Source organism: Cydia splendana, chromosome 4 (genome assembly GCF_910591565.1).
Source record: "Cydia splendana chromosome 4, ilCydSple1.2, whole genome shotgun sequence".
NCBI classification, from domain to species: domain Eukaryota; kingdom Metazoa; phylum Arthropoda; class Insecta; order Lepidoptera; family Tortricidae; genus Cydia; species Cydia splendana.
Genome location: NC_085963.1, coordinates 15,577,440 through 15,810,463, shown reverse-complemented (window position 1 = coordinate 15,810,463; position 233,024 = coordinate 15,577,440). Strand labels below are relative to the sequence as shown.

The 233,024-nt window shown below is 37.3% G+C and overlaps 3 protein-coding genes and 2 long non-coding RNA genes across 6 annotated transcripts; 2 read left to right on the top strand and 3 right to left on the bottom strand.

The window, feature by feature from the left end:
- Positions 1-10,454: 10,454 nt before the first annotated feature.
- On the bottom strand, positions 10,455-14,580 carry LOC134789521 (uncharacterized). Its single transcript, XR_010144085.1, has 3 exons — positions 14,160-14,580; positions 13,910-14,075; positions 10,455-11,798 (listed from the first exon to the last, which is right to left on the bottom strand). It is a non-coding gene; the product is annotated as an uncharacterized LOC134789521 (long non-coding RNA).
- Positions 14,581-21,223: 6,643 nt separating this feature from the next.
- Positions 21,224-24,478, bottom strand: LOC134789520 (uncharacterized). 2 transcript variants are annotated; one of them, XR_010144084.1, is made up of 4 exons: positions 24,040-24,478; positions 23,788-23,955; positions 22,507-22,608; positions 21,224-21,352 (listed from the first exon to the last, which is right to left on the bottom strand). It is a non-coding gene; the product is annotated as an uncharacterized LOC134789520 (long non-coding RNA). The 2 variants fall into 2 exon arrangements; XR_010144083.1 differs by having other exon boundaries at positions 23,788-24,478.
- Positions 24,479-48,159: 23,681 nt separating this feature from the next.
- Positions 48,160-50,467, top strand: LOC134789519 (uncharacterized). The gene is made up of 3 exons (XM_063760098.1): positions 48,160-48,274; positions 49,542-49,739; positions 50,371-50,467. Exons 1-3 carry the CDS (start codon positions 48,203-48,205, stop codon positions 50,440-50,442), a joined length of 342 nt encoding a protein of 113 aa, XP_063616168.1. The 5' UTR covers positions 48,160-48,202; the 3' UTR covers positions 50,443-50,467.
- A 26,917-nt stretch (positions 50,468-77,384) lies between these two features.
- On the top strand, positions 77,385-80,148 carry LOC134789518 (uncharacterized). The gene is made up of 4 exons (XM_063760097.1): positions 77,385-77,476; positions 77,760-78,240; positions 78,633-78,760; positions 80,014-80,148. The coding sequence occupies exons 1-4, from the start codon at positions 77,449-77,451 to the stop codon at positions 80,130-80,132; spliced, it is 756 nt and encodes a 251-aa protein (XP_063616167.1). The 5' UTR covers positions 77,385-77,448; the 3' UTR covers positions 80,133-80,148.
- Positions 80,149-83,063: 2,915 nt separating this feature from the next.
- LOC134790056 (uncharacterized) lies at positions 83,064-215,000 on the bottom strand. The gene is made up of 5 exons (XM_063760814.1): positions 214,663-215,000; positions 91,236-91,402; positions 87,692-87,825; positions 85,762-85,944; positions 83,064-84,971 (listed from the first exon to the last, which is right to left on the bottom strand). Exons 1-5 carry the CDS (start codon positions 214,780-214,782, stop codon positions 84,850-84,852), a joined length of 726 nt encoding a protein of 241 aa, XP_063616884.1. The 5' UTR covers positions 214,783-215,000; the 3' UTR covers positions 83,064-84,849.
- Between the last annotated feature and the right edge of the window lie 18,024 nt (positions 215,001-233,024).

Sequence of the window (233,024 nt, the reverse complement as noted above, 5' to 3'; positions counted from 1 at the left end):
CAACTTTAGGGCAGGGACATTGATAGCGAGAGTCAATCCAATTACAGAAGTTAAGACTTTGGTCGTTCAGTCTGAATACAATGAAAGGGAAATGAAGCCGATTGAGCAATCTGAAATTAGAGTAGGCAAAGGGGTCGATGAGGAAACTCGCGAGAGACTTCATCAACTCCTCCAAAAATATAGATCTTGTTTTGCCCAAAACCTTAACGAGCTAGGACGTGCTAAAGATGCTAATATGAATATAGATTTACATGACAAGACTCCGGTAGTGTATAGGCCCTATCGAATGTCGCATCCTGAGCGTCAAAAGGTGAGGGATATTGTGGATGAACTGGTTAAAAATGATATTGCACAGGAGTCGAACTCAAATTACGCTAGTCCAATATTACTGGTTCAGAAAAAGAATGGAGAGTCTAGGCTCTGTGTCGACTACAGAGCTCTCAATAATAAAACCATCAAAGACAAATATCCCCTACCTTTAATTGACGATCAGTTGTCGAATTTGAGTGGAAATAAATATTTCATTACGTTGGATCTAGCTTCCGGCTATTATCAGATCCCAGTAGGAGAAGATAGTCGACATTTGACGGCCTTTGTCACCCCGGACGGGCATTATGAATTTAAACGGATGCCCTTCGGGTTGGCAAACGCGCCAGCCGTTTTTCAAAAAATGATGAATGGGTTATTGGGTTCGCGGAGGTTTAAGAGCGCTTTAGCATATATGGACGACCTTCTAATTCCGATCTTATCTTCTGGGACTCAACTTCACAGTGTACACGGACTGTAATGCGCTTCGAACGACCCTTACGAAGCGTGATTTGATTCCGAGGATTGCGCGCTGGTGGCTTACCATAAGTGAATATAACTTTAATATTGAATACCGACCCGGATGTCGAATGAGTCATGTGGACGCTTTGAGCCGCAATCCTCCACAAAACAAAGGGATGATACCATCGGCCAATGTTTTACACATAAGTACTGATAATTGGATTTTGTCATTACAAATGGCTGATTCTAGGCTAGAGAGAATCTTTAAAATTTTAAAACCAAGCTTAGATAAAGAGGTTTCTGATGTCAAGAACAACTTTGTTGTTAAGAACCATGCGTTACACAGAAAAAGGAACAGGGTTTACGTTTGGTAGTTCCTAAAGATGCTAGGTGGCAAATCTGCAGGGCGAACCACGATGATGTGGGTCACTTCGGATGTGCTAAAACGTTGGAACGCATTCAGAACCGTTATTGGTTCCCTAAATTAAGACGTTTTGTGAAGAAATACGTTGCGTCTTGTATCGACTGCGCGTATAATAAAGATAATGCAGCTCGAACCAATACTGGCTTGTTGCATCCGATAGAGAAGGTGGCACAGCCGTTCCACACTCTGCATCTGGACCATTTAGGGCCATTCGTTAAGAGTAAAGCTGGCAATTGCTACATTTTAACTATCGTAGACGGTTTTACTAAATATGTCTTCGCTAGACCAGTCAAAGACACAAAGACAAAGAACGTAGTCAAGGTATTGGATAGTTTATTTAATGACTTCATGATACCTCGTAGGATTATTTCGGATCGTGGGACTGCGTTTACTTCAGGCCAATTTAAAGAGTTTTGTGCCAGCAAAGGGATCAAACATGTACTTAACGCAGTCGCTTGTCCTAGGGCAAACGGACAAGCCGAGCGATTTAATCAAACGATTCTTACTGCTCTATCTACACAGAATTTTGAAAGTGATGAACGTGATTGGGACAAGCGACTGGGTCAAGTACAATGGGGTATTAATAATACCATTAATGCTTCAACAAAAAAGAGTCCCTCTGAACTCCTCTTTGGTGTTAAGTCGAACTGTCCCATCGATAACAAATTGTCAACTGACAATGATGTCGTGGAAATTATTGATGAGTTAGCGTCAGCTACAAATGTCAGAGGTACTGGGTATGACGTAATAGTTCGTGACCCTTTGGTAGATGACGTCTTAGATGAAGGTCAAGGGATCACTTCGTCTTCTTGTGTTAGTGCTTCCGGTAATATCGATGAATCTGCCTCCTCGCTGACAGAAACTAACAGACGCGTCGATGAGATTAGGCAAGAGGCTTCAAAGAATATTAAACACAGTCAAGAACGCCAAAAAGAATTGTATGATTCAAAGAGAAAGCCAGCGGTTTCGTACTCTGTCGGTGATTTGGTGAAACTTACTAAAACCAGCTTCTGTAACAATGGAAAAAGTAAGAAGCTCTTGCCTAAGTTTATCGGCCCGTACAAAGTCACTAGTTGTTTAGGTAATGATCGCTACAGAGTTTCTAACGTACCAGGGTTTAACACAACGAAATATGATAGTGTGATAGCATCTGACCGAATGCGTCCTTGGATTAGTGTGCAGGCACTGCAGGTTAATAGGTCATCTGGTTCTGAGTCATCGGACTCTGACGAGTCAATCTCAGAACAATAAAAAAAAAAAAACTATGTATGGAATAATTAGTATTAAGTTAAACAAATATTGTATTCAGATATTGTGTGTAATTCTGATTAAGTCAAGTATCAGTTGAGAACAGGGACAGGAACCGGTTACCTTAACCGGGGTTTTTCATAGGGTTATTTTAGAGGTGTTTATAAAAACCCCTACCATAACGGTAACCGCTTAATAAGGTAACACTTTGATTCGGTAACCGTATCAGATCGAGTTAACCTCTGTTACCGGTAACCGAAATAAAAACCCAGTCTATTCAGTTACCTCATTATGAGGTTTTTGACCAGTTCAAACGATTGTAATCTTTACGCACACTTAAATTCAACTTATTATTGAATAACCGAGGTTGGCATGGGCGGTCTATGAAGCCTCCAGCACAAACAAGTTTTTTTGCCTTTCCTTTGTTTATCTTTATACCTACTTGTGTGGTGTGTTCTTATTATAAATATTATTATATTATAACTAAAATAATTAAAATAAATAAATTAAATAAGTTTAATAAATAAAATAAATAAAATAAATAAAATAAATAAAATAAATAAAATAAATAAAATAAATAAAATAAATAAAATAAATAAAATAAATAAAATAAATAAAATAAATAAAATAAATAAAATAAATAAAATAAATAAAATAAATAAAATAAATAAAATAAATAAAATAAATAAAATAAATAAAATAAATAAAATAAATAAAATAAATAAAATAAATAAAATAAATAAAATAAATAAAATAAATAAAATAAATAAAATAAATAAAATAAATAAAATAAATAAAATAAATAAAATAAATAAAATAAATAAAATAAATAAAATAAATAAAATAAATAAAATAAATAAAATAAATAAAATAAATAAAATAAATAAAATAAATAAAATAAATAAAATAAATAAAATAAATAAAATAAATAAAATAAATAAAATAAATAAAATAAATAAAATAAATAAAATAAATAAAATAAATAAAATAAATAAAATAAATAAAATAAATAAAATAAATAAAATAAATAAAATAAATAAAATAAATAAAATAAATAAAATAAATAAAATAAATAAAATAAATAAAATAAATAAAATAAATAAAATAAATAAAATAAATAAAATAAATAAAATAAATAAAATAAATAAAATAAATAAAATTAATTAAATAAATTCAAAAAAATAAATAAATTCAACAAATTCAATAAATTAAATCAATTTAATAAGTAAAATCAATAAAATCAACAAAATATAAATAAAGTAAATAAAATAAACAAATTTTTTAGTATTTTTTTTAGTTCTGACGGCACATCACTAAAACTACTTTAATGTAGCAAACCAGTAAGCAACCGATAATAAAGGTTACCATAACTGAATGAAAACCTGTTAAAAACCCTTAACAAAAACCCTATCGCGATGGGGTTTTGAGATTAACTTGGTTAAAGGTTAGGGTTACCGTTTCAATAAGGTTACCATTACAATCAGGTAACAGTATGATAGGGTTACCGAATGATACGGTAACCGAATCGATTGGGTTACCGAATTGATAGGATTAAGCGTAAAGAGGGGTTTTCCGGTCCTTGGTTGAGAAGTGTTGTGATTTAGCGTGCTCCGGAGATAGCACGCAGTCGGATGACCGAGTGTTGTGATTTCTTAGAATTAATCATTATAATAAGAGTAGGTAGTTATATATTAAGGTTAATTTTGAACGGTACCTTGCCGTCATCACAACTTTATTCTTAAGTATAAAAAGGGTAGTTGGAAAAATTAAGGTGTGATGGTGGGGAGTTACCGTTGGCGGTTGAGCCGTAGGCCGTTGGCGGCAGTTGGTGATCATCAGTGCTAGCGTAAGCGTTAAAAAAGAAAGATTAGTAATTAACTAGTGCTAATAGTTTGTAACCTTAATCTGTTGTGATCTGAAATATAAAAATCATCCAGACGAGTGAGGAGTTTTATTACATTATGTTAGTTAAACTTACTTGATGCTCTAGTGACTAGTCGGTACTTCGGTAAGTTAATTTAAGCCTTTATTTGGTCGTAATACTTAATTTACCATAGGTAGGTACGATAGCAGGGCTTTTTTTGAACCCTAAAAAAGAGTGCCTGCGCCATAAATAGTAAATTAACTACTGACTGCTATACGTAATCTCTTTGTGTAGGTCCCCAAACCGATTCAGGGTTTCTTTAGGATGCAACCAGGCATTAACCGAGATGTAGAGGTTATTAGCGTTTCAGCGGTACATATCTGGGTACTTCCTGAAGTCCTAGGAAGCTGAAATTTGGTATGTAAGATAGTCTTAGTACACAAACAACAAAAAAATTCAAAAAATTGAAATTTTTTGCCCCTAAGGGTGTGAAAGGGGGGGTGGAATTTTATTTATTTATTTATTTATTTATTACTATTCGGAGATCCAACAGCTGTTAACATGTTAATAGGTTTTATAAATGTGATACAAGAAGCCAATTACAGGTTCTCACCAGTAAATACAGATTAACAAAAACAATTGGTGGTTAGCACTATTGCACTACACATACATTTCAACGCCAAAGGCAGAGTAGCAAATTTTGAATTCGTATTACTAAAGAAGATTCAAAAGAAATACAGAAAAAACACAGCACAATGAAATTTCACATTCCACTAAGCCATGCTCATTTAAAGAACTCCTCTGTCAGGATACGCCGCACAGTTTGGATGTTGCTGTTGAAAATATCGATGTCATGCTCCTTCGTGAGTTTATTTAGACATTTAATTTTGTATGGGAAATCAATAACCGCTGAACCGATTTAGTTGAAATTTGGTATGTAGATAGTTTTTGTTATGGAGAATGGTATAGAATAGTTTTTAACCCCAAAATCACCCCGTAAGGGTGAAAAGGGGGTGGAAAAGGGCGTTAGGGCAAAAAGGGGGTTGAAGTTTGTACGGGGAGCAGATTGTATAAAAGATGTTTATTAACAAACATGCTACACAATGTAGATATTATGTCGCCCCTGTGCCTGTGTCATACCTACCGCACTTGAATGTTTTAGTACACTCTGAAAATTGAATTCGAACTGGATTGTATTCCTATACATAAAACAAGATACCTACAGAGAAAAGTTTGTGAGAATTTATAAGTCCGTTAAAAATCGTTATACAGTATGGTTTTGCGTCACGGCTTAAGCGAGGTCTAGGTATAGCGACCACGAATAATGTTTGAACTATTGCTAGCTCGTGGACCTTACCTTCGTAGCATGTGCGTTGGAATTTTTCATGTTAATTGCCCAGAGTAAATAAATAGTTATAAAAAACAATATTACCTATAGGCGATATGCCAAAATGATAATTTGTGATGTAATGATTAATGAATATCTCTATCTCTAATGAAATCGGCCTAATAGCTACCTATTTACACCACGTTGAATCAAAATATACGAAAATAAAAATATTAGCACTTACCGAAAGTTCTTGGTGACATTGACTGAGCCATCGAGGCGTAGCCAGCGGTCATCATATTATTTTTCGTTCTTAATCGTTAATGTTTTATTACCAAGCGATCATAAATGTTACCGCCAGCTAAGCAGGCGTCGTATTACAGTTCTATCATTAATGGCAGCACGAACTGCCAGCTTGTTTAATAGTTTTCTTTTATTTCTATCCTTATGTTCATGACTCTCATAAGTAATGTATACGTCGGTATACGAAAACGGATAAGATACTAACATTCTGAAATGACGTCCAAAGTTATTATTGTGGTGCTTTAGGTACGTTGTAGCCAGAGAGGCTACTTTATGTAACGAACTATTTATATATTTAATCCTGGTCACGGCACCAAAAATGTAGCCAAAGTGGCTACTTTATGTAACGAACTATTTATATATTTAATCCTGGTCACGGCACCGAAAATAATAAAAATCATTTATCCTTATATGTTTAAATATATGTTTTCTTGTATTTTTTATACATTTTCATCTTTAGTTTCAATACTGCGTCAACAGATGGCAGCATGACCTTCGTGACTACAAAATTCACCATGACAGTCATTCTCTATACACATTCCATTCTCTTTGGTTTCAGCAATCACTTTTTCTGATTAATGGCCCACTATGAAACTTGACTTAGTTAAGTTTTTGTTTGTTGTTTGGGATTTCTCGTGAGAATGTTTTGCTTTTATTTAAAATTAATTTACTCAATGCATACATTATAGTTACTTACATGTATTTATTTTAATTAACATTTGTACATTATAATTAAGGTTTTAAAGTTTATGAAAATATTAGATCGATCAGCTGTGTAAATCATTATTTATGTTAACTAGATCAGCGGGCTTTGCAAGGTTGTACGACAAGGTAGTTATCACGCAATAGGTGTGGATAAAACGGCCGTTATCGTCGGTTTTATCGTCCATACTATGGTTGCAGACGATATATGGAGTTATCCACATTTGACAGCGGTAGATGATAGAAGACAATTTGCATAACATGGTCGTTGGATAAGATGTGGATAATTTGACAGATTGTCCCATTTTGACAGTTCAACTTAGTTAATTTTAACTACGTGCTTCTTAGATGACGATAAGCCTTGTCGTGAAAGCAAAAGTAGTGAATAATCATATTTTAAGGTATAAATTACAGGTAAATATCAGTTTTTCTATGATTATATTGAGAGTTATTAGTTACAATGTTCCGCTGTATATAATATTGTCAATATTTTCTTCGCAGGGAAGTCAAATTTTATTATTCCTACTCGCGGCTGCTGTTGAAGAAAAATATCGTAAACAGCTTTAAGAAACACTTGTAGCCCATTTGATATGACGGACGAAGAGTTTCGGCATATTTACAGAGTGCGTAAGGAGTGTGCAGTGCATTTACTTATGTGCCGAATTTAACGCCGAGCTTCAAAACGGTGATGGGTTACCTACCAAAACATCTCAAAGGTAAAGCTATAAAATTGCAGTGTTTCTTATAAAGTTAATATGTATTCTATGCATAGACCCTATTATATTTGAAATCATTGATTCTATGTAAAACAGACGTCTTAATGACAATGCTACTAAACTCTTCAATACTAGGTACCGGCCTCATTATTATATGTAAAAGTTAGTATGTTAAGATATCTGTTGTACAATCTCTTACTTATGCTACTAACCTACTAACAGAGGTTACTTAAGCTACTATTTACTTCAACATTCATATCCTAACCTCCAAGGGGAAAATCTACTTGACAACATTAGATTTACAGTACCGGTCAATAACATATCACCTTTGTGTGTTTTTGTATGAACTTGTAGTAGGTTAGTTTGTAGATTTCATATTTTACTAGTCATTTTATATAAATATGCATGTTTTTCCAGAGATGAGACCTAGCTAGATTGATTTTTCGCCCCCGAAAACCCCCATATATAGCAAATTTCATCGAAATCGTTGGAGCCGTTTCCGATATCCCCTAAATATATATACGTATAAATAAATAAATATACAAGAATTGCTCGTTTAAAGGTATAAGATATTATAAATACTGAAATACTGTGAACTACAATAAGAGACTCAGCATATTACTAAAAAAGCTCTTTAAAAATAATGAAGTTGACCATACATTAAAACAAAAAACCTCTATGAAAAAATCATTACATAGACCAATTTTTCTCATCACTGGACAAGGAATACTACTAAACTACCTAAAGCTGTGGAAGTCACTCACAAATATAAAAAAAGTTATACCGTAAAAGCATGGAGGTGATATATTATTGGCCGGTACTGTAATTAGGTACTTATTTGTTTTAGGTTCTAACAGTATACACCACACCAGCAGCACACCTACACCAGCAGCAGCAGCAGCAGCTGCTGGTCCCAGCAGCAGCAGCTGCTGGTGTGTAACAGTTACACCTGCTAGCTGATGGCAATTAACTACCAACGTGGGACTAGTCAAGATCATGGCTTGTCCATTGGAGCACTACTGACTGGATTGGCCACACTACTGTAAGCCTGAACCTCGAGCAGTTTGTAGATGCTGTAAACAGAAGGTAAGTTCTTTTGAGCACTGAATTAAGTATTAGACATAAAAAACTGTGACTTTCCACAAGGACTGTCTTAGTAACTTTTCCTTTTTTGAATAAGTATGAGTGCGGCTGTATTATGCATTGAGATATGTACCTACCCATTGTTTGATAGTTATGTATGATAAGTAGTTATCTCTGGGATATATAATCTGGGAATGCAATACTTATTAGGTTTAACTAAAGCACCTAGTTCTAATGTGCTGCCTTGTTTAATGGATATTATTCCTGGCGATTGTTTAGTATATATCTTGAGTGCACTAGACTGCACTCATGTGAAAATACTTACTCCATCGCTGCCACATGAACCTACTTTTACTTATTTCCTTTCTTTTTCTTCCAGAAAACTTCTCGTGGATCAAGGGAAAAATTAGAGAAGACGCTCCTAAAAAACTTCCTAAGCATGCAAGCATGCACAAAACCGGCTCTTAATAAGCTTAATAAATACATATTTCGCCTATTACTATGTTTTACTATCACACAAATACCTACCTAATTTACCTATATTTCTATACAAGTAGAGACTAGTAAACATTCAAGACGGATAATCTTCACACAGAACACCATTCCCGGGCATGCTTCAATGTAGGTGTCACTTATTCTTATTTTTCATTTTAGCCTTATGCGTACAAAATTTGTGATATTATAGCTTCTAAATGTAAAATCCGACTCATATGCAGTATAGTACAATGAAAGCATAGGTAATAAAAACATTTTAGGCACGTTCTTACTTAAGAGGAAAGGGAGATGGCCGATTCCGCTTCTCCATACAAACGTAGTCCTCATTTTCCTCTCTGGATATTGACATTATGGAAAATATTTTTACATAATTTAATGTATATTAACCATATAGCTATGCCCCTACGTTCGAATTTTTGATTATTGTAAAAATTAGGAGCGGAAGACAGATTACATACAAATTTTTAAATGCTTCTAACTCTTATAATAAATAAAAATTAAAAAAAAAGAACAACTGTAGGGGCATGGCTGTAGTTGATGTTGATATGATATACAACAAATTGTATCAAAATATTTAATGTTATTATCCAGAGAGAAAAATGTTGGCCGAAAGTTAATGCGAATTGAAAATGTTGGCCATTAACCATTATAAATTGAACCTTAAACCGTAACGGACGATTACAGTTTACGGTTCAATTTATAATGGTTATTGGCCAGCATTTTCAATTTGGATTAACTTTCGGCCAACACTGCTATTATGCTAATAAGTCTACTTTAGTGACTATAACTGCGGTCAGACTCAATACGCCAATAACTAATGTTGAATATTAAAAACTATGTTAAATTCCATTTAGGTAGATACAAGAATGACAATTCTCGTCACTTGTGGTGTTGTCAAGTCTTTTTTGTTTACTAAACTCTATAGATAAGTTAACAATTTCGGCTCTGTGCTAGAGAGAATATTATAAATGGGTAAATAAAACAACTATTGCCAAAAAATTAAACAAAGTTTATTTACACATTAAATGTAGGTGTACAAACAAATCATTGGCTGCCGTACCCGGTGTGAAAGTCCCCATCATGCCAGCAGCTTTATCGCTGGATTACTATGAAGTATGAACAGCTTTTGTACCAGGAACGTCATATGGCGCCCGGGGCAGGCACCAAATTTGCGCCTCCCCCCCCCTCTCCGAAACGAAATGGGACCAACCCCTAAGTCGCGAAAAAAAATTTGGCTGTTTCATACATTTTGGCTGGTCCAATTTCTATGGGAGGGTAAACTATTTTTTTCGCGATTTCGAGGTTGGTCCCGTAGCAAAATTTACTCAGTATAATCCCAAAACCTCCCTGGCAACGGGAATGTAGTTATTTTTTAGCCATCCTGTATAGTGTATAGGAAGCCTCAGTAGTCCACATATCGATGAATGTCGTCGATAGACAACATGTCACAGATATGCAGCAGCAGCTATTGAAGCAGGTTCCCCCCCCCCCCCCCCCCAGTTTCGCCACTGAGCGGGGGCCCTTACCATTCTGTCTGATTCGACGGCCTAACTTACGTTGTAAAACGCTTAATGATAATACTAATGAACTGAAAAGGTTGTTTGTTGTTTTATTTGTGGATAGGTATGACACATATATATATTTTTGGAATGGTCTTCTCACTAGCTTTTATTTGATATCCATATTATTGTAGTATTGCTATTTCATAACTGCTCATCTATAAGTTTCGTTTCCAATATAAATAGAATGCTTAACGGCGCAGAAAAGATCAACATTCCTCTCAGACCTCCAACAAAAAGGGGCCAAACTGAAAACCAGCGCTGGACGCCAGTCTAGCACATGCTGAGCTTGGTACCCACGGCCAACATGTCTTGCTAAGTGTAATTACCTATGTATAGAGTAGACAATAAGTTAGTACTTAACCTAGAATAACTTAGTACATACTTATCATAGAATTTATATGTAGGTATATGGTTTGTATTCCTAATATTTTTTCTACCATCAACTTATCATGTTTTGGCAATGGAGCATCATTCCATGCAATTGTCTACCGTTTGTCCCGTAGAAATGCAGATTTTCTGGAGATTTGCAGGTATAAGAGTTTCCTTTTCTATGACAAATGGTCAAACATGCACGGAAAATTAATCGCTTGCTTTAAATGGCGAAAAAAAAAGTCGCAACACAGGAAATAAAATGCGTTTGTACGGGACAGCTCGTGGAATGCTCCAATAAAGTGATTTCATTTCATATCATAAACTGATGAGGGCATTCAGAGTGTAGCCTTGAGGTTGCCAAGCCAAGCAACCAAGTCAGGTGTCACGGTCTTCAGGTCCTCAACAGGCCCAGGAGTGGAGGAGGAGTGGAGTGGGCAGCGTTGGAAGATATGCTAAGTGGTCTGCATTCTGCATTCGCAAAGTGGGAAAGCCGTCTATCTCCATTTGTGTGGCTGAATTGCAGCGGCCATGTCCGGTTCTCAGGCGCCACCAGATTTTCCGAGGAAGGTCAAACCCTTTTGGTTTTTTAGTTGGGTCAGATATACAGCAACTCCGAGCTGCCGAAGCTGACCATTCCGCTATCCACCTATCCGAAATATTAAAGCTGCTCAGGCTCCCAGCTGTAGCACAGGGTCGGCGGGCAGTCGGGCGGCAGAATTCCTCGTGGACAGGCATTGTGGCGTTATTCGTGATATTCTCAGCCTCCCTCTTCAACGCCTTGAGTCGTCGGATGTGAGGAGGGGCAATGTGACTCAATGCCGGCAGCCAGTGGCGGTTGTAGATCGGATAGTGCCTGAGATGCATCGCATGGTCTCGTTGAGCTTAACGTCCAATCTATGGGTATGTGCACTTTCAAGCCTCCAATATGTTATGACTGAAACAGAAACAAATTATATTAGATGAGGTCAGGCGCAGGCTAGTACTTACAGCGGTTCATTTGCAAATTATGTGAAATTAATGTCACTTTTAGAAAGCTCTCGTTTTTAAGCCAGGGGGATTTTTTTGTTACAGTTGTCCAAATTATCGATTGAAAATAAATTGAATTTTGTTCTAGTAATTATTTATCCGTTATTAAAGTTGTATTATGTATCAAGTGTAGTTCTGTACCACTTGCGTCATAAAAACAAACCAACCAACACCTTATTTATCAAAATGTATTTATCTCAGATATTCTATGCTAGGGTAATATACGACACAAACATACCCACACACATACATAGGCTGCTAAAATCATTCCCATAGTCAGGTATAGGTACAATAGACCACTTTACCAAACACAAAAAAAAATATTCCAGCTGCCAGCAGTAAAGAAACCAGCTTCTACTCCCAAGCCCTAACAATATAAATAAGTTTTTGGCAAAAATATAATTTTTGGTACAAGCTTTTATCGCTGACTGTACTTTTCTTTCAACAGGCAACTAATACTCCATGAGTCCATTCTAACAACACCAAGCACAATTAGTTTGCGTTGTTTTATCACAGTGTTCCCATGGCCACCTCATGTCTCCATCATCAGATCAGCTCCATGTCATCATAATATTGCAATTGTCATCCGATTTACATATTGTTATGTATGCAAAATTTCAGCTCAATCGGAAATCGGGAAGTGGGTCAAACTTAGCTGTCAAATGTATATGGCCAGCTTTAGTGCTAACATAACTGTTCCTAGTATTCCTATATTACCTACATGTTATAAGTAAGAATATTGTACGAGTAGGTATTATATTATTTTATAATCTTAGTAGAATAGGTACTAATACAATTTATTTGTATTGAATAAGGCCGGCGCCCCACTGCTGCGCACGCTACATCCACGGCCCACGTTTTAATACAAACCGTGGGCAAGCCCACGAAATTTTGTATAGGAACGTGGGTCGTGTACATAGCGTGCGCAGCAGTGGGGCGCCGGCCTAACTCTTGCAGGGAATTTGTAAGTTACTTGTGGGTATGGCTACTTTATTTATTTAATTTATAAACTTTATTGCACAAAAATATAGAATTACGTAAAAATGGCGAACTTAATGCCAAAAGGCATTATCTATCACCTACTAGTCAACCATAGAAACAAATATGTGACGTTCCACGGCAAAAGGTACCTTATGGCGGCTGGCGCTTACGTCGCATAGCGCCGCAATAATATTGGAGCGGCGTTAATAGTTAATAGCGTAAGCGCCAACCGCCATAAGGTACCTTTACCCGTGGGACGTCACATATAAACACTAAAGGTTGGTGCAAAAACCAATCAAAAAGCAAATGCAGTAGGTATATCTTAGATATACATACTAACATAAACATACATATATGTTATAAAAATAAATGTACTAATATGTATATGGGATGATAGACACTAGACGAGACATTTAGCAGATAACTACCGAGCATGACTACTCAAAAAACAAATTTTCTTGGGGCTTGTCTTACAGGTAGAGGGAGTGCATTCCATAGATAGGTTGCCTGAACGGCAAAACAATCATACATAAAACGGTTATGAAGAGGAAGGACTTAAAGTTTAAGTGAGCGGGACATCCGGAACGGGCATAAAAACTAAATACTTATTAATAATATTTTATCTTTATGTCTTAGATTTATGGCATAAAGTGTGTCTTTTTCTTTTTCAATAAACTTTTATTCTTGCTACAAAACCAGCTTCTAGAATATACAAACAGAGTAAAAAAATATATAAGTTTTTAAAGTGAGGTCTACGGGTTTCAAAGATTTTAATATTTGTTAGAACCCTTAAGTATGCACTTTTTATGCAGTGTGAATAAATGTATGCATAGGTAGTGTTGTAGTGTAATTTTTACACATCATTGTTGCCAAATCAACTTCCTTCAATTATAGTAGTGATAGAACAGGTTTTTAACAAACTTTTGTCACTTAGTAGAACATAATAGATAGAATGAGAAGAAATAGATATTAAGTGTCAATAATATTAAAAGGCACCAGAAACTTTTCATGATTTTAGTTTAAGAAAGGTGTACTTACATCTTCAATCCTTTCTTCTAGATCTTAGAACTTGTGTGCACTGTGCAGCATTGCATTTTGTATCTCTGGGTTCCGAGAGGCTCATGAATCTCCCTGTAGGTGTAGGCGAACAGGGGATGCTGAGTTATATATTTGGCTAGCATTTTCTTGTGCGCCGAAGCATCGACTGAAATTAAACATATTCATGACAAAACCAGTTAATGATCAAACGAACTATAACTTTTTCTATAAATAAATTAGAGAAACTTACATTTTGGGTGGCATTTCCTTTAGTTTACACAGCAAATCAGTATTTTTCTTCGACTTGGTTTGTATTTTCACTAAATTCACTGAATCATGCGCGTACGCGATGCTTGTCAATGTCAAGTGAATTGTCAGTTGAGAAAACACGATTATCCGTGCATGTTATAATGTAAGTCAATTTGTATAAAGCTGTCACTCATTTAAACATTTTTCAATTTGGAAGTGTAGTAATAAAACTAACTATTCGTTTTCAAACATCTTCCGACACACGTCCGACATTTTAATAAAGCCAGGCATTAAATGGATTTTTCATAAACTCTAGGCATAGACAATCGTGGTCACTTACGAATGATAGTGGATAACTTTATACGATATCGACGTGGTATTCTTATCGTAACCCGTAACCATGTTCAGCAAAACGATAAAAATACGACTATCGTTAAAAGACGACAGTAGATTCCACGCGCAATATGATATAACCTTGCTAAGCCCGCAGCGGGCTTAGCAAGGTTGTACGACAAGGTAGTTATCACGCAATAGGTGTGGATAAAACGGCCGTTATCGTCGGTTTTATCGTCCATACTATGGTTGCAGACGATATATGGAGTTATCCACATTTGACAGCGGTAGATGATAGAAGACAATTTGCATAACATGGTCGTTGGATAAGATGTGGATAATTTGACAGATTGTCCCATTTTGACAGTTCAACTTAGTTAATTTTAACTACGTGCTTCTTAGATGACGATAAGCCTTGTCGTGAAAGCAAAAGTAGTGAATAATCATATTTTAAGGTATAAATTACAGGTAAATATCAGTTTTTCTATGATTATATTGAGAGTTATTAGTTACAATGTTCCGCTGTATATAATATTGTCAATATTTTCTTCGCAGGGAAGTCAAATTTTATTATTCCTACTCGCGGCTGCTGTTGAAGAAAAATATCGTAAACAGCTTTAAGAAACACTTGCAGCCCATTTGATATGACGGACGAAGAGTTTCGGCATATTTACAGAGTGCGTAAGGAGTGTGCAGTGCATTTACTTATGTGCCGAATTTAACGCCGAGCTTCAAAACGGTGATGGGTTACCTACCAAAACATCTCAAAGGTAAAGCTATAAAATTGCAGTGTTTCTTATAAAGTTAATATGTATTCTATGCATAGACCCTATTATATTTGAAATCATTGATTCTATGTAAAACAGACGTCTTAATGACAATGCTACTAAACTCTTCAATACTAGGTACCGGCCTCATTATTATATGTAAAAGTTAGTATGTTAAGATATCTGTTGTACAATCTCTTACTTATGCTACTAACCTACTAACAGAGGTTACTTAAGCTACTATTTACTTCAACATTCATATCCTAACCTCCGAACCTAAGGGGGAAAATCTACTTGACAAAATTAGATTTACAGTACCGGTCAATAACATATCACCTTTGTGTGTTTTTGTATGAACTTGTAGTAGGTTAGTTTGTAGATTTCATATTTTACTAGTCATTTTATATAAATAATATCTGAGAGACCGAGCTTTGCTCGGAAAACATATAAAAACTCAAAAATGCGTGTTTTTCCAGAGATGAGACCTAGCTAAATTGATTTTTCGCCCCCGAAAACCCCCATATAGCAAATTTCATCGAAATCGTTGGAGCCGTTTCCGATATCCCCGAAATATATATACATATAAATAAATAAATATACAAGAATTGCTCGTTTAAAGGTATAAGATATTATGAATACTGAAATACTGTGAACTACAATAAGAGACTCAGCATATTACTAAAAAAGCTCTTTAAAAATAATGAAGTTGACCATACATTAAAACAAAAAACCTCTATGAAAAAATCATTACATAGACCAATTTTTCTCATCGCTGGACAAGGAATACTACTAAACTACCTAAAGCTGTGGAAGTCACTCACAAATATAAAAAAAGTTATACCGTAAAAGCATGGAGGTGATATATTATTGGCCGGTACTTTAATTAGGTACTTATTTGTTTTAGGTTCTAACAGTATACACCACACCAGCAGCACACCTACACCACCAGCAGCAGCAGCAGCTGCTGGTGTGTAACAGTTACACCTGCTAGCTGATGGCAACTACCAACGTGGGACTAGTCAAGATCATGGCTTGTCCATTGGAGCACTACTTACTGGATTGGCCACACTACTGTAAGCCTGAACCTCAAGCAGTTTGTAGATGCTGTAAACAGAAGGTAAGTTCTTTTGACTTACTGAATTAAGTATTAAACTGTGACTTTCCACAAGGAATGTCTTAGTAACTTTTACTTTTTTGAATAAGTATGAGTGCGGCTGTATTGTGCATTGAGATATGTACCTACCTATTGTTTGATAGTTATGTATGATAAGTAGTTATCTCTGGCATATATAATCTGGGAATACAATACTTATTAGGTTTAACTAAGGCACCTAGTTCTAATGTGCTGCCTTGTTTAATGGATATTATTCCTGGCGATTGTTTAGTATATATCTTGAGTGCACTAGACTGCACTCATGTGAAAATACTTACTCCATCGCTGCCACATGAACCTACTTTTACTTATTTCCTTCTTTTTCTTCCAGAAAACGTCTCGTGGATCAAGGGAAAAATTAGAGAAGACGCTCCTAAAAAACTTCCTAAGCATGCAAGCATACACAAAACCGGCTCTTAATAAGCTTAATAAATACATATTTCGCCTATTACTATGTTTTACTATCACACAAATACCTACCTAATTTACCTATATTTCTATACAAGTAGAGACTAGTAAACATTCAAGACGGATAATCTTCACACAGAACACCATTCCCGGGCATGCTTCAATGTAGGTGTCATTTATTCTTATTTTTCATTTTAGCCTTATGCGTACAAAATTTGTGATATATAGCTTCTAAACGTAAAATCCGACTCATATGCAGTATAGTACAATGAAAGCATAGGTAATAAAAACATTTTAGGCACGTTCTTACTTAAGAGGAAAGGGAGATGGCCGCTTCCGCTTCTCCATACAAACGTAGTCCTCATTTTCCTCTCTGGATATTGACATTATGGAAAATATTTTTACATAATTTAATGTATATTAACCATAAAGCTATGCCCCTACGTTCGAATTTTTGATTATTGTAAAAATTAGGAGCGGAAGACAGATTTCATACAAATTTTTAAATGCTCCTAACTCTTATAATAATTAAAATAAAATAAAAAAAAGAACAAATGTAGGGGCATGGCTGTAGTTGATGTTGATATGATATACAACAAATTGTATCAAAATATTTAATGTTATTATCCAGAGAGAAAAATGTGGACTACGTTTGTATGAAAAGGCGCGTCTTAACGACACGTCTAGTGAGTCTGGCGGTCAAAAGGTCAAATAAAAATATTCCTAAATGCTCTATTATGCTAATAAGTCTACTTTAGTGACTATAACTGCGGTCAGACTCAATACGCCAATAACTAATGTTGAATATTAAAAACTATGTTAAATTCCATTTAGGTAGATACAAGAATGACAATTCTCGTCACTTGTGGTGTTGTCAAGTCTTTTTTTGTTTACTAAACTCTATAGATAAGTTAACAATTTCGGCTCTGTGCTAGAGAGAATATTATAAATGCGTAAATAAAACAACTATTGCCAAAAAATTAAACAAAGTTTATTTACACATTAAATGTAGGTGTACAAACAAATCATTCACTGCCGTACCCGGTGTGAAAGTGCCCATCATGCCAGCAGCTTTATCGCTGGATTACTATGAACAGCTTTTGTACCAGGAACGTCTCGGAGCGAGGGCAGTGGCGTAGCTAGAGGATATGGCGCCCGGGGCAGGCACCAAATTTGCGCCCCCCCCCCCCCTCTCCGAAACGAAATGAACTAACGAAATGGGACCAACCCCTAGCCCGTAGCAAAAGTTGCTCAGTATAATCCCAAAACCTCCCTGGCAACGGGAATGTAATTATTTTTTAGCCATCCTGTATAGTGTATAGGAATCCTCAGTAGTCCACATATCGATGAATGTCGTCGATAGACAACATGTCACAGATATGCAGCAGCAGCTATTGAAGCATCAGGTTCCGTCAACTACGGCTCATATGCGCCAGCCGGATAAAGGGCTAGCGATCCACTTGCATAGGTAGTCTATTGGACAGTCCATAAGATGGTAACTTCGACAGGAGACCCCTAACGTAAAAGACGCGCTAACACTGGACACAACTCTGAAGCACTTGGCCCGCTCGCCTTATAAAACGAAAACATAGCAACTCCCGCCGAATATCCCTCTGCTTGATAGAAGTTTCTGGCATAGAGTATTCACACTACGGGATGGTGGGCGGTAGGGCGCTACCGTCGTCTTTCAAGATCGAGTTCGATGCAAAAAGAGTTCCTAAAAGATCGTCTTTCTCCCTTTGCGCTGTGGGCCAGATTACCATCCGCATTTCACACTTCACAGTGGTGGTAAATAGGACTGACAAAAGTTTCCCTGCTGCCTTTGGCAAGGCGGAGAGGTAGTCTTTAGCCCATTTTGGCGCCCCCCCTTGGACGTCGCCCGGGGCACATTTATTGCTATTTCATAACTGCTCATCTATAAGTTTCGTTTCCAATATAAATAGAATGCTTAACGGTGTAGAAAAGATCAACATTCCTCTCAGACCTCCAACAAAAAGGGGCCAAACTGAAAACCAGCGCTGGACGCCAGTCTAGCACATGCTGAGCTTGGTACCCACGGCCAACATGTCTTGCTAAATGTAATTACCTATGTATAGAGTAGACAATAAGTTAGTACTTAACCTAGAATAACTTAGTACATACTTAACATAGAATTTATATGTAGGTATATGGTTTGTATTCCTAATATTTTTTCTGCCATCAACTTATCATGTTTTGGCAATGGAGCATTCCATGAAATTGACTACCGTTTGTCCCGTAGAAATGCAGATTTTCTGGAGATTTGCAGGTATAAGAGTTTCCTTTTCTATGACAAATGGTCAAACATGCACGGAAAATTATTCGCTTGCTTTAAATGGCGAAAAAAAAAAGTCGCAACACAGGAAATAAAATGCGTTTGTACGGGACAGCTCGTGGAATGCTCCAATAAAGTGGCATTCAGAGTGTAGCCTTGAGGTTGCCAAGCTAAGCAACCAAGTCAGGTGTCACGGTCTTCAGGTCCTCAACAGGCCCAGGGTATGAGTGTCCGGTTCTCAGGCGGCACCAGATTTTCCGAGGAAGGTCAAACCCTTTTGGTTTTTTAGTTGGGTCAGATATACAGCAACTCCGAGCTGCCGAAGCTGACCATTCCGCTATCCACCTATCCGAAATATTAAAGCTGCTCAGGCTCCCAGCTGTAGCACAGGGTCAGGGTGGGGTTATTCGTGATATTCTCAGCCTCCCTCTTCAACGCCTTGAGTCGTCGGATGTGAGGAGGGGCAATGTGACTAGTGTCCGACCGAAACATGTTTTTTTGCCGAAACCGAAACCGAAACCGAATGTTCGGCTTTGGCTCTAGTTTCGGCCGAAACCGAAACCGAAACCGAACCTTTTGTAGATTTGTTAAAATCGTTGAAAAAATGTCATAAAACCGCTTTTACACACATATTATGGGGCTGTCAACACCCAATGTCCTTGAAATTGATGTTACTTAAGTTTTTTAAGAAAATTACTAGAGTTAGACCAAGATAATTCTGCAACGATTTTGATAACACACGCAGTGCAAGTGTTATTTTAACGTCAAAACTTCTATTAAATTATGACGTATAAATAACATTTGCACTGGTTGCACTGCTATCAAAATCATTGTAGAATTTTCTTGGTCTAACTCTATTCATTCACCAGTCAAACTAACATGTAGATATAGGGTCAACTAAAAAACCAACCATAAACGCGAGCGCAGCGAGCGCGAAATTTTTTGTTGACAAATATCGCAAGGCCGGGTACCGATCTTCAACTGGGCCTAATAGTCCGAAGTTCCCCAGTCAGGCGAACTTTCATGCGAAGTTAAAGCAGTGCTTCAGGCTTCAGGATAAGTAGTTGAGCACAGACTCCAACCAATGTCCATTGTATTAAAACGCGAGACCGCAGGCCGAGCATGGCGCAGCGAGGCTAAATGCTAAGCTGATGTAGATGACATGTGGAACACAAACCAATGGTAAATTGAGGTAAAAAGTGAGGCTAACTAAGGTAGAGCATTCGTATGATAAACTGTACTAGGGACACTTTTAAGAGTTTTTTCTTCGTTTTAATCAATTGTCAGCTGTTCAGCCTCGCAAAATATAAACTATTGAGAAAATCAACTTTGCAGCACTAGTTGAGCGTAGCCTTTAGCCTCGCTTAAAATTTGCCATTAGAGGTATGTAGGAAAATGACTGAATAAGTGAATAAGAGCGAAAAAGACATCGTTCGACTCGGGCCGACCTGATACTGGGGGCCCCGACATGCTTAATCCGGCCCTGCTTAAAATCACCATTAAACGGTTCTAATGTCGTGAGTACTCGTGAGGAAGCCGGACTAGTCCCGATAAGGCCTAGTTTACTCTCTGGGTTAGAATATCAGTCTGATGGCAGTCGCTTTCGTACAAAATAGTGCCTACGCCAATTCTTGGGATTAGTTGTCAATTGGACCCCAGGCTCCCATTCCCATTGCCACGACTCGGCAAAAATTCCGGTCTCACGCGAGGAAGATGATGAGTTTTCTTATTATTCTCTTGCCCAGGGCCCAGTAACATGCGACAGTGCTATCTCATTCACTCCGATACAATTAGACAGTGTGCGCGTTATAGGTATTGACAGCCTCTTAAGACTGCGTCGACCGTCCAGTGGAACGTCGACCGGAATTGTATTTTATAATAAACCAATTAATTTCTATACCTATACATGAATCAGTATATGTAGGTATTCATATTGTTGTCCTACTTATTCCCCAACATGGTCTTTGTCCGAAGTACCATTTCGTATGTTTCGGCCCGGCCGAAAGGTTCGGCCGGTTTTTGGCCGAAACCGAAACTCCAGCCGAAACATGATTTTTTGGCCGAAACTGGCCGAAACCGAAACCGAAACCGAACCTTCGGTCGGACACTAAATGTGACTCAATGCCGGCAGCCAGTGGCGGTTGTAGATCGGATAGTGCCTGAGATGCATCGCATGGTCTCGTTGAGCTTAACGTCCAATGTATGGGTATGTGCACTTTCAAGCCTCCAATATGTCATGACTGAAACAGAAACAAATTATATTAGATGAGGTCAGGCGCAGGCTAGTACTTACAGCGGTTCATTGCCAAATTATGTGAAATTAATGTCACTTTTAGAAAGCTCTCGTTTTTAAGCCAGGGGGATTTTTATGTTACAGTTGTAAGAATTATCGATTGAAAATAAATTGAATTTTGTTCTAGTAATTATTTATCCGTTATTAAAGTTGTATTATGTATCAAGTGTAGTTCTGTACCACGATATTCTATACGACACAAACATACCCACACACTTACATAGGCTGCTAAAATCATTCCCATAGTCAGGTATAGGTACAATAAACCATTTTACCAAACACAAAAAAAAATATTCCAGCTGCCAGCAGTAAAGAAACCAGCTTCTACTCCCAAGCCCTAACAATATAAATAAGTTTTTAGCAAAAATATCATTTTTGGTATAAGCTTTTATCGCTGACTGTACTTTTCTTTCAACAGGCAACTAATACTCACTAAGACTCAGACTCAGACTCAGAGTCCATTCTAACAACACCAAGCACAATTAGTTTGCGTTGTTTTATCACAGTGTTCCCATGGCCACCTCATATCTCCATCATCAGATAGGCTCCATGTCATCATAATATTGCAATTGTCATCCGATTTACATATTGTTATGTAAGTATGCAAAATTTCATTTCAATTGGAAATCGGGAAGTGGGTCAAACTTAGCTGTCAAATGTATATGGCCAGCTTTAGTGCTAACATAACTGTTCCTAGTATTCCTATATTACATATTATAAGTAAGAATATTGTACTAGTAGGTATTATATTATTTTATAATCTTAGTAGAATAGGTACTAATACAATTTATTTGTATTGAATAAGGCCGGCGCCCCACTGCTGCGCACGCTACATCCACGGCCCACGTTTTAATACAAACCTTTTTGTATAGGAATTTGATGGAAGGAATTTGTGTAAAAATTTTGTATAGGAACGTGGGTCATGTACATAGCGTGCGCAGCAGTGGGGCTCCGGCCTAATACCGTCCGAGAAATGGGCCCCTGCTCTACAATATATATCGCACTCAATCTATCTGAATTTTATCTTCCCTCAAATAAAAGAAAGATAAAGGTCGGTTATCCAAATATTATGACAATTACTTAATTACAATTGCCAGTCACCTGTTCGGCAGCGCTGCCTTCTTGTAAGTCGGAGACGAAGATTCCTCGGCCGGCTTCCGTGTGCCGCCCCTCGATGATCATAATGCCCAGGCCCGACGGACCCTGGAAAAGAAGATCATCATCATTAACTTAAGAGTTACTAAGTAACTTGTCGGTGGAGTAACTTCCAGCTTTCCCTATCTTGCACATAGCGTGCGCAGCAGTGGGGCGCCGGCCTAACTCTTGCAGGGAATTTGTAAGTTACTTGTGGGTATGGCTACTTTATTTATTTTATAAACTTTATTGCACAAACATATATAATTACGTAAAAATAGCGAACTTAATGCCAAAAGGCATTATCTACCACCTACTAGTCAACCATAGAAACAAATATGTGACGTTCCACGGCAAAAGGTACCTTATGGCGGCTGGCGCTTACGTCGCATAGCGCCGCAATAATATTGGAGCGGCGTTAATAGTTAATAGAGTAAGCGCCAACCGCCATAAGGTACATTTACCCGTGGGACGTCACATATAAACACTAAAGGTTGGTGCAAAAACCAATCAAAAAGCAAATGCAATAGGTATATCTTAGATATACATACTAACATAAACATACATATATGTTATAAAAATAAATGTACTAATATGTATATGGGATGATAGACACTAGACGAGACATTTAGCAGATGACTACCGAGCATGACTACTCAAAAAACAAATTTTCTTGGGGCTTGTCTTACAGGTAGAGGGAGTGCATTCCATAGATAGGTTGCCTGAACGGCAAAACAATTAGACATAAAACGGTTATAAAGAGGAAGGACTTAAAGTTTAAGTGAGCGGGAGTTCACATCCGGAACAGGCATAAAAACTAAATACTTATTAATAATATTTTATCTTTATGTGTTAGATTTATGGCATAAAGTGTGTCTTTTTCTTTGTCAATAAACTTTTATTCTTGCTACAAAACTAGCTTCTAGAATATACAGAGTAAAAAAAAATTTTTTTTTAAAGTGAGGTCTACGGGTTTCAAGGATGTTAATATTTGTTAGAATGCGTATGCACTTTTTATGCAGTGTGAATAAATGTATGCATAGGTAGTGTTGTAGTGTAACTTTTACACATCATTTTTGCCAAATCAACTTCCTGAAATTATAGTAGTGATAGAACAGGTTTTTAACAAACTTTTGTCACTTAGTAGAACATAATAGATAGAATGAGAAGAAATAGATAATAAGTGTCAATAATATTAAAAGGCACCAGAAAATTTTCATGATTTTAGTTTAGGAAAGGTGTACTTACATCTTCAATCCTTTCTTCTGGATCTTAGAAGTTATGTGCAATGTGAAGCATTGCATTTTGTATCTCTGGCTTCCGAGAGGCTCATGGATCTCCCTGTAGGTGTAGGCGAACAGGGGATGCTGAGTTATATATATTTGGCTAGCATTTTCTTGTGCGCCGAAGCATCGTCTGAAATTAAACATATTCATGACAAAACCAGTTAATGATCAAACGAACTATAACTTTTTCTATAAATAAATTAGAGAAACTTACATTTTGGGTGGCATTTCCTTTAGTTCACACAGCAAATCAGTATTTTTCTTCGACTTAGTTTGTATGTTCACTAAATTCACTGAATCATGCGCGTACGCGATGCTTGTCAATGTCAAGTGAATTGTCAGTTGAGAAAACACGATTATCCGTGCATGTTATAATGTAAGTCAATTTGTATAAAGCTGTCACTCATTTAAACATTTTTCAATTTGGAAGTGTAGTAATAAAACTAACTATTCGTTTTCAAACATCGTCCGACACACGTCCGACATTTTAATAAAGCCAGGCATTAAATGGATTTTTCATAAACTCTAGGCATAGACAATCGTGGTCACTTACGAATGATAGTGGATAACTTTATACGATATCGACGTGGTATTCTTATCGTAGCCCGTAACCATGTTCAGCAAAACGATAAAAATACGACTATCGTTAAAAGACGACAGTAGATTCCACGCGCAATATGATATAACCTTGCTAAGCCCGCAGCTAGTGCGTCTAGTTACAACGTACCTAAAATTAGTCATGTGGAAATGTTGATATTAATATTTATGTCTCTAGACGTGTGAAGTGAACTCATCCTTTATCAAAAATACATAAACTACTACTATATACTCTGTAAAAAGGAGTAGAAATAGCACGCATATTGATTCCTATTTTCAGAGGGCAGTCGAATATATATGGGGGTTAATCATAAAACTTAGCAAACTTTTGTAAAATTTTGTCCCCCTAGTAAAAAGGCTAGGGATTGAGGAAATCAATAACAGACGTTATTACGAAATACTTCCGTACCGTACGTAATGTGGAAATTATATGTCCACATGGCCTAAAAACATTTTTTTGTAATATTTAATTGACCGAAGCGAAGCGAAGGTCTACGTTTTGACTCGGGCATTTTGCTTTCGTATGTCCGGATGTTCTCCTCTACAGGTCGCAATTCTTAACCGATTCTCGTGAAATTTTGTGACCGAATTTTATGACTAAATAAAATTTTTTTGTCAATCCGGTTTTTGGAAATTTTTAAAAATGGCGGAGTCGTGATACCTGGCGCCTAAACAAATAGTCGTATCGATATCATAAGACTTTTTTCTTTTTGAAACATGTTTACAGAGTTAATAGCAAAAAATGCAGAAAAAAATTATCGCTGGTTTAGGCGGTATTTAGATATTTAATTTTAACTAATTTTAATTTGAGAAGGAGTAGCTAAATTTCGTCAACCCATCTAAGAACTATTTGGCTCAGTTTGTAAACGTTCGCTTTTTCTGTTTGCACAGAGGGTCTGGGTTCGATCCCCAGTAATTGTATGCTGGGATATTATAACTTTTTGTATTTTTTTACACATAAATTTCGTATTGTTTTTCTTTAATTTACTATACACCGTGTTTTTATTGAATTCCGTTAACTTCGGGGTATAGTTAAGTACGTTTATAAGAACTAAATGGCATAGTTAATTTTCAAAATAAACATTTTTTTTTGTTTTCTTTTTTGTTTTTTTTTGTTTAAAAAGTAATTAAATGTAGCATATAGCGTTGTTGTAACACGGGCATTACATTTAACTCAACCAAACAATTGAAATCTGTGACATATCAATGTCATTTCGTACATCAATCGACCGAGATTGTACTTAAGTTTAGTAGCAAATGTATGAACTCATTCTAAACACTAATCAATATGTAAGCCGGCCCTAAGGCAAGTGTACACGCTTGTAGAGGCCTTATAGTAAAAAAATAAATTATGGATTATCTCCGAAATGGACTTAATTAGAACATCGGTGTCTTTGAGAAAGTTACTTGATTTAAGCTCAGGAATGCACCCTTGAAATTAACGGCAATCAAAAAACACACGGTGTATTTAAAGCTCTTAGCACCATGTTATTTCAAGCTCTGCTCGCGAGGTCTACAGCTCACAGAGCCACTAGTATTAATAATACAGAGTCATGGTGATCATTAGCGTCACGCTTGTGGTGATGTGTTCGGAGATGTGTCGAGTCATTACCTATATTCGACATGTGACGTCAGACCAATCTTCCCCGTAAGAAATCTACGTACATAGGTAAGCATCTGCTGTAATGGGGAAGGCAATTATTAAAGGTTGGTATAGATATTCCCCAAGCAAAACTTTTAACACATGTGTGCTTCCATGTCTAACCTATGGCTGCGAAACTTGGTCTCTTACTAAAAAACAACGAGATAAACTTGCAAAGTGCCAGAGAGCTATGGAGAGGAGCATGCTCGGTGTAAAATTACAGGATAGAAACCGCAGCTCTGACATAAGAACCAGAACAAAAGTGACAGACATCCTCACCCACATAGACATGCAAAAATGGAGGTGGGCAGGCCACACTATAAGATGCAAAACAGAGAAGTGGAGCCAAAGAATTCTCATGTGGCACCCTACAGATGGATCAAGATCGCAAGGCCCTCAATTAACACGATGGGAAGACGAAATTATACTCACAGTGGGACCACTCTGGACAAGGGTGGCAAGAGAGAGGAAATACTGGAAGGAGTTGGAGGAGGCCTTTGCCGACAGGCACACTGAACCAAGAGACTTCATATAAACATTCAAAACTAAAAACCAACAATCATGTTCAGAATAAAGGGCTATATAAATAAATAAATAAAATAGATATTCCCCAGCATAAATTTTTCCTGTTTCTAGTTTTGTTCTGTGGGATTTGGCTTAAAGGGCATCAAAGCCATAAAATTACAAAAAAAGAAGGATTTATTTGACACTATTCGTAAGCATGATAGGGGGAACATATGCTGGCGCCATCTATAACACTTCGCCCCGCCAATCCCGTTGATATTTATTTTCCTAGCAGAGTATACAAAATTTATGCAACGACAATATTTGTCATTTGCTAAAGACAGGCATGTAGGTTAGCACGTAACATACATAGTTGTAAACTAAAGTCTACGTATCTCATATGATAGTGTGATGTAAAAGCTTTTATGTCAAGTTTATTTGGCTCGAATTTTACGAGGATCGATCTCCGAGTCGCTCCGAGTTTAAGGTTTCAGTAACATTTCTGATGTGCTAGTTTGAGCTGGATAATCACAGCAGATCGATTGGATTGTATTCAGGCACTTCTTTGATTAGTAGAGTTACATACCTACATTTACAATTAGGTACAATGTTAGCTTTTTTAGTTTCCTGCTAATTTACTTTACTCTCAGATTATGATAACATCAGAAGTAGGTATTTACTTGCCGAGATACTTAGCTTTTGGTCCTCAAAATTGCTCGTATAAAAATTAAAGGCGTTAGCCCCCATTCCCACGGGCGCTTTTACAACGCGCGTTAAAAAAGCGTTTGAATGACACAAATGGATGCATGTGTATTTATTCACACGACAGCGGTGGCGCTTTTTATCAAGCGTTGTTGGATTTTCTACTTTAAGCCTTGGTCGTTAAATCGAATTTAGAGTGCGGACAGATTCAAGCGCTTTTTTAACGCGCGTTGAAAAAGCTCTCGTGTGAATGGGGGCTTATTAAATTTGCTTTACGAGCAAGGTGGAAACTGGGAAAAACATTAAACTTAGTTCAGTCGTTCTTTTAAGTCCCTATGTGTAAGTGCGTAGAATTCCACGTTACATAAACATTACTTACCTAATACTTGCTAACACTACGTCAGTTTAATGCAATCCATTTTTAACCGACTTCAATTTCATAGAAGGAGGAGGTTCTGTATTCGGTTGTGGCTATGTTTTTTTTATGTATGTTCACCGATTACTCCGAGACCCGTGGTCCGATTTAAGTAATTCTTTTTTTGTTCGAAAGAAGGTACTTCCAAGGTGGTCCCACATTAATCTGGTGCTGTTCTGATGATGGGATGGGAATTGAGGGAACTCCTCAATTTTTAAATGCACATGTATGGTGATTTGGGTGTTTTCTTAAGCAACTCGAGCATTTTCTCTCGAAAACCACAAATTCGATGAAGTGGACCTGATGATGATGATTATTTTGATGATAATCATGACGATTTCTTAAAATGTAGGACGTTCAGCGATTACTCCGAGACCCGTGGTCCGATTTGAGCAATTCTTTTTGTTTGAATGCAACTGCCTCCAAGGGTGTCCCACATTAATCTGGTGCTGTTCTGATGATGGGATCAATGAAGAACTGAGGGAACTCCTCAATTTTTGCAAAGGCACAAGTATGGTGATTTGGGTATTGTCTTAAGCAAATCAAGCATTTCCTTCCGAAATCACCAATTCGATGAAGTACAACTGTAGCCATACCACGAGTTTGACACTACATATTCGCTTACGTCTTCGTAACTTACTTTCTATACATCTCGCTCGCACTAATAGGATGCCAGTACGAGCGAGACGCATAGAAAGTAAGTTACGCACGTGTTAGATAAATGAATATTTTTTTTTTAAATATTAAATATTAAAAACTCAAATGTTTATAGTAAATATTACTTCCAAGGTAAAACTTGTCAGGATGTTATTTATTTACCTTGATTCATAATTATGTAAAACTGCTAAATCAATAACTGGATACTATTTAAGTTTTAAGCAAGATAAATAAAATAATAAACAGATGTAATTGAAAATAAAACTGTTTTATTAAATTGAATAATACAATTTATTCACCTTATCATCAACAACTAATATATACAACCACTATTAGTTTATAATTCAGTAAGAGATTATTTAATTAATTATTAATTAATTAATCAAGTAAGTACATAATTATTACAATAATTACCAACATAGTATTTACTTAACTTTCAATATTCCTTTGGCGATGATTAACTCAGTGCTGCAGGGCAAAGCAGAATGCTCAAAGCAGAATGATTGCAGAATGCAGAATGAGGAATAATGGATCGGTCGGTCCCTTTTATACCCATTTCTACCTGGCAACTGGTTGATCATGCCACTTGTTATTCGATAAGTGACGTCACAGAAGTAGTTTCTCATGTACCTCGTCCATTTATCGAATTATGCAGAATAAAACTATTAGAATATATTTTCAATAAACTCCGTTATACATAATTATTAATCAGTAATATTAATTCAAAATATAATTATTTCAAAGTAGTTTACAAATTTAAGTAGTAACTTAACAGACTTACTGTTTCTCTTGTCAACGGTGGTTTCGTATCGTACCTACCCACATAAATAGCAAATTCTGCAAAATTCACGTAATGTTGTGTTAAGTGTTTAAATAGTGTAATATATTATCAACATTGAACGTCAAAGAGAAACAGGTCAGTTTAATACGTAATACAATTTGTACATAGAATAACAATATTCTAACACGGCCATACTGACATGTACTTCGTTCCCGAAGTACAAAATAGGATCAATTTACAAGGATACAAATGTATTTATTTATTGCCACAACTGATATGGTTATCATTTATTGAGACAATGATATTGTTACTTAAAGACCAGACAACTATGTACATAAACGTAAGCAAATAAATGAAACAAAAAAAAAAGTAAATAAGTAAAGAATGCTAACTTACACACATTGTGTAATCAATATATGATCTGCTTGAATAGACATGTTATCATTATTCAAACCAGCGAATATGTGGGTATTGCCAAATACCTAGACATGCCAATTACATTCACCCGCTGCTAGTGAGACAATTGACACCAAGTATATGACCGACCAGCGGATACCAAATAAGTGTTGTGAGGGTATTGCCAAATACCTAGACATGCCAATTACATTCACCCGCTGCTAGTGAGACAATTGACACCAAGTATATGACCAACCAGCGGATACCCAATTAGTCTATCAGAAACAAAGAATCATAAATGCCAAAATAAAATACCAAAAATAAAACATTTACCTACATAACATGTACATAGCTTACTGTTTGATAAACTTTCCAAAAATCGCTCGGCCAATCTGACGAATAATTGCACATTGTTTTAAACATATAACAGTTGCTACATATCTTTCTGCTTGACGATAGCTTCGTGGTACACCAGGAATCTGCTCCACTGTCGCTTGTAGCGGGGTCAAAGGCGGAAAAAGCGATGTTCTTGTCTCTTCCGTGAGCACCGGAGACAGCTTTCAGAAGGATCCACATCCGTGCTGCTGTGGAAAGCCACAGGTTTCATATTCGTCTGAAATTATATAAGTATATATGTAGTGTAGCTGGATACAATCCCACTTCTGATGTTAGATAAATGAATATTTTTTTTTTAAATATTAAATATTAAAAACTCAAATGTTTATAGTAAATATTACTTCCAAGGTAAAACTTGTCAGGATGTTATTTATTTACCTTGATTCATAATTATGTAAAACTGCTAAATCAATAACTGGATACTATTTAAGTTTTAAGCAAGATAAATAAAATAATAAACAGATGTAATTGAAAATAAAACTGTTTTATTAAATTGAATAATACAATTTATTCACCTTATCATCAACAACTAATATATACAACCACTATTAGTTTATAATTCAGTAAGAGATTATTTAATTAATTATTAATTAATTAATCAAGTAAGTACATAATTATTACAATAATTACCAACATAGTATTTACTTAACTTTCAATATTCCTTTGGCGATGATTAACTCAGTGCTGCAGGGCAAAGCAGAATGCTCAAAGCAGAATGATTGCAGAATGCAGAATGAGGAATAATGGATCGGTCGGTCCCTTTTATACCCATTTCTACCTGGCAACTGGTTGATCATGCCACTTGTTATTCGATAAGTGACGTCACAGAAGTAGTTTCTCATGTACCTCGTCCATTTATCGAATTATGCAGAAGGTAATTAAATATTCAAAATTTTTTTATTGTTATTTTTTTTTTAATTAGGTATTTTACATTTAATTAATAAGCGAGAATTACATTAATGTCAATTTCACTTAAGAACTAAGAAATAAACTATCAGTAAACTCTAAAACTATAAATTACAACTAAACCCAAACTAACCTATAAAAACTAATCAAATAACCCACCCCGCATCGCCCCCGGCGCAAAGGTGCCCATCACACTTGCTGCGTTACCGCGTTGAACCGCGATGGACAACCTCTGCGCTAGGAACGATCCGGAGCGGGGGTCGAGACCCCTCTGCTGCAGGCGACGCCCCAGCTCCCCGAGAAAAGTTTTCGCCTCCGCGCACCAACACCCAGAAGTCTCCACAGCCAAGGGGACGAACAAGTAGTTCGTTAGCCCCGAGTACTTGTCCCTTTTTAGGGACGCCGCCTGCTCAGCGGCTGCACCTGCCGACCGCACAGTGCGGCCAAGGTGCGTGGCGGCAAATGTGCTGACGCAGGTGGCGTCCCACAAAAGGCACTTTCCTTTCTCCCACGGCACCAGAGTCAAACCGTCCGGCCTTTTGCCATCTGACCGACTAAGGCCCGGCGGCTCCAGCACACACGGGACGTTGGCTGACACCAGCGCCCTTCGAACAATGTCGTTCAACGCGTGGTGGCGTGGAAACCTCCCCGCGCATCGGCAACAGCTCAAAGCGTGGTGCCCGTTGCTCTCCACCATGGACCCGCAGATGCATAGATGTGGTTGACAAACATCGCAGCCCAGACGAAGAGCAACGGCCACCCGCAACGAGTCATTGTCGAGCAGGGTGCCTAAGTTCGGGGAGGGAAGGGCGTGCAACCAAGCCCCAGATTCTGGCGCCAAAGCCGCGTTCAGTCTGGCTCTATCCGCACCAGAAGCTTTGCCTAAAAGACAGTCAAACAGACGCTTAATCCCGACCTCGTCCCACAAGCGCTGACGGAACGGCTGTTCAGGCACTGACGCACCCGGGTTGAGAGCCTCCCAGGCCGACAACGCATCGGAAGCGAAAGGTATTTCTGCCTTGCCACCATCTAACGATAAAATCTTAGTGACAAGGTCCACGGCCCCCGCCGCCGACGCCAGGAAAGCCGGAAGGCACACATCCCGCACGCGCCGTATGCCAATACCGCCACTCCGTATAGGCAACGAAGCCAAGTCCCACTGGTTTGAATTCAGAGAGACATTCAGCACACCCTCAGCACATTCCTTCACCACCAGGTCGAACGAGTCCATGTGGCCGGGGTGCAGCCAGGCAGGTACAGTACGCAGAAAGTACATCACCTTGGGAACGGCAAAACAGGACCTTAACAAAGTAAGTGCCACATGAGCCGAGAGCTTTTTCAGCCTCTCGCCAGCGGACCTAAGAAGCTGCTCTCTCACCTTGAAGGCTTCAGGTATAGCTGCGGGGAACATCGGGGAACCCAAAAGGTTAAAATTCTGGGTAGATAACTCCTTGAGGCCAGGGAGTAGGGCACAAAACAAAGAGAAGGAAGGTTGTGAGTTGGCACTGCAAGGAAAAAACTCACATTTACTAGAGTTCACTTCGAGCCCCAGCTCCCGAAAAAGTGGAAGGAGCGCAAGCAGGTCCTGTTCGACCTCCTCCGGCCTACCCCCCAGAGTGCCGTCGTCGAGGTACCACACGTTCAAAGGGGATCGAGATCTAGATATGACTTTTTGAATAGCCAGGCTGAAGATAAGGGGTCCAAGCGGGTCCCCCTGCTGAGCACCGACCTGGGATGGAATAAGGGACCCGTTAAAGAAGAGTTTGGAAGGAGACGAATAGGACTGGTACAAGAAAGGGTAAAGAGCTGGGGCTTTCTCCCGAACCTCTGCAAGAAGAGTGTCGCGTTCCAGAGAGTTGAAAGCATTCTTAATGTCAAGCTTAATTATGATGCAATCCGCGTTATTTGGGTCGAGCGCGAAGGCTCGAACGGCGTGAATGGCAGCCTCACAACCCAGTTTGGTACCAAATCCCAGTTGGCACGGTTGCAAATAGGAAGCCATTTCGTCTCTCACAGCATTACAACCAAGCTTGGCAGTCAAACGGCGGAACACGCTGCCGACAGCGATTGGCCTTAAACCGCCATCCTTTTTCGACAGCGCGCATAGGGACGCACCGTATACATATGGACAGACCAAGGGGTTTAATTGACCACTAAGGAGGAAGTTACATAGCCTGGTCAAGCACTCCAGCAACCGAAGCCCATTATCGCCAGCAGAACCAGAAGTAAGCTCCTTTAGATGTGATGGGCGAATACCATCTAAGCCCGCTGCCGAAGCACTGTTAAAGGAGCCTAGAGCCTGTGCAACCTCCTCCGGCCTGACTGTGAGAGGTGGGCAGGAGCTGTCTGGTTCAGGTGGGAACAACAACGGCCGGGATGGGGCAGGGTGCTTTAACTGCAAGTTGGCAAGGGTTTCAGGGCTCGACGGTGCCACAGAATCGTCCGACATCAAAACCCTGACTGCACCCCTAAGATCGCCCTCGAAGACTTTCGACTCGATAGTTCTCAGGACCGAGTGCGGAATAAAACTATTAGAATATATTTTCAATAAACTCCGTTATACATAATTATTAATCAGTAATATTAATTCAAAATATAATTATTTCAAAGTAGTTTACAAATTTAAGTAGTAACTTAACAGACTTACTGTTTCTCTTGTCAACGGTGGTTTCGTATCGTACCTACCCACATAAATAGCAAATTCTGCAAAATTCACGTAATGTTGTGTTAAGTGTTTAAATAGTGTAATATATTATCAACATTGAACGTCAAAGAGAAACAGGTCAGTTTAATACGTAATACAATTTGTACATAGAATAACAATATTCTAACACACGCGCTAGCGAATCTCAGTGTTAGACTTATGGTAAGGCTGCTGAGGAGTCAGGAAATGGCGGTTGAAGGGTTGGTGGTTCAGGATTCAGGGTCGAGGCGTTCCGTGATCAGGGGTTGATGTGCTGTGAGGTTGAGTGATCGGGGGGTTGAGGGATTGGGTCAGTGGCGGGGCGGAGGATGGATTTTGTGTTTGTGTAGTGACAGGAATGATTTCGAATTTAGTGATACGCATTATTACGCTTTTCATTCATGCGTCACGCGACACTCATAAGCTTTTAACAGTGCCTTAAAACTAAAAATGGAAAAATAAAAACTTTTACAAAAAAAAAAAGAAAACAGACTTCAAAAAGGATAAAATAAAATATTATCCGTTTTTAAGTAGGTAAGTATATGCGTTACCAACTGATATGTTTGAAGTCGGTGCCAAGACAAATAGTAACAATACCGGTCAAAAATAATCAGCTTCATGTCTATAAATCACATTACAACTGTACTAATATTATAATGGTGAAAGTAATTCTGTCTGTCTCTTTGTCACCTTTTCGGCTAAACAACTGCCATGTAAACTGGTGAAATTTGCCATGCAGGTAAAAACTTAAAGCCTTGTAGATGGTCCTTGAATTGTTTTATATTATGAAATCAAGTTCTCTGGATAAGAGGCGGGAAATAAGTCAGTCCCAATTCCACCTGACCTGAGTGCTATGGACAGTTCGAAAATTAGTAAAAATTGCTCTTTATAAACATGTCGGCGATCGCATTGGTTTTATGCTAGTACCGACAAACATGGTACGGATTGCGCCAAGGTGGATTGACAGTGTGTTCTTAGGTATCTACAGAAAGTGTGATCATTGCTGTCGTGTAAGAGGCAATACAACGTACATACATTCTTATCGAATCGCCCTAAAATCATGGTATACTTCAAATTTGGCTTGGCACCGACTTTAAACATATCATTTGGTAACGCATATACTTACTTAAAAACGGATAATATTTTATTTTATCCTTTTTGAAGTCGGTTTTCTTTTTTTTGTAAAAGTTTTTATAATCCATTGTGAATCTTTAACAAGGAAGCCGCGTCGCACTAGCGAGGCAATAAATGTATCTTATTTAGGAGATAAGAGAGCCCATGACGTACCTACCCATAGCGGTAGAGAGAAAGAGAAAAAAAAAAACTATTAAGATATGACGTTAGTACTTACGAATATATGAACTGCTATTTCTCCATGTAAGCGTAAGGGAATCCCTGGATTCGTTCCTGTGAAATAATGAGTTTATTGGGAATATTTAGTTTTATATGATTCCGATACCGCCTATCTATTCCATTTTCGCTGGAGGGTAAATGTCGCCAATCATTAAAAATCCTCTTTTACTTTCTAACCCTTAAACAGGTTGTGTATCTATAAGTACCACATAGCAAATGATTTTTTTTTGGCGAGCTGAGTAAATACAACGACCGCAAAATGTCATTGCCGTAAAGTCTATTAAGTGGGTGATATCGGAACATAAAAAAATGACAGGTGTCAAAACAAATTTCTTTGAAAGTTTAGTTGTCAAGTTCAAATCGACAACAACAACAGTTTTTGTACGTTTCTCCCGCTGTATAAGTTCGCTACGCCCAAAAAAAGTACTGTAAGTATTTTGTTTTGTATTTTTATGGTAGATTATTAGATAATGTTATTGTTTTCTGATAAAATATTCGATCTAAAAGTTTGTGGTTCGATGAAACCTCTGCCCGTCTGGGGCACGTTCGAGTGGTTTATAAGTGGCCTCTGCCCTGCAGGGAGTTTACATGACATTTAAGGGTAAGATTCATTATTATGAATGAACCCTCATAGTACAAAAGTAATATATTTTCCTTTGGTTTTTAAATTAAATATTTATTCAACGGTCAATCTTACGAGCCACGACATCCATGCGAGCCAAGAAAGTGCTGGCAGTTAGTGCAATTTGTGACGCAAGTGTAAATGTGATGTGCACATGACTTGCCCTTAAAACTACTCTGTATGGCTAACAAGGCAGTGGCCATATAAGGACCACGTAGCACCATTGGTCACGAGCAGTGGGCATATAAAAACCAACGGGTTTTTTTTATTGAATTAGGGGTAATAAAAGAAAATCAAGAAATTACTTTTCTTTTTAAGCTATTACCTACCCGAATCAGTAATCAAAAGTAAAAAATGCGTCAGGCCTGTTTAAGGGTTAAAAGAAATATGTATACTTATTATTATTCTATAGGTACATAGGTATAAAATAATCTATCAATGAGGACTACGGAATGAGGATCTACGTAACGCTATTTTTTGTATATCTGAAATTTGTTATCCTTTCCAGCTCTATCCTTTTCATCTCTTTTTGATCACACGTAATGGAATAGAACTAGAATGGGTGTACCTTTTTGGTAATAATCATTACATCTATACCTATTAAAAAAACGTCGTCGAGTAAAGATAATATTGAGACCTTTGGAATCGCAATAACTGTGTTCAGTGGAAAGGCAGGTATATTTAGTTACCTTAATATTTTGTTATGAAGGTACCTATAGTTAACTTTTGGATTAACCGTTTGTAAGTTGGGTAAAGTAGAAATCTTCAAAGCTGTCAAATCCAGGAGAAAAGTGAAATGACTTCATCAGGATTTAAATTAACTTTAACAGCTATCTTTCACGAAGCATAAATGTTTAATTAAACAAGTTGGCAACTTTGTTAATGGCATTGGATTGATCACGAAATTATGATTACCAACCCGAGTTCCAAGAATAGGGAAATACTCCAAAATTGTTAGGGAACCGATTGAAAAACATAACGGAATTTGACAAGGATAAGGGTCAAGGAAATATATAATATCAGCGCTTAATTTACAATTATTACTTTGATTGAAGTTTATCATATCCAATGTTGTATTGTTATGGAAAAGAATAGAATATTTGAACAAAATAAATAGGTAGGTACGTACACCGATAACATACTTGTGATACGACTATGGTGTATGGTGTACTGTGTACTCGTACAATCTACAAACAAGACATAAGTATAAAACATCGACAAGTAATTACCTAATCAAAAATACTATTACATATTATATTAAAAATACAATGATATTACAATATATAACTTTTAAGAGTGTGTGTAAGTTCTCGTGAACTACAACTTTAAAAAACCTATCTATCGTATCTATTTATAGGTATGTAAGTAAGTACCTAACTATCGTATAGGTTTTGCGACCTGTCGAAACAATGCTTCCCAAATCATCGCTCCTTCATTCAAACGAATTCATGCCAGGTACCTACTCGAAATAAGGAATGCTGTTTTAATGAAATAGAACAGCACCAAGATAATATAAATATCCCACGATATTCGAACATTATTGAAATATGTATTTAAAAGTGGTCTTTCAAGTTATTTTGGTCCAAATTCCCACGACAGTGTTAGTGTCTCGGTCGCGGGAATTTGTGACAATCGTCCTAATCCTAATTGATCGAAACATCTCTAGCAAAATTTGTCCAAAATTACGTCAGTGACCCGTTGTACATAATATTATTAATTTGATATGCACAAAGGCTTCGCAACACAACTTACAATTCTTTTTCTGACACAGTTTACAACAAAGATACTGACCGTCTGTTTCGGCCCTTAAAAGCTTTTACGTGTAACATTTGACTAACTTCTAGTTTCCATTTAAAGTCATGTCAAAAAGGAGTTTGGATCAAATCACATAAGCAATTACTGTCCTTCCGCTCCATAAGCGTACGCTCTAATGGACAATTAAAGGGCAATTTCCAGTTTTCTGAACTAAGCGCTGATGTCTATCGATAGATATTTATTATATTGTAGCTGTATGGAGGAATATTTACATAATAGAGGGGAAATAAATGTTTTCGAGTGAGGCGTGGGACGTATGTCTATTTTTTATCATTCTTTATTTATATGATTTGATGAACGGAATTCTTCACTGAATATGTGTAGGAGGTACTTACCGTGCGTGGATTGGATACGTTCCATTAACACAATAATGGTAGGTATGTGTCTTGCAATGAGCATGAAAAAAGCTTATTTCACAACAAGAAAAACATAATTGAAACACTAGAATTCGTTGACGAATTTGCTTTGTTTAGGGGGAAAAGATAATATAAGTAGCTTTATCTATAGCTTTTCTCTTTTTTACTTGTTGTACCTATGTAGGTAATTTATAAAATGGTAGCTAGCTCAGTTTTCTAAGCACTATATGCCTTTTCTCTCATATCACAGATAGCTTAATACACATAGTGCAGGATTGCAAAATGGCTACTAGAGTCCACTTTAGGGGAGTGTCATGAGTACTAGCTGATTGATGAGTCAGCCAGCCGCTGCTGAAAGGATCATCCCAAACGCAAGCAGGGATTTCGATCTTAACATCAACAAAGGTTCCTGCGTGGAAGTTACGATAAAAGACTTTTGTATTTTTGTAAGATTATGTCAGATCTTTTTTGTTGTTGTATAAATTACAGCAAGCGCTAGGATCAGCGAGGAAGAAGTAAATGGATTTTCAGTTGTTACTGCTACAATTTTTAAAAGATAAAGCAGGTGATTATTTCTAATGTAAATATAAAAACCGGCCACAGTGTCTCGAGCGAGGTTCTGTGTAAGGTTTCGTGCTTTTACTAAAAGGGAATGACTTTTCACGACAACTTTACTTAACTAATCACGATAAATAACAGTTATATGATAAGTTTTTATGGAGCTCTACGTTCATGATTTTTTCATATTTTATCGAGGAAAGCATGTGGAATCTACTTAGAACAAAAAACAACGCATGAGATTTCAGAATCAAGTACCAAAGATTCCACGCCTTGAGTGTAGCGAGGGATTGAACAAAATAATTTTGCTTGTGACTGTAATATGTTTGTTTTTCACTCCTCATATGAGAAAGTATGAGTATGTATTTAAAATGTTAAGTAAAATTTGTATTTTGTATATTGTATGGTCGCAGCTAACGCATCGCGCACGCCCGCCCCGGTAGAGAGCAGTATTGAGTTTTGCTCCCTAGGGACAGGAAATTATCTAAAAACAAGGAAAATGGAAAGAGAACAAAATTAACTTTTGTATTATTTTTGAAGCAGCTCAGGAGGCCGATTTTCGAATTTCAATCGTTCGATTTCGTCACTCGAAAATCGGTGGAAAACGGCGAAATGCTAATTTTTGAAATACGAGCGATTGAAATTGGGAATCTAGTGGTATTGATCACTCGTTTTCAATTCTATTAGTAGAATTTAAATGCCTAGTAGTGGAGATATTGTTGAACAAAATACACGAAATCGAGCGGTCGAATTTCAAAAATCGGCCCCTAGGGCCATTTTACGATAATGGGTGAAGAAGTTATTTATGTTAAGACTTAAATAATGGAGGTAAAAGAAAAAGCTTGAAAAAGAAACTATGAATCACACTTTTAATCCCGACAACTTTTTCTGGATATTTTTTATTAAAAAAGGTATTTTTTAAATGAATACCTTGCTTCGGTGGGGTCCTTTCCTCATTCCGTTTAAGGACCTCCGAGCGCAGTTTAATCAACGGAACTTTATTCCGTCACGATACCGCCTTCGCTTCCAATGACGCGACCGTTCACCTCATTACGTGTACATCGACCACGTCATTCATTAATCACCCCAACTTAAATAAACTTGTTTAGGAGAAAATTCATTAGGCCACGGCATCGCGGCGAGCTCCCGGACAACGTCAATATTTTACTTCGGGCTCTGATAACCAACTTCCAACGCAAACAGGTTAAACCCACTTGGTAAACTATCCTTAAACTTGAGGAACTGATAGTAATGCAACGTTGTAAGGTCGATACCTTACAGCTCTTTTAGCTCGAGTTAAATACAAGTACCTACAACAATGCCTTATTATAATACTGTTAAATATTGATTCGGACATGTACCTAATGGGAAAAGTTTAGGGTAACTTTTATACATTTGGTTTAATAGAGGGTTGTGTGAGTGGTCCTGACTTTTTGTCCACAGGGTCCATGGCCGCAAATTAAGGTTTAATAGTAATTCCAACTTTAAGGATTATTGTAAAGTGCCATTATTAAACTAAATATAGGTAGGAATACTGAATACAAATCAGTTATTTTAAAATTGCGATCTGCGGTTTTCATATAATTCACATTTCATAGATTGATACGATACCAAATAATTTACGGCAGTCTATATCTACCTTCTTGTCTACATAATACTTCGTACGGTCTACCGATCGAACAGAGATTTGGACATATGCATGGATAAATTAAACTATAATTGTAAACCAATATCAAAAAGAAATTGCCGTACAGAATAATAGAGTATTAATTATCATGCCTATAGATAGATGTATAGATAAATCTAACAATTCGCTAACAAATTGGATTTACTTAGGCACGGATCGAGCATAATAGATAATCGGCCAAAAATTGGATTGTCTGCGGGCCGGCAAAGCTAGAGTTTGTCGCGGCTGCGGCCGGATGAAATAACGGAGGGATAAGTATTTTAATTGCCGGCTTCATCCGGATTATCTGAGCGTTGATATTCCCATTGTGATAGCTTTTATCTCAAGCAAACCAGTGTAACCTCGAGATACCCTGATATATAAATACATAGGTAATTGGAGTTGAGAGGGTAATAAATAATAGTTAAAAGAGCGTTGCTATATTAGGGCTGATTTAGACGGCGCGCGAACTGGCATGCGATTTTAGTTACATTGCGGACTGTTGGTTACGTCAAATTCAACCGACCGATCAAAAACCGCAATGTAATGAAACCAGCATGCGAGTTCTCGCGTCGTCTAAATAGGGCTTTAGCATAGCGATAAAACGTGCGACATTTAAACGGAGGTCTCGTAATAACATTGAGGTTTGAGAAACTTATCTATGATTGAAAGTTGAGGAACTAATAACTTTTTTTGTATAGGAAAATATTGATAGGAAATCGGATTAACCTCCAAGAGGCCTCGTTTCCCTTTAGGGTTGGGAGGGCAGATAGTACCTAGTAGCTTTAGTCAAAAGTAAAATCGAATGTGCCAAATCTTATGACAGTTATGACTATCGAGATTGGCGATCGGTTCCCATGTCTCCTAAGTTAATCGCAGCAAAATATCGACACAACATTAGGAAGATGATGATGACTCTAACCACTGGCATAGCCTTGGAACCTGAGACGAATGCGCAGTAAGTGATTTGAATACGGGGTCTTGGTCTTGGCTGGTATAACGCCGCTTCTTTCTGCCCAAATCCTTCTTTTCTTCTTGAAACAAAGTTAACAAAATTGCCACGAATAGAAACGTAAAAAAAAAAACATTCTTCTAATTAGCTATTTTATTCACGGTGTTGCGTTCAGTACTGAATCTGAAAACCGACTTTACCCCCTTTAAGTATGGGGTTGTGCACAAATCACGCGAGGTATTTTCGGCTACTTTTTGACCCCCCTCCCCCCTGGTGATATTTGGTAAGGTTTTTGGCTACCCCCCTCCCCCCACACAACCTCATGTGTATTTTTTTGAATTTTTTTCATTCGACCTAATTTTAAGTAAAATTGTATTGTATATAGAAAATCTTGTTTATTTTTCTATTTTCGTTAAATAGACTCGCTATTTTGAAGTGCAGAGTGAAGATTTATGTTTAACGAAACCAAGAAAAAGTATCTACTCATGTGGTAGGTGTGGTAGGTGGGGTACTCATGTGGTATGGTATGTGTAGGTGTTTTTTTCGTTAACTGTAGAAAAATACACGTGAGGTTTCTTTATACCCCCCCTGCCCCAACGTGATCTATCGTGATTTTTTCGTGACCCCCCCACCCCCTATCGAACCTCGCGTGATTTGTGCACAAGCCCTATGTTCAGCGAAGATTAAATTAGCCATATTTAAAATTAAAGATTGGTCTGCCCTAGAATTGAACGTGGAGAAACGCCTTGGAGAGTACGATACAAACATCTTTTTGGAAGTTGTTTTAAAATCAGTGCCTGAACATTTATGCGACCGTTAAGGGAGCGAGTCACGCGGCGGCTGTTCGTGACGGCCGTTTGTCAATCGCGAGATGACGAATAGCGACAGCTCCGCTAGGCTTAGGGCGTATTCAGGTATTAACAAGTTACTGCCAAAAATAAAATTGGGTAGACCCAAAATTAAAACCCACGGCACGTCTGTGAAGATAGTACCTACTTGGAACCGTGCCAAAATATTAGGAATTTAATACGATTTTTTAATGGTAGATATTCTGATGTTATGAATGACGGAAATGACCAATTTGTAATACCTGCATACTCGTAAGTCCGAACTTGAGGTAAGTGACCCTGCCTCCGAAGCATAATAAGTGTCTGAGTTGGAATCCCGGTAAGGGCATTTGTTTGTGCGTTTATCACAAATATTTGTTCGAGAGTTATGGATGTTTTCTATGTATTTAAGTAGGTATGTATGTATTTGTGTTTGTCTATTTATGTATGTATATCTGCCTAGTATCCATAGTACAAGTTTTGCTTTGCTTGGGGCTAGCTAGTTTGGGGTACAGACCTAGTCGATCTGTGTAACAATATCCCCAAATATTTAACAAAAACAAAACAATAGAAAAAGAATTGTCTCAGTCTCACAATCATTAAAATCAAAATTACGGAAGTAGAGATAAGAGTACCAAATACAGTACAATCAAACAGGCGGGGAGTGATTTTTATTTACATAGCTTAATATACCTAATATATTTAATTAACAGGACAATTCGAACGTACACTGATATCAGATTAACATCTAACTGATGTCATTGAAATATCGTGCATTAGTACTTGTCTGTAACTATCATATTTCAAAAATCGGAATACGCCCTTGGGCCTCCTTGCGGTTCAAACAAAACGTCGGCGACATGTGTTTCTGACTTTAATTTGTATGTTTTGCAAGGATAAAAATCTTATTTGTTGTGTTATTGTTATTTCACCTGTTATCGTGTGTATACCTACAGATTTAACACGAATAGCTTCCATTTATTTCAAATTTAAAAGTGATGTGCTATTTAGGTGAATAAATTGCAAATTATTGTGTCTGTAAACTCTAAAGGTACAAATGCGCCGTACACGCACTTGTGAGACCTATACTCTGTATCTTTAGGTATTTAAATAAAAGTAAATAAAATCTACCCTGAAATGGCTCCTTAAGCCAGTTGAGGGTAGATGAAAACATTACATGATCAAATAATCGAACGAGCGAGCGAAGCGAACGAAGTTATCGAACGAGCGAGCGAAGCGAAGTTCTTACATTCGACTTTGAACACGCGGCTGGCTAGCGGCACGTCCCGGCATTTCGATGTTTTTAAGCTGAACTGTCAGAAGATATATAGTATAGTTTGATACTCAATAACTTAAGTAAATTTGTCCTAATTTAAATGAAATTGGATAAACGTGTAGTCGAGGGCATTATATTTTAGTCATTAAATTATGAGCAGGCCCGATCAAGGGGTCATTGAGCTAGAAGAGCTTAGAAGGCCAAAAAGCTGTTTGTGAGAGGTCTTGCTATTCTGGTCATTTTTTTGCAAGAATCATGATTGAGTTTAGTATAAAATTAAAGTGCTCGACTTACACTTTTATAATATCGTTTTTATATTTACCATTTTGAAATAATTAGCAAGATAAAAATAAAATAGAATAAACAATATAAGTATTTGACATTTCAAGAAAATAAAACGACTAAAAGTACATAAAATAACCCTTACACAAGAAAAATATTAGAGACTAGCTGTGCCCGCGGTTCCGCCCGCGTGGAATTCTGTCTGTGTCAGTAAGCGGCTAATTTCTAATCTTAATTTCTCTCCCTCTCCCCTGGAGGCGGAACTTGAAGTAAAGTTGACAGATGGATATGCTAGAGGACAGTAGACCAGATAAAATATTTTAGGTACCACTAAATAAAACTACACTCCAAAATCAATAGTTTTTTTCGCCCTTGTTATAATTTTACACGTGATTTTAACGACAGAGTAGGTGTATATCGGACGATACAGTAAGGTATACGCACGCGAGCGAAAGCGAAGCGGCCTGCCTGGCTAGAGCGCCACTCACCGTGGTCTTCTTCAGACTCCTGAGGAAGAGCGCGTGCCGTTTGTAACCTCAATGCGTTGCGAGACTTTCGCGAATGATTCGATTTTTTTCGGGAAGGCATGGAAATGTGTATAAAATGCGAGTCCCAAATCGTTTGACTCCGCAAACGACCAGTGCCGGATTAAGATATTTTGATGCCCTAAGCATTTCTAGACCATGGTGCCCCCTCTCCCTAGGGTCATCAAGATTACATTGAATTTTTTTGGTAAATTGAGTGACGTTCATTGCCGCATTACAGCTGAGAATGGAAATCAGTCATATCATTTTATCACGAAAATTGACAGTGCCGTAGCAGTAACTTTGCAACAGAGTACCTAATGCTGCTGTAGTCGCCATATCTTAGAATGTAATTGAAAACGCGAGCGGAGCGAACGCGAACATTTTTCGATATAAAAACGCATTTTGATTGACAGTTGTACATTTTTTTTTTAGTATGGAAATCAGTCACATAATTTTATCACGAAAATTGACAGTGCTGCAGCAGTAACGTAGCAACAGAGTAATGCTGCTGCAGTCGCCACCCGAAAGTCACCTTTGTCATATCTTAGAAAGTAATTGAAAACGCGAGCGAAGCGAGCGCGAAAATTTTTCGATATAAAAAACGCAATTTGATAGACAGAGTTGTAAATTTTTACTTTTAGTATGGAAATCAGTCACATCATTTTATCACGAAAATTGACAGTGCTGCAGCAGTAACGTAGCAACAGAGTAATGCTGCTGCAGGCGCCACCCGAATGTCACCTTTGTCATATCTTAGAAAGTAATTGAAAACGCGAGCGAAGCGAGCGCGAAAATTTATCGATATAAAAAACGCAATTTGATAGACAGTTTTACATTTTTACTTTTAGTATGGAAATCAGACACATCATTTTATCACGAAAATTGACAGTGCTGCAGCAGTAACATTGCAACAGAATAATGCTGCTGCAGTCGCCACCCGAATGTCACCTTTATCATATCTTAGAAAGTAATTGATGCGATCCGATAATCGACGATGGCGGAGAAATCCAAAATCCAAACCACCGTATACTATAGGTAATAGTTAGTAATCAATGAAATATGCCGCACGCCTGTTCTTATTTTAATTCTATGAATGTTAATATTCTGAACTTTTCGGGGGGGGTTTGAACCCCCAACCCCCCCCCCCCCCTGGCTACGCCCGTGGACCTTGCAATAAATCCACGCGATCTTTGATCCATTGCCGCCTATAGAGCGACATAAAATAGTAGAAATTAAATAAAATGGAACTCAAAAATGTCCATACTAAATTGTTGCCATGTCGTGTAAGCATTTTACGTCAAAAATGTGACAGTTACGTAGAAAGTGGCGCCCTCATTTATTTTCTAAAGCGATTACCTAAGTAGGTGCAACAAAGTCAATCGCTATGTAATTTTTGGTTAACCGCGAGTTCTCAGTTCGGGGTGAACTACTAGTTACATTCGACTTGGGACACGCGGCTGGCTAGGGGCACGTCCCGGCATTTCGATGTTTTTAAGCTGAACTATCAGAGGATAGTTTGATACTCAAGAACTTAAGTAAATTTGTTCTAATTTAAATGAAATGGGGTAAACGTGTAGTTGAGGGCATTATATTTTAGTCATTAAATTATGAGCAGGCTCGATCAAGGGGTTATTGAGCTAGAAGAGCTTAGAAGGCTAAAAAGCTATTTGTGAGGGGTCTTGCTATTCTGGTCATCTTTTTGCAAGAAAGTATGGTCGAGATCAAATGAATTGGTATCAAGTGCTCGGCTTGCACTTTTATAATATCGTTTTTAAATTTACCATTTTGAAATAATTAGCAAGATACTAAAATAAACATAATATAGGTATTTGACATTTGACAGGAAATATTTCGGCTTACCACAGATACAGTATCAGTTAAGAGCTCCACAGACCTTGTAATATATCCACGCGATTTTTGATCCATTGCCGCCTATAGTGGGACATAAAATAGTAGAAATAAAATAAAATGAAACTCTAAAATTTCCATACTATAGTCGATCAAACAAGTTTGTCAGTAGAAAAAGGAGCGATATTCAAATTTTCTATGGGACGATAACCCTTCGCGCCTACATTTTTTAGCCGCTTTTTTCTACTGACGGAAATGGCTTGACAGACTATAAATTGTTGCCATGTGTAAGCATTTTACGTCAAAAATGTGACAGCTACGTAGAAAGTGGCGCCCTCATTTATTAACCGACTTCCAAATCTCAAAAGGAGGAGGGAGATGTGACGAGATTCGATTGTGATTTACTTATGCTTGTTACTCCATATAGTTGAGTGTGCTCAGAGCATAAAAAGGTCAACCACGGCGTTGCATGAACAAGATATTTCCTTTGGCAGGATTGGTCCTTAGGACCCAAGGATGTATTTAAGAAGTGGAGCCACTCAGATTTTTGATGCAGGTGGGGGGTGGGGGGGTTTTAAGCGTCGGCGACGTCTGATTTTAATAATTGTTTAAGTTTTAAGTTGTATGTCAAGTTTAGTATCATTTTCAAGTAAATCAAAGATGTAGACATCGATTTCATCTAAATCGGTTCAGCCGTTATTGATTCCCCATACAATCTTACACCTTCCTTTTCACTTTTAAGAGATTTTTTTTAATAAAAACTATCCTATGTTCTTCCCGGGGACTCAAAATATCTCTATACAAAATTTTATCTAAATCGGTTCAGCGGTTATTGAATCCCCATACAAATTTCTACCTCCCTTTTCACACCCTTAAAGGATGATTTTTGAGATTTAAAGTAGGCTATGTTATTCCCTGGAACTCAAACTATCTCTGTACCAAATTTTAACTAAATTGGTTTAGCGGTTTAAGCGTGAAGAGGAATTTAAAAAATAGTATTTTTTTCATATTTTATGTGTTTTTACTTCGGAATGGTGTCATTATGATATCAGAAATGAATTCGGCATCCCCGATTTATACGAAAACGATACCAAACTTGGCCTATTAGCTTAAATTATATAGATATCAAGATTAAGTTGAGAGCCCCCCCCCCCCCTAAAAATTTACATCAAAGATCTCGGTGGCTCCACTTCTTAAATCCATCCTTGAGTCCTAAGGACCAATCCTGCCAAAGGAAATCTCTTGTTCACGCAACGCCGTATTTTAGGCCCAGCACCATCCGCTAATATCTCCGTCATTATTGGACCGATTTTGAAAATTATTTTTTTGATTGTATGTATATGCATACAGATTGGTCCCGTTTTTGTCAAAACCCAGTTCTGATGATGGGATCCATTAGGAATCGAGGGAACTCCTCAAATCTTAAAGGCATACATAATAGTGATTTATGTGTTTTATCAACAAATCAAGCGGACTCGGACCTTGACCCGGAAAACCACTGATACCTAAGCTAAATAAACCACTATGATTACTTACCATAAAATGTAGGTATAAAGTATAATGATACCAAACTTACTAGCCCCTCCCACTCAAACCCCCGTACACCGCACCGCACGCGCCGTTAAGTGGGTTAGGTTAGGTTTGAACTGCGATCCTCACAGAACCGAAAAAAAGTGGGTTAGGTTAGGTTAGAAATGCGAGCCTTACAGAAACGAAATGCTACTAGAAAAGTGGTTTTGATTAGGTTCGAACTGCGATCCTCACAGAACCGAACTGCTATCAGAGAAGTGGGTTAGGTTAGGCTAGAACTACGACCCTTACAGAAACGAAATGCTACTAGAAAAGTGGATGGTTTTACTTCCTTTTCTGCATAGTGCACCATCTACAATAATCATTCACCGGCCCCCATAGAAGTCGGTTTTTTTTTCTTGAAAATTATTTTCTACTATTTTATGTCGAACTATACGAGTAAGTAGGTGCAACAAAGTCAATCGCTCTATATAATTTTTGACAAACCGCGAGTTCTCAGTTCGGGGCGAACTACTAGTTTAGGTTAAAGCCAGGTCTTTCGGTGGCTGATCCAGGCGGTTTTGTATTTGGTCGGTTAACCAATAAATATTATAACTACCCGAAAATGGACAAATTATTTGTTTACTTTTATTTAAATACCTAAAGATACAGACGTTATAGTAGCCGTATTCTGATTTTAATAATAGGTTAAGAATTGATGATGTGATTAAGTGTTTTTGGTTGGTGATATTAAGTAAATACCTTCAGTTACCTAACTAAAATATCTTTAATTTAAGTTAATTAATTACTAACTTGGTCCCATTGTACCCACCTCTTTAAATTTGATGGGTTCAATTGTTTTGACATGATTTAAATACACACTTATTAGTAAAGTAGTCTCTGCTGAGTCTGCATTCACGTAATAACATAATGAGATGGTAATTAGCACACGCGAACTTATTGATAATATTAATAAAATAAATCTAATAATGAGGGTCATTATGAAGTACTTGTTAAAGTTTTTGAATTCGTTAAGTATAAAATCGTTGTTAGGGTCTATTAATATTTAGTAGTGTATCTATCGTTGGCCAAGAAGTAGATTGAATCATGGTGAATTTACCTCGACCCATAGAACAAGTCGCAAGACCCGTGGGAGAGAGAGGCAGTGACCGATTCCAAGTAAGTTTAAACATTTATATAGGTACCTACTTCAACAGAATATCATGTCATGATTATTGGGTTGTAATGTTTAAGTTTTGTCCAGGATACTTACACTGTAGGTAATTATATCGGGTGGAACAGAACGAAGCACTTTTACGCAAAAAGGGAATTGTTTAGGCTACGTACTTTATTTTTCACTTAGTAATCACGTTAATATTTCTAACCGTTTTTGAGATACAGTTTGTTAAACATTAGTGCAAAAATCTATATGTTATCTATGTGTAATCCTAATCTATGTGTCAATTTAAAATGTTAATAACTTTGTAGGGTTATCAGTTATCACTGGTATAACAACATTTAATTTTAATGATGTTGTTTTACTTTTTAATCCAGCTTTACGATTGTAGATAACTTAGATAACACTATCCTTTCAGCTCAAGGGGCCGATTTTTGAAATTCGATCACTCGATTTCGTGTATTTCATTAAATGATATCTCCACTACTAGGCGTTTAAATTCTACTAATAGAATTGAAATCGAGTGGTCAATACCACTAGATTCCAAATTTCGATAGCTCGTATTTCAAAAATTAGCATTTCGCCGTTTTCCACCGATTTTCGAGTGACGAAATCGAGCGATCGAATTTCAAAAATCGGCCCCCAGTATCTAGAAATGTTCTACCCTGTATAGATATGTTTTCTAATTAATTATGACATCAGTGATTTAATTTATCTTAAAATGTATAAAGTACTACAGTCCAATGACTAAATAAATACCACGTGGAAAGTAGGATCGAATAAATGCTACAATAACGCCCCTACAATATTAGATTTTGCATTATCATCCTAACGGCACACACACACATGCCAAGTTTGGGGTAATCGGATAGTTACCTAACTAGAAATGGGCTTAATAAATGATATGTCAGTGACGTGAACACAAAACAACATAACAGGTGAAGCCAAACATTCGTCAATTAATTATTCCTCATTACTGATATGATAGGAGAAATGACATTTTGGTATAATCATTTATTCTTGCAATTAATGCTGGAAGGTACGTACTAGCAAAATCTTCCAGTTATTTATTGATGTACTTATTACTAGCGCTTAAGATGGATATGTTGCAAAATCTTCTTTTACCGCAGGCCGACAAAATTATTTACAAATTAATTTTAAACTATAATTTATACATTAAACTAGCTAGTGTTTCCAATACAATAGACCACACATTTTCTATGTACGTGCGATATTCCCTAATATAACCAGTAACTGTTTTCTGGTCAGGGCACGCGCAGTCACCACCAGTGGGGCGCGCGCTACGGGCGGCGCCGCGAGCAGATGCGTCAACGGCCCGAGCCAGCCACACTGCTCGAGTTAGAGCAGCTCGCCGTCAAGACCGTCGCCCTTATGGAGAAGTACGCGCCCAAGTCGGAGAACAACTTCCCCATGGCCATGCAGCTGCTGCGGATGCAGCATAATCTCGTAAGTATTTAGGGGTTAGTATCAATTCGTCTAAAAAAGCAGCTGGTCTAAGTAGCAACTGGTCTAAAAAGGAGCTGGTCTAAACAGCAAATTGTCTAAAGCACAGATGGTTTTATTAGCCAGTGGTCTAAAACACAGCTGGTCTAAGTAGCAACTCATCTAAAACGCAGTGGTCTAAATAGCTAGTTAGTCTAAAAAGCAGATTATCTAATTAGCAAGTGGTCTAAAACGCTGCTGATAACTCAAAATCAACTTGGTATCCAGGCCTCTATTCCACCACGATGACAGGTGTGACAATTCTGACGAGTGTCCATTACTGGCGTTGCAGGCCTCCATAGGCTACAGTTACCGCTTACCGTCGGGCGGGATGTGTGCTTATTTGCAACCAAAGTTGCATACTTAATGATATCGTCAATACAAAGATATGTACTACTTTTGCGAAGCACTTGTCAAATTGTCACAGGGTTTAAGGTAATTTTCAGTATTTATTGACATGAGTATAATCCTGTGTCGGATTTCGTTGCAATTGTCGTGTTTTTGTGCTAATTTGACAAGTTCTTGTTTGCCAAGTTGAACGAATTATTGTCTACGTTTTGTTTAATATATTGTAAGTAATATTTGTTTTTCACAGCATTTCGTAATGGTTTGCGAGAATTGTCACGGCACACATAACTACGACGAGCTCGTAGCCCCCGAGCGGTGACCCTGCAGTCCCTCGTTTGGACCCAGTAATCCATGGGCAAGACGCTTAGAAGTACTCTGTATATGGACGTGACGATCAGCGATTCGAGCCAGGATTCCTAGTTTACAGACGAGGCAAGTCGTGAAGAGAGAGTTCGATAGAGAAGCGGACTTTGAATTAAACAGTTACTTGCAATTCCTTAAAATATTGAAATGATCGATAAAATTTATATTTTTTAAAATGTAGTAAAACTTAAATAAATTAGTTATTTATTTATTGATTTACAATGTTTTATTTCGTTATTTCGGCGAACGGCGAGAGTCGCGCACCTGGTTCCGCATTTTTAATGGATTTATTCTTAACCCTAGTTATTTTTTTCCTTCTATCAAACGCAAAAATCTAAGTGGCAAAGTGACTGAAAGGTGCAAACGAATTTCCACTATTTCTTAGACTGAACACCTAAATAGATGGTTCGTCAACATTTGTTTAATTAAATCAACTGCACGTTTTATAATGATTGATTTATTTGGCAATATTTTCAGTTTTATAAATGCGTGTTTGCAGTTGTGGTTCGAGTGAGAACATCGCGGCGAGCAGTGAGCAAACACGGCGTTAATAAATAAAAGCAAAGTCGTGTTTGCAAACCGCAAGTTTTATTAGATTTAAAATTTATTCGGCATTGAATTAAGTGTTATTCTGTATATAGCGTGCCGATAAACCTTGAAAGGATACAAAAGTGAAGTATAGATGTCCTATAGATGTCCACTGGGCTACGTCAGTGTTAGATTGTCGAAGTGGGCCTCAGTAGCTTTTAACTCAAAAATTGATTTTGATATAATGGAGTTCTGAGATTATACCTTTAAAATAAAACATCAAACAAATAACCAGAGTACACTTGTTTTAAATTTTGAAGCCACTGAAAAATAATTGCTAGTGCAAAACTGAGTGAATGATATATATATTATGTTACTGTAAAAGCCCGAATTACGGCAAAACCTAGGTTTTACCGGTAAATCCTAGTTTTTACCGATGCCGATCGGTAAAAGCCCGAAATGTTAAATCTTACTAGTTTACTTCGGGCTTTTACCAACACCAATATGGTAAATCCTAGGTCTTACCACGGCGACCGGTCAAGTTTGAATCATGCACTGATTTTTGAGATTATTAGATGATAATTTTTAAGAAAATAAAACCGACTTCTATGGGGCCCGATGAAAGATTATGGTAGATGGTGCACTATGTAGAAAAGGAGGTAAAACCACCCACTTTTCTAGTAGCATTTCGTTTCTGTAAGGCTCGCAGTTCTAACCTAACCTAACCCACTTTTGTTCGGTTCTGTGAGGATCGCAGTTCAAACCTAACCTAACCCACTTAACGGCGCATGCGGTGCGGTGTACGGGGGTTTGAGCGGGAGGGGTTGAGAATCAGTGCATGATTCAAACTTTACCGGTCGCCGTGGTAAGACCTAGGATTTACCATATCGGTGTTGGTAAAAGCCCGAAGTAAACTAGTAAGATTTAACATTTCGGGCTTTTACCGATCGGCATCGGTAAAACCTAGGTTTTACCGGTAAATCCTAGGTTTTGCCGAACTTCGGGCTTTTACAGTGACATATATACTAGTGATTATTTAATTTGAAATAGTTTTTTTTATATTCAAGCCAGTGAAAAATAACTGAATCTAGTACCAGATACCTACTTAAATGTCAAGTTTATTGTTATTTAAATATGAAGTTATAAAATGAGAGCGTAATTGCGATTGTATGACGATAGCTAAGTAGGTTCGTGTGACTTTTAATAGTAGTTTGTGTTACAAGGGATCAAAATGATATATTTCCGTCAAGGGCGTACATTGAATCCTGAATGAAGCGATGGATTCTACAATAAAATCCCGAACGTAGTGAGGGATTCTAAAGTAGAATTCTGAGCGTAATAAGGGATTCAAGTGTTAACGCCCAAGACGAAATAATTTTGGTACCGTGTGATACATTAGGTACTGCTTTTCACATCAACTATGAGGAAAATACCTAACAAAAATAAATAAATGAGGAAATTATCATGTATCAAAACACTATTTAAGCTAAAAAAATTGTATGTAAAAATGAAAAAAATTGTGTCCTAGAACAGAAAAGTACAACTTTGATCCCTTCTAGCAGGGAAGAAAAGTGCCACTTCGATCCCTCCTAGCGGGGAAGAAAAAGCCCTTTTTCGAATAGGTGATGTGAAACACTTTTATATAGATGTAACAATTAATCAAGCCGCTAACAGACGTATATAAATATAAAGAATAGGTACCTACATATAAATGTGTGTGAGCAATTAGCAAGAAACTGATACAATTTACAAGTTAAACATACAGGAACTGTTAAATAGTCGGTAGATATAACTATTAAATTTCCCCAGGGTAAGAGGACATTAAACACGCTGTACATTTCTTCAAACTCACGTTTCACCAGGCTTGAACTAGGCCTCGTTTCTCTGAAACCACTAAAGTAAAAACTTTATACATTAGTCGAGTTTATATGGTCCCAAATGACATATGAAATTACTTTCTAAATATCAAAGAAGTACCTACTTATGAATAATTGAAGAAACATATTCGAGTACACATACGAGTTCACTTCTTTTATCTGTAGGTAGAAATGCTATTGAAAATATAATATTAATTATATTAATTAATGATTAATTAAGAATGAATTAAATTAATTAATGATTTCTACCGAATATCACAAACCCCCCTGAAACTGAATACGAACGAATACGAATGTATGCAGTCTGCCCGGCTTGACCCAACATATAAGCAGCCAATTAAAAAGTTAGGCACTTCGTAATGAGTATTATTTTTTACCAATGCTTCGCTTTTCGGTAGAATTTCCTTTATTTTTTAACGTTAATTCAAAAGCGCAGTAAGCTTGATTATTTCCTATAGTTGGTAAGTAGTACGAGTAATCACGTTATTTTAAAACGATCTATACATATAATAAAGCTGAAGACGGTCGAAAGTCTGTACATGGAAGATATTTGAAAAAAAGTTGGCTGGGGATACTTAGAATCGATAACAGAACACGTTCCAAAATTTTTAGAATTTTTGTCTGTTTGTCTGTTTATCTGTTCATCTGTTTGTCTGTTTATTTGAACGCGCATCACGTAAAAACGGCTGAACGGATTTTGATGAAAACTTTACTAATCTGTCGAGAAAATCCCCGGCCAGGTTATAGGCTATAAAAATTCAACCCCTAAAAGGGGCGGGGGGGTAGCCACAACACTCGATTGACTTAAGTTTGCCCCTGAATCTTATGGCGCTACTTAGGAAGGAGGGGCAAACTTTTTTCAAATATTTGCTACCACTATTGAGTACCCTGGTAAACTAACAGATGGCGCTGAATTTAATACGTTCTGACATGAATATTATGAATAAGCCACCGAGGAAAGATTTTGCCAAATTAACTCTAAGTTTAGAAGAGGGGGTACGGATATCAACAAAAATAATTGAATAATTATGTTGATTTAATAAATTAATAATACAACAAAATTAAACGACAGTAAATTAATTGCCCCTCATTGCACAGTGCCATCTTTTGGGGAACTGAGTAAACATTAAGTAATCAAGAAAACTAAAAATGAGTTTACATAGTTACGTAGTGGTAAAATAAACACACATATCAACACGCGTATAATTGCATAATTATTTAAAATTATTAATTTTCTCCATCATGCATTATACCTAATCGTAATTATATCACACCCATATTCATACGTATCGCCTCCTTTAAGCACTTAATAATGGCCACGAAGGTGGGTACTTTGAAAAAAAAAAACATTGACCTCTGTCATTTGCAGTGCCGGATTAACCCTTTTAGGCAAAATAAGCACTTGCTTAGGGCACCACGTCTAGGTGGCACCAAAACCGTATCCTATCAAGTAGCGCTTTCGAGTGAAGCCAACGAGCGAGCAGTAGAAGAGTCGTGATTACATGCATAGATTCGATTTCAAGCCACTCTTTTGCAGTTCGGCGTAAGGTCTATGCGAGGTCTTCTGCCTTATGGCAAAGTTGATCTTCTGCCTTAATTACACTTGGGCGTGGATCCAAATCCAAGCTTTCCTCTTTCGCAGCTGGGCCTTCTGCCTTGCTCACACTTCGCCAATTCAATTCACTTGGTCAATTCCAAGCTCTGCTTTCTTGCATCTTTTCTGTATGAAAACAACCTCGCTGAGACCCTTAAATGTCGAGCTCTATGCGAAGAGGCTGATAGAAAACTGTCCCATCTCTTCTCTGTATGAAATCCTGGATTCGCGCCTGGTTGGGACTAAAAGTAAGAATGTACAACTGTCTATCAAATTGCGTTTTTTATATCGAATACTTTTCGCGCTCGCTTCGCTCGCGTTTACAATAACATTATAACATATGATAAAGGTGACATTCGGGTGGCGACTGCAGTAACATTACTCTGTTATAACGTTACTGCTGCAGCACTGTCAATTTTCGTGATAAAATGATGTGACTGATTTCCATACTAAAAGTAGAAATGTACAACTGTCTGTCAAATTGCGTTTTTATATCGAAAAATTTTCGCGCTCGCTTCGCTCGCTTTTTCAATAACTTTCTAAGACATGGCGACTGCAGCAGCATTACTCTGTTGCAACGTTACTGCTGCAGCACTGTCAATTTTCGTGATAAAATGATGTGACTGATTTCCATACTAAAAGTAAAAATGTACAACTGTCTATCAAATTGAGTTTTTATATCGAAAAATTTTCGCGCTCGCTTCGATCGCGTTTTCAATAACTTTCTAAGATATGGCGACTGCAGCAGCATTACTCTGTTGCAACGTTACTGCTGCAGCACTGTCAATTTTCGTGATAAAATGATGTGACTAATTTCCATTCTCAGCTGTAATGCGGCAATGAACGTCACTCAACTTAACAAAAAAATTCAATGTAATCTCGATGACCTTAGGGAGAGGGGGCACCATGGTCTAGAAATGCTTAGGGCATCAAAATATCTTAATCCGGCACTGGTCGTTTGCGGAGTCAAACGATTTGGGACTCGCATTTAATACGCATTACCATGCCTTCCAGAAAAAAAATCCAATCATTCGCGAAAGTCTCGCAACGCATTGAGGTTACAAGAGGCACGTGGTCTTCCTCAGGAGTCTGAAGAAGACCACGGTGAGTGGCGCTCTAGCCAGGCAGGCCGCTTCACTTTCGCTCGCGCGCGTATTCCTTACTGTATCGTCCGATATACATCTACTACTCTGTCGTTTAAATCACGTGTAAAATTTGAATAAGGGCGAAAAAAACTATTGATTTTGAGTGTAGTTTTATTTAGTGGTACCTAATTGTAAAATATTTTATCTGAACTGCAGTCCTCTAGCATATCCATCTGTCAACTTTACTTCAAGTTCCGCCTTCAGGGGAGAGGGAGATAAATTAAGATTAGAAATAAACCGCTTACTGACACAGACCGAATTCCACGCGGGCGGAGCCGCGGGCACAGCTAGTTTTAAATAAAATATTCTAAAAGGTTTTGATTGGTGTCCATTGAAGTTACAAATAAATGTTATTTAGAGTTCTTTTTGATCTGTTATTGTTATACATTATTGCTCGCACGTGATAATCGCTCTCGCTTATTTATTGGCGCGAGTGAGCTTCACTGCGAGTAATAATAATAACATATCAATAACAATTGTTAAAATTCCGATGACACTTCATTGACATAATAATGGTCTAAGAGCTAGCTACGGAAATAGGTTTGTAATTTATAAAGCAACGAAATCCCTCTAGGTAGTGTGCCATACTATCATTATTAATTAATCCGGGCGCCTGGCAGCTGTTCAGCGGTGGGTGTGACAGTGGTTGGGCAACAAAGGGGTTGTAAAAACATTTGAAGGTGTGCAATTTATAGAGGGGACTGAAAACGGGACCTTATAGTAATAAGGTCCCGTTTTCACCCTTTGGGTAACGAAACACGATGACCCAGTAAATGAGATGACTTGGCACTTGTTCGCGCATCTTGGACGTCACCTGGCACTACTTTTCCCCCAATTAAAACGCCTGGCAATGTTATATTCGAATTAAATACCTACATAATTAGCTATTATAACACACCAAACTCAGAGCTCTATAAATTGTACACCTTCAATTTATTTGACACCTCTCACACTCACCGCGGAACAGCTGCCAGGCGCCCGAATTAATTAATAATGATAGTATGGCACACTAACTAGAGGGATTTCGTTGCTCTATAAATTGCAAACCTATTGCTGTAGCTAGCTCTCCGTCTATAACGCTGGAAATCACTACGGCAAGTTCTGGCTACAGAACGGGAAACACATGAAAAGTGCTTTGTAACGCAGTGCCACGAAATTAACTGTCAGTGAAAGATTAATAAGCGACATTTTTTGAACTTAAAGATTTTTTTATAGAATAATAAAATATAATTGTACCTATGTACCATCAGCCATCACGCTCCGCGATTGTTGCGCCATTTAGGGTCCTAGCTAAATTGGTTGTTCAATATTTACGCTGTAGAATTTCCAATTTAGCAAGAACCCTAAATGGCGTAACAATCCCGTGTGGTGACTGTACAAGCAAAAGAGACTTGCACGGGCGAGTAATGCCAAAGTGAGATCAATTTGTCGATATTAATTTGTCAGTTCAAATTGAAACCGATTGGTATGAGGATTTTTCTCACACCGACAGCGCGACTAAAGAATGTGTACCTATGTTATGTTTGGCCCACAGTTAATTAATAATTTTGTACTTTCTGAATGCACTTGCAAAATCCTTCACAAGTAGTCAGTGGTTAAGAACTTGGCGGCAGCAGCTGCTATCTGGCAAGGTGCGAAATCGGTGGAGGGAGAAGTGGCGCTGATTGTCACAAGCCACAAATACACGTAATCAATGCTGCAGCATGAACTAATTTTACTTGATAAGATTTAACGTAGAAAAACCAACAAAATGAGGGCAGCACCTAACTATATTGGGAATCGTTGATTTCCGTCGCATCTCGACAATTTAATCACACGTACGTACGTGTGGATTCCTCTTAATATAAGAGTTAAAATTGGCAATTGGCCGCTAGTAGTATGTAGGTGCAATCAAATATGGGTAAATATTAAAGACTGGCAATGTCGGTAAAAATGTTTCTTATAACACAAGTAAAAAACACAAATGTTTCTTGTAATACAAGTGGCGTCACCCTAGATCCCAGTACTGGCAAATTAAAAATATTTGTGTGATCAACTTGTTAAAAACATTCAGGTCATAACCACATCTAGGTATAACAGACAGTCGTGTTGTCGTGTAGCATCGATATCGCTACAAAAGCACTTGTTTTAAAATATTCCAATAGCGTCGATTTTCAAAGTACGATTGTTAGGACTTAGAACTCTGCTGAGGGCGTCGTATCCCTGCCCCAATTTATTTTAGTATAATTAACTTAAAACCGGTGCCTTGCTATATTATAATCATTCAAATTCTATTTGAAAGGTATGGTCATAGTTATTATGCCAAAAAGTGATGCAAAACTTATATTTCAATAATCCACCCACTACTTATATCACAATAAGCGTACATATCTCAAAGCACCATACAAAATACCGGGGTTTTGTTTAACTGATCCTAAATACAACAATGAAGAATAAAGCAACTTTGTATGCTTTGTCTTTATTATAGCTCGTCTCTGGTACAGCGCTCGGGTGTTAATTAGCAGAACTCGATTAAATAAATCGACTGCACCTGCAATTTATTGGATAATATCCTGTGGAAAATAAATGCATCGTCAACCCTATCTTTCGTAAATAAATTGACGGACACCAATTTGAACGGCAGATGTACTCTGCATTACGATACGCATAACAACAGTAAGTGGCATAAGAAAATTAGGTTGAACTTGGAATTCATTGCGCAAGAAATTTGATTAAACAATTGGTAATGATTTTTTGTTTGACCTTTACCTATTTATGGTGGTTATACGAGGTGGAGCAGTAATGTATTTGGATTATTAGCACAAAAATCCTAACGCACCTAAATTGGTTGCGGTTATTGTAATTTTAGTGCCCTGTAATTTATAGTAATCGAACGAACGAGCGAAGCGAAGCGAAGTTCTTACATTCGACTTGGATCACGCGGCTGGCTAGCGGCCCGTCCCGGCATTTCGATGTTTTTAAGCTGAACTGTCAGAAGATAGTTTGATACTCAAGAACTTAAGTAAATTTGTATGAAATTGGGCAAACGTGTAGTTGAGGGCATTATATTTTAGTCATTAAATTATGAGCAGGCTCGATTAAGGGATTATTGAGGTAGAAGAGCTTAGAAGGCCAAAAAGCTGTTTGTGAGCGGCCTAGCTATTCTGGTCATTTTATTTGCAAAAAACATGGTCGAATTTAGTATCAAATGAAAGTGCTCGGTTTGCACTTTTATAATATCGTTTTTAAATTTACCTTTTTGAAATAATTAGCAAGATAAAAATAAAATAATATAAACATAATATAGGTATTTGACATTTGACAGGAAATATTTCGGCTTAGCACAGATACAGTTTCAGTCATCTCTGATGTCTCTCATGATGACTTAAATCTAGGGGAGGGACAGTCGTATATAAAGCACTTTATTCGAAAAAATAGCGACATCTATATTACTTAACGCTAAACATTTTTTTTTATATGGCTTCACTTTATTTCGTCAGAACGTCTTAAAAGTCTTGTATCTAAGGCATGGATCAAACAAAAAAACATCTGTTAGAACAGATTATTTATGGCCATCGTTGCCATGGAGGCGATTGTTACAAAAAAACAACTTTGTCAAATAAAACTCAAAATATTATAGCACCCCATTTATTGTCTGTACTACGACATAATTCAGATAAATAAAAATACTTTCAGTTTTACAATGTTAAAAGAAACAAAGTTTTCATACGCCATCACAGTTGCTGAGAACTTTATTACCAAAAAATTAGAAAGATTATGGCGGGTAGATTCACAACCTGCTGCGTGTAATTGTGTTTCGTGGTCAATTGTATGTTATTCCAGCCGTGTATGATAGGTAATTTATTTACATCAACAGTCAATTTAAAAGTATCTAATCTGTTTTCGTGTATAAATAAATATCCTGAAGCCTTTCTTCAAACTTTTTACGTTCGCAACATACTTAGACGCTATTTATGCCTCTCCCCCCCTGATATTGACGTTGATATTTCTGGTTAAGAATTACAGATGGCACTTCAAAATGGATGCAAAAAAGTTCCACGAGAGGGCTCTCTTTGTCCTATATATTATACGTACTACTCTTTGCTTAAATCTATCAGTCAAGGGCTCCACAGACCTTGCAATTAATCCAGGCGATTTTTGATCCATTGCCGCCTTATTGCCGCCTATAGTGCGACATGAAATAGTAGAAATTGAATAAAATGGAACTCAAAAATATCCATACTAAATTGTTGCCATGTGTAAGCATTTTACGTCAAAAATGTGACAGTTACGTAGAAAGTGGTGCTCTCATTTATTTTCTACTATTTTATGTCGCACTATACGATACCTAAGTAGGTGCAACAAAGTCAATCGCTCTATAATATATTTTGGTTAACTGCGAGTTCTAAGTTCGGGGCGAACTACTAGTTTATACAATAGTTTTTATAATTCTTAAAAATTCTTAAATTATTAATTCATAACAATGGTTCTTATAAGTTATAATTTTACTTTCGGAAAAAATAAGGCATACCTATCGTTTTATAAACAATCAAACATTACTCTATAGTAGTCTATAGTATTATGATCACTTTGACGATTCGAATAAGCCCCAATCCCTTATTTATGTTTGCATTGCACACATTATTCAAAGTAGATAACATTGTTACCTGTCGTTTACGAGCGTTTCTTTTATTTGTCACTTTTGTGTTATTTCTACTCAGAATCACGAGCTCTTTCGATCCTAATGGGATAAAATATGTCCCAGTTTTTTCCCTATTGTGTTACCATTCCTCTATATACTTTGTATGTATGGCGGTAACAAAAAGGAAAGTTTGAAAAATGTATGGAAATTTTAGAACACTTTTTTTCTCCTATACCTAAGGATGAAAAGGCCTCGCGATCCTGACTAGAAATAACACAAAGTGGCAAAAAAAGTCACAATATATAAAAATGGAAAAAAATAAAAGAAACGCTCTTACATCAGGTGAAATTAAATGTTACCTCTGGTTAACCTTTGGTTTCTATCGGTTAATATAATTCTTGCGTGATTTGTTAGCAAGTAAACTCTGTATTGAATCACACAAGCCTCGAACTTACCATCATAAGGGGAGTATTTTAGTTTTGTACCATGGTGGTAATTATTTTTATTTATCGGCCTTCTCCAAGCATTTGTTCGAGTGCGAGAAAAAGAAAGTGCCAATTGAGTTCTCGCTGTAATACAATGGTTTTACTAGACTCTGTACGTTGTAAGCATAGCATGTACGCCATCAGATATATCGGAGAACACGGAGAGACGCCTCTATTGTCAGGGCGTTAGAGTGCGTGTTCAGATATTGTGAACACCTTGGCCGCTTCGATATATCTGATGGCGACTGTACCTACATATTATGTATTCTGTGCTAAAACGTCCCGAGTAAGGCGCACACCAGCCAAATTTTTCAGTCTGAATCTCGATGGTTGCTTAATAAATTTAGATATTCCGTAAACATAGAGATTTTGCCATACCAAAGAGACAGGTGCGTATTTTTACAATGTATACATACCTATTTACCATTAGGCTATGCCCCTTCGTTTGACCTGTTTCGGTTTTTTGATTATTATCAGAGTTAGCAGCGAAAAAGAAATTCCATTCAAACGTTCGAAAGCTCCTACATACCTACATACCTATACAATCTATACATACATAAAATTGATTAAAAATATTTGCAATAATTTTAATATCCACAAAGAATAAGAATAATTTTAATATGCAAAATGGGGACTAAGAAGCGATCGTTTCCCTTCCTCTTAATGAAATCAGATGTCTGTGTGTATGCTACCTGTCTCCTTGGTACCTATATAAAATTCTTTATGTTCACGGAATAACTGAATTTATTTAGCAACCATAGAGATTCAACAGCTGAAAAATTCAGCTCGTGTGTTATGTGCCTAACACATTTACGAAGTCTGCCATGTGTGTCTACTCTAGCTGCAACTGCAGTGTTTTAGGCCTTAGAACCGGAGTTAATAAAGCGGGCCACTAATTGGCGGATGCACTGTATAGAGCTTCCTGGGAGCCGATTCCGTATTGACAATTTGATGTCGTTTTCATCTTATTTTGATACGGGCTTGCAGTTATTGTAGTGCTTGAGATGGTGGTGAGATGCCCGATGACAGGAGTCAAGGTCATATCAAAATGGGATGAAAACTTTATAATTTAAGAGAGAGAGAAATAAATATTTGTTCCTGAGTTATGTATGTTTTCTATGTATAGGTAGGTACAGGTAATGATATACATATAACTATATAATATCTGGGAGACCGGAGAGCTTTGCTCGGAAAACATATAAAAACTCAAAAATGCGCGTTTTTCCAGAGATAAGACCTAGCTAGATCGATTTAACCCCCATATAGCAAATTTCATCGAAATCGTTAGAGCCTTTTCCGAGATCTCCACAATATATATATATATATAAATAAATATACATATAAATAAATAAACAAGAATTGCTCGTTTAAAGGTATTAGATAGATAGATAGATTATACATATTATATCGTCGCCTACTACCCACAAGACAAGCCTTGAGCTTACTGTGGGACTCGGTCGATTTGTGTAAAATTATCCTATATTTTTATTTTAGAGTCGGCCTCCTGGTCTGAGTCTGTTAGCGCGTATGGCTTCAGCACAACACGGCTTTCACAAACGGGGTTCTATTTCGATGAGCCAGTTCTTGCCAAAGGCGAACCTGTTGAAGTGGTTCTGATATGCGTGATACATGTCGCAGTAGATTGCTCTCATAGTTTTATGTCAAACAAAACACATGGTCTTATGTACCTACAGGCTGGCCAAAAAATAAGTGCATTCCCGTTGCCAGGGAGGTTTTCGGATTATACTGAGCAACTTTTACTATGGGACCAACCCCGAAATCGCGAAAAAAATTTACCCTCCCATAGAAAATGGACCAGCCAAAATGTATGAAACAGTCAAATTTTTTTTTCGCCAGTCAAAACCTTCCTGGCAACCGGTATGCACTTATTTTTTGGCTAACCTGTATATAAAGGCGAGTCGAATGCTTTAGCGGACTAGAATATATCAATATTTGATAAATTCGTAGCGAGCGATACTCCATACTGCCGGAAGCGTAACTTTTTCCATTTATAGAGTTCCGTACTAAACTTTGTTCATGGAACACGTATGGGATCACTTCGGTTTTGTTTCCTCTTAATATTACATTTTGCATAGTCAATGTCGTGGAACATCCCCATTGCAAGCTTTTGGTTCCATCCATCCATCTTTTCTTTGAGTTCTGTAGTAATGGTGCTCAAAATAGGTTTCGGTTTCGGCAGGTTTTTGCATAAAAAACTAGAGCAAAACCGAACCTTCGGTTTCAGCAAAAAAATCCAGTTACGGTCGGACACTAGTTGTAGATCTCGAAGTCGCGTTACACTGACTAGATCGTGAATTCGACTCGCTAGTGCTCGCGCGAGGGAATACACGGCCAAATCCGGGCAATAAAGCTGGCCATTAATTGGCAAATTGGGGGATTTCTTGGTCACAGAACCTCTGTTAGCGCATTTGGCTTCATTTAACATGACTTTTATACCTAAACATGGATGTATTCCCAAGCGACACACTATAAAGATGGTCCTGAGATCAGCGTTGGCAGTGCATAGTTAGCCAAAGGGTTTTATTTCAATCGGAATGTCGAAGCAAATAAAATGTGGTCTTCGATTAAGTGCGGTGGATAAGGATATTGAGATCACTGATCAGTTAGAATGGTTCGGTTGGGAACTCGGCTTGCTCTCGTCCGGGCAACTAAAGGGAACACCACCAAATCTGGGCAATAAAGCGGGCTACTAATTGGCGGATGTGCTGTATGATGGAGCTTTTCGGTCCCAGAGCCCTTGTTAGCGCATGGACGGCTTACACAAACAGGGGTATATTCTCATCGCAGGTATTTTCCAAGGCAAACCAATATAAACGTGATATTGAGGTACGTAATTGCAGATGCGTCATCGAAGGTCGCTTGTGTACTGGTTTGTGTTAGAGTAACCAGTCTAATACCCAAACCACAAAGTCTATGAAGACTACCATGAATGCGAAAATTCCTGATAAGCTTTTCACATATCTAGTAGCACCGCATGTTCAATTGTTCATCTCTGTGACATGCAAATTCTACATTTGTCGCTCAAGCTGCGACCGTCCACACTTCACTGCCAGAAATGCGAAACTTGACGTCCTAGTCGAAAACTTATGAAGAATTAAGCACGTTAAGAAAACAGTTAGACTGGTTCATCCAAGCGTTGGACTCGCCTTCTCTTGAGCGATAAGAACACAGTGCGAGACGTTAGTGTTTTTGACCTTCCTTGTGTGTTTACGATTTATAATTGCTTTCATAATCAGCTCCTGAGTCTATCTGTTAATGTCGGCTAACTATCTCGCGGGATTTGTATAAGGCATTACGTTTTAAGTGGGTATAGTTTCAAGGTAGGTAATTAGATTTATTTAGGAGTTATTTAGACGTGTAGAAAAAAAAATCCATATTTTTGAGAAAAAAAATCGCAGGTTCACGTACCTAATCAGCTAATCATCCGATAAAATTCACATTTAACATCTTGAGGTAGCTACAGGCAATAAATTCTTAAATTATAAATAAGTAAACATATACAGGGTGGCCAAAAAATAAGTGCATTCCCGTTGCCAGGGAGGTTTTGGGATTATACTGAGCAAGTTTTACTATGGGACCAACCTCATAATCGCGAATAAAAATTTACCCTCGCTAAAATGTATGAAACAGCCAAATTTTGGTACCTAGATGACGGCATAATCGGAGGCAAGCCGGAAGAAGTAAGTGAAGACCTACTGACGCTTCTTCCACATCTAAAGGAACTGGGTCTTGAGGTAAACTCGAGTAAATGTGAGTTTTACCCTTGCAGCACAGACTCTCGGGAGAGTTTTCCTTCCTTCAGTGCCATACTTCCCGGACTAAAAGAGCTGTCCACCCAAAACTTCAAGCTCCTAGGTTCCTCCATTTTTCCTGCAGAAGCCGTTCCCGAAGCCTTCCAAATAAGAGAACAATTTCTTCATTTCGCCAAAGAAAGACTTAAAAACCTATCAGCTCATGTGTCCCTTACTCTGTTACGGTCCTGCTTTGCCGTTCCCAGACTTACATATTTTCGCCGCACCGTACCAACCTGGCTATACCCCGAACATATCGACTCCTTCGACCGTACACTAAAGGAATCGGCTGAGTGCCTGCTTAACGTATCCCTTAACTCAGACCAATGGGATTTGGCATCGTTGCCTATTCGGAATGGTGGCCTAGGACTACGCCGCGCTCGTGACGTGAGTCTTCCGGCCTTCTTGGCGTCGGCGGCAGGGGTTGTAGAACTTGTCTCTAAAATTTTATCTTTGGATGGAGACAGGACTACCATACCCTATGCCTTTGACGCTCAGTCGGTTTGGATGGCTCTCAACTCGGGTGCGTCCGTACCAGTGGCGTAGCTAGAGGATATGGCGCCCACGGCAGGCACCAAATTTGCCCCCCCCCCCCCCCCAAATGAAATGAACTAACGAAAGGGTTAATTTTTTTACTTATTAAAGTTTACTTTTAATTTAGACAAATACAGTGTATATGTGTTTTTTAGTACATCGGTGGCTTAACAAGCTTACGACCCACCTGATGGTAAGCGGTCACCGCATCCTATGGACGCCTACACTCCAGGGTTTAAAACTTATACACTTAATTCTTTTTTGGATATCTCCCTACTGTAGCCTCTCGAGAAAAGGGAACTTATTCAACTTATTGTGGAATGAGCTCCCTTTCTCGATGAATTTCCTCCCGCCGGCAGATTGCTGTGGAGGAAATTCGTCTTAGAACCGCACAGTGCGCGACCATTTATGTTCTGGGGTGTGAGGATAAACGGCGAGCGGTGCAGTGATGGCAAGCTGTCACCGTTGGCAACTAGGCAGCATGTCCAACAATTCTTCCGACAACAGCTCATTGTACCTACGAGCGGTAGAGAACACAGACAAGGAGGCAGTCTCCTTAGACTTAAAGGTTCAATATCGCGAGTGAGTTTGGGATCGTAGACTATCCATAGGTACTTACAGCGCGTCTTTGGACTTATTCGAAGTGTCCAAGATGGCATCCAGGTGCTCATGCCCAAGGTGACAGCAGTACTCAATATATGGGACCTGACTTGCGACTTACATAAAATACATATAGCAGTCTACTCCAGAGTAAAGTATCGCCTCCCTTTATTGAGCACACCGAGTTTTTTTGGATACGAGGGCACCCTACCCAGCAAGGTGGCTACGAAATTATTGGACGTCACTGATGGAGATATCAACACCGAGGCTCCCAATACTCCCTGACATGGGAAGGGTTGTGCCTTGAAAAATGGGGTTTTCTTAGCGGTAAACGCGCAAAATTGAGTCGTAGTGGGATTGAATTGGACTAAATTGTCCCGATCCTCCACCGAAACTCTGGATAGAATGCTCTCGATACCTGACACAGGGTTTTCACGACATTCTAGTATCACAGAACGAGAGATGTTGGTACGGCATGTGTTATAGAGGGTGGTCCAACCTTGACGTCCAAAATTTTTTTTTAGATTCCTTACGCTGTGGGCTATCAGAGTATATGTTAATAGCCGACTTATCGTAGTTTTCGAGTTATGATTTTTATTACTTTTAACTTTTGTTAAGAAATTAATTGTGAAGCAATTAATTTATTAAAAAAAACTATTGAACTTTTTTGAATGTTTCTTTTCGTAACATAATCCTAGACAAACGGCGCAGTTGCTAAAAAAAGACAAACTTTTACGTTCAAGCATGTCAAGCTTAGATAAATAAATAATACAAGCGATTTCATGGACTTTTGGTTATTTTAGAAACTGCTAGAACCTAAGTTTTTTTAAAAGGTCAAAAAAGTGATACTTAGTAGTCATCATTTGTCAGAGTCGCCGGTCAAAGGAACTGAGGTGGGAAGCTTCCAAATTAGTAATTCATTATAAAAAATCCTCTTTTGTTATTTCTACTATTATTTTATGTGGTCACTTCCCCATCGCTATTTCATGTTATCAGTGCAAATGCGACGAACAATAAGAAGGCATAAAAGCAAAGCAAAGCTTCACTCCGGAATTTCTTAACAAAAGTTAAGTTAAAAAAATCATAACTCGAAAACTACGAAAAATTGGCTAACATAACATACTCGTACATGGGGTATATTCTGATAACCCACGACGAGAGGATTAAAAAACATTTTTGGACGTCAAGGTTTGGACCACCCTGTATACAGGGTAGCTAAAAAATAACTGCATTCCCGTTGCCAGGGAGGTTTTGGGATTATACTGAGCAACTTTTACTATGGGACCAACCCCTAAGTCGCGTCCTGTCCTGTATAGGAATCCCCAGTACTGTCGTCCGCATATCGATGAATGTCGTCGATAGACAACATGTCGCAGATATGCAGCAGCAGCTATTGGAGCATGTTCCGTCTACTACGGCTCATATGCGCCTGCCGGACAAAGGGCTAGCGATGCAAGTGCATAATAGGTAGTCTCTTGGATAGTCCATAAGATGGTAACTTCGGCAGGAGACCCCTAACGGAAAAGACGCGCTAACACGGGACACAACTCTGAAGCACTCGACCCGCTCGCCTTATAAAACGAAAGCATAGCAACTCCCGCCGAATATCCCTCTGCTTGATAGAAGTTTCTGGCATAGAGTATTCGCACTACGGGATGGTGGGCGGTAGGGCGCTACCGTCGTCTTTTAAGGTCGAGTTCGAGGCAAAAAGAGTACCTAAAAGATCGGCTTTCTCTTTTGCGCTGTGGGCCAGATTACCATCCGCATTTCACACTTCGCAGTGGTGGTAAATACGACTGACAAAAGTTTCCCTGCTGCCTTTGGCAAAGCGGAGAGGTAGTCTTTTGCCCATTTTGGCGCCCCCCCTTGGACGGCGCCCGGGGCACGTGCCCCATCCAACCCCCCCCCCTAGTTACGCCACTGGTCCGTACCCGAAAAGCCGTTCCTGCAACGTTGTTGGGATGTCGAGGGCGTCAAGCGGATCTCCGATTCCCTGATGACAAGCGCTGTTGGTGCAGATAGGGCCAGACTAAATGCAGCTTCGAGGCCTGAAAGTGGTGCTTGGTTACACGCCCTCCCATCTCCTAATCTTGGCACTCTGCTCGACAACGACTCACTGCGGGTGGCCGTTGCTCTTCGTCTGGGCTGCGATGTATGTCAACCTCATTTGTGCATCTGCGGCTCTATGGTGGAGAGTAACGGTCATCACGCACTGAGCTGTTGCCGCTGCGCCGGCAGGTTCCCACGAAGAAAGGGGCCTTGACCCGCGCTCCGGGTTTTTCCTGTTGCAAAGGCTGTCCATCGCAATTCAACGCGGTAACGCAGCGAGTGTGATGGGTACCTTTGCGCCGGGTGTAGCGCGGGGAGGCCTCTTTGAGTAGTTTTTATATTCCTTGTTTTATTTTAGTTTTAATTTAGTATTATTTATAGATATATTTAGTTCATAAGTTATTTATTTGTCTTTCTACTGTCTTTTTAAATTGGAATACATTTCTGTTTTTATGTAAACATATTGAAATTAATTTTGTACCTGCTTAGAATGCGATATCCCTGCTTTTGAGGTACGAGGTGAGTAGAAATAGGACATACGTTACGTACCTATACAAGGACGCGTCAAGTGGTCTTATAAGAGTTTCGTTTTTACCGCTTCTTGTGCTACCACACATGTAAACCTCGACAATAATTATATTTTTAAGCAGTCAGAACCGGGATCTAAGTAAAATGTCAGCGAGCTACGCCATCTGCTTTAAATCTGTAATTATGTAGAAACTAATTAATCTAAAGGATTGCCAGAAGCTCTAAATTCTAACCAAACTTGACACTTCATTTCATAAATTTTAAACGAGACGGAATAAGAAGCTCGTAAGCTGCAAAATACATTGTACGAAAACATTATTACGGTATGTTCACATGTTCGCCAATACGGAAAGCCTGTAGGACGCACGGCGGTAGAATGAGATGCATAGGCTTTCCGTATCTTGACAAGAACTTAAACTTCAACGCCGCTTTCGTGAGCGAGACAGTGCTTTGCGCGTAAATAGCGACGTCCTGCTCGCACACTGGAGAGCCGTACGGTTCCGCATCCAATGTGAAGATAGCCTTATGCTTGATCTTTATCGACACTTTGCTAAGTAAAGGTTGAAAGGTGTAATCCGCTTAGGTTGCCCGCTGTAAGGTACAGTCAGCATCGAATATATTCTGGCAAATCCACTTTGTCAGTAGGAAAGGGCGCAAAATTCAATATTTCTATGGAAGGACAACACTTCACCCCTACATTTTTTAAACTTGAAGTCTTTTTCTACTGACGGAATAGCTTGCCAAACTATAGATATAAACGGCCAAAGTTACCATATATATGTATCGGACGGAACAGAATTTAATTTTAATGACAACAAAGGTAGGTATACTTTAGCCATCACCATCTCTTTGAAGCTGTATGTACAGGAAATGATTGATACCTATTTTGGTCTGTGAAAATTTGATGGTTTATTATACTTTGACACAAACAGACTAAAGTCGATATTGAAAGCACTCCGCCTTATGTACATACCTACTTAGTATGCCGTTTGAAATATAATATATACTTTATACTTAAACAGATAAGGTAGAAAATTAAGTGTGTACAGACTATCTGTCACTCACAAACTAGCGGCAGGGTTAGAATATTTAGAAGTACTGAAGACGTGGACAGATGGAATGGTATCTCGAGGGACCACAATTTGATTTCAGAGGGAAATAATAATAGTTCTAGAGACTTTCGATAAGGGGCACACAACATGATATAGTTCATAGTTTAAAATAGTTTCGGCCTATACCGGGTGTGGCCTGTAATATGAGCAAAAAATTAAACTGTAGGCTGTACTCCTCATACTGACCAACATTTGTTCAGCGACTTTTAAAAATAACTTGTGGTTTGATTTTTAATACACTTTAAAGTTTATTCTAAGACGCAATGTATTGCGAATTTTGTTATGTTTAAGGGGTGACAAGCAACGTCAATCACAATGATATGGTGTGGCGATGGCGTCCATTCAACATAATATTTATTTTGTATGAAAAATAGCGAGTCTAAATACTTTTAATAATTTTTAAAAGTTGTTGAACAAAAGTGTCCCCGTTTGAGGAGTACAATCTATGTTTTAATTATTTGCTCGTGTTACAGCCACAGCCGGTAATTTAACATGTTATTAGGTACGTTTGTCACCAGGTACGTACGTTTGGTACCAGTTTGTCACCAACGGGTGACAAACTGGTATACCTATGACGTGATGGCATTTTACCAGGTTTCAATGTACCTATTACAAAGTCTTCGTGACATTTACTAAACTTGTATTTGTAAGCGTATCATAGGAAATAGGAACAGTGATGTCATTAAGACGCCATTAACGACTCTCCACGTCGCCAACAGGCGTGCGTTGATTATAATCTACCGACAAACGAATTTCTGGTCCATTATTCAAAGAGAATAAAGACAAGCTTGTTGCTGATTAGAATAAACTCATTTCTGCGCCATATTGCTCGAACAAGATTTAATTAATATTTTCAGTGAGGCCGGAACTGCGATCAAGAGTATTTAAATTAAAAAATAGGATATTTACTTGAGATTCGTTTCGCGCATTGTATTTTAAGAGGGAGAAAAAAAATCAGAATCGTATTTATAATATCAGAACGTGCTCCCGGTGGGGTGAAGTCATGCGATATGGAGTTTTGTTAACGCATGATTGATATAGTGCGGCTTTCCCCGGCGTCAGATGTATAAACTCAAAAAAATAACTTTTCACAATGAAAAATAAAAACTTCAGATATGAATTTTGTTTCCTACTATTTATATGATTTAAAGCTACATCAATTCATCTATCATCTTAACATTAATTCCGGTTGTATCTTTAGCTACTTCATCGGAGTTGTCTTCATCAAATTGTCTTGTCCTTATTGGTCAATAAAATATGTCTTACAAAACTCTGGATCGCAAACTTTTCTTTAGACATAGTTGTGATGACTATTAAGATATATAGTAACTCTCAACAACCAATAATAAATCAATGAAGATCAGGGGACATCTTACACAGATCAACTTAGCCCCAAATTAAGCAAAGCTTGTAGGTACTATGGCTGCTAGGCGACGATATACGTATTTATATAGATTAATGCATACTTAATATACATAGAATACACCCATGACTCAGGAAAAAATATTTGTGATCATCACACAAATAAAATGCCCTTACCGGGATTCGAACCCAGGACCATCGGCTTCGCAGGCAGATTCACTACCTGTGGCGCACCGCAATGCTCGCTGCCCACAAACCTTCTACTCGTACGTCAACGAGTCAATGTCATTCACAACTAAATTTTCCTTCGTACGATACGGAAGCTAAAATCTTATTTGCAAATCAATTGTAAATTAATCATTGTAAATATTCTCTCATTATATGTAAATATTCATCATTGCTATCTCCGCGTATTATTTCATAGATATAGTGCTCTAGGCAAGAACAATAAATTGGTGACCCGCGACTTTCATAATTTTCAAAATGACCGACGAATTCGAAGATTCCGTTTGTGAGAAAATAGAGCCCGAGCGATCAGGCGCCGCGGTTGATCGTCTGACCATGAGATTACCACCTTTTTGGGCAGAAGATGCGGAAGTTTGGTTCGCCCAGGTCGAGGCGCAGTTCGCCGTTTGGGGCGTAAAAGCGGATTCCACGAAATACTTCCAAGTGATGAGAGAGCTAGATCCCAAAACGGCTCGAGAAGTACGGGATATAATAACGAAGCCCCCAGAAACTGATAAATACGAAAAGTTGAAAAAACAATTGATCGACCGACTGTCAACGTCACAAGAGAACAAAAGACGTCAGTTGCTGCAATTTGAGGAACTTGGAGATCGGAAACCAAGCCAATTCCTTCGTCACCTTCGAGGATTAGCTGGCGATAGTGTCACTGACGATTTTCTCCGAAGTTTGTGGTCCACTCGCTTACCTACTCAAGTGCAAGCGATCATCGCGTCTCAGAAGACGGCTTCTTTAGACGACATCGCGATCCTTGCAGACCAAATCATCGACGTGACACCTTGTTCTTCTTTTAAGCAGGTTGCAAGCATGACTTCGTTTGAAGACATCTTTAAGAAGATGGAGCAATCTATAACGGCGCGCATCCAGAGCGAAATGACGCAACAAATTGCTCAGCTAAGCACCGGTAACAGCAGCGGTCAGCGACGTTCGCGTTTTAACAGCAGCAGGTCGCGCAGTCGTAGCAGATCGAAGTCACACGGTCGGTATCGAGCTGTCAAATCAGGTATGTTCTGGTATCATAGTCACTTTAGTACCAACGCACGGAATTGCATTCCGCCGTGCAACTTTAAAGCGGAAACCTAGCAAGACAGTCTACCGTGGCGGCTGCTGACTGTCCTCCTACTACAACCTGCCGCCTATTTATCACGGACAGGGTAACTAAAATTCAATACCTCATTGATACCGGATCTGACCTTTGCCTCCTGCCACGCAATTTTATGCCTAATTGCAAGTCGCCTGACAACTACTCGCTTACTGCCGCTAATGGTTCACTCATACATACTTACGGCATAATCAAGCAAAAGTTAGATGTAGGATTACGCAGAGATTTTATTTGGAACTTTGTCGTAGCAAATGTAAACAAACCTATACTTGGCGCTGATTTTCTTGCACATTATGCTATTATTATCGATTGCAGAAATAGAAGACTACTTATTGACAGTTTAACAACTTTGTCGACTACGGGACAGCTTAAGCACTGCAACCAACCCAGCATTAAGGCAATTTCGGGTGACAGTGAGTACCACCGCTTGCTAGCAGAGTATCCCAGCTTAACGAAACCATCTAGGCCAGACCGGTCGTCAATGTTGGCACAGTGCAGTTAACCAAATGAATTACGACAAAATCAAATAAAAGAGCAATAACGCGTAAGACATTCGGAGGCAGCCGCTACACGGGAAATCGACTGGAAGCTGGGTGTTAATTCCAAGGAAGCAATAACGACTCGAGCCTGACGTACGTAACGCTTTTTACGGCTCGATTCGGAAAATGAATTAGATTTCTACTAGACTTTAACAAGTTACGATACGGATAATTTAAAGTTATTTGTAAGATAGATATGTCAAATTTGACGTTTCCGCGATTCTGGAGGTCCTCTTGAACGATTTTGGACAAGTTATGACTTAGATATTCAAGTCACATCTAGTCAATATCTAATGTAGATCTAGTTGATCTCTAAATCGTCTCAAAATCTTGTGATTATCTCGAAATCCGAATAGGCCAGTTAATCATTGCAACCACTCCATGCTTAAGTAAGTAATTAAACTGTTTCCGTAACGTGTATTGGGGTTTTATTCCATAAACGTGGTAACTGATAATTGCTTTGTACTTAGCGCTTTAAGAAGATACAAACATAGTCCCCATTTTTCTCCTTGAATAAAGACATTACCTAGGGAAATATTTTTACGCAATTTATTTTACATTAAACATATCTATTAGGAATCTAAAAATTACCATACATTATATGGTATTTCAGTGCCCTGTTAGATTGAATGGCCCAGTGGAGGATTTAAAAAAAACTGTCAAAAAACGCGAGTATCTGCGGAATTGTAAATTTAAATTTTAAGTGTTTTAAGCGTGTGATTGCCATACGATAAATAAATAAATATGCTGTGATCAAATGTTAAGATTAAGGTAAAAAATTAAAAATTGTGTTTTTTGAGTTGAATCACTAACATTACTCTTAACTCGCCCAAACCCTATCGGATAAACCTCAATAAATACTTTACAAATTATTCAATTAAGATTGAAAACTAGCTTTGAGTCGTCATTTATTGCCGACGGGAATGTACCGGTTTCGCCTTTTATTACGTTTGATGCTTTTAATGTGGTCCCTTTGTGTGGTATCGTTCTATACTTACAAATAGAGGTCTCCCTTCGGGTCATGGGTAGTAATTGAAAATTTGTTTCAGCGAATGTTTACCTCGGTCGGTTTATTTTTGTCAGTGATAAGGAAATTAATAACGGAACGATTACATATTTTATGATTCAAACTTTTTAAAACTTCTAATGCATTTTTTAGATCTAATGGTGAACTTCAGACTTTTTTTTTGAGTGACAAGTTGAGTTTCTGGAAGTTTGTAACACATATACCAGGGATCACCAATTAGTTTCTTCAGGAGTTCGGTTCTAAAAATAAAATGAGCATCGCGGTCCGTTTCCACTTGCGTTTACTAAATAAGCAAAAAATAATAATTGATCGACGATCCGGATCCGGACCGCGGTCCGCCATTTGGTGACCCCTGACGTATACAATACAAATGCACGCGGAAATTTCTTAATAAGATTTGTTAAAAAGTCACCACTAGTTGTTTAACATATTGTTGGCTGGTAGGTAACTATTGCAAGTTTTATCATGTTTAAAGTTACTTTCGTGAGTTCGTAGGGCACGTTTTCCATTTGTCGGATGAAGTTACCTTTGTGCACCGCAAATTCATTGTTTGGTATGCATCTTGTAGCCCGCCGCTGGCATCAGGGCGGTTTGGGTGCATGCCTAGAATCGCTAATAATTGTTGCGCGGTAAACTGAAACACTATCCATCCTGATAAATTTACTTTTATCTGATCATAAAGTTTTTTATGTCGTGCATTATTTATACAATCTGCCGCGGTGAGAAGAGGTACAATGAATATCAGTCGTTCCCTTTCTCACCAAATGCAGCATTTTTGTAATAAGGGTCTTTAAACTAAGTCGCGGACGAACAGACAGGTGGACACGGCGAAACTAAAAGTGTTCTTATTGACTCTCTCTTTGGTCGTCCCCTCATGAGGAACATGTTCGTCATCAGATGGCCACCACTTCGTATGTATGATTCGGCTTCATTCTTACAACGAAGTAATATTTTGAGGAAGATGAGTTTCAGAAAGAGAGTAGGGTAGGTACTTGCCTCGACAATAGCCCCTAGTCTTCCAGGCTTTCATCAACCTTTCGCATTATATGGCAAATTAGCTGTTGGCATATCGTAGTCCGGTTTTGATTGGTAAGTAGTTGCGAAAGTGGTTGATGCGTCTAGTCCAGGGTATCTTCATCATGCGTTCTCAAGTACCGCATTTCTACTGCGTTAATGTTGAATGCATAACTCGATATTTTTTTTGATTAGCTGCTGTCTCATCGTGAACCTTTGGTTTGTCAAAAGTTCCCCATCTTCATCTTCCTGCTTGCATATTCGTAATTTTAAACCTGTTTGCATTAGCAGTGTACAAAATCAAATAACTTCATTATTTTGGTCATGAGGTATCGCAACGATTTAATTACTAACGAAATGCCGTGCCGCTGAACTATAATATATTTATTACTAAGTAGGAAGGTAATTTGTTCAAACGCACACGCAACCACAGCATATTATGAAGCACATTTATAAATAATATATTATATCTAGGTAGGTATTCCATCACCTACGTGTGTAGGTATTCCTTGTAGGAAAGAGACTATAGAGATAGGCCGAATATGGAGTTTGCAGAAAAATAATACCTAAAAAATCACCCTATAAGTGATAGAGAGACATAATGCTTTTCGTTGTCGAAGCGATAGCGATTGTAACCTTGGCCAGGCCGGCTGTTTCGCCCCATCTCCTATCTTCTGTATGATACGCAGGTGATGGCCAGGGAGGTGCGCGAGCAAATCGTTAGTCACGTGGTGGCCAACTGGGAGGAGTTTGTTATTATGTCTCATTAACAGTAACGGTGATAATTACTCCAGCTCCGTTGAATACTGCCTTGAAATGTCGCACCCGTTTACTTACGGTAGTCTCTGCGAGTTGGTAGCGGCAGGACAACTGTTTCCGTGGGTTTTCGAAGTTTACCGCAACAATGCCGCTATATATGAGAGTTGGTACTGTGGGTAATCCGGTGGGCCGACTAAGATTTTCAAGTGATTTGTCTAGCGGTAATTTTGACGTATATATTCGCAGTGAATTACTCGTAAGACCCACAATATCAGAGCCCCCTTCTTAACTCCTCTCTGTGGTTGCCAAGAAGATTACCACGAGAAGGAATGAAGAGATTACCACCCCACCACCCCATTTAGAATCAGACTCATCATTATCTCTTACCGCTACCAAAACAGTTACTAAAAAACGCCGTGCCAGGTTCACGAATACTACACGGAACAAACAACTAAAAGCTGCCGCAAATAAATATATGCAAAACAAATCATCAGATCACCAAGCTGCCGTAAGCAATTACCAAAAAATGAACCCTGATGTACACAGAGAAGCAGTAGCTAGGTATCAGCAAGCCCACCCCGAGGTAAACCGTGACACCTCTGCTAGGTATCAGCAAACCCACCCCGAGGTAAACCGTGACACCTCCGCTAGGTATCAGCAAATCACACACACTGATACACTTCATCCATGTAAAACTCCGCACCATTTTGCAATTCTCTCTCAAGTTGCCGTTTAATGTCGTCCGAAAAACTGTCCTTATATTTTTCCCAGAGACTTAACGGGTCAGTAAGTTGACAAAAAACTAACACTATTATGAAAAGTTCACGCAGCTTGAAGGGAGAATCGCACAACGCAGCTTCCTCTGAAGTTGAGTCCCAAATGTTTATCGTCCTCTAGCAATCCAAGGGAGAACCACTAATGTAGTGTATAAGGAGGTGCTATAGGTACAAAAGGCTACAACTACATAAATAAAAAATATAAATTAAAAGGTGTTAGGTACAAAACGTACATTAGATTATATTAAATAAGTCGAGCTCGATTAATCGATATAATTACAATTCAGTACGGTTACCATCAGTTTGTCACTGACATAAACGCCGTCGAGAACGTAATTTACTTTCTATATATCCCGTTTGCACTAATATGCGAGTGCGAGCGAGATGTATAGAAAGTAAATTACGTTCTCGACGGCGTTTATGTCAGTGACAAACTGATGGTAACCGTACTGGTGTCTTCAAGTCAAGAGTGAATACTGTGAATAAGCTTTTACTGAAATAGTGAGCTACACTTTCGGCCTTCTCATCACTTTCCAGCAGGTGAGACTAAGGTCAGTCACTGTTCAGTCCGTAAAAAAAAAAACAAAATTAAAAAAACTCTCCTGCGCGTGCGAAGCCGCGGGCAAAAGCTAGTAGGGTATAAAACGTCAAGATAATAAACTTTTTAAACTTATTTGTAAATGGAAGCAATGCAGAAATAAATATTTTAATATCCTTTTGTTTTTTACTGTTATTCGTGGCAAAATATAAAGATGAAAACAAGCGAACAACGCATAATATTTATAACATAAAACACTTATTTGTAAACCACGACAAGCTAGTATATTCCACTAGTGAAGATTTAAGTAAAGTCTTTTCCTAGCGTTTTCTTGTTAAAAATGAATACCTACGACGACTGCAATGCAGGTTAAGTATTCCGAAAAATAGAAAACAGAGATACGTTATTTAGTAAATGTCGGCCTACAACCGGCTTCCAGAGAACAATGTCGACGAGATGCAATTCTTTATGAGGCCGTTTTTCTTGTTTGAATTCTCATAATGCCTATTTAGAAATGCTGAAGGTTTGTTAGGATTTTCTTTTCATTTTAATTTTGTCGCATCGTAAATGTTAGTTTTACGGGTTTCTTATATGTGATAAGAGAAAATTAAAAATTAAGGTGGAACTAATTAAAACAATATTCGTGCTCAGGAAAAACTATTACCATTCATCATTCATTAATTTTATCGGTTACCATTGGCTGGGTTCGTTTGTACGATGACACGCTTGGCACTAATTTTGGCTGGTAAGTGAGTTTATATAGGAAAAGTCCGAGTAGGGCAGCTAATTTCCCTAACAAATATCTAAAGTATTGTCCCATCCGGAAGAAAACATGAAACTTGGCATGTATGTAGTTTATGTAGGTGAGAAAAGAGCAAAACTAAACCTATTGTAAAAAAAAAAATATTTACAATAGGTAATTTATCTTTGAAATATATTGCTAGGGCGTGTAATTTTATAATTATAAAGATAAAAAAAATGATTTAGCTACCGATTCATTCTTGGTGTACCCATTTTGATTTTTACAGTATTCACAATAGCGGATATAACGGTCTGCCGAGTTGTAGCTCAGAGTTTTGTCAAAAATGCATGGCAACAGCAGCAGTTAAAAGACGATGATGATAACGATGACGATAGCTTTCGTTCTTTGAATCCCCAAGATCTTGGAGCGTTGCTTGAAGTTGCGCTCAAGGCTGGTGGCAAATATGGAAAGCAAAAAACTGTCGGCCGGAAAGAAACAAACCGAAAGAAAACACAACAGTATCAACCAACATTATTTGATAAATTGACCCGGCTGGATGCAGATGATGTTCTAGTGTATGACCCAGATAGCTACAAGTCATTATATACTGAACAAGAGAAACATAGATTATTGGACATGTTAGGATCATCTACTAACGATAAAACCATCACCGACGAAGAGGATGAAGATGATAATTCACCGGTATATGTAATAGTCAAGGTCGATGATTTCCTAAAGAGAGGGACTGATAAGAGTTCAAATAACGCGTAAGTTACTGATAAGCATTTAAATAACTAGTTCTTGTCGATTCTCAAAAAACAACTAAATAAACTCGCATTTTATTTAGATTGCACTAGACACAAATCGAGATGAGATTTTTAGACCTCGAATGCCGCTGTCCCAGTTAAGACAAATGGGGTTAAAACATTTTCCTTCATAATTTCATTTCAGGACTAGTTTACTTGGGTCACTTATGCGATCCAGGGTTAGCCACTAACTCGGAGTTAACCGGTTTCACCCTGTGTTAACGGTTAACTCAGAGTTGGTTGGTCAACCCTGGATCGCGCAAGTTGCCCTTATGCAACTCATTATTTATACTTACAACTCTTCTGAGTTTTTTTTAATTAGAATGATTTGATAGGAGTATTTTTTTTGCAAGGGTTTCATCACTATTGAAGTCATTTTCATCTAGTCAAAAGGATCGTAGCAATATCGGGCAAGAGGATCGTTATAAAGGATTTCGAGTGAGGGGTCCCTACTACAGGAGAGCGAGAGACTCTAGTGAAAGTAAGTTAATACACTTTTCGTTTACATTTTTAATTTTTGGCTCAAGTTAAATAATTTTGGTTAAAACTTAAAGAATTGCTTATATTTATTTATGTAAGTATTAGGTCATTACCTATGAAATTGGCGTTTTGTTCGGAGAATTTCAACGAAACACGAATTTCCATACAATTAATTTTGCGGATATTTTTTTGATGGCTAATTCAAACCAAACAAAATTTTTCCAGTAATTTTTGACACCTTTAAGGTATGTTTTCAATATCTCCATTTCTTGAAAATTGGTACCATTAGAAAAATATAAGTAATTTTAATACTCGAACCGACAGCACATGAAAAGACCTATTTTCAAGGCTTAATTCTGAACACTTAACAATAAAAAATAACAATTAATTGCTGTCAAGCAGTTTGGCGAAATCATATTGTAGTTTTATTGTAATTGTGTATGTACTTTTGTAAAAAAAAAAAAAACTAGGATCAGACTTATATCTATGAACAAAAACGCCAATTTCATAGGTAAGGACCTAATATATTGTATGTCGATTATCATGCATTTTTAGGTACGAACACAGGAAATGATATGTATCAGAATTTAAATATTTTCTTACTACTACTAATGGCTGAACTGTAATGAAGTTGATATATTTTAGAAACGGCTTAAAAAGCCCTTTCAGTTAATACCACACACAATGGGTTTTAGAACAAAAAGTTTTTACCATACAAAAAAAGATGACATGATACTCTTCTCATTTTATATATTTTTTTAGTGCTACTGGTCAAATTGATTCAAATGGTCTAAAGATCAATCGTACCGATTTTCATGCTTTTAACACATTTTGCAGCGTTTTTTGACGTACTGCTATCACTATAGTCAATATGACAATCGTTGATAGAAAAAAAATTAACACTTACAGCTTGGCAAAAAAGAGTAGAAATTAAAAAGTGGCAACACTTTAGCGTCGTTCCTTTCAAATCAATAAATATAAGAGAACGGGAGCGACACTACAGTGTTGCCACTTTTAAATTTTTACTCTTTTTTGCCAGTCTGTAAATAATGTATGGAAATAATAATTTCGGTATTTTTTTTCTTTTCGTTGGGCGTTCGTCGAAGTGCTATTGTCATCTTAGCGTACCTTTTGGTTAGACCGGCGCTTTAATAAAGTTGTGCTAAAGTGGTATCAAAGTGGTATAAAGTGGTGGTGGGTGGCATCCTTATTTTACGACCCCCAGATTTATATAATTTCGTTTAACACCTTTAGCTTATTCTTCACGTGAAGTCGAGGAGAAACGCCCTACACGACAGCGGGCATACGGTGGCGGCCGGACCCCCATCCCTTACATCAAACATCGTGGAGACATCTACGAAAAAGATAATTAAAGAGAAATTCAGATGTGGCATTGATTAAAATAAATACATCTGTTACCTATTTTTAATAACAGGATTAGTCAACCAAGTCACCCGTTCTCTAAAGTCTAAATTATATTGAACCGAGTTCCATAACTTCCATCTATAGATGAAATGATAATCGTCTAGTTTTTATGCAGCAAGATTATAATAATAATCTTATAAGGTTCTTCAATTCGCGTTATTTTTCTAATATCATATTAAGATATTTCATAACGCTATCGTGAATTTCCCAATATTTTCCTTTTTACCTTTTGTAAAAATCATATTGCGAAGCCAAAAAGCCTCCGGGCTGCCTGTTACTCAATATTTAATTTACGTCAAGCGGGTGGACTAATCTAATTTTCATGTTACAAGGCAGACCCGCGTTTACTTGGCCTCACACTGAAATTAAATTGACGGATAATATTTTTTTGTCCTGCTAAAATTTTAGGTCACTAGCGCCTTAAAAATATATCTACCTACTATACTTTCTACATACATACCTATACTTTCTCGCTCTAAATTACAATAAAATGTGACGTCCCACGGGTAAAGGTACCTTATGGGGGTTGGCGCTTACGCTATTATTAACACCGCTCCAATATTATTGCGGCGCCATGCGACGTAAGCGCCGGCCGCCATAAGGTACCTTTTTCCGTGGAACGTCACAATGGGGTTTTTTTGACTTTTACTTTGATAGGGAATAGGTACAATAAAAACGTTGTCACGTTTGAATCATATTTTAATGCATGTTTTCTTTTATAATTTAATGTTATGAGTATATCACAGTCATCATTTTAGTAAATGCATACAGTAGAATGTGTCTTACAGAAAATGAGATGAGGTACTATACAACTAACACACAGATGAAATGATACAGTACAGACGGGTAGTTAGGTACATGATGAAATTAGACTTTGTTAGAACACAGCTAATTAATACAGGAAATCACGGACCTTGGCAGCTTGGCTTGGACTTAAATGCATGAACCATTCTAACTCCTCTAATGACATACACATAATTTCTAGATATATTTTAATGTCATATTAAATAAACCGCTTTTGAATAACAAAAATAGCGCATCCAGTCCAGTAGTGCAAAGGACGGGACGTCGTCGTCTCTTTATTCCTCGCTTGCATGTTAAAATAACTATTGGACTTTATCAAATATAATCCATGATATGATTAGTGATTTAAAATTTTTTTCTTCGAAAAGTAGTAGTTGCCGTTTGGAGAGTGAATTTTAATTGCATTTAAACCCTGAGGTCTGGGCTCCCTGTCCGGTCGATCGGTAATTTATTTAGCAAAATGCTAAACCGTCATTCAGTTCTATTGACTCTGTAAAACACTGCCGTGCAGTACTTAAACAACAGTAAGTGCTACTTTTGCGATTTTTTTTTCTTGATCTTGGACCACCATGCCAAGACGCACACATGTATATAGTCCACGTGCGATTATGATAATGGGAACATATAAAAATCGAAGCATCCATGTACAGTAAATCAGAAGAATTTAGTAAATTATTGAGGTAAAACTAACTAAACTGCATAATAAAGTTGTCGGCTGTGAATTTTGAGACTTTACTGATTAAAATACAGTAAAGGTCTCACGTTAATCCTATATTAACAAGTAAAGAGAAGTTAATACTTACGCCAAAAACTGTTTAAAATGCAGTACAATAGAAATGTTCTAAAATATTTGTAATGTGTTTGAAATGTTATTGATTTTTCGGCATAATTACTAATTAAAATGCAGTAAACCAAGCTCACTTACTGTGATTTAAACTGTCGTTTCGCTATTTTGTGTATTTACTGCCTGAGACCTGAGAGATTTAACTAGCTTTCAAGTGTTGTTTCATTTAGATAGATTAACCACATTGTAGGACAAAAGTTAAATAATATCGATACCATTGATAAAATGCGGTGCTGTCGATCGTCCTACAAGTTGTCAAACACGGTCCTTAATAATCACCTATCCTCTTAAGGCCCAAGGCCTTACCTATAACACTTATTCAGTTCGATGAAATTTAAATCATATTCAATTGGAACAGAGTCGTTCAATTTTTTTTTTTTGTAATAATGGATATTCTTGTATAAATGTATGTGAAAGCTTTTTATTTGTACTAGTATTTTTATTCAGTAGCCTTACCACGACTTTGACACTGACATATTCGCTAACGTTTGCGTAACTTACTTTCTATAAAACATCGCAGGGTATGAACGAGATGTGTTGTTAGAAAGTTGCACAGGCTAGCGAATATGTCAGTGTCATGTCAGTGTCAACTTCGTGGTAATACTACAGCATGTAGACGAGAAAATAAAGATCTCATTTTTATTGAATTTGTATGTGACATAGTCACAAGTTAGATTATATTAATCTGTAGGAATTGATTATAAATATTAAATAAGTGCCATGGAAAAAGTTTGATTTTTATGATAGGTACTCTACGGGTTACTACTACTAATTCCAACTACATAGTAAGAGATACTTATTTAAGTTTTTTATCATTGATGTGATTTTTTTTAAATACATTCGTGTATTTTTATAAACATACCTTATTTGTACCACGACGTGTTGGTATCTCGAAGAACTCAATCAATATATATATACTAAGTAAAATGCAGTAAATAGTTATGAATACTGTACTTTAGCTTGCAATTCATTCAAGTTATCAGTCTACGAGGGTTGTTTACAGTAATCCGCTTTTTTACTGTACTTTATTCTGCATTTATTGTGTTTTTGAGGGAACTGTAAAATTTTGAAAAATAGCAATAATTTATTCAATAATTGTTAAAATAAAAAAGTGTTCACGTATTCGTATTTCATGTATTCCATGCTATATTTTGACATTCAAGACCACCAAAAAAAAAACGGTTTGAAAGGGTTTTTTGCGTTTTTCTCGAAACTCACTTTTTGCACTTACTGTTGTTTAAGTATTGCACGGCAGAACATTATTTTATGATGGCATTAAATTTAAATGTTTTATCAAATTGACTTTTACAGTGGCATAAGGGTGATATTCCGTCACACGATCTACGTCGGTTTACACTGATATCGTGGCAAGTTGAACGCATGTGTGTGTGATGCGATGGGGATATCGATCGGTGTCGATATTTTTTATATATTCTATCCCCTATATCAAAGTAAAGTCCTTGTATCGGAAAATATGAAACTGCTCTAACGGATAAGCGTAAATAGTGCACAAAATGCTACTTTGATATCTACATTTTATAATATACCTGTGATCTCTATTTACTTTAGATACGTCTCAAGTAGTATACATGCGCAAATAATATTAAAGCTAATATTATGCTCACAATATCTTTGATATCAGTTTATCTCTTAGGTATCTACTTATGGCTATACTTAGTAAAATGTAGAGAAGTCTAAATGACAACGATTTAATAAATAATCAAATATAATCGAATAGCGTATAAGTATTGCTTATTGCAATACAATACGAGTATGTGTATCTAATATAATCTTCAAATTTCTTCCTAACAGAATTATTATCAATAAAAGTCTAATACTTAGGTACATAATTACAGAAATACTTTATAATTATTTAATATACATACTCGTAGGTGTCATTTGTATTATTATTAATAATATATAAATATAATTGTATTATATTATGGTGAAAATAATATCATTACTCAAATATATAATTGACTAGAATGCTTAAGGTGTCATCTAAAATTGTGACTAGGCCATATTTATTTCTTTAGGAAACTCCAGACAGTGGGCCCGTAGCACTTGATAAGTAAGTTTGCCAATTGTATAAAAATGATGAAGAGCTCATTTTTCACAAAGTTTCTGTGAAAGAAAAAGCAATTAATGTAATGAGACTTGTGAATGAGATTGCGAGAAAGTTTTATATTCATCTAACTGAATATTTTTAAAAGTAAAACTAGCTTATTGGAAGACAAGATAATGGAAACAGTAATAATTATGGCGGACATTTTTGTAAACCAACGACGACATGCGGGACATGACACCACATAAGGAAACGACATTGACGTCGTCTCCTGCGGTATGTATTTTTCATATCAGTTCTAGGTACTAATATAGTGATTAGCTTCAAAGATTGATGAAACATGGATGAAACCGATGAAATTAAGTCTTAATATATTATGAGTACCGTACTGAGGCGAATCGTAGTTTTGTATCTCAATTTGAATACAATTATCTATGTATAATCGAAATGAGACATTTAGCAGGTAAAATATAGATTTTGTGCAAAAAGCATTGAATATTATAAATCTATTCTACTTAAACGCAACAGTTGATCCCATTCCAGGCAATTCACGATATTAATTAATTAAATCCGTCTATCTGTTATATATTATAATATTTACTTTACTTAGACTACACGATACAGAAACGTTTATAATTGATCTACCGTGCGCGATGATCTCTACCTATGAATTGTGATTTACATAATTTATGAGAAATTTAATCCACCTCATGTTCCTCTACGCTATCTCGTCTATTAATTAGACAATAATAATGGACCCCTTCATTGTCTAATCTGTACACATCACACGCACTCGTAACGTTTTCCTAAGCATACGGAACTCCGTACACACTCACACTGCTTCTGAACACTTGAGTTATTGTGACTGGTAGGCACCTTGCACTTGTTGTATGTGTTTGAGCGACATTGAAGTCGGTTAGTCGAGCCGCCTCGGGGGCGAGACGCGTCACCCTCAGAGATAGTTCGGTCGCGACACGCAACAGAGCACCCCCATGCTTTTGTACAGTGAGCCTCTCCGTTTGTTCCGCCACAGTCCGCCGCTCATTTCTTCTCCTTTCAACGCGACGTTGGTCTCTGCAACAATCCGCGGAATAATTTACTTTCAGCGAATGGGCGCCTTAACAATAGCGACAAATGAGCATGCAGTCTACTTGATGAAGTGTGATTACTGAGCCGCTCCGAATCTGAATGCCAACTGTGTAGGTAAACATTACTTCATTAGTGGGAATAAAGTAATTGGTGGAAGAGTACAGTAATATTAACAAATTCTTACAAGCGCTTTCAATACAACGAAGACTGTTGTCCCTATAAATATACATGAGACTGTGTTTAGGTTAGAAAAGAATAGGCATTTCACCGCACTCCTTTGCGGAGTGTTCTTAATGTCAATGGACTAGGCGGGCGACTGGTGAGGCGTTGCACGCAAAAAGATTTTTTATGTTAATGGGACATGGTTATCCACTTTTGTTTTAGAACGTTGTCAATTAGCCGTCACGCCGAATATTTTTGCAACGATAAGTGTTGTGAAACGGCTGAATGAGAGAAAAAAAATATTATACAATGTCAAATGGGCTTGTTATAGTTTCATTTCGTAACAAATAATGAAAAAAAAAAATCGTACCACCACTGTTAGTGTGGCGTGTGCCCTGAATCAAATCAAAGAGAATTAAGTAGATATATTTTATTGTATTTGACCAAATGGAACCCTGAGCTAGAGTTTGTGTGAAAGTGATGCTATCCTACTAGCATTGTATACCAAGTTACTCTAGTTATTGATAAAATTGTAAGGAATCTATTTGGTGAATTCAAAATATAGGACCATTGTTAAGTGTAGGTATTAGGTACCAATAGTATCAATACCAACCTAAGTGGTTGAGGTTTTCATGCTGAGGCAGGTACTCCTGTATGTCGGTGACTATCCTGGTGATCTCCTGGGTGTCTTTGGCGATGCTGCAGAGCTCCTCCTGGTTGAAGTCTGGCGTGATTTGCTTGCACAGTAGGATCTGACTGATCACGTTCCCAAAATTGGACGGGCCGGCGCGGTTTTCTGTGTGCGGAAAATAGTTAATCGCTAGTTAATATCCACGTGTAACACGAGCTAATGAAAACCTAAAATAGGCGGTGGGAATGGAGAGTGGAATTAATTTCTCTACTTTTTAATACATGTTGCTTTAAAAAATATTTTTTAGGGTTTTGTATTCGTATTATGTAACAAACACAAGCATTATTTTATCATCCTCCAACTTAAAAATGGAGATAGTATACCTATTTATAGTGACAGATAAAAACAAGTAACAAAGTGACAGTAATTTATAATAATGGATAAATAAACTACCTCCTTAAAATGTAACTCAAAGTCTTAAGTCTTAACACTACTGTAAACTTTGTTTCTGTTTATCATTGAAATTATCATAATCATTTATTCAATGCATCCAATATATGGATGCATTGAATAAATGATTATGATAAACAGAAACAAAGTTTACAGTAGTGTTAAGACTTAAGACTTGTTTGCATACTCAATATTGTTGATTACATTGCTTAAATGCTTAATGCTGTTTACATAATTCATGTGTGTAGGTACTTGTACTACGAGTAATTACTAATCTAGTAATCTGACTTGTCGTCCTACAATTCCTGCGTCTGATGCATTGGTCAAGTAGCTGTACCAATACGAATTATGTTATGTATTAGGTAGAGTCTAGTAAATAAGTAGTTTGAATGAATACCTCAAACTTTTATTCAGCAAATACGCCACAGGGGCACTTTTACATGTCAAATTATACAAGCAATAAAATAAAAATAATCCAAATTACAATAACTAAATTACAAAATAGGTTGATTTGATACTAATTACATAATAAAGGTGGCGTTCGGACATCAACTACAGCTGCGTTAGGTACTGTGGTGTCGTTATTCCCACCGGTATCTGTCAATTTACTTGATTAACCTTCTCCCTTTTGGAAAACTGCCTTAAATCAGTTTAGTGTAATCTTTTTCAGCTCTAAATTCGCTTCAATCACGTTCATACAAATTGCATTAAGGTGAAAACAACAAAATGGTTTCTTTTGTAATAGCAGCTCTTTCCTTCGAATTAAGACTGAACGCTGACCCCACTGAAGCGTAGTAAAAGTGGAAAGCAAAATAGCTTTCCCGTTAATGCCCTGAATCGGGGTATATTGAAAATTAATATTTCATCTTCCCGCAGCTGTACATTTGTGGAAGTGGCCAAGCTTGCGGCTCGGATTGAATTATTTAACATTTTTATTGTAATGATAACCCGCGTGCGTGCTATTGCAACAAAATGTATGTTTTAGTAGTTTTGGGTGAGCCTGCTCATCAATACACCTTATAAAACAATGCCCCCCCGCCGCGTCTGTCTGTTTGTGTGTGTTTGTATGTTCGTATTTTCATGCGATTTTCACCTATCGATAGAGTGATTCTTGAGGAAGGTTTATATGTAGGTATATGGTTTATATAGTGTTGTTTCTTTTAAAAATAAAAGAATGTTTCCTTTAAGTAAAATGAGCTAACTTAAGGTTTTAAGGCACTTTCCCTCCGGGGCCCATAATTTTTTTCCACCCTGTATTTTGTATCAACATATTTAATAAACGTACCGTAGTAGGATGTCATGTCCATGGGTACGAGCTGCACGAGCCGGTGGCACTTGGCGAGCTCCCGTAGCAGCAGCTGCGCCATGAAGTACAGCAGCACCAGCTGCGGCTGCTCCACGCATCCCTCGCTCATAAACCTGCGTTATCATTATATTCTATCAACATATTTAATATACGTACCGTAGTAGGATGTCATGTCCATGGGTACGAGCTGCACGAGCCGGTGGCACTTGGCGAGCTCCCGCAGCAGCAGCTGCGCCATGAAGTACAGCAGCACCAACTGCGGCTGCTCCGCGCATCCCTCGCTCGTAGACCTGCGTTATCATTATATTGTATCAACATATTTAATATACGTACCGTAGTAGGATGTCATGTCCATGGGTACGAGCTGCACGAGCCGGTGGCACTTGGCGAGCTCTAGCAGCAGCAGCTGCGCCATGAAGTACAGCAGCACCAGCTGGGGCTGCTCCGCGCATCCCTCGCTCGTAGACCTGCGTTATCATTATATTGTATCAACATATTTAATATACGTACCGTAGTAGGATGTCATGTCCATGGGTACGAGCTGCACGAGCCGGTGGCACTTGGCGAGCTCCCACAGCAGCAGCTGCGCCATTAAGTACAGCAGCACCAGCTGGGGCTGCTCCGCGCATCCCTCGCTCGTAGACCTGCGTTACCATTATATTGTATCAACATATTTAATATACGTACCGTAGTAGGATGTCATGTCCATGGGTACGAGCTGCACGAGCCGGTGGCACTTGGCAAGCTCCCGTAGCAGCAGCTGCGCCATGAAGTACAGCAGCACCAGCTGGGGCTGCTCCACGCATCCCTCGCTCGTAGACCTGCGTTATCATTACATTGTCAGATTCTACATTCGCCAGTTATTGCTAAACCAAGGCTTAGGGCGAGTTGCACCAACCAAAACTGTACCTACTTCTTTGTATATTTTTATGTTTAAAATATAAATAAGTATAAAGTAGGTATTACATTCATACCATAACACGGTAATCTCGATCGTCCAAAAACACCAGTTTACTCTGACATTCTGATTACCATAGAGGTTGTCAATAACTTGGTGGGTACCGATTGTGTGTTACAATAGTCTATTTTATGACCCAGCTGAGTTGTGTATAAATCCGGTCCTAGTACGATATTAATGTACCATATTATTCTTACAAATATGTATACCACTCGTACTTTGTTTGACCTTTAAGTAAATAAATACCGAAGAAGAAAAAAAAATAGTGTTCGTTTTTTTTATTATATACTTGAATGATCGAATTTAAACTGTTGTGTTAGTATGTCTATACTAACATTGAATAATTTTACGAGCATGAAAACATGTCGCGCGAGTGACTAAAAACAAGTGAGTCTAAACCGTAAAATATATATACTTGAATGTCGTGTATCTACCAAAAAACTTGGTAAGTACACTTCAAATGTAATTCTAATCCTTGCAAAAACTAATTTGTCGTTTTTTGCTCTTAGATTAATGCTTTATTCTTCAATAGATACGATACGAAGTTGAACCAATAGTTACGACATACTTAAGTAAATATAAGTAATTATTTTAATTGTTTATTTATAATTTTTTTTAATCATACATTTGAAAATATTGGTCTTATACTTATGTATTTATGATCAATAAAAGACTAACATTAAAAAAGAAACTAGGAATTGATTCGGTAATATTTGAGCAGTTGCAAAATTTCGCTATGCTGATTAATTAGATTCAGAATAATCCCATGACAAATAGATCCGGGTCTATTTGCTCCCTAGCTCCGCCCCGGGTTGCCGGATTATCTTTCACTGTTTGCCTTTAGGTTGCTGAATAGGCGCGTATACCATAGTAATATGAGCGCCCAAGTTGTTGGGTTATCGGGATTAGCAGCAAATGCTCGTAAGACCTGACGACCTACATTACGAGACAAGATTGTGCTGAATGAATAGATTAAGAAGTTGGGCGCCTGATTTCATTTATCATAAAACATACCTACTTTTATAAGATTTTTTTTGTGTCTGTTTTTAAATGCGACGTTTAAATTTAATTTAATTTATTTAGGAAATGATGCGGTCCCGACAACATAAGACTTCGTTTGGTAATGTTTCATTTCATTCCAATCACTTCACTGCCAATAGTAACATTATTTTTTAAAGGTTATTAGTAAGTACTCGCATCCAGACACGCGCATAACGTACCTTGTAAATAGGTACCTAAGAAATAAAAGAATATTAAATCCTTTATGAGTTTTTACTATTATAGATAGCATATTAGCGGTTTTATTATCAGTGCTCCGCGCTGTTACTCAATTTGCTTGCTTTAAACAATTGGAGTTCAGTCTATTTCTATTATGCCATTTGTCCATGTTCATGAAAGAATAGAACCGTGAAAGAATAGTAGGTAATTTAATAAATACGTTATAAGTTGGAAAGAATCAGGAAGAACGATTTCTTGAGTTCAATCTTAAGAACACGTGTTCAATCTGTCTCGTTTTTGTGTCGCTGGTCACTATAGGACTCTTCAACATTTCTACATCAAGTGCAAATGAAAATCGTGTTCGGTTTGCCACTCGTCCGATCGTCATCCGCCTCACTTACCGGTTTCAGAGAAAAGTACTATCATAATTAGTTCTCTTTCGCTTTTGACTCCCCAGATAACGACTGGTCTGTCTTTTGAAATGCAAATAATTGGGTAGAGTTTGCATAAATCGGGCGACTCAAATTTACCCAATTTGTCTGTATTGGCGTTGGCGTGGGAGAAACATTGAATCGTTTGAAGCGGTTCTTCTAAAACGATGTTTTTTTTATATTCAATTCAAGGTATCTTTGTGTTGCGGCAAGGCTATAGGATCGGGATTGAAACCATGAACAGGTAGATACATGAATCAACCTAAGGTCCGATTCAAGCAACCACGTAGCACATTTTGCTTGGCTACATAAATTATGCACGTTTCGTTTTCTATTAGTTAGCTTAGGGTACCATTTATCTAGTTCTGAAAGAACATTAATTTAACCTCAGACAGATCTGTTGCCCCGAGGGCCAATTTAGTTCGGAACTAGCACCCGTTTGTTGAATCCGATACAATGGGCCCATTGTTCCGATCACCTTTGAAAATTTATGGCTTATGTTACCTTGTGAAATATATAGAATTAGCTCATTTGAACGAGGAAAGTTAAACATTATTTCTTCAAGCGTTCAGCAAACGAGATTTTTATCACTCTAACCTTACATGTTTTTGTAAAATTGACGGTGTCCATTTATATTTACATTTTTCAGGACTCCAGGAGGAAAAGTTCCAAAGAGGGAATTAAAATAACATTTATTATGAACCTGTATCTGAATGAGAATTTTGGAATATTGTTATGATTGTACTCCTTGGAGGGAGTGTCCGATTTGCACTTGGCCGGTTTTTTAAATAGGTACATACAAATATAGCCAATTATTTGTGCCCCATGTATTAAATCGAAATCTCATTCTCGTCTATACATAACAAAATGTAATAGCATAAGCGGTCGTTGCTGGATTGTAGATTGAATACTTACCAAAAAGATATAGGTAGGTAAATTACAACCCGTTAATTATCTAAAGCTTTAGTTCCTGGTGTGATTAGAATCGTACATGAGGGAGCCTCCTGAATATGTACGCTGACTTAAGGAGTACTGCTTTCTGTACTGTAAAAAAGTGTACGGTGTAAGGTTGGTTTACTGCAAGGTAGCTTACTTCTTGCAGTTGGGCAGCACAAGCTGGCTGGTCTGTTTGGTGGCCTCGACGCAGGCGCGGCGCAGGCGGCGCACGCGCTCGCGCAGCTCCGGGCAGTCGGGCGGCTGCCCGAAGTGGATCAGCAGGTCCCGGAACAGCGCCAGCTGCACGTTGATCTCCGTTATTAGCTGTTGAACGTCAAAATGACATAAGTCGTTGTTATGACATGACTTGATTCTTATAAATTAATATAGTACCATAAGAAAAAAACTAGTGAAATTTGTGCGGAAACCTCGGTGGCCGAGTCCGACTCGCACCTGGCTGGTTTTTTTTTATATTATTATGGCTCACATTTGTTGCGTATCTAAATTAATTTGCGCTAATAAGTACAGACTTTTTTTTCGTTTTTGGAACTTTGTTTCTGCATTATTTCAAATTAACTTAAATTGTTTTTTTTTTAATTACATTAACAAAATTACATAAGCAGTCCTAAATTAGGAGATTTCGCCAAAATCTCCAGGCACCAAATCATTTGAAAACAAATGCTCGTTTTCTCCTGTAATACTTACTTAGATATGAGATGAACTTTCCAAGATAAAACCTACTTTTCTTCATAAACTAATAAAAGGATTTCTTCCAATTCAATTCGTTTCAGAAGATGCCTGCACCCCATTCCGATAACGGGCCTTCTTGAACAAAGAAATCTAAGACGAAAAAGCGAGTTAATATTAATTCGCATAGGTATCTATTTGTGCCGAAATACCGTATTATAATATTATAACACCGCAGGTCTACTCTTTAGATCTCTAATGGCATCTACCGTCATGCTACACTAACCATTCGGTTCTTTCATCACGGAGGCCTGAAAGCATGAAACAGATCGAGTTTCTCATTTCGGGGGGACCCATGGCAACCATCCGCGATAGGGTGTCGCTTAGTGCTTGCTTTAGTGCGGTAAGCGTATGCGATTAACATCGATAGGTCGTCAATATTGCATTGGGCTTCAGGGATTTCATTCTATAGGCTTACCAAGTGTAGGGCTTATAAGCCCGAGTTAGACAAATATAAAAATGATCGCTAAATAGGAACAGCTTGTAGGAATCAAGATTAATCTTGTACTGGTAAACGAAGAAGAACAATCGCTAAGCAATGGGTATATACCTACAGTTTACGTGGTTTCCAATCGATCCTGGAAATTTGTACGCAAGTTAGATAATTTGGTAGGTTCGCTACCGGTATGTATAAGTACCTAGTTATTTTTCTCAAACATGCAATGAAATATTGATGTTATGTTCCTTATAATAGGCTGCGAAGTATGACGTTTCAGGTGCGGCTAGGACAAAAGGTCGTTAATGGAATTTCATACACATCTTGCAGGCCTAGGCCGGCAAAGTCCTCTTTTTTAATTTTCATTTCACAGATATTTGTGACACAGCATCGTGGCATTCATCCATTAAAAAAAACTAGAGGCAGTATTTGCTTTATGGTTCGTAATGACACTCTGCCACGCCTATAAAAAAAAAACAAAAAAACAATGTTTGCTATAATTTGCAGTTTTATTTGTATAAAATCAACATGAACTTAATAAATAATACATTCTATAATTTTATAATATTAAATTATAAATTTAACTACACAAATAAAAACATTTAAAATATTTCATCTAAACGTTAGCGGTAAAAAGGTCTACTCAAACACGCGTAGTTATATTTTTTAAATTGTTATGGAGGTAAAGTTGAAAAATATTCATTCTGTTTTATTGGATTTATGGTGCGTTGTTGATTTTTTGACTTTAATATGAGTTCCGACGAAATAATGAAATTAATATTAATTGTAATCATAGGTGTTGGAATTGGCAGCGTAAGCAGAATTGATTTTAATAACTTGCTGCCTCTGCCGCCAAGTTTTTTTAAGAAGAAGAATTAAATCTGTTTATTTCAAAAAAAAAAAATATTAATAGCATTACAATTTCTTAAACCTAGTTACAATCTTTGATATTTAAGATTTTATTTACTAGGTAGTGTGGGGGACTTAATCCCTAGTCTTAAATTCTAATATTTATTATCATTAACATTATGTATTTATATATGTGTATGTGTATATGTATTATATTTATGTGCTTACTTAACTATTAATTATTCTTGTACTATGGTATTCAGTTCTTTTTTTATTATATACTTAATCTTATTAGGCTTATTAGTTATTTCTAGTAATACTCTATTAGGAAAGTTGTTTAGAATAGTAGGTAAGTATGAATTCCAAACTCTATTGCCATATTCATTATTTGTTTTAGGGACTATAAACTGAGGTTCATTGGGTAATTGTCTGAGGTTGGTCGGTCTATGGTATCTATCCAGCTTTCCTAATAAGTCTTTGTATTCAAGAATCACAGCCAGTTTTACTTTATTAAATATGCTAAGTACTCTACAATATTGAAACAGTTTATCATAGTTATGCTTATATTTTTGCTTAATTTTTAATGGAACTATGGTTTTTAGTATTCTTATTTGTATATTATAAATTTTTTGTAGGTACGTATTGTATGTTCGTCCATAGCTAGATATCCCGTAGTTAATTGCGGAATCTGCTAGGGCCATATATAGCAAGCGGAGTGTGTTGTATGGCATTTTATATTTGAGTATACTTAAATTACTAAGTATTGCCCTCAGTTTATTACACACATGGTCAATGTGAGGCCCCCAGTTGAATTTGCTGTCAATTTTTAGACCAAGGTAAGTATGGTTTTCAACTATCTCTAACGACTCACAATTGCAGCTTGATAACCGAGAGTGCATACACGAATGTTCGTGGGCTATTATTCTAGGAGTTGTGGTAACCTTAAGTCAAAGACGAAGTATGTATATGGTTGCTTATGGCAATTTTATTATTTGAGAAACTAAGAAAAATGGCTTACAGTTTATTAGAAACAGTTTTGTGGCATATTTTAAATTAATGTAACTACAAATTCGTCAACACTGTGGAAATTATACTTATTTACTCCATGCATAAAGCAACGATGTATGTGAAACATGATATCAACATGAAAGACTATGTAAACTTATGTGACGAAAACGACAGTCAGACGGATACAAGGCGAAAAAATCAAAGATACATGAAAATATACGGGTAGTAAAAATACACGACTCGTGTAAAACATACGCGTGATAATGATATAGGTACGTGTTGGTTATATTTTGGGTGTAGTTTACTTTTAGTTTTTTCTATAAATAAAACTTGGTTTTCGTGGATTTTTTATTTTATTTATTTCATTGCATGTTTGAGAAAAGCACTATACATACCTCGGCGGGAAATGGGGTCGCCCGCGCTCAGACCTATCCGTCTATATGTCTTCGGTCGGCAACCCCTTTCGTCCCGGCCTCTGTAGTAATGTACTATTGATAAACCTAATCAATCGATGTCTGTATTGCATTGATAAACACAGTATAGTTTTAATGTTACCTACTTATGTACCTATTTATTAACACAATTTGACCTCACAGTAACGCATATAAAAATTGTAGTTATAGTGGGTAGCTATAGCGGCTATTTATAGTATTTATCTATGTTATCTGGTAAATGATGCCTCTTTAAAAGCCTGCAAGCTAACAAATGATTGAGTGGTGCTCTCTTTTTAGAACAACGTTGAAGAACCGCGGGCCGTGACGTGAGTTTGCCACTCCGGATAAAAGAAGTAAAAAGACATTTGTAGGGCCAATTTTATTTTCGAATTTTATACTTTGAGAGGCGCTGTTAAGAAGGTATAAAATATGTTTTAATGTCACGGGTTTCAAAAGAAAAAAATGATACATTTAAAAGATAACTTAAAAGTATACGTAACTTTTTATACCTCCCAAAAAGGTGCGTCCAAAACAAAAATTAACAAAGAATATTTATAACAAAAACTATACCTAATATTTATTAGCTTATTTTATTAATTGTTATCCTTTAGCAATTCTATTTACTTTTTTACTTTAACACTTCCTCTTTCTTTCATACTGGACACAGCACCGGTCTAAAATGCAAACATGTATGGGGTGCTTTCAATTTTACACTTATTCTTAAGCTAAGGCAAGCTAGGGTAATGGAATAACAACTAACACTCTTATTTGGCTATCTGGAAAGTTTTGATTATTGTCTTACTAGCGACCCGCCCTGGCTTCGCACGAGTTAGACAAAACCTTAACAAATCAGGTTACACTAAAACCTACCTCAAGAATCACTCTATTGATAGGTGAAAACCGCATGAAAATCCGTTCTGTAGTTTTTGAGTTTATTGCGAAAATACATACACATAAACAGACAGACAGACGCGTCGGGGGACTTTGTTGTATTAAGGTATAGTGATGAAATGACACAGTACATACATACATAGCAGATAATTCTCCTCATCCTTAACAGATAAGTCTGGCAAACATTTTTTTGTTGTTTAGGTTTCGCACACAATCTAGAAAATAAACGTGTGTCTACATTTGTTCAAATTTTGAATAGTAAATTCATTGCATATACTATTTTTTCTTGTAAAAATAACGCCTAATTTTGTTGTCAATGAAAATTGCGTTAAGGTATTGACGGAGGTGCAATTCAGACATAAATCAATTCCGATGGTTAGTGCCGGCAGGCTTGCGGCGCGCTAGGGTAATTAGCAGCCATAGACTACCTTCCAAAAGTCCCGCATCAAAATACATATTTTGATATACGCGCGCTTACCGCGCTTACCATACGTAGGCGCTCGTACGCCGCAAACAACCCACTCAGATGCAACCCAGCTCACAATGATAGTTGTAATTTACACACAAATAAACCCCAAAGTCGATACAAGTGAAGCAACCGAAATAAGCGGTGGTATTCTGCCGTATTCGAACTTCAAGATATTCACAAGAGACGACACGTACTAGATCCATTCTAGATACGTTATAGTTTAGATATCAACTAGTTCTCTTTTGCAGCGCAATTCGGGCAACCAATGTCACGTTTACGTTAGATAGAGTAAGATATCTATTAGATGTGAATTAGATCTCTAAGTCATATCCTGTGAAAATCGTTCAAGAATATCTCCAGAATCGCGCAAATGTCAAATTTGACAGGTTAGTTTTTTATCGTATCTTGGTGATGTCTAAAAGATGTCTAATAAATGTCTATTTCATAATCCGAATCGGGCCCATTCTCATGCTAAAGTAAAACATCATCTACGAGTAGGTATGTGCGGTGACCGCGCGCGAGTCTGACTACCCGCTTGATCTAGGTTAGTGATCTGTGTCTGCGGGCTTACGCCACTCATTATTAGACGACCGGTGACCTTAACAACTTTACAGAGGATATTCATGGGCATTGCATAAATCGTAGTAACTCATTGGTCATACATAATAATTACATAGGTACAGTCTTATTGGTTTTGTCTGCTCTTGGTAGAAGACCATATTTTCCTCGGAGAAGCTAAACTCCAAAATGGGCTCCGTTGCGATTTAAATTTTTCGTCTATAGAAAATAGAACAGGTTTTTAATGTTTCACACTGAAGCAAGCGAAACTAAAAAAATATCGCGGAGTATTATGCCTTTTTATTATTAAAAGTTGTTCTACTTAAAAGCAAAAACCTGTTTGACTTTTTAGCAAAAGAGAAAATTGCCCAATACGAGTATAATGTACCCAATGGTGTTTTATAACTCGGACGAGGTCCCTCTGTAAAAGTGTGTCCGGCGTCCGGTCGGGTAATGAATGGATCGTTTTATTTCTAACTTCCCCCATAATTTGTTACACACATCGGTACGCTGTGGCTGCCTCATTAGTCGAGTTTGCTTTATATCGAGGAACCGTCTTCTCAAATATGCACATGACGTGTAAAAATGATATCGCAATCGAAATTGGTAGTCTGCGTGTGTTAATCAGCAGAATAGCTAGTCAAATCACTAAAATAGATAATTATATTTGTTAAAAACTGATAATTAAGAGTCAAATCGAGAAACGAAATTATGGGGGTTGTTAACGACTAATGGAACTGAACAAAAAAAACCGGTCAAGTGCGAGTCGGACTCGCGTTCCAAGGGTTCCGTAACATAAGTCCAACTCACGCTTGACTGCACATTTCTAATAGGTTTTCCTGTCATCTATAGGTACAGTACTACTTTGTGTATTTTTTTTAAAATTTTAGGCCCAGTAGTTTCAGAGATAAAGGGGGGGGGGGGAATGGTCGGACAGACAGACGGACGCACGAGTGATCCTATAAGGGTTCCGTTTCTTCCTTATGAGGTACGGAACCCTAAAAAAATGGGCAGACGGATATAAATTCCCCATGTTACGTTACATACAACGGGCGTAGGTATGTAGAAAATTTGATCCCATGGGCACTCATAATAACACACGAATTCGTAACAAACGCCCGACCACTTATCACCAAGTCCGCTGATTTATCATAGGGCCTCTCGATCCAGACAGACAGTGCGAAATACGTATTTTTTGTAACAGACGTAACATTCCAATTACTTATAGAGTTTGGGCGATAACGCTCAAACGAAGTAGTGTATGGAGGCTCTTCCATTATGCATGGTTGCTGCGGATCGGGATCACTTTAAACTGGTCCACCAAAAAACTCAATTCGGCCGTGTTTCACCAACCGATAGGAATACATGGTCAGAAGATCGGTCAATTTCAATCGACAAGTCCACTGGTTTTTTTGCCTGCGAAAATACCGATTGTACAGGACTGATGTATATGAGTATCATTTATACGTGTCAGCACAAGGAAATAAGGTCTGTTATATTGTTACGGTTGCCAATTTAATCTGAGATGATGTTTCAGTTGTCTTCGAACAAGAGCTAAAGTGTTGTTTACTCTAACTTCGAATGCAACGAAAATTTCTATCGAACAATGAACGTGCTGTGACCAGTGACTTGACTGCGATATAAAACTGAAAAAAATAATAGACTAGAAAATGTTACAAATGTTACAATGTACCTTTCCTATACTGACAATGTTAAATGCTACTATTCGTAAATTGTAAATTTGAAGGAACGTAAACATATCCTGTCACCTACATTAAAGTCACGAGGAAGTTTATGAGACACTACGCTACATAGTTCTATCACAGATGACACACTTACTAGGTAAGTAACAGATACTTTCTTTTAAGGAATGATTAAATCAGTTTGTTCTCAGGGTACTAATTTAACATATTAGAACGTTATTTTTACTCTTTCACTTCTTAAAGTGATTGGCATATCATAGGAAAAGACAATTCAACAGTGCCTGACAAAGCAATTCAAAAACAACCCCGAAAATTGCGTGAGGTTGGTTTTCTAAAGTGGGTACCTACTTACTCATTATATTTGCGTGTGTTTCGTTAACCTACTTTGTGAGGTACTCCAACCAAAGAGACTCATAAAATAATTCTAATTACATTATAAAAGTGAGTTTCATGAATACTTGTCATTTTTAAGTAAGGTACTTAAAGTTATACTGTGGTAATCATAGGTACTTCGTTGCAAATGTGCCAGTAATATTTTAATGGCTAGGCACTAGGTAGATATATTATAAATGTAGCGTATCAGATCAAACATTTTTTTTGCATATACTAAAAAGTTAAGTCGGTCATATAATTTATGATGAAAGTACTGGAGGTATGGAGCATAATAATTATTAAATTACAAACAGTTTTTACTGTTACGCCGCGTACGCGCTGATTTCGTCAAAATACGAGAAATATCATCAGAACAACGTTAGGTGTCGAAAACTCGTATAAGTTAAATAAAACATTTTATTTTTACGTCAAATAGGTAATTTGTCAAAACCATTAGGATTACAAGGAAAACGTGATATATTTATTCTGTAATAAGATTAGAACGTTATTAGACCGAGAAAAGTAATGTGGTTTATTTTACGGCAGTTTCCTCTGGCGCCCAAACTAAGGAAAAATGGTAACGCATTACATTCAATGGATTAGAATGTCCCCTTTCCTGTTTATCCTACCTGACCTTACTCCACTATTTCTTCTAAATTTTATGGACGGTCGAATTACTGCTGGGTCAACTACCCCGTTGATTGAGGTAGAGCAACATTTAATTTATATTCGCCCTGCCATGAGCCGGCCCATATAAAAAAAACTTGGTGAGGCTTTCGGCCTGTGAAATGATTTAGCGATTTGTTTTTGTAGCTAGAGATGAATGTCTGGCTTCTGAGACCTAATTACAAGTTTTCCAATTAAATAACAAGTAATTACCTAATATTATTGAAGTAATATTAGTTAGTCCTAGAAAATGCTAAGCTAAAAATATGCTGATATGATTTGTATTAGGTGTGTTAAATACGTAGAAACTCCAAGTGCCTTCTATTAAATGGCCTCCTAGCGTAGTCGGTAGTGACCCTGCCTACGAAGCAGGAGGTGCCGGGTTCGAATCCTGGCAAGGGCATTTATGTGTGTGTTCATCACAAATATTTGTTCCTGAGTTTTGGATGTTTTCTATGTATATAAGTATTTATATATATGTGTATATTATATATATCGTCGTCTAGTACCCACAACACAAGCCTTATTGAGCTGTGGGACTAGGTCGACCTGTGTAAAATTGTTCTATAATATTTATTTATTTAAAAGGTGCTATTGCCCACCTTATTCGAGAAAGATTTAAGATTATTTTTGTAACAGTTCATTACTGTTACAAAAATAATCTTGGATTATATCTCCAGCCATAATTTAATCGAAAGGTCAATACCATAACTTCGCAATATTACCTACGTGAACAAATGATCCCAACTTTCTAGAAAATAAATTATGCTAAGTAAGTTTGTGATAATAAAATCACAATGTAAATTAAAATAATGTAAATTAAGGGTTAAAACTATGAGTAGTTCGTGGTAATTAGTCTAATAACCTAACTTTAGTCTGCGTAGACTTAATAGGTTGTTTTAACCCAATGGCCCTTAGGTTCATGAGTCCGACCCCTAAATTGTCTCATAATTTTCTCGAACACGTCGTTTACGGCATAATGTAATTATTAAGTAATGCAAGGCAAGTAAGTGCAAGGTGAAATTATTTGGTAAAACGAACAACGTCTACTCGTAGTACCTAAACAATTACAAAAGTTGTCGAATTTCACTTGAAAGATCGAGTAAGTAAATTAAGTATCGTATCCATTCTCGAGCCAGGTAAAAAACCTTGGATTAATCTTAGATCGCACACTGTCTTGGGTACCACAGATAAGTGAGATCGGTAGGAAGATGTTTGCGTCTCTGGGGTCACTTCGCAGGCTTCGTAACTTCTTGCCGCTCGCTACCAGAATTGCGCATGCTCAATTTCTTCTTCTCCCTATATTGGATTATGCCGATCTTACAGAGGACCAGCTAAATAAACTTGAGCGCCTTCAAAACGCATGTATAAGGTTCATATTTGGCTTACGCAAATATGACCACGTCTCTGAATTTCGCACCCAGCTCAAGTGGCTCCCTATTCGCCATCGCCGCAACTCTCATATTCTTGTTCTTTTTTATAATATTCTCTTCAACCCCACTACCCCTCTATATCTTAAACAGCGTTTCAGCTATCTTTCTTCTGTCCGGTGTGCGGAGAAAGATCTCCTTGCTCCACCATCTTCTTCATCAAAATTTTATGTCAACTCTTTTACTTTTCGTGCTGTTCGGTTGTGGAATGCTTGCCATTAGACGTGCTACATCCCTTCCCATTTTCAAAAATCTTTTAATATCTCATTACCTTTCGCTGCCTTAAATTTGCCTTTATTTATGCCTGTATAATTTATTATGTATGTATGTATATATGTATTTATTATATTTGTATGTATGCCAAGCGCTGGTGGCCTAGCGGTAAGAGCGTGCGACTTTCAATCCGGAGGTTGCGGGTTCGAACCCGGCTCGTACCAATGAGTTTTTCGGAACTTATGTACGAAATATCATTTGATATTTACCAGTCGCTTTTCGGTAAAGGAAAACATCGTGAGGAAACCGGACTAATCCCCATATGGCCTAGTTTACCCTCTGGGTTGAAAGGTCAGATGGCAGTCGCTTTCGTAAAAACTAGTGCCTACGCCAATTCTCGGGATTAGTTGCCAAGCGGACCCCAGGCTCCCATGAGCCGTGGCAAAATGCCGGGATAACGCGAGGAAGATGATGATGATGATTTGTATGTATGTATTATATTAAAGTATATAATGGTTTTCGTCTTGTTTTTATTTTTTTTGTATTAAATGTATATCGGCACTACCCGTTCAATGTTGTACATAAGTCCTTAGTTTCCTGCTACCGAAAGGTTGTCTGGAAGAGATCGCTTCTTAGCGATAAGACCGCCTGTTGTTACCTAGCTTTTAATGTGCATTTAATTTCCTGTGTATTTTTAAAGAATATTTATTATTATTATTGTATGTCTTTCCCATCACGGAACAATGGTGTTCCGGACCTTTGGGAGGCGTGCGCGGAGAGCTTACGTGAGGTCGCTAATCCCCAACAGCTCGCCACAACCTGCCCTGCGTTATTATTATTATTAAGTAAGCAAAAAGTTATAAGTATTTGTGTAATCGGCCCTAAAATAAGCGGAGGCGAAAAGTTTTCTCGAGGAGCTGGGGCGTCGCCTGCAGCAGAGGGTTCTCGACCCCCGCTCCGGGTCGTTCCTAGCGCAGAGGTTGTCCATCGCGCTTCAACACGGTAACGCAGCAAGCGTGATGGGCACCTTTGCGTTGGGGGCGATGCGGGGTGGGTTATTTGATTAGTTTTTATGGGTTAGTTTAGGTTTAGTTGTGTTTATAGTTTTAGGTTACTGATAATTTATTTCTTAGTTCTTAAGTGAAATTAATGTATAATTAATTAAGATCATTAATAAAGTAAATTAAAATAAATAAAAAATTTGTAAGTAAAAAATAATTTGTTTTGTTGTTTTGAAAGTAACTAATTTTATAAGTACCTACTACTAACTATTGTGGTTAGAGAAACTACATGTTCGGCACAATAAATAAAAACAACCAACATACAGTTATAAATTTGCAGTGCAGTCAGTGCGGATATTATTTGCACAATACAGGATTTAAGCTTTGTACCTACGTAAATTATTAAGTACTTATGGTGAAAAATGTTCATTTTCATGTAAATATTTCTTCCATTAAAGAGCTTATAAATAGCTTTAACGTAACACACGATACTTGTATAAATAATGGGATTATTCATGACATTTTTATTGCGGTAAATGGGGTTCATAGAACACCCCGGGGGTGCCGATATCAGTGAATAACTATACAAGATTTATTAAATGATTCGTCCTAGTGCAAGTCGGAATCGCTCACCGAGTGTTCCAGTAATGGGAGGTCCAAGTAATATCATTGAAATAAGGCAGAAATAAAAAGCACTCATATCTATATGCCATCGGCAGTCAATCAAAAGTTCGGCTAGCGAATCTCCATAGCCCTGAATTTCATGTAAAGGTGGGCCCAAATTTATATTGGTAAGTCAATTTCAATTCTCGCGTACCTTAGGTAAACGTATTATCGCAGAAGTTAAATACCTACGTCGAAGCCCGCGGCGTCTGGGGGTTATAAAGGAGAGAGAGCGTAAATCTTCTGTTGATAATTTGAAAATTTAAGGTTCCCAAGTCAAGCGCCTTGCCCATTGGCAATACCATGTTAATAAGATGAAGGTTCCTATTGCTTACCGCCAAGGTTGACAGTTGAAATGTGCCCTAACGTGATTATTAATAGGTGAGCACTTAGTGAAATTGGATGCTGTTAAGCTTCTTCTTATCGTGTGAAGGGATCATAACTAAATTGTATTTTGCCAATATTTTGCCACCTCTAACCCCCGGGGGGTAGCTCTTATGAGGTCTTCTGTAGTGCACATAGTTGGACACAGGGAACACTGCATCATATGTTGCGTTGTTTGTAGGTCGCCACATTCGCATAGTGCATCACTTTGTCCTGGGTTGATTCCCCATTTCAGGAGGTTGTCTTTGGATCGGCCAACTCCCGATCTTAGTCTATTTAGAGACTTCCAGGTCACCCATTTTTCTTTTGCGCCAGGTGGTAAGCGCTCGTTAGGTGTTATGTTTAGCGAGTCTTCATTGAGCTGCGATTTCCATGCTACGAGACGGGCCTCTTGTGGCGTTTGGTACTCGAGGGCTGGATTGGTGACAAAACTCCTGCGTGACTTCAGCCTGCTGGTTATAGGAGTATGCGAATGTAGTGGGTGTCGGGAATCACGCAGTTGTTTTGCGCGTTCTACAGCGGTTGCCACGTCTCTACGTATGTGAGGAGGAGCGATTCCGCTCATTTGATAGAGATGATCGCGTTTGGTAGGTTTAAGACACCCGGTGATCAGTCGACAGGTTTCGTTGAGAGTAGGGCTTCCAAATACCGGACTTCTTTCAATACCGGTATTAATACCTAAACTGTCTTCATCAATACCGGGATCCCGGGATCCCGGTATTGACTATGAATCGCTTAAAAATATTGAGGTTTATTAAAAAAAGGCTCACTGTAACACCAGATATGTATGTCCTTAGCTTAGGATATTAAACAATAATCGCCATCTGCAATAATTATCATTTCACCCTCCAGGTTGGCAATCATGCGCGACTTTAAAGAGCCATTAGCACTGAAACTGGTTTATAACGTCTTGGTTAGAAGTAAGTTGGAGGGATCGTCGGTCGTGTGGCACCCACACGAGTCAACATATGCCTTGTTACTCGAAAAGGTTCAAAAAGCTTTTTTAAGATTCTTCGTCCGTCCGTCCGTCGGGGCGTCCCAGATACCGCTGGAGTGACGAAGCCCAAAAAGACCTGTCCGCCCTCGGAATACCCAACTGGCGTGAAGTGGCGCAGAATAGGGCAGAGTGGCGCTCTCTTGTGTCAGAGGCCAAGATCCTCTTTGGGTCACTGAGCCAGTGATGTATGTATGTATGTATGTACAAGAAATTGTACGGGTATTACCCGTTTCTGTACCCAACCAAATACTTGTTAGGGACCCTCGGTTATAACTCGTTAGAGGTCAGGCGAAACTTTTCTTTATTGACTACGGCTTTGCGGGTCCTGCGCGGCGAGTCAGACTGCCCAGAGGTGGTCTGCCGTCTGGTGCGACTGTTTGTCCCTGACGTTCCCAGGATAGCTCTCAGGCCCCGCCGACGGGACTTATTGGCAGTGCCGGCGGCTCGCACTGTGTCGCGTAAGAACTCGCCACTTCTTCGTGCTCTCACACTGTTAAATGCGCTCCTGACATCAGCTACTGACTGCAATATGTTTGCGTGGCGATGTACGGCTGTGTGCAGTGAATGTCTGAGGTATTGTGAGAGGATGGATGATAGTCGTTGTTCAACTGTAATAATTTAGTCAACCTTATAAATGTATCAAGTACTGTAATCTAAATGTAACTAACTTTCATGACGTATTATTTATACACTGTAATGCCATGTAAACGTATTTTCAATAAATAAATAAATCATTTTATCCGCCTTGTTGACTTCACCAGTCACAATTTTAGTTCAACCTTATAAACCAGCCAATATATATTCAAATTTGCCACCAAAAATTCGTTTGCCATACTACAATTAATTTCTTTCTACTTTTTGATATAATGTTAAGAATTAATTATATTAATATCATATCCTGGACATCAGAACTCATCACCAAATATTTATCTAACGCATATGCACAGATCTTGTTTCAATTAAATGATCTTCTTTAATTAAATGGACAAGTAATCTTCTTGATACAGCCGAATTTGATCATTTTAATGGATTTTAAACGTTATAATCGGCACATTTTCCTTGTTTTTGAAAATACCGGGATCCCGGTATTGCATTAAAAAATACCGGTATTGAAAAATGCGTTTAAACAGACGGGATCCCGGTATTTCGGGATCCCGGGATCCCGGTATTGGAAGCCCTAGTTGAGAGCAGTATCTACCTGACCTGTGTGTGCAGAGTTCTTCCACACCGGGCATGCGTGCTCTGCAGCCGAAAAACTAAGCTCAAGTGCGGTAGTGCGGAGTGTGTGTGGGGTTGCACCCCATGTGGTTCCAGTGATCCGACGAATGATATTATTTCTTGCCGCCACTTTCTGTTTAGTATTAAGGCAATGTGATTTGTAGGTGAGGGATCTGTCCAGCGTTATGCCCAGGTATTTGGGGGCGAAAGTGCGATCCAGCCGACAACCCTTCCACAAAAGGTTTAATTGTCTAGTTGCCTGTCTATTTTTGAGGTGGAAAGCGCATACCTGTGTTTTAGCTGGGTTTGGTCTGAGTTGGTTCTCCCGGTAGTACGCTGAAAGGGACTCCAGGCCTTCCGCCAAGCAACTCTCTACCTCCTCGAAAGATTTTTCCTGCGATGTCAGGGCTAGGTCGTCAGCAAAGAGGAAGTGATTTAGGTTCTTCACAATAGGCTGGTCGTTAGTATAAACGTTGAATAGTGCTGGTGCAAGTACGCTACCTTGGGGAAGACCATTTTTAAGGCATCTCCATCTGCTCCTATGCCCTTGGAAGGATATAAAGAATCTTCGGTTAGATAGTAGCTCTGAGATCATTTGCGTAAGTTTGTAGTCCTTCGTTGTTTGGTATAGCTTAGTTGCCAGTCTTCTGAGGTTCTGTGAGGTCTACAAAGACCGCGCCTGTCACCATACCCTTTTCAAATCCGTCCTCAATGTGCTGTGTCAAGTTGAGCACTTGCGATGTACAGGATTTGCCTGGTCTGAAACCTGCCTGTTGGGTGATGAATACGTCCTCTAGGGTTGTTGTCAAGCGTTCCAGTACAAGGCGTTCGAATAACTTGAATGTATGGCAGAGTAAAGATATCGGTCTGTAGCTTTTCGCATTTTCAGGATCTTTGCCTGGTTTTAAAGTAGCAATGACGTGAGATTTCCTCCATATCTTTGGGAAGGACATTGTAGGTATCGACGCACGAGTTAAACAGCTGGAGCAGCCACATTCTGGCTTTGGGTCCGAAGCGTTTGATTTGTTCGACCCTTATATCATCGATTCCAGCTGCCTTCCCATTTTTTAGCTTCAACATACCCACGTCTAATTCCGACATTGAAAATGGAAGCTTCAGATGGTCAGTTTCTTGAGCAGGAGGGAGGCGGATAAGTTTAGCAGGCTTCCGGGGGTTTGTTGTTCTGCCATTAAGGAGTAGTTGATGGGCTATCTGATCAGCGGTTATATTTGAGTGATACGTGTGCATTTTAGTATCTCCGTTAAGCTGATTGATGAAAGTCCATGCTTTTTTGCTATTATGAGTCATATCCACATTTCCCACTAGCTCGTTCCATTTTTTTCCCTGGGCCTCGGAGATCTCTTCCATGAGTTTATTGCCCAAGTAAATGGTTTCTTCAGAGAAGGGGTCGGCAGCGTAAGAGGTATAATACAAGTCTGCTTGGTTCTGAAGGTCGTCGGACATTCCCGGGATGTATTGAGTCCTGCAACCGCGTGGTATGTGTCGTCTGGATGCTAACTTCACCAGTTCAACAAACTCGGCGTAATTGTCGGATGTGGGTTCGAGTTCAGCTACGAGATGGTCTAGATCCTCGGCGTAGCTTTTCCAGTCCGCTTTTGTGAAGTTGTATCTCCGCTTGAAAGGGACTGTGCGTGGTCGGACTGCTGCATAAGCTTTACAGACTATTGGCCGGTGCTGAGTTCTGGGTATGACCTCGCATACTGATTTTACGCATTGTTTTGAGATACTCTCGCTTACGAAAATAAGGTCGGGGTTATAGCCTCTCTTCCACCTGCCGCTGTTAAATGATGGTGGTAACTTGGGGTCGTGAATCAGGGACACTCCGCATGACTCAGCCCATTCCTCCACTAGGCTGCCATTCTCATCTCCAGCCCGGTAGCCCCAGCTCTCACTATGGCTGTTGAAGTCTCCTAATACGAGTTGGACAGGCTGATAGTCAAAGTTCAAGGGTTTGTGGAAATGGAAGACTTCATTGGGTGGCTTGTATACAGAGGTGATAGTGCAGTTGCTGAGTTCTGCAGTGATGACTTCGATGTTGTTTATATGTGTTTTATGTGCAGATTTAATATTTATCCCTGGTCTGGCAAATAGTGCACTTCCATACTGGCGGTGTTGTATTTCCGCAATAAGTACCATCCCCTCGATGGTAGGGCGGCAATTGTCAGGTCCTCTATGAGTTTCTTGTTGCTGTTAAGCAATAATGTGTCAACCCACATTAATTTTTCAATAAGATGTCAACTCAAAAAATTGACGCTTAAAGTTGACATTTTATTGCAAAATGGATGTGGGATGACTCATTTTTGCTAAACACCATCCAATTAATTTGATATTAAATCGAGGTTCGTCTCTTGGGTAGAAACCTGTGGCATTAATCATTACTAAATGTACTGCCGGGTCCTTTGATATTCATATTTATATGTTTTAAATGTAATATGCTCAAATCATTTATACAGGTAAGGGTAATAGGTATTATTTTATCTATTGTCATTACAACTTTCAGAAAGTAGCAGTGGAATGTCATCGCTTAAATATCACAACTGTGGAAATACAGAAGGTACCTATCGGCCATTATCATCTTCCTGGCGTTATCCCGGCCTTTTGACACGGCTCATGGGAGGCTGGGGTCCGCCTGGCAACTAATCCCAAGAATCGGCGTAGGCACTAGTTTTTACGAAAGCGACTACCATCTGACCTTCCAACCCAGAGGGTAAACTTTTGGTACGGAAAAACTTGGAAAAACTCATTGGTACGAGCCGGGGTTTGAACCTGGGACTTCTGGATTTAAAGTCGCACGCTCTTACCACTAGGCCAACCAGGGCTTCCGAGCATGCACTGAGTTGACGATGAGAAACCTGCATTGGTTGTGATATTTCTAAATATAGTTTATGCAGTATCCATACGTCAGTTTTACAACGTTGAGATATAAAAAAAAGAAATTTCAGCATCTAAAATGTAAAAATTGCAGCAGTTAAACAAGCATTCCCCACAGACTCGACGCGCGAGAACCTCTATCACAGGGCCCCGAGAGAAATCTTGGCATTTCCAGGTACCTAAATAATTAATTCTTTTTACTACTTTTTCTGCAATTATCTGCAAATATATAGGTACAAGTATACGACTACCTACATATGAAAGGCGCTAGGAAATACGAGAATGTATCAGTGGCGGCGCGTCAAACAACTCCGTAGACAAGCCGGGGCTAATTTGGCTTACATATTTCCTTTACAACTCTGCTCAAACGTCCAAAAACAGGCAAACCGGTGTGAATCGGCTTTTATGGACACGCCGCCACTGCTATGTATGTATTTAGCTCGAGTTTTCTTGGCGAAACTAACTTTTGTAGTTATCATTTGTACAGTCGACGTCAAAGATATGTTTACACTTTTGGACCTTACGCCTTTGTAATAAGACGAAAAATGTAAACATATCTTTGACGTCGACTGTACATATTTGCCATTCAATGTAATAACTAAATAAATAAGCAATTAGCACATCTATACGCGTAGGTAATCATCATAGGCGATTTATTTACATAAACAGTATATATATTTATAGAAAGCGCATCAAACACATAAGTATAGAGTGACTGCTTACGCAAACTGAGCAGAGATGTAATTAAAATTCACTACCTACTTTGCACGGGCAAATGCATGCCAAAAGGGAATTGCATAGCGAGATATATGCGCTCCGCGTCGCGCCGCTCGTCGAGACGGACGCCGGAGTTTAATTTATAATTGCCTTTTCTTTAAGCCCCGCCAACGCCGGATAAAGCCAAGTTAACATTGCACAATGAAAAACATCAGAAATAAGTACAATTTATATTTTCTCTGGGGCTTAAGAACCTTTAGCGGAATCATTTATTAAATACGCCCTTATTGACTGAAAATTTTAGATATCTAGGTTACATTTTATATACATAATATGTAAGCCAAATAACAATACTACTTAGGTGTAGGTCCTTATTATTTTGTTAGTCAGAACAGAACCAGTCATACGTTAGTTTATAAGAACACAGAACTAGTTAATGAGGTTCATTATAAATACATGCTCATAGTATTCCGTCACTTTTTAGACCTTAACTCATTTTGTGAATGTATTTTATTTTAGCTACAGGTAATCTGAGTAAGTCGAATAATATCGTAGTACTTAGTAACTTGAATCTTGGACTTAATCTGGACCTGAAGTGCATTAACAACAATCCAGTCCTTAGCGGAGTTATAGCTTTGTTCGCTCCCTATTTGTTAAATGCGCAGATAGACTTTAGACAGTCTGTTGCCACAATGCAATCCCTATAGCTTACATAAATTGCAGAAAATGGGACCGATTCCTGACGATTACTTACTTTTAATACAAAAATCTTAAAAGCTGCGCAATGGATCCACACATGCTCGGTCCTATTTCGAGTTGCTGTATTGGGGGTGATAAATGAAACAAACTACTCAACGGAAATCAACCTAATAGTGTAGTAAATAAAGGTAGTTAACCCCGCAGTAATTCCTCAGTCAGAAAAAACTTTACAATATGATAAAGTATCAATAAATAAAAAGTATTGTATAAATTTCCAAAGAATAATAATTATAGAATTAAAGTAAATACCTAAAGTCTTAAATCGTTAATATCTTTTTACGGAAAAATGCTCCGTTCAAACTTTCTTCACCGGACATATTCATGTAACATTATATGAAATATCAAAAAAATATCCCAGCAGAAATACCAATATTAATAAAATATAATTTTTTGGTGTGTCTTGGACCGGAAAATTGCTCCGTCTAATTTTTTCACTGGAATGCCATTTTATTGCAGTTTTATACCTACAAAAAGAAAATCTAAAAAATTACCATGTAACTGTACTATTTTCAGAAATTGCCTTTTTACTCGCTGTGGAAAATTTCTCTATCCATTTTATTTATTGAATTAAGTTCACAGTTGTCTTTCTATTCAACTATAAAAACATCCAAAAAATAACGAGCGTATTAAAAACTAAACATATCGGGAGCAGTGTGTAGGGAGTGGGGTGTACAAGGGATGCTATTTCTTTTGGATATTTTGGATTTAAGTGTATACGTGACTACTTAGTACATATTTAAAAACAAATCAGGCTGAGAAATTTTCCACTCTCAGTTTTTAATAGTTCTAAAATACATAAATTTGGGTATGCATTTTTTTTTTGATTTTCTTACCCACTGCGCCACATTATATTCTAAGATCATATAAGAAGAAAAAAATGACAGAGCAATTTTCCGATGAAAATGAGCGACAAAAAAAGGAATTATCATAAAAAATATTCTCATGATTGACAAAAGTTTTAGATTTTTTTCTAGTATTACATACTGATACAAATAACTTATTTGGTAAAATAATTTTGGACGGAGGAATTACTCAGTTCAATATATAAACAGATTTGTATTTTTACGCATAAATACCTAACTTAAGAGTGTTTTTTTTTTGGATATTTATATGTTAGTTTCGGCTCATACTATACAATCTTCTTCTTCTTCCGGCCTTATCCCACTTTTATTTGGGGTCGGCTCTCCTAATCAATTTTCTCCAGTTATATCTGTTCTGGGTCGTCGTTGGATCTATATTCTTATTCTCTAGGTCTTTCCTAACTACAGACATCCATGTAAGTCGGGGTCGTCCACTCTTTTTCGGTCCTTTCATGCACTCTAGCACCTTTCTAGTCATGTGGTCCTCCGGTCTTCTCATGACATGACCGTACCATCGGAGTCGTGTTTCCGTTAGCTTGTCCTGTATGGGTCTTATTTTGAACGAGCCTCTTATGTAACGGTTCGGCACTTTGTCCATGAGTGTCACTCCTGCAGACCACCTAAGCATTCGCATTTCAGCGACGTGAAGTTGGTCGGATTGTTGCTTCTTGAGAGGCCAGCATTCTGCGCCATATAACATTGCTGGTCTGACAGCGGTTTTGTACACTTTTCCCTTTACGCGGATGGGCATCCTCGGGTCACAGAGTACTCCTGTAAGCTCCCTCCACTTTTGCCAGCCCGTACTTTTACGATGCGCTACGTCGTTGTCTATGTAGCCGTCCTTGGTTATTACACTGCCTAGGTACTTAAAGTTTTGCACAGTTTTAAGCGCAGTATTTTGCAGGTGTAGGGTGTGTTGGGCTTGTCCATTGGCAAAATTGCAGTGCATATATTCAGTTTTCTCTCTGCTTATTCTCAATCCCGCTTTTTCTAGGGCTGACCTCCAGCTTTCCAGCGTTCTTTGGAGTATTCTTGGCTCTTCATCTATGAGGACAATATCATCTGCGTATAGAAGGTTCCAAGGTGTTGGTTTCTGGATATTAGACGTGAGGTAGTCCATAACGAGGTTAAATAAAAGCGGGCTGAGAGCTGACCCTTGGTGAACTCCAACATTTACGTGAAACTCATCACCCATTCCCGCTGAACATCTTACTTTTGTGGTGGCGTTCCTGTACATGTCAACTATCATGCGTATGTAACATTCGGGGACCCTCTGGTACCGCAACGCCTGCCAAATCAGAGGTCTCGGGATTCGGTCGAACGCTTTTTCCAGGTCTATAAAGACCATGTGTAAGTCTTTCTTGTTGTCCCTGTAGGCTTCCATTAAAATACGGATGGTGTGGATTGCGTCGGTTGTTGATTTCCCGGTGACAAAGCCGCACTGATTTTCTGTCACTGATGTTAGTTCGCGAAGTCTTTGGTCCAGAACTCGTTCCCAAATCTTAAAACTGTGTGATAGCAGTTTGATGGCACGGTAGTTCCCACACAACCTTATATCGCCTTTATTTTTATAAAATGGCACTAGGAAGCTCTTCCTCCATGCCTCAGGAATGCCATCCAATGGAAATTTGTTAAAAAGACTTGTCAAAAAGTACACTCCGGTGTCACCCAATTTCTTCCACAGTTCGGCTGGTAGGTTGTCCGGGCCAACGGCTTTGTTGTTTGCCATTTTACTAACAGCTGCCTTGACTTCGTCAGATGTAATGATTGGCCACGGTCCTTTGACTGTTGGTAGCTGAGCAATTGGTTCGCATGGGTATGTCTCATTCAGCAAGTTTGAGTAATACTCTTTCCACCTCTTGTTTATCTCCTTATCAGATGTAAGGATGGTTCCTTGGAGATCCTTTATATACTTGACTGCCTTGGTATCGCGAGCGTCTTGATGTCTCTGTTTGGCGATTTTAAAGATCTGTTTATCGTTTTTGGCATTTTCAAGCATATTATAGAGGCCCTCCCTATTCTTTGCCCTGGTTTGGGCAACTGCGCGCTTAGCTTCCTTTTTTGCGTTTCGATACTCGGTTTCGCTGATTTCGCTCTTCGTGTTCTGCCAGGTTTTAAATAAGTCTTTCTTTATTTTAAGCTTTTCTTGGACCTCTGGGTTCCATAGTGTGGGGTCTTTATCCTCTCTGGTTATTCCGGTTGAGACGCCTAGATATGTTGTGGCCTTCTGAATGCAAATCTCGTGGAATTCTTCCCACATCGTATTCGCATCTTTGTCTTTTTGTGTGTTATGTATGTAGGCGTTCAGATCAGCACAGAGTTTTTGACCTTCTTCTTGATCCAGCTTATACCAGCGTATCTTGGGTACTCTACCTGCCTTAACTGTTACTGATATCCGTGTGATAAAATCGGCAACCAGTAACCGGTGTTGGGATGTTAAAGGTTCGCCGGGTATCACTTTACAGTTTTTGAAGGTTTTAAGTAGATGTCGATCTGCGAGAATGTAGTCGATTTGTGTACATTTTCCGCCACTCTTGTATGTTATGAGATGTTCTTGGGGTTTTGAAAAGAAGGTGTTGATAATTGCCAAGTTAAACGTGGCGGCGAAGTTTAAGATGTCTTCCCCTTGTGGGTTTCTTCTTCCGTAGCCGTTGTTACCGTGGATATCTCTGAATGAGTTGGTGGTTTCCCCGACATGACCATTGAAATCCGCTCCAATGTATTTCGACTCGGTGCTTGGTATAGATTGTACCAACTCATAAAGATCTTCCCAGAAGGCGCTCTTTTCCTTTTGCGATAGCCCTATCTGTGGCGCGTATGCTGATATAACATTCATACATTCCTGATTGTCAAGTGCAAATTTCACAGCTATGATCCTGTCACTGACCCTTTTCACGTCGACTACTCGAGCTTGGAAGTTCTTATCCACGACTATGCCGACGCCGTTCTTTTTATTTTCTGTGCCGTTGTATATGAGTTTGTAGTCATTACCGATATTGCGTGCTTTGGACCCCTTCCACTTCGTCTCCTGAATGCAACAAATGCTGATGCGTCTTCGAAACAGCACTTCGCTTAATTCCGAGCTGCGTCCTGTCATGGAGCCCACGTTCCAAGTGGCAATGCGAATTTTTGGGACGTGGGCACCAGGCTTCTTCGCGTCGCTTCGGGGGTACGCCCTAACATCTGTAGCATTTCCTTGCTTTTCGCCTGGTACGTCGCTTCCGGGGTACGCCCTAGTAGTAGACCGTTTCTTTGTATTGCTGTGATTCATGTTGATTAGGAGACGGTTGTTTGGCTATGGTTTTACGGCCGGTTGCCACCTGACGCCAAGGCAGTGACCCCTCCTGCTAACTGGGGCTTAGGATGCCACCGTTGGCTCGCGCTCCTCCGCTGCCATCCTCAGCACGGAATCCTGCCTGATGCCGCTGTCCCCCGCCGGCCCGGTATCAGAGTATGTCCGAGCGGCCCGACGGGGGTGCCTGTTGGTCCGCGGGAGGTATTTTATTTCCCTCCTACTATACAATAACCAAGCAAAATTTCATCGACTGAGAAATTAATGCATGGATCTCCATACAACAACTTGCTTCATTTACTACACTATAAGAAGGTACACGGTGTCAGCTATCGGGGTCCGACACCTTACGGTTTATATCCGATAGTAGGTACATTCATATTTTCAACGACACCGGTCATAATATGATTTTTGTCCTCCAATAAAGTTATCAATATTGGATAGTTGTTTCATATATTGCGTATCTGTTTGTCCGTCTGTTTTCAAATATAGGTAATATTTGCCTGATGTCGGTTCTATGATAGGTATTAGCCGACTATCTTTAAAGATAATGTGAAAGATTTCTTACAAGGATTAAAATGAAAATATCCTCATTTTATTATTTGAACTTTGATTAGACCCTGATTGCCTCCTTGAGGCAGGAGTTAATTGCGTTGCCCTAAGGAACGCACTAGGCATTCATTTATTTATCGCTATGGATATTGAGGGTGTGATGGGATTCTTTAACTTCTTAATTAATTTCCATTACTATCTATTACTACTAGAGTCGTGAAAGGCTTGTGTCGGACATTGAGAGCATTCTATCCAGAGTTTCGGTGTGGGGTCGGGACAATTTAGTGCGATTCAACCCCACCAAGACACAAGTTTGCGCGTTCACCGCTAAGAAAACCCCATTTACTGTGGTCCCACAGTTCCAAGGCACAGCCCTTACCATGTCAGGGAGTATTGGGATCCTTGGTGTCGACATCTCCAGTGATGTCCAATTCCGTAGCCACCTGGAAGGTAAGGCTGCGCTGGGATCTAAAAAACTCGGTGTGCTCAATAAAGCGAGGCGATACTTTACTCCGGGGCAAAGACTGCTGCTTTATAAATCGCAAGTCAGACCCCATATGGAGTACTGCTGTCACCTTTGGGCAGGAGCACCTGGGCTGTGCTCTGAGGAATTATTTGACATGATGCCAACGGCCGCTTTCTATCACCGCACCGCTCGCCGTCGGCAGGGTGTTCATCCTCACACCCTAGAATGGTGAGAGGACCGTAAGAGGAATTTCCTCCCGCGGACGCTCCGACTGTGGAATGAGCTCCCATCCGAGGTTTTCCCGAGGGTCTACACCTACAGTACGGGGTTCTTCAAAAAAGGAGTGTACAGGTTTTTAAAAGGTCGGCAACGCGCATGTAACACCGCTGGAGTTGCAGGCGTCCATAGGCTACGGTGACTGCTTACCATAAGGCGGGCCGTATGCTTGTTTGCCACCGATGTGGTATAAAAAAAATCTGTATCTTTTAAAATCACCATTTTTTTGGATAAGGACTGCCATCATTCACAGTTTAACTTAGACATGAAAACTATAGGGAGCTGCGGGCGCAGCACGGTTCCATTTTTATCGCCTACCACTATGCGCGTCCCTTTAGCACTTACATACTTGTTAGAACGTGACAGGCATGGTAACAAGCGATAAAAACGCGACCGTGCTACGCCGCCTGAAGTATATAAACAACACAACAATTAGATAGGTACCTACGAGTAGTGTAGGTATTTGTAGGTCAAGCATCATATCTTAGTTCTGAGAAGAAAGAAACCATTCAAAACCTTACGCTTTGATTATAGGTACGTTCTGACTGAACCTTTTCCTTTTTAGGGTTCCGTACCTCAAAAGGAAAAAAACGGAACCCTTATAGGATCACTCGTGCGTCTGTCTGTCTGTCTGTCCGTCTGTCACAGCCTATTTTCTCGGAAACTACTGGACCAATTAAGTTGAAATTTGGTACAAATATGTAAATTAGTGACCCAAAGATGGACATGTAACGCAAACAAATGAATTCCAAACATGGGGGCCACTTTTGGGGGGTAAATGAGAAAGTTAAAAAATTAAATTTTTCAAAGTACATATATTGTGTTATATATCAAATGAAAGAACTCATTTTGAGAATGTCGAATATATTTTTTTTATAATTTTAAAATACATACGTTAGAAGTTATTTAAGAAAATAGCCTTAAAATTACCTTCCCCTCCCCCCTTTAACTCCGAAACTACTGGACTTAAAATTTTGAAAAAAAAATAGACAAAATAGTCCCTATAGATGACAGGAAAACCTATTAGAAATGTGCAGTCAAGCGTGAGTCGGACTTAATGTACGGAACCCTTGGAACGCGAGTCCGACTCGCACTTGGCCGATTTTATAGAAGTGGAATAAAAAAATACCGAAACATTTTACAAACTCACCGAGGGGTCTGTTCCTACTCGTGGTAGGTGGACAACGTCCGCATGACACGTGCTAGACGTACATATCACTTCAAGTAGACAGTTCAGTTCTTTATGAACTCACCGAGAGCACGGAAGGCTCCGACTCGTGGTAGGTGGACAACGCCCGCATGCCCCGTGCTAGACACATCACTACAAGTATAATGTTCATGCAGTTCTTTATGAACTCACCGAGGGCACGGAAGGCTCCGACTCGTGGTAGGTGGAGTACGTCCGGATCGTCCCCGCCATGCCGCCGTCGTTTGCCTACATGCCGCACGCCATGCATATCACCATACGAGTACACTGTTTAGTTCTATAAACTTCACATTTAACACTTCCAGTTCCATTTTTTTTTTCAATTGTTCTATATTTGAAAAAATCAACAAAGTATTAAGAGGTTTTTTAAGAACCACATAGTACAATATAGTAAGTCAAAGTATTCAATATCGATGTCGTAGGCCGATCGTACGATCAGGCAGATCGTAATGTTCCTGTGTAATGTTTTGACGATAGTCACATCAAACCAATATATAGGTAGGATAGGTTCGTTAGGTTGCTTCAGATGCCCGAAGGGCAAACTGCCCAGAAATAGGAGCCCCGCGTAGCTGGGCTCCGTCTACTCAGGGAACGAGTCAAAGATTTTCACGTTTCACGATATGCCTGATCTTACGTTCGGCCGCCGACATCGACACGATTAAAGTGCCATAAATATTTACACACTAGCCTATAGTATGGTCAATAAGGTCGTGTATACATAGTTTTGGTACTTTGTCCGTGTCAGAATTTAATACCATGACTGTATTTATTGAATAATGATGCACGTAATTTTATTGATAGGTTTACTTTTTACTCTAAATATTTACTTTTGGAATCTATCGACTATGAGGTCAATATTTTAACCTATGCATTATCTTCGTCAAAATAGTTTTTGTTCGCGGTCCATTACGCCTTTGGCTGTAAAAATCTCCCTTTAAATATATATTTTTAAAGAAATACAAATTTAAATTTTACAATTGAAGTACAATAACAGACGGAAAATTCCTATTTAACTACTACTCATTCTTATATTTATTAATTTAAACTTGAAATTGTATTAAGTAGGTACATATTAAAGTGTCCTTCTAAAGGGTTACGAAATATTTTGAATAAAAGTTTCCCTGACGATATTGCGGCTAATTGGGTGACATCGTGGTAAGAGCCGTATAGCCGAGCTCTAAAAGGTTGTATTTGTGTGTTATAATGCTGCTGGCATTGCTCCCTTCTACAATGGATGTGGTTTAGGCATCTCAGCCAACAAAACCACTCGAACTTATCACGCTTGCTGCCTGAAATCGCCTGTACGTATTTATGGACCTTAATTGAGGTTATATGTCAGAATAAATTGACGCAGAAAGTGTAGGTATTTTTCACTATTTTTGCAATTTAGGTACAGTCACCTGCAATAATATGTTACTCTTCGAAGGCTGCAATAATATGTGACTCGCTCTTATGGCTCTACAAATAAGATCGTGTCAGATATTTTTGCGGCCTTCGTTGTGTAATATATTATTGCAGGTGACTGTACCTACATCATATAAGTCCGTGCTAACTGCTGGAGGATCAATAGATATCAAGTTCAGCGATAATAAATAGGTTCTTAAAGTAGTTGTAGTTACTCGTATCTCGAGAATCAATGGCGTTATTCTGTAAATAACATACTTAAAAAAGTCTTATCCTTTTAGCGTCCTCCTGTCCTAATACTAGAACTAATTACCTACAATGGAACTGAAATGATTATTAAATCGAACAGAGTTGCTTTTGTTTTATTTTGATCGATTTTAAGGCAACAAAACTCAATTCTTAATTTTAATACCAATTTTTCTAGTATGGGCCACTGGTTTTAACAATAATGAAAATATTATTTACAGTACATATGGTCCTATTTTCCCGCACTAGTGCGTAAAGTAGCACTTTTCGTGCGTATGTCAAAAGTTTAAAGGGCCATATGTACTGTAAAACGTTGTACGATACACGTGCGAATAGGTAAGTCGCAACTCCTGTCGATTTAAAACACTCCCTTCGGCCGTGTTTTAATTTATCGCCACTCGTTTCGAATTTCCTCTTTTCCGCACTTGTATCGTAAATAACTATTTTACTTTATGTAGGTACATACCAACTGACCTTCCATTTAAATAGTATAAATCGCTTATTGATTTGTTTTTTAAGTATACGCAGCGCGTTTCGCTTGCGAATAATCGAAATAATAATAAACACCAATTTATAAGTCTGAAATACCCCTTTACATAATTAATGTTCCGAAAAAATACAATCACTGAGCCAAGTAGGTAGATAAATATATGCCTTTGGTGCGAGAACCTGAACCTACGGGGCCTTAACAACATGGAGTGTTTATTGTTTACTCTCCACCACGCGTAACACCCGTAAAATCCATTGGAAAATCGGTTTGAATATGGAATTTATTTCGCGAGAATACGGCAAACAGTTGAATGGGCTGTCCAACGTCTGTTAATGCGTGGCAGGGCACTAGGTGTAATAAGAGTGCGCCTTCTATGTAGCTTACTAATTTAGATCTGTAGGTGGCGTGAGAACGTGTGGCTAGCTGCTATTAGAGGCGCGCAGAAAATTAAATTAATTCTCTGAATTCAAAGGCGCGTAACCTCTGCAAATCGTGACTAAACTGATCATATTATTGTAATTAGAAGTTGCCGGGCTAGCACGGTAAATACATTGGTAGTGTACTTTATCCGTTAGTGTATAAAAATTAAAGTTATAAGAGCTATAAAGACTGCTGCGCTCGCCCTACTACTATCTTATAAGTAAATACATTCATCACTGTATATGGACGTCAAAAATTAAGTAATATTATTCTCTGATATATTGTAAGTTGTAAAAATTCCACTAATATCTTTATAGCTTGTGAAGCAATGACTCTTGTTGGTTAATTTTGTGAAAACTGGCAATGCCATTAACGATCCGCTAAAGCTTATTTGGACATACATAGTTTCTTAGTTACATACATTATGGCAAGTAGGTATGATATTTAAAAAATATGGGTTCATCCCCCAATAAGTTGTACTTTTATCATACAGGTTGAAAATAGATCTTCAAAGAAAAATAACTATACAGTTGGGGTGGGTTTGTATAGAACATACTGAGCAATTTTTACAATGGGACCAACCCCGAAGTTGCGATAAAAAAAATTGACTCTCCCATACACACACGTACACGCACAAGAACTCGCGTGGCCCGTTGAACCAGCTGTAACTATGAGTTAGCAGTATTCTGTGTGCTGGCAAAGTTCTACCGGCGTGGCGTGCCATAAAGTTGAGCTGCTGCGTCATTGTTCGACTATTGTTCCTACCTTACTTTCAAGAAAATTTAACTTACACCTTAAGCAAACTTTATTTTACAACGATGCATGCAGAATCGCAAACTTAGAACTTGTTCTATGTAAATTATATATGTATCATTTTCATCGATGACTTTTTTTATCAAGTTAAAAAATAATAAAAAACCCGGCCAAGTAGTTACCCTTCCGTCACAATAGGCTAAACTGAAGCTATTATTAATATTAGTATAGAAGATTGTTAACAACGGGATGAAATGATGCTTGGTGCCTTTCACCCGAGTTAAACAATCTACTTTTCATATCGAATACGAGGAAACCAAAAGGACCAGGCAAATTTGCATAATGAGTAGGTAATTAAAATTAAAGTAATAGACGTATGGCCATGATTTTTTCCTTAGGGCCGGCACACATACCCACGATACGACGTCGTATCGTGGGTCGACGCGACGTCGTGTAACGTTGCGACGTCGTGTCGTAGAAATCTACGACGTCGTACCGTGGGCACTATACGACGTCGTGTCACGTTGAGCGGTGGTGGCCGAGTGGATATGACGTCCGACTTTCAATCCGGAGGTCGCGGGTTCAAATCCTGGCTCGTACCAATGAGTTTTTCGGAACTTATGTACGAAATATCATTTGATATTTACCACTAGCTTTTCGGTGAAGGAAAACATCGTGAGGAAACCTGCATACATCTGCGAAGAAATTCAAAGGTGTATGTGAAGTCCCCAATCCGCATTGGGCTAGCGTGGGGACTATAGCCCAAGCCCTCTCGCGCATGAGAGGAGGCCTGTGCCCAGCAGTGGGACGTATATAGGCTGAAATGATGATGAAAAATGATTTGTTCCTGAGTCATGGATGTTTTCTATGTATTTATTTATATATTATATTTATCGTTGTCTGGGTACCCGCAACACAAGCCTTCTTGAGCTTACCGTGGGACTTAGTCAATTTGTTTATTTATTTATTATAATTTATTTATTTCCAAGTATTTTTTTCATAATATTTGGATCAGTGGTTCAATTCTATGACGTATTATCAAGTAAGGTTCCCAAGCGTGGTGTTGACATGCCCCGGATTTAGGTTCCCTAACAGCCTTTAGCACAGGCTAATTAAACGTTGCCAACAACGTCCTTCCCCATCGCACCCTCCAAAAGGAAGCCCGAAGAAGTTGCGGGGTAGTTGAAAAAGATTAGGTACTTAGGCTTTTACGAACAACCCGGACACGCGTACAAGAGTTATATTATTATAACGTCGGCATGTGAATAAGATTTATAGTTTTGCGGGAAAAGTTTCTGACATTCTAAGTCCCTTTTAGATACTCGAGCTTAGGTTGCTATGCTTTGCTGATCGATGGATCCTTGACGGATTAAAAATCCGTATCTTCCCTTTTTTTTGACGAATTTTTTCCTCCTTTATAAGAATGCCGTTTCTCCTGGAATTTTCTTTTGAAATACACGGTATATTTATTGCTCCCAGGAATTACTCTTAGATGACAACATCCCAAAGGGTTTCCAGCGGAGGGGCGGCTTTATTATAATTATTCAGGAAAAGAGAATGGAAGAACCGGTACGCAAAAATCGTTACGCAATAAATTAATGATTAAGTAAGTTGAAGGCGTCGAAAAATTGGAATTAAACTGGAAAGTTGCTTTATTCTGAAATGAAAATAAGATTAGGTGAAAATGAATTTGCAGAACTGTTTATTGGTTTAGGGCCAATTCAATTCAATTATTCAATTATTCAATTACTTTTTCAATTCAATTACTTTATTATTCAATTTAGGCATTAACATAATGCACCTATGAAGGTCAAAAAAGTACAATTGTACAGAATTAAATCTAAATTAAACAATCACAACAAACATCAAATACATAATTACAAACACATTGCATAATTGGTATACATAGCATCAAATAAAATAAAATCAGTTTCAATTATTTAACCGTTTTTTGGTTTATGTCAAATTTTTTTCCATATATCCCGATCAGTGATATAGTCATTAACTCTATAATACGCTCTAGCAATAAGTGCTCGTTTAACCACGGTTTTAAATTTTGCATCCGTTAGCTTACAAATTTCTAAAGGAATTTTGTTGTAGAACTTTGTACAATTCCCCAAGAAGGACTTTTTTGTTTTTACTAGCCTGTAGGATGAGACTTTAAGCTTACCCGAATTTCTGGTAACCTTTGGTTTATCAGTATTTGTTGGAAAATTGTACAAATTCCTCCTGACATACATTATTATCTCGAAAATATATAGTGACGGTAGCGTTAAAATGTCAATTTTCTTGAATATTTCTCTCAATGAGTCCCGCGTTCTTAAGTTATATATTGCCCTTATTGCTCGTTTTTGCAGTATAAATATAGTTTCTATATCGGCAGCAGAACCCCACAGTACAAGACCGTATGACATCAAACTATTAAAGTAGGCGAAGTAAACCAATCGTGCCGTCTCTACATTAGTTAACTGTCTCATTTTTCTGACTGCAAAAGCAGCTGAGCTCAACCTACTAGCTAGTGTAGTTACATGGGATCCCCATTGCAGTTTTGAATCTAGGGTTATTCCTAAAAACACCGTTGTTTCTACAAAGTCAACAGACTGACCATTAAGTTTGATATTAGAGACTAAATTTCGATTAGAACCATTAACTAAAGAGAATTTCATACATTTGGCTTTTTTTGGATTCAACATTAAATTATTTGCAGCAAACCAATCACATACTTTAGAAAGAGTGTCATTTATCTCAGCAAGCTCAGTGTTTTTTCTGTTCACCTTGAAAAGCAAAGAAGTGTCATCGGCGAACATGACAATGCCGGATTCTCGGCTTACCATATAAGGCAGGTCATTCACATAAACCAGAAACAGAAAAGGACCTAAAATCGATCCCTGTGGCACACCCAACTCTACTACTTCATCTGACGACAAGGCACCATTTACAGCAACCTTTTGGCTTCTCTCTGTTAGATAAGAGTGTATTAGATTTAATGCTTGTCCTTGAATGCCATAGAAACAAAGCTTGGCAATTAACGTCTTATGGTCTACACAATCGAAGGCTTTGGAAAGGTCGCAGAAGACGCCAATCGCATCCTGCGACTCTTCCCAAGCTTGCAAAATAAATTTAATTAAACTTATACCCGCATCAGCAGTGGATCTATATTTGGTAAAACCAAATTGTTGTGTATGAAGAATTTTATTAGAATTGAAGTGAGAAATTAATTGCACAAGGATTATTTTTTCAAATATTTTGCTAAATGCTGGCAATATAGATACTGGACGATAATCAGTCGGATTATGGATATCACCTGATTTGAAAATTGGTACCACTTTACTAAATTTCATTAGACTTGGGAAAACGCCTCTTTCTATGCAACTATTAAAAATTAATGCTAGAGCTGGTGCTACTACCTCCAAAATCGATTCCAGTACCTGTACCGATACCCCCCATAGATCTTCAGTTTGTTTTAATTTTATCATTTTGAACGTTTTTAGAATGTCTAAGGCGGAAACATTATTAAAGTGGAAGTGGCTTAAATTTTCAAGTTCTACATTTTCACGTAGCAAAGATTCAGCAGCAGCTGTTGATGATGCCAGGAATTTAGTGGTTTCCTTGGGAATTTTAGAAAAAAAAGTATTTAATTCATTTGCTACTTTGAGAGGGTCTGTTTCTAATTTGCCATCAACTGTTAAGGTGATTGTGGAATTGCCTTTACTGCTTTGACCCGTTTCTGTGTTTATTATTTTCCAAACAGATTTAACTTTGTTTTTAGAACATTTAATTTTTTCTTTAAGATAAGCTGCTTTTGCTTTTTTGCATACAATTTTAAATAATTTCGAATAATTTCTGACGTACTGATGAAAACTTTCGTTGGTGGTATACGATCTCCTTTCATATAGCTGATATAATTTGTCTCTACTTATGCGAATGCCTGCCGTGGCCCATTCCTGAAATGACATCTTACTTTTTATTCTTATTTGCTTTTTTGCACAGGTCTTATTGAATTCCTTGCACACCGTGCTCTGAAGTATGTTGAATAGCTCATTCGGATCATTTGAGTCTACTTGGGTATTTGAAATTGTAACTGCCAAATTAGATTTAAGTTGTTCCATTCTGTTTTTACCTAGTGGTCTTATTTCAATGACGCGGCCGGTTTGCTTCCTTTCACTAGGTAGCCTAACAATAAGAGCTTTATGATCCGAACGAACACCGTTTACTACTTTTGATTCCTGGTGAGAGCAGTTCAACCAAATGTTGTCAATGCATGTAGCGGTGGTAGGAGTAATCCGAGTGGGCACATTAAACACATAATTCAAATTAAATGACCTAAACAATGCGACATACTGGTCTTTCTCAACCGATTGAGTCAAAATATCTATATTGAAATCGCCACACACGACTATTGGTTTTTTAGTATTGCTCGCCTTGTTAAGGACATCCTCAACAGTATTAATAAAAGAACTTATTTCACAAGATGGAGGCTTGTAGATGCAGATTATAAGATACTGGTTCAGTTCTGCGGAGGCAATCTCACAAATTCGATCCACAGAACGTCCTGAGAGATCTTTACGCTCTTTGAATGCTAGGCCATTCTTTACCAAAATCATAGAGCCACCACCTGCCGCAGATGTTCTATTAAAAGCGCTAGCCACTACATAGTTACTAACATTAAATTTCATTGTATCGTTTTTGAGCCAAGTTTCTGTTAAGCAAATTACATCGACATCTTCTATTTCTGTAAACAATTCTAAATCTAAAATTTTGCCAGAGAAGCGATTTATGTTTTGGTGTAGTAGTGAAATATTGTTTTGCTTATCTGTTGTCTTTACTTTAAGTTTAAATTGTGCAAAGAAATTTTGTTCGTCATTTTAGTGTTGTTGGTGTCAACACTTTTCAGTTTCAGACTAGCGTTTTTTTCTGCGCGTGTACGGTCGTTTCGGGGTTACAACTTCGGCTTTACAAGCGCGCTATATTTCGCTACATTTGGTCTATACGCGCTTACACGCGCTTCCAAATACTAGCTTATAGGCGCGTATAAAACGCTAGACTGAAACCGCCCTAAGTCTGTCTACGAAATTATAACTTTAAATACATTTGACCGCGTAGGGTGGAGTGGCCGAGTAGGATTCTCGTATCAGAAGCCGCTTTAACTAACTTGCAAAGTTCTTGCAGCTATGATCACTTGATCAGTCGTGAGCAACCCCATACTAGAATGAATTGTACATATGTAAGGATGACTCACGTTAGACCGGGCCCTGGCCGGGCCGGAGCTTCCGGAGCTTCGTTTTCTATGGAAAGAACCACGTGATCACCGATCAGCCGTCATAGAAAATGACATGTCGGACGCCTCGTCCCGGGCACGGCCCTGTCTAGCGTGAGTCAACCTTTATGCTGTGAACGCGTCTGATTTTTAAACCAAAAACGTTCTTTAGCGCAGTTCTGCTTACACTGTAAAAATGTTTGTAGACATATTTTTAACATGGAAATATTTCGTAACATTGGTGTTGTTTTATAAAGCAGCATAGCAATCAAATCTCCTTGAATATTTTTTAATGTTTCATGGCGTTATTCATAAACGTATGTTTCTGTCCATTAAGTTTGTAAGAGTTTGCATTATCAAAAAGGGACATAGTTATTAACCCGACATGAAATATTATTACTTACCTCCTTAGCTTGCTTTGAATACTGCCCGATTCAATTCGCATAACAAAGCTAAAATTGTATTAATTAGCCGTAATTTTATAGAGATTATTTGCTCCTGGTACCCCGTAGCTAAAATAATAAACCGGGCAAGTGCGAGTCGGACTCGCGCACGAAGGGTTCCGTACCATAATGCAAAAGAAAAAAAAAACGAAAAAAAAGCAAAAAAAAAAACGGTCACCCATACTTGGGTACTGACCACTCCCGACGTTGCTTAACTTTGGTCAAAAATCACGTTTGTTGTATGGGAGCCCCATTTAAATCTTTATTTTATTCTGTTTTTAGTATTTGTTGTTATAGCGGCAACAGAAATACATCATCTGTGAAAATTTCAACTGTCTAGCTATCACGGTTCGTGAGATACAGCCTGGTGACAGACGGACGGACGGACGGACGGACGGACGGACGGACGGACGGACGGACAGCGAAGTCTTAGTAATAGGGTCCCGTTTTACCCTTTGGGTACGGAACCCTAAAAATGTTTGGCAACAGAAACCCTTGGTATGCAGGTTGAATAAAAACGTCGATGCTGGTGGCTCCGTCAGTAATCCTGTAATTCCATGTGATCGAGCCACAAACAGCCTAATTAATGACTCCGTTCAGATTTAAACTTGGTTACAAAATGGGCTCAATTCGAAATTTATGTGGTGTGATGGCTTAATATGTTTTTTAATAGCGATTAATCACCAGTGCCAGCGCGAAGTATTTTAATTGAGGCATTATGTAATACCTAAACTAGGTAATAAGTATGATTTGACCTATTAATTCAAAGGGCTACTATGAACCGCTAAAGAGAAGTAAAACCGTTTTTAGAGATTTCCTATGATGAACTTTGAATGTTTGATGAACTTATTGTCAATAACTGTTAAAAATATAGGTTTTTCAACGGTTCGCGTAGTTCCAAATCGCTTAATCCAATATCCAAAAAGTGCCTCGCATCAGTACCTACTGACTTAAGGTTTTTTTATACAATTTTATTTAGCTTCACCGCGTACAATGGAACTTAGATTTAAACCACGCACGGCTACCACGAGTTGGCATTATGGCATTTAAGTTAGCGTCTGCGTGAACTCAGTCGCATTCCTTCTCTATCGCACTCGCACTAATACATAAGTCCGAGCTAGATGGTCTGCGATCGAGTTTACGCAGTCGCTAAACGTAAACCTCAAGTGTTAACTGTCGGATTGAGCTGAAATTTGGCATACTTCAGTATTTTCCAAGACAGTGATATAATGCTAACATACAGGTGATCTGATGATGCGGATAGCCAAAGGAACTCTTCCTTGGAAGAACATCTATCAACCTACACATTTAGTTTAGGCTCATTAGAAAGATCTCACGAGGTACTTGATAGGCATGCAAAGGACACTAACAGGAAGTACAGTCGGCAATAAAGGAGTGTATCAAAAAATATTTTTATCGGTAACTTTTATTTGGGAACAATCGTGAATTTTAGCATTTATTTTGCCTTCATACAGAACATAGCTTCGAGTACCTCTATTTAACACAAGATAAAAGATAAACACAAGACATTACACAAGACAATTACCTAATAATAATAATATAAAAGAAATTATCAGAACCAGAAGGCAGGTATAAAATATATATATATTATTACCTCTTTCAAATACTACATGACAAAGGCCTACTCACTTAGCGGAAATAAGAAGTTATATGAGGCAATATTAGGTAACGAAATGAAATAATAAATACAGACACAACAAAACATTGTTATAAAAACTCGCGACTTAAATTTGTACTAAGGTACACGTTCCTTATAAAATGTTTAGTGTATTCCACGGAATTGTCTAGCTTTTATTCCGCAAATAATCTTGAGATTGTAGATATAGTCCAGGAGTTAGTTCATAACAGCTCGTAGAACGCTCCATATTATAGTTTGCAAATAAAAAATAGATATAGTGATATTATATCATTCTGTATAGCTACGACTCTGTCAGGTTTATTGTCCTCAAAAGTTTTTAATAATCTGATTTTGAATGTTTATGTATTTAATTTAAAAAGTACTTTACTCACTTGAACAAAATTAGGTTAAAGTAATTTAATTAAGCGTAGCTTTTCATAATAAAACCACACGAGCGTACGAGTGCTTGAATAAAATAGGTCGATGGTGTTAAGTAAGTCTTTCAAATATTTCCCGGAGCGTTTTCGTTTAATAATGTGCAATGTGTTTGTGTTGGCGTTTTAAGACTCTTGAGTACTTAGGAATAAAGCAGTACTTTTTACACTTGCATGTAAGTAACTATATGTTTCTCTAGCTTCTACCCGCGACATCGTTTGCGAGGAATGATGATGATTGATAAAAATAACCCTATGTCCTTCCGAGGCCTCTATCTCCATACAATTTTTTTCGGTTCAGCTGTTTAAACGTGGACAGACAGACAAACAGTTACTTTCACATTTATAATATTAGTAGGGATATTGAGTCCGGCCCCATAACGAGCGTATTCGGTTTCCCAGATATTCAAATAATGAAGATGATAAGTACCAAAATTTAATAATTTAGGATCATTAAGGCTTGACCCTCGTATTATACTGTTTAACGAACCATGATTGCCTCAAACGGATACTTTTACCCATTTTCGATATAATAAAACCAACCAATAATCTTCCTGTTTTTTGAAACATTTTTCTTATTTTAAAAACCGGGCAACTGCGAGTCGGACTCGCACACGAAGGGTTCCGTATCATTATCTATAAAAACGGTCACACATCCAAGTACTGACCCCGCCCGACGTTGCTTAACTTCGGTAAAAATCACGTTTGTTGTATGGGAGCTCCACTTAAATATTTATTTTATTCTGTTTTTAGTATTTGTTGTTATAGCGGCAACAGAAATACATCATCTGTGAAAATTTCAGCTGTCTAGCTATCACAGATCACGAGATACAGCCTGGTGACAGACGGACGGACGGACGGACGGACGGACAGCGGAGTCTTAGTAATAGGGTCCCGTTTTACCCTTTGGGTACGGAACCCTAAAAACTACGTAGTGAACCTCGTAGACTTTTTGTTTGAACAACGGGGAACGATCGGCGCGATTCGGGAAATGAATTAGACATTCACTAGATATGAAATAGTAAAGATATGTGACGTTCCACGGCAAAAGGTACCTTATGGCGGCTGGCGCTTACGCTATTATTAACGCCGCTCCAATATTCAGCCGGGGCAATGGTACCTTTTGCCGTGGAACGTCACATATCTTTACTATTTCATATCTAGTGCATCTCTAATTCATTTCCCGAATCGCGCCGGATATCTGCCCCAGTTTTAATATTTTTTTTATAACTCATACAGCAATAAAACAATATAATAGTGTATTTTTTGGTTTTAGTTCAATTGAATTTGTATTAGTATTACAACAGGTCCCCAATTAGTTATTTTACTGTAAAATTATATAATTTTAATGACTTAATGTGTTATTACTTAGCTTCGTTGTATTTACTATACAATTTTAGGGTTCGTTTTTTCGTATCAAGTAGTTTGGAAAAAAATTACAAATTACACTAATTTGATATCAAAATTCTTATACCTGAATTGAGCCCGAATTTATACGTGATTTTCTTAAAGCTTTGTTCTTTATCCACAGGAAACCCTGGGGCCGTGAGTACCTAGCGTGCTTCGCTTCTAAAAGGTGCTGTTAAAGCGCCTCATAGAGGCTTCTTGTGACCAGAGGGCTGGCCAATATTTTGCCCAGCGGATCAGCATTGCCATCCAGCGAGGCAATGCGGCAAGTTTTCTGTAGGATACCGAGCGACTACGACCTAGGACAATTTTATTAATTATAAGTTTTTATATTAAGTGTTTTTATTATGTTTTAAAAATGTTATTGTAGGTAATTGATTAGTCATTAGTCATTACATCATAGTTATTAAACATATGATTGGTCTTACAACTTTGATTGGATGTCAACACTAGTTTACTAATTTAGTAAACTCCCCTACTATAGGGGCATGAACATGTAACATTATTAGGGCCGTTCGTCCTATTAATTAGGCGGACTAAAAATAATTATGTCGATGTAGTATGAAATATATTAATCATATTGATATATGGCCTCTCAACTTTGTAAGTGGTCGCTTTTGGTTGGACTTATTCTTGACCCTTTTAGAGGATCTGTACAAAACAGCTGACGCACGGTTTGGGACCCTGAATATGGACTAATAGTTATCTTTCTAGCTACACATTTCATATTTTTGGAGCTAAATGATAAAGTACATAAAATAACATAACGTAATTTATCTAAATAATCAAAATCGGATATTATTGTTCGACAAGGCTATTTGTACTTACAACTGAATTTTTCGCATAAATAAATTGGCTATATTTTTTCATCGCCTACAATGCTATGGTTTACAAGCATACAACACTTTAAAGCTCAAACAAATGCTAGCAATATTTCACAGATTACTGAACAGTTTGTAACGTGTGATATTTTCGCGCGCGTCGTGTTCGTAGCGCGTCTACGGGCCGCGCGGCGGTGCGTAGCGAGCGTAGCCGACTGCCGCAGCGGGCTGCCGGCTGCCAGTCAGTTGCCCGCGGACGAATCCGCCCCCCCTAATGATTGACAAAATACTTCACCTGTTTCTTACAATAACACAAACGCATAAACATCTCTTTATAGAATGTTCCTTTAATAGTATTTTCCTTATTTACACACACATACTTACATAGAGTCGCATTGCGGTTGTTACTGTTTATTTCTTAGATCAAGGCCAGGCTAGAGCTTCATTAGGCTATATATAGTAAATTGATAAAAAACCAGGATTTTTTTGATAACAAGAAGTAATTAGACAAAAGTATTCATAGTAGGTGTATTTTTTTTGTGTCAATATAAGGTCAATATGGCTAATTCCGTCATAGGCTAGTCCACGAGCGTATATTTCTTTGATTTTCAATCGTAGGAAAAAAAACCTTTTATTTTTGATTGCTGAAACTAAAAGCAATCGCTGTTTTGTCGACGAAATTATCAACTCGATGTTCGAGAAAAACGCTAGTGGACGGAATAGTCCCTATGGCGGAATTAGCCACATCGACATTAAATGCGGAATTCTTTAGTAAAATACTCACATTTTTGATTTATTATTAGAAGTAGATGACAAGAGTAGGTGCAATATGTGTCGTATGTATATTTTTTCCTTATAAGTTGCAAACGTGAGTATTGAGGAGTTTAATACAAAATAGGTAGAATATCAGGAAAACCACGAGGAAAAAATGTTTATGGAATGTGAATTACTATATTTAAGGAAAATATGCTTAATTATTATAAAATGTATGAAATTTGGAGAGGATTGAAAGATAAGTAATTATGAATAAATAAAAGTAAGAACAAATATTCATTTAGAAGTTTTAGAACCAATTTATTTTACTCAGTTTGGTGAAGTAATGATGTTTGATTAAATGCAGCTAAATTGGCTTCATTAATAATACATTTGTAACCATTATAAATCCATATTTTTGTTGAGAGCCAATAGGTAATAGAAGACACTTTTTGTTAACACTTAATCGATTCCTATTATAAATATACTTTTTTGTTGGCATTTTATTTACATACAAAATAAGTATACGTTAAATATAAGCGTTGTCTTCAACTTAGAAGAAGTTTGCTCAATTTATGTTTTATAATTATAAGTAGTTATTTACTACTAATTTCTGATTTTAGATTATTATCGTTCTCTTAAACGTACCCATTATGATTATTATTGGTTCACAAGGCTCCGTTTTGTGATGAAGGAAGTCGATAATTGAAATGCCGCTACCGTGAATTCAATTACGGAACTATAGCAACAACAATTTCCGTACACCATATATACATAATATACACTGAACAAGAGAACATCCAAGGGCCCAGGTACTAGGCTTAGAGCATTTAATAACTGGAGTCGCCTTTAAGAGCTTACTCCTCTGCCGAAAACCTTGCACAATAGGGTATTTTCCTACTAGTCAAATCAGTTACTTTTTTTGAACTGTCAAAACGATTTGCTACTATGGTATTTATATGAAACATTACATCGTGACGTCAGAGTCAACTCACCTACTTTTTATATTTCTATCCGATTTATTAAATAGAACTTGTGTTTAAAAATAACTCCTATCTGTCTTTTTCTAATAATTATCTGGTGCTTTATTTCATACATGGTGTAAAATAATTTATTTTAAAAACTGTATAATACCCTATTGTGCAAACTTTTGTATGGACTGAGGTTTACCTGACATGGCTATTTGTACGTTCCGTACATGATAGCCATACATTTGAAGTGCCCTCCCCCGCAAAAATCACAGACTGTTTTGTACAGAAAATGACGGACAAGGCGTCTCCAGTTACTAAATGCTCCATGGTACTAGGCTTAACCTAAACATTCGTTTGAATTAATAAAGCAACTCTTTGTTTAAACGCCGGGGGCTGTAAATCAGTCAAGCCCGTTCCGATTACAGATCCTGACATGGTTTTAACACGTCGCGTAATATTTGACTGAAAAAACAACTTTATCCTGTAAAGAATAAAGTTGAGAATTGAAAGTATTATTAGAGTCAGATGTGAGTTTGAAAATGCAAGGTTTCTTCTTGGAGGGTAATAAAAATAAACGGGCCGGGACCGGAGCCCCATCCATCTCACGGGCATCTCTGCGATGACAGCTGAATCACCTGCGCACCGCTTAGCAACTCATGCAAGGCCGAACCTGGCGGTAATAATTATATCAAACAGTTATAATTATATCAAACATAGTTATATTTAAACTATTATATTAAACTAAAAAAAAAATGGTTTGTGACCCTATCCTACAATGATAGTGAAGATATAATACGTTCTTATTTTTAGGTCTGTCGTCAACTTGTCCTGACTCGCTTGCTTCGCTCTCCTACACCTTACACACACACACACACCCACATTTCACGTAATTTTTAAATTATTTAGATTTAATTTATCCAAATGTTACATATACTCTTTTTGTTAAGCCCCAAGACACAGGCTCAGCCTAGTTTGGGGCTTACCAGAGACCTCCTGTCCATGTACTGTGTTCCCAGTTATTATTAATAAATTATTCTTATTCTTATTTATAATTATTTGATTATGTGGATTCTTTATGTGCTTCGACCACTTATACCTAATAAGTAAGTTACCATCCATATCCATAACGCATTGTGCACGTATCATCACGTCATATATTTAATTGTATGAGTTAGGACAAAAGGTATACCTACCTATTCATCTTTAAGGTGCCGTAGGTTCAAAAAACGGAGATTTAAAAAAGTCGTAGTGCTTTTTTGTATGACAATACGGCTGCCATAAATTTAATTAGCAATCTTAAGGCCTTTCTCGAGGGACTTAATCGATTTTTGACTTTCGAACAATAGAAAAAAATCACGAGTATAGGTCTAAAATGCACTTTATTAATTTTACACAAAAGCTAAAAATATGAAAATTGCTTAAAAAAATCGGCATTAGGTATCATGTTTGAGGGAACTTATCGATTACTTTTATTTTGAGAGCACTTACATTAAACTCGCTCACACTTACGCTCAGTGGGAGTAGAACCTTAACGAGCCTTAACGAGATGAAGCGAATAATACTTATTAACCTTCCTAAATTCGCCAACAAGTTAGGAACTTTCTTTGTTAGTGATTAGGGTGAGCAGGCGATTCTGAAGAAATTATTGTTGCGATGGAGGCAGATGATTTTAACGCTGCTTTTTTAGAATTCCGTACCCAAAGGGTTAAAATGGGACCCTTATTAAGACTCCGCTGTCCGTCTGTCTGTTATCCGGCTGTATTTCATGAACCGTGATAACTAGGCGGTTGTAATTTTCACAGATGATGTATTTCTGTTGCCGCTATAACAACAAATACTAAAAATAGAATAAAATAAATATTGAAGTGGGTGGGTAAATCCCTTACAACAAACGTGATTTTTTGACGTTTTTTGAACGGTACCCTTCGTGCGTTAGTCCGACTCGCACTTGGCCGGTTTTCTTCTATCCAGCTACACTACAGTTTTGTTGTTGTTTAGATAATAATAATAAACAGTTTGTAATCAACCAAGGCAAAGGAGGTTTACTTTATCTTGAAGCCAATTCGAAGTTTTAAAATAATAATTTGTTATTGATATGATACTCACTTAACATAACACAGTGCATCTTGCTCGGGCTTATTGGAGCGCTTTCTCTCTCACTAGACTTGTGTTACGAGTAACTATGTCAATATAAAAACATTACTTTACTTCGAATAGGCGGTTACCGAACTTTGAATTAAAGTAAACTTTAAGTTTGTTGAAGTTTTCATAAAAATCGTTTTCATGTGCACCGACATGAGAAAAACAAGTCAAGACCAATAATGCCAACTAGAAATGTATGTAAATCCAAACCAGTTAACATTGTGTACTGTACTCGTAATTGATTGAAATATTAAATATTTTTATTTAGCATTAAACGTGAGAGGCATATTGCAGTGAACCCCGCACTAGGCATGGCCTGTGTCGCGTGTGACAGGATAATTAATCACGAGTTACCAATATTATAGTTATATTAAACATTCGAGTAAGCATAGAAAAGAAAGAGGAGTGTGAACTGTGAACTTGTACTTGTGTAAGCTTTTTGTGAGGGAGTGAAATGTGTGTGAGTGAAATCTAAAAGTGTAATGTAATGTAAAAGTTTGTTTGGATTTAATTGTGTTCGAGCGTTATGAAAATGTGAATAGAAAAACTCGAAAAGGAATGAAGAAGTAATCCTATGAATACGCAGTGTTAGGAATCTCTTGGGAAGGTTTCAGAATTTATTCTGAATCCTCATAGTTCCAAGATTACATTAGTTTGTTTATTTGTCAACACTTGGTGCCGCAGCGTTGTGGGCGTGTTTTGAGCGTTAATTAACTTCCATATTTACTATTTAGATGCTGATTTTGTTACTCCTATAACTTGCAGAGTTCATCAGACAAACCGGTGACCTATGTTGTGTTACGGGTAAATGTTACCGATTTCGAGGTCATTCTTATTTTGGTTTGTCTTAAGGAGCCCACTGATTAACAGTCCGCCGGATGGTATCGGCCTGTCAGTTGTTCGGAACTGTCAAAATTTTGTTCTAACTGACAGGCCGATACCGTCCGGCGGACTGTTAATCAGTGGGCCCCTTTAAGGCGGGATTGCATCACTGTGTGGCACTAAGTGGCACAAGCAGTTTTGTACAGGATATTATGCTTGTGCTGCACAGTGCCGCACACTGGTGGAATTCCGCCTTAAGGCAATGCCACCCGGTAAGCTTTAAGAATAACAATACCTACGAGTATACAGATGTAGATGTGAGATCGACCTCTCGGAAACGCTTTACTAACACACACCTACATTGTGCCGGGACGCGGGGATGCTTACATAAATCTTCACTAGTTTTATGGTCTGATTTGTGTGTAATAAAAAATACATACATCATATTATTATTTATGCTAGCCAAAAGCCGGTGTTTAGGGTTCCGTAGCTAATATGGCAAAAGCGGAATTCTTATAGTTTCGTCATGTTCGCATATCTTTCGGTCTGTCTATATGTTACAGATATCTTACTCGAAAACTATTTGCTATATTTTAATGTGACTAGAACAAAGGTGTATTTTGTTAGCCACTACTTAGTTTAGAAGAATCATACATGTATGAAGTGTCCCCCCTCTAAAAGTTATATAAAAAGTTATTTGATTGAGTGAACATTTTTGAAATTAATGGCTTCGAAAGTCCAAAAAAATGTGTCCCCCTCTAACTTTTCAACTAAGCGTACAAAAACAAGAGAAAATACTTTTAATGAAAATTGTTTTTTGAACATAATCGGTTGAGGCATTAATGACTTTTTATTTTTAAAAAGTTTTTACCAAAAACCTTATTTTTTTATTAAAAGGACGCACGTGCCGCGAAGGTACGCTCTTTAACTTGTATGGTTTTTACCATATCGAATGAAGGTACGAGGGTGTCATTATGCGTGACCCGATACGTACTTGGCCGGTTTTTTATGGTAGAAAGGTGGAATTTCGTGATCAAATAATTTTCATAGTGATTTATGAATACCTACTATCGATCACGATTCAGGTGCGGCAGGTGGGCCTTATAAATAAAGATGCATCAAACATATTTTTGGGAGGTAATCTTACAAGAAGATCTCGCTAGCGTGGAGTTTCGGATTTCGGAGCAAATAAGCTGTGACAGACGGAGAAACAGACAGACAGACGCATGAGTGATCCTATAAGAGTTCGGTTTTTACTTTTTGAGGTACGAAAACCTAAAAAGATTTACTATATATGTAGAGTATATGACATTGCATATTACATTTCATTGTGTTGATCAACAAAGACGACCTACTTAAAACATAACTCATCGAGTAAAACAAAGAAACTCTTATAGTACCTATATCCCCATATTCATTTTACTGCGCAGGAAATATTTGAAAAAGGTAAAAAAATATACGGAGGCTTAAACGTCGAATTGATATTTAATCATCGGATGAGCACAAAGGGAGGTATTTGTAACTGGGTTACGTTATGAACGTAATTTCAGATTTTTTTTATTTGATTGCCATTTCGAGGGTATTTATCGAATATCGAAGTTAACATTGCGTGTGTTGAGGCACTTGAGATCATAGTTAGGATTTTGAAAATATTATGTTCACGATTTTGCACACGAGTTATTATGTGGGCGTACGAACTAGCACTTAATAAGGTAGTTTAGTAGCACACGGAAGGTAAACGCAATATTTTGGGCTTAATCTTGCTTGAGAAATCTAATTGGACTAAACACAAAATTTACTTGTGAAGTGTAATAAAGTATGACATATTTATCTAAATTTGATTGACCTACATTTTTAATTCATCAAAGTTAACTAAATACAGGCACCTACCATTCAAATGCGAATCTAATTCATAAAATATTAAGCGTCCGCAATATATATCGTCGGGTGACAAGCAAAAGTCACTAAGTACTATCAAAAAATTAAAGTAACAATGCACTTTATTACACTTGTAACACGGTTTATTGTCCAATAATTTCAATGGTGTTAGTTAGTGACTTGTGCTTGTCACCCGACGATATATACACCGTGTTTTTATTGAATTCCGTTAACTTCGGGGTATGGTTAAGTACGTATAAGAGAACTAAATGGCATAGATAATTTTTAATTTTTTTTTGCATTGTTTAAAAAAAAGTTTAAAAGGTAATTAAATGTAGCATATAGCGTTGTTGTAATACGGGCATTATATTTAACTCAACCAAACAATTGAAATCTGTGACATATCAATGTCATTTCGAACATCGATCGACCGAGATTGTACTTAAGTTTAGTAGCAAATGTATGAACTCATTCTAAACACTAATCAATATGTAAACTGGCCCTTAGGCAAGTTTACACGTTTATAGAGGCCTTATAGAAAAAAAAAATATTATCTCCGAAATGGAGTTAATTACAATATCGGTGTCTTTGAGAAAGTTACTTGATTTAAGCTCAGGAATGCACCCTTGAAATTAACGGAAATAAAGAGAACACGGTGTATACAGCGCATTGTATTGTGGATTGTAATTCGTATTTTTATTTTTAATAGTGGATTGTGAATGCAAAAAGATTATCATTACAAATAAAAAAAGAAGGAACCCCTGAATTAGTATAGCAACCAATATGGTTCAGGACTTATTTTTTAACTAGCCACTCACATGCTTTATGCAAATGTAGTTGCAAGCTGTCACCCTTATTTTCACATAATAATAGAGGTCACTGAAAATATCAACCATGTGAGTGGCTAGACCGTTTCAATCAATCAATCAATATTTTTTATTGCGAGAACATAGTTGAATTATGTATTTATAGTTAAGGTGATAACATACGTATCGTTAATCCGAAAAAAAAATTGCGACTACACCTCTTTTAAATTTAAATAGCATTTGATGGTACTTTCGCAGAGCTAGCGAAATGCTTTACGGTTCGTTTTGCACAACTAATTCGTAACTTTCCGAAGTATTGACATTTATTAGTTCTGTTCTGCCCCATTTGAAAACACGCTGACATTTGGATTGCATTTCTGAGTGACCTCGTTCGGTTGGCATTGGCCAGTAAAAGTAAGTTTTATTTGGTCATTCCGTATGTTAAACCCCCGGGCAATGAATGTAATAATACTTTGGAAAACTTAGGGAATTATATTTTATGGAAAAGCACAACCCGCATCGAAATAAGCGTCAAGCTCGAGGGAGTTGGATTGTATTTAAATCTGGAGCGAGCTTTCGTCATGATTGTGAAACGTGAGAGATTGAAAACACTCCAATCTAAGAAAGCTCAGTAGGTATCGTTCTTTGGGAGAAACTAAAAGCTAACCTGTATCTTGTACCTTTAAACGAGCAATTCTTGTTTATTTATTTATTTATATACATATATATATATACATGTATATAAAACATTTATTTACATACAATATATATACAGTGGTACTACTAAACGAAATTAATAACTAGCTTAAATCTAAAATAGGCCCTTGAGGCATTGTACCAAGGATGCTGGCGGCATTTCCTCGCTGTATCGCAATGCTGATACGTTGTGCGAGGTAGCCGCCAGCTCTTCGGTCACCAGTTACGTCAACCAGACGCTTCGCGATTTCTGCGAACAACTTATGCGCGCTGGGACCCCATGGACCTAGAGTTTCAACACCAAATGGTACAAAATGGTACTCTCTACCGAGGCTCTTATATTTGTTACGTTTTAGAATTTCGGCGCTTTCCGCCGCTCCGCCCGCTTTTACAGTAGTCCGTTGGAGGTGGGACGGTGCCAGTGTGTCTACGCAGGTAGCATCCCACACCAACATCCGTCCCAAGCTCCAAGGAACTAAGGACACTCCATCGGGCCTCTTGCCATCATCTCTGATAATGCCAGTCGGCTCAAGAAGAGCAGGCACATTGATGGTGGCAAGAGACCGACGGACTATGTCATTAAGCGACGCATGTCTCGAAAAACGGCCTGCACTTTTTTGACAAGATAATCCGTGGTGTCCCAGTCGGTCCACGTCCGTGCCACAAGAGCATATGTGTGGCGTACACACCACATGTATATAAATAAATACATATATATATATATATATATATATATATATATATATAAAGTTTTAATTTGGCAAAGGATGTTTGGTACATCGTTTGCCAAATTAAAACGGCAGATAGGTTGGTTGAGTCATTTGCTATCTACTCATGCGTAGAAAAAAGAATTGGCCGTGGCTTTTTTACTACTGCGCAAGTAAAAATTTGAAATTTACGAAAAACTGGCATAGAGCTGAAAAAAAAACGTGCGCAAAATTAAATTTTCTAGGCCTGGGAAGATAGCAAATGACTCAACCTATCTGCCGTTTTAATTTGGCAAACGAGGTACCAAACACCCTGTATACATATATATTTGAGTCTGTATATATTTTTCGAGCTAAGCTCGGTCTCCCAGATATTTGAAGATTATAAGGGAATGGATTAGGTATATGGGCCCTTTTAATACTTAACTTATTTATGTATTACTATAAAATAAATAAATAAATCCAGCAATACATTTTTCATGAGTTGGCCCCTTTAGTTTATCTGTAGAACAAATTTTGAAATTTATTTCAATATAATGTTTGTAATTCCTACTTTTTTTTTTTTCAATAATTTGAATTTCAGTGCATTATTTACTTATAGGAATTTATATCTTACACTTATCCCATAAATGCAAAATAAATCCTTTAAAATATAATTTGTTTAAAACGTACACTAGCATGTTAGAAAATATAAGAGTACAGGTTCGCTTTTTCTAGAAGGGATAGATTTTTAAATGTCACCGGCTCGAATGCGGTGTCCTCGTAACATTTTCATCGCGCCGATCGCAGATAACGCGATGCCCCGCGGCACAGATAAAATACAAGTTACTTCGTAACGGATACTGCACTTCTAGGAAAACGGCTAAAGAAGCCGCCCGCAGCACCATATGTATCGTTTGGCAAGCCATTTCCGTCAGTAGGAAAACACAGCAAATAGGGAATATTAGGCAAAGTCCTGCGTAGGTGGCACCACTAGCACATACAGTAAACAAACCTCATTGACATTATCAAACTGCACAACGGGATTTAATCGCGTATTTAAGTCGCGTCGCGTCGCGTGTTTTAAATACGCGATTAAGTCCCGTTGTGCAGTTTGATAATGTTTAATAATCGTGAAAGTTTAAATCAGTGTTAAAACTCATTGACATCATCAATGACACATCATGTGTCACTAGGTCAATCACATGGCCTACCGTGAAACACGACAATCGAAAGTTCGGTTTCTGCCTCTCTATCACTCTTGCTTATTAGATCGACAGAGAGGCAGATAAAGAAATTTCGATTTTCGCGTTTCGCGGTTGGCCACATGTAAACAAACCGCCTTGGTGCATCAATGTCATAGTGAAAACTTTTCAAAAAACTGTTTAAAGCCTAGTATGTATAAGTTACTTTGTGGTTTACTAAAAAAAATAGTGCTGCACTCTGGCGGCAGAACATTGCAGTAATACTCCCTATTCAAAAAAAAATTGACGGCTTTTTCTACTGACAAAGTGGGTTTGTCAGAGTATATGTATGCCTGTATTATATATGATACCGTAAGATGTCACCGTGAAATTGTAAACACTCATCAGTTCACGGTGTCATATATACCTTTCTGGTTTTACTAACAATTTGTAACAAAACAACCTTTAATTTCAGCTACATCAGCAAGTCTGTACTGTTAGTGAAGCTACAACATTGACACATTCCTGGTCCTCAAAGTTGGAGTATTCATTATTGCAATATCTTAAATAACAAGGACTCGGTTGGAGTTAACGAAGTTTAACTAGTTCAGTTTGCTTTAAAACTGTGCCAAAGCTTAACGGAGCAGAAAATAAAACGTCAGTGTTGTACCAATAGTCTTTCGGGGACGAAACTTCTCAAGAATTAAGCTTAAATGTTCAGTAAAAATACAATGTTTTAACTGTTATTATTTCAATCTAACTGGAACGAATCTTATGATAACACCTGCATGCCTAGACAAGATGCCCATCGTTTACGCTCCGCAGTGTAGCGTAGTTATCTCTCTCTATCACTCTTCCATATTAGTGCGACAGTGACAGTTGCGTTTCGTTCGCTACGGAGCGTTAACGATTGGCAAGTTGGCTACGCACCCTGGAAGCCCAGCCAAGATGACAATCGTCGATATAAAACGCCAAGCGAAACTTAAATCATAAATGGAAATACAGTCCTATTCGGATTTCGAGATAATCACAAGATCTTGAGACGATTTAGAGATCAGCTAGATCTACATTAGATATCAACTAAATGTGACTTGGATATCTAAGTCATAACTTGTCGAAATCGTTCAAGAGGACCTCCAGAATCGCGGAAACGTCAAATTTGACATATCTATCTTACAAATATCTTTAAATTATCCGTATCGTAACTTGTTGAAGTCTAGTAGAAATCTAATTCATTTTCCGAATCGAGCCGATAGTCACATGACTTTTCGTAGCATCTGTCCAGATCCAGATACATTTAGTTAGAGTCTGTGCGGAAAGAGAAGAGGCGTGAAATGTATGTGGCCCAATACATTCCACGACTCTTCTCTTTCCGAACAGACTATCTAGACATTTTTGTCGATGAACTATTGTCTTTTTGGCTAGTCGACCTGATGCCGATGCCATTTAGTCTAACATCTGCCATGAGTACCATAGTAGATGTCAACCAGTGACTGAATGTAAATATTTCTGATATAATATTTTACCGAACAAAGTGAGAGAATCTGGCCATAGTGGTTCTAAAATCCAATTTAGTACCAAAGTGTAGGTACTTACCTCAAGTCATGTTGGTACTGCTCGGCCTACTGTGCGAAGAGCCCATTGATCGTGATACCAACGTAACCAACGTAGTGCATAAACAAAGTAAAGACAGCGGGCTACCTGTTGAAGCAGCGGCGCGCTGTTTCCGGCCCCGCGCGTCGCGTAAACACAGCGCGGATACACAGCGGACTATTCCAACCGGGCCCGCATTAAACTATCATCCTAATTTTTTTCATCAGTGATTACTCAACGACTCCAGGTGCCAAAAAATCTAGGGTTGAACTATGAGTGCGATTTCTGATGTAACAAAATTCCAACCATGAGGCCTCAATAGGTAATACAAAGTGCAGAAATAAATCGAAAACAAAAATATCTGCGAATTTATCAGCAGAGCAGACTTTATTGGCAGATCGAGAAAATGAAAAAGTCAAGGCCATTTACCTATGTCTCGACTATGATGTCAAAACAACCTATGGACCCAAGAATGGATAATGCTGTTCCCAAATAAATTACACATTTGTCAAGAAGTTACAATAAATTAAAAAATATATTGGTACATGATGCTTTCTATGACGCACCTAAATAAAATATTTGTCATGTATTAAAATATTAAATTTCGTATTTAGTTAATTTACAATTCGATTAAGCTTGTAACTTGTTTGTTCCATTGATATATTTAATAATAATTAAAAATATAAATAAAAATGTTTTTTTTTTAATTATTTTTAATCCTATTGCTCAACATTGATTTATAATTTTGAAATTGACGTGTAATGCATGTGTGCACTAACAATAAAAACATGCAGTCTATTGTTAAGTTTATAAATAATGTAACTTTATAAACACTCTTGGAGGATAAAAGGGTTGACCCATTTTCATTTCAGTGGACGTTATATACATGAAAGTTAAACATGTTACAGTTCGACTCGCCAGTATGCAATAGTTAGGAATAAATGAGGCAGTCACGTGTTTGCTTAACCTTTTAGTGACCCCCTTCAAGTCTCCTGTGGGCTACCCTATAATTCAACATAGCAAGGAATTTGTTTGACCAACGTGATGCCCTTGGTGGTTATATAAATAAATACGTAACAAGTTGTCACAGGTTAGTAAGTAAGTTTCCTACATTAACGGTTTTTTTTTACAAGCAAGCATGCAAATCTACTTATGACATGTGTTTGAGTGAGTAGTTTGCGGTACATCTGTTTCTGAATAATGGTTAATTAGATATATAAAAAAATATCCCAAAAGAAAGACCATTAGACTCGATGTTCAGACTATGATATCTGCCGAACGGCAAGTATGTAGTGGATTAAATTAGCACAGGACTGAGGAGACTGACTTAATAAGGAAAAGCCTGGTCCTAGCCGTGGATACATGCTGGATAGGTACGAGTAGACAAGAATTGTAGGATAATTATAAGAAGGTCCGCCCAAAAATACAAACACTGTGTTTCCACCCTTTGATGGCCTGTTAAACAAACGTGAAACGCCCACCAATAGCAATCCCATCAGCAATACACAATTTGTTAATTCACCGCCTCACAATAAAACGTAAATCCATAATCTTGTTTATCTTTGTATCGATCTCTGAATATTTCATCGGTTTATTTCAAATGAACTTTGCTGGAGTGCTGTAAGGTGTAATAAATGAGAATATTTATCATAGTATGCATACTAATATACATCACACCTACATTCCAAACATTGCATAGACAGAGGCTATAGGTATCGCGTCAGTTTATGACGTAAAAATACGAGTCAGAAGAAAATATTATATGTATAAGTATATAACTATGTATATAATATATGCACTTGTATTCGTTACAAAAGCTTCACAAGTAGGTAAATGTTATTAAGTTACCTAGTTTACAAAAACAAGTATTATTACTTTACCGTCCTAGGGCGGGATTAAGAACAATACGTGCCTATGTAAAAAATTTAAAGGGCCATATGTTCTGTATAAAAGGTACCGTAATTCGCAACTCGTGTCGATTTAAAACAGTCCCTTTGGTCGTGTTTCAATTTATCGCCACTCGTTGCGAATTTCCTACTTTTCGCACTTGTATCGTAAAGTACTATTTTATACGACCCCAAACTGTTTACGACTAATCTTATTAGAAACTAGACGGGCCCGCAGCTCCGCTCGCGTAAATGAAATAAAGAGTTTGTCTTATGTTTAGTTAAATACCGATATTATTATCTATTGAACCCTGCCAGGTTTATAACTGTGATAGGGACTTCTTATTTGTTACCGATATTTGGATAACTTAATTCGCAAATTTCTCCAAAAATTATGTGATTTGATAAAAGGCAAGATTGTATTTTTTCATCTACGTAGGTATTTATTTAAAACTTGTTTCAACATAAAATTATTATTTATTTTTATAAGCCCAATTGCAAAAACGTTCATTAGATTAATTTCCGCCTTAAGACGAATATGTACGACCACCGCCCATAAATCGCATTTTCATACAAACGTAAGTAGTCCCCATTTCCCTTTCTGGATATTGACATTACTTACGACGGCTACGGTGACGCAACGACCCAAAATGAGTCCTGTCCTCCGACACCAGATCACGCCATGTTTCCCGGTCTTGCGATAGCTCTCGCCAGTCGCCATGGCCGAGGTTGAGCAGATCTTGAGCAACTACGTCGTTCCAGCGATACCTAGGACGTCCAAGTACGCTCTCTTCACGGCTCGTATCCGAGCCTCTGAAGCTGAGCCGCTTTGGTCTCTCCAATGCCCAAATATATCACCACTATAACGGAACACATCCTTATTTCTATGGCAACAAAGTTATATTACGATACTAGCTGTGCCCGCGGCTCCGCCCACGTGGAATTCGGTCTGTTCTGTTTCTCTCCCTCTCCCCTGGAGGCGGAACTTGAAGTAAAGTTGACAGATGGATATGCTAGAGGACTGTAGTCCAGATAAAATATTTTACAATTAGGTACCACTAAATAAAACTACACTCCAAAATCAATAGTTTTTTTCGCCCTTATTCAAATTTTACACGTGATTTAAACGACAGAGTAGTAGGTGTATATCGGACGATACAGTAAGGTATATGTCGCGAACATGCGAACCGGCTAATAGTTGCCAGCGTCATGGAGTAGATGGCGCTCGCAGCCATGTTTAAGTTAAATAACCGCTTCTAGGTTATTGTGATTTTTTAGGAAAAGACAAGAGGGTAGACGCCGAACGATAGTAAGAAAGGGAGGTTAATGTGCGAACAGATCGACGGAGGGAGAATTTTGCTTTGGGGATCAATTCAACGGCTTTCTTATGGTGTTATTAGATTAATGATGTGCCTCAAGTAAATTGTGACTAACGTATATCAGTATTCAGAGTGAACAGTGATCCGAGGGAATTGTTGATGGCTAATATGAACTTATGGTAAACTTAGTGTGAGGAATGGGGTCGCTATAAGGGGAGGTTTGGAGGCGACTATGAGGTTCAAGAAACCAGGTGGATAATCAGGTGAAACTTATTTTATATGCAGGTAATAAAGTAGGACACCAGCACTGAGTGAATCGTCATCTCACTAACGTCCAGGCCTCATATAGGTATGTAGTATGATTACATATTGCTAACCAGTATCAGTAAAGGCATCATCTCATTCGATAGGTTAACAAGTATGGTGAGCTTGACGACATGGTGGAGGTGCTGGGATTTTATGCACATGCACTGTAATCATCATCAAAAGTAACATATGAAAAGTCAATTTATATATGCACGTACAACTAAAGAGTTACATTTTTTGGTTTGTTCAGTTCAATTTAATGTTTTATTTCAGGTATGAAATGAAGCCCATATTTATGTAATCCTATTCTTGCAAAAGGGCGTTAAGCAGGCGAATATGTTAGTGGTTCACCGGAGCACATATGCAATTAAGTGCCTACATTTTATTGAACATTCTTGCTCTTTGATATACAAGAGATTGCAAATGTCAGTAAATATATATATAGTTTATAAAAAATAGCTACCTATCTAAATACAAAAATTTCCTTGGGAAATTATATAAATACAAAATTGTTTCAAAAAATTCTATTTGGAATACAAAATACTAAAAAGCTCGCTTTAATCTTTGAAAGCAGTGTGTTAATCAATCAGTCCTATAGAGTGCAAATTTGGAGTTGATTCCTCATGTTAAGCAGTAGAATGGAATTTCAAGTGATGGTTTTGAATGATAAAAATATTTGAAAGCATATGTTATATATTTAACGTTTTACAGCCAGTATTTGTCACTGGTTGATGTGATAAAAATGTTTGTGTCACCAGGGCAGCAAAGTTTGTTTTTAACCCACGTGCCTTGAAACCCTCGCAACGCTCAGGATTCCAACATTTCTATGTTATAAGAATGAGAGAGTGGCTAAGATTGTCACATCAGAAAAGATAGCACAATATTGGTATGTTTACTATAAATTCTATCAGAGAGGAGTTTATAATCAGTTTTTAAACACTAACTTGGTAAGACTACCTTCAACAAGAGCCATGGAACTGCTTAAGTCTCAGATTTCATTACGTTGAAACCAATCATTACGTACATTTTTCATTAAACATGTCTAAAAACGTGGGTGACGAAACGGACATTCAACTCAAGTTTTAACGCCCTAAGCAGTAGAAATTTACACTTATCAGCAATAATCCTGAACTGAAATATATATATGTCATGTATCAAAGAAAAGGTGAAGAAGCTCCAATGGCAATATTTGATAAAAGTAACTAGATTTTTTCTCAAAGTTGTGAATAATCTTATTGTTCTCTTAAATATCATATGATTGGTACCGTTACCGTACCTGCTCATGCCTAACAAGTTTAAGTTGAACAGGAGGTTTATATATAATCTATATTTGGGTGTATGTTATGATTATGTTCACAAGAACATGGTTTCATTTTGATGTTTATTATGTTTCATGATGTAGTTGACACGTTGCTTTACTTGTTTAGTTTTAGTTACCTGACCAATCTTTGATAAAATCATGCACTAATAAAAATTTACGACATTTTGACAAATAACAGTCTTGAACGATTCACGGTTAAGGGAAGGGTAATCACGGTCTATATAAATATATTTTGAATTAAAATTTGCTGGTCGATTTGTGAACCAGAATGGATCCTTTCAAACAGCGACTTTATCACCTGAGCTAGAAGATTCAAATTATGCAGTTGATCAACAATTTAACATTACTAATTACATCTGTTTTTAAATTGGGTTCTTAAGTGACGATTATGACCTTTTTCGTAATTTAATTCAATGTAAGACATAAATGAAATCGCATAAAACATTAGATCTGTTAAAATAATTATATGCGAATTTTTTTGGCATCCGCCTTTGCAATTTTGTTTGTAACGTTGCATGAGTTAAGATCTTAATATTAAAATAATAAGAATCATAATCTCACATTCATTGTTCTGTGTGGCCGAATAGTTTTAGTACCAAATTGAAAGTTTATTTTTAATGCGGGTAGTTGATATTACTTATGGCTTACCAACCGTTGTTGCTTACAAACCAGTTTAGGTCTGACCTCCGATTTTGTATATATTCTATTACATCGGTATTTAGTTAAATTGGTGGTAAACAATATTTTGTGATTATGAAGTTCCACGCCAAGTTAATTCTTACTGGATTGCATGCTTTTCTGGAAGATGCATTGCTTGCAGAATACCCGCTTCATCACAAATTATCAGCTCAGCCATGATTAAACTAGTCGTGAGCGCAAGTGTGGTGAAATGACAACAGTTTATACTGCGTATCTTTTCATGAAACGAATGTATCATGTTTAACGTATTAGCCTTATATTTATATGATCAATATTTTTACAACAACACAATATTCTTTGTTGCTCACCAATATGTAAAGGAACTTAACACATATCACTTATACTATGGTGCACAACGGGCGGTCTTATCGCTAAAAAATTGATATCTTCCAGACAAACAAACCAGGCTATTATAATGGTATGTTTTGTGGATCCATATTTTCACTGGGCTTTAATCAGAACCATTGAGTTTAATTAAAAACTCGAATTTAACACTCACCTCGTTTGAAGGACTAGAACCACTCATATCATAAGAGATGTTAATATGGAATTTCTTGCCTCATCGTTGTTTGTTGTTACAATCGTAAGAAATTGTAACGGATTGGTTTCTTGGAAGTCGGTACAATTTAGTTGGAATGTGCCTGAATGAAAATACAGGAGGCACTTGAAATCAGATTACAATTTGACGTCATATGTACAATGTAGGTACATACTACTCAAACTCAAAGGACCAGGAACATCATTGGAACTCAATCAGAATCACTCAGCCATTCCAATGGTACCAGCAAACGGCCAAAAATGGGGCTCGCTAGATTTAACAATAGTAACACAATACTCAATTGGTATGCATGATATTTCTGTTCTGAAAGAATAAACGGGTAAAAATGATTGTATACGAATAAAAAACTACCGAATTAATTTAAACAATATTCACTTACTTTATGGATTGCGTTTAATCAGCGTTACATTAAGGTTCCAAAGACTTGTCTGTTGATGTAATAAAGCGTAGTATCTCAATTTATTCCCAATTAACATTTCAATATAGATTGTTATCAGAGAATCAGTAAATATCAACTTGGATATGTAAATGACAAAGGCAAAACTGTTTAGTATAAGCCACCACTAATATGTTTGCACTTAAGCAATACCCTAAGGTATAATGACTTCCTATTATTACTGAACCATTGATTCTTAGAGTGGAAAGTCCATAGATTAGTGATTAGAGAAAGATTAACTAAACTTCTGAATTGTGTATGTATGTACATACGATGACCCAAACCTAAAGTGTTAAAAATGCTAAAAGAAGTTATTATTGAAAAGACTCCCAGTGAAAGTCATACTGATTGAATGGGCTAGTGGTTTCTATATTATCTGCTAACTGATTTAGATACTTCTAAGTACATAGTACATACTTTACTTTTACTCGAACAGAAATGGATAAGGGAGTGGTAGATAATTTAAAGAATAGCCATTAGCCATGCATAACTAATTTGATTTTGTTAAATGAATTGGAATCAAGCAACACATATTAATTGATATCGCCTACCCAATCGAGATACTAAATACTAAAGTATACGAACCTACATATTCATAATAATTATAGAGACGGTAGTAAGACCATGGTGGATAGGTTTCTGAATAAGAGAAATTCTCAAGTATTCGGTTATTTAAATAAATGTGATAACGTATTTTTAACTATGATAGTAGTCATTATACCACTCTGTGCAAGTAGTTCTGAAATTAAATAATGGCATAATGACAAAGACACAAGAGCATTTGTTACAGAGTATATTACCTTTGTCTAGGTAACGAAAAGGAATAGTAGGTATTCGCTGCGTGCAAGGCAAGTGGTGGGGGGAGCCAAAACAAACTCAGCGCTTGATGTGGCTAAATATGACAAGTTAGTAAGCAGTGTTTCTGTCAATTCACATACTTTTCAGTTATTTTGTTCACGTTTCTTTTTACCTTAAAAATCATATTTACAATAAAAATGGGCCACGATAGATGTTGTGTGATAAACTGTAATAATACTAGATGGTCTAGACGAAACATTAATAATAATTAACATTTTTTTAAATTTTCAACACTATTCCAGGCTCAACAGCGTATCGGCTAAATATTTTATCTCGTCTGTCAACACAGATTTTGCTTAGATGTTAATGAAATAGTATGGATAATACAGTGTGTACCAACATTAGTAGTTCATTCATTAGTAGTTTGTAATATTATGTAGTTATAATGCCTGTTATTGAAAACTCGGTAAAAGCATACCTTTGGCACGTAGAGTTGTCTGTCGTCTATCACAACAGACATTGTGATGCGAGTGAACATTATTTTTAACATAAAATGTGTTGATTTAAACCTGTGAAGAAGGAAGGAAAGGGTGATAGGTAACTTCAATTAAGTATTAAACTTTTTATGTTATAGTAAAAGGAAGAGATCAATCATGAGCCAAATAATTATTGGTATATGATCGTGGCCTCAACTGTTAGCTTGATTATCAGATTTAATCAGAATATTGAGATATAAAATGCAGGCTGGAGGCTGGAGCTACACAAGAATCAGAATCACAATTAGAATCAGATGTCATATAATGAAGTTCCATATGTATCTTTCTTCATTAATTTTAATATTGCTGTGAAATATCGTAGTGTTAAGGACATGGTATTTGTTTTATGTACGACTACTACAGGAGCAATAGTCACAAGACAGAGTTATCAGTTTTATTCGTGGCCCTATCCTCTTGGGTCACAGTGGACAGTTGGACACCTGTCCTGTGTGGTTCTTCACCAGTGCTCACCATCTGCAGTACCTAGATATGCTAGCCTGTAATGTGGCTTTGTCTTTGATATTTTTTCTGTTCGCCCACCGTGTGGCCATACGTCCATCCCTATCCCTACGCTTCCTTGCCATGTGGCCAGTGATTATGAGCTTCTCCAGACTTTAGGATCCTCTTCTGCCTCGATAGCAGAAGAAAGTACGTGCGCGATGAGTACAAATAGTGGATAACCTCGGTTTGATGTTGAGTTCGTCGAGACTTGATGCAATTTCACCTACTGCGTTCAAGCATTCTTCGCCAGCACCACCTCTCAAATGCATCTGTCCTATGATGGGTTTCAGTTTTAATGGTCTAGGTTTGGACATGTACAGAAAGATCGAGAAAACAAGGCGTCCGCATTAGTGTGATACTGGTTGTATGTTCTCCCATATGCATACCCTGGCGAGTCGTTTCACCGCAGCTTTGGCTATCTGATCTCTTCTGACCACCCTGTGGTCGAAAACGCCATCGTCGCTTATTTAAGATCCCAAGTAAACCAACAACTTGCCTCTAGATCGTGCAATGCATTGGTACTCTTCATTTTACCAGGTAGATCGACATGCATCAACTTCGTCTTATTTCTTTTGATCCTGGGGTATGAATCTGGTCTGAATCCTGTGTATGGAGTTATGGACTCATATCTGACATGCTCAATTTTAGAAACAGAACCGCAAGGTATTTTCCACAGACACTTAATCTAATTATAGTCATGTCATTTGCAAAACTGAGGTTATTGATAAGTTGGCTATCAACCAGTGGCGGCGCGTCAAACATATCCATAGGCAAGCCGGGGCTAATTTGGCTTACATATTTCCTTTACAACTCTGCTCAAACGTCCAAAAACAGGCAAGCCGGTGGGAATCGGCTTTTATGGACTCAGTCTCATACCAACTCAGACACCACCCTAACAGCCTTCCAATACTCATTTTGTATTCACCGATGTTAGTGAACAGTTGCACTCCTTGATCAACTTTAAAAAGATAACTCGGCGTGTTATCCCCATTTCGCTCATAACCCTGACATTTTACTCCAGTTAAGGAAATCAAAAGTCTTTGCGAAAGCCTTTAAAGAGTATACTGACGCCGTGCCCACTGTATTCTCTATTAATTGCCACACATTGAGTATTTGCTACTGAGAGTACTGAGTGAGTACCCTTCAATGTCTCTCATGGTTATCAAAGCTGTGAAGTGAAAATTCGTGAATAAAGGAAACTTAGTGGGTCAATTTGATAGACACAGCAGTGAAAATACCGTAGTACGGGAAGCGGGCGATTATTACACTTGAAGATCTGATCGGTTACATTAATTAAAGAATAGTCATGTAAAGTCGTAATGAATCGGTACCTCGGTAGGTACAGTTTGCTATGCTGTTTCTACGATCCTTAGCATGACTGATATATATTTAGGTACTACACGGTAACGTAAATGTAACGCAGTAAAAAAGTGCTTAGTTTATATTATTTGTGTGTAGCTCAGGTTAAATGCATTGATGGCTTTCAGACCTAATAGAGAGGCTGACACGACTGTCCCAACCTTTTTAAACTAGATTATTTCACACCAGCATCAGAAAATGATTAGAAAAATAAAAACTGCAGTAATTTTTGGCACAATATCTATTACTATGAAGTATTTGAACAAATTAAATTATTTTTCACTAGCTCGGTATCATCATGAGAATGATCCAGATAGAAGGTTCGAACCATACTGTTCTACCTTAGAGATGGCTAGGGGGCGCCACAAGCCTTCAGTAGGAAGTGCATATACTTGGAAAATTTGACTAATGTCGCTGTGGCCCGGTGGCCGAGTGGTTCAGGCACCTGCCGCGATAGCAGAGGACGCTGGTTCGATTCCAGCCTGGGGCACTGGAGGCCTTGGTCACTTTTTCTTAGTATATGACATTTATTTCAGTTTATAATTTATATAGTAGTGTTTCTACTTGATAAAAAACAAATTAAAATATTTTCTGAAAAATAATTTAATTTGTTCAAATACTTCATAGTATTGATTGGCAGCGCCATCTCTCTCGCTAGCTCGGTATCATCATGAGAATGATCCAGATAGAAGGTTCGAACCATACTGTTCTACCTTAGAGATGGCTAGGGGGCGCCACAAGCCTTCAGTAGGAAGTGCATATACTTGGAAAATTTGACTAATGTCGCTGTGGCCCGGTGGCCGAGTGGTTCAGGCACCTGCCGCGATAGCAGAGGACGCTGGTTCGATTCCAGCCTGGGGCACTGGAGGCCTTGGTCACTTTTTCTTAGTATATGACATTTATTTCAGTTTACAATATCTATTTTTAATAAATCAGAATGAACTACAAGAAAAGGTGACTTGACTCGAAATAAGTGCCTGATTTGACAAGTCTGTTAAATATCCTTAGCTTAGCTTAAGAAAGTAAAAAATAATGTGGTTCTCTTGAGTTGTAGATAGGTTCTTTCTTTTACATGTTGATTTGTGATTAAATGAGAATAGCGTAATTCTTCCTTGGCTGGGGAGGGCTGCCGGACATGAAGTATACACGAAGAGATGGATATGTCAGCAGTAGGTTTAATGAATAAGCAAGTAGATTAAAATACTTCACATAGTAGATTACTGCCAGTAGTAATAAGTAAAGAGAAGTGGGAACTTAGGTTACATATACACGTCACGTTCGGATAAGACGGTCGCTTTTGTCTGTGTAATAACTATCATTCGATCGCGCGGTCGCCGCGGTGTTTAATAAAGTTACAGTTGTTTAATTACGCAAATTATGCTGGTCATTATGTATACGTCGGCTGTAGTAGAAGTTCTGACCCTTGAAGTAGTGAAACAAGTTATTAACGATATCATAAGAGCAAAGCAGCATATAACATCAGAGCATCACAGATGGTAGTCATAGATAAAATATAGCGCGAATTGTGTTCAACCTGTCTAACAACACCGATGTTTGATATCAAATCGGTGTTGCCACGTTGTAATTAAGGACTGCTCGGAGCAATTTGGAACTGAACGCGCGAGATTGTGGGAAATACCACACATAGACATAGACATAGGTAGACAGAGAGATAAGTAACGGACCAGAGATGACAAATCGCAGCCGTGATCCTACTCAGCTCAGCTCAGACACCGATAAACGCTCAGTCGCTCACACCAATCTCAGGATACTGCTTTCAGTCTCAAATCAGAGATCAGTTAGTTTAGCACAGATATCAATGAATGCTCAGATCAGTCCCAAGATCATATTATTAATCAGCTCAGCACAAACCTTGATGAATGCTCAGACCAATCTCAGGATCAAATTATTAATCAGCTCAGCACAAACATTGATGAATGCTCAGACCAGTCTCAGGATCCTGTTCTTTATCAGCTCAGCACAAATACAGATGAACAATCAGATCAGTCTCAGAAACGGTGTGCCTCAGCACATTTCTACAACATCATCAGAAATGGTACGAAATCTCAGGTCATGCCGATTCACAGCGCCAAAGCCGAGAGAGGCATTCAGAGGATGAACAGCTCAAATACATTATTATTCACATTAGTGTTCTTATCATCTAATTGTTGATTTATTTACATGTTTGCCTATGGACATCTAATTTCAATTAAAGGAGTAGCTTTTTCCTGCGGGGCGGGAGTGTCGCGAACATGCGAACCGGCTAATAGTTGCCAGCGTCATGGAGTAGATGGCGCTCGCAGCCATGTTTAAGTTAAATAACCGCTTCTAGGTTATTGTGATTTTTTAGGAAAAGACAAGAGGGTAGACGCCGAACGATAGTAAGAAAGGGAGGTTAATGTGCGAACAGATCGACGGAGGGAGAATTTTGCTTTGGGGATCAATTCAACGGCTTTCTTATGGTGTTATTAGATTAATGATGTGCCTCAAGTAAATTGTGACTAACGTATATCAGTATTCAGAGTGAACAGTGATCCGAGGGAATTGTTGATGGCTAATATGAACTTATGGTAAACTTAGTGTGAGGAATGGGGTCGCTATAAGGGGAGGTTTGGAGGCGACTATGAGGTTCAAGAAACCAGGTGGATAATCAGGTGAAACTTATTTTATATGCAGGTAATAAAGTAGGACACCAGCACTGAGTGAATCGTCATCTCACTAACGTCCAGGCCTCATATAGTATGTAGTATGATTACATATTGCTAACCAGTATCAGTAAAGGCTCTCATTCGATAGGTTAACAAGTATGGTGAGCTTGACGACAGTATAGGCGCGCGAGTGAAAGCGAAGCGGCCTGTCTGGTTAGAGCGCCACTCACCGTGGTCTTCTTCCTAGACTCCTGAGGAAGACCACGTGCCCCTTGTAACCTCAATGCGTTGCGAGACTTTCGCGAATCATTCGATTTTTTTCGGGAAGGCATGGTAATACGTATAAAATGCGAGTCCCAAATCGTTTGACTCCGCAAACGACCAGTGCCGGATTAAGATATTTTGATGCCCTAAGCATTTCTAGACCATGGTGCCCCCTCTCCCTAGGGTCATCAAGATTATATTGATTTTTTTTTGGTAAATTGAGTGACGTTCATTGCCGCATTACAGCTGAGTATGGAAATCAGTCACCTCATTTTATCACGAAAATTGACAGTCCTGCAGCAGTCACGTTGTCACGTTGCAACAGAGTAATGCTGCTGCAGTCGCCATCCGAATATCACCTTTATCATAACTTAGAATGTTATTGAAAACGCGAGCGAAGCGAGCGCGAAAATTTTTCGATATAAAAACGCAATTTGATAGACAGTTGTACATTTTTACTTTTAGTATGGAAATCAGTCACGTTATGTTATCACGAAAATTGACAGTGCTGCAGCAGTAACGTTCCAACAGAGTACTCGTAATGCTGCTGCAGTTGCCACCCGAATATCACCTTTATCATAATTTAGAATGTTATTGAAAACGCGAGCGAAGCGAGCGCGAAAATTTTTCGATATAAAAACGCAATTTGATAGACAGTTGTACATTTTTACTTTTAGTATGGAAAACAGTCACGTCATGTTATCACGAAAATTGACAGTGCTGCAGCAGTAACGTTCCAACAGAGTACTCGTAATGCTGCTGCAGTTGCCACCCGAATATCACCTTTATCATAATTTAGCATGTTATTGAAAACGCGAGCGAAGCGAGCGCGAAAAATTTTCGATATAAAAACGCAATTTGATAGACAGTTGTACATTTTTACTTTTAGTATGGAAAACAGTCACGTCATGTTATCACGAAAATTGACAGTGCTGCAGCAGTAACGTTTCAACAGAGTACTCGTAATGCTGCTGCGGTTGCCACCCGAATATCACCTTTATCATATCTTAGAATGTAATTCAAAACGCGAGCGAAGCGAGCGCGAAAATTTTTCGATATAAAAAACGCAATTTGATAGACAGTTGTACATTTTTACTTTTAGTCCCAACCAGGCGCGAATCCAGGATTTCAAACAGAGAAGGGATGGGACAGTTTTCTATCAGCCTAGCTTCGCATAGGGCTCGATATTTAAGGGTCTCAGCGAGGTTGTTTTCATACAGAAAAGATGCAAGAAAGCAGAGCTTGGAATTGACCAAGTGAATTGAATTGGCGAAATGTGAGCAAGGCAGAAGGCCCAGCTGCGAAAGAGGAAAGCTTGGATTTGGATCCACGCCCAAGTATAATTAAGGCAGAAGATCAACTTTGCCGCAAGGCAGAAGGCCTCGCATAAGACCTCACGCCGAACTGCAAAAGAGTGGCTTGAAATTGAATCTATGCATGTAATCACGACTCTTCTACTGCTCGCTCTTTGTCTTCACTCGAAAGCGCTACTTGATAGGATGCTTTCAGTTTTCGGCTTTCACGGGGCTTCTGAGACCTAACAGACAGTTACACACACAGACACAGTGAGACAGTTAGGTCTCAGGATCGCGGCTAAGGAGCAACTCGCCTTGGTCGACAAATCTGCCGTGCAAGAGAGCAAAATTCGCTATAAAATCGGTAACATATGTCGATAAAATCGCCTGGCCGCAAGCCCGAAAGCAAGTCTCTTACTTTTAGTATGGAAATCAGTCACGTCATGTTATCACAAAAATTGACAGTGCTGCAGCAGTAACGTTGCAACAGAGTAATGCTGCTGCAGTTGCCACCCGAATATCACCTTTATCATGTCTTAGAAAGTTATTGAAAACGCGAGCGAAGCGAGCGCGAAAATTTTTCGATATAAAAACGCAATTTGATAGACAGTTGTACTTTTTTACTTTTAGTATGGAAATCAGTCACATCATTTTATCACGAAAATTGACAGTGCTGCAGCAGTAACGTTGCAACAGAGTACTCGTAATGCTGCTGCAGTTGCCACCCGAATATCACCTTTATCATATCTCAGAATGTAATTGAAAACACGAACGAAGCGAGCGCGAAAATTTTTCGATATAAAAAACGCAATTTGACACAGTTGTACATTTTTACTTTTAGTCCCAACCAGGCGCGAAAAAGTTTGCCCCTATTTCCTAAGTAGCGCCATAAGATTCAGGGGTAAACTTAAGTCAATCGAGTGTTGTGGCTACCCCCCCTTTTAGGGGTTGAATTTTTATAGCCTATAACCTGGCCGGGGATTTTTTCGACAGATTAGTAAAGTTTTCATCAAAATCCGTTCAGCCGTTTTCACGTGATGCGCGTTCAAATAAACAGACAAACAGATAAACAGATAAACAGACAAACAGACAAAAATTCTAAAAACTGTTGGAACGTGTTCTGTTATCGATTCTAAGTATCCCCAGCCAAATTTTTTTCGATTATCTTCCATGTACAGACTTTAGAGGGTCTTCAGCTTTATTATATGTATAGATAGATAGATTATATGTATAGATATTCGGCTACTTTAGCCGTCATTATATATGTATTTGATGCTGACTGTACATTTGGGGGTTGCATTTTAATTACGCATTATAGGGAGGGGGGAGGGGGGGATGTGTGAACCCCCCCGACCGGGAGAGTCAGGGAGGGAAAGTTAGGAAATCAATAGTTACCCCGAAAAATTTATTTTTATTTTTTGTGGTTATGTGTTATGTTCAATAAAACAAAGTGTGCGAAAGCACCAGCACCAGTAACCAATTTGAACTTAGAAAATTTCGTATACATATTTTTGAGCACTTTGTCGGTATACATGTTTTTGAGCACTTTGTCCGTATACATGTTTCTGACCACTGTATTTCTTTTTTGACAGCGAGTCGGGTGTATTGTGAACGCAAGATACCTAACACTCCTCCTCGCTTCGTTCGTCGTCGTACCTAATGGTGACTCTGGCACTGTATTTCGTTCCGTCACACGTATAAAAAAAACTACGCGTCTCCTAGACACAAATCGGGTGTCATTTGAAAGGGGTGACCAACCCCTAAAAATACCCCCCTCCCCCTCCCATCCATATAATGCGTGATTCAAATGCCAACCCTACATTTGCTTCATGAATGTGTAGTCGCCATTAGATATATATCGGAGCCACCAAGGCCGCTCAAAAATATCTGAACATGCACTTTAACTACATTATAATTTACATTGTTCAGATATTTTTGAATACCTCGGCCGCTCCGATATATCTGATGGTGACTGTTCAGCAAGAAGAATAAATCCCACCTGGTTGAGTCGTATCGTATTACGCGAGAAATCAGTTCCCGAATTGGTTATATCTCTAAAGTCATTAAAGTATAATTATCACACACACATTATTACGGGCACCATCCCACGAATGGCAATGTTTGCCGACGCCGTGAAAGCCAATCTGAATAATATAACTCAAAAAGAAATTTAAAACAATAAAATACAAATTATTAACACGATAATCATACGATAATACTAATTTCATTGATGTCATGTATGGCATAAGTCACTCGTATGGGCATAGACTAAGATTGAGGTTGGCGGCACTTTTTATTTTACTTCGTGTAATAAAACGCCGCAATAACTGTATACCAACATGACAAACATATACATTTGGTATGTCTGTAGCACCACATCAAATAATTTTGTCTGTACCACCACCGAAACGAAACTAACCGAGAGTTGCCGGAAATAGCCGATCATCATAAAATGAAGATTGTTATGAAAATTTCTTTTGCTTATTGTAAATTAAATACGCATCGAAAGCGATAGTTTTTATGCTCTAGTTCTATTCTCATATTTAGATAATAGATTTAAACAGTTTTTTCTTATCATACGTGCGTCGTATTCGAGATACGTGTTAAAAACTTTTTTAGAAGTTTGTAAGGCGCCATCTCGCTTCTTCGCTCGTTTTTTTCCCGTTCTGGTTTTTCAATTTTATATATATGATGATATTTATGTATATATTAGACAATGTGTGCTCTTTGATTATGTTTCTTTGGTTCATCCGAAGCACGACAATGTACAGATCACAGGATATAAGTAGAGCGCGACAAGAGGTATCGATGACACGTTGAGAACCGAGATCATATTGAGCACAATCGAGATAAGCTTAAATAATCTGACCTCGGTACGTAGAGTAAGTAGGTACATGGTACACACATTCTTCGATAGTAGGTAAGTATACAACGCCACTGGTACCTAATTACTTTATATCTACTTGAGTTGCCACAAAACACCCACTTGCCTAATAAATGAAATGCTTTTCACCATGAAAAGGAATCCATAATAAATAGAACTGTTAGTGTTAACACTGCTCTCAGAAATGTATTTACATAAGTATACTGTTAACAGCATATTATGTTTTATTAACACTAGCTGGTTGTAGCTTGAAATGCTTATGTTGGTTTAAAGTTCATACTTTGAAGTTATTCAAGCAAGACATTGCTCAGCAGCACTAAACTGTACCGAAGTCTTATGTATGATTGAGTATTGAGGCCAGGAGCTAAAGCTTGTACTCGTAGTAATAATTTAAAATTTAATTTTAAGATGGTCACTAGTGGAATCGATGGTAACTATACGTATACGATGCCTGAGTGGAGACTACGAGAAAACTCAACATAGGAATGCCCCCAACATGGCGATGGCGGCCCAAAAATCTGGTTATTTTCACAGGAGCCCTTGTATACTAGGTAATCATATACTAGGTTAATGATTTTTCCTCTTAAACGATGATACGTGATACTTCATTACGTTTCTGTATATACTAAGCAAATCGTCTTTTATCGGCTAAGGCTTGTATAAAGACCTTGCAAAGGTAATTATAACATTCAAACGAAGCCTGTTCTGAGCTCTTGCACTACATTTTCGCGAAATGAAGGAGCGCATACAGTGTTGGCCGAACTAACATTGGAATACAAATACAAATGAGCGAGCGAAGCAGCGAGGCGGCGATGTGGAACGGCTTCAGAGGCAAGTAAAAACAATGACTGTCAATCTCAACAAAAAAGTTGCAATACTTCATTAGACTCTACTACGCGTTAGTTAGCGAGGCCTCACCAGTCCTCAGACCCAAATATGTCTTATTATTTTGTATTAATAGCGTCCAGTAGTGGTGCACCGTGAAACAAACAAAAATTGGCGTAAGCCATTGGGAATTGAGTTCTATCCTCGTATCCGCCCACATATAAAATTATAGTTTGGGAACTTGTATTTGAGTTGGGTTGATTTCCATTTGTGAGACAATTTTATGAGACAAAATAAACTACTTTGTTTTTATGAGAGTTGAAATTCCATTGAAACAGAGTTTTAACATCATAATGTACAGTCAGCTGAAGAGAGAGCTCAAAAAAAATATACGATATTTGCAACTTTGTAATTAGGTACGAGCAGTCTTAACATGTTAAAGTACGCCACACATGTACGCCAGCGGTATTTACTAAGGCACAGTCCTGGACGTAATACTGAATCTTAAAATTCAAATCCTATACCGGGTGTGGCCTGTAACACGAGCAAAGAATTAAAACATAGATTGTACTCCTCAAACCGTGACACTTTTGTTCAACAACTTTTAAAAATTATGAAGTATCTAGACTCCCTATTTTTCATATAAAATAAATATTATCTTCAATGGACGCCATCGCCACGCCATATCATTGTGATTGACGTTGCTTGCCACGCCTTAAACATAACAAAATTCGCAATACATTGCGTCTTAGAATAAACTTTAAAGTGTATTAAAAATCAAACCACAAGTTATTTTTAAAAGTCTCTGAACAAATGTTGGTCAGTATGAGGAGTACAGCCTACAGTTTAATTTTTTGCTCATGTTACAGGCCACACCCGGTATATAATTGTCTAATAAGTAACATTATAGCCATTACCGCCGTGGATCGTGAGTCTTAATATTTACCTGTCTCTGGCGACGCCAAGCAGGTCGAGTAAATCAAACAACAAGGGCCAATCATTGTGCATGCACCGCCGCGCACACTGCTGATCCGAAACAGCCGCTGATTGAAGCCCACTTTCCCGTACATACGTGCCAACGATTGGTTCGTCAATCTCATTTGCGCTTGTATTTTTGAAAATTAATTAAACGTGACTGTAGTAGTTTCGGTCTTGAGAAGTAGATGAGCAGACAATATCTAAATCACATGTGTAAGTCGATTTGATTTTATTTCGATATATGTAGTCCCGTTTTTGTTTAAACATGGGATAGAGATTCCTAAAAAAATTAAAAACTTAATTAGTAATAAAACTCCTTTTAGAGAAAAAAAATGCAAAAACTCTTTTAATAGTAATAATTATCAATATATATATAGTAATATTGAAAGAGTTGTTGTATTTTTTGAGTTTTTGTTTTTGTAGTAGGTAATACCTACAACAATACATTTTTGTGGCATGGTTGTAGAATTTCAAAGTAAATAAAATAATAATATGATTCCGTTAAGAAATGAAAAGAGCTCGGGGAAGAAAATATTAAATCCGTTTTGGCGTTCGTTCCATTAAAATTGTATTGTCTTCTGGTATCAGAGGTCAGCGTCGCAGTTCGTAAATGTTTCTAGACAATATTACATCGTATTTTATTTTTCACGATTAAAGATAAGTAGGTACCTACATCCCCACATTTACTTAGTGTACAAATAATAGAAGTACTTACGTATATATTTGTACAATGTACAATTTTATTGTACATTCTTCTCAAGAAAATAAAGTATAGGGTACTTCCATTGATGCTTATTTTGATGATAATGTATTTTTTTATGTAAAAAATAGAGGTATGTTTGGATTTTTCCTATTGAGTAGGTACTAATGGGTACTTGAGGAACTTATAAAAATATAGGTGTCATATTTTATTGCATTTTTAATACGTAGTGTCTCATAATGAAACCGTTTACAAAATCATATATTCTAGAAGATCCCCGCCTTAACTCTCTTCTGTGCAGTCGCTCACCTCATCCCTCGGGATCTATTTAATTTTATTTTATTAAATGTGCTCATTCTTCTACGAGATATTAGGTTAAAGCATGATCAAAGAAATACCCTTAAGTAAAAGGAATTCAGTGAATAAAGAAAATGACCAGTTTCCATGGCGCTTTCAATATTGCGAAACCTTACAGATCCGAATGTAAGATAATTAGGATGGGAGTTATATACTTAAGTGAATTTGATGCAATAAGAAAGTCAATAATATAGGCCTTAATATGTTACTGCTGATTATATTTTACCTGTATTGACATAATATGTAACTAAATTTGAAGCAGTATAATATTCTTGAGGACACGAGTAAAAAAAGTAGCATTGCAGTTTTTAAGAAGACTTTAAAAAGTACTTACTCTCTATTTAAACCTTCCGCTACTTCGTTACCTACCTAAATAGCACATGGTATACGTATCAATAAATCACACGATCCATCCCTGTATACGCGTAAGGAGTGTGGGATCTAAATAAGTCCTTGTAAAGTTAAATGGTTGTGTGGTTGAAACTTTTGCAGACAAAATCAAACTTTCAGGGTAGGTAACTTGCTACGAGACACTCGTAATTAGAACACCCTGATTCTTGCTTGGATTGCTGAAGTTTACATTCGTTTGAAATAATTAGTCGAGGCACCATATACTTATACACGAGCTTAAATCTATATTGGAATGTTTCTATATGGATGACGTTCAATAGGTAGTCAAAAATGAACTCTTTTAAATAACGGGTTTTAGGGGGTCGTTTTATATGTATAAAATTTACTTTGAAACAAAATAATAGTACATTACTACAGAGGCCGGGACAAAAGGGGTTGCCGGCCGAAGACATATAGACGGCCGAGCGAAGCGAGGCCGGATAGGTCTGAGCGCGGGCAACCCCATTTCCCGCCGAGGTATGTATAGTGCTTTTCTCAAACATGCAATGAAATAAATAAAAAATCCACGAAACCCAAGTTTTATTTATAGAAAAAACTAAAAGTAAAGTACACCCAAAATATAACCAACACGTACCTACCTATATCATTATCACGCGTATGTTTTACACGAGTCGTGTATTTTTACTACCCGTATATTTTCATGTATCTTTGATTTTTTCGCCTTGTATCCGTCTGACTGTCGTTTTCGTCACATAAGTTTACATAGTCTTTCATGTTGATATCATGTTTCACATACATCGTTGCTTTATGCATGGAGTAAATAAGTATAATTTCCACAGTGTTGACGAATTTGTAGTTACATTCATTTAAAATATGCCACAAAACTGTTTCTAATAAACTGTAAGCCATTTTTCTTAGTTTCTCAAATAATAAAATTGCCATAAGCAACCATATACATACTACGTCTTTGACTTGGCGGCAGAGGCAGCAAGTTATTAAAATCAATTCTGCTTACGCTGCCAATTCCAAAACCTACGATTACAATTTATATTAATTTCATTATTTCGTCGGAACTCATATTAAAGTCAAAAAATCAACAACGCACCATAAATCCAATAAAACAGAATGAATATTGTTCAACTTTACCTCCATAACAATTTAAAAAATATAACTAAGCGTGTTTGAGTAGACCTTTTTACCGCTAACGTTTAGATGAAATATTTTAAATGTTTTTATTTGTGTAGTTAAATTTATAATTTAAAATTATAAAATTATAGAATGTATTATTTATTAAGTTCATGTTGATTTTATACAAATAAAACTGCAAATTATAGCAAACATTGTTTTTTGTTTTTTTTTTATAGGCGTAGTGGCAGAGTGTCATTACGAACCATAAAGCAAATACTGCCTCTAGTTTTTTTTAATGGATGAATGCCACGATGCTGTGTCACAAATATCTGTGAAATGAAAATTAAAAAAGAGGACTTTGCCGGCCTAGGCCTGCAAGATGTGTATGAAATTCCATTAACGACCTTTTGTCCTAGCCGCACCTGAAACGTCATACTTCGCAGCCTATTATAAGGAACATAACATCAATATTTCATTGCATGTTTGAGAAAAAATTATTTTCCATGCGAAGCTGAACACTGAGAAAAAAATCTAACAAAAACACACTTAGAATTACAAAAATAAAACTTAATCCGGGGACAAGGAGAGACAACTAATAGGAACAAATTGACTTTTGCAATTTCCATTTAGTAGGAAATACAACTTCTATATTTGTAATTTGAAGTATGCTAGAGTAATTTCAGAAATTTGGTTTTGTTATTCCGAGAGGTGCTTTAGCAATATCGGAGGTGATGACGTCATGGGTGAAAACTAACCGTTTTGTAATTCTAAGCGTGCTTTAGCAATATCGGAGACGATGACGTCATAGGTTTTACTAAACTGTACTGCGATTCCAAGCTAGCTGTTGTTATTCTAGAGATAATGACGTCACAGGCAAAAACTAAACTGTTTGCAATTCCTCCGCCCCTAGCAAACGGGCGCCGCGAGAGCATGTCGCGCGCGTGGTAGCTACCCGTCTCTATTTCTGTCTGTATTAATAAAAAAGCGTTTGGTAGTATATCTCTGTACTAAAGAGGCACTATAAAAGCCTGTCGAGATATTCTACCCATTCCTTTCTTATTCATACAGTCAGAAAGAGACTAGTATTTATTACGCGCGCAACATGCTCTCGCGGCGCACCTGTGCTAGGGAGGTTGGAATTGCAAACAGTTTAGATTTACCTATTATGATGTCATTATCACTAGAATAACAACAGCTAGCTCGAAGTTGCAGAACAATATATTCCTGTAGACACCAACTACACAGTAGGTCGCGGGTTAATATGTCCATGGCCCACAATATATCCTAAATTTATTATTTAACTTAAGTATGTTTTAAACAAAGAAGACACGAGACACGCCCGCCCGACATCCGACACAATACTAACTCTAACCAAATGAACGTAGCAAGTAGTAAATTTTACTAAAATCACTAACATTCGTTTCGCTGTGTTGGTAAGTTGGTATTACAAAACTCGTTTAGTGATTGGTACAACAATGAACATAAACACAACAAGTCTATCTACTAAATACCAGTAAACTTTGTAATGTCGCTATAGTAACAACTGAATTGTTATTTTAAATGGGGTAATGTTATTCCCGCGAACTCGTTTTTTAGATATTACAAAACTATGTAAGTGAGACATTTACTAAAATCATAACTTGAAATCACAGATGCTTTTTTCCAAAAATCACAAACTTTACTAGTAAAAATCGGAGAATTTTAGTAGTAATAAAAATGGATTGTAACAAATACTGAACTTTGTTTAATGCTCCATTTACTAAAGTCTGTTTGCTGAAATTAGATTTAGTATTACTGAGCTGTTTGTAGAAATAAATAAATTTTACAGAAATAGTGAAACTTCCATGATTACTACTAAAACTTCATTTTTTCCCCCAGTACAGAACTGTTTATTAATTCCTGGTGATGATTTTTCTCTCAGTGAACTTGAGCAAAAATGGTATTGTATGTCCACGTGTTCTCCTCTACAGGTTGCATTTCTTAACCGAGTTCCGTGTTAATTTTGTGAGCAGATTCGATAGTTAAATAGATTTTTTAAATATGTAGTTGAATAATTAGCATACTCCGGAATTTTAGGTGCGGAAATGATTTTGTCAAAATAGTTACCCAAAATTGAAAAAATAGGTAGTTACTGTAGTTAGCTCCAAATGTACTTAGAAGTGTTAAAATAGTTTCTGTTTTTACAGTTTAAAGGAACCTATTTTTTGGCTAGTGTAAAACATTCCCGCACCTTAAATCCGGGGTACCTATTTATCATATATATATAAAATTGAAAAACCAGAACGGGATAAAAAACGAGCGAAGAAGAGAGATGGCGCCTTACAAATTTCTAAAAAAGTTTTTGACACGTATCTCGAATACAACGCACGTATGATAAGAAAAAACTGTTTTAATCTATTATCTACATATGAGAATAAAACTAGAACATAAAAACTATCGCTTTCGATGCGTATTTAATTTACAATAAGGAAAAGAAATTTTCATAACAATCTTCATTTTACGACTTCGACCATTTCTCGGGAACTCTCGGTTGCTTTCGTTTGGCGGTGCTACAGATTAGACCAAATAATCCGTAAGTTAAAGTAAACTAAATTATGTTTGTCATGTTGGTATACAGGTATTTCTGAGTTTTTTTACACGAAGTAAAATAAAAAGTGCTGCCAACCTCAACCTTAGTCCATAGCCCATACGAGTGAATTATGCCATTTATGACATATCAATCAAATTAATATTATCGTATGATTATCGTGTTAATAATTTGTATTTTATTGTTTTAAATTTCTTTATGAGTTATTATTATTCAGATTGATTGTCATGGCTCGGCAAACATTGTCATTCGTCCAGGGAAAGGGCTGCCGAGATGAGCCAAAAATACAAAGTTATAGAATGGGACACGAGCGTACCTGGGACAACAAAATGGGAGACGCCCGATGGCGAGAGCTGTCGCAAGATCGCAAGAAACATGACGTGATCTGGTATCGGAGGCCAGGTGAGTCCTTTGGATCGTTGCGTCACCTTAGCCGTAGTAATGTTAAGATCCAGAAAGGGAAATGGGGACTACCTACGTTTGTATGAAAAGGCGATTTATGGGTGGTGGTCGTCCATATTCGTGGCTTAAAGCGGAAAATAAGTAATCTAATGAACGTTTTTGCAACTAGGCTTACAACAATAAGTAATAATTTTATGTTAAAACAAGTTTTAAATAAATACCTACGTACGTTATAAGAAATTTTCGAATTAAGTTATCCAAATAACGGCTACCTACTTGACAAATAAGAAATCCTTATCACAGTTATAAACCCTGGCAGGGATACATAATAATGTCGGTATTTAACTAAACATAAGACAAACTCTTTATTTCATTTACGCGAGCGGAGCTGCGGGCCCGTCTAGTTAGTAATAGAACCTACTATATCTTGATTTACTTATTGCATTTATAAAAGGCAAGGGATGAAAAAATAGCGCATATTGTGGAATGTATATTGATTGCCATATGATTGAAAAAAAAATTACGTAAACTATTTAGATTGAATTGTGATTGGATTTTCTGTGAAAGTACATATATCTCCTGAATGCTTTCAAACCTACAAATAAACTCCAACCAAATTAGGTCCGGACTCGTTTTAATCCAGTTCGCCACGTCTACCATAAGTCTCTTGATGTGACGTCGGGTATCCATGGGATTACATTCACCCGGCGTCCGCCGAACACCTACTTACTTATTTGTCGCGAGAAATTATTAACAATGCTTTTATACGGGATTTTACAAAATCAAGTTAACTGCGACCTTGCTTGTCACCGATTTGGAGATATACGAATAGAAGCATAAAGTTTAATCTGGTTTGGCTCTACTACTGGAAACTTTCACTTCACCACGTAATTCACCACAATAAACATTATTTAGCTTTAGCTTTGTTTGCGATTGCAGAAAAAAAAATGCGGACTTCGAAGAAACGCATATACCTACATATGTTAGCGTATCATCTGGTTGCAATTTTCAATTTTCCTTGAAACTCTCACCAAGTATAGGCCACGGTGTCTTCGGTACTGTACACGGTGTGTTTATTTTACCACCACCATGAAACAGTCTTGACCAACGGACTCACAGATGGATATAGAAATGATGCAAAATGCTTACAGTATATATGACTTGACAAAAGTGGGTACTAGTTATTTCCTATGCTTGAATTATTTAATCGTCTGTATTCAAGAATATCAGAATTAGAATTCTATTAAATATAAAGTTTAGAATCTTGCATTTAAACAAGAATATCGTTTAAAAAATGAAACGAACAAAAGCGTTCACAGTCAAAGTTGGAATCATCACGTCACGTGTGTCAACTTTCAACATGAACACAACACGATACGGCACAAGAATACGGCAAAAATATTTGACGTATATACGTATTGGAGGAAGTGACGGAGTCCCCCAAGGCATGAACTGAACGCATGTTCTGCGATATTCGTGTCAAACGCAGCATGTGCGCTGAAAATTCGCGCCACTAGCTCACCCCGAGGCGAAAACGTTCAAACAATCGCGATAGGCAAAACTGTACCTATTAAATATATTAAAACGGGTCGCCATCGTCACGCAGAGTGGAAACGTCGGTCCGCCAATTGAATCGTCATAAAGCGAAATCCTCGACTCACGGAAGTTATGTTATTAAAAAAGATACTTTAAGTATCTTTAGGTAGGTACCTAGTTACATCCATTCTATATTACATTTTAAACGATAGGTAATCGAAAACCTAGTGCGTAGCCAAGATGACAATCGTTCGCTCCGTGGCGAACGATACGGTAGTCTCTCTCTATCACTCTTCCATATTAGTGCAACAGAGACATTGGCGTTTCGTTCGCAACGGAGCGTAAGCGATTGGCATCTTGGTTAAGCGCCCTGGGAGTTCTCTAATCGATAACGTAATGTAATTAATACGGTTCGGGCTCGCAAAATTACTTGTAAACTGTAATTAATGATAGATACGAAACTTGCATAGTTTTCGGATCCAAACTTATTTGACTAACAAATGAGGGAAGTAGGTAAGTACCCGAGTCAATTTATTGGTTTTAGGTGTTCAGAAATATGTTGAATCGTACCAATAAAGGATTTAATTTTTAGTTTGGTATTACTAAGTAATAACATATTGGAGAACCGGGTACTTATTTGGAGTTGTTCGCTACGTACATGTGACACTCCTGAAGCGGTTATACCTATAAGTTACCTTTTCTACCAGGCGGTTGGTGCCTTCATTTATTTAATGGATCCTAAGTATTACCGGGTTTATTATGTCAATCACATTATGTTCATTGATGGTTTAACATAGGTTAATCGAAAACAATAATAAATCTGTCCTTGTAATAAGTACATAATATAAATATTATAGACAATATTACACAAATCGACCTAATCGCACAGTGAGCTCCATAGGCCTTGTGTGATGGCTACTTGGCTACTATGATACATATAATATATAGATAATGTACATTTATAAAATACATCAGACCACATACATAACTCAGGAACAATTATTTGAGGTGCGGTGTTTAAAAGCTTTTACCAGGATTTGAACCCGGGACATCCTGCTTCGAAGGCAGGGTCACTAGAGGAGGACGTCGAATCAAATAATTGAAAAATGTTTATCAATTTAAATAATGGGTAATGAGGGCCCATATACAATTGATAATTAATAATTACTTGTTCTTAAATATATGTATATGTCGCAGTCGGATCGTATAATCCGCCGTATTACATTACGGCTAGCCGTTTTCAAAAACAGGGGCGTTTTGAAATGCGGCGGTTTAACGATTAGCCGGATTGAATGCGGCTGAATGAGAATCCGCCGGAATGTATTCGGCGCCATACGTTCTTCAACAGGGCTAGCCGTAATGTAATAAAGCGAGTCATTAGCCGCCGCTTTGACAGTTTTTAGTTCCCATTTTTAACACCCGTGGCGCTGCCTGACAAACTCTGGGGTGTCCATCAAATCTGGAGTTCGTCGGACTGTTTCTTTTCAATAAACATTTCCTTCGCAACTTAACTAGACAGGAGCCCCGCGGGGCTACTATTTCTGAGCGGTTTGCCCTTCGGGCATCTGAAGCTACCTAACGAACCTAACCTACCCAAGTAACACACAAGCAGGATAATAGAGTAAAATTATCATCTTATTCAAATTATGATTGCATAAATTTTGTGTATAAGCGGTGGAAATTACTAAATTCGGAATAAAGAAATATGTGGGCCTAGCCCAGGGCCTATATACCAATTAATGCTGAATACATTTTGCATAGTATCGGTTTTGCATATTAAAACTGAATATTACTTATTTCTTACACAGTTAGTCGGACATTATTCAGCTTAAAGCATTTGTGGTTACTAAAAGCTGAATAATAGCGGCATTAGCAGCAATTAGCTGTATATATTCTGTGTTGTGGAGGGTGGGTGGTGGTCTTCTTCCCCCACGATGACCAGTCGGCTTGGGGGAGGTTTTCTATTTGTTGCTTTAGATAAATTTGTGGTAGTTGCTGCAGTTTGGTACGTGCACCAAAGGATAGATGGACTAAAAAGGTTACTACATGGTCTGGCCCAGTTAACTATAGAAATAAAGGGCGCCCCCGGGAACGGTGGGTTGGAGACATAGAAAAAACAGCAGGAAAAGACTGGCAAAACAAAGCAGGAGACCGTAAAATCTGGAGATCACTGGAGGAGGCCTATACCCGGACAGGGGCCTTAACTTACTGAGAAAACTTCAACTACATATTTAACCAAACGCAATTGAAAATATTTGTAATTTAAGGAAAGAAAAGGCTTAATAATAATAATGAGGCTTAATTAAGCCCGCAGGGCAGCTTGTGGCGAGCTGTTGGGGAGTAACGACCCCACGGACCCGAGTGCTCCCGAGAGTCGGTCAGGGTCTCCGTCTCCGGCGTGTCTTCGTCGGTCGGAGTGGACCCCAAGGGGACCCGCAGGGCTCTCAGCTCTGGCTTGCCTTCATTGGCCGTCCAGAGAGGAGTCGCTAGAGCTATATGCTCCAGGGGTGGAAGTGAAAGATGCATAAGACGCGAGTTGGCACAGTGGCTGGTAACAGCCACTGGGTAGAAAGCGGCGCACACCTCTCGACACCCCTCAGCCGCTCACACCGATGTTGCTCCTGGTCGTCTTTACGACGGCAGTTTCAGGGGCCCATCTAGTCAGCGGCGAGTCACCGCCTGCCTCGATGACGGTGTTAACATTGTTATGGCAGGTGTCCGGACCTCTTTTACAATAGCCCAATCTCATTGTCCACCCAAACATCAATCCATAGACCGGTCTACTGTTCACTTTTTCTACAATAGTCCCAATGCCTGCTGAGACCGGTTCATGGGTGTCTATTGTTGCGCCTGTGAACGGGTTCCAGCAGGCGTTCTACATGACATTAAAGCTCTCCAAAGGGCCTCTACGTGTTGGATCTATATCCCCACGCAAGCCTATGAAAAGACCGGGATTTATAGGCCCGTGATATCTAAGGAGATACAAATAATAATAATAATAATTCTGTGTTGTGAGATATTATATTATAGTATTATGTATTATATTATAGTGTTATGTATTGTAGTATTATGTTATTGTATTATAGTGTGTGATATTATATTATATTATAGTGTTCTGTTTTGTGTTGTAATATATTTTTATATAATATGTATGCTAGTTTTAAGGTATTTATGTATGGGCCATTAGTTGCCTGAAATAAAGATTTTCATTTTCATTTTCATTTCATTAAGCAGACAATATTAAGAAAAATGTGATAGTGGCTACTAAATGCTGAAAAGAAGCGTCGGTGGAGACTTTCAACAGTATAAAAGCGGTTGCAGTTTCTGTTTTAATGCTAGTTTTTGAATAAAGGTGGACGCTATTACTGGAAGCTGTAATGAAATCCAAATCTTATTTGTTATTCAGTAGCTGCATATATATGTTAATTATGGCTTTTATAGACATAACGTCTGAATAATAAATACTAAAACAACACTTATACTTAAGTTATAGCGATTTTAGTACACATGTACTATATTTTCTTGCTAAAAGCTGCAAAATGAACGCAATGACAAGCGCTATTCAAACTACTGCTTAGTATCAACAAGTGCGCGGTGGAGAGGGTTCCGTACCCAAGTAACACACAAGCAGGATAATAGAGTAAAATTATCATCTTATTCAAATTATGATTGCATAAATTTTGTGTATAAGCGGTGGAAATTACTAAATTCGGAATAAGAAAATATGTGGGCCTAGTGGGGCCTATATACCAATAAATGCTGAATAAATTTTGCATAGTATCGGTTTTGCATATTAAAGCTGAATAATACTTATTTCTTACACAGTTAGTTAGACATTATTCAGCTTAAAGCATTTGTGGTTACTAAAAGCTGCATAATAGCAGCATTAGCAGCAATTAGCTGTATATATTTTGTGTTGTGAGATATTAAGCAGACAATATTAAGAAAAATGTGATAGTGGCTAATGCTGAAAAGAAGCGTCGGTGAAGACTTTCGACTGTATAAAAGCGGTTGCAGTTTCTGTTTTAATGCTAGTTTTTGAATAAAGGTGGACGCTATTCCTGGAAACTGTAATGAAATCCACATATTATTTGTTATTCAGTAGCTGCATATATGGGTTAGTTATGGCTTTTATAGACATAACGTCTGAATAATAAATACTAAAACAACACTTATACTTAAGTTATAGCGATTTTAGTACACATATACTATCTTTTCTTGCTAAAAGCTGCAAAATGAACGCAATGAGAAGCGCTATTCAAACTACTGCTTAGTATCAACAAATGCGCGGTGGAGAGGGTTCCGTAGCTTTATACACGGTCAACAGTGCTACTTGAGCCTGATTGCTTTGAGCTTGAGCGTGTTTTTATTTTATTTTGAACGCATCTTGCGTATTTATTCTTTAATCCAACCATTATTAAAAAAATCGAGGTTTAGTTTTCTTAACAATTCTCTTCGATTGGTTATTTTACACAAGATGCATTGTCGTTTAATGACGTAAAACAATTGCTAGCTACCATCGTAAACACTGTTAACTGACCATTTACATACCTTACTGCAACGAGATAAAGTTTACCAATGGCCATTTAAGGTTGTTGCTAGTTGGCAAACAAGGTGTCAAATGCTAGTTATTGAAATTGTTGCATTAAAAACTTGTAGACTGGACTGGGTATGAGAAAAATTAAATAATCACCCCCATTAAAATATAGCGAAATCGATTCTCCACAATCGATCAATCGATTTTGAACAGACTGTTTATGTTTCAAGTGGGTCTACTCATACCCATCCCACACTATACTCGTACTCATAACTTTAAACAATACTGCCCATACCAAACTATACTTGTACTCATACCCGTGATACCCGCTACTAATATACCCGCACCTTCGCACCTATACCATATTGATATTCATACCATACTCGTAACCACACCATACTCATACAATACACATCTTCGTATTCACTTCGTACATCTTTGCGTATACCTTTACCTACTACATATTTGTCGGAACTGATAACTGAAAAAATAACTGTGTAATCTGCCGTGCCCCCAGATTTATCATATAACTTAAATATTATATTGCGTTTATAATATTAGTAGGAAGTAGGATTGAATATTGCCCGTGTTACATACCTATAATGTTCCTCATCAAACTAGTGAGGATCTATGTGGTTTTTACTATTTGTGTACAGAACCCTAATAGGCTTTAAGATTGAGAAAATAATTACTATTATACTGATGTTATTCAAAACTTGTTGTTCTAAAACCATTATTATCTAACATGTAGCTTAGTAACGCGAATAATGTGAATGCTTATTCAGAAATTTAGCATAAAATAGCTGTGGCAGCAGCTTATATTCAGCACAGGCGGACGCCATTACGGTTGCTCATATTCTAACCTCTACAATTATATAGGAATTGAAAATGAACTGAAAATCCCATTTTTATTCATTTATAAAACTAATTTTATATTAGCATAACTTGTTTAAGTACATTTTCTATCACTAAAACATCTAAACACCGCAAAAAAATTACAAATTTAAAAGTAGAGTAGTAAATTTTCTATACTTAGTTTTTAAACAGTGCATTATTTACGCGGCGCTTTAAAGTTTTAAATAAAATGTATATATATATATTAACAGTAAAGTCGCATGCGCAATGAAATTGAAGTTATGTAAACATCAAATAAATATATGGGTGATGTCCTCCTTATTTTGTAAGTATTCACTTCAGAAACTACACTTTGACACGAGTTCATAAATTAAAATGGAAGACAAATCATTGATTTAACACAAATATCTGAATATATTTTCTGTAAAAGTGCACGTTGGAACCAAACGCTTCATAACGTGTGAATAACTGATGCATTGTGTACAAAGCTGGATAACTTTGGTTTAAAAGCGGTATAGAAGCTTTTGACAGCCTCTATACAAGTGTTATTCAGCGATTCAATGTGTGGGCACACACTTATACAGCTATTACATTACTGTTATTCAGTAATAAGCGGCGTGGGCTAGCCCACTTTGCGCCCAAACCTTCTGTATAACGTCTGTATAAGCGCTTATACAGACGATATACAGCTACCTTATACAGCATACAGTACGGCATGCTCTATTATTCAAACAATATTCAGCTACTTTTGTGTTACTTGGGTACCTACCTATTGATTTAGTGAGACGTCCGTGAAAACATTACACTTTGGGGAAAAAAGCGTAGGTAGGTAAGTACGAGTAGGTTAGGTTCGTTAGGTAGCTTCAGATGCCCGAAGGGCAAACCGCCCAGAAATAGGAGCCCCGCTTGCGGGGCTCCGTCTTTTTAAGTTGTGAAGGAAATGTTTTGGAAAAGAAACACATGTAGTGCGGTGGGACCATGGTAAAAATAAATTAAATTGCAAACATTGTCAAACTCCGGTTACGTAGGCGACCGAAAGAACTGGTCACTCTACAATCTAAAATAGTATTACGATGCGGCTAAACGTAGGCCGCCTTATTGAAGAACGTATCGCAATGACAATCCGGCTAATCATCGAGCCGCCGCATTGCAAAACGCCCCTGTTTTTGAAAACGGCTCGCCGTAATGTAATACGGCGGATTATACGATCTGACTACGACATATACATAGTTACTAATTTCTGCCTGCGACTTCGTCATCTTACAATTATAATTTCTAAAATACTTACCACTTTCCTTACATAGTAAATTACACCGCTTTTTCACTGCCTTGTTTTCCGAGACAAAAACTATTCTTTAAGTATCCTTCCTCGGGCTGAAACGGTTTCCATACCAAATCTCATCTAAATCGGTTCAAAGTGTTAAGAGGTGACAGACAGGGAAACAGAGTTATTTCTGCATTTATAATATTGGGATGGATACATACATTTCCATTTCTAAAGCAGTCTACATATTCCTCATGCACACATTCTGCAGCGGCGTCCAAATTGTCGACATCGCCATTGAAGCGAAGGCTTAATCTATAAGTGTAAGGCCTGAGTGGACGCTCGGAGCGGAGCGTTCGGCGGGGCGTGCAGCGTGGCGTCGGGCTCACAAGTGATTTGAGCAGCGTGCACTAAGGCCGCTCCTATACGTTTGCATTTGTTTAAAGGGGCCCACTGATTAACAGTCCGCCGGACGGTATCGGTCTGTCAGTTAGAGCAAAATTTTGACAGCTCCGAACAACTGACAGGCCGATACCGCCCGGCGGACTGTTAATCAGTGAGCCCCTTAACATGCACGCCGCACGCCCCGCCCCGCTGCACGCCCAACTCGAGCGTCCACTCAGGCCTTACACTAACTGTTGGTGTTGGCACGACGCCAGTCACAAACAATTACTAACCGTGTATTCTCATTGGCTACACTAGCCTGGGCGAGTCGAGCTCTTAGGCAAACCAATGTAATCTGATCTCAATCGTGTGATACCTACACAATTTTTTAAGAAAATTAAATTCAGTCGCGTATTGACGTTTCTTTATTGGAATCAGGACCTACACAATGTAAAATATGGTACTAAACTCTTCACTTCACTATAATGGATGGATGGATGGAGTTACTGGAGAAATCGTCTTTGTGGCATCCAGATATCAGCAATCGTAAGCGGTAAAAATCATCGACCATCAAACGGGTCGAGAGTACGTAACCTCACATAGGTACCTACGTACAACACAACAACAAACTGTAAACGATTGAAAGTTGAACGTGGTTAAGCCTTAAATCGCTAAAATAATTTGTGATTCAATCAATAAATATATTATGTAAATTCGAAAACGCTTTAACACTGACTCGATTGGACGTTAATAAATTTCAACGACGGCCTAGTGTTATTTCGAAAAGAGTAAATTTGACCTCGCCTACGTTTGGCAAGCGATGGGAATGACATCCCTGGTGCATGCTGTACTCCATAAATGGAGACTACAGTCAGAGAGCATTCATTCATTCATTCAAACATACAGGAGGATTAACTACAGATGGAGACTTTTTCAATGCAGGGTGCAAATCTACATGACTTGTCATCGGCATATCAATATGAATATGACCATTTTTACGTACATAGTGAAATATTAACAGATGTAGCTAGAAACAGTTTCAGTGAATGTTATTATTTTTTTTTCGAAATTATCTACAGTAAATTAAATGATTGATTACAATGTTTTAATACAAACCACCAATGATAACTGGCAATGTGCCAGTCATGCGTTTAACGACTTCTTACGCGGACAACTTACATACTACGCGCGCGGGCGTTTTTTATTTTCTACTCATTTCCTCAAAGGTTGATTAGATGAGATCTCATATAGGGATAAGTTCGCCTTTGTTGTAAGTAATTCTCTTTGTAACTGTGTTTGTCTCGTATTTGTTTTTCTATGTACAATAAAGAATATACATACATACATATACTTACATGGTACATTCTATGATGTTGGCAAAGACTAGGTAGTAGTTATAGTAAGAACTTAAATATGGCGTGAATACTTTTTGCCTAAACTATTGGATTTAATTTAGGTATAAAGAAAGTGGGTACCTACTATTTAGAAATTAAGTTATAGTGTAAATAACATTATTTGCGGTATTTGACGTCTGTCACTCACAACAGCAATACTACGTGAAATGTTTTGCACATCGAAATCACAAAGGAAAACAACTGCACTGCGAACGTTTACGTTCTACGTCTTTTTTTTTTAATTTTAGGGTTGGCCGGACACCACCGTTATGAATCGGTAGTCGTCTAAGTAAATCGATATGAATTTTTCATTTTTCTTTTAATAAAAATAAGGAAAAGGTGGATAATTAACTGTAAATATGGATATATTTATCGTCACTTAACAGACAACAAATTTGACACAGAAATAACATAAATAAACTTTAAAATAGATCCCCAGTTAGTTTCAATTTTGACAATGGGTGCGACCTACTCGGTCGGTGTATTAAATACACCGACCGACCGGTAGCTTGCGGGAAAACCATATAATTCTAGCTTTATTTAAATCTCAAATAAAAATTCATTATACGTCACAATTCGATACCTCAGTCTACGTGCCATCCAATCGTAATCGCTTGCTGTGCCAATCGATTTGCGTTAGTTACATCTCTATATACGTCAGTCATAATGTGTCAAATACCGCAAATAATGTTATTTACACTATAGTTAACTTCAACATAGGCCTAAACAATTATTTTGTAATTATGGTCATAAGCACGATTTCAGTATACATTTAAGCAGCTGTGCGATAAAACAACCTTTTATCAACAACCTACATAATTAAGCACTAGGTATAACGATCGAAAAGGCTTTGTTTCATGGTATTCATAAAACCGTTTTTACACAAAGGGCGCCGTGGAAACTCTGTTAGCTCGCGTGCTACAAATAATGGCACATTTAGGCCAAGACAAATTATTTTAGGTTAAGTAAATACTAGTAGTGATGTTACGCATTCTAAAATAGGCGTATTCAGTAAGGTGATATCAATATCACACACACACACGCACACACACACACACACAAGCACGCAGCACAGTACAGTAGTAGTATTTTTCGTCCCAATGCAATCCAGTCGTGTACCGCAATGCAGTTGTCACGCAGCACAGTATAAAAAAATCTTAATTACGCTGAAAAAAGTTGTACAAACTGTCAGAAACATTCAAAAGAAAGATGGCATCTCATATCAATCATATCATCGGTAAATAAATACAGATTACAATTACTAAGGTTGGTATTTATATAGTTAGGTAGGGGTGGTGTGTTGTTTATGTTTACTCTTCATGCATCGTTTCACTAGTTGGTAGGTATTTACGGCTACAAACGTTAATTTAGCGTGAGTAAATTATATTTATTTCATAACCTTTGACCAAAGTACCTACACAAGTCAAATTTAATGTGAACAAACATATGAAATGTGTGATATCTAAAGCAGATGCCGAGTGCAAACGAGGAAACCAATACAAGAGTGTTCTCCGTTTGTAAATAGTTGAAAGGGTCGCATACATGGGAATACTCTAGAACTCCACTCGCCTGCGCTTGTTAAGTAGTTGAAATATCTCCATACACGAAATGCCAGGGCTCGCGTGTAAAGCTATAGCGTTCGTTTTAATTTACGATCGCCGGAACACCGTAACAGCCGCAATAGCCTCATGCAACAGTATAAGCAGGTTACCTAAATGTAAACAACCGATAAATAATCATGAGATAAAAGTACACGGAAAAAATCTAGAAGACTTCTAGTTCTGCACCTAGCACGTTTCATCTTCATACGGTACATCAAGCAAGCAAGACTTGCTAGACATGCAAGTGTAAACGCCACACGTTCACCGTCGTACAATGGTTCTAATAAATAACTGGCAGATTAAGGTATCGTAAGAGTTATCACAAATCCAACATCAGCATCAAACGCGTCAAGGAGGCTTGCCTCTAAGTTCGGCTCAGCTTTAGCGCACGAAAAGAATGGGTTTGGAAAGCTCTGAGCTCAACAGACCGAATACAGAAATTGATTGGTCAAAGCCTAGAGGATAACTTTCTAAATAGGGGAATTGTATAAGGGATGTACCCTACGTTTAGGTTCACTGAAGAAGATCTCTTGAAAGCTACTTCTCGAGAAAGACAGTGATGTTTTTGCGTGCCGTTTTACCTAGTGTTAAACTTTTTTATCCCCACCCACAAGATGGACAGACGACCTTGTTAAGTTCACCGGAGGACGCTGGATGCGGGTCGCTGCCAACCGGTACGAATGGTACCAAGGGGGAGGCCTATGTTCAGCAGTGGACGTCTTATGGCTGAGATGATGATGATGATGATGAAACTTTTTTATCATCCCATGTACCTAACCATGTTTCTGACAAAATATTTTTTTTTTATTTCAATCTCAATGCCACAAAAATATAACTTATTTGATCTGTTTAAAGAATAAAGAACCTACTTAAAAGGCTAATCGCGCTCGCGATTTGCACCTCTCCGTCATCCCCTATCCGTTGTGCGGCTCATCTTTTATCTCAGACATAAATAAATAGTTGCTGTGGATAGTTGATGCCTCGCTGTACTGAATATTTTGGAAATTAACAACTTCATAGACACTGGCCTTCGTTGTACTTTAGCCCCATTTTATTTTACGAATACATTTGTTATATTTGGATTCTCGTATAAAACATTTCATTCACCTCCAACATATTATAGCAACCATTACGATATTTTATTACAACCGTTTGGTTATAAAATGAGTTTGGAAGAATACATATTTTAAGGGCATATATGACAAAAGGACTGTTTACCATTCGCGATGCGTGGGGATTAAATAATTCTAAAGCCGAAAGCTGTATGAGGAGGTACAGCAAATAAAATCATAATATATATTTCAGTATGAAAGGAACCTTTTGCATACAGGCCACTGTTTTATTTATGTATGTACATATAAGCATGTTTTGGTTAGAGATTGTTATTTAATAAGGTTTCGTTTCGTTTGTATTAACAATTTATGGTTACATAAATAAAATTATGAATACAATGTTTATTTTTTCAAATATAATAACTGAATTATACATTTACTTCGTATTGCGTTTTGTTACGGAACCCCCCCGACTCGCAATTGGCTTGTTTGTAAAATAATCATTAGTAGGTAATTATTAACGGTTGCCGTCAACTTTCCACTTTTAACTTTTTTAATAATTAATAATTTAGTTTATTGTACATTGTACGAGTTGTTTAATACTAGAATATTCAAGCATAGTAATTGAGCACCACACTTTAACAAAAAAACTGGTGCCTAATGGCAATTATTTCCAAATCAGTGACACGCCATTGATACGGACCTATTTAAATAGGTATGTGGCTAATGATATATCGTCAGGTGACAAACAAAACTCACAAATTACTTATTTTAGTACCAATATGGTTCACTATGACGTCTATGACTATGAACTTGTGGTGGTCACCTAAAGATGTAGGTACCTACAAATTTTAAATAGTCATGTTTTTTTATTAGGAACAGAATTTATTTTTTGATATAAAAAATGTAAATAAAAATATTAAATCGTAAAGACAATGACAGTGTAAAACATAAATGCATGAAATAAAGGCTATTATTATATAACTATAATAGGTACAGCAATAAGATGGTACTTACGCAAATATTATCAAACCACGATAAGAATGGGATTGAGGACATATATATTTTTTCAGTAACTACGTATATTAGACCACAACGCCATCTCACGGTAAGCCTTCAAAGCTTGTACACACGTTTCATCTCCATTTGAAAGGGGTTTGCTGAACTCGACACGCTTCCACCACCTCCGTATATTCCGGGAAAGCGCCACTAGGTGGCTCTTGCTGTCGTCTTTTCAACATTTAATTAATATTAATTCTAATGAATATTATTATTTGTATGTCTTTCCCATCACGGAACAATGGTGTTCCGGACCTTTGGGAGGCGTGCGCGGAGCCGAAGCCAACACGTAGAGGCTCTTTTGACACTTTAATGAAATGTAAGGGGAACACCGAGCGGAGGCTGCCCATGCCCGTGTCATGGGACGCACGCAGAGGCAGCACCCGCCAGGGTGTAAGGACTATTGAGAGTTGATGGAATCTAAAATGAACTAGGTTATTGGGTGAAAGCGATGGACTACGAACTGAGCTATGGGGTAAAAAACCGGACGCCTGCCTAATAAAACGGTATGCAATTTTATTTCCGGCAGACGGTGACTCGCCCTCACAAGATGGGCCCCCACAAAAAGCGACATCTAGGATGGCTCATTCTAATGAATGTGAACCCTCGTCAATTATTGCGCCCAATGAAAGAGTGAATGTGATAAGATTGATAACTCCAACCAAACAGCCAAACTCTCAACTTGATAGATACCAAAAAAGACATCAAGCCCAAGTAAAACATTTTTGTTCTAAGCCTAATCTATAGATTATCTTGCTAACTCTTACTTAAAATTTCCTTTGCTCCGAAGTATCAACTAGGCAATAATTCCAATAATTGTGTGCCCTTTCGCCACCTAGGTTACGGACAACTATATAAGTATAAAGTTACGATCATGAGTCTGGTAACTTCCAAAAATATTTTAAAATTTACACCAATGCAACTTTAAAAAAACCATCTTACGACATTGAAAAGTAAAAAAGACATGCATCACCAGGGTGACTAGCTGAGTAGAGATTTGAGCCCACTTTATATTTTACAAAACATTCGACTTTAAATCAACTGAATTTAAAGCTATGACAGAGTTAACCTTTTCGACGCCGTGTCAAACACAAAAGCTGTCACTCAGACGCCACGTCACCGAAGTGTCAAAACTGAAATTAAACTTTATGCATATGTACGTAGGTCTATGTTGCTTTGTGGTCCGTGTCCGATTAATCGGTCTTTGGCGTTGAACCTGCGGTGCGGATATATCGGTCATTGCCGTCCAAAAGGTTAATATGGCAGCGCAATACTCGAAACAAAAATAAAAACATATGTTGATACTAGTACACGACCGTATGCATCAATGGGTTTGATGGATTTGATCGATTTTTCTTTATGAAAATAGGAATTTAATACGCTTCACAGAGGCAAAGTGCAACCACAAAACAACGAATTCAGGAAAGATTGTATCAATTAGCTTTGACGTATGTTTAGAGATTTTGTGTGTCACTCGAGAGCAAAGTTTTTTAGCCGTCGCAGCGGTCAAGATTCCACTTTTCGAACCACTCGCTACACTCGTGGTTCAATGTTAGAACCTTTCGCTTTTAACATGAGTCACTGACAGACAGTGTCAAAACTTAGAATAAATTTAAAAGTGGAAAAATTACTGTCTTGGGTAAGACTTGAACTCACGGCCTCTGGATCGATACTCCAGCGCCCTGCCATCTGAGCCACCAAGACCACATCCATAACCAGCAAATCTTTCCACCATATTATAGGTCAAGGGGACTTTAGCGACATCTACCGCAAGAGTGTTACACTTCTTAAACGGCTACCGGAGTTCCAAGTCATATTGGAAATTCACCAGTTACGATGTGCTACCCATACTAATTTTTAAATTTTTAAGCTTAATAGCATCGTTCGCAGACGTTACTGCTTGTTAAAAATTAAAATGCGTGTCAAAACTGACATAATATTATACGACATAGTATGTCTCACAACAGTTTAAATCCGAAAACTGACATACACTCTAACGTCTACGTAATTTACTTTCTATACATTCTATACTATACATGTCAGTACAAACGAGATGCATAGAAAGTAAGTTACGTAAATTAAACGTAATTATACAGCTGATAAGACGTATTGATCTTTATTTTATCTATGTAAAAGATCACAACCTAGCCAATTTAAAATCTTATTTAGACAAGTACCTAGTTGTTTTCATTCCACCTTAAAGTATGATCGCGTGAACTGAGTTGTAAAGTTCAAACGAGCTCGTAAGGAATGGATATGACGAAATGAAATGACTAGCGCTCACTTCAGCAGACATCTTTATGGGATATGGGTACTTACTTTGCAACGAGTTGTGCTACCTTTATATAGTTACCTACTTATTTGAAATACAGTGTTGCCCTTTATAGAATACGAGTTATTTCGTAACGTACACTCAAAGAGAATGATGATGATGTCCTCCCAGACGTATCCGTCGACGGCGACATCCTGACAAATCAAAAAGGGTCTTAACACTCTTAACTATCACGTGCGTGGGCGCGAGCGTGGCTCGCAAATCCAAATTTGGTCTTGAAAGTGCGGCAACACAAAACACAGTAAAGCTGCCCAGACGCGTTGTATGTGTAACTGTAGGAGGGCTTGGGCCGAGTTTTTCGGAGCTGGCGTTTGGCGTCAAGATCTTCAAGTCGGGTGTGTTCGAAGTTATCAAGTCCCGTATTGACAGCAGTTCGCCAGTCCGATCTCCGAGAATAGAGTACATAGAGACGGATTGTGAAAGTAAATTATGTAGCCACTGTAAACTTACTGCCATCTTTCGACAAAAAATAAAAGTTAGAACGCCATTTGACTTTGATCCTTATTCTTTCACTGATATGTGTTAACTTATTAAATATTAATATTAACACCATCTGCTCAACCATCGATAGGCCAAAAGTATGGTGCAATCTCTTCGAGCGATGGCCCCTATCCCTTAGCCTATTCTCGAGTAGATGGCGTTCATATTAATATTTAACACGTTAACACATATCAGTGAAAGAATAATGATCAAACAGTTTTGATCGTCTGTCGAAAGATGGCAGAAAATGTACTGTAGCCACATAATTTACCATGACAGTAACTCTAGAGAGTTGAAATAGATTTCAAATTCTCTTTAATACATTGAATTGACTAAAAAAGGGTATTGCAGCAGTACTGCATAGGTAGCTAATAAGGATATAGGAAATATACAACTTGGGAACTAATCATACTTATTAAGTATTTTATTACATATTTTGATTTGTGTGTTTGGCAGAAATTAAAATTACTTGAATAGGTTAAAAAAGTAGGTACCTACATAGTCTAATAATGTTCATCGAACAATTAATTTCCTAATTTCCTTTTCACACTGCGGGAATCGAAAGCAAAAGGAATCGAAAACTCGATAATACAACGAATTTCATTAAAAGCATTTTGTATTCAGGGCGCAAATTATAAAAAAAGCTAATTTTACAGTTTAGTAATGTGACCGATAAATTCCACCGAGGACGTGTCCGCTGTGCCGAGACCGTTTAGTCTCGATTTTGGGATTCCCTAATAAAATGTGAAAAATTCTATCACAATTAAGCTAGGGGAAAGAATGTAGGGAAAGCTCGATAAAGCGATTAATTTTTAGAATTTTGCGAGGAATGTACGTTTTTATATTTTTCACAAAATTAAGCCTACACGCCGAGGTATTTTATTTATTTATTAAAACTTTATTTCATGATATAAAATTATACAAATGACGGACTTATTGCCTTAAGGCAGCGTTCGGCAACCTTTTAGCAGCCAAGGGCCACATAGTATTTAAGGAAGTTGACGCGGGCCGCACTTTTGTTAATATGTGTGACTTTATAAGACATTGTTGTTTAACGATATTACATACAAAATAGACAGAGGGGTTGGTTGCTGGTTGCCGACCGCTGCCTTAAGGCATTCTCTACCAGTCAACCATTTTATCCGTGTTCTTACTAAATTTGACCTATTGCTGTCCCGCCTTGGTGGCATATTGGTCCGCGTTTCGTACGTTAGTAATTTTCTTGTCAAAATCTCGTTGCAAATATTATTTTTCTTTATGCTTAATCTTCAGAATCCAGTCCTATATCTCTGACGTACCAAGCCAACCACTCAATCTTTAGTGTTATTTAAGAAATTTTTAAATTTCGTTGTACGAGTGGGTGTATAGAACTCTTTGGTTCAATAAAAAAAAAACAAATACGAAACGAAATTTACAATATTGATGAATAAAAAATAGAAAACTGGTTCCAACATAGCTTGCAAATCTCTCAAAATAGTTTGATCCTCTCTGCTACACCCACACCAATTTGCTACGCTGTCAGGGTCAGGTAAAAAAAGTAATGAATAGAACGTACCTACCTGTATTCATACTGCTGTAGGTCCATGTACTGCAGGGTTGCATACGGTTATTCGCGTAACCACTTTTAAACTAACCAACCAAGTTTGGAACTTATCGCAAAAAAAAAAACACTTACTTATAGAAGTGGACAAACCGACTTATGTGAAATTCATAATACGGAAATTTAATTAGGGGCGAATTGTCATATTTGTTTGGGCATAGGTTAGGTCAGTACGCTTCAAAATCATTTGCGAATGATACATTAGATTAGATACGTTTGCTGGTTTGTCCAAATTATAGTAGTAATTATGTGGGAAGTAATAATTTGCGATAACATTTTTGCCAAAACATTAGTAAACCGTCTTGACATTAATATAATATTTGTCAAGTTTATTCGTGGGCTGGCGGGTGGACCTCAGCGAATTTTAATGAAATAGTTCACGTTGAGTTCGAAATTTAAGCCGTCAGCGAGACTCCTTTTAGGCAGCTCCGTTTTGCGCTTGCCTGAGCTTTTTTTCCGGTACGATCATTCCGAGAGCAAGAGCGCAGCAAGGAGATCGTATATCAGTCAATGTCCGAACACCACTGTAATTGCTACCTAATTTATAGCTTTCTGTACTTTATCTCGAACATCAGGCTCGTAGGTTAGGTTAGGGTAGGTATTTAATACTGGGAGGAGATTTTGTAAGATATTCTTCAATTTTACTATGCTCTGATGAATGTTAAAGATGAAAAATTACCGATTCTGACCATTATCTTTCAATGTTATAAATAATCGATGTGCATTACAGTTTACACATATAAGGTACTATGTTTTATATAAATTTATGGATCAGATTACTTTTGCAGGACGTTTTCTTTTCATCGGAGAGATCATAATTATCTTGTGAGAAAAAAATATTTAAATAAAAAATATGTTTAAGTTACTTGTTTGGAAGTTTTAATTCGCCTTCATTACGTAAAAAGCCTGTAAATACCTATTCTCAGCTGCACAATCGTCAGGGATGAAAAATATAAATAATTACCCTAACTATGACATAGTTTCAAAAAGTATTCTATGAACACAATTTAAAAAAATTACGCGTTACGTGCAGTGTGCGACAAAATTGGAAAGACAATAACGATGATCATAATGCTAATAACGAACTAAAAAATTAAAAGTAACAAGGTATGTATCTTACCTATTTACAAACTGAAGTAGCTAAAGTGTCATTCTATAGAACTTGCTAACTATGTAAACAAAAGTCACTAGAACTCATCATTCAGAGACAATTTCAATATAGCGCTTTTTGCAGACATGACGTGTCATATAGAGTATGTTTAAACTTGCAGTAAGTACTTAAATATATACATGTCTGTTTTATTTTGTATCAAGTACGTCCATGCCGTATAAGTATTTATAATTTAAAAAAGCAGTAGTATATGAACCGCGAGATGTATATTATTTATTTTGATACTAGATCTCAAGGGAAATGGAGGGAAGAGTAAAGTTTGCTTTTGCTGCAGTGGAACACTTTACTAAGTCAAAGTTTTGCATCGGCGTCAAGGGACGTGATGGATTCTAGACTAGACGATATAGTTTAAGTACCTCCGAAGTAGTTTCTCTTCAGACTTATTGTCCTATTTCCCGCTTTTCGCTTTTGCCATGTTTCTACGCAAGGAAATATAGGCGCGCATATTTATTAAGATCTAGTTTATTGTCTTTCCATCGCAAAACATAAAAAAACTTCCGCAGCCCGAGTAGGCCTCCCTCAATGATCGGCACTATCCTTGCCAACTTGAGCGCAACTATTAGCGGGGTAGACTGGCCATCTTACAAGAGGTTTAGTCATGCTACGACGATACTAATAGCAACATATTCAGGTCATCTAACCTATACTAGACTAAGACCTCCATCTCTGAACATCTGTCACACGCTCGGATCCATTATACAAAGATATAATTGAGTCGCTTAACTTCAAATTCGGGTAAATCCATCTGTCAGATTATGCGATTTTGGTATTAAGAAAAGGCAATAGGGTAGATATTTGCTGAGAGGGTCGAATAGATTTACCCGGGTTTGAAGTTAAGCGACACAATTGTAAATTAACGAAACAGATAAATGATACAAAAATAATTGTCAATTTATTGAAACCAAAGGCTCAAGATATTTTGGTATGCATTCTCATATCGCTCGAAATCATGAATTTATGGGCCGGAAGGGATGTGTACAATTATGATGGAAATGGAGGCGGGGAACAACCATAAAACGATTGAAATATTTGAGAGTCAATAAATATTTTCGATAGTAGGTATTATTCACACTTGAGAAAAATTTGACTATGACCAAAATGTAAGCACAAAATACTGAAACCTGGTCATGCATTTATATACATAATTATACATAGTATAGGTATTATACTCTAAAACTGTTGAATGATGAATAATTATAACGTACATAATAACATAATTATAAAAATACCGAACATTGAAAACAGTCAAAAAATAAATAAGATCAATTATGAATTAATTAATCTCATGCATGTTGTTCTTCATAAAATACCTACTTTTTTCTCATTTTCCAAAAAGCACAATTCCATAAGGATTACTATAAATATCTTTCTTTTCAAAAACTCATCCATAATAATTGTTATCTACAAGCTTTCGCTTAAATTATATTTGGCACTCCAAAGACTGACAAGTACGAAACAGTTCACATCTAATTGTAACTAGAAGCACTTCAGACGGTTTCCATCTTAATTACTGCAAAACATCTAACGATCGGCCGTTAAAGGGCTTCATAACTGCCGTTAGACAACGTTCACGCCTAGCCTCCTGCCGCTCTTCAAGAGGCAGATTTTGTTTTAACAAATTGATATGATTTACATCGTATGGCTCCTCTTCACGTTGGGCCAACGCCAACGCCAACGAGGGACGCATTTATGCGTTAGAAGGAGCAAGTGATTTGCTATCTCATTCTACCGCATGGCTGCGTCCTTCGTTGGCGTTGGCGTTGGCCCAACGTGAAGAGGAGCCTTTATTTTGATTTTGACCTTGAGTCAGCCTGCGCCGCTGCTAACTACTGCTGGCGGCCTATTAGCCAAGGTGACAATGACAATCGCTTGCAGGTTGCAATGGAATCGCTTTGTGTCTCTCTATCATTCTTCCATATTAGTGTGACAGTGACAGTTGCGTTTTGTACGCTACCACAGAATAAATAATAGTACTAGGTACAGAAGACTCACTCTCTAACAAAACGCGTCTGTTACGATCAGCACAGATATGGCCGCTAGGTGGCGACAGCGCCACGCGCGGCTTATGGCAAACCCCAAAATTGGGGCCGAACGGATGTACTTTTAGTTACCTGTAGCAAAGCGACGAAATCGCGGAGTGAGCCACGCCTGACGCTACTGAGCGTTAGCGATTGGCATGTTGTCTACGGGGCCTGATTAAAATACCCCGAAGCCGCCTCTCAAGGCATCTCGCTCGCTCTTATTGGTGCGTGTGTGATGCCTAATGACACGACTCAAGGTCGTATCAAAATAAGTTTACAAGTTAATCAAATTGTAACAGAATCGGCTTCAAGACGTTTCAGGGTATTCATTAGCAATTGGATTCGCAGTTGCGTTGAGTTGCGGCTTGTCGGATAAATGAGATAATACTTGATGCCACTAGCAATCGTTCCAGAATATGGAACACTGTTATGTTAGTCTGTAAATTTAGTTAATTAGTTTTATAACGTAAGGGTTTGTCTAATTCCTAAAGACGTAAATACAAGCAGCAACATGAACATTCCAGAAACGATTACAATGGTTGTTAATAAAAATGGAATTATCTAATGTAGCATGATCAATACTTATAATTTACTTCATAATTTTACCGCAAAAAATACCCAATTTGGAACCACGAGCGAAGTTCTTTCTAATGCTTAAAAAAGACGAAGTACCTACTTAATTATAGCAAGGTTAATTCAATTCTTTCTTTTATTATACAGGGTGGGATTATCGAATAGCATTAACGTTGCTTGTAATTAACCCATGAGTTTTAACGCATTAAAACCATATTTGCATTTATATCCGCTTGTAGGTAATCCATTACGTGCAAATTGTAATCTGTATTTATATCTCCTGCATGCAAAATTTACTTGAAACGTAGTAATATAATGCTAATGTATTAGTAGGCTTTCATGAATAAGTATTATGTAATAATACTAGGAAGTTACTTAAAAATATCGTGGAATAAAAAAGTAAGTAGGTACGGATCCAAATAGGAAGTGAACGAAAGCTCAAATTAGTCAAGAGAATGGTTCCGAACGAGCGACAGTTGAAGAATCGGATTTCATTTAAGAAAAAGAAATCCTGATCGGATTCTTGAAGACAAAAGGTTTCTTACGTAAAGGCTTAAAAGGGCTATACGTTACTGCTGCACAACATGTTACAGTCTATTGCCAGTAATTGACTTCGTCGTTTGTACGTTGTATAGGTAGCAGCTATTTGACGTTCGTTTTTATATGAAGATACAGCACAAATATTTGGGCCAAATACTGTCAGATGTATTGCTGGTATAAAAATATTTAAAGAGGTTAAAGATACCTACATAATATGCAATAAAGGCAATACAATTTGATTGACTGATTAGATTACAATTTTTTTCTATACATATACCTACCAGTCAAAATCAGTACCAGTAACAATTTGGTTAATGTTCTGCTACAAATTTCTTTATCCTTACTTGATTATTCCACGGATCTGGCTATAAATTGCTGTTTAATTTTGTCCCCGTAACTTGATTCCGTCGTGCAATAATTCTGGTTGTCATACACAACGCCCGCCACGCCTTCACGAACGAACCCTGCATGACTCAACTGCATTTTAATTACCTCTATCAAATTAGTCGGCTAGTCGTAAGCTTCCAAGTTTTGCTGCAGATGTTTTCACGGACGTAAACCTCGAGTTTAACTGGAGAGAAAAGTAGTCACTGTAAAGTAGTTTTAATGGAAACTTTCTACTGCCGTCCTTCATAATTTACCTGTAAACTGTAATTTCTCTCGTTTATGAATCGAAAAGTAATTAGTAATTCTACTTAATTGTACTCAAGGCGTAATGTAGTATTCGCGATAACTCGTTAAACATGCTAATTTGCATAAATAAATACTGAAATTGTTCCACTATACTCGTAATGGTGTGCTATTTAACTTGTTTATTCCTATTACTATTGAATGAAAATTAAAAATCCTTCCAATACTGCTAATGCTAGTCATTTAATTGGAAATAATACAAAATTTTTGATAATTTAATAACTTGATAATAATTTGATAACGTGAATTTGAACGTTTGTTCCAGCCACATATTCCGTTGGTAAGAATGTTCAGCCTCAAATTTTACGGTTTGCTATATCGAAATGTCTACAAAATTTAGCATTTTCGGGAAAGCGAAGCCGCGCTAGTACCTATTGACACACGGAAAATTTACTATCATAATACAGCGGGATTTGTAGGTCCGAGTACATTCACTTCAATAAAGACTGAAAAGGTTTTAGCGGACTCCACTGGCCCCGGGTGCCAGATCCAGCTTTGGATTTCCACGAATGGACTCTTCTTTGTTAGATATTCTTTCAAGTTGTCTTTAATTTGTAGCTTTTGGATTTATAGCTTATAAAAATTACGAAAACATATCTAGTTGAAGCAGTAAGTATGTACCTACTAGTGTAGATATTGTACGGTGAACGTCAAATATATTTTACTTTATTGAAAAAATATATCACGTTGACTTCAAAGATATATATCTTTGAAGTCAACTATAAACTTGAATTCTGAGTTGACAATTTTAAGACATGTTCATTCATGGTAAGTATTGTATTATTATTTTTAACTTAAACAATTCATTTTATTTAAATAAGCGAGGTAACACATGTAAGGTTCCTATTCATAATCCATTGGTCCTATCTTCGATAAAACTAGAATATCTGCTTATCTAATCTTGGAAGAATTCCAAATGTAAAGTATTAGGTAGGATACTTCTGTAACTTTAGGTACCATATGTTATTTGTCATAAAAAGAAATTCCACAACATAACGAGTAAATCACTCAAAATCTATTGATATTTGTTTTTCTCATAGGTTACTCAAGTTAAATTGTGTAAGTTTGTCCCCAAATCCTTATAAGAAGGACAGTGTGGGGACGGGCGGCGGCGGCGCGGTAGCCGCCTAGCCGCACAAGTTTTGAATGCTTTCATTCAAACTTGCCGTTGTGTTCCGAACGGCTATGAATGGCGGATGGCACAGTTCGTTTCAGCAACTTCGTCGATTTAACTCCACTGACCGTGTCTGGTCTGAAGCTGACGTTCTAGTTTGAAAGAATTTCTTAGCCGCCTTCAATTTGCCTTAAGTAATTTCTTTGGAAAAAGTTTAGAACAACCATAAATTCTTCGCATTCTGATGTTTAAAGTCTCTTCTCTTCTAATATCGTCAAGATGGCGCCGAACGTCGATAAAACTACGTTATCTGTGCTATCTATATACGCAATAAGCAAAGTTATTAAACGTGCCCCTGTATTCTAGATATATCTACTTACAGATTTGCTTACGTGTCTTGTAGTTATTAGCGAGCGAGAGGTTTTCATAACGACCCACATTTTTAATTGGTTGTACAATATGAGTATAAGGCAAAAGGGGCAAAAGGGTTCTAGTCAAAGAGCTTCGTAAGGGTGAAAGGGTTTTCTTGTTCTACTTAAATAAATAGCTACCTATCTTACGCAGGGCCGACAATGAAGGATGGTCTTATTGGTCTTCAAATCTTTCTTTCGTCAAAACTATGATACCAACGTTCACTTTTAGATACGTTAGACTTTAGTAAATTAGGTGCCTATTTTGTATTATCTTGTTCGAAATAATATATCTGTATATAGAAATTTAATGTAATCCATTCAATTTTATCCCAAAAACTTTCGCAAAAGTCACAAAACTTGTTTACTCGGTGAATGAATTTTGAAACTGAATTTTCACAATCATGAATGCAAATAACAAACTTGTATCATCCAATATTACATTACATTTTCCATTCGCGTGTAAAATTTTTCGAGTCTATTGAAAGTTCGTGAACACCGAACGGGTATGAAAATATATTTCGCTGTACGTAAGAACCATAAAAAGGCATAGTGATACCGTCGTCAAATATATGTATACAGTTTACGTTTCATTTCAGCAGAATGAGGTACAAACGTGTACTCTAACATGATGTAGATAAAACAGTGTTGCGGCCCAATTCGGATTTTGAAATAGACATCTATTAGACATCTTTTAGACATCACCAAGATACGATAACGATATGTTTAAGATCTAACCTGTCAAATTTGACATTTGCGCGATTCTGGAGAAACTGTTGAACGATTTCCACAGGATATGACTTAGAGATCCAATTCACATCTAATAGATATCTTACTCTATCTAACGTAAAAGTGACATTGGTAGCCCGAATTGCGCTGCAAAAGAGAACTAGTTGATATCTAAACTATAACGTATCTAGAATGGATCTAGTACGTGTCGTCTCTTGTGAATATCTTGAAGTTCGAATACGGCAGTGTATCTAAAAACATATGTAAAACAAAACATAAAAGTAAATATCAATAGATATGGGCGGAGAACCGGACATGATATAGAATTGTCTTCTTTTGTGTGGCGGAGAATAATGTTTGATTATTGTACCGATTGCGTCACTCGGTCTTTTTTTATGTTAATGCATACTTTATTTATGGGCAGCGTTATTTACTAATGTAAGTACACCCCAGGCCAAAAGTATGGAAACAAAGTTATTTTTCTTAATTTTTAATACATATTTCCATTATTATTATTGTGTATTGGTAACGCAAAAATTACTTTAGGCAGTTTTATAAGATTAAAACTGCACCCAAAGTATTAAAACATCCTAATATATGCGAAAAAAATATAAATTTGAGAGAACATACAAATCAACCTTCTTAATTGTCTTTCTACAAAAGGTTGAATTTACAGTTTTATTAAAGAAAATTATAAGTAATTTACTTTTAAAATGTTCTATTATCATTTTACTATATTATATTTATTTTTAATAAATACATTACATTATATATGTGAAAATTACAGGTTTTTATTGTCATATAAGTTTGTTTGTTTCCATACTTTTGGCCCGGGGTGTACGTTATACACCGACACCATAGGAACAATATATTTATTTCCTGCAAACACGATTAATTTCTGTCGCACGAAATGTCATTGCCCTCGGGCCTACCTGTCACCCGAGGTAATCATATAAAAAAAAGAGTTGTATTACTAGATATACATACCTAACATGAGCACGCATAAGGTTTTCTTGAGAGACTACAGATGAGTTCTTCAAAAAAGGAGTGTACGGGTTTTTAAAGGGTCGTCAACGCGCATGTACCTACCTAACGCCCCCTGTGGCTGCAGACGTCCATAGGTGATGGTGATCGCATACCATCAGGCAGGCCTGATGCGTTTTTGGCCATCTAACTAATAGGTATTAAAAAACTTTACCACATTTTTCAATCTAAGGTGGTTTTATTATGGGGAAATAAAAATATACGCCTTAGTTATTGCACAAATTACCGTGTCTTGGTGCACTATGTAAACGAGAAACCTTTTAGAGGCGACACTTTACCCGCATTTTACATTATCACCACACGAATCCGAACGTCGAGGAACCCGTGTCGGCGTTAAATAGTTAAAAGCTAGGGCCAGAATTTGTCAATTTCCCCGCTTATTCGAGTAGATACTTTACTTATAGTCCGACCAGAAATTGTAGAAAATTATGGAGGGCGCCACTTCCTACGTGACATGGTAACGTATATTACTATTTTTGACATTCGTAAATATTATAGTTTGTCAAAGGACTGTCTTATTTCAATCATAGACAGAGATAATCATATTATCTTTGTCTTAAGGGGCCCACTGATTAACAGTCCGCCGGACGGTATCGGCCTGTCAGTTCTTCGGAACTGTCAAAATTTTGTTCTAACTGACCTTACACTACACTAGTACTAGCACCCAAAATAAAAGGATGAGTATAGTTTTCCTGGTTCTTACTGATTGACAAATTGGTTTGATCAACTATACTTTGACATTACAATTATTCATAATTTCACACAGAAATACAATGTCAAAAATTATACAATCAATAATAAATACATACCTAAAAACTTACAAATAAATAAGCAATTAATTCTGAAACAATAAAATACAATTTCCCGCTTAGCTATACATACTCATATATGTACTTAAGAAAAGAAGCGTTCGGGAATCAAAGTTTCTTCATAAAGTTTCTTATTGGTTTTTTTTCATAACTGAGCAATGAATTCACATACGTGTGTGTTAGAATATTATTATCCTATGTACAAATTGTATTACGTATGAAACTAACCTGTTTCTCTTTGAAGTTCAATGTTGATAATATATTGCACTATTTAAACCCTTAACACAATTGTGTTATTATGTGGGTACAATACGAAACCACGGTTGATGAGAGAAACGTGGGTAGTGGTAACTTTAAGATAGTAGTTAACCTACTACTAAGATTTGTATATTAATTTTAAGTGATTATATTATGTATAAATATTACTGATTAGTAATTATATATAACGGAGTTTATTGAAAAGATGTTGTAGTCATTTTATTCTGCATAACTCGATTAATGGACGAGGCACATGAACAACCACGATTGTGACGACATTTCTGGAATGACAAGTGGCATGATCAACCAGGTGCAAATGGCTAGCTGGCGGTGGGCATAAAAGGGCCCTACCAAATTTGGGTCATTCTGCTTTGAGCATCAGCACTGAGTTAATCGTCGCCAAAGGAATATTGAAAGTTAAGTAAATACTATGTTGATAATTAATAATATGTATTATAATAATTAAGTATCTACTTGATTAATTAGATAGATTAATTAATTCAATCATCTCTTAGTGAATTATAACTCTTAGTAATTATATTTATTAGTTATTGTTGATATTACTCGTTTCTGAACCAGTTTCATTTCCGCGGAAGTTAGTGCTGTTATCCGTGTAATGTGTGTCAACTCTTCCACGTCTTGCGATAAATCTTCGTAAGGCCATAAGAAGCGATTTGGTCAGTTTGGTCAGATGCACGACTTGGTAAATTACACATGTGAACAAAATGATCCATATCAGTGAATAAATTGGATTATTGACTTTAATACCCTACCCCTACTTTAACAGTTTTATTTTCAATTACATTTGTTTAGTATTTTATTTATCATACGTATAACCCCAATAACAACCAGTGATTGTTTTAGCAAGTGTATATACTTTGAAACAAGGTAAATAAATAACTAACGACAAGTTATGCCTCATTTATACACTAAAACATAGTGTTATTAGGCAGTAATGAGAATAGATGTAATATTGATTATTCATTTTGAGTTTAATATTTAAATTTGCTTATTTACATGGAAGTGGGGTTTCTCCTTATATACTTAGACAGCTTTTTAATTCGCTTTTCTCACACGTGCGTTTTACAACACTTCATTAATCAGCATCACACATTGCTCTTAAATTCTTAATAACAAAAATTTACACGTAGCATAACTATAAATCCTTTTTAATTTCCTGTTGGTAAGGTACGTATTTAATCGAAATCTAGAACTTATTTTAAAATATACGTCGTCATTGGAATACGATTAGGACGACATACTTACATACTCGTTTTACCCGCCTTCAATGGTTTAAACTATACAAGAGCTAAATACGGGGATATTAAACCCCCCCAGTCGTTGATAACTAGCGTATGGTACTCGTATATATATAGACGTCACTAGCAGTACAACGTACTGTCTGCGGCGTATCGATAAGCGTCGAAACTGGCTGAGTCCTGATACCTAGTCGCTCAACATGCTCGCAATAGCTTGCTTTTGAGCTAAAATCGTTTACTAACTACACCTAGGTACTTAATACAGGCGTACTTATTCTATTTTTATTAACAGGTTATGAATCAGATCTGGATTAGATATGGATCTGATCTGTCAGTGTCAAAAGTGACTTATTTGATTGAATAAATGACATTTTTGACACTGACAGATTGCCTCATAACCTTTTATTCCTTCGTCTGCCAAATTCCCGCAGCGCAATAAATTAACAATTAAAATTACAACAAAACAATTATTAAGTCAGATGTCAACATTCAGTGTGTTCAGCCATGCGGCTGAATGGGTTGTGAGATGAAGGAGGTCTTCCGGTGGTCCAGAGTATGAATGCAGAGGGCAGCGCTGGATAATGTGTTCCATGGTTTGGGCCTCTTCACCACATTCACACAAGGCTGAGTCCTTCCATTCCCACCTGTGCAAGAGTAGTTGCATCGGCCGTGTCCCGTTCTAAGTCTGTTCAAGCGACACCATTGCTGTCTAGGAAGATCAAAACCGGCAAGTCGATGTGCTGGGTTAACAACTCTCATCATATACGTCATGCTACCATCATCCGATGTCCAGACCCCCCCTCCCCCCCTAATTTGAAATGACGTAATTTATGAATAGCCCCTATACCGCAGCACCATTTTGTTGATGCACACCCGCCATCCTGACTCTCACTTAGAATTAGAATACTCGTACGCGTGTTAGCCAAGAGTGTAAGTAACAGCCTATTCTAAAATTAAAATAAAAAATATCTTAGAGGTAAAAAGCTTTCTTTTTAATTATTTTTTTTATCTAGATGAGGTACCTAAATGAGCTTCCAATTTTATGCCCTAATAAAGAAGTACTAAGATGCTGAAAATTCCCGAATCCCGGAGCCGCCCTACTTTTACACGTTCTTTATTAGAAAACATTAAGTCCACAAAAGTAATGTAATATTTAGTCCAGGAGATCTGGATAATGAGAAATTTTATTGGTTTTTACAAAGTATTAAGATAATATGAGCTATGTCCCCTCATATTTAGTATAGATAGATTATTATCATGAGAAGGGTTTAGGTCCCCGAGAGAGCATAAAATTTGGCATAAAGGACATAACCGTTCAACACATTATATCATGCCGTGTTTATTATAAAATCCATGCTTTTAATGTGTAAAATAAATAAAATAGCAGACCCTAATTATTATTCGAAAATACTTTCGCTCCGCTATTATGTATTTGTTGTTGTTCTTAGGCTCAGAAGTGCAAAAGGCATTTATAAGCTCGCGCCACGCCTTTATATCTCGAGAAACATCTTTGGCCTCACACCAGCTCACGGCTCGATTCGGAAAATGAATTAGATTTCTACTAGACTTCAACAAGTTACGATACGGATAATTTAAAGATATTTGTAAGATAGATATGTCAAATTTGACGTTTCCGCGATTCTGGAGGTCCTCTTGAACGATTTCGACAAGTTATGACTTAGATATCCAAGTCACATCTAGTCGATATCTAATGTAGATCTAGTTGATCTCTAAATCGTCTCAAGATCTTGTGATTATCTCGAAATCCGAATAGGCCTGTTACTCCTGTTAGTCCAACAGAGCCTCTACCATCAGTTTTGACATTGACATAACGCTCACGTCTACGTAATTTACTTTCTGTACATCTCGCTTGCACTAATATGCGAGTACGAGCGAGATGCATAGAAAGTAAATTACGTAGACGTGAGCGTATATGTCAATGTAAAAACTGATGGTAGACGTACTGCTCGCAACTCTCTTTCGACGTGATGGATTGTGGTTAGTGACGCCCCTTCGCAGAGTTTCGCGTAATATTCCCTATGTTACAAAAAAATATATCGTAGGTAGGTCCTAATTTTGCAAATTGAGCAATCAAGTGCTTATAAAACCTATATTAATTATTTTCTGTATTTTTTTATTCAATAGGTATCGTAAATCTTAATATTATCAGGGGTGCGAAACTCCTGACTTCGGTCAAACTCGGCTCCGCTCGGCTCAGCATTGCTCCGAGCAATTATTAGGGTTGGCACCACTTGACTTCCTTTTGCGTGCACGACCACAGATAAGATATTCACTTGATTTTTGACAACCCTAAATAGCCGAAAGGGATAGTGCCATATATTAGAAAGGGCCATCATGATTCGACCCTGAACCGCTGTCAAACTTCGTTTTTGTAGGAAGTTTCCTTTCTGTACGGTAGTACTATTAATTATTCTGTGATATTATATTTACAGGTATGATAGCAAATAAAATTGTTCTCGGGGAGCAACATTAATAAAACAGTCTAAATGAGAACCTCATTCCTATTTGGCTGTTGTTTAAAAACGTGCGTGGCGTGAGATTTCGAGGATTACTAATTCAACAGTCTGCATATTACAAGGTTTTATTTACATTCCTCTGTACCGGCGGTTTTGGTTCTTTGTTATGAAATTTAACATACAATTATGATCTGATGATCTGGAAGCAGACCGAGAAATGACCGAAACTGTAAGCAAATGGGAATCGAAACAAACAAGAAACATTCCTATTTTTATATCTAGCACAAATGCCATAACATTTAGAAATGTATTTCAATTATATTGATTACTTTCTTAGTTGTATAAGTACCTTACGAGTATACCTTTGTAACATGACACCAATTAGACATAAGTTGATTGTTTAGTGATCAGATTAAATTTATTATTCTTTGATCATAGACGTAAATACTTCGTCACAACAAGTTACATATCAAGACACGCGAAACTTATCTAGTGCAACTAAGCAGCATAATATTTTAAAAGTATAAGTGTCAAATCCTATACTATTGAACTAGCAACATTTATGTATTATTTTAGAGTAAACATTCGTTTTTATGTTATAAAACGTTTTTCATACATTAGATAAATTGTCCTAATATCACGAAAACAACTCTCCACTTTTACTATTTATGTGGAATTACAAATACAAATACAAATATTTATTGATAACACCAATGTTACATGTCAAAAGAATTAGGTATACATACATTGTAACTATAACCTATAACTTATGTTGTTTACATAATATAAAATTAATCATTCATTATCAGAAAAAAATAATTGTCAATATCAATTTCTTACATCATTTATGTGCATAGTAACTCAAAAAAGTCTCTCATGCTGTACAAAGTTAAATCAAGCAGCCACTTGCGTAGTCTACCTCTAAATGCTGCGGTGGAAGCTGCATCTCGGATATACTGAGGTAGCCATTATGTAGACAGACCGTATAGACTTCGATAGTTTGTGATTCGGCGTTATGAGGCGGAAATGGTAAGGCGGTAGTGGTTAAAAATGTTCTAAATATTATACAATAATTCGAAACGCTATGTTTTTTATGATAAAGGAGGCAATCGAGCAGACGAATCGCCTGGTGGTAATCAATTACCGTCGTCCATCGACGGGTATCCAGCGGGGTTACATTGCAACACCAGCGGGGTTGAATTACATGTAATTCTTAAATCATTCTGTATACAGGGTGGAACATTTCTAGAGACTGAGCTGAAAGGACAGTGTTATCTAAGTGGTCTACAATCAAGTTATAATATTTGTAAAGCTGGATTAAAAAGTAAAACATATTCATTAAAATGAAATATTTTTATATCAGTGACCACCCTACACAATTATTTACATTTTAAATTGACACAAATGTCAAGTCATTCAATAGTATCTAGGTACATGCTAGGGCTGAAACATATACATTTTTGCACTAATATTGAACAAACTGTACCTCAAAACGGTTAGAAATGTAAACTTGATTATTAAGTGAAAAATAAAGTACGTAGCCTAAACAATTCCCCGTTTGCGTAAAAGTCCTTCGTTCTGTTCCACCGGATATAGGATATAGGACGCGTAATAAACCAACAACGTATGCTTACATACTTAATAGCGACAGCAAATATTCACGATGTTACGCGGATCCTGACAAAGTACTCTGTTTTACGCTAACAGTAAGTAATTAAACTACGCACGGAACAAGTAATTCTGTTGCATATAGCTCAGCATAATCTTCGCGAACTAATATAACGTATGGCTTCTAATTTTCTTTTAATAATTAGGAATGTCATTGGGAGTACAAAATACTAATTGTAACATGTTTGCGTTGATAAATTGATCATAATATTCATAATTTAAAAATTACTGATTATTTTTTATCTAAAACATAATGTTCTGACTAAACGACAACATATGCATCGGGACTAGTTTTGGAACCAAGTCATTGATCACCGCAAAATAACGTCCGATTAGAAAACCAATATACCGTAAAATGGGGTGAGTAGGTTTCGCGGGGAGAGTTGGGTTATGAATGGGGAGAGAAGGTTTGAAAGGGGGGTGAGATGGGTTTTTAAGGCTACTGCTACAAAAATAATGTATTCCAATTTAAAATGGAGCTATAGTAATACTCATAATAAAAAAAAATCGATCCAACAATCGCCCAAAATCACCTTAGTATGAAAACCCAACTCACCCCAAATACGAGGGACTACGGGGTGAGGTGGGTTTTCCTGTTTATCGTCAAAGTGATGAAATGGAACTACCCAAAATAAAATAAAAACTAAAATACAAACATCCGGAACACTTATTATATACCCCATTCAGTTTGCATGTGTAAAAATAAAATGTTATCGAGGTTTGAATGTCAGTTTTGCGCCTACTCACCCCATTTTACGGTACATATACATTCAACGTCATCCCTTATTAATGGACGTAAGTCAATCCAGAGTGTTTAATCATGCATAAAGTATGAGACAAAGTGTCAAGAGACTTGAGGACTTTCAGAAGTGTAATGTATCTATAATGAAGCCATCTAAGCATCGCTCCATAATCCAGGAAGTGCGTCTGTTTAGAGATAATGGGCCCGATTCGGATTTTGAAATAGACATCTATTAGACATCTTTTAGACATCACCAAGATACGATAACGATATGTTTAAGATCTAACCAGTCAAATTTGACATTTGCGCGATTCTGGAGATACTGTTGAACGATTTCCACAGGATATGATTTAGAGATCCAATTCACATCTAATAGATATATCTTACTCTATCTAACGTAAAAGTGACATTGGTTGCCCGAATTGCGCTGCAAAAGAGAACTAGTTGATATCTAAACTATAACGTATCTAGAATGGATCTAGTACGTGTCGTCTCATGAAGTTCGAATATGGCAGAATGTTTTTGCATCATTTTTAAATTAGATAAACTAGAAAAACGGCAGTTATGACTCTCAGCGCTCGTGGATACTTGTTGGTTTATATCGGAAACTTTATAAGTGGAATGATGTAAATTTTGATTTTTCTTTATCTGGGTGTACAAGCCAGGTAAGAATTAGTAGATGATGTTACAAGGGAGCAAAATTACATATTTACGACGAGGACTTACATTGAATCCTGAACGAACTACAATAAAAATAAATAACATAACAACATATGAAATATAGATGGTCAAGCAAATCTTGTCAGTAGAAAAAGGCGGCAAATTTGAAAAATGTAGGTGCGAAGGGATATCGTCTCATAGAAAATTTGAATTTCACGCCTTATTCTCCTGACAAGATTTGCTTGACCATCTATATGTACTTTTCTACTTAAATATATGTTGCATTACGAGTAAATGAACCCTTAATGGAAGAGCTTTTATTTGGCTTAAAGCATTTAGGCCAACCAAAAACTCATAATTTATGAAAGGGTTTTTATATATTTGTACTGCATAATGCGTTATCTCTCTTGTTCACGGATTATCCTTCAGTAATGGATGTTTTTTTAAATAATTTTTGCATGTCAGTATTTTGTGTGCTATTGCTTAAATGGGCTATTTTATTCAAAGTTGTCCCCTACACTTTTTTTTTTCAAATTTGGGATTTTTTATGTTATTTCTACTCAGTATCATGAGCTCTTTTGATCCTAATAGGAGAAAAAAAAGTGTCCCAAAATTTCCATAAATTTTTCGATCTTTCCGTTCCGTGACCACCATACAAAGTCGATGAAAAATGGCAACGGAATGGAAATAAAAACATTGGACACTATTTTTCTCTTATTAGGATATAAAGAGCTCGTGATTCTGAGTAGAAATAACAAAAAAAATCCCAAATTTGAAAAAAAAGTGTAGGGAACTACTTTAAATAAAATGGCCCAAATGCTAAAATAATATATCACATAATAATTTAATATGGGTGGATCATAGATAGGTGCAAATAAATTTGTATGCTGTATTTGTTACCTACTTCTTAAGCTTTGATGTAGGTATACTTTCCTCGCCAATAAACTTTCCTTGAACAACTACTTGACTATGCAAATTTACTGCAGGTAAGTTTAGTGGCCAAGTCCGTAAGTATTCTGGCGCCGTAACTAGCGGCGAGAACAGGAGTTTACTTTATGCTTCATTTTTGTATGTATTCAGTCAACTTTAAAGTGTAGAACCACCTTGTGGAAACCATGTAAGAAAACCAAACATCATTGTATAATAATGTTCTTTTGGAGAAATAAATTCTTAACAATAAAATTTAGAGAAACAATTTTAACCCTTTACCAGGCTGACAGGTCAAAAAAAAACCGGGCAAGTGCGAGTCAGACTCGCGCACGAAGGGTTCCGTACCATAATGCAAAAAAAGGCAAAAAAAACGGTCACCCATCCAAGTACTGACCCCGCCCGACGTTGCTTAACTTCGGTCAAAAATCACGTTTGTTGTATGGGAGCCCCACTTAAATCTTTATTTTATTCTGTTTTTAGTATTTTTTGTTATAGCGGCAACAGAAATACATCATCTGTGAAAATTTCAACTGTCTAGCTATCACGGTTCGTGAGATACAGCCTGGTGACAGACGGACGGACGGAGGGACGGACGGACGGATGGATGGACGGACGGACGGACGGACAGCGGAGTCTTAGTAATAGGGTCCCGTTTTACCCTTTGGGTACGGAACCCTAATGACAATCGAATGTCAGTCTTACTGATTGAAAATATAACACATGTTTGAAGTGCCGTATGTGGGAAATATAATATCCCTTAGCCTGGTAATGGGTTAAAGATGTTAATAAATAGTATAGTAGTAGCATAGTTTCTTAGAAGAGCTGCTGTACCATGTTTTACTAACGTGCTTAGTAGATGTCCCATTATAGAATGGCCTTATAACTACCAAAAAATCAAGTTTGGTTCATTGAAACACGAAATAACTAGTATTTTAAGAGTGACCCAAGAGACCGTAACCATGGCAACTAGTGACAACAAAAAGTTGATTCACCCAATTTATCTATTTATTATTACTTTATTCTAGTTATAAATTTAACCTCTAAATTCTAGTTTAAAGCTCTATAAGGTGCGTTAACCCTCAATATTTTAGTTTTAAGATTGAAGTAACAAAGCAAAACGCAATAAAATAATTAACAGAGTAATCAGCAAAAAAATAATACACGTAGCTACTCTAGTTATAGGTGTGTTCCATGTACTTAGGTATAGGTAAGTTTATATTTTCTACGTCCACAAATGTCGAAGGGGATTTCTTGACTTCATTTATTTAAGTGCTTATTATGATGTTCGATTTGTTCCATCGTTCGAGTAGCAAGAATGATTCAGTTATTTCATTGTTAAAGAACTTTGTATAAAGCGATTATGAGAGTAGTAGTTAGTTTCCGGCCCTAGGATTCGTTTCTACGTGGGGCCAAGCAGGATAACCTGTATAAAATTATAAATCCGTCTCATTCTGCCATTGAGATAGACTAAGCAGCCCTCCCGGCTTGGTCCTACATGGAAGTGCATGGTTTGATGCCTCGGCCACGAAACGCACGCTCAGAGCATCAAGAGCGTGCACGCCTGTGACGTGATGCTATTAGGAGCCTGCGAGCTGCGCTTCGGGTAGAGACTATTGGGGACGTTAAGCTTTCCTCCATGTTCAATGTTTTGGGCAGTGACATACACGAATTTAAAGATCTATTTTAAAATATATAAAAAAACCTAATAACAAAGTAGTAACAGATAAGTACCTATTAATAAAGGTCCGGATTAGCAAATGGCTGGCAACATTGGGCAGGAAAGTTTCGATGTCAAACATTATGCCGTTTTAATTTATACTGGAGCTATCCCAATCCGGCGGGACCCTCCTCGCTGTCACGGCCACGCGTCTACTGTCCAGGTGTTAAAGAGTAAATTGTAAAAAAACAATCTGCGCTCCGTTTTCCCTTACTTATGAACGCCGGGTGCGACCGAGCTTTATTTTAGAAATAATGCCTTTTATAATTGGAAATTAGCTATTATTTCCTTTCATTACTGTATTTAATACAAGCCGCATTTACAAAATTTATTAATTATGATTGAATCTTCGGGAAATTTGATCGTCATTTATTTTTCCTTTTCATCTTTTGCCTGCATACCGCAATAAAAAAAAATTGACTTATTGTTAAGGATTTCATTTTTATAAGCGTGTTTAGTTGAGTGTGTTATCGCAAATGCGAATGAATTCTGTCAAGCAGATATCGGATTTAATTACAGGTATTTCAAAGCAATTTCGTGACTAACAGATAGTTTTAATCCATTTGGTTTTCCATCTAAAGCGATAAACGCATTGTAAGCGGGAATATTAAGGTAAAATCTGGGGGCACGGCAGTGCCCCCGCCAAGTTGAACGCGAAGCAAACACTGCCGTACCATCCTTTACTGGAACCATTTCGTCGCATTTTCAGGCCCCTATTTGAGAACCTCTGGATAAGACCACAACGCAGAAATTTTGGTCATCCAGTAAAATATAATCACATACTTAAAATCCAAAATTTCAAGTCTGTAGATCATTTAGTTCCGAAGTTAAGCGAAAGCAAAGTTTCGCATTTATGACTCACTCATGATCATCAGAATAGAACTAGTACTCTAGTAAACTCAGAGAGCTGAAATTTGGTACAGAGTTAGGGTTTAATGGCCACATAAAGGGAAAACCTAAAAATATTGCAATATCAGTCACGTTTTAAAGATCTAAGAACTGCATAAGTAAGTTTGTGATCCCATATAAATATATGATATTACAAAGTTAATGTTGCAGTTCCTACAAATAGTAGGTAAAGTAAAGGTACTACGATGTACGATGTGAGTATGAATGAAGATATATTTAGTTATGATATGTGTATACATAGTATGGGTATGAGTATCCGAAAAGAAGGACTGCCTACAAAAAGAGATGAGATCCCATCAAAAACATTACATGTAAAAAGGTGCAAGTCTCGCAACGCTTTTACAAAAAAAAAGTTTTGAGATGTAATGTGAAACCAAGTCGGTTATTTTAATCAGTGCCAGGGGGTGTTAAAACCGTATCAATAAGATATCTTTAATTTGTAATACATATCGACGATGGAAAGGAGAAACCCCTTAAGCGACATTTTGCTAACTTTACAGGAGAGCGTTTAAAAGTATACATTTTCAAAAAAAATCGTAACTTTTTTTCTAGTTGTTTTAAAGACTTCAGTTCTATGAACGTATTTTATTAAATTGTAATACCTAATCATTAGTAGTAATGTTACTGAAAAAATCATAGAATCTTCTGATATAAATGTCGTTTAATTTAAAGTGACCTTAAGATAGAACCAGAGAAACCCTTTAAGCGACATTACAATTTTTAGGCAGATACTAGGAAAAAACAATGAAACGAGCTTTTATATCATACGTATTACTGGAATATTACTTTAAGCAACTATAGTGAGGACAACGTTTTCTCATTATTATTAAAGAGATTTTTTGGGGTAGAATTGTGTTACCTATGCAACTAATATAATTAATTATTATGTATATTTTAAATCCAATATAAACACAATTATTGATAATTATGTCATCTTAAACGGGTACCTTGTAACTTAAAACCGGAAAAAACAGGAATGTACAGGGTAAACATGAATAAGTAAAAAAAAAAGATAGCTATTGTTTATTTAAATTGCAAGTTTGTACTTTCTTTAATCACTCTTGTGTTTTAAAAACTTAGTGTTAGTAATTTATTAAACACTAATCCTAAATATTAAACATTAACCTGCTTATTCATAAACGTCTATCAAACCTGTAATAGCTAATTTATGTTTTGTTCCTATCTGTCACTTCCACATTTGTCATTGCTAGAAAAGGACAAAACATAAATTAACTAATATAGGTTTAATAATCGTTTATGAATAAGCGGGTAAAAGCGCGTGAATACCTACTACCTACACAAATGGGTATGTTACTTCTTAAATACGTAATATTAATTATAATAAATAAACACTTATAAATTAGGGCATTTCCATTTAAAGTTGTACCATGACTCACTTGACGCGTTGAAAATATAATTTGGATTATTTGGTATTTTTTTATGTGATTCTATGAGTAAATATATTCTAGTTTACGAAACACAAAAGAGAATCGTAATATTTTTAGCATAAACCAGTTAAAAATAATATTTAATAGGATGAGGGAGGTTTTTTGCCGTCCGTTTGGTTACAAATGGTTTTTGAAATAGTCAATAAAATACATACTTGAAGCAAATGTTTTTATGTTTAAAGCATAATAATGTTAATAAACAACCTAAAAACAATCATCATTGACCAATTTAGACCAAAGTTTTTTCATAAAAGGGAATTTTATGTGGTTTGGTTACGAGGTGGCCCCAAATCGTACGATATTTTTAGGTTTATTAAATAGTTATTGGCATTACTGCCATGTGACGAATAACAATCATTAGAATTAACAAAACATGTGATTATTGTCAAAAAAATTAAATATTTTAGCTTATAAACTTTGAATAAACAATAATTAATACTTTTGAAATCAAGGGGACATTTCCAAATGGACGCCCATGTAACTTAATTGACAAAGTAAAGACGAGATCACAATAATCGAAAATTTACACAAATACTCAGTGAATAAAAAAAGGACTACAAAATATGTACCAAAATCAGTAGATAGAGTTTTAAACATAAGAAACTCAATAATACTTAATAAAATATGACTTATTAATTGCACATGAATTAAATAAGTATAGACAAAGTCACGGTAAAAACTATACATACTCAATGTGCGTGCGTCTTTACCGTGTCCGTTTGGTTACATTTTTCTAGTCCGGCTATATGTTACGCTTCAAATTGTAACCAAAAGGACGTACTTAACGATTTGTCTGATCCTGAATTAAATCTATTCAAAATAATACAAAACTAACAGCAATGTTCAACTTATGTGCTTGATAAATAACTATATGAAACATGGTTTTATTTAATATTAACAGTGTTTTAGTTACTTAAGGTTCAAGCTGCATAAACAGTTGAACAAAACGGACAAAACATTGAGTAAAATTACCGGTCACACACCAGCACGCCTTTGAGGTTGCGAATTGACTGTTTTAAATCAAATTTGACGTTTAAACAAGGTTTATCTATGGTCACAGGGTTGCCAGGATGAAAAAAACCTAAAATGTTGGTAAAAAGTATTTCGCTAAGTAGCGAAAACTGCGTAACCAACCTGGACTATGTCCGTTTCACGATTTCGCGGGGACAACGTTTTTATTGAAATTAAACCCTATTATTGATGTTTTTAAAGCTCTTTTTCATCAATAACACATTTTTCAACATTTAAACTATGCCAGGAATTAATTACTTGGTGTTGCCTTCATAGAAAAAATATGTGTAAAAGTCCATCAAAAATTGAAGTCGGTGAAGGGGACAGTACTACGGAGTGATTTTATCATATCTAAAAACCTTATTTTAAGTAAGAAAAAAGTGATTTATTGTGCATTAAACTTAATAAATGATGTGTCTATATAATATATTTCAATAAAAAACATCATTTGCCTAGTTAAAAAATTCGTCTTAAGAGTAAAACGCAAAAAATGTAAGGGGACATGCGAAAAACTCGAGGGTACAACTTTAAATGGAAATGCCCATTAACAACAAACGCACAAAATATCATACATACCTAGCTGTCTGTGACGGCAAACAGCGAGACAACCACCTAAACGACTTAAGCAAGTTTTAACAAATACATTAAGCGACATAAATGCTAAAATTCAACGTGTCGCTTAAAGGAGCAAATTCTGTCATACATTTTGTGACAACCAATTAACCGACAGCATTTGTTGTTCATAATACCAAAAGACACGATTAAGCGCCTAACCTTATATATTCAGTATTTGTAATAATCACTTTAACGCCATCACTACAAATTCAAGCAATATTTAAAATCACTTTAAGCGATCAAGTATAAATTTGTGTGTAGTTTAAGTGACGTAGTTCAAATTTAAATCAAATTATGTGTCGCATAAAGGGGGGGTTTTTAAATGTGTCCATAATTAATAACCTAACTTAACCGACATCAAAGTCATCAGATCGCTACGTAACCCGACTTAAAAGACGCAGAAAAAAAAGCTGATTCCAACGGTATATATAACTCAACTACATTCAAAATGTCGCTTAAGCGGTTTCTCCTTTCCACCGTCGATATAATGACTTGGCAATCGCACATAATGCTTTACTCGTACCGTACTCGTAAATATGTGTAATTAGCGCTAGCGTTATGTTCAATTAGAATTATTTTTAATAGGTGACGATGATCCTTTTGTCATTATGCAGCCGTGCGATGGCCAAGTCATTATACGTATTACAAATTAAAGATATCTTATTAATACGGTTTTAACACCCCCTGGCACTGATTAAAATAACCGACTTGGTTTCACATTACATCTCAAAACTTTTTTGTAGTAAAAGCGTTGCGAGACTTGCACCTTTTTACATGTAATGTTTTTGATGGGATCATGTTAACAAGAAAAGAGTTTAATACGCGTAGTGTAGTAAATGAAGCAAGTTGTTGTATGGAGACAGGGACAGGAACCGGTTACCTTAACCGGGGTTTTTCATAGGGTTATTTTAGAGGTGTTTATAAAAACCCCTACCATAACGGTAACCGCTTAATAAGGTAACACTTTGATTCGGTAACCGTATCAGATCGAGTTAACCTCTGTTACCGGTAACCGAAATAAAAACCCAGTCTATTCAGTTACCTCATTATGAGGTTTTTGACCAGTTCAAACGATTGTAATCTTTACGCACACTTAAATTCAACTTATTATTGAATAACCGAGGTTGGCATGGGCGGTCTATGAAGCCTCCAACGGCTCCAACACAAACAAGTTTTTTTGCCTTTCCTTTGTTTATCTTTATACCTACCTGTGTGGTGTGTTCTTATTATAAATATTATTATATTATAACTAAAATAATTAAAATAAGTAAATTAAATATATTAAATAAATTAAATAAATTAAATAAATTAAATAAATTAAATAAATTAAATAAATTAAATAAATTAAATAAATTAAATAAATTAAATAAATTAAATAAATTAAATAAATTAAATAAATTAAATAAATTAAATAAATTAAATAAATTATATAAATTAAATAATTTCATTGTTTTTACCTTTAATTCCGACGTTTCAGCTGAGTTGCACCAGCTGTGGTCACGGAAAGACTGACGTCCCAACAAATGTCAACGGAGATAATTAATAAAACACCACTAAACTACCCGAAATTAGTTTATAAAAATGTTCGGGGTAGACAAAGAAATTGCATCTACCCGTTAAAGTTTAATGTTTATTGTCCACGGCACGACACGCAACACTCACAGTATCCGTACACTGGTCCGAAGATATATCCGCTGGTTTCAAAACGCGAGAGTTTAAAGTGTTAAATTAAATAAATTAAATAAATTAAATAAATTAAATAAATTAAATAAATTAAATAAATTAAATAAATTAAATAAATTAAATAGATTAAATAGATTAAATAGATTAAATAGATTAAATAGATTAAATAGATTAAATAGATTAAATAGATTAAATAGATTAAATAGATTAAATAGATTAAATAGATTAAATAGATTAAATAGATTAAATAGATTAAATAGATTAAATAGATTAAATAGATTAAATAGATTAAATAACGTAAATAACGTAAATAAATTAAATAAATTAAATAAATTAAATAAATTAAATAAATTAAATAAATTAAATAAATTAAATAAATTAAATAAATTAAATAAATTAAATAAATTAAATAAATTAAATAAATTAAATAAATTAAATAAATTAAATAAATTAAATAAATTAAATAAATTAAATAAATTAAATAAATTAAATAAATTAAATAAATTAAATAAATTAAATAAATTAAATAAATTAAATAAATTAAATAAATTAAATAAATTAAATAAATTAAATAAATTAAATAAATTAAATAAATTAAATAAATTAAATAAATTAAATAAATTAAATAAATAAATTAAATTAAATAAATTATATAAATAAAGTCAATAAAATCAACAAATATAAATAAAGTAAACAAAATAAACAATTTTTTTAGTATTTTTTTTTAGTTCTGACGGCACATCACTAAAACTACTTTAATGTAGCAAACCAGTAAGCAACCGATAATAAAGGTTACCATAACTGAATGAAAACCTGTTAAAAACCCTTAACAAAAACCCTATCGCGATGGGGTTTTGAGATTAACTCGGTTAAAGGTTAGGGTTACCGTTTCAATAAGGTTACCATTACAATCAGGTAACAGTATGATAGGGTTACCGAATGATAAGGTAACCGAATCGATTGGGTTACCGAATTGATAGGATTAAGCGTAAAGAGGGGTTTTCCGGTCCTTGTATGGAGACCCATGCATTAATTTCTCAGTCGATGAAATTTAGCTTGGTTATTGTATAGTATGAGCCGAGACTAACATATAAATATCCAAAAAAAAAACACTCCTTATTTAGGTAAAAACAAAAATCTGATTATATATTGAACCGAGTAATTCCTCAGTCCAAAATTATTTTACAAAATAAGTTATTTGTATCAGTATGTGATACTAGAAAAAAATCTAAAAGTTTTGTCAAACATGAGAATATTTTTTTATGAGAATTCCTTTTTTTGACGCTCATTTTCATCGGAAAATTGCTCTGTAATTTTTTTCTTCTTATATGATCTTAGAATATAATTTGGCGCAGTGGGTAAAAAAATCCAAAAAAAAATGCGTACCCAAATGTATGTATTATAGAACTATTAAAAACGGACAGTGGAATTTTTTAGATTTTCATTTTGTAGGTATAAAACGGCAATTAAATGGCATTCCAGTGTAAAAATTAGACTGAGCAATTTTCCGGTCCAAGACACGCCAAAAAATTATATTTTATTAATACTGGTATTTCTGCTGGGATATTTTTTTTGATATTTCATATATTGTTGCAATATGTGAAGAAAGTTTGAACGGAGCATTTTTCCGTAAAAAGATATTAACGATTTAAGACTTTAGGTATTTACTTTAATTCTATTATTATTATTCTTTGGAAATTTATACAATACTTTTTATTTATTGACACTTTATCATACTGTAAAGTTTTTTCTGGCTGAGGAATTACTGCGGGGTCCACTACCTTTATTTACTACACTAGCGTGGAAGTCTGTTATCTGTAAGGGCTCCAATAAAACAAAGTTGAAACAAACGAAACCTCATTTCTCATTCACAAAGTTTCACTATAATACTGGGATATTAATACCCATACAGAAGTGACACAGCTAACAGAAACATGCCACGAAGCAACGCAGAACGCAATGTAGTATGCTACGAAAAGTTCCAACGTTCAAAACTTACTTTTCCTTCGTAAATAGCCTGTTAACTTGTGTGACAAATGAAATGATCATCTAAAAGCAAGAACCTGTTTTCTTTCGCGAAAGTTCAAGAATAAGGCAGAATTAATTTTGTTTACAGGTTACGGCCCACTTTACTTCGGAAAATATGATTGCAAAGCGTGATTTTGATTTAACAGTTATATTAGGCGCATGAATAAGACATTGTTTTGTTTATGTTTCCGTATGAATAGAGTACGGGTAAGCGTGGAGTGAAAAGCCCGGGCTGTATAATAAATAGCTGGTAAACAAAATGTTACATGGCGTAATGTAACCTCGGTGAGTAAGTACTTATAATACATTATTATGTAAAAGCAGTTTTTGGAATCGTTGTGCCGCTATGTCGGAATGTCTATTATGTCGGGAAAATTTATATAAATCAATTATTAATACTAATGTCTATTTTAAAAAACAAAATAAATAAAAAAAACAACGGGTTGCACTCCGGGAGTGCCGACAGAAGTGAAAACTCAATAACTAGTCCAAAATATTTGCAGCACTATGTATAATTGACCCATCCTCCATTCTATTGAAAAACTTTAGTTCCGAAATTGCTGGCCAGTGAACTTAAATTTGTAGCGTTAATTGTTTAAAATTGCGCCGCCTACACGAAACAGCAGGCTCAGGCATACATTTTCGCCGTGCGGTAGAAAGAGAGGAGAGACGCCTTACGCGTTACTCGTTACGCTATCCCGAGTTTATCATTTTTTCCCCACCTCAAAAAGTGCTCAGCGCCGCTAAAGAAGTTTTCACTTCAAAAAACCGGGCAAGTGGGTATCGGCCCATGCATCATTATGGATGTTCCGGAAAAAATATACTAAGGTAATGCACAAAACTGACCTAACGGGTATTCTACTTATATCTTGGCTAAAAAGTTAAGTAGGTATATGGTTATTTTTTCACGGCTCCTGGATCGCCGAAAAAGAATCGGACAAGCACAGAGCTAAAAATACTGACATTGAATTGAATAAACAATCGCAAAACAATACGTAAGTACATACTCGCTCAACACGCCAACACTCTGAAAACAAATAAAAGTTCTTCCCTTTGCAAGCGACGCACGTCCTCATTCTGTTTTTTCTCAGGCAAATAAATCTTAATGAAATACACTGTTTAAAGAATCTTCCACTTGTAAACATCTTTCACATGGTCCACATCGAATATCCATACTATTATAGGCACACGTAATATCTGTTTGTCTGTATGTAGGTACATAACTATGTAGTTAAATAAACACATTGTTCTCTGTGTTTATATAATATCTTCTATCAAGGATTTTTGTACCTAACTAGCATAGGTAGGTACAAAAATATTAGTAGCATATTAGTCCTAAAGCAAATACTTATGTTTCTAAAAATGAAAAATTTAATAATTGGAAATAAAACATTCAGTAAAAATAAACGAAATACGAAATGTGTGTATAGGCGTTTCACTGAAATTGTGTGAAAGTCAGGATGACGGGTGTAATATTTTTTGGTAATAGCTTTAAGTACCTACCGGAAGGTACAATTTTTGAATGTACATACTAAATACATAATAGTACAAATTAGGTACAAAAATATGGTGTGTTCTGTTTTTTTGTTGGCGACTCTCACGAAATTGTGAATGATGGTAATGTCAGCAGATGTCAACTCGTTTTAAAAAGTTTATTTTTCTATTCTCTCAATTTCTGTATAGGACATGCATTACGTGAAACTAAATTATATTTATTTCTAATCTAGACCACGAAGCAAGGAAGATAATTATGGTCGAACTTTACGGTATATTAGTTAATTTAATAAATAATAAAAATTGTACTCGGTACATAAACGGTATTTTGCTGATTTTCTTTGATGTAAGTGATGATTACATTTTATAATTTATAGTCTCTGGTTTTTCATAGAGCTTTATTCCATTAACCGATATAGGTTCCCGTTATATTTTTAGTTTTATCATATCATCTAGAACTGATTTATAGGTAAACATTTTTCGCTGATTATGAAAGGTCTTGATTGAAGTTTGTAACTTTTATAAACAAACCTTCGAACCATACGCAATACCGGAAATGTTTAAAATGTAAAGAACTGAACTTAATATAAGAGATATTCTTCCAAGAGTTAAAGTTCGATTTTGATGAAATATCTAACAGGCCGATTCGGGCGTACACTGACACTGACATCAAAATGACATCTAAATAATGTAATTCAGTTATTGCATTTCACTAGTACCTACACCACAGAATAAATAATAGTACTAGGTACAGAAGACTCACTCTCTAACAAAACGCGTCTGTTACGATCAGGACAGATATGTATATTAAGTCACATTTATAGACGGGTCTAACGCGAGTTTTATTCAATTACCTTGATTTACCGACGTTTCGACACAGGTTTCACTGGTCGTGGTCGCGGCTGACTGATGTCCCAGCAAAATGTCAAAACAGATTTGTGCAACTACCCGACCAAAAGTGTATGGAAAAGTTTGGGGTAGACATCACATTTTCAAACCACCCACTACACATAATGTTAATTATTGTCAATAGTCCGACACGCAACACTCACAACAATGTGAGTTATTATGTGTTCAAACGCGAAAGTTTAAAATATTATAGGACAGATATGGCCGCTAGGTGGCGACAGCGCCACGCGCGGCTTATGGTTAGCCACCAAAATTGGTGTGGAACGGATGTACTTTTAGCTACTAGTGACCCTAGGTGTGTATCGCTACTATTATTACGATCGTACCTAACATTTATATATGTATACGTATGGGTATCGTATGGAGTCTGTGCGGAAAGAGAAGAGTCGTGGAATGTATGGGGCCCAATTCATTCCACGACTCTTCTCTTTCCGAACAGACTCTAAAACCCGCATGTGGAGGAACTAGGATAATAGCGACTCCTAGAACGCTCGTCTCACTGAATACGCATCGCAATCTAGATCGGTAAACGCCTCTAGCTAATTGACTCGTGTTCACTAATAGACCAATTTGGCGAACGTTATGTTCCCGCCATTTATAATGCAAATTCCGCTCAGCTGTTGCCAGCGTGTGGTCGTAGGGAAAACTGCCATTGATCGAATAAATAATATAATGCCTTCGGTTAGGTCGGGTCTGTTTGCGTTCTTGAATAATGTGGAGACTGTTCGCTGTAATGGCTTTGAAGTACAATTGTCGATCGGAAATTGACATTTAGTTAATGGTTACAATGTACTTTAATATCAGGTTGGATAATTTTAGTGTCATAATGTAATTGTAAGGTTTGGAGTTAAAGCTAAAATAGCCAGGAAAGTACCTACGTGAAAAAATATACGGCTAAGTATAAATAATTAATATCAAGCGATCAATTCAAATTTTAATTCTAATTTCATAATAATATTATTTCAATATGGGTTCTATAACATTGTTATTTTTAAAGTGAAACGAATAGTTCCTATAATTCTCAAAAGAAACAATGGGTACCTAGATACCGGCACACTTTTAACATGATATTTCAGTGTTACTAAAATAAGCAAAATTTTACGATTATCAGGGACGACGGTCACGAACGTGTATAATAAAAGTAGTAAATCTGTACATCCATATTTCATACGTTATGCTACGCAGAGACGTCTTATTTAGGTAAGAGGGAATGATACAAGATTCTAAAGAATATTTCTTAATTAACAGCAATAACTACCTACAGTTAACTGATCATTGGTGGTTCATTGGTGGGTGTTGCGGAGGGGAGAAGGCTATGCGACCAAGCCTGGTTTAATGCGTTAGATAGCAGAAGGTGTAGCAGAAAGAAAGCTTCTTCTGCCAAAAATGTGGGAGGATGCGTTAGATAGCAGAAGGTGTCGCAGAAAGAAAGCTTTCTCTGCCAAAAATGTGGGAGATCGTGCCGCTCACGCATCGGCCTCCACAGTCACTAAACCCGTTGTCTAAATAGTGCCTAAATCGTCTGCAATAGACGCAAAGGCCTGTGATGTGATGGTGGATCTTATGTATATGTCGCAGTCGGATCGTATAATCCGCCGTATTACATTACGGCTAGCCGTTTTCAAAAACAGGGGCGTTTTGAAATGCGGCGGTTTAACGATTAGCCGGATTGAATGCGGCTGAATGAGAATCCGCCGGAATGTATTCGGCGCCATACGTTCTTCAACACGGCTAGCCGTAATGTAATACAGCGAGTCAATAGCCGCCGCTTTGACCGTTTTTAGTTTCCATTTTTAACACCCGTGGCGCTGCCTGACAAACGCTGGGGTGTCCATCAAATCTGGAGTTCGTCGGACTGTTTCTTTTCAAAAAATATTTCCTTCGAAACTTAACTAGACGGAGCACCGCTTCGCGGGGCTCCTATTTCTGAGCGGTTTGCCCTTCGGGCATCTGAAGCTACCTAACGAACCTAACCTACCTATCTATTGATTTAGTGAGACGTCCGTGAAAACATACACTTTGGGGAAAAAAGCGTAGGTAGGTAAGTAGGTTAGGTTCGTTAGGTAGCTTCAGATGCCCGAAGGGCAAACCTCCCAGAAATAGGAGCCCTGCTTGCGGGGCTCCGTCTATTTAAGTTGTGAAGGAAATGTTTTGGAAAAGAAACACATGTAGTGCGGTGGGACCATGGTAAAAATAAATTAAATTGCAAACATTGTCAAACTCCGTTACGTAGGCGACCGAAAGAACTGGTCACTCTACAATCTAAAATAGTAGTACGATGCGGCTAAACGTAGGCCGCCTTATTGAAGAACGTATCGCAATGACAATCCGGCTAATCGTCGAACCGCCGCATTTCAAAACGCCCCTGTTTTTGAAAACGGCTAGCCGTAATGTAATACGGCGGATTATACGATCTGACTACGACATATATACATCACGGCTTACGAATTCTTGAACTCATAATTGAACAGTGTGGACGATGGCGCACATTCCTAAATGAACTAGGAGTACGTCACTAAATATAAAATGTTTCATACCTTGGCGGGGTCCTGATGGTTGCCGGTGGCGTACACGGACGCGCGGCGGCCGAGCAGCGTGCGGCTCACGATGGAGCTGCTCCGGCGCCCCGACATTCGGTCTTGAGGTACGGGCAACATTTTGCCGGTGGGTATTTTCTTTCACAGGCAAATCACGGTTTCATTGAGTTTCATTTACACAGTTTTTCACCATTCACTAGGAATCACTTTTAGCTGAGCAAGCTTTTTATTTATTAGATTGCTAAGACACTCTGTATTGTGATCTTTAAAAACAGGAAAAATGTGTTTACTTCTAAATGCTGTTACTATGAAATCACATAATTTGCTTGAATTTTAATTTCATACATAAATCATAATTCTAAGAATCACTTTCCTACACGTTTATCAATTTTATTTGCTAAACTAAGTAATTAAGAATTTCTATAGGCACATTTACTTATTATTTTTACTTTAGCGGCTTGCTTTTAGCATTATGTATGTTTTGTATATCATGTAGGTACCTGTAACAAGAAATGGTTATTAATAGGGATGTACCGACTAGTCGGGAAAGCCGACTATCCGGCCTCATTTGTAGTCGGCGATTAGTCGGCGACTAGGGCTTGCAATCCGGATATCCGGATAACCGATTTATCCGGATATCCGTCCAATTTACTATCCGGATTTAGATGAGGTTGATATCCGGATAAAACGAATAATTCGAATAGCATTTATGACAAAAATATCAGTCAATTTTTTTTAAATATATCTCAAAAACGTTGAAAATTATAACGTAAACGATGTCGGTTGATTTATTTCTTTATTTGGATACATTTTTACGATATAAAACTGTTTATATAAGTATTTCTCCTTCATTGCCGACTACTCCCTTATTTTCTTAAATATTTGGGAACAATTTTATGCAGACCGACCTAGCTCCATAAAATGTGCAAAATAACTTTGAAATTTTGAATGTACTTGTACCGTGTTCCTGTCAAATGCGCTGCGCTGCATTATTGTTAGCGTCTGAATACATTATTAATAACGTGCGAACAGAATTAAAATGGGTCCAATTGAGGAGAACATCGGATGATATTGAACTGCTGAACTGAACGAGATGCAGTAGCTGTTTAGCAGATATGATAAGAAAGTTGTAGCATTCTGCATTTGAATAAATCTGTAATGAAAACCTTGATTGAGCTTAAATGCAATGTAATATCTCAACAAAAAGAGACTGTCTCAACAGTTAGAAGACGTATTCGATTCTCTAAATATCATCAAAACCACGGCCAGTACTATACTATATGCCAATAAGACAGATTTCTTAACTGAAGAATAGTTTGACTACTAGTAATAGTAGTAGTTTGTATAATTCATGGTTGTAAAATTGACATAAAATAACGCCAGATATCGCGTGATCATATGAAGTCAATTAAGAAATGAATTTCACAGCGCAGGCTGCCAATATTAAGCGGAGGGTTGAAGTATCTCCATAAACTATAATTTTCTACAAATACATATCGATAAAGTCATATCATATGCGTTTGAAAAATTGATGCAAATAATACGGTTCTCATAAATAAAAATTGCCGAAGGTTGTTTGTCACAGTAAAGCTTCAACGTAAAAAATTTCGAAGTGAAATTCGGACAATACAATTTCGACGAAAAGGTAGAACACCTAAAAATACCTTAACACTTGCTGTTACGCAACCTTTTATACGTAAAATTTGATTCTATTACACATTTTATAAAGTTCATGTGAGTTTTGTTAAATAAAAAGCAAGTATTCGAAGTATCCGTTTTATCCGGATATCCGGATAGTAAAATAGTTAATATTCGAAATATCCGGATACAAAAAATGGGCGGATATTGCAAGCCCTATCGGCGACTAGTCAGCAAAAATGGCCGATCAGTCGGCACTTTATAAGTGACAGAAAAACCGGGCAAAAAGAAATAAACAACAAATATTTAAGTACCATAAGCTTTTCACCTATAATTGTACCCAAATTCCTATTTAGGGTGCTTACGAAAACTTTTGTTCGAATTATTGACCGCTTGGTCGCTTTCTTGTCCGATTGTCCGTTTGTCGCATGAAATATAGACTTAGAAATTTGTTATTTATGTATTTAATTTTTCAGCGTTACTATATTAATAAAAACCGGCCAAGTGCGAGTCGGACTCGCGTTCCAAGGGTTCCGTATATTACACAATTTTTAACAATCAGTGCCGGATTAAGATATGTTGATGCCCTAAGGATTTCTAGGTGCCCCCTCTCCCTCGGGTCATCAAGATTACATTGATTTTTTGGTAAATTGAGAGAAGTTCATTGCCGCGTTACAGCTGAGAATGGAAATCAGTCACATCATTTTATCACGAAAATTGACAGTGCCGCAGCAGTAATGTTGCAACAGAGTACCTAATGCTGTTGCAGTCGCCACCCGAATGTCACCTTTATCATAGCTTAGAAAGTAATAGAAACGCGAGCGAAGTGAGCGCGGAAATTTTTCTATATAAAAACGCAATATGATAGACAGTTGTAAATTTTTACTTTTAGTATGGAAATCAGTCACATCATTTTATCACGGAAGTTGACAGTACTGCAGCAGTAACGTTGCAACAGAGTAATGTTGCTGCAGTCGCCACCCGAATGTCACCTTTATCATACCTTATAAAGTTATTGAAAACGCGAGCGAAGCGAGCGCGAAATTTTTTCGATATACAAACGCAATTTTACTTTTAGTCCCAACCAGGCGCGAATCCAGGATTTCATACAGAGAAGGGATGGGACAGTTTTCTATCAGCCTAGCTTCGCATAGGGCTCGATATTTCTTAGGCTTCGATATTCGAGGTTGTTTTCATGCATAAAATATGCAAGAAAGCAGAGCTTGGAATTGAATTGGCGAAGTGTGAGAAAGGCAGTAGGCCTAGCTGCGAAAGAGGAAAGCTTGGATTTGGATCCACGCCCAAGTGTAATTAAGGCAGAAGGCCTCGCATAATACCTAACGCCGAACCGCAAAAGAGTGGGTTGAAATCGAATCTATGCATGTATTCACGACTCTTCTACTGCTACCGATTGTTTCCCAAAGAATTACGCGCCATTATTTTTGCAAATTAGCTTTTGGACAGCTAAAAAAAATCGTGTGGTAAAAACGATGTATCTGTCCCTAATTTTAAAATTTGTTCACCTTTTTCAACCTGGCATTTTGGTGCCCCTCCTGAACGTGGTGCCCTAAGCACGTGCTTGTTTTGCTTATTGGTTACAAAGTCTTTATTAATTCAACCATTAAAGTCGACGAGTACATAAAACTTTAAGCTAGCTCTCAATTTAACATTTTTTTAAAACATTATTTTTAATTTAACCTTACAATTACTCGTAAGTAGGTAAGACCGTTAAATATTTAAAATGATTATCTTATCAGAAAATTATCACCAATTACTCTAACAAAACTACTACTCTAAGTAATCCGGCACTGTTAACAATGTATTTTTTATGTGAAACGTGAGTGATATCTCTTTAAAAAATCCGTAGGGGTCGGATTAAAAACTGTAATTAAGTCCGACTCACACTTGACTGTACATTTCTAATAGGTTTTCCTGTCATCTATAGATATAGACCTATTTTATGTATTTTTTTCAAAATTTTAGACCTAGTAGTTTCGGAGATAAGGGGGGGGGAATGGTCATTTTTTGCCTATTTTCTTGAATAACTTCTAAACTGTTGATTCGAAAATTATAAAAAAAAATATTTGAAATCCTTACAATAAGCTCTTTCATTTGATATGTAACATGATATAGTTTGAAAAAATTTTTTTTTTCATCTTTTCATTTACCCCCTAAAAGTGGCCCCCATGTTTAAAATTCATTTGTTTACGTTACATGTCCGTATTCGGGTCACAAACTTACATATGTGTACCAAATTTCAACTTGATTGGTCCAGTAGTTCCGGAGAAAATCGCCTGTGACAGACGGACAGACAGACAGACAGACAGACAGACAGACAGACGCACGAGTGATCCTATAAGGGTTCCGTTTTTTCCTTTTGAGGTACGGAACCCTAATAATATGACGAATAGCGCGACGAAAGGGGTAAAACGGTTGTTTTTTAAGTGCATCTGAACCGAACTTAGACGAAACTAATGATCCGGCCGACTAATCGGCCATCCGAGCGCCGATTAGTCGGCTAGTCGGCCAAATTAATAGTCGGTACATCACTAGTTATTAATGTTATTAATGTTATTATTTGCATGTCTTTTCCATATCTCGGGACCATGGGGTCCCGGGCCTTTGGGAGGCGTACGTGGGGCCGAAGCCAACAGCGCAGAGCCCTTTAAGACACTTTAATCTAAAAGCAAGGGATGCACGTGGCGGATACCATCCCCGAACGCACAATGTGATACATCCAGAGATGGTCCCCGCCAAGTGCAAAGACTATTGCAGTGCAGCACTTTTGTGCTGCGATGGGAACTAAGGTCATGGGCTATATATTTGAAAGTTGGATGGACTGGATAATGGGCTATGGGAGAGACTAGCGAACACCTGCCGTGACAATCAGTCTCAAAATTGTAAATGACAGGTGGTGACTCGCCAACTCATTGAGTGGGCCCCGCAATGGCCGCACGCACAGTGCGACAACAGGGCAACACTTTGGAGTGGCTGTGAGGTTGTCGAGAGGTGAGTCTGCGGTAGCCAGATCCCGGTAATCCGTTCAGCAGGCCGCGGGCGTTATGAAATTTTACACTTCCAACCTGGAGCATGGGTCCCGCTCTTGCGACTCCACTCTGGCCGGCCAATCAAGGCAAGCACAGAGGCGAGGGCCAGATGACAGGGCCCTCTGGAATAGGGGCCCGCAGTGTCGCCACTCACCGTCAGCTCGCCACAAGCTGCCCCCGCGGGGTTATTAATGTTATTATTAATTATTTTTTGTATCTCCTTGGATTATTATTATTAAAAGAAACATATTGTAAATAATAAGCAACTGTTAATGTGGGGTACTTTTGAAATTATGTAAGACCTAACTACATGCGTGAAGATTTTGTTAACTTGTGGTTAAATGCCTATGAAGCACTTATCTTGAATAAGTTTGAAATTTGGGTTTGTTTTTAATACTTATTTTTAATATCAGGTTGTTCCGTAAAAAAATATCGGACATAAAATGTGAACTAGTTCAGCCAGTCTTTGTATACATAAAAAATATACCAAAACTTTGAATTTACTTATTCTCCAGTGTAGCAGCATTTTTATTCAAGAAATATCGCTCGCTGTGTACGCTTCACCTTTGTTCTAGGTAACCTTTTACACTACATATTTTATGAGAGGAAAAAAAGTTGGTGCATTTTATTAGCACGTTCCCCGGTCCTGAGACAAATTGACCTCGCGGTCGCTCGAGCGCTCCTGACGGGCAAAATGGTTCGTATATTACCTCCTGTCGGCACCTACAACTTTTGTATTAAGTGTACGTGCAAAAAATAAATTAGGTAGGCGAGCGTATCTCAGCTTGAGTAACTTGTAATAGGTAGTCCAGGAATCTGTACTTGGTCTCAATAGATAAATACAATGAATGGGAATTGGATCAATGCTTTCATAGCTAATATGTAAGTTAGTAATTAACGCATAGTTGAGAGATTGCGTAATGGGAATTTTTGGGCGAATATATTTATATGCAATTTGACTTTTGTCATAAGTTCAAATAAGCATTACCACAAGCAATGCCGCAATGCGGTCAGCTGAATTATTGCGGGAAACGCGGGAAATGTCAAAGTCCTTGATAAATTGAGTGACGTTCCTGACCGCATTTCAAACGTGACGTAAATGTGGTTGGGATTGTCATTGTCACTCAATTTATCAAATACTTTGATAATTCCAGTGATAATGTAGCTGGCTGCAATTTGAGACCACTCTGGATTTTAACATTTGCGCGGTGTCAGTAACGTATGGTGTAACACACAAGATACCTATCAAAAGGTACTACACCACTTTCAGTGGTGTTTCCTGCCCAGCATAAGCACTACTAATGCTTAGGGTAACCAATATCAGATGAAGCAGAGCTCTCAAACGGATGACGAGGTCACGTTGGTTCGCCCGAGAATAACACCCGCAGCGTTCGCTTCTCCTATATTAACCGCCTAAACACTTGTAATCCGGCTTGTAATACAAGCGAAGTGCTAGGTGAGGTAAGAGAAGGATTATTCGAGCGCCACGGTATCACAGTATTATAATGAACACTCTATTGCTGCCTCAAGTGTCTCAGTATGGCCTCAGTTCAGTATCATGGACATCATGGTATTGCTGTTACCAGATTCACTTTAGCCGAAGTCCAGCGTTCATCCTCCAATTGTACGTTCAAAATGTATGTATCTACTTAGTTCATTTTGAGCAAGTCATAGCGGAATACAAATTAAACCCGCTCTTTTCTTCTGTGAGTAGATAACTGAATTAAAAAATGGAAAATTAATTAAAATTATGCGCATTTATTCACTAGATATACCGGTCGTACCTTTAGTGAAAGAATAGTTTTTTGCCCAAAAGCAGTTAATTTACATAACGTACCTATTTAAATCAAACCTTGCATATCCGTGCCTACTTACCTTGCAAATCCAATCACGTTGCGAGATTGTAGAACCAACTATTGACTTTATGTAAATCTTTAATTGAAGACGTGGAAACCACATATCTACACACGACGTTCGAGTCCTATCGGAGACGCCAGACGCCATGAAAACTTATGCATCCTTAAATTTCGCTGTTACTGCATTAAATAGAACGATGCCATTAGATATCTACTTTTGGTCAGAACATTAATAAAAAAATCTGAAATAACCAGTAGATAGCCAGATTTCAATATCGGTCAAATAAGGACCGGCATTTAGATTTAAAAATCAGCCTTTTGATATCATACATTCATTTACTCAATCTATCAGGTGTAATTCCTAATCGTTAGTTGACAGTTTATAATATGTCAAATCGTGTGTCATTCTCATTATGTAATTTAACCTGAGATGACTATAATATAACTACTGGTAAACCTGGTAGTTTACCGGTGATATTTTCACTTTTCTCCAAAGTTGACATAGGTAATTATAGTTGCAAATTCACGAGTTTTCTTAAAGTAATTAGGCCAAGACTTAATGTTCTGATTCTACATTAGGTTAAAAATCGGTCATGCATGAGTTGGTATGTAGGTAGATATTACCGATTTTTTAAAATTTCGTTCTATTTTATATTTATATTTTGTTTTATAATTGCACCAGATGTTTAGTTATATGTAAAACCTGCCGGAAAAACAGGAAGTCAAAGTCGAACAGGGGGCCGATTTTTGAAATTCGATCGCTCGATTTCGTCACTCGAAAGTCGGTGGAAAACGGCGAAATGAAAATTTTTGAAATGCGAGTGATCGAAATTTGGAATCTAGTGGTATTAACCACTCGGTTTCAATTCTATTAGCAGAATTTAAGTGCCTAGTATTGGAGATATTATTTAACGAAATACACGAAATCGAGTGGTCGAAATTCAAAAATCGGCCCCCAGTACGGTGTTACCATCAGTTTGTCACTGACATAAACGCCGTCGAGAACGTAATTTACTTTCTATACATCTCGCTCGCACTCGCATATTAGTGCAAACGGGATGTATAGAAAGTAAATTACGTTCTCGGCGGCGTTTATGTCAGTGACAAACTGATGGTAACGGTACACGGTTACCATCAGTTTGTCACTGACGTAAACGCCGTCGAGAACGTAATTTACTTTCTATACATCTCGCTCGCACTCGCATATTAGTGCAAACGGGATGTATAGAAAGTAAATTACGTTCTCGACAGCGTTTGTGTCAGTGAGAAACTGATGGTAACCGTACTGATGGAACGACGGTGTAGGTTAGTAATATGATAATTGATTAAATTACAATGGCACGCCATCGGTGTTGTGTCTCGTAAAATGAGTAGGTACCCATCTAAATATTTACGAACTTTTCATTGGAATACCTACACTTCTGTACTAAACAGTGTCATAGAAAAGGTCATCTACAATACTTATCTGTTTACTGCTTCTTTTGACCTTGACAAGGATTCATGGCCGTTAACTCAATTCACAATAAGAAATCTTTCTTTCCACTATGCCGACTAATATAATAAATTATTAGGTACCTCGCGTTTGTACGAAATTTCGCATTTACTGTCATAAGCAACCAAGTGTCATAAATAAAGTACCTAAATCGTGCACTTAGCCCACAGAGCGAAGGCTTGTCGCGAGTGAAGTAATGTTTTTTTCTCTAGGTTTTGCGAGCTCCGCAAATGGGCCTGAAAGCTTCCGCACAGCTCATTTGGTGCGGATTTCGCGCTGGCAGGGTTAAGTAGTGCTGCCTGCGATGCACGGGCGCGCGCCAAATTTGGTTGGTATTACGTAGAGATAATGTTTTGGCATCCATAATCGGAAAATCAGAACGCACATAAATGGACCATAAATAAAAATATGAAACGGTATGTTGGTATGGGTTGGCCTGAACATAAAGTCAGTAATTTTATTGTCCTTAACGCAGGGGACGTATCGTGGATGCTATTTTCCTCGTAACAACTATCATTTTTTAACAACGCTTGGTAGAAGCAAGTGACAGATACTGCTATTGTCATGCTATGTAGGCTGTAAACTCGGGTAAGTAAGCTACCATGTGGACCATACGTCACGCAAAAATGGTCCAAATTTACGAATGTATAAACCATTTTTTCAAAATACTTTTGGTGTGCAATTTTAAACAGTTGACAATAATTTAAATTAGTATTCGATAGTCAAACACTTTAAAACCTGAACAGTTTATTATGCGACCACCGACTATCGACCCTCAAACTTATAGTCTTACAAATTGCCTTGGAACCCATCATAAAAATAATAAACAACCTTTAAACCGCTGTACAAAAAAACTGCTCACATCATCCATCCAACACCAATTACTTCCAGCGCTAAACATCAAACACTGCGAGCATCATAAGCGGCGCCCTCGTTAAACTCCCGGACTGCCGGACAGTCCACCTGACCCCGGTCTGTCCGGCCGGACCGTCCGGCAGTCCGGCCGGAAGGCGCAAAATAAACATGTGCAAATAAATGACTCCATTTACACTCTGACCTCTTCCTTGACTTCGGAATAAAGAGATACGGCTCTTCATACGAGATTGCGTGCGATGTTTGTGTTTATTTTTTACATACCATAGCTAGACATAAATGTTGGTTAGTAGTATACTGAATTATTTTTGCTGGATTTTGGTTAAAGTATGACTCTAAGATCTAACTATAAACTAGATTTAACTTAATTTAGTCGCATGGGATGTTAAGATCAGCAGTTAGTAAAGTTACGCTCCGCGACAAAACACTAGAAAAACAATTAAGTGGGAAGTTCATGCCCGGACTAGTATCTATGCTATATTAGGTAGTTACTAATTATCTTCTCACTCGTTAAAATATACCTATTATGATGCATAATTATGTCGGCGGCCGATCGTAAAATCAGGCAGATCGTAATGTTCCTGTAGGTATAATATTTTGACGGTAGTCACAATAAACCAATAAATAGGTATAATAGGTTCGTTAGGTTGCTTTAGATGCCCGAAGGGCAAACTGTCCAGAAATAGGAGCCCCGTGTAGCGATAGAATTAAATTTCTTAAACCATACCGCGTATGTGATACCTACAGTTACTTTGTTTAAATGTATATTATATATTATTAAACCGATATTAATAGAATTAAAAGCCACAAATTCGATTACGGTTTTTAAAAGCTTTTATCAGCGCGCATGCAGCGGTGAAATAAACCGCTCGTTTCAAACGCTTTGATGACGCAACTCACGGAATTGGCGTTTTGAATTACGAATATTTTGATGTATCTTTTACTACACTATTGTTTATAATTTATGAATCGATGTGAAAAGTTGATTGCAGATTAGTTGGATATTTTATTTTTACTGGTACTGATGCGCCTACATGTACTTACCTGCAAATATTTTGCAAAATTTGTTGTAAATAATAAGCATTGGTAGTTTCAGCTTCTGTGTTGATAGGCTCACATATGCTACTGGTTTGTGTTGTTTATTTACTGCCTACTACAAATGTTTTAATGGGAAAATAACTTACTTAAAATTACCTTTCCTCACTAACAACTTGAAAGTAAACAAATAGGTACTTAGAGTAAACCAAAATCTCCGTTTCTGGAATACATAGAATGTTACATCGTTCACACATGTGTTTGTCTAGCTAATTTCACGTTGTAAATAGCGAAGTAAACACGCGTAATCTTGAAGAGCTGTGAGCCGCCAAGTATAAGGCGCTGCCGCCGAGCAGCCCACTATTATTCCCCGAGCTCTCTCCTTAGCATATTTAACCCATTATGAGGTTAATGGGCAATGACGGTATGGAGCTCGCGGGCCGGTGTGCCCCTTAATTTTCCGCCAGTTCTTAGTTAAAGAGACGAGGCGCCGGCACCGGCGTTGCGCTCACACGCCTTTCATCGTAAAATTGATGGCTTGCGCAAATAAATGTTAGTACTTAAAGTTCGTTTTTTTTAGCATTAGAAATAAGGTAGGTAAACAATCTTGATGTTTCTTTTTATTGAAAAACACGTTTTAAAAATAAGTCACGGCAAATATGTAACAATTATGAATCTTATACGATCATTTATATTCTTCTATTTTCATAAGTAATAGTTACTGAATTTTAAAAAGCGTTTTTCAATTAAAAGACATGTCAAGATCGGTTACCTTCTTTCTAATGCTAAAAAAACGAACTATAGTAATGTTATTATAGTTAGAGAGTAGACTTTTACTGTGCTAATTGAAAGAACAAATATCATGATTCATGGTTTAAATTAAAAATAATATTACAATGAGGATTGAACTGACTGCAACACATAATACCTATTAATCATATTATACTCGTCCGTTTTTATGCTTATTTGCAATCCCGGCGGTGGGTTATCACATGCATGTATATATGTAAGTATCTACGTAGGTACTACATATGAATCGATATAATTATTTCGTCCTCAAACAGAGTCGTAGATAAAATAGATCCCGCTTTCGCGTTTCCGCAAAGGCAAAGTCCAAAAAGAAGCATAAGTAGATATCCACTCGAAGTCCACTTTCTTTACGTGCGGTCAGTCTTCTTTTCCGAGCGCGGCTTAAAACTTAGTCGGAGAAAAGCGGGTTGCTGAAATGTTCTCAAAGTGTTCTTTATACGTGTTCCACGAGTGCTATCAGTTCCTATTTACACAAGCTAAAATGTGCTAGTTTAATACCGTAAAGCCGTTCGATTTTTCCCAAATCGTTTGATATTTACCTGACAAGCTTGAACCCATTAGGAATGAAATTAATCTATTCTTATGAAAGGGTATAATATTCATAAAAAACTAAATTAGATGAGTAGACACTCGATAATTTGAAATGGATGAGATAATATCGGTATTATTGGTATAGATGTAAAAAGCGCTTGTGGCCTAGCGGTAAGAGCGTGCGACTTGCAATCCGGAGGGCGCGGGTTTAAACCCCGGCTCGTACCAATGAGTTTTTCGGAACTTATGTACGAAATATCATTTGATATTTACCAGTCGCTTTTCGGTGAAGGAAAACATCGTGAGGAAACCGGACTAATCCCAATAGGGCCTAATTTACCCTCTGGGTTGGAAGGTCAGTTGGCAGTCGCTTTCGTAAAAACTAGTGCCTACTCCAATTCTTGGGATTAGTTGCCGAGCGGACCCTAGGCTCCCATGAGCCATGGAAGAATTCCCGGACAACGTGAGGAAGATGATGATTGGTATAGAAGTAGGATGTCTATTAGGCTATAGTCTTCTCAATTGTCATAGTTGTTTACAAGTGAAAAAATAATTAGAGGCCAAATTCGTATTTTTCCCTTCGTAATGGCGTACGTGACAATTGTATCTTTAATCAAGGTTCGAGAATTCGTCTTAAACAGGATTTGTTATTCCGAGCTCTCCCGCTGCCGTTGCGGCGCTCAACGATCAAATTTTCCATCCTTACATTAGTGGATTACCACCGAACCTAAACTTTGGCTTTGATTAAAACCACGAAGCGGCGTGACGTGAGTTATGAGCGGTGTAATTGTATCGAAAGAATTGAAGGTGCTTTTCCAATATTCGCTACAACGTTACGTTTCTTCTTTATCTGTATCCTTTTGTAGTCCATTTTGACATGAAAAGAGCAAATATTTCTTAAGATTAGAAATCTTTCCTCGTACCTTTTTCCTTATCATCGTCAAAGGCTTGCCTTAGCCGTACTTATCGCGCGATGTGTTCGTACTTGGGCGCCGGAACGCCGAGGGTCATATTGAATGCACGAATAGCTAATAGGATGGGATTAGGGTCGCCGAAGATTTGGCTTAGGCTTAGTCGTCTATCGACCCATCTTCACTTCACCCGTTGTTTATTGTGAATGCTATCGCATATTATCCAATCCAAATACAGCTCTTGTATTTAAGTACCTACTCATTTGTTTGTGACAATCCTTTTTAGTACAATTCTCCCACGGGATAGTTATCATATCACAACTGCATATTGATCATTCGTCCTTTCCTAGCAAATATGACAAATTCGAGAGGGAGGAACGCTTTACACGGAATACTTATACCTGAATGCCATCATGCCACCGGTGCAGATTCCGTAAATAGTGCATGAGGCATATTCAGCGCAATTTTCTAATAATATATGTACGAGTTCAGCAAACCATTTCTACATATATCTTTAATCATTAAAACTACTAAAAAATATGCTACCTTAGTAGGTAGGTTCTAATGAAATATTGTTCTTACTGTTTTAAATAAATAACCATCACGGAACAATATGACATAAGTTATTTGAGCAAAGCTTGTACAAGACATACAAAACAGCCATAAATAAGACACAAATATTAATGCTCGCCACACACGTAAATGCTCTTACTGGTATTAAAACCTAGGACCTCCAGGCATGTACGCAGGGTTTACAACAGATTTGGTAGGTACCAAAATCTCTTTGTAAATGGCACTAAATGTTATTGTAAAATATATTTCTAAAGATAACAAAATTTAACATATTGTATTTTCATTGTCGTCTAATAGTACCTATATAACTTTAACTATATAGGCCAGTCATCTTAAGCCTAAAAAGGGGGTCAACCTCGGAATGAAGAGATAATAAGCTGGAAACTCGTATACACCTTCGTTATGACATTTTAAAGGTTCTCTTAAAAGTCGACGCATATATCGTGTGCGCGTCACAAGTTATTCAAGGTCAAAGTTCATGAAAATCGGTTTTTCGCGAATATCAAGATTTCTATAGCTTCAACGCTGTTTACATGTAGGGAAGAGTTGTAGAGCATAACATTTGTGACCAGTTAGGCATCAAACATTTTTTCATGAGATTAGCTGTTTTCAAGATATAGGGCACAGAACGCGCAGTGATCAGACATACGTACTATTAGTTGGTTTCCCATATAACCATTCCAGTCGCAGAATCACAAAGTGGTAACTAAATGTCAGATGTGTCGTAACAGAGTCCACACAATGTGTCTAGAATTGTTTCGAAACAAAGTGTCGTCGCCGTGTCTACACTTTTCCGTAACAAGGTGTCGACACATTTGTGTGCACTTTGCGTGCGGTTTGCGACTAAATCTGACAGCAAATTTGTGACAGCAAATGTCAATATAAAATACCTCTTGAAAACCAAGGTTTGTCAAACTACTATTAGTGTCTCGTGTGCTCGTAATTCTAGTAAGTCATCATGGGCAATGCAAATGATAATAATCGACCGAAACCATATAAACACCCAACACCCGTCAACCTTTTACAGAAAAGTTTTTAAAGAAATTCAATAAGCTACTTAGGTCAGGCAACGAATGCTCCAAAAGTTGTAGAGGGAAATGCTCGGAACACAATTTTTGACTCCGTAACTCGGTTTGACAAGTTAGGAGGTGAACATATCAAAAGTCCCCGGCCGTAGCCCTTGAGCGGGGGGGAGAGAGGGGGCTTTGAAGGTCCCATTTTCCCGTTTTTCGATTATATCTCGGAAACTATGCATCTCAGCGACATGGCCACTTATACAAAATGAAAGTTAAAGTAAATTTAATTTGTTACAAGTTTATTCAATCAACTTTTTCGATATGTTGAATAGTTTTTGAGATATCCGCTCTTGAAAGTTTATTTAGGGCTCTCAATTTTATCTTGATATATCTATATCAGTGAAGGTGCTAGGCCGTGTTTGGTATCGTTTTCGTATAAATCTGGGGTGCTGACTGCTGAATCCATTTAAGATATCACATTGACACCATTCCACAAAATAAAAATAAATCTTTTTAGGGTTCCGTACCTCAAAAGGAAAAAACGGAACCCTTATAGGATCACTCGTGCGTCTGTATGTATGTCTGTCTGAATACACAAAATAGTTCTTTACCTATAGATGACAGGAAAACCTATTAGAAATGTGCAGTCAAACCGAGTCGGACTTAATGTACGGAACCCTTAACGCGAGTCCGACTCGCACTTGGCCGGTTTTTTTGAAACTCTTCTTGACGCTTAACCGCTGAACCGATTTCGTTGAAATTTGGTATAGAAATAGTTTGCGTCCCGGAACAGGACATAGGATAGATCTTATAACCAAAATCATCTTTTGAAGGTGTGAAAAGTGGCGTAGAAATTTGTACGGGAAATCAATAACCGCTGAACCGATTTATATGAAATTTGGGATGGTCTACATCTTTGATTTAGTTAAAAATGATGAAAAAACATGACTTCAAACCTAAACTTAAACAGTATTAACTTCAAGAAGTCAATTCTGAATTCCCCCCTACACCTCATTTCACACCTTTAAAGGATGATTTTTGAGATAACTTATTATATCCTGTCTCGGGACTCAAAATATATGTGTACCAAATTTAAATTAAAACTGTTCAGCAGTTTAAGCGTGAAGAGGAGTTTAAAAGAAAGTATTTTAATAAGTTTATATGTTTTTACTTCGGAATGGTGTCAATGTGATACCTTAACTAAATTTGGTACTGCGAATTTATACGAAAACGATACCAAACATGGCCTCGTAGTTTTACTGTTGTAGAAGTCAAAATAAAATTGAGAGCCCTAAATTCTTATTACTTGGCCAAACTTGTGTAGAAGGAAAAGGTAAAATAAAAGTCTTCGGCAGGAATATAAGACACAAATATATATTTTTTTTGCGTTACTATTTCATTCATCAAATATAAACATACCTTGATTATACTATTCTAGTGAGATCCTCATAGATAAACAAAAACATTTACTTAAAAAATTACAAGGTCGAAATGTCACGGAACTTGTGAGAGTAATATGTGAAAAATAAAAACTTTTATGACAAAAAAAATCTGGACACAATTTAAGAATCACCCAATTGCGTCGAGGAATCATCTGTATTTTTGCTTGTTTCATTACCTCCTCGCTTCTTTTTTGTCCTTTGTATTCTGTAGCAATTTGTTAGATCTGAAAATAAAGATAACTTGCGTCGTCACGGATGTCGATTTATAGGTTTTAGGGAGTGCAGAATTCGAAAACGATGATCATTTTATAATCCAAGATGGCGGCTACGTATTTTGTCATAAAAGTGGAATCCAAAATAGTCATCATTTTCGAAATCTGCGCCCCCTAAAACCTATAAAACGATATCCATGACGACTTTTATGACATAGTGCATTGCCGCCATTTTGAAATTGAAAATGTTATCATTTTCGAAATCTGCGCCCCCTAAAACCTATAAAACGACATCCATGACGACTTTTATGACATAGTGCATGGCCGCCATCTTGGAATCCAAAATAGTCATCATTTTCGAAATCTGCGCCCCCTAAAACCTATAAAACGATATCCATGACGACTTTTATGACATAGTGCATTGCCGCCATTTTTAAATTGAAAATGTTATCATTTTCGAAATCTGCGCCCCCCAAAACCTATAAAACGACACCCATGACGACTTTTATGACATAGTGCATGGCCGCCATTTTGGATTCCAAAATGGTCATCATTTTCGAAAGCGCGGCCCCCTAAAACCTATAAAACGACATACATGACGACTTTTATGACATAGTGCATGGCCGCCATCTTGGAATCCAAAATGGTCATCATTTTCGAAATCTGCGCCCCCTAAAACCTATAAAACGACACCCATGACGACTTTTATGACACAGTGCATGGCCGCCATTTCGGATTCCAAAATGGTCATTATTTTCGAAATCGGCACTCCCTAAAACCTATATATCGACACCCATCTCGACTTTTATGACAAAGTGTTTTGCTACCATCTGCATGCAAGACATTTCTATTATTTTTACGTACAAAAATGGCCCCCTGTCAACTTTCAATCGAGATTTAATCGATAATTTATTCGATTAATATTCAGATTAATTCAATGCGATTAAAATTTGAGAATCAACTTTTTTTATTCCATTAATTAGTCGAATAAACAGTTAATCGATTAATGCCCATCTCTGACCACGGCATTTTTACACTTTGAGAATATCTGAAAACAAATCAACACAAGGAGCCATTTTGCAAATCCAGTAACATACCAGTAACTTTGTTATTACTTTTGACAGCGCGTGTCATGTGTCAACACAGAGTCGACACAAAGTCGAAACATTGCAACTACTTTGTGACTGCAATATTTCTCAGCCTTAAACCATATTTATACATCATAATTAACAAGTTTCGTAGTATGTAAAGCGTTATTTCTGTTATTTAAGTATAGTATACGCATCGAAGTACTAAAAATGCTTCAACTAATATAGTTATGAACACAGGCACTGAGAAGTAAACAATTTCATTTCCGGCTAAACTAAAACAATGTGGTGGCGCGTTGATTATATTACACTTAGTTTATCAAATCACTCGAGCAGTTTAATTCCCCATAATAATTTAAGTCCTATTCTAATATAAATGCAAACAATATATAATTACGTCTTGTAATCCGTTTTAGAGATGGCGTATTAATGTCACTTATTTTTATTTAAGTATTTTTCCATCTGACAGTTTCCATTTGACAGGAACAAAATGAACGAATGAACGAATGATTTTGGCATAAAGTAGTCGCAAACCCGAAACAATGTGTGCACACGGCGACCACACTTTATGTCACTTTGTGTCATGTGTCGACCCTTCCCCATTTCTGGTAACTGTGTCGACACGGCGACGACTCTGCGACTGGAATTGTGACCGAAACAGACGGTGTCGACACAAGATGTGTCAACACCGCGTCGTAACGGCGACTGGAAATGGTTGTATGGGTTGATAGTGAACGACACCTTGCATTTTGTGACTAAGCGCTGAAACTTCGCACAGTTGATTCTTAGCTGGTCTTGAGTAGATTCTGACCGAGAGCTATCGAGAGCCGCGGCACATTTAGTGGGGAGAGGGGGGAAGTTCGACGCTGCCGCGCTTCAATTAAATCATCATTTTTCTAAAGCTATAGGTACATATTAGGACATGTGATATATCATTTCCGGATAAATTAAGGATGGGCAATCTATGTTTGGAACAAAAACAATGTATTTTCTAACCAAGAAAATGAATAAGAATGAACTGAAAACTACTTCAACTCGCTATTTTAACTACAGATAAAGATTTCGGGAGTTAAATAAAAGCATGTGAAAACATTTTCTTGTATTATTAGTACTTAAAATCTACCTCTTTCCTGTAGAAATACCTTAAGTTAAAGGCTATAAAGCTTAATTTCCTGATTAAACCTCAATAAAGGGGTACCCTTTTTGTATTATACCTTTATTTAAATTTAATAAATTGTAAATTATTTTATGTACACAATTGACATGTAATATTATTAATATTATAAATAAAATGAATATGAATATGAATATGAATATGAATATTAAACTATGTCATAAAAATTATTACATATATACACACAAGCTGTTAACTAATGTCCACAGGAGGGGCCACTTTTGTTTTAAAATCTATGTATGATTCATAAGTGTCATTTTAACGATTAAAAAACTTTATAGAAAGTATTATTCACACACACAGCTCGCCTTGCGCCATAGTGCGTTTTCCGTGCCGCTGCGCCTTCTATGCCGTATATCTTGAAAACGGCTAATGGCATGAAAAAATGTTTCATACTTAACTCGTCGCAAATTTTATGTCCTACAATTCTTACCCACATGTAAACAACATTGGAGTTTTAGAAAATTTGATATCCGCGAATAACCGATTTTTATGACCTTTGACCAGGAATAACTTCCGACGCGCACACGATATATGCGTCGACTTTTAAGAGAACCTTTAATACGTCATAACGAAGGTGTATACGAGTTTCCAGCTTATTATCGCTCATTCCGAGGTGAAACCCTTAATTTAACTGGGCCAATACAGGTTAAAAGTTATTGAA

Excerpts from the sequence above, each read along its gene's own strand:
- LOC134789519 (XM_063760098.1), top strand. The coding sequence starts at position 48,203 with ATGGTGAATTTACCTCGACCCATAGAACAAGTCGCAAGACCCGTGGGA. Across the intron at positions 48,275-49,541 it reads GAGGCAGTGACCGATTCCAA|GGCACGCGCAGTCACCACCA; the intron begins GTAAGTTTAAAC and ends TTTTCTGGTCAG. Across the intron at positions 49,740-50,370 it reads TGCGGATGCAGCATAATCTC|CATTTCGTAATGGTTTGCGA; the intron begins GTAAGTATTTAG and ends TGTTTTTCACAG.
- LOC134790056 (XM_063760814.1), bottom strand. The coding sequence starts at position 214,782 with ATGTTGCCCGTACCTCAAGACCGAATGTCGGGGCGCCGGAGCAGCTCC. Across the intron at positions 87,826-91,235 it reads GTGCTGCCCAACTGCAAGAA|GTCTACGAGCGAGGGATGCG; the intron begins GTAAGCTACCTT and ends ATGATAACGCAG. Across the intron at positions 84,972-85,761 it reads TGAAAACCTCAACCACTTAG|AGACCAACGTCGCGTTGAAA; the intron begins GTTGGTATTGAT and ends GGATTGTTGCAG.
- LOC134789518 (XM_063760097.1), top strand. The coding sequence starts at position 77,449 with ATGACACGCTTGGCACTAATTTTGGCTG. Across the intron at positions 77,477-77,759 it reads CTTGGCACTAATTTTGGCTG|TATTCACAATAGCGGATATA; the intron begins GTAAGTGAGTTT and ends TGATTTTTACAG. Across the intron at positions 78,241-78,632 it reads GATAAGAGTTCAAATAACGC|GGTTTCATCACTATTGAAGT; the intron begins GTAAGTTACTGA and ends TTTTTTTGCAAG.